Consider the following 288358-nt stretch of genomic DNA (forward strand, 5'->3'; position numbering starts at 1 on the left):
ATGGATCAGGTTATATAATGCATTTCCACTCTGAGAGACAGAATAAACTAAAAAAAAAAATCTGGAAATCACATTGTATCATTTTTATATAATTTATTTGTCTTGCACTGCTGAACATAAGTATTTGAACACCTGAGAAAATCAGTGTTAAAATTTAGTACAGAAGCTTTTGTTTGAAATTACAGAGGTCAAACGTTTCCTGTAGTTCTTGACCAGGTTTGCACACACTGCAACTCCTCCACACAGATCTCCTCTATATCTGTCAGGTTTCGGGGCTGTCGCTGAGCAACACAGAGTTTAAAGGGATTCTGTCACCAGGATTTCATTTGCTGAGCTGTTAACATGACCACATCAGTCTTCACGATTTATATTACAATATACTAGTATTACTGCCCTGTGTCTTGTAATTTGTCTATAAATCGCTTTTATTAATATGCAAATTTCCTAAATAAGGAGCCCAAGGGGCTGTCCCACTGCCCAGCCGCACCCCTTCTCCTTGAGCCAAGCACCGCCCCACTGTCAATTTTTTTCACTCCTCATCGCCGACCTCATATGCCTGGTGCGCCGTAATCTCGCGTATGCGCTGTGGATAGACCGTGTGGTGTCCTGGCATCGGCCTCACAGAACACATTGCGCATGCGCTGACTGGTCTTTCCACGGTGCATGCGTGAGATTACGGCGCACCAGGCATATGAGGTCGGCGATGAGGGGTTAATGAATTAGCAGTGGGGCGGTGCTGGGCTCAAGGAGAAGGGGTGCAGCTGGGCTCCAACAGACAGAGGGACAGCCCCTTGGGCTCCTTTTTAGGTAATTTACATATTAATAAAAGTGATTTTATAGACAAATTACAAGACACAGGGCAGTAATACTAGTATATTGTAATATAAATCATGAAGACTGATGTGGTCAAGTTAACAGCTCAGTAAGTGAAATCCTGGTGACAGAATCCCTTTAAGCTCCCTCCAAAGATGTTCTATTGGATTTAGGTCTGGAGACTGGCTAGGCCACTCCAGAACCTTGATATGCTTCTTAAGGAGCCATTCCTTGGTTATCCTGGCTGGGTGCTTTGGGTCGTTGTCATGTTGGAAGACCCAGCCACGACCCATCTTCAGTGCTGTGACTGAGGGGAAGAGGTTGTTGCTCGAAATCTCACAAATAATGACCCCATTCATACTCTCCTAATACAGTGCAGTCATCCTGTCCCCTTCACAGAACAGCACCCCCAAAGCATGATGTTACCACCCCCATGCTTCACAGTAGGGATGGTGTTCTTGGGATGCAACTCATCCTTCTTTTTCCTCCAAACACGACGAGTCTAGTGTTGATCATGAATATTCGAATTGCGAATTTTAATCGCGAATATCAGCACTTCGAGAATTCGCGAATATTTAAAATATCGCTAAATATATTCATAATCGCGAATATTCGTGTTTTTTTAAATACCAGTTTATGTGATTTTTTATGCACAATTTTATGCGATTTTTAGGCACAATTTTATGCGATTTTTTCGCAATCAAGAAAATAATGCCTGGAGATCACAAATTTGCGAATTCTCGAATATATGTTGAATATTCACCCCAATATTCGCTAAATATTGCGAATTCGAATATTGCCCCTGCCGCTCATCATTAGACGAGTGAAGTTTAGAGAAAAAGTTCTACTTAGGTCTCATCTGACCACATGACTTTCTCCCATGCCTCCTCTGGATCATCCAGATGGTCATTAGCAAACTTTAGATGGGCCTGGACATGTGATGACTTGAGCAGGGGAACCTTGCGTAAAATGCATGATTTGAAACCATGACGGCGTAGTGTTCTACCGACAGTGACCTTTGAAACTGTGGTCCCAACTCTCTTCATGTCATTGACCAGCCCCTCCTTTGTAGTTCTGGGCTGATTCCTCACCTTTCTTATCATCAGTGATACCCCACAAGGTAAGATCTTGCATGGAGCCCCAGTCCGAGGGAGACTGATAGTCATCTTTAACCTCTTCCATTTTCTAACAATTGCTCCAACAGTTGATCTATTTTCACCAGGCTGCTTGGCAATTGCCCCGTATCCCTTTCCAGACTAGTGAAGGTCCACAATTTTGTCTCTGGTGTCTTTTGACAGCTCTTTGGTCTTTCCCATGGAAGTAGTTGGCGTCTGACTGACTGTGGGGTGGACAGGTGTCCTTAAAGAGCTCAGACAGGTGCTACTAAGTTAGATTAATGAGTGTAGTAGAGGTGGACTTTTTAAAGGCACAGTAACAGGTATTTGAGAGCCAGAATTCTTGCTGTTTCTCAGGTGTTCTAATACTTATGTTCAGCAGTGCACGACAAATAAATTATTAAAAAATCATACAATGTGATTTCCTGAATTTTTAATTTTTTTTATTCTGTCTCTCAGAGTGGGAATGTACCTACAATGTGAATTTCAGACCCCTCCATGATTTCTAAGTGGGAGAATTTGTAAAATCGCAGGGTGTTCAAATACTTCTGTTCCTACTGTGTATACAGTGTATGTGCAGATATATTTTCTTGTAACAGATATACTGTGTAATCTCAGCTATATTCTAGATACATTTATTTTGTTCCAGATATACTATATAATCCCAGCTATATAGAAACATATGGTGTGGATTGAGCATAACTCTCTTAAAAATGTTATTTTCAAATGGTGAAGTGGTTCATACAGGGAGAATCTGCATACGTGCACTTTAGCATTTTTCTTTAGTGTTCAGAGGTTAATCAAAAGCCAGTTGTACATTGATGTCTGAGACTTCTTGCCTACAGCTCAGGTTTCCGTTTACTTTCACCTTGTCATTGTTCATAAAATAGGTTTAATTTGTTTACCAACAAATTGTAGCATCTAGACTAAGGAGCAGTGTACACTAAATATTCATAACCTTTTATTGACAAATATTACTTTATATCCCTTTTAGACTAGAGGGGAACACATTTACAATGATGAGCAAAAGGGTAACAATGTTTTGGACTTTTGACATTCAGGCTCCATATCTCACCATCCATTACAGCTTAGAACGTGAGACTACCATAGTTTTATAGACAATCATCTTGGCTATCTCATACATAAATTGGACTTACAACTATTTAGCTGACGCTTAGTTATGCAGATTCTTGTCATGTAACTGCATTGTTACTGTGTTGCTGATAAATTTCAATTTTTTTTTTAATTATTTTGTAAATCCACCTTTGACTTTCAACACTGCCTGAAACCTTCTGGACATGCTCTCGGTGAGATTCAAGCATGTCTTGATCGAAATCTGCTCCCAGGTCTCTTCTACATTTTCCCAATGTTGGTGCATACTGGTCGACTCACTTGGGTGCGAACACAGCTTTTTCTTCAACTCTACCAACAAGTTTTCGATTGAGTTGAGGTCTGGGGACTGTGGTTGCCATTACAGCACCTCTTTGAACCATTTCTTCACCAATCTCGACGTATGCTTCGGGTCATTGTCCTGCTGGAACACTATGTCATCCTTTTCATACCCATAGTACTTGTACAAAGTAACTTATCTTGTAGGATACTCATATTCATATATAGCTCAGCATTGAGACCACTATCAATCCTGATCAAGTATCCAACCTTTGGCTATAAAACAACCCCATATCATCAGGCTTCCTCTGCTAAACTTGACAGTTCCACCCATTTCTCGATCAGTTAGCAACTTTACCTTGTTTCTTCCAGACCCATTTGAACCCATCAGAGCCCAGTCTATTGACTTTCATCTCATCACTCCAAATTATCTATTTCTACTGTCACCTGTTCATATTTTTTTTTTGCAAACTCAAGCCAACACTTCTTATAACAATATTAAAGTCGAGGCTTCTTCACCTTTTTTCGGGCCACCATTCTAGACTTGTATAATGCGCTTTGCACAGCGTTTGAATGGACACCTGTGATCTCACTATTACGAAGCATACAAGTCACCTCCACTGCTGTGTTTGTCGCACCAGAACTGATAGACCTTGTGATGAGCCAACTTGTTGACTCTGATATTTTGCCTGGACGTCCATCTCTTGGCTTTAGAATGAATGGACAGACTTCATTTTGTATTCTTCCAATTGTCATGGCACTCACATGATGCAGTTTGGCAATCTTCTTGGTTGAGATACCGCTATTGATGAGCTGGATGATGCTGTTTCTCTTTTCTTTAAAATTTTCTTCATGGCTGCTCCTGGATTCAAACCAGTGACCTTTTGCTTGGGAATCAAGCTAATGACACACTGAGCTATTAGGGAATGTGAGAACAGGTTGTAATTTGTAGTATACAAGAAGAAAAAGATTGTTTCACCGCCAGGAACAAAACAGTAACAACACAGTTACATGAAAAGAATATGCATAACTAATTACAGTCACGTCCATAAATATTGGGACATCGACACAATTGTAACATTTTTGGCTTTCTACACCTCCACAATGGATTTGAAATAAAACGAACAAGATGTGCTTTAACTGCAGACTGACAGCTTTTATTTGAGGGTATTTACATCCAAATCAGGTGAACAGTGTAGGAATTACAAGAGTTTGCATATGTGCCTCACACTTGTTACGGGACCAAAAGTAATGGGACAATTGTTTTCTCAGCTGTTCCATGGCCAGGTGTGTGTTATTCCCTCATTATCCCAATTACAGTGAGCAGATAAAAGGTCCAGAGTACATTTCAAGTGTGCTATTTGCATTTGGAATCTGTTACTGTCAACTCTCAAGATGAGATCCAAAGAGCTGTCACTATCAGTGAAGCAAGCCATCATTAGGCTGAAAAAACAAAACAAACCCATCAGAGAGATAGCAAAAACAACAACTGTTTGGAACATTCTTAAAAAGAAGGAACGCACTGGTGAGCTCAGCAACACCAAGAGACTCGGAAGACCATAGAAAACAACTGTGGTGGATGAGCGAAGAATTCTTTCCCTGGTTAAGAAAACACCCTTCACAACAGTTGATCAAGAACGCTCTCAAGGAGGTAGTGTATGTGTGTCAAAGTCAACAATTAAGAGAATACTTTACGAGAGTGAATACAGAGGGTTCACCACAAGATGTAAACCATTGGTGTGCCTCAAAAACAGGAAGGCCAGATTAGAGTTTGCCAAATGACATCTAAAAAAGCCTTCACAGTTCTGGAACAACATCCTATGGACAGATGAGACCAAGATCAATGTAACAAACTCTATTAGGGGTAGCGTGTAGTTCATTTGCTTTTCGCAGAACAGACCTTGGTTGCAGTAATTCCCTAGTCCGTTGGGATGAAATTCGGTAAAATCCCTCAGGGTAACATGCAGCATTCACAGGAACAGTATAAATCCCACAACGATCACAGATACCCAAAAACCAACCAAAACATGATGAAGGGTAGAAGAAGACTGCCTGAGCTGCCAGATGCAGCTCTTTTTATTACGTGCTCACAAGCATGGGAGGGACACACACATTATCTTACAGTAGCCAATAAAACAATGGTTACAGCCCACACAAAATCCTCCCCTCTGCCTGTGATACAATTACTTTACAAAATGGGAAATGTAATTGTCACAGGCAGAGAGAAATACAGTTTTTACACATATACTATAACTTTAAAACTATACATCACATTCACATAAAAATTACATATTCACGATCAATCCATTCAGGGGAACAACATATTAAAAAATGGCATGACTCAAACCAGGGGTTCCGAAGTTAGTAAAAGTATTTGGGGGGCCTGGCTGTAAGCATGCTATCCGGCCCAGACCTGTTTTACAGAGCCCTCTATCCTGGAGACAATTGAGAAGTAAGTCAATTATCTCTCAGGACAAAGGGAAATCGCCAATACACAGTCAAATCAACGAATAACATTGTACATTTCAGAGGCAACCTATTACACATATCTTCACACTGCTCCCCCTAAGTCCATGGGTCGGCAGATCCGTCTAGACCCTGTCGGGTTGGCTTGGAGATGTCCGGGAAACGAAAGTTTATAGGTCCAATTCCGGTTGACGGGACAATCCATCCACATTTCCATGTTGTTTGCCTGGCCTGTACTGCATAGTAAAATTGTACTGTTGTAAGGCCAGGCTCCAGCGTAATAGTCTGGGATTGTCCCCTGAGACACAGTTTAACCATACAAGCGGATTGTGGTCCATTATTAACGTAAAGGGGCGACCATACAAATTGGGTTGGAGCTTCTTTAAGGCCCACACCAGCGCTAAGCATTCTTTTTCCACAGTGGTGTAGCTGACCTCCCGGGGTAGAAGTTTCCTGCTGAGATACGCCACTGGGTTGTCACGGCTGAGGATGGGGAAAACCCTCAGCCGTGCGATGCCGGAAGATGTTATTGGCTGCTCAGCCAGGACGACAGAATTAGGGAGCAGGTCACCTCCTAACACATCCCTAATCCGACCCTAACTCCTAGCTGCATGAGCCGACCTTGAAGGTAGGAGGGCCCATGCTCAGGAACCTCGGATCCCTACTCACCCTCCGCCGATCCCTGAACTAGGAGCTGGGTAGACCACCTGTTCCTCCTGGATGCGGAGAAACAGGAGTCTAAAACTGGCCGAGCTGCAAAGGGATGTAACCATAAACAGACTATGGATATGGCAGGAGAGTGAAAGACTTCCACCTCTACCTGCCACAGACACACTGACTGGATCCCTGGACACAAGTGCTGGCTGTCCACACACAAACATAGAAGGACACAGCACACATAAACACACAGGGACCCAGAACCATAGCTGCAATAATAACAGACACCACATAGACATAAACATAACATCACATAAACATATAGGATCACAATTTATGACCAAAAGGGTGGCCCTCACTGGCAGACGGTATATGGGACCAGGAGAGTGCCTCCAGCTTACTACAAGGCTGGAGTACCCCTCAGACATAGGGTCTTAACTGAGGCTTTATAGCTCCTGTAGCCACACCCACACACAGACACACCCAGTGCACACACACTAGGAAGGAAGTTTAACCCTTCCAACACCAGGGAGGGGAAGACATCAACTTAAAGGGGAAGTGCACACAACTCAAACCCTGTGCACACCAAACACATAAAAGGCACACCTAACAAAAACAGGTTGCCAGGTGCAACCGCATGCAGATTGCAGAAAGCTGCCTAGCAACAGCTCAGGCTGCTCTGCTGCCACATAAACAATGTTGCCAGCGGCAACCACAGGTGAGGCAACATACTTTAGCCCTCACCTGTGATTGGCAACAAAACCAATACCGCAGGCAACTACATGCGGTTACAGGAGTCACGACTATGACCATGGTCGTGACACTCCCACCCCTCAAAGCCCCCCCACCAAAAAAAAAGGGAAAACCAGAGAGGGACCCATACAAGGGGATAGGAGAAGGGGAATCTGAGTCATATTATGCGCGTTTCCCCAGGACTGCTGCCGGCCCCTGCAACAACACACAGGAACCAGGAGCCGACTACCAGGCTCCGGAACAACACACAGGAACCATAGACCAGCAAAGAAACAGCCCGGGGAGAGTCCACTCACGTCGCTGCCAGCAGACACCCCTATCCAGCACGCAGCCGGACCCCTAACGGAATGCTGCCAGCAGACGACCAGAGATAGGAACATGGAGAGGGACCCGCCAAGTGTAACCGCATGCAGATTGCAGAAAGCTGCCTAGCAACAGCTCAGGCTGCTCTGCTGCCACATAAAAAATGTTGCCAGCGGCAACCACAGGTGAGACAACATACTTTAGCCCTCACCTGTGATTGACAACAATCAGGAGTCACGACCATGACCATGGTCATGACATGGGTGCTCCAAACCATCTTCCCCACCTGGCTTAATACTGCTCCCAGCCCGTACATGGAGGCATCTGTGTGGACAAGGAAAGTTTTGTTATAGTCTGGAGCTGAGAGCCAGCTTCAATTTCTGGAATGCTTCTGCGCACTCCGAGGACCAAACTACTTGTTTGGGTAGGGACCTCTTAGTTAAGTCTGTAAGGGCACTATAATCCGGGACAAACTACCTATAGTACCCCGCTGTTCCCAGAAAAGCTAGCACCTGGGTCTTGGTATGTGGCTGGGGCCAGCTGGCAATAGCCTTGACCTTAGCGGGTTCCGGCCTCTGTCTTCCTGAACCTACTCTGTGCCCTAGGTACTGGACTTCCGCCATACCTACATGGCATTTGTCCGGCTTCAATGTGAGTCCGGCTGTCTGAATTCTCTCCAAGACCTGGGCTACGTGCTCCAAATGGGCTTCCCATGTGCGACTATAGATGGCAATATCATCCAAGTACACACATGCGAAGTCCTGAAATCCCTCTAGAAGTTTGTCAGCCATTCTCTGAAAAGTGGCCGGGGCGTTCTTCATTCCAAAGGGCATAACCTTAAATTGGTATAGCCCAAATGGAGTGACGAAGGCCGACTTGGGAATGGCTGTAGGTTCCAGAGGGATTTGCCAATATCCTTTGCACAGGTCTAAAGTAGTGAGATAATGTCCCCCAGCCATTCTATCCTATAGCTCATCTATCCTTGGCATAGGGTAAGCGTCAGTGACGATCCGGTCATTAAGCTTCCGGTAATCAATACAAAAGTGAGTCGTACCGTCTCGCTTCGGTACTAAAACTACCGTAGAAGCCCAAAGACTCTGGGATGGTTCGATTACACCTAACTTAAGCATCTCCTGTAACTCAGCCCAGATGCTCTCTCTAACGGCTACAGGGATACGGTATGGTTGTTGTCTGAGGGGGGTGTCTCCCTGGGTTTCCACATGGTGAACCGCAGCAGAGGTGTATCCCGGTAGGGTAGAAAACATATTTCCGTATCCCTGAAGCAACTGAGAAACCTCCTCTTTCTCTCTTGGGGTTAAGGCCTCGCCTAACTGGACTTGGTCTATTGTACTGGGACCGGCTGCAAGCAAGTCCGGTTTAGAGTAAGCCCTCACTATCCTCACAGGCAGGTGCGCAAACTGCCGCTATATTTCCCTGACGTTCAAAATACGGTTTTAGCATGTTCACATGAAAGACTCGGTTTCAGCACTAGTACCTTCTGGCCTATGCCAAAGATTTTATCTCGGGTACCCCTATCGTACCATCTCTTCTGTCATTTCTGAGCCGGCTGCAGGTGCTCCCTCACAGATTCTGTGAGGGTCTGCAAGCGGTTTCTAAACTCCAGAATATACTGTACGACCGGGGTTTCTTCCTCTCCTGTGTTGCCCTCCCAATGTTCCCTCATAAGGTCCAGGGGTCCCCTGACTTTTCTTCCATAAAGAAGTTTGAAGGGGGAGAACCCAGTGGACGCCTGAGGGACTTCTCAGTAGGCAAAACAGGAGATGGGGTAAGAACCTTTCCCAGTGCAGATTGGACGCCGCAAACGTTCTGAACATCTGTTTAAGGGTGCCATTGAACCGTTCACAGAGTTCATTCGTCTGGGTGTGGTAAGGCGCACTAAATAGGGGTTTTACACCGCAACGTTCCCATAACTGTTGGGTTAACGTGGCTGTGAACTGAGTCCCCCTGTTGGACAAGATTTCCTTAGGAAATCCTACTCTAGTAAAGATCTTGACTAGGGCCTCCATCGCGGTTTCTGCGTCGACATTGGACAGTGCCACAGCCTCCGGGTACCTAGTAGTAAAATCTACTAGGGTGAGGATGTAGCGTTTCCAGAAGCACTGGGTTTACTGAGGGGTCCTACCAAATCTACCGCTACCCTACTAAAAGGTTCCTCAATAATGGGGAGCGGGTGAAGCTGTGCCCTCTGGCGATCTCCTCTCCTTCCTGTCCTCTGACATACAGTACAGACCAAAAGTTTGGACACACCTTCTCATTCAAAGAGTTCAGAAATCTTTATTTTCATGACTATGAAAATTGTAGATTCACACTGAAGGCATCAAAACTATGAATTAACACATATGGAATTATAGACATAACAAAAAAGTGTGAAACAACTGAAAATATGTCATATTCTAGGTTCTTCAAAGTAGCCACCTTTTGCTTTGATTACTGCTTTGCACACTCTTGGCATTCTCTTGATGAGCTTCAAGAGGTAGTCACCTGAAATGGTTTTCACTTCACAGGTGTGCCCTGTCAGGTTTAATAAGTGGGATTTCTTGCCTTATAAATGGGGTTGGGACCATCAGTTGCGTTGTGGAGAACTCAGGTGGATACACAGCTGATAGTCCTACCGAATAGACTGTTAGAATTTGTATTATGGCAAGAAAAAAGCAGCTAAGTAAAGAAAAACGAGTGGCCATCATTACTTTAAGAAATTAAGGTCAGTCAGTCCCAAAAATTGGGAAAACTTTGAAAGTGTCCCCAAGTGCAGTCACAAAAACCATCAAGCGCTACAAAGAAACTGGCTCACATGCGGACTGCCCCAGGAAAGGAAGTCCAACAGTCACCTCTGCTGCGGAGGATAAGTTCATCCGAGTCACCAGCCTCAGAAATCGCAGGTTAACAGCAGCTCAGATTAGAGACCAGGTCAATGCCACACAGAGTTCTAGCAGCAGACACATCTTTAGAACAACTGTTAAGAGGAGACTGTGTGAATCAGGCCTTCATGGTAGAATATCTGCTAAGGACAGGCAACAAGCAGAAAAGACTTGTTTGGGCTAAAGAACACAAGGAATGGACATTAGACCAGTGGAAATCTGTGCTTTGGTCTGATGAGTCCAAATTTGAGATCTTTGGTTCCAACCACTGTGTCTTTGTGTGACGCAGAAAAGGTGAACGGATGGACTCTACATGCCTGGTTCCCACCGTGAAGCATAGAGGAGGAGGTGTGATGGTGTGGGTGTGCTTTGCTGGTGACACTGTTGGGGATTTATTCAAAATTTAAGGCATACTGAACCAGCATGGCTACCACAGCATCTTGCAGCGGCATGCTATTCCATCCGGTTTGCGTTTAGTTGGACCATCATTTATTTTTCAACAGCACAATGACCCCAAACACACCTCGAGGCTGTGTAAGGGCTATTTGACCATGAAGGAGAGTCATGGGGTGCTGCGCCAGATGACCTGGCCTCCACAGTCACCGGACCTGAACCCAATCGAGATGGTTTGGGGTGAGCTGGACCGCAGAGTGAAGGCAAAAGGGCCAACAAGTGCTAAGCATCTCTGGGAACTCCTTCAAGACTGTTGGAAGACCATTTCAGGTGACTACCTCTTGAAGCTCATCAAGAGAATGCCAAGAGTGTGCAAAGCAGTAATCAAAGCAAAAGGTGGCTACTTTGAAGAACCTAGAATATGACATATTTTCAGTTGTTTCTCAATTTTTTGTTATGTATATAATTCCACATGTGTTAATTCATAGTTTTGCTGCCTTCAGTGTGAATCTACAATTTGCATAGTCATAAAAATAAAGAAAACTCTTTGAATGAGAAGGTGTGTCCAAAATTTTGGTATGTACTGTACCTCACACGTTCTACAATACCCTTTCACGTCCTGAGATATACTTGGCCAAAAGAAAGTCTGAGTTAGTCGGTCTTTGGTTTTAGTAACCCCTAAATGACCGGCTAATGGGATATCATGGCTTAGCTTGAGTAACTCTGCCCTGAATTTCCTGGGTACCACTAGTTGCTTTTTGACTACCTGGGTTTCTCCACTCCCGGCCCCCTGGGTTACCCTGTATAACAGCCCCTTTTCCCAAGTAAATTGCTCTGTGCCCCCCTCCTCTGCGACCTGTTCTGCCCCCCTCCTATAACCTGCTAACGTGGGACCTTCCCTCTGAGATAGCTCAAACCCTGCCGGGGTGTCCCAGAATGGAATGGGTTGTGGGGAGGGGATAAGGAGTCCTACCTGAGGTTCCTCCTGGTGCGCAGATTCTCCCATCTGAGCTTGTGCTCGGGTGGTAGACTGGTAACTCTCCGAAGCTGACTGGTTGTTTAATTGGGACGTGAGTCACCCCACATCGTTGCCCAAAAGTACTTCAGCTGGCAAAGTTTGCATGATGCCCACCTCAAAATGTTTGCTCCCCGTACCCCAGTTGAGCAGAACTTTAGCGGTGGGGAGTTTATGGATGGCTCCCCCTGCAACTCGAACTGCCACGGTATGGTTAGTGCGGGCTTGCGCCCTGTTCTTGTGAGGTTGGATCAGCGTGATGGTGGCCCCCGTGTCTCTCAGGGCTTCAGCCTCCATTCCGTCCACGGTGACCCACTGTCGGTTATGGTTGCGGTTGTCATCCATGGTTTGTGCTGTATTCGCCTCTTACAACGTGGTCCACTGTTCTTCATGATGCCTGGGAGTAGTGTCTTGTTGGTAGCAGTGTGCACTGCCACGGTAATGTGGTGGTGTTGAGGATCCCCCTCGGCTGCGGTTGGGCAATGCTGCTTTATGTGTCCATGCTGGTTACATCCATGACAAAGCCTTGGCATATCTGGGAGCTGGTGGGCTTTGATATGGAGCAGGCCTGGGGGCAGGAGTGTAAGCGGGTGCCTGAACAAATGGTTTGGGATTTACTCTGACATCACTCAGCTCCGCTGTTCTGGTGTCTTGATACTCATCCGCCAGTTTAGCTGCCTCTTCTATAGTTTTGGGTTTCTTGTCCCTTATCCAGTGCCTAACCTCCTTGTCCAGGTTATTATAAAATTGTTCAAGCGTCATTAGTTGAACTGCATCCTGTAGAGTTGTAGCTTGACATCCCTGCATCCAATTTTGTGCCGCCCTGTGTAGTCTGAAATCCCATTTGGTAAAGGAGTCTTTTCCAGTTTTCTTTAATTCCCGGAATTTTTTCCGGTATGCTTCCGGTGTTACTGCAAACCGAGCCAACAGTATCTCCTTTACCTTACTACAGTTTTGACTGTCCACTGTAGGTATGGCTCTGTAGGCTTCTGCGGCTCTTCCTGAGAGTTTGCTACTAAGTACCGCCACCCAACGTTCTTCTTCCATATTTTCCAACCCACATTCTCTCAGAATCCTGCAAAAATCCATCAATATCCACATCTGTATCCCCAGAGGATTTGAAGGCTGCATAATTTACCTTCCGTGAGCGTCTCTCTGTATCTCCAGGGGAATGTAAAATGTCTCCTTGTAAAGATCCTGTTCTGGATTCCTGTGCCAAGTGAGCCCTGTTGGTATCATTTATGATTTGACTCACTGCCTCCGGTGCAGGATTTGGCCCCATCAGGCTGATGACTAATCTTAGTTTCCTCTCCAACTCACTGTGCTCTGTGTGTTCTCATTCAATGCTGCTGGCTCTGTCACTCTGCCTCAATTCAGCAATTATTGTAGCTCTCTTTTTGTTGCTGGCTGCTATACCTCGAGCTTCCAATAGATCTTTCAGTGTGGTTCTTTTCAATTGTTCGTATTGCTGAGCCATTCACTTTTCCTCTGGTTCGGGACATCCATTCGGGAACCAAAATCCCTCCGCTTGCCACCAAATGTAACAAACTCTATTAGGGGTAGCGTGTAGTTCGTTTGCTTTTCGCAGAACAGACCTTGCTTACAGTAATTCCCTAGTCCGTTCGGATAAAATTCAGTAAAATCCCTCAGGGTAACATGCAGCAGCCACAGGAACAGTATAAATCCCACAATGATCACAGATACCCCAAAACAGCCGAAACATGATGAAGGGTAGAAGAAGACTGCCTGAGCTGCCAGATGCAGCTCTTTTTATTACGTGCTCCCATGCATGGGAGGGACACACACATTATCTTACAGTAGTGTCACCACCAGACATCTGAGAATCTCTGACAGATGCCTTTCAGAACCTCCTCCTTGAGCTTCCTTTGTTTTGCTTTCAGTTCCTCATCTCGTTATCCTCTCTCAGCCGTCATGTAGTTGTACTGATTGCATCCCTTTAAATTCCTCCCCATAGTGCATCAGTTTGCGGTTTATATTACTTCCTGGAGTGTGTGTGCATGCTGATCCTACTTCCCAGTCTTCTACAAGATAAGTGTTGTGCATTCATTTGTGTTTTTCTGTTTGCTGGATCCCAGGTGACCCTGACTCCCTCCGTATCTAGTGTAGGGAGCCGGTGGTCGTGTCCCCTCACTATTATAGGGTGTTCAGGTGTTATACAGTCGAGGTACGAGGATATGCGATCATCTACCATTGGGATTTTCGCATAGGCTGAGCAGTCAGGGAGAGTGCCAGGTCTGATGCAGGGGTCTCTTTTTTTGTTCCTTAGTTTTGGATCCAGTGTGTCGTATATTCATTTTGTGTTGTCTTGTTTCCTGTACACCTTCCATGACATTATAAACCGCCAAAACCGTCTCAAGCATGGATCCGGTTTCACTTTTGACTGAACGCTTTCAGGGTCTTTCATTGGAGGTAGAAGATCTCCGTAAGACTCTTTCTCACTTTCTAGTGACCGGTTCAGCTTGCGTTCATGGAGTTTGTTCTGAGCCTAAGATCTCGCTCCCGGATACGTTCTCTGGGGGTAGTGAGAATTTTGTGCGTTTTTAGAGAGGCTTGCAAACTCCATTTTCACCTTCTTCCCCATTCCTCTGGTGATGAGGAACGGAGGGTGGGGATCATTATATCGCTGCTCAGGGATAACGCTCAGTCGTGGGCCTTTTCGCTGCCTGTGGGGGCACGGCCCCTCCGTTCAGTGGATGAATTCTTTTTAGCCCTGGGTCAGATATATGATGATCCGGATCGTATTGCTTTGGCTGAGTCTAGACTACGTCTGTTATGCCAGGGTAAACAATCCGCAGAGATATACTGCTCAGAATTTCGGAGATGGGCAGCTGATACTGGTTGGAATGATGCTGCACTCCGAAGTCAATTTTGCCATGGTCTTTCAGAGGGATTGAAAGATGCATTTGCCTTTCATGAGAGGCCTACCTCCTTGGACTCTGCCATGTCTCGGGCCGTTCGTATTGACAGGCGTCTTAGAGAGAGAGGAGAGATCACTCCTTCCTGTCATACTCAATCCCAGGACAGTGCAGTGGTCTCATTCAGTGCGCAGGGGTCTCATTCGCTGTCAACCCCTTCTGAGCAGGAGCCCATGCAGCTGGGGTTGATTGCCTCTGACAATAGAAGATTCAGCCCGCATGGGAAGGTTTGTTTTTGTTGTGGAGGTATAAATCATTTGGCAAATGTTTGTCCCTCTAGGATATTCAGACAGTCTTTTGAGAATAATAAAGAAAAAAAAAGGAAAAAATTCTTTAAAAATGTTCCATCTGTTAACATTGGCAGGGTTGAGGCGGAAATTGAAGGTTTTCCGTTTGCTTGTAGTTCCCGTTTTGTCCTGCCTGCCAGGGTGGTGCTAGAGAGCAAGAACATTTTTTGTGAGATTTTTGTAGATAGTGGAGCAGCTGTCAATCTCATTGATAATCAATTTGCGATAACTCATGGTTTCCAGGTATGCACTTTGGGAAAGGATATTCCTGTTTTTGCTATTGATTCCGCTCCACTTTCTTAGAAATCATTAAAGGGCATAGTTCACAATATCCGTTTAATTGTGAGTGATGCTTATGTTGAGGATGTGTCATGTTTCTTCCTTAGCGGATTGCCTACTCCTCTAGTGTTGGGGCTACCCTGGCTCACTAAACATAACCCCACCATTGATTGGCAAGCGAGGCAAATAAATGGTTGGAGTGACTTTTGCAGAGAGAATTGCCTCACAACATCTGTTTCTGAGGTTTCTACTAAGACTGTACCTTCTTTTCTCTCTGAATTTTCGGATGTCTTCTCTGAGAGCAGGGTTCAGGATTTGCCCCCGCACAGGGAGTACGATTGCCCTATTAATCTCATCCCAGGCGCCAAGCTGCCTAAATCTCGTTTATACAATCTCTCACAACCTGAAAGGGTCGCTATTAGAGTTGAGCGGACACCTGGATGTTCGGGTTCGAGAAGTTCGGCCGAACTTCCCGGAAATGTTCGGGTTCGGGAAGCGAACCCGATCCGAACTTCGTCCCAAACCCGAACCCCATTGAAGTCAATGGGGACCCGAACTTTTCGACACTAAAAAGGCTGTAAAACAGCCCAGGAAAGAGCTAGAAGGCTGCAAAAGGCAGCAACATGTAGGTAAATCCCCTGCAAACAAATGTGGATAGGGAAATGAATAAAAATAAAAATAAAATAAATAAAAATTAACCAATATCAATTGGAGAGAGGTACCATAGCAGAGAATCAGGCTTCACGTCAGCCACCACTGCAACAGTCCATTGGCATATATTTAGGCCCAGGCACCCAGGCAGCGGAGAGAGGTCCCGTAACAGAGAATCTGGCTTCATGTCAGCAGAGAATCAGTCTGCATGTCATAGCAGAGAATCAGGCTTCACGTCAGCCACCACTGTAACAGTCCATTGTCATATATTTAGGCCCAGCACCCAGGCAGAGGAGAGAGGTCCCGTAACAGAGAATCTGGCTTCATGTCAGCAGAGAATCAGTCTGCATGTCATAGCAGAGAATCAGGCTTCACGTCAGCCACCACTGTAACAGTCCATTGTCATATATTTAGGCCCAGCACCCAGGCAGAGGAGAGAGGTCCCGTAACAGAGAATCTGGCTTCATGTCAGCAGAGAATCAGTCTGCATGTCATAGCAGAGAATCAGGCTTCACATCAGCCACCACTGCAACAGTCCATTGGCATATATTTAGGCCCAGGTTACCAGCCAGAGGAGAGAGGTCCCGTAACACAGAATCTGGCTTCATGTCAGCAGAGAATCAGTCTGCATGTCATAGAAGAGAATCAGGCTTCACGTCAGCCACCACTGCAACAGTCCATTGGCATATATTTAGGCCCAGGTACCCAGCCAGAGGAGAGAGGTCCCGTAACAGAGAATCTGGCTTCATGTCAGCAGAGAATCAGTCTGCATGTCATAGCAGAGAATCAGGCTTCACGTCAGCCACCACTGCAACAGTCCATTGTCATATATTTAGGCCCAGGCACCCAGCCAGAGGAGAGAGGTCCTGTAACAGAGAATCTGGCTTCATGTCAGCAGAGAATCAGTCTGCATGTCATAGAAGAGAATCAGGCTTCACGTCAGCCACCACTGCAACAGTCCATTGTCATATATTTAGGCCCAGGCACCCAGCCAGAGGAGAGAGGTCCCGTAACAGAGAATCTGGCTTCATGTCAGCAGAGAATCAGTCTGCATGTCATAGCAGAGAATAAGGCTTCACGTCAGCCACCACTGTAACAGTCCTTTGTCATATATTTAGGCCCAGCACCCAGGCAGAGGAGAGAGGTCCCGTAACAGAGAATCTGGCTTCATGTCAGCAGAGAATCAGTCTGCATGTCATAGAAGAGAATCAAGCTTCACATCAGCCACCACTGCAACAGTCCATTGGCATATATTTAGGCCCAGGTACCCAGCCAGAGGAGAGAGGTCCCGTAACAGAGAATCTGGCTTCATGTCAGCAGAGAATCAGTCTGCATGTCATAGCAGAGAATCAGGCTTCACGTCAGCCACCACTGCAACAGTCCATTGTCATATATTTAGGCCCAGGCACCCAGCCAGAGGAGAGAGGTCCCGTAACAGAGAATCTGGCTTCATGTCAGCAGAGAATCAGTCTGCATGTCATAGAAGAGAATCAGGCTTCACGTCAGCCACCACTGTAACAGACCATTGGCATATATTTAGGCCCAGGTACCCAGCCAGAGGAGAGAGGTCCCGTAACAGAGAATCTGGCTTCATGTCAGCAGAGAATCAGTCTGCATGTCATAGCAGAGAATCAGGCTTCACGTCAGCCACCACTGTAACAGTCCATTGGCATATATTTAGGCCCAGGTACCCAGCCAGAGGAGAGAGGTCCCGTAACAGAGAATCTGGCTTCATGTCAGCAGAGAATCAGTCTGCATGTCATAGCAGAGAATCAGGCTTCACGTCAGCCAACATTGGAACAGTCCATTGGCATATATTTAGGCCCCGGCACCCAGACAGAGGAGAGGTTCATTCAACTTTGGGTTGCCCCGCAATATAATGGTAAAATGAAAATAAAAAGAGGATTCAATGAAGAAGTGCCCTGGAGTACAATAATATATGGTTAAGGGGAGGTAGTTAATGTCTAATCTGCACAAGGGATGGACAGGACCTGTGGGATCCATGCCTGGTTCATTTTTATGAACGTCAGCTTGTCCACATTGGCTGTAGACAGGCGGCTGCGTTTGTCTGTAATGACACCTCCTGCCGTGCTGAATACACGTTCAGACAAAACGCTGGCCGCCGGGCAGGCCAGCACCTCCAAGGCATAAAAGGCTAGCTCTGGCCACGTGGACAATTTGGAGACCCAGAAGTTGAATGGGGCCGAACCATCAGTCAGTACGTGGAGGGGTGTGCACACGTACTGTTCCACCATGTTAGTGAAATGTTGCCTTCTGCTAACACGTTGCGTATCAGGTGGTGGTGCAGTTAGCTGTGGCGTGTTGACAAAACTTTTCCACATCTCTGCCATGCTAACCCTGCCCTCAGAGGAGCTGGCCGTGACACAGCTGCCTTGGCGACCTCTTGCTCCTCCTCTGCCTTGCCCTTGGGCTTCCACTTGTTCCCCTGTGACATTTGGGAATGCTCTCAGTAGCGCGTCTACCAATGTGCGCTTGTACTCAGGCATCTTCCTATCACGCTCCAGTGAAGGAAGTAAGGTGGGCACATTGACTTTGTAGCGTGGATCCAGCAGGGTGGCAACCCAGTAGTCCGCAGACGTTAAAATGTGGGCAACTCTGCTGTCGTTGCGCAGGCACTGCAGCATGTAGTCGCTCATGTGTGCCAGGCTGCCCAGAGGTAAGGACAAGCTGTCCTGTGTGGGAGGCGTATCGTCATCGTCCTGCCTTTCCCCACAGCCACGCACCAGTGATGGGCCCGAGCTGCGTTGGGTGCCACCGCACTGTGACCATGCTTCATCCTCATCCTCCTCCACCTCATCCTCGTCCTCCTCGTCCTCCAGTAGTGGGCCCTGGCTGGCCACATTTGTACCTGGCCTCTGCTGTTGCAAAAAACCTCCCTCTGAGTCACTTCGAAGAGACTGGCCTGAAAGTGCTAAAAATGACCCCTCTTCCTCCTCCTCCTCCTCCTGGGCCACCTCCTCTTCCATCATCGCCCTAAGTGTTTTCTCAAGGAGACATAGAAGTGGTATTGTAACGCTGATAATGGCGTTATCGCCACTGGCCATGTTGGTGGAGTACTCGAAACAGCGCAACAGGGCACACAGGTCTCGCATGGAGGCCCAGTCATTGGTGGTGAAGTGGTGCTGTTTCGTAGTGCGACTGACCCGTGTGTGCTGCAGCTGAAACTCCACTATGGCCTGCTGCTGCTCGCACAGTCTGTCCAGCATGTGCAAGGTGGAGTTCCACCTGGTGGGCACGTCGCATATGAGGCGGTGAGCGGGAAGGCTGAAGTTACGCTGTAGCGCAGACAGGCGAGCAGCGGCAGGATGTGAACGCCGGAAGCGCGAACAGACGGCCCGCACTTTATGCAGCAGCTCTGACATGTCGGGGTAGTTGTGAATGAACTTCTGCACCACCAAATTCAGCACATGCGCCAAGCAAGGGATGTGCGTCAAACCGGCAAGTCCCAGAGTCCCTGCAACGAGATTTCGCCCATTATCACAAACCCCCAGGCCGGGCTTGAGGCTCACCGGCAGCAACCACTCGTCGGTCTGTTGTTCTATACCCCGCCACAACTCCTGTGCGGTGTGGGGCCTGTCCCCCAAACATATGAGTTTCAGAATGGCCTGCTGACGTTTACCCCGGGCTGTGCTGAAGTTGGTGGTGAAGGTGTGTGGCTGACTGTATGAGCAGGTGGAAGAAGAGGAGGAGGAAGCCGAGAAGGAGGAGGTGGCAACAGGAGGCAAAGAATGTTGCCCTGCGATCCTTGGCGGCGGAAGGACGTGCGCCAAACAGCTCTCCGCCTGGGGCCCAGCTGCCACTACATTTACCTAGTGTGCAGTTAGGGAGATATAGCGTCCCTGGCCGTGCTTACTGGTCCACGTATCTGTGGTTAGGTGGACTTGGCTACAGATGGCGTTGCGCAGTGCACACTTGATTTTATCGGATACTTGGTTGTGCAGGGAAGGCACGGCTCTCTTGGAGAAGTAGTGCCGGCTGGGAACAACATACTGTGGGACAGCAAGCGACACGAGCTGTTTGAAGCTGTCTGTGTCCACCAGCCTAAATGACAGCATTTCATAGGCCAGTAGTTTAGAAATGCTGGCATTCAGGGCCAGGGATCGAGGGTGGCGAGGTGGGAATTTACACTTTCTCTCAAATGTTTGTGAGATGGAGAGCTGAACACTGCCGTGTGACATGGTTGAGATGCTTGGTGACGGAGGTGGTGGTGGTGTTGGTGGTACATCCCCTGGTTGCTGGGCGGCAGGTGCCAACGTTCCTCCAGAGGCGGAGGAAGAGGCCGAAGCAGCAGCAGCAGAAGAGGCCGAGGCGGCAGCAGCAGAAGAGGCCGAGGTGGCAGCAGCAGAAGAGGTAGCAGGGGGAGCCTGAGTGACTTCCTTGCTTTTAAGGTGTTTACTCCACTGCAGTTCATGCTTTGCATGCAGGTGCCTGGTCATGCAGGTTGTGCTAAGGTTCAGAACATTAATGCCTCGCTTCAGGCTCTGATGGCACAGCGTGCAAACCACTCGGGTCTTGTCGTCAGCACATTGTTTGAAGAAGTGCCATGCCAGGGAACTCCTTGAAGCTGCCTTTGGGGTGCTCAGTCCCAGATGGCGGCGGTCAGTAGCAGGCGGAGTCTCTTGGCGGCGGGTGTTCTGCTTTTGCCCACTGCTCCCTCTTTTGCTACGCTGTTGGCTCGGTCTCACCACTGCCTCTTCCTCCGAACTGTGAAAGTCAGTGGCACGACCTTCATTCCATGTGGGGTCTAGGACCTCATCGTCCCCTGCATCGTCTTCCACCCAGTCTTGATCCCTGACCTCCTGTTCAGTTTGCACACTGCAGAAAGACGCAGCAGTTGGCACCTGTGTTTCGTCATCATCAGAGACTTGCTGAGGTGGTATTCCCATGTCCTCATCATCAGGAAACATAAGTGGTTGTGCGTCAGTGCATTCTGTGTCTTCCACCGCAGGGGAAGGGCTAGGTGGATGCCCTTGGGAAACCCTGCCAGCAGAGTCTTCAAACAGCATAAGAGACTGCTGCATAACTTGAGGCTCAGACAGTTTCCCTGATATGCATGGGGGTGATGTGACAGACTGATGGGGTTGGTTTTCAGGCGCCATCTGTGCGCTTTCTGCAGAAGACTGGGTGGGAGATAATGTGAACGTGCTGGATCCACTGTCGGCCACCCAATTGACTAATGCCTGTACCTGCTCAGGCCTTACCATCCTTAGAACGGCATTGGGCCCCACCATATATCGCTGTAAATTCTGGCGGCTACTGGGACCTGAGGTAGTTGGTACACTAGGACGTGTGGATGTGGCAGAACGGCCACGTCCTCTCCCAGCACCAGAGGGTCCACTAACACCACCACGACCATATCCACGTCCGCGTCCCTTACTAGATGTTTTCCTCTTTGTTATCGTTCACCACAACAACAAAAATTTTATTTGGCCCAATGTATTGAATTCAAATTCAGGCCTTTTTTAACAGACACCTAACACTATCTGGCTATCTATTTAGGTACCGTATTACACTAATACAGGCACAGCAGTAACCACCGATTTAGCTGACTATGAATTTGAGGCCTAGTATTTAGGCGCTGGGTGACAGGTATACGTTTTACGGACAGAATTAGACTGGGATATGCACAGTAGCCTGTGTGTGTGAAGTTATTGAGAATGACCCTATCAGCACCTTGATTCTGATATACCCTTTTAGGGATGTATTTAAAGTAGGCCTGATACAGCAGAAACCACTAAATTAGGAAATTGCTAAATTGGGAATTGTATTTCAACCCAGAACAAAAAATGTGCTTTGACGGACACTAAATAACTTGCCCAGCCACAACAGTACAGCAGTAACGACAGATTTAGCTGGATATAAATTTGAGGCCTAGTATTTAGGCGCTGGGTGACAGGTATAGGTTTACTGACAGAATTAGACTTGGAAATGCACAGTAGCGTGTGTGTGAAGTTATTCAGAATGACCCTATGTGCACCTTGAATATTATATACCCTTTTAGGGATAGATTTCAAATAGCTCTGATACAGCAGAAACCACTAAATTAGGAAATTGCTAAATTGGGAATTGTATTTCAACCCAGAACAAAAACTGTGCTTTGACAGACACTAAATAACTTGCCCAGCCACAACAGTACAGCAGTAACGACAGATTGAGCAGGATATAAATTTGAGGCCTAGTATTTAGGCGCTGGGTGACAGGTATAGGTTTACTGACAGAATTAGACTTGGAAATGCACAGTAGCGTGTGTGTGAAGTTATTCAGAATGACCCTATGTGCACCTTGAATCTGATATACCCTTTTAGGGATAGATTTCAAATAGCTCTGATACAGCAGAAACCAATAAATTAGGAAATTGATAAATTGGGAATTGTATTTCAACCCAGAACAAAAAATGTGCTTTGACGGACACTAAATTACTTGCCCAGCCACAACAGTACAGCGGTAACGACAGATTTAACAGGATATAAATTTGAGGCCTAGTATTTAGGCGCTGGGTGACAGGTATACGTTTTACGGACAGAATTAGACTGGGATATGCACAGTAGCGTGTGTGTGAAGTTATTCAGAATGACCCTATGTGCACCTTGAATCTGATATACCCTTTTAGGGATGTATTTAAAGTAGGCCTGATACAGCAGAAACCACTAAATTAGGAAATTGCTAAATTGGGAATTGTATTTCAACCCAGAACAAAAAATGTGCTTTGACGGACACTAAATAACTTGCCCAGCCACAACAGTACAGCAGTAACGACAGATTTAGCTGGATATAAACTTGAGGCCTAGTATTTAGGCGCTGGGTGACAGATATACGTTTACTGACAGAATTACACTGGGATATGGCCATAAAATAACCACACTATTGCTGGTTAAATGCACTTGGTGTGACAGCTTGACCAACCACACTACTGAGGGTTAAATGCACTTGGTGACAGGCGCAGCTTGCCCCTGATGTAGTATATGGCCAAAAAATAAACAGACTATTGCTGGTTAAATGCACTTGGTGTGACAGCTTCACCCTGATGTAGGCTTTAGCCAAAAAACAACCACACCATTGAGGGTTAAATGCACTTGGTGGCAGCTTGTGCTGGCGCACCACAAGACACAAAATGGCCGCCGATCACCCCAGAAAAAAGTGACTGAAAAACGCTCTGGGCAGCCTAAAAACAGTGAGCAATTCAATAGCAGCAGTTCAATCATCCACAGCTGCAGATCGATCAATGGATGGAGTCTTTTGGAGGAGTTAATCTGCCTAATCTCGCCCTACTGTCGCAGCTGCAAGCTCTCCCTACGCTAATCAGAGCAGAGTGACAGGCGGCGCTATGTGACTCCAGCTTAAATAGAGGCTGGGTCACATGGTGCTCTGGCCAATCACAGCCATGCCAATAGTAGGCATGGCTGTGACGGCCTCTTGGGGCAAGTAGTATGACGCTTGTTGATCGGCTGCTTTGCAGCCTTTCAAAAAGCGCCAAGAAAGCGGCGAACACCGAACCCGAACCCGGACTTTTACGAAAATGTCCGGATTCGGGTCCGTGTCACGGACACCCCAAAATTCGGTACGAACCCAAACTATACAGTTCTGGTTCGCTCATCCCTAGTACTGGAATCCATCAGTGACTCTGAACGTGCAGCAACAATGAAGAATGTAGATCTAAATTATGATCATCTTCCAGTTCAGAACGTACTTGTATTTGGATGGAATGTAGAGAACGACAAGTTCTTCTTGAAGTATCTATTGAAGAGAAAGTTTCAACTAGACAAACCATTCTTTCCGCAGTGGCTTCTATAGTTGATCCATTGGGATTCTTGGCCGCAGTAATTCTCAGAGCAAAAGAAATGCTGCAAGAATTATGCAGACAGAAGTTGGGATGAGATGAGCCCATATCTGAAAATTGGAGGCCAAGGTGGGAGAGTTGAATAAGAGACTTGCAAAACTTGAGAGAAGTTTGAATACCCAGATGTTTTGTACCTCATGATTTCAGAAAGTACAAGAAAATATAACTTTTTTTTTTTTTTTTTATATTTCTTTATTGTTATACAAAACACATTAAATATACAGTATCAGACCGTCCAACGGGTCATTACAATAATCATTCACATTAACTTTTTACCCCTAGCACCCCCCCCCCCCACCCAAGTGCATCACTATTTATAATGACAGTATATGGTACTATTTATAATGACAATGTATGGCAATATTTATTTTTCCTTTCCCTTTCTTCCTCCCTCCTTCTTCTTTTTCCCTTTTATAAATATCCCTTTATTGCCATCGTCTCAAAAATAATCATCTATAGATTGAATGGAAATTACATTTTTTTGAGCCGTCAGAAAAGGATGAAAAAAAAGGAAAGAAAAACATTCCATTCTTATTTTATACATACCCAAATATTTTTACTCCCCAATTTCCCTCCCTCCCACCCCCCTTAGGGGGGGGGGGGGGGACGTGCAATACAAAAGATAAACAAAAAAAAAAAAAAAAAAAACTATCTATCCAGCCCTAAAGTAACCAGCTCTTCCATATTTCATCCGTAGTTTTTCCTTTTCTACTAAGGCCCTCCATCACCTGTTCTTCTTTAATCATGTCATCTACTGCTTTTCTCCACTGCCGAACTGTTGGAGGGTCAACCCCTACCCATTTCTTAAGTATTAAGAGTCTAGCTTGAAATAAAACCTTACTAAGGACCATACTTATGTCTCTATTTAGACCCAGATGTTCGGTTGCCCCCAGAATACACGTCATCGGATCTTCTGATATTTGAACCTTCAAAATTCGATATATAGTATCTGTTATTTCTGTCCAATATCTAAACAATCTGGGGCATCTCCAGAAGCAATGCATTAAGTCAGCTCTCTCTCCCCCACATTTTACACAGTCATCCGAGGATCTAACGCCCATTCTTTTCAATATCCATGGGGATCTATGCAACCTATGAACCACAAAAAATTGTGAAATCTTATGTGAACCCCTGTTTGAGACTCGAGAATAATTCTTTAATGCATCGTTCCATTTTTCTTCCGTAAAGAATTCCAGTTCATTCTCCCATTTTTTCCTAGCTAATATTGTAACCCGTTTCTTTTTTCCCACCATCAATATCTTATATCTTTTTGCCGTTATTCCTCTTCTTTCACCCAGATTAGTAAATTTGTGTAATATCTCAGATCTTTCCATCTTATATTTATCCTCTTGCATAACTGACCTCAATGCATTCCTAAGCTGAAAGTATTTATATATGTCCTTATACGGTATACCGAACTCTCTAACCATTGTATTAAAATCTTTCAATTTACCCTGTTCGAATATCTGGTTTAAGTATTTCATCCCATTTTTCTCCCAGTCAATATACATTTTAATCCCCTGCAGTTCCTTAAGGTTAATATTTTTCCATATAGGTGTATATTGCAAAAACCCTTTAATCTCTAATATTTTTTTAATCTCCACCCATATATATTCCATTAAATTCAAAACTCTATTTCCTGTATTTTTTCCCCCCAGTGTACCCGATTCCAACACCTCTAAAAAGTTCCATTCTTCTTTCCATCCCAGTCTATTTACTACCTGACTACCCACCAACCCATCCAAACTACTCTTTATTTGACCATATTGTGTAATTATATAATAAAAAAACCAATTCGGAACTGCGAGTCCACCTTCTCTCACTGGGAGCTGGAGTATCTCTCTCTTTATTCTGGGAATCTTACCTTTCCAAAGAAAATCTCCCATTAACCTATCAAGCAATCTAAAAGTATCCTGCGACAACCTGACTGGGGCATTTTGAAGAACATATAATATTTTAGGGAGAAAGACCATTTTTATTAAGTTTACCCGACCCTGTATTGAAATTGGTAATCTACGCCAGACATGTATTTTAGCCCTAAGTTCTTTTATTAGGGGAAGTACATTTAGTTTTTCATATTCTCCTATGTTTCCGGAGATTTGTATCCCCAAATATTTAAAGTTTTCTTGTTTTCCCAACACCTGCACCTTTAAAGACCCCTGTGGTTGTGCATCTCCTAACATCAACATATATGATTTCCCCCAATTAATATTTAATCCAGAAAAACAGCCCAACTTATCTATTATATCTATAACTCTATTAAACTGGTCTCCAGTACTGTGCATAAATAATAAAATATCATCCGCGTACATTAACAATTTTTCTTCCCCTCCATCATAGTGAAAGCCTTTAATTTCCCTATCGTTTCTTATTATACTTGCCATAGGTTCGATCGCAATGGCGAATAATAGTGGAGAGAGAGGGCATCCCTGCCTAGTGCCCCGATATAGGGCAAGGGGCAGGGACAAGCTCCCATCCACCATCACTCTGGCCCGCGGATCCTGATATATTAGCTGTATCCATCTTATAAATCCTTCCCCGATACCGACCCTTTTTAATACTGCCCATAAATATTCCCATTCAATACAGTCGAATGCCTTGTGGGTATCCAATGATAACACGGCTTTCTCCCCCGCTTCTGTTCTATTAGCTTCAATATTTAAATACAACCTTCTTATATTTGAGTATATCGTTCTACCCGGTATAAAACCTGTTTGATCTAGATTTATTATACCCTTAACCACCCTTGAGAGTCTATCGGCCAAAACTTTTGCCAAAATTTTAACATCGGTATTTTAAAGTGATATTGGCCTATATGATCCCGGGTCTAGTTGTTCTTTGCCCTTTTTTGGAATTAGTGTTATAATTGCTTCTTTCATAGAGTCTGGTAAGTCCCCAATTTTTTTAGCCTCGTCCAGTGTTGTTTTTAGTTCTGGTACTAACACCTGGGAGAAGGTTTTATAAATTTCAAAAGGGAGCCCGTCACTTCCTGGTGCCTTTTCAGATTTTACCTGCCCCAAGACCTTATTTATTTCTGCAATTGATATTTATTTTTCTAGAAATATCTTTTGGGCCTGGGATATCTCCCTAAGAGGAAACTGATCTAAATACAAGTCTAATTCTTGTTTTGAGTATTGTACCCTAGACTTGTATACCTCCTGGAAATATTTTATAAACACTTCTTTAACTCCTTCTGGTGTATTAATTATCTCAGATTCTATTTAAGAATCTGATCTTAAATAGAACTTGATCATTTTTCAGATGCCGGTAGTTATGGTTATGGTCAGTGCTCCTACATCAGACTAATAGGAGAAGAAAGATACACTGTGCCCTGGTTATGGGGAAGGCCAGAGTTGCACCTACCAGTATTCAGACAATACCGAGACTTGAACTGACAGCAGCTGTTGTTTCAGCATCAGTAAGCAAGTTTCTGAGAGAAGAATTGGAATTTAAAATATATGAAGAATATTTTTGGACAGACTCACAAGTTGTCCTAGGATACATAAACAACGAAGCTTGAAGATTCTATATCCTTGTCGCCAACACAGTTGAGAAAATTCGGGAAATAACAAATCCGGAACATTGGCATCACATTGACACAAAGTATAACCCAGCAGATCGTGCTTCAAGAGGCCTGAATGTAACAGAATTGAAAAATTCAAATTGGTTCACAGGTCCAGAGTTCCTTTGGGAAAAGGAAATCACCCCCAGTAAAGGTTACACAGAATTGTCTATGGGTGATCCAGAAGTAAAATTTGTACAAACATTGAGCACTGCTGCCAACTGTCAAGATGACATACTTAAAAGACTAGCCAGATGTTCAAAATGGAATACAGTCATAAATGTAGTAGCTCAAATTCAACATTTGGCAAAGGGAATCAGAAATAAGGAATCATTGAATGTAGTAATAGTATTTAGTAGAAAGACTGAAAGATGAAGGAACAGTCATAAGACTCATTTAACAGAGATTCTACAGTAAAGAGTTGAAGAGACTTAGTCAAGAACCTAAAAGGCTTCAAAACAACCACCCATTGCACAAGCTTAATCTTGTTCTGCAGGATGGTATACTGAAGGTGGGAGGGAGACTGGAAAAATGCATTGTTACTTAGCAGAGTGGAGCATCCAGCAATTCTACCCCAAAACTCTACCTTCACAAGATTGATAACATACAACATATCCTTGCATCAAGGAAGAAGCTTTACCCAAAGCTGCTTGAGAGAAGGTGGTTACTGGATTGTGAAAGGAAGCAAAGTTATAGCAAAGTATATAAGTAAATGTGTAGTCTGCAGAAAGGCATGTAGACCTACAGAAGAACTAGGAATGGCAGATTTAGCGGCAGATCGTGTAAACCCATCACCATTTCTTTATAGCGGAATGGATTGTTTTGCCCCCTTCATCACCAAACAGAACCGCAAGGAGTACAAGAGATATGGACTAATATTTACATGTCTGAGCTCTAGAGCAATTCACCTGGAAATATTAGAGGATATGTCAACTGACACATTCATCAATGCCTTGAGATGTTTCATAGCCATTAGAGGTACAGTCAGAGAGCTTAGATCTGACCAAGGATCTAATTTTGTCGGAGCAAAGAATGAATTGAATAAAGCTCTAAAAGAGATCGATAAAGAAAAAGTAACTGTGATAAATGTGTTAAGTTCAGTGTTGAAAAAGTACACTGGAAGAATAGATGATTCTTCACTTAGGACCCTATTCTATGAAGTAATGTCTATTGTTAACAGTAGTACACTTACAGTTGATAGCATCAACGATCCAACAAGTTTGGACCCTTTAACTCCCAACCATCTACTTCACCTTACATACAGGCACTGATTGGCAAGTTCACCAAAGAGGATTTATATGCCAGAAGGAGATGGCGAAGAGTTCAATATCTATCAGAACAGTTTTGGAAAAGATTGAGGAAAGAGTACTTAGCCAATCTTATGCTAAGAAGTAAATGGCAAACACCCAGAAGAAATGTCCAAGTTGGTGACATAGTGTTAGTAAAAGAAGAAGATTTACCTAGACGTCAATGGAAATTGTCCAAAGTTCTAGAAGTTTAAAAGGATGAAGACAAACTAGTAAGAAGAGTGTTGTTACAAATAGGAGACTCAAAACTTGACAAAAAAGGAAAACGTCTCACTACTCCACTCAGGTTGGGACATCCTATACAGAAGTTAGTTGTTCTACTTGAGAGTGATAAAAGACACTTGGAAGTTGAGAACCTGATGAAAAATTCCTCAAATTCATGTTCAAGTCCTACTACCAAGAACTTAGAATTATAGGTAATTTTGGTGGGAGTGTAGCTGGCCATCTAAGACCTGCCCTAGGTTGGTAGAATAGCTTGTGTGTGTAAACAGCTAAACCTGCTAATAACCTTAATATAGTTCCTATATTTATGTGTTAAAGACAAAAGCAGAGTTATTTACTGTGACATCATGTTTTGGATGTCATATAACTGTTATATTTTGTGTTCACAGAAGCAAAAAAGATAATATGCCTTTAAGATTCATTTTGGAATGTAAGGTAAACTCAGTGACACAGCAGAAACAACGGAAAGAATAGTGTTAATCTGTTGTTGCTGGGCAGAAGTCTAGAACAATCACAGCCAGCTTCTCACACAGCAAGAGTTTTCACCAATCACAGCCAGCCTCACACAAAGCCTGTCTGGGAATTTCCCCAGCTCCTGCTGCTAGAATCATTATTCACCAGAGACAGGAGCTGAAGAGACATTCACTCCACTGAGAGATGAGTTTTATGGGAACAAGAGGCCAATATAGGAATTTAAAACAGTTATATAATGTTCATATTGTTAGTATTGTGTTTAGAACTGTATATTGAATTATATATGTGTTTACTTACATTTCCACCAAACTACAATTTCAACCATACAAATTCAATTGCAAGTTTCAAATTGCTAGCTAAAATTGCAAGCATATGGAAGCGGCGTTATGGAAGAGGTTGACAGGGTGAGTTTCACCAGTGAGCCAGGTTGGGGGTATGGGGGGATGGGACTGGGGAGGGATGGGGGAGTGATGGGAGGGAAATGGGCATGGTCACGGTTGTTATTAAGGGGCGGCGGACGACTCTCTTATAGCTCTATAACGTGATGAATGAAAAAGTCCTAACATGGAATGTACGCGGTTTAGGGGATAGAACAAACGGGTTATAGTTTTTGACCTGATTACTCGACACCTCCTCGCAATAGTAGCACTACTGGAAACACATGCATCACCAGAGATCCCTCATTATTTGACCAAAAAATGGGCAGGGTATCAGTTCCACTCCAGATTTTCGTCATACTCTCGTGGGATCAGTGTATATGTCCTTCGGAACATTGATTATGTTCCGCTGGAACACTTGATTGATACAGATGGGAGATGTATCTTTTTATATGGCCGGTGGAATGGTAGGAAGTGTATTCTAGTCTTTTTATACATCCCACCCCCATTCGCGATGACAGTCCTTATCAAGTTAATGTTGTTCATGAATAATAGAGAGCGGTGCCCGGTATTGGTAGGCAGAGACTTCAATTGCGTACTAGATCCTGAACTAGATAGAAGGTCTACTGCTGGAAAATATAAGCAGGGAAAACACTCCCTATTTCGAGGGTTTTGTGAGGAAACAGGGTTAAATGATGTCTGGCGATGGCTGTATGGCAATAAGCAGGTGTTTTCTTGTTTTAGTAAAACATACAATGCCATGTCTAGAATTGACATCGCCCTGGCCAATAGTGAGATGCTCATTCAAATCTCGAAAATGAAATATGAGATCCATGGCATCTCGGACCACTCACCGATTTTATTGGCCATTAAGATAGGGGGACAATCTGCAATAACCAGACTGTTTAGATTGAACACACATTGGTTAACCATTTTAAAAGACACAGAGAGGATAAATAAGGGCCTTGCTTATTTCTGGCGTGAAAACATTGGTACAACGCATATTCACTTTGTGTGGTACGCAATGAAGGCATATCTACGTGGGTTGTACTACAGTATAATTAAAAAGAAAAGGACAGAGTTTTTCAAAGAGGAAAAAAGTTTGGAAGAAAATGTAAAACACTTGGAAGGTAGAATTAGAATAAATAATGATGAGAATATATGGGCCAAATTAAAAGCAGTTAACGATCATTATAGAAATTACATGACAAAAAAGCACAGAATAAATTGTTTTTCCAAGGATATGAGCATTTTTGTGAGGGAGGTACCCCAGGTAAATTGCTAGTCTCCATAATATCAAACCAAAAAGCCCCCAAAAGATCGGACAAATTCAAACAGGTGAAGGTCGGAATTTGTAAAACGCACTGGAAATTTGTAAAATATTTTAATAATCTTTATTGTTCTGAATTAGATGACACAGGGACCAATATAGAAGATTTTCTGCAACAAATCACAATTCCAGCATTGTCGGAACCAGATTCGGCCCTCCTGAACTCCCCCATTCTTTTGGGGGAGCTGCAGGAGGTCACAATGGGAATTCAGGGTTCCTCTGTCCCTGGATGGGACGGGCTCCCATTTGGTATATACAAGAGTCATGCAGAGATCCTCCTACCCGGGCTATTGCAGGTATTCAGTGAATCCTGTCTCAGTGGAAAACTGCCCCCGTCTTTAATGGAGGCAGTTATCACACTGATATTGAAGAAAGGGAGGGATGGAAATAAAGTTGAGGCTTATCGACCTATATCCCTGCTCAATGCAGATTATAAAATTATTGCCAAAGTCCTTGCAAACAGATTTAAAAAGGTAATAAGAGGCTTAGTTCATACCGACCAGATGGGGTTTATCCCCGGGCGACAAATTCAGACCAATATACGGAGGACCTTCCTGAACGTGCAGATGGGGGGGGGGAGAGGACCGCTCCATCCTGTCGTTAGATGCCGCTAAGGCCTTCGACCGGGTGGAGTGGCCCTTTCTTTGGCAGACCATGTACAAGATGAACTTGGGTCAAAAGTTTATTTAATGGGTGAAAATGTTATACAATGGCCCAGTGGCTAGAATTAACGTTAATGGGGCGATCTCCCCTGCCGTTTGCTTGCAGCACGGTACACGGCAGGGTTGTCCACTCTCCCCACTTCTTTTTGCAGTCTTTATGGAACCTCTGGCATGTAGAATTAGAGCTGACCAGGGTATTGTGGGATTTGGGGGAAGGGGGGCGGAGGATAAGATCAGTTTATATGCGGACGACGTATTGCTTTACCTAAATGATGGGTGGAGAAATGTCCCACGTGTTATGCAAATAATAGATGAATTCGGCCAATCGGCCGCGTATGAGATAAACTGGTCTAAGTCCGTCCTCTTCCCTCTAAACCGTGTACCCCCATAAAATGACTTAAAGGTAAAAATCATCTCCCAATTAGACCACTTGGAATATTTAGGTGTAAGGATTGGTAGCTCAATCAAGGACTATAACAAATTAAACATTATTCCCTTAGTAAATAAAGTGGGAGAAGGTTAGGGTTTGGCAGAAACTTCCCCTCTCACAGATTAATAAAATCGCACTGATTAAAATGATCCTGTTGCCTTGGATATTATACGTGGTCGGCCCCTGCCCCGTCTGGATAGAAGACAATGTCTTCAACCTGATCGAGAGATTGATTAACAACCTGATATGGGGCAGGAAAAGGGTTTGCATCAAATTGCAGTATTTGTGTTTGGCCGAAAATGATGGTGGCCTTGGACTCCCACATTTTCAAAGTTATTATTTATGTTCACAACTGCAGTGGTGTATTAATTCCAGGGATGGTGCATTGATATCCTATCTTACTAAACAACAGCAGCGTCCTATACAAAATATATTTAGCACATTGGAGACTGGATTTTTGGGTTGTGGCGAATACACTAGTCCCATAGGCTCCATGCTACAGAAGGTATGGAATAAAATAAAGGTTTTGTTGCAGGTTACACAAGCACAGGAATTTACCCCTTTATGGGATAACCCCTTCCTAACTGAATTTTTAGCTTTAAATGACAATAATTATTGGACCTGGAAAGGGATCACGATGCTTTCACATATATGCACTGCGGGAAAATAAAAACTTATAGGGGAAATATTTCACGATGAACTAATTACTGCATTAATACACTATAGATATGCTCAACTTAAGCATGCACTCACATACATTCAAAATAAAATTCCTCAAACACTAGGAACACAGACACTGTTAGGTTTTTGTTATAGTTCATTTGGGAAAAAAGTTGGGGTCTCACAAATTTACAGTAGATTAATAAAGGAACTAAGCTCTACTATTAAATTCAAAAGTGTTGACAAATGGGAAATGGATTTAGGGGAATTCAACCCACTTCAATGGCGTGAGATATATCAAAATATTAAGAAGGCCTCTTTCTCACGCCAACACCGGTTGACACAATTTAAAATAGTACACTGATTGTACCTCACTCCGGGGCTCTTATCTATAATGTATGGAACAAAAGGAAAATAATTTTGTTGTTTGAAATGTTCTTTCTCTGACACTGGATATGTCCATATGTTATGGAGCTGCCCGGTTATCAAGATTTTCTGGCAAAACATATTTCAGGGCATAGGAGCAATAACTGAAAACAGCCCCCCTTCAACTATTAAGCATTTGGTGTGCTTTTTAAACCATAGAACGGCGCTAGAGGAATTACAGAGTAATAGACAGTCTGGTTAGACTAAAAGTCAGAGATCTCAAAATTCTTCTAATGCCACAGCACAAAAGGAACTTCATAGTGCTGCGCCTGCCACACTCCCTACAAAGTATCTCTTTCTAACGTCTTCTGTAGCAACCTGCTGCCAATCTGTGAGTTCATAGTAAAATACTGGTAAACTATATTTACCATTTCTTCTCTTTGCAATTAAAATAGGGTGTCTGGATTAAGTTTCGAAATCATCAGGTTGCCCAAACTAATAAACATTGTGTTTTACATTTTCAGCTTTTCTTCACAGTGAGTCTGCTTCAAGACAAGGAAAGAATATTTTATCTGTTTTCCAATGGAAAACTCTATGGAGGCCCACTGACATGATGGCCTAACTATACTGTAAATAATCCTAGAAGTCTCTTCATTCCCTTATCCACTGCTGTGTGCGGATCCTGTGTGGCCAAGTGTGGAAAAATCTATCTATTATGTTTTACAATGCTTCTCAGTACAGCCGGAGGAGCTGATGCAGAGGATGAGAGTGGTATCATTGTGTACTCCCTTAAGCCATTGCTTCATGAGGTTCAGTGCAGTGAAATTCTGATCTGAAGGAATGAGGCAGACGTAGAAAAACAACATTTTTGTTACTGAGCATAAGGGATGAGTTACAGTACACCCAGTTGTCGTCTGTACGAAGTGCAATGTCTCTATCCTCAGATGATGAGGTATGGTGGTAGGCAAGATGGTAGGCAGTAGCAATCTATAGTAGTCCTCCTTACTCTCCTGATTTCTCTTCACTAACTGCAATGAGCTGGCTTTTGTGGCTATAGGTGTCCACTTGTACAGTGCAGGCTTTTGAGTGTGCCTCTCCTGAACTATGGAGATGGATGCCCTAACTTGTTATCCCTTCACCTGCAGCAGAGTCTGTATAGCTGTAGTGCTGATCACTCTGCTGACTTGGCAGTTGACACTCTGTAGCTTGCAGAACTTCTGGTGGCCTGAGACCCTGCAGTCTCCCTGAAGTGGCAGTCCACACAGAAGATGTATCTTTAGTCCCAAAGGCCTTTGGAGCGGGAGCAGATGGATTTGCTCCCTCACTCCATATTGGTCAGATAACCCTCCCTAAAAGTCTCTAGAGATGTCTGACAGGAAGCAGGACCAGCCCACTCCCACCAAGAGGGGAGGAATGGAATAGAAAGTTCTATCCCAAATGCCAACCATACCTTATCATTCCTGAAGCATACGGCAGATAAATAAAACAATATACTGTATAATAAACAATTGCAGATACCGTCTCTGGGGTATTGCAATAACTGTTTGCTGTGATCTGCGCAATGTGTCACTATACTTCAAATGCACTGTTTTCCTTTTTTTTTACAGAATTCGATAATTCTATACATACGGTACAGTACATTATAAAAGTCCTTTTAGTTTCTGGAACAAGTGTTTCAGGAAGAGAGTCAATACAATGATGCGCAGATGACGAGAGATTCCTTTCCTGAATATTTCTAACATACTTTTTTTTTTCGATAACAGAAATGTTCTATGACAGAGGTCAGCAACCTTTGGCACTCCAGCTGTTGTTAAACTACAATTCCCAGCATGCTCTATTCATTTCTATGAGAGTTCTTATAAGAGCACAGCCAGTATGTATGCTGGGACTTGTAGTTTCACAGCAGTTGGAGTGCCGAAGGTTGCCTACCCCTGTTCTATGATCACGTCATCCAGTCACACAGTGATAGAATTAAGATCACTTGATGCTATATAGTACTCGGCGCTAGACAGTACTTGACTATCTACATACAACGGATGCAATGCAGTTTAGTGTCACATTTATTTCTCTACCTCTGCAGCTTCTGGTTTCCAATTGTTGCAAAGCAGAAATTAAAGGTATGTGTGTTGTACTCTGCATTAGCCCTTTTCTTTTAGGTAAATAAAGGCAGACATACCCAGAACCTCATCCAGGAAGACACTAGAAGCACATACATGAACCATACACCATTCTGTTACCACATATGATGCATTATCTCTTACATGTACCTTCACTTGGCCCATTTTTCAGCTAAGGACTAAAGAATCTGGGTCAGATAATTGCATAGAGTGACTGCTTTTAGCATTAATTCCTCTAAGCCTTGCTTACCTCATATCCTTTCCTATGCACCAGGTCACAGGAGCAAGTGTTGAATCCCAAACCTCTTGTGAACCATTCTGTTGTCTTAGCTTCTTTATTACCCGATGTTCCAATTGAATGATTCTAACACACCCTGGTGTTACAGGAGACATGACCTGTATTACCAATGCAATCTGGTCAGAGATTTAAAGAATAGCCTTATATTTAGACTGAACACGCACTAGGGTGGTTATGCATTTATAGTACTAGTATACAAGGTGTTAATGGAGGTTTCAAGCAGGATATTATCTAATAGAAGTAAAAATACTGATATTACCCACTTCAAAATGTAGAGGGGATCTTAACTGAAGTGCCTTGGAAGTTTACTTTCACTATAAAACTTTGGTCCCCAAAACAGGGCATAGTTTTTTATTTCACACCTTTAACACCACATTTTACTCTATAGATGAGCTGTGCTAACATAAATGGACCCCTTTAAAGGGCATATGTCAGCAGATTTGTACCTATGACACTGGCTGACCTGTTGCATGTACAATTGTCAGCTGAAGGCATGTGTTGGTCCCATGTTCATATGTGTCCACATGCTGAGAAAATAAGAAGTTTTAATATATGCAAATGAGCCTCTAGGAGCAACGGGGGCGTTACACCTGGAGGCTCTACTCTCTCTGCATCTGCTGCATCCTCTGCACTCTGATAGGGCTAGGCAGTGAAAACATCACCACACCTGGCCCTGGCTTCATCTAAAGTCAATCAAAGTGGAGAGGATGCAGCAATTGCAGAACTAGCAGAACTAGGTGTAATAGCAATGTCCCTGTTACTCCTAGAGGCTCATTTGCATATATAAAAACATAATTTGTCTCAGCAATGTAGGCACATGTGAACATGGGACCAACACAGATGCCTTCAGCTGCCAAGTGCACGTGCAACAGGTCAGCCAGTTTGTTAGGTACAAATCTGCTGACAGATGCCTTTTAACATACTTATTGGGCCACTTGGTGGCCCAATCTCAGTGTGAAGGCTTGGAACTTAAACTGCAGGGGGAGGGTATCACCATATGCATTACATTCTGCTGCACCCACATTCATAGTTAATTTAATAGATTTAATGTGTGTCAGTATTACAGGTCACTGTTAGCATCAGGTCTAATTTATCGTAGAGCACAGTTGAGCGGACACCTGGATGTTCGGGTTCGACGGGTTCGGCCGAACTTCAGAAAAAAGTTTGAGTTCAGGACCCGAACTTGACCCGGAAGCCGAACCCCAACCCCACTGAAGTCAATGGGGACACGAACTTTTGAGCACTAAAATAAATGTCATGGAAAGGGCTAGAGGGCAGCAAATGGCATCAAAATGTGGTTAAGAGCATGGCAAGTGCTCTGCAAACAAAAAAAAAATCTTGATTTAGAAGGACGAGGTCCATATGGAGTAGGAGGTTGAGGAGGCGGTGAATGTGGCGGTGTAGGTGTAGGTGATCACGGGTGGCATGGATTCAGGGTTCCAGGCTGGAGAGGGAGCCTGAGAAAGGGATACCAAATCCAAGGTAGGTCAATGGATGAAATTAAATGTAATCGAGCGGAAATATGGGACAAAGTATTGAAGCATAAGCTTCCAAGTTAAGGAGGGGGCGCGCGGCAATTACCCACTCCCGACTCATCGAGGTAGTGACGATAAATAACAATACAGGACTCTTAAGATTAAAAATAACAGGGAATGTCACTGCGGTATTTTGGATTAGGAAACGTTAGACAGGAGAGGCCCTGCTGCCGCTTTGTTGACTCTAGATAAATTTTGCCTGATCGCACGTCACCGTGACATCCACCATCCATTTGGATATCTTCTCTGTCAACTTTCAATGTTCTTTTCTGAGCCTACCATGTGGATCACGGTTATTGGCGAATCAGGGTTCCTTGCCGGAGAGGGAGCGTGAGAAAGAGAGACCACATCCAAGGGAGGTTAATTGTTTCAAATTAAAAATGATAGAGTGGAAATATGGGACAAAGTATTAAAGTGCAAATGTGGGACAAGTTGTTAAAGTTTAAGCATTGAATGAAAAGAGATGGTGTGCATCAATTAAAGAAGAATTTCTTAAATTTTATTCCCTGTCAATTATGCAGAGCAGGGGTTTATATTCGGCAAAATTTGAAAAATGTCACCTGACAATGTAACAGATGATTTTTTTGAATTTATGTTCCTGTCACCTATGCAGAGGTGCCTCAGTGACATCCACCATCCATTTGGATATCGTCTCTATAAACTTTCGATGTTCTTTTCTGAGCCTACCATGTGGATCACGGTTATTGGCGAATCAGGGTTCCTTGCCGGAGAGGGAGCGTGAGAAAGAGAGACCACATCCAAGGGAGGTTAATTGTTTCAAATTAAAAATGATAGAGTGGAAATATGGGACAAAGTATTAAAGTGCAAATGTGGGACAAGTTGTTAAAGTTTAAGCATTGAATGAAAAGAGATGGTGTGCATCAATTAAAGAAGAATTTCTTAAATTTTATTCCCTGTCAATTATGCAGAGCAGGGGTTTATATTCGGCAAAATTTGAAAAATGTCACCTGACAATGTAACAGATGATTTTTTTGAATTTATGTTCCTGTCACCTATGCAGAGGTGCCTCAGTGACATCCACCATCCATTTGGATATCGTCTCTATCAACTTTCGATGTTCCTTTTTGAGCCTACCATGTTGATCCCAGTTATCGGCGAATCAGGGTTCCACCCCGGAGAGGGAGCGTTAGAAAGAGAGGCCACAAATTGGTGAATTTCACAAAAAAGTAATAGACAAATTTTTTCTTTTTTTTAACCTGTCTAATAGGTATAGCAGTGGTCCAGACTAGGCCGCAATTAATTTTTTTGCACAAAATGGCTGTTTAAAAAAAAAACTGAATATAACCACAGTATCTAAATTGTGTATCTCACAATGACATATGCAGCAAAGGCTGCAAAATTTACTTTTTTTGCCCAAATAGGGGTTTTCTTTAATTAATTAATATGACAGCAGTATGTAACCCTTGCCTTTCACACGTGCTGATGCTGCAAGGGCTGTAAAATTGTGTTTTTTGACCAAAAAGGGTGTTTTATTAATAGAAGAATATAACCACAATATCTAAAGGGTGTATCTCACATGTACAGATGCAGACTAGGCCGCAATTCAAGATTTTTGCCCGAAATGGGTGTTTTTAAAATAACTGAATAGAACCAGAGTATCTAAAGGGTGTATCTCACACGCCCTGATCCAGAATAGGCCGCAATTAAAGATTTTTGTCTAAAATGGGTGTTTTTCAAATAACTAAATATAACCACAGTATCTAAAGGGTGTATCTCACACGCCCTGATCCAGACTAGGCCGCAATTAAAGATTTTTGCCCAAAATGGCTGTTTTTCAAATTATTGAATAGAACCACAGTATCTAAAGGGTGTGTCTCACACGTACTGATCCAGACTAGACCATAAATTCAATTTTGTGCACAAAATGGCTGTTTTTCAAATAACTGAATATAACCACAGTATCTAAAGTGTGTATCTGACATCGACATATGCAGCAAAGGCTGCAAAATGAAGTTTTTGGCCCAAAATGGGTGTTTGTTTAATAACAGAATATGACAGCAGTATATAACCCTTGAATTTCACACATTCGGATGCAGCAAGGGCTGTAATATTGTGTATTTGGCCCAAAAAGGGTGTTTTATTAATAGAAGAATATAACCACAGTATGTAAAGGGTGTATTTCACACGTCCTGATACAGATTAGGCCGCAATTAAAGTTTTTTGCACAAAATGGTTGTCTTTCAAATAATTAAATTGAACCACAGTATCTAAAGTGTGTATCTCACACGTACTGATCCAGATTAGGCCGGAATTTCAGATTTTTGCACAAAATGGCTGTTTTTCAAATAACTGAATAGAACCAGTTAATTTTTTTTTACATTTTTAGTTTTATTAGTAGAAGAATATAACCACATTATCTAAAGGGTGTATCTCACACGGACTGATCCAGACTAGGCCGCAATTTATTTTTTTTGCACAAAATGGCTGTTTTGCAAATATCTGTATAGAACCACAGTATCTAAAGGGTGTATCTCACAATGACATATGCATTAAAGACTGCAAAATTAAGTTTTGGGCCCAAAATGGTTGCTTTTCAAATAACTGAATATAACTACAGTATCTAAAGGGTGTATGTCACATGTCCTAATCCAGACTAGGCCAAAATTTTATTTTTTTGCACAAAATGGCTGTTTTTCAAATAACTGAATAGAACCACAGTATCTAAAGTGTATATCTCTCAATGACATATGCAGCAAAGGCTGAAAAATTAACTTTTTTGCCCAAAACGGGTGTTTGTTTAATAACTGAATATGACAGCAGTATATAACCCTTGAATTTCACACGTGCTGATGCTGCAAAGGCTGTAAAATAGTGTATTTTGCCCCAGGACCTGACGAGTCAGACTCGACTCAGACGACTCACTCAGTCTCAGTGGCAGACTGGCGGCAGTGCTGTGCATAAATGAATAAGCTTGCCGCTAGTCTAGACTAGCTCAGAGCCTCAGGCTCTCAGCTGCTGAGCCTGATCTGCATGATTCATTCAAGTACTTAATTGCGTCTGTCTGTGGCAGCAGTGCGGGCGGCGCTCCTGCTCCTCCTCCGGCGCATGACGTCACTGTGAGCAGCCCGCCCACTGCATAGTCTAACCTGCTTAAGCCAGCCAGGCCCAGACTAGAGACTAAGACAGTGACGAGACAGCAGACAGTGTGGCGTTGCGTCGGCGTGGCCCTACCCTACCCATATATACCGAACAGACACAGACAGACGGACTGAGACTAACCAAAGACCGACCAGACCTAGTAGTGATTGAAAGGTGTGTAGCACTGCAGCCAGGACACTAAGAGGTTAACTTAAAGGGGTTATCCCATCTGACAATGGGGGCATATCGCTAGGATATGCCCCCATTGTCTGATAGGTGCGGGTCCCACCGCTGGGACCCGACCCTACAAGGAGAACGGAGCAGAGAAAGTGGAGGAGGGCGAACTGCGCATGCGCAGCCACCCTCCGTTCATTTCTATGGAGCCGCCGAAAATAGCCGAGCGCTGGCTCAGCTATTTCCGTCGGCCCCATAGAAATGAATGGGAGCGTTGGCTGTGCATGCGCGGTGCGCTCCCATTCACTTCAATGGGAGAGGCGGGGAGCTGTGCCTGGTGGTGGATGGACCCCTGGAAACCCGGGGTCCTCCAGCCACAACTCTCCCCGGCTCCGTTCTCGTTGTAGGTGTGGGTCCCAGAAGTGGGACCCACACCTATCAGACAATGGGGGCATATCCTAGCAATATGCCCCCATTGTCTAAGATGGGATAACCCCTTTAATAATATAAGGTTAAGTAGTGACTTAGTGGACTAAGTCTCTTTCTATATTTCTAACTAGACAGATTAGATCTGACTGAGTCTGAGAGGAGAGCTGGCTGGCGGCTGCCCCTGATTCCCTGAATCTTCCTGATTTAAAAGTTAAAGGGGTTCTGCACTTTCATTTAACTGATGATCTATACTCTGGATAGATCATCAGCATCTGATCGGCAGGGGTCCGACCCCTGGGACCCCCGCCGATCAGCTGCTTGAGAAGGCACCGGCGCTCCAGTAGCGCCGCAGCCTTCTCACTGTTTACCGCCGGCCCAGTCATGTCACGAGTTACGACTAGTATCAACTAGCGTGGGCGCGGCTAAGCTCCATTCAAGTGAACAGAGCTTAGCCGTGCTCAGGCTAGTTGATACTAGTTGTGAGCCGTGACGTCAGTGGGCTGGCGGTAAACAGTGAGAAGGCCGCGGTGCTGCTGGAGCGCAGGTTCCTTCTCAAACAGCTGATCGGCAGGGGGTGTCGGGTGTCTGACCCCCGCCGATCAGAAGCTGATGATCTATCAGAGGATAGATCATCAGTTAAATGAAAGTGCAGAACCCCTTTAAAGTTAATGTCAGTGCAGCCTGGATGATTACAGTGCTTACTACATTACCGTTTAGAGAAATCATGTTTAAATGTGAGTGGTGGTCTGTGGATGTCATGAGTCATTACAATGTTATACGTATATGTTATATGGAGGGATCTGTTGATGATACTCTTATAATGTTATAGGGAGGGGGGATCGGGGGTCTGTGGATGTCATGACACTGTTACGGGGGGGGGGGGGAATCTGTAGATGACACTGTTATAGGGAGGGGGATCTGTAGATTACATGATTATGAAGGTGGGGGAATCTGTGCCACTGACACTGTTAGGCTCCATTCAGACATCCGTAACAGCAGCAATGTGCGGGTCCGCATTTTTTTTTTTCAGGAACGGAATTGCAGATCCGGAAGTGCGTGTCCGCATTTCCGTATCCGCCAGCACGTCGTGTTGCCCTATAGAAATGAATGGGTCCGCAATTCCGTTATGCACATTTTGGATGTGTGAATGGGGCCTTATAGGTAGAGGGATCCCAGTATGACACTGATATGGGGTGGATCTGTGGATGACACATATCGCATAAGATGCTATAAACGGTGTGTCATCCACAGATCCCCCTCCATAAGTGTCATCCACAGATCCCCCTCCATAAGTGTCATCCACAGATCCCCCTCCATAAGTGTCATCTACAGATCCCCCTCCATAAGTGTCATCCACAGATCCCCCTCCATAAGTGGTCCAAAGGGTTTCTACCACCTCGTTTTGACAAGTTTAGCTGTCAGACACTAGCGATCCACTAGTGTCTGCTCTACCAAACAATGCTATTATAATAGCTTTTTGTGCAGCCGTTTCCATAAAAAAACTAACTTTTATTGATATGCTAATGAGCCTCTACGTGCTATGCGGGCGTCTTTTCAGCACCTAGAGGCTCGGTCTACCTTCACAAAATGCCGCCCAGCGCGTCCCTCCAGCCCGTCCATCTCCTCTGGAATGCGATCCTACCTCTGAGTCAGCGGACGAATTCTCGCGCCTGCGCCGTGCGCGTCTGTCTTCGGCGCAGGCGCAGTGAATGTCTGACCGCTGCCTGCACAGACATCTCGGTCATCGGCGCAGGCAGCGGTCAGACATTCACTGCGCCTGCGCCGATGACCGAGATGTCTGTGCAGGCAGCGGTCAGACATTCACTGCGCCTGCGCCGATGACCGAGATGTCTGTGCAGGCAGCGGTCAAACATTCACTGCGCCAAAGACAGACGCGCACGGCGCAGGCGCGAGAATTCGTCCGCTGACTCAGAGGTAGGATCGCATTCCAGAGGAGATGGGCGGGCTGGAGGGATGCGCTGGGCGGCATTTTGTGAAGGTAGACCGAGCCTCTAGGTGCTGAAAAGACGCCCGCATAGCACCTAGAGGCTCATTAGCATATCTATAAAAGTTAGTTTTTTAATGGAAACGGCTGCACAAAAAACTATTTTAATAGCATTGTTTGGTAGAGCAGACACTAGCGGATCGCTAGTGTCTGACAGCTAAATTTGTCAAAACAAATGGTAGAAACCATTTAATGCTAGGAGCTTCGGTCAGCAGCTGCTGGGCGCTTTTCTGAATTCAGCCGCATCACTGCCCTCAGTAAACTACAACTCCTGTTGGCTGTCCACTCCAGGCATGCTGGGAGTTGTAGTTTTGCAATATCTGGAGCTCCACAGATTGGAGACCACTGCTGTATAAGCTAAAGCAGCAGATGGAAGTCTAACCACTGTGGCCCCCACCAATCCTGAGAATGGGACATAATTGTGCCTGGAGTGAATAGTGGGGACTGCACCTGCGTGTCCACCACTCCATCCATTCCCTATGCATGTCTAGATTCTCAGGATCGGCAGGGGTTCCAGCAGTCAGACTCCCACCTATCTGCTTGGTATCCCATATACTGTCGATATATATAACTTAATGAGATGGGAAAAACCCTTTAACCCCTCCCCGCTTCAGGACGTATGCATATGTCCTTGCAGCTGCAATGTTCACACAACTGGACGTATGCATACGTCCTGCATTCTCACTGCACCTCGAGATCGGTGGCAGAACCTGGCTGATTGCCATGGCAACAAGAAGCCAGTGGATTGCACAGGCAAACTGTCATAATAAATACTGACAGGCCCAGCTAGAGTTGGCACACCTTTTGCACTTAGGAGTTTCTGCACTTTATTGTTATTCTATCATTTTGACAGGAACCCCTGCTCTTCTACTGTAAACATGGATATGCTATTCAAGTGTGTGTGTGTGTACATATATATATATATATATATATATATATATATATATAAAATCAATGCTGAAGGTCCTAAGAACACAAGATAAAAACCCTGTGACACAAACTCTTGTATTGTGAAAGGGCAGTGGGTGAGGCTCAGCTTCAGGGTGGCGAGCCCATGAGAGCTTGATGCCCCCCTGCAGAAAAGAAGGGAAGACTGCAAAGGTATGTATAAAACTGAAGATATTCCTTACACTGTAGTTATTTAGGAGTAATATTTGCACACAATTTTCCACCATTTCCTTTGTGCCTCTATTTTTGTTAACGGGAGTCTTTCACCTAATCTGAGCGTCTTAGACCGCTCAGATCAGGTTATAGACTCTTTGACCCTCATTACAATCATACCTTTCTCTTGTGTGTCCCTCGTCCAGATAATGGAAATAGCACTTATTAAACTTATGCAAATGATCTTCTGAATGTGACCAGGGGCGGCGTTACTGGGCGATGTGCCCAGAAAAACACACCTCCAGCCGGCGGACGTCATGAGCGGCACCAGAGGACGGCGGGCTGGGAACTGGCCCGCACCTGCGCACTGCTCTGCCCATTATGGGCAGAGGAACATCCTTTCATATTGCGCATGCGCCGGCCGGCTGTCTTTAGTTGGCCGGCGCATGCGCAATATGAAAAGCTTTTCCTCTGCCCATAATGAGGTGTGTTTTTCTGGGCACATCACCCAGTAACGCCGTCCCCTGGGCACCTTCAGAAGATCATTTACATAAGTTTAATAAGTGTTATTTTGATTATCTGGACGAGGTACACACAAGAGAAAGGTATGATTGTAATGAGGGTCAAAGAGTCTATAACCTGATCTGATCTGTCTAAAACGCTCCGATTAGGTGAAAGACTCCCTTTAAAGATATTGTTTTGACCCCTTAACGACCCATGATGTAAATACACATCATGTGGCCCTTAAGAGAGTATGAAGAGGGCTTGGGACTTGAGTCCGCTCCATACCCAGCGGTACCTGGCTGTTTTCAACAGCAGAGGGCTGTAGTTAATACCCGGAGCAGAGCAATCTCCGCTGTTGGCTATTAACCATTTAGATGCTGCTGTCAATACTGACAGAGGCATTTAAAATGCCTTTTTTTCATGTTATTGGTGGTGCAATGGTCGCGATCTACTGCCTACAATGCGATTGCAGGCAGCAGATCTGTTGTTATGGCAGTCAGAGGCCTTTGTTAGGCCTATATAGCTGCTCGGACTCTGCTATTGATAGAGCGCATATCTCCTTGATCAGTGCTGTACATATGTACTGCATTGATTTGTATGAGCAATTAAATGATTCCTCATGCAAGCTCGCTATGTGGACAAATTTATTTGTTTTAAATATATAATTAAACCCCTCCCAAAAAATAAATTTACTAACTCCCCATTTTCCAAAAAAAAGTGGTATGACCGCGTGCAGAATTGTTGGAACTATCCAAATATAACATTACTCATCCTGAAAGGTGAATAGTGTAAATAAAATAAAAAACACCTGACTGATTCTCCTATAGGCATGGTAGATGTGTAGTATTTTGCGGTATGTGTACACAAGATTTTTCCATTGTTGAAAACATTTGTTTAGAATAAAAAGAGGTAAATAAGTAGGCACCAAATTTCTATATACTCGTGTGAGCTCACTCTGGTTCAGGGTCCCATAAGAACATGCTTTTTTTTTCTCTTAGATTTAACTCATTAGTTGAAAATGGACATCCGTTCATTTTATTCAGTATTTAATGTTAAGGCCAAGAAGGCTGAAGAGCAACAGCAACAACAAGAAAAAAGTCAGCCTGGTCCTTCTTTGTTTGAGGAATGTGAAGAGCTTGAGGATGACGTTGAATATGAGTGCGACACTGCTGAAAAAATAGATGATGATGATGATGATGAAGAACCTTCATTCCAGATGGAAGAAGGAAGCACCTCCTCACAAAGCAATATCCAGCACAGTGCTTATGAAGAGGTTTTGAGTGAAGCCGTACTGCCACAAAGAGAAGAAACATCTGCTACCACCAGTGAAAAAACAAGGACCAGATGATATCAGCCAATGCACCACAGAAGGGCCAAGACAGCCTGTGTTAAAAAAATATCTCTCTAAAAAAATGGGAGAGCGCTTCAGGTCATTCCGACCACAGTGGTTTAAATCATTTGAATGGCTGGAGTATTATATTTCCCAGGATGCAGCGTACTGTTTCCCATGCCGTTTTTTTTCTACCTCAAAGTATCTCCATGGGCATGTGAAAAAAGTACCATTTGTAAACATAGGGTACACGAACTGGACAAATGCACTTGAAAGTGAAAAGGGAATTTTAAAGCATGAGAAGTCAGCATCACACAAAGATTCATATGTCAGATGGGAGGATTTAAAAAAAAGTGTAACCCAAGATACATCGATCATGAAGGATCTGACTAAAGCTCATACAAGAGAGGTTAACGAAAATAGGCATTCTATAAAAACAATAGCACAAGTTTTGCTGCTAACAGCGAAGACCAAAATTGCCCAGCGAGAGCATCGGTATAATGCAGATAATATCAATCATGGGAATGTTCGGGAAATTTTATATTTAATTGCTGAAAAAAATAGCATTGTAAGAAAAAAAATGTGTGGACCAAGAAATGCAAGATATCTACACCCATCTATTCAGAATGAACTGCTGTCAATCATAGCTGCTCTTGTTAGAGAAGGTATCGCACAGAGCATTAAAGGAAGTCTCTTTTCCATCATTGCGGATGAAACAAAAGATCTAAGTAAAACAGAACAACTGTCTGTAGTAGTTTTCATGATCAGACAGTCCATGAACGTTATTTAAAATTGTATGCAGCAGATAGCCTTAATGCCGAATCTCTAACAAGATATATATTCCATGTCCTAACATCTTTAGGCATAGACAAAAATGACTGTGTTGGACAAGGCTATGATGGAGCATCTGTAATGAGTGGCCGACTGCATGGCATGCAAGCATGCATTAAAAAGGAGGTGCCTTGTGCATTTTATATTCATTGCATGAATCACCGCCTCAACCTTGCCATCATGGACACTGTAAAGAATGTACAGTCAGCATCAGATTTTTTTGTAAAACTAGAAAAGCTGTATGTGTTTTGCAGTACTTCAGTAGTTCACTCAATATTTTGTAAAGTGCAACAAGAAATGTCAAGCAAGCCAACTATCCAGCTTAAGCAACTAAGTGACACAAGGTGGTCATGCCAACATGCAGCCTGCAATGCTGTACTTAAAACGCTTGACCCTCTGCTGGAAACGCTTAATATTTTAGCTGAAGAAACCCATACTGAGAGAGCAGTTGAGGCAAAATCCATTCGCCAGTTCATTGATAGTGTTGATCACGAATATTCGAATTTCGAATTTTTATCGCGAATATAGGTACTTCGAAAATTCACGAATATTTTGAATATAGTTATATATATTCGCATTTTCGAATATTTGAATATTTTTCCGTTTTTTTTTTTTTTTAATTTAGTACACAGACATGATCCCTTCCTGCTTCTAGCTTGTGAGCCAATAAGAAGGCTGCAATATACTTGACTTTAGGAGTAGTGATGAGCGTCAGGGGTCATATTCGAAAATGCCCGATTTTTTTTTCTTGAAAAAATCGGCAAGGTAATGATTGTGTAATGCGAATTTTCGTAATTCGAATTTTATTGCGAATTTTTCAACTTTTAGACAAAGAAGATTATAGCACTATATTAGCTAAATTGCTCTATATTCGTTTTTTCGAATATTCGCGATATTGCTATATATTCTTGTTTTAGAAATTACAAATATTCGAAAAAACGAAGTTATAGCAATATAGCGAATATTCGAAAAAAACGAATATAGAGCAATTTAGCTAATATAGTGCTATAATCTTCTTTGTCTAATAGTTGTAAATTGAAAAATTCGCAATAAAAATTGGAATCCGAAAATTCTAATAACGAAAATTCGCATATTACACAATCAATACCTTGCCGATTTTTTTTTTTCAAGAAAAAAAAATCGTGAATTTTCGAATATTCGACGAATATTCTAAAAAATATTCGCGAAATATCGCGAATTCGAATATGACCCCTGCCGCTCATCACTATTCATTGACTTTGGTTTTATAATCTGGCACTAGTGTTTTTTGAAAATATATTGAAAAGGACCCAGACTCTCTCTAGCATGTTACAAGCCAAAGATCTTGACTTGGCATCAGCTGTCCTCCTTGTGCGAACAGTCACACAAGAGCTTGAAGAAGTTCGCCATCCAGAGAGTGAACCTGAAGCTTCTGCTTATTCTGCAACAATAGAAAGTGTCTGGGCAGAAACTATCAAGTTGAGCATGAAGTGTGGAATATCATCACCCACTGAAGATTCTTTAGAGCCGCCTTCCAAGAAGCAAGATCGCCAGCCCCCTTTCCATTTAAGAAATAGCGTCATTTTTGAAACTGTAGGTCATAGACAACAACTGCTCAAAAAAGAAGATTTCATTAAAGGGATTCTGTCACCCCCCCTAACCCAAAAAACGATTTTAAAGCAGCCATGAAGCACAGCTTACCTTGATTAGGCTGTGCTCTTTTATCTTGTAATCCGTCCAGCAGTTACTGCAAAAAACGACTTTTATTGATATGCTAATGAGTCCTGAATGTGCCCAGAGGGGCGTTTTGTTCCTCTTAGAGAGCCCAGTACCGCCCCTCTTACAGTGCCCAGCCCGCCTTCCTTGTACTGTCTAACCGCCCCCAGCCTGCCACAGCCTCTCCTCCCTCTCCTCCCCCTCCCTCACGGCAGAACAAACTCTTGCACAGGCGCAGTACCCACTGAGGGCTGCACCTGTGCGATCTGCAGGAGACTGAGGGCAGGAGCTTCATCCTCGTCACTGGGCATGCGCCGAGCCCAGTGACGTCCGATGCTCGCTCTTCCCTGCTGACTGAGGGAAGAGCGAGCATCGGACGTCACTGGGCTCGGCGCATGCCCAGTGACGAGGATGAAGCTCCTGCCCTCAGTCTCCTGCTGATCGCACAGGCGCAGCCCTCAGTGGGTACTGCGCCTGTGCGAGAGTTCGTTCGGCGTGAGGGGGAGGAGAGGGAGGAGAGGCTGTGGCAGGCTGGGGGCGGTTAGACAGTGCAAGGAAGGCGGGCTGGGCACTGTAAGAGGGGCGGTACTGGGCTCTCTAAGAGGAACAAAACGCCCCTCTGGGCACATTCAGGACACATTTGCATATCAATAAAAGTCGCACAAGATAAAAGAGCACAGCCTAATCAAGGTAAGCTGTGCTTCATGGCTGCTTTAAAATCGTTTTTTGGGTTAGGGGAGGTGACAGAATCCCTTTAAAATGTTCATGTATGTTGTTCTTGACAGAATCATTTCAGAGCTAAAATCTCAATTCTCCAAAGATTCTATGGGTCTTTGAATCCCCGATCAGATTCCTTTCTACTTTTTGAGAAATTGCTACCAATGGCCATATTCTATGCATGCAACATAGAAAACTTGGAGATTGAGCTGAAGCAGGCATCGCTAACCCTACAAAGAAAAAAGTCATCAGATGCCCTTAGTGGACGCAATTCTAGAGTTTACCAACTTTCTGGAGCCTTACTCTGTTCCTTTCCTTGAGCTTTACAGGTTGTGTAAAATAGCTTGTGTTTTGCCAGTCAGCAGTGCATCATGTGAAAGGAGCTTTTCTGCACTAAAATTAATAAAATCATTCCTACGCACAACAATGACTGAAGAAAGGCTTTCAGATCTAGCCACATTTATTCTATAATGTCTGTTAATCCAGTAATACTTGAAAGTTAAAGTGCCTGTATATAGTGGTTAAACCGACGGCATTATATAGTAGGGGTTAACAAGTATATGACATTGCCAGGCAGACCTTTTTGCTTTTATAGTTTTGGATGCTTTGGTTCAATAAAAAAAATAAGTGCTTTATAGCATGCCCAAGTGTGAGGCGTGGCCCAGGGTCTGTTAGGCTCAGGCCACAACGCCTCTGTTGACGCCATGCCTGCTCCACCTGGTGATTGACACGCAGTGCCCCCTGCCCATGGCAGTCCTGTGTGTCAATCACCAGGCAGAGTGGCTTGATGTCAGCGGACAGAGCCGCTGCGAACCCCTGGTCACTCTGGCACTGTTCATGGAGATGGTATAAAACATGTTTTGTTTTATTGGAAAGTATCACATTGCGAAGTATCCAAACCTACAAACAAAGGTATGCCTGGCATATGCTTGTTAACCCCTACTACACAGTGTCGCCAGTATAACCACTATAGATTAAGTGACAGATACATTCTAAGTACTTACTACAATTGTTGTTCATTTGGTTTACTACGAGTTGCAATAAAAACAAAAGCTAAAATTTGTATCTTGTGTTTCTTTGTTTTCTTTATAAATTGCAGTAGGAGGTTATTGTTTTATTCATTATTTTATAGGAATGCACTAAATATATATTTTTTAATACTGAGTACAAGTACTTCAGGTGCTCGCCGATAGCAATACTATCGGGTCATGCCATGTGACAAAGAGAAGGGGACTTGACACAGCCGGTAGATGCTGGAATTGTAGTAATTCCAGCATGCCCAGGCAGCTAGGACATGTTGAAATCTGAGTGATTGGGGTTTTTCTTCCCTATTGCAGTTTTAGGTATTGGGTAAAGTATCGCAGCATTTCTAAGCATACTTGTGTAAATGTATCGTTGTTATAGCTGCCCCCCCTACTTTTGTCCTGGCCCCCAGTGTGCCCCCCCCCCCAAAATTTGAAAGCTAGAGACGCCACTGATGTAGATTGCTGAGTTATATTAGAGTTCTGATCACAGATTCTGTCCTATTCTCTCCCTGAATCACCATTACCATCCTCTCACTACACTAGTAACAGCAGAGTGACGTGCAGCGATACGTTACTCCAGCTTATATAGAGGCTGGGTCACATGCTGCACTGGCCAATCACAGCCATGGCTTTGATGGCTTCTAAGGGCACACAGTTAAACGCTTGTTGATTGGCTGCTCTGCAGCCTTTCAAAAAGCGCTGAGAAATCGCCAAACAACAAACCCAAACTTTTACTGAAATGTTCGGGTTCGGGTCCGGGGTCCAAAAATCCTAAAGTTCGGAACGAACCCGACTTTACAGTTCGGGTTCGCTCAACCCTACACTTAACCATTCCGCGCCCCAAGATCCAATTTGTGATCAATTATATAGTGAGGAGGGTGGAAGCAGCAGCAGTGGCAGTAAAAGTAACAATAGTGGCCCCATGACACAGTGGGGAGAGTGGCAGCAGTGGCAGTACCAGTGACAGTAGTGGCCCCATTACAGCAGTTGCAGTAAGGCTGTGTTCACATCACTGTTTATTTTTCCATTCTTCTGATCAGTCAGAAAACTTAAAGTATTTGATCAGTAATTGTAAGCCAAAACCAGGAGTGGATCCAAAACAAAGATACAATGTGATAGAAATATTTGTGTTTTGGGCCCACTCCTGCTTCTGGGTTACAAATACTAACGAAAAATACTGACCATGTAAAAGGGGTCTTATGCTCAATTTGCATCCATTTTGGCCATTTACAGTACTTCTGAAATAAGTTTTTTTACCAACGAAAAAAAAAGTCCTGCATGCAAGACTCTAACCCCTTAGATAGCGGAGGGGCTTTTGTTTTTGCATTTTCATTTTTCTTCCGTATCTTCCTTGAGCCGTAACCTTTTTATTTTTCCATTTACATGTGCACGTGAAGGCTTATTTTTTGTAGGACAAGTTGTATTTTCTAATGCCACCATTTAATATGGCATACAATGTAGTGGGAAGCAGGAAAAAAGTTCCAAATGGGGTGGAATTTTAAAAAAAACGCAAGTCCTCCATGGTTTTATGGGTTTTGTCCCTATGGCATTCCCTTTGCGGCAAAAATGACCTGTGCACTTTATTCTCTGGGTCAGTATGATTTTATGATACCATATATGTATAGGTTTTTTATTTCTATATATTTTGATATTTTAATAGTACAGGCATTTTCAGACACGGTGATGCCGGGTTAATTTTTTTATACATTTTTTACCTTTTTTTAAACTTTTTTATGGTTTTGTAGCTTGTTTTGAGGCTACAAGACTCACAATTTTTTTTTGTACCACTGTGTTGGCCTGCCACCTGCTTGCAAAAATAAGAATTGCAGCTCCAGTACCCTGGGTCTCTTTAGAAAGATCCAAGGTGTTGAATTCAATTACCGCCATCCTTATTGACCACAGAGGATGCCGGTAAGAAGCCCGGTATTTGATCTTTTAGATGCTGTGATCACACTTAGTCATGGCATCTAAAGGCTTCCATGACCGCGATCAGCATTATTGCCGATCACAGTCATTAGCCGCTGTTTTAACCAGTGGAGACCTGCCGGCCATGCTTCCCAATGCATTTGTGAGCGGGTGCCATGTTTATGCATTGCTGTATGGCGCTGGTACAGTAGCAACAGTGTTAATGGTCTGTTTGGCAGAGTCAGTATTTTGCACCAGTATTTAATTAGTATTTGTAAGCCAAAAAACTGCAGTGGTTCCAAAACAGACATAAAATGTAATGGAAATATTTTTATCTCTTTTGTGTTTTGGACCCACTCCTGCTTTTGGCTTACAAATACTGACCAAATGCTGACCATGTGAAAGAGGCCTTACGGATGCTCAAAATACAGGATTTTTTGTTTTGTTCCTATAACGGATAGGAAGAATGGAAAATTAAACGGTGATGTCAACACGGACAAACATGGACAATAGTTGTTACATAACAGAGTGGGGATGGGTTCCAAAAGCAGTGACATTAACAGTGACAACAGTTGCCCCATGACAGAATGAGGGGCATCAGCAGTGGCATACAGCATAAGATGGTGGCAGATAAAGTAGTAGCAGAACTCAAAAACAGCAGTGTGATAGCAAGGCCCAGTGGCATGCATATTAAAAATTGAACATGTACATATCAGTAGGCCAAGAAGCCCCAGTAGAGGCAGTGGGTGGGTGGAACCAGGTGGGTGGCGGCATCAGAATGTTGGCAGCAGGATGTGGCCAGAAGTAACAGCCCATTTTGCAGAATATTCCAGTGTGGCAGCACATTACAGTATAATAATTTAGTGGCAGAATGATCTATTCTGGCACGGGCGCCTGGAAATCCCGCTTGATCCACCCCTGATTCATCTTTATGATGGTCACTCTGTCAACATTTAGGGAGGAAAAGTGAGCTCTCTTAGGGATAACTATGTCCCCCGCTGCATTTATCACTCACCCTGAATCCACACTACTGGCCTGGCAGCAAAGCATACCCATGACAAACTCGGCCAGTTGCGGCCACACTTCAAGTTTGCATGCCCAGTAGTCTAGGGGATCTTAGATCATGGGCGACAGGGTGCAGTCCAAGTATGCTGCTACATGTCCTGCTGCTGCTGGGTGTTTTCTTCAGTAGCAGGCTGAAGAAAACTGTTCATCATAGACTTCAGACTGAAGTTTCTGCATATGGAGCTGATGCTGCTCCTGCTTTCTTTCACCCACCAGTCATGGCAGTGGAGTGTGAATGCAGAGGTTCCCCCCAGTCAGACCTTCCTGAGGTCCTGGCAGCGACCAACTGACTACACAGCATGTCTCTATAATAGTCCACTTTTGCATCCCTCTGGGAAGGTCTAAAAAATGCCCCCATTTTTGACTGGTCTAACAATGTGGATTGCCAGTAGTCATCCCTAACAATGCAGCTGTCACTACAGAAACATGACCGCATGCATCTGGCCATTTGCGCAAGGGACTCGGAGGGCCTTTCTGCCACCATCTCTATTGCATACTGTCACGGTCTGTCAGGGTCATCTATGTTGTCTTCGTCGTCACACTCTGGATCCTTATGCTCCTTTCTGGTCACTTGGGCAGATAAACCACCTAGTTGTGTATTAAATTCCTGGGCATTTATGTCCTCATCCTGTGCCAGTTCATCCTCCTCAGGGCTCAGGTGGCTGTGAAATTGAGGCACATGTCTTCTGTCCCCTTGCCAATCCGATATGTCAGCATCCCCTCCAGGATGTAATGGAGTGGAATGATATCATTCATCCTGTTGTTCTGCCTATTCAAAGGGCCTGAGCAAATGGCAGTCTAACATATGAAACCTGGAGTTCCAACAGGTGGAAATGCAGTACGCAGCCCTGCAGGGTATTGCGATGGTGAAGTCACGGTTACTTAGGCAAACAAGGGTTGCTCTGGGTTGCTCACAGTTTCTTAAAAGACCCTGGGCAGGCGTACAGCAGTGATGGAGAGGCTGGCACAGGGGACCTCTGGGGCACTCTCAGTGTATAGGGACCAGGTCTGATGGTAGATGAGGTGCCCTGGATGTTGCAGGTGTTTGATGTGCCGGGGGAAAGGTCCTGGCATATTAAACACCGATTTATGATAGGAATAATTGAGGAACACGTTGGACACCGATTTATGATAGGAATAATTGAGGAACACGTTGTTGTGGTGAACCAAAACTTCCTTTTACTGGGAACAGTTAACTATTTACAGTCTTTTGGCAAAGTTCCATAGGTCAGTAGCAGTCACAAGCAGGCTTATACAAATGGCAGGTACAATGTTCTTGCAAGATACTCAGAGGGTTAAACACTTACAGATCAGGTTGCACTTTTCCTCAGAATCCTGTCTGTCTTTATCCCAAGGCCTGTATGCCCTAATGCTGGCTTTATCCTTGGTAGGGGAAACTTCATCAGGTATATATATCCTTGCTTTAGGTAAAATCCTTCTGCCCTTCAGCCCTCAGGTTGGCTGGAAACACTTTGGCTCTGCTATGCTCTGGTTATGGGAACTTCAGGTTTCTCTCAGGAGGCAGCTTCTTCTCCTGGTGGCAACTAGAAGCCTGGACTGTCTAGCTGCATGTCAGGCGGTGGCCCTCAGCTCCTCTCTGGCTAAAGTGCACACTCTCTTCTGGCTCTACCCAGACTCCTGACTACACAACACTTTCCCTGCACAGGACCTGACTATTAATACTAGGGGTTCCCTATCTCCCTCTACTGTCTAGGAGGAGGAACTACCCCTAACAGGCCTGATACCCAGAATACAGGGAAAATACACATAAAAACATAGCAATATACATTAAAATGTAATGTAAAATACAACGCCACTGTCCCTCAGGAATTGGAGAACAACGTGGCCCAATTGACCCTTGTGTAGTGCCCACATTTACCTAGTGGGACACTACAGAAACGCTGCATATCAGGCAATGTTGGGGAAGAGCATTTTGCCTTTGCAGCTCATGGAGGGTGTGTTTTGCATGGTAAGAGTGGCTGAAGTGCATGCAGTTTCCTGGATATTTTTAACAGCTCTTGCAGTTCAGTAAAAGACTTGAGGAACCAGGTGACAACAAGATTGAAGACGTGCTCCATGCAGGACGCATGGGTCCGCCCTCCCTCATGCAGCTCAGACAAAATGTTCTTCCTGTTATCAGTAACCAGGGTTCCTATGTCCAGTTGGTGAGGAGAAAGCCAGCGTTTAATTTCTTTATTGATGGTGCCAAGCAGTTCCTCCCCAGTGTGGCTCAGTTTACCAAGGCTGACTAGGTGCAAAACTGTGTGACAACACTTAGCTTTGCATAGGTGATATGCTGGAGGACCACTGTAAACTGTGCCTTGAGGGAAAGGTGGGGACAAGGTGGAGGACGAGGAAGCGGAGGAGGACATTGGAGCAGAAATCTCAGCATGACAACGCGGAGGCGGCATTGCCATCACCTGGCCAAGTTGCTTGTGTGCCTGGCCTGGAACCACATTTACTAAGTAGGCTGTGAACGACATATATTGTGCTTGACCATAGTTACAACTAAATACAGTACATCAGCGCTGGTGTGAACTCTACCAGACACCGAGAGGCCCAAAGACTGGCCCACCTTCTGCTCAATGTACGTGTGCAGGGCTGATGCAGCTTTTTTGGAAAAGTAATGTCGGCTTGGGACTCTCCACTTTGGGTGGGCACAAGCCATCAGTTCTCTGAAATATGTAGAGTCAACTACATGGAAAGGGAGGGACTGTAGTACCAGCAACTTGGCCAGGTGTACGTCCTGCTTCTGCACCATTGGATGAATGCATGCATACTGTTGTATTTTTGCAATTGCCTTAATGAGGAGTAGGAGGAACATCAGGAGCAATAGATGACATTGACAGCTTCCTTCTGCTGACATTGTCAAGCCCTGACTGCTGGAGAGGGGGTGTGGGCTGATGAGAGATGCAGCATTTGCTGTATGAGGCTGTAACACTAAACAAGTAGCACGGTTTTCCCACATCACTTTATGATGACGCTCAATGTGTTGATGCAGGGCCGTTGTACCAACATTAGCACCCTGGCTGCATCTCACCTTCTGCCCACACACCCTGCATACCACCACGCTAACATCCTCGGGTGACTTGGCAAGTATGGTATTTTACCCCCACGACTCCATGATGACTGCCTGCTGCTGCCTCTATGAAGCCGTGCACCGCTAGTTGTTTCCTGACAGGTAGGCTCCTGAGTAACAGATGGTCTGCCCCGGGCACGTTTTGCTTCAGATCTCATGCTACTGCAACCCTGCTGTCTCACTGCCATGCTTGCACCCTGCTGGCTCAGCGGCACATTGCCACCCTGCTTTTGTCTCATGGGCAAGCTACCACCCTGTCATGGTCTTACCTTCTTGCTGTTCTCCTTCATTGACATGTGCTGGCGGCCATCTTGGTTTCTGGGTTTCTTGTAGCCTCCCACCCTGCGGCTTCTCCTTCCCACTGGGAGGAGCTGGATGCCTAGCTCATATATATAGGAGGTCTGTGGCTTCAGTTCCTTGCTTGGTCCTCCTGTGTTCACATGCTTCTAAGACTGCTGCTGCTTCTGGTTCCTGATCCTGGCTTCGTCTGACTACCCTGCTGGTTCCTGATCCAGGCTTCGTCTGACTACCCTGCTGGTTCCTGATCCAGGCTTCGTCTGACTACCCTTCTGGTTCCTGACCTCTGGCTTCGCAAGACCCTGCTTCGGTTTAGCCATCCGTTTGGACTTTTGCCTTACAGCTTGATTTTCAATAAAGCCTTCTTATTTCCACTTATCTCTTGTTGTACGTCTGGTTCATGGTTCCATGACATTAGGACCAAGCCATGAATTCTGACGGTACAGGGCCATCCTCGCTACCTACGCTGGTTGCCAGACTTGATCAGCAGGATCACCTGTTGGGTCGGTTCGCTGTGGCGTTGCAAACCCTGCTTGAACGCACGGCTCATTTAGCTTCCGTTGCCGATGGGTCGGTTGTCGCTCCTGGGCCCGCTCCTACTGCCGCTCCGGTTGTTGCGCCAGAGTCTACCCCGACACCTGTTGCTGCGCCTGCGGTGTTTCGGGGTATGACCGGTTCTGCCCCCCTTCCACAGCGCTTTGGGGGAGAGCCAACTCAGTGCCGAGGTTTCCTTAACCAGGTGGGCATTTATTTCGAGTTGCTGCCACATGCCTTTCCTACTGAGAGATCAAAGGTGGGCTTCTTGATCTCGCTGCTCTCGGACAAGGCCTTGGCCTGGGCCAGCCCTTTATGGGAGAACAACAATCCGGTGGTTGCCGAGTTTTCCGGTTTTGTTGCTTCTCTTCGGAAGGTATTCGATGTTCCGGCTCGTGCTGCCTCTGCTGCGAAGCTCCTTATGTCCATCAGACAGGGTTCACGATCCGTAGCTGAATACGCCATTGAGTTTCGTACCCTGGCAGCAGAGGTGGGCTGGAATAATGAGGCTCTGGTCGCTGCTTTCTCTCATGGTCTCTCGGATGCCTTGAAGGATGAGGTTGCAGCTAAGGACCTACCAGTGGAGCTCGAGTCTCTTATTTCTTTCCTGATTTTGATTGACACCAGACTCAGGGAGAGACCTTCCTTTAAGGAGAGCCTGCGGAGGTCTTCTAACAGATTGGCGCCTACGTTTGCTGTCCCACCCGTGCCTCCCTCTCCTCCCACGCCTCCTGGGGATGACTTGTCTGGGGGTGAACCCATGCAGCTCGGGTTTGCTCGCCTGTCCGAGGGGGAGAGGGTACTCCGGAGACGCGAGGGCCGATGCATGTACTGTGGTCTCGGTGGGCATTTTCGGTTGGCATGCCCGAACCGTCCGGGAAACGCTCGCACCTCAGATCCTGTCGGGGGCAGATCTTGGGTGGAGTCTCCTCGTCCCCGGTTTCCCGTGTTGACAAACCACTGATTACTGTTGTCCTCTCCTGGGTCGGGGGCTCGGTGACGACCCAGGCGTTGGTGGACTCTGGTGCTGGTGGTTTGTTCATTGATAGTGTGTTCGCTGCCGCCAATTCCATTCCTCTGCAGCCTCGAGGTTCCCCACTGGCTCTTGAGGCGATAGACGGCAGACCCCTTCTGCCGCCACACGTGACTCATGAGACCCTTCCAGTGGGGATGGCCATTGGTGCCGTTCACAGAGAGTCGGTCTGTCTCCAGGTTATTTCGTCTCCACACTACTCGGTGGTCTTGGGGTACCCCTGGCTCCAGAAGCATAATCCGACTTTCGATTGGAGATCGGCCGAGATCCTCTCGTGGTCACCGCAGTGTGGGGCTAGTTGCATCCATGGGCCTGTCAAGTTGCTGTGTACTTCCTCGGACTCTCTGTTGCCTCCTGAATACGAGGAGTACCGGGATGTATTCGATAAGGTGCGTGCGGTTGCCCTACCTCCGCACCGCCCATACGATTGTGCCATAGAGTTACAATCTGGTGCCGTTCCTCCTCGTGGCAAAGTCTATCCACTGTCGGTAGCGGAGAATGAGGCCATGGAGGAGTACGTGAGGGAGGCGCTTTCACGCGGACACATTCGCAAATCCTCGTCCCCGGCAGGGGCTGGATTTTTCTTTGTGAAAAAGAAGGGCGGTGAGTTGAGGCCTTGCATCGATTACAGGGGTCTCAATCGCATCACGATCAAGAACGCTTACCCGATACCCTTGATTTCCGAGCTGTTCGATCGCCTCAAAGGGGCCACGGTCTTTACCAAACTCGACCTGAGGGCGGCATATAACCTGGTAAGGATCAAGGCGGGCGATGAGTGGAAGACCGCGTTTAACACCAGGACCGGTCATTATGAATCCTTGGTTATGCTCTTTGGGTTGTGCAATGCGCCCGCAGTCTTCCAGGAATTCATCAACGATGTTTTCCGTGACCTGTTGCAGCAGTGTGTGGTGGTCTATTTGGATGACATCTTGGTATATTCTGAATCCATGGAGGCCCACATTCTGGATGTCAGACGAGTGTTGCAACGGTTACGAGAGAACAAGCTGTTCGGTAAGCTTGAGAAATGCGAATTTCACCGATCCCAGGTAACCTTCTTAGGTTACATCATTTCCGCTGAGGGGTTCTCCATGGATCCTGAGAAGGTTTCGGCTGTCTTACAGTGGCCCCAGCCCAGTGGTCTTCGTGCCCTGCAGCGCTTTTTGGGCTTCGCCAATTATTATCGGAAGTTCATCAGGGACTTTTCCATGCTTGCCAAGCCTCTCACGGATCTGACCAGGAAGGGCAGTGATCCCCAGGTCTGGCCGCTCGAGGCCATCCGAGCTTTTGAGGCTCTAAAGTCCGCCTTTGTGTCGGCTCCGATTCTGTCGCATCCCAACCCTGGGTTGCCTTTTGTCCTCGAGGTGGACGCGTCTGAGACGGGAGTAGGCGCCCTTCTGTCTCAGCGTAGAACACCAGGGGGTCCTCTGCTTCCTTGTGGGTTTTACTCCCGGAAACTGTCTTCCGCGGAGTGCAACTATCAGATTGGTGACAGGGAGTTATTGGCCATCGTGCAGGCCCTTAAAGAATGGAGGCACTTGCTCGAGGGCTCGGTGGTTCCGGTTCTCATCCTGACGGACCACAAGAATCTGACCTACCTCTCTGAGGCCAAGAGATTGACACCACGTCAGGCCAGATGGGCTCTGTTCTTGTCACGTTTTAATTACGTGGTCTCCTACCTACCCGGTTCCAAGAACATCAGAGCGGATGCCTTATCACGGCAGTACTCCGAGCTGTCCGGGGAGGAGTCGATTCCGACTTCGGTCATACCTCCGAATCAGATCCTGGCCGCTATTCGCACCAGCCTGACCTCTCCCCTGGGTGAGCAGATTTTGGCGGCTCAATCTGGTGCTCCCTCTGGGAGACCCAACGGCAGATGTTTTGTGCCTGAGGAGTTGCGCACTCGGTTGTTGCGAACCTACCATAACTCCAAGGCCGCGGGGCATCCTGGAAAGAATCAGCTGTCCTGGGCTGTTTCACGTCTGTTCTGGTGGCCTTCTCTACGTTCCGACATCGCCGCATATGTAGCGGCATGCTCCGTTTGTGCCCAGAGTAAGTCCCCTCGGCACCTTCCGTTGGGCCTTTTGCAACCCATAGCCACCGGGGAGCGTCCATGGTCACACCTGGGGATGGATTTCATTGTGGACCTCCCTGCATCCCGAGGCCATACGGTCATTCTCATGATTGTGGATCGGTTTTCCAAAATGTGCCACTGTGTTCCTCTCAAGAAGTTACCCTCTGCACAAGAGTTGGCCTCGATTTTTGCCAGGGGGGTCTTCCGGTTGCACGGTTTGCCCAAGGAGATTGTGTCGGATCGGGGGAGTCAGTTTGTGTCCAGGTTCTGGCGCGCCTTTTGCTCCCAGTTGGGGATTCATCTCTCTTTCTCCTCGGCCTACCACCCTCAGTCCAATGGGGCCGCAGAACGATCCAATCAGGCCTTGGAGCAATTCCTTCGTTGCTATGTCTCCGATCACCAAGACAATTGGGTTGACCTCCTGCCTTGGGCTGAGTTTGCCAGGAACACGGCGGTGAACTCTTCCTCTGGGACGTCTCCCTTCATGGCCAATTATGGGTTCCAACCTGCCGTGTTACCGGAGGTATTCTCTCCCCAGGATATTCCGGCTGTGGAGGATCACCTTTCCGTCCTACGTGCTTCTTGAGTACAGATCCAGAGGTCCCTTGAGGTCTCTGCGCAGCGCCAGAGACTCCAGGCTGATCGCAGACGAGCGCCCGCTCCTTCCTACCAGGTTGGAGATCGCGTATGGTTGTCCACCCGCAATCTCAACCTTCGAGTGCCCACTCCCAAGCTGGCGCCTCGCTTTGTTGGTCCCTTCCGAGTGCTTCGCAGGGTAAACCCGGTAGCCTATGCCCTTGCGCTTCCTCCTGGCATGCGGATCTCCAACGTGTTTCATGTCTCCCGGTTGAAGCCACTGGTGTGTAATCGTTTCACTTCCTCGGTTCCTCGGCCTCGTCCGGTCCAAGTGGGCAATCGTGAGGAGTATGAGGTGAGCAATATCCTGGACTCACGCCTGGTCCGCGGTCGGGTGCAGTTTTTGGTCCATTGGCGTGGTTATGGTCCAGAGGAGCATTCCTGGGTTCCCTCCGCAGATGTCCATGCTCCTGCCTTGCTCCGAGCCTTCCACGCACGCTTCCCTCAGAAACCGTTCTTTACTCCGCGGAGGAGGGGCCCTTGAGGGGGAGGTACTGTCATGGTCTTACCTTCTTGCTGTTCTCCTTCGTTTGACATGTGCTGGCGGCCATCTTGGTTTCTGGGTTTCTTGTAGCCTCCCACCCTGCGGCTTCTCCTTCCCACTGGGAGGAGCTGGATGCCTAGCTCATATATATAGGAGGTCTGTGGCTTCAGTTCCTTGCTTGGTCCTCCTGTGTTCACATGCTTCTAAGACTGCTGCTGCTTCTGGTTCCTGATCCTGGCTTCGTCTGACTACCCTGCTGGTTCCTGATCCAGGCTTCGTCTGACTACCCTGCTGGTTCCTGATCCAGGCTTCGTCTGACTACCCTGCTGGTTCCTGATCCAGGCTTCGTCTGACTACCCTTCTGGTTCCTGACCTCTGGCTTCGCAAGACCCTGCTTCGGTTTAGCCATCCGTTTGGACTTTTGCCTTACAGCTTGATTTTAAATAAAGCCTTCTTATTTCCACTTATCTCTTGTTGTACGTCTGGTTCATGGTTCCATGACACACCCTCACCCCCTGATGATGATGAGGCCCGCTTTACACTTGGCTCCCACATGTGATCTGCTATATCATCATCCACTACTGTCTGCATATCACTTATGTTACCCTCACCAGTCTCATGGCCACGTCCCTGACCGCTCGATAAACCTGCTCCAAAGCGACTGCCCTCATCGCTACATTTATGCCTACAGGAGGAGGCAGCGGACCTTTCCTTCAAATCTGGGCTGGCCTGTAGCTGCTGACTGTCCTCAATAAGCTAGTCCTCCCTGAAAAGTGGAGCAGAGCCGGCAGCATATATTACTTGCTTGGCAGAAGGAAAGAGGCAGGTTCAGGACAGGTTAGGGCACAGAGCTTGTTCCTGGGCCATACCAATTAAGTGTGGTTTCAGAGAAACTGACTGAATCCTGGCTGTGTGTGTCAGATGTCAGTTGAGATGTTGAAGACCAAGTCAACTATTCCAGAACAGCGGCATTGATTTTAAAAACACGGCGGCTAGATGACAGTGGCAGCTCTGACCTGTTACTGCAGCTGCTGTTACTTGTGCACACTACAGCAACATTTTTGCCACTGCTAGGGTTGAGCGAACCCAAACTGTAAAGTTCGGGTTCGTACTGAACTTTAGGATTTTTGGACCCCGGACCCAAACCCAAACATTTCTGTAAAAGTTTTGGTGCGGGTTCGGTGTTCGTGCTTTCTTGGCACTTTTTGAAAGGCTGCACAGCAGCCAATCAACAAGTGGTTAACTGTCTGACCTTAGAAGCCATCACAGCCATGTCTACTAATGGCATGGCTGTGATTGGCCAGAGCAGCATGTATATATATATATATAAGCTCGAGTCACGTATCGCTGCACGTCACTCTGCTGTTACAAGTGTAGGGAGAGGATGCTGCTGGACTTGTGATTTCAGGGAGAGAATAGGAGAGAATCTAACTCAGTGATCTTACCTAGAAATAGTTGTGTGGGTGCAGGACACAATTGTTTTACCCTGCCCTGAGGCCATTGACCAAAAAAAAAAAAATAACCTTTATATTGTTAGTTAGGTGGGTGGTGTCGGCGGCGGACATTTTATGCATGCTCAGTGCACCAGGACTGCATCTGAGTTTTTGGGACATTGCAAATCACCATTGGCAAACTACAACATCTGGATTAGTCAGTGTGCAATTTAAGGTAGAAATACACCGATCATTTTCTGGGGTTTTAAAAATACACCTTTTTTTTTTTAAACTGTATTTTCCAGATCTGCAAGTGTTAAATTCAAGTTTAATATATACAGCTTTCATATTCTGTTAGCAAAAAAAGACTTTTTGGGCAATCTACAACATCTGTATAAGTCAGTGAAATTTAAGCTAAAAATACACCCATCATTTTCTGTGGTTTGAAAACACACCTTTTTTTTTCAAAAAACAGTATTTTCCATATCTGCAAGTGTTAAATTCAAGTTTAATATATACAGCTTTCATATTCTGCCAAAAAAGGTGTTTTGGTAACAATCTACAACATCTATATTCAGCTGAGTTCACACAGGCTAGTATTCCGCGTGGGAGCAATGCAGGAGGGGAACGCATTGCACCCGCACTGAATCTGGACCCATTCATTTCTATGGGGCTGGGCACATGAGCAGTGATTTTCACGCATCACTTAAGCGTTGCATGAAAATCACAGCATGCTCTATATTGTGCGTTTATCACGCAACGCAGGCCCCATAGAAGTGAAAAGCAAGTGCGGATGCGGTGCGATTTTCACACACGGTTGCTAGGAGACGATCGGGATGGAGACCCGATCATTATTATTTTCCCTTATAACATGGTTATAAGGGAGAATAAAAGCATTCTTAATACAGAATGCATAGTACAATACCGCTGAAGGGGTTAAAAAATAAAAATTTAACTCACCTTAATCCACTTGCTTGGGCAGCCGGCATCTCTTCTGTCTTCTTTTTTGCTGTGTGCAGGAAAAGGACCTGTGGTGATGTCACTCCGGTCATCACATGGTCCGTCACATGATCTTTTACCATGGTGATGGATCATGTGATGGACCATGTGATGACCAGAGTGATGTCACCACAGGTCTTTTTCCTGCACACAGCAACAAAAAAAAAAACAGAAGAGATGCAGGCTGCGCGAGCAAGTGGATTAAGGTGAGTTAATTTTTATTTTATTTTTTTAACCCCTCCAGAGCTATTGTACTATGCATTCTGTATTCAGAATGCTATTATTTTCCCTTATAACCATGTTATAAGGGAAAATAATACAATTTACCCAGCACTTAACCCAAACCCGAACTTCTGTGAAGAAGTTCGGGTTTGGGTACCAAACATGCAGATTTTTCTCACGCGAGTGCAAAACGCAATGCAATGTTTTGCACTCGCGGGGAAAAATTGTGCATGTTCCTGCAACGCACCCACACCTTTTCACGCAACGCCCATGTGAACTCAGCCTTACTCAGTGTGCAATTTAAGCTAGACATACAGCCATGATTTTCTAGGATTTGAAAAACACTTTTTTCCCCCAAAAAAACTGTATTTTCCAGATCTGCAAGTGTTAAATTCAAGTTTAATATATACATCTTTCATATTTCTGTTACCATAAAAACACAATTTTGGCAATCTACATCTTAATTAGTCAGTGTGCAATGTAAACTAGAAATACACCCATCATTTTCTGGGGTTTGAAAAACACACTTTTTTGACAAAAAACACAATTTTCAGGCCTTGCAGCATCAGCACGTGTGAAATTACAGGCTTATATACTGCTGTCAAATTCAGTTGTTAAACAAACACTCATTTGGGCACAAAGAAATTTGTATGCCGCCTTTGATGCAGATGTCATTGTAAGATACACCCTTAATACATTTGGGTTACATTCAGAGATTTTAAATACCGCCATTTAGTGCACCAATATTGAATTCGGGCCTACACTGGTTCAGACCGTGTGAGATACTCCCTCTAAATACAGGGGTTTGATTCAGGGATTTGAAACACAGCCATTTGAAATACAGTTATTTTGTGCAAAGATATATTTACTTCAGGCCTACACTGGTTCAGACCATGTGAGATACTCCCTCTACATACAGGGGTTTGACTCAGACATTTGAAATACAGCCTTTTAAAATACAGCAATTTTGTGCAAAGATATATTTACTTCAGGCCTACACTGGTTCAGACCGTGTGATACTCCCTCTACATACAGGGGTTTGATTCAGGGATTTGAAATACAGCCATTTAATTCCTTAAGGACTGGGCTCATTTTCACCTTCAGGTGAAATCTGACCAGTGTTACTTTATGTGGTGATTGATAACTTTAAAACGCTTTGACTTATCCAGGCCATTCTTGTTTTTTCGTCACATATTGTACTTCATGACACTGGTAAAATGGAGTTCAGACATTTCATTTTTATATATAAAAAAAATACCAAATTTGCCAAAAATTTGAAAAAAATAGCAAATTTCCAAGTTTCAATTTCTCTACTTCTATAATACATATTAATACCTATAAAAATAGTTATTGATTTACTTTTCCCATATATCTTCTTCATGTTAGGATCATTTTAGGAATGACATTTTATTTTTAGGGGACGTTACAAGGCTTAGAAGTTTAGAAGTAAACCTTGAAATTTCTCCGAAATTTTCAAAAACCAACTTTTTAAGGACCAATTCAGGTCTGAAGTCACTTTGTGAAGCTTACATGATAGACACCACCCAAAAATTACCCCATTCTAGAAACTACACCCCTCAAGGTATTCAAAACTGATTTTATAAACGTTGTTAACCCTTTTCACAAGAATTAATGGAAAATAGAGATACAATTTCAAATTTTCACTTCACTTTTTTGGCACATTTTCCATTATTTTTTTTTCAGTTACAAAGCAAGGGTTAACAGTAGAGTTGAGCGAACACCTGGATGTTCGGGTTCGAGAAGTTCGGCCGAACATCCCGGAAATGTTCGGGTTCGGGATCCGAACCCGATCCGAACTTCGTCCCGAACCCGAACCCCATTGAAGTCAATGGGGACCCGAACTTTTCGGCACTAAAACGGCTGTAAAACAGCCCAGGAAAGGGCTAGAGGGCTGCAAAAGGCAGCAACATGTAGGTAAATCCCCTGCAAACAAATGTGGATAGGGAAATTAATTAAAATAAAAATTAAATAAATAAAAATTAACCAAAATCAATTGGAGAGAGGTTCCATAGCAGAGAATCTGGCTTCCCGTCACCCACCACTGGAACAGTCCATTCTCAGATATTTAGGCCCCGGCACCCAGGCAGAGGAGAGAGGTCCCGTAACAGACAATCTGGCTTCATGTCAGCAGAGAATCAGTCTTCATGTCATAGCAGAGAATCAGGCTTCACGTCACCCACCACTGTAACAGTCCATTTTCATAAATTTAGGCCCAGCACCCAGGCAGAGGAGAGAGGTCCCGTAACAGACAATCTGGCTTCATGTCAGGAGAGAATCAGTCTTCATGTCATAGCAGAGAATCAGGCTTCACGTCACCCACCACTGCAACAGTCCATTTTCATAAATTTAGGCCCAGCACCCAGGCAGAGGAGAGAGGTCCCGTAACAGACAATCTGGCTTCATGTCAGCAGAGAATTAGTCTGCATGTCATAGCAGAGAATCAGGCTTCACGTCAGCCACCAATGCAACAGTCCATTGTCAGATATTTAGGCCCAGCACCCAGGCAGAGGAGAGAGGTCCCGTAACAGAGGATCTGGCTTCATGTCACCAGAGAATCAGTCTGCATGTCATAGCAGAGAATCAGGCTTCACGTCACCCACCACTGCAACAGTCCATTTTCATAAATTTAGGCCCAGCACCCAGGCAGAGGAGAGAGGTCCCGTAACAGAGGATCTGGCTTCATGTCACCAGAGAATCAGTCTGCATGTCATAGCAGAGAATCAGGCTTCACGTCAGCCACCACTGCAACAATCCATTGGCATATATTTAGGCCTAGCACACAGGCAGAGGAGAGAGGTCCCGTAACAGACAATCTGGCTTCATGTCAGCAGAGAATCAGTCTTCATATCATAGCAGAGAATCAGGCTTCACGTCAGCCACCAATGCAACAGTCCATTGTCAGATATTTAGGCCCAGCACCCAGGCAGAGGAGAGAGGTCCCGTAACAGAGGATCTGGCTTCATGTCAGCAGAGAATCAGTCTTCATGTCATAGCAGAGAATCAGGCTTCACGTCACCCACCACTGTAAGAGTCCATTTTCATAAATTTAGGCCCAGCACCCAGGCAGAGGAGAGAGGTCCCGTAACAGACAATCTGGCTTCATGTCAGCAGAGAATTAGTCTGCATGTCATAGCAGAGAATCAGGCTTCATGTCAGCCACCACTGCAACAGTCCATTGTCATAAATTCAGGCCCAGCACCCAGGCAGAGGAGAGAGGTCCCGTAACAGACAATCTGGCTTCATGTCAGCAGAGAATCAGTCTGCATGTCATAGCAGAGAATGAGGCTTCACGTCACCCACCACTGCAACAGTCCATTTTCATAAATTTAGGCCCAGCACCCAGGCAGAGGAGAGAGGTCCCGTAACAGAGGATCTGGCTTCATGTCAGCAGAGAATCAGTCTGCATGTCATAGCAGAGAATCAGGCTTCACGTCAGCCACCACTGCAACAGTCCATTGTCATAAATTTAGGCCCAGCACCCAGGCAGAGGAGAGAGGTCCCGTAACAGACAATCTGGCTTCATGTCAGCAGAGAATTAGTCTGCATGTCATAGCAGAGAATCAGGCTTCACGTCAGCCACCACTGCAACAATCCATTGGCATATATTTAGGCCTAGCACACAGGCAGAGGAGAGAGGTCCCGTAACAGACAATCTGGCTTCATGTCAGCAGAGAATCAGTCTTCATATCATAGCAGAGAATCAGGCTTCACGTCAGCCACCAATGCAACAGTCCATTGTCAGATATTTAGGCCCAGCACCCAGGCAGAGGAGAGAGGTCCCGTAACAGAGGATCTGGCTTCATGTCAGCAGAGAATCAGTCTGCATGTCATAGCAGAGAATGAGGCTTCACGTCACCCACCACTGCAACAGTCCATTTTCATAAATTTAGGCCCAGCACCCAGGCAGAGGAGAGAGGTCCCGCAACAGAGGATCTGGCTTCATGTCAGCAGAGAATCAGTCTGCATGTCATAGCAGAGAATCAGGCTTCACGTCAGCCACCACTGCAACAGTCCATTGTCATAAATTCAGGCCCAGCACCCAGGCAGAGGAGAGAGGTCCCGTAACAGACAATCTGGCTTCATGTCACCAGAGAATCAGTCTGCATGTCATAGCAGAGAATGAGGCTTCACGTCAGCCACCACTGCAACAATCCATTGGCATATATTTAGGCCTAGCACACAGGCAGAGGAGAGGTTCATTCAACTTTGGGTAGCCTTGAAATATAATGGTAAAATGAAAATAAAAATAGGATTGAATGAGGAAGTGCCCTGGAGTCCAATAATATATGGTTATGGGGAGGTAGTTAATGTCTAATCTGGACAAGGGACGGACAGGTCCTGTGGGATCCATGCCTGGTTCATTTTTATGAACGTCAGCTTGTCCACATTGGCTGTAGACAGGCGGCTGCGTTTGTCTGTAATGACGCCCCCTGCCGTGCTGAATACACGTTCAGACAAAACGCTGGCTGCCGGGCAGGCCAGCACCTCCAAGGCATAAAAGGCTAGCTCTGGCCACGTGGACAATTTAGAGACCCAGAAGTTGAATGGGGCCGAACCATCAGTCAGTACGTGGAGGGGTGTGCACACGTACTGTTCCACCATGTTAGTGAAATGTTGCCTCCTGCTAACACGTTGCGTATCAGGTGGTGGTGCAGTTAGCTGTGGCGTGTTGACAAAAGTTTTCCACATCTCTGCCATGCTAACCCTGCCCTCAGAGGAGCTGGCCGTGACACAGCTGCCTTGGCGACCTCTTGCTCCTCCTCTGCCTTGGCCTTGGGCTTCCACTTGTTCCCCTGTGACATTTGGGAATGCTCTCAGTAGCGCGTCTACCAACGTGCGCTTGTACTCGCGCATCTTCCTATCACGCTCCAGTGCAGGAAGTAAGGTGGGCACATTGTCTTTGTAGCGTGGATCCAGCAGGGTGGCAACCCAGTAGTCCGCACAGGTTAAAATGTGGGCAACTCTGCTGTCGTTGCGCAGGCACTGCAGCATGTAGTCGCTCATGTGTGCCAGGCTGCCCAGGGGTAAGGACAAGCTGTCCTCTGTGGGAGGCGTATCGTCATCGTCCTGCCTTTCCCCCCAGCCACGCACCAGTGATGGACCCGAGCTGCGTTGGGTGCCACCCCGCTGTGACCATGCTTCATCCTCATCCTCCTCCACCTCCTCCTCATCCTCGTCCTCCTCGTCCTCCAGTAGTGGGCCCTGGCTGGCCACATTTGTACCTGGCCTCTGCTGTTGCCAAAAACCTCCCTCTGAGTCACTTCGAAGAGACTGGCCTGAAAGTGCTAAAAATGACCCCTCTTCCTCCTCCTCCTCCTCCTCCTCCTGGGCCACCTCCTCTTCCATCATCGCCCTAAGTGTTTTCTCAAGGAGACATAGAAGTGGTATTGTAACGCTGATAACGGTGTCATCGCCACTGGCCATGTTGGTGGAGTACTCGAAACAGCGCAACAGGGCACACAGGTCTCGCATGGAGGCCCAGTCATTGGTGGTGAAGTGGTGCTGTTCTGTAGTGCGACTGACCCGTGCGTGCTGCAGCTGAAACTCCACTATGGCCTGCTGCTGCTCGCACAGTCTGTCCAGCATGTGCAAGGTGGAGTTCCACCTGGTGGGCACGTCGCATATGAGGCGGTGAGCGGGAAGGCCGAAGTTACGCTGTAGCGCAGACAGGCGAGCAGCGGCAGGATGTGAACGCCGGAAGCGCGAACAGACGGCCCGCACTTTATGCAGCAGCTCTGACATGTCGGGGTAGTTGTGAATGAACTTCTGCACCACCAAATTCAGCACATGCGCCAAGCAAGGGATGTGCGTCAAATTGGCTAGTCCCAGAGCTGCAACGAGATTTCGCCCATTATCACACACCACCAGGCCGGGCTTGAGGCTCACCGGCAGCAACCACTCGTCGGTCTGTTGTTCAATACCCCGCCACAACTCCTGTGCGGTGTGGGGCCTGTCCCCCAAACATATGAGTTTCAGAATGGCCTGCTGACGTTTACCCCGGGCTGTGCTGAAGTTGGTGGTGAAGGTGTGTGGCTGACTGGATGAGCAGGTGGAAGAAGAGGAGGAGGAAGCCGAGAAGGAGGAGGTGGCAACAGGAGGCAAAGAATGTTGCCCTGCGATCCTTGGCGGCGGAAGGACGTGCGCCAAACAGCTCTCCGCCTGGGGCCCAGCTGCCACTACATTTACCCAGTGTGCAGTTAGGGAGATATAGCGTCCCTGGCCGTGCTTACTGGTCCACGTATCTGTGGTTAGGTGGACCTTGCTACAGATGGCGTTGCGCAGTGCACACTTGATTTTATCGGATACTTGGTTGTGCAGGGAAGGCACGGCTCTCTTGGAGAAGTAGTGCCGGCTGGGAACAACATACTGTGGGACAGCAAGCGACATGAGCTGTTTGAAGCTGTCTGTGTCCACCAGCCTAAATGACAGCATTTCATAGGCCAGTAGTTTAGAAATGCTGGCATTCAGGGCCAGGGATCGAGGGTGGCTAGGTGGGAATTTACGCTTTCTATCAAATGTTTGTGAGATGGAGAGCTGAACGCTGGCGTGTGACATGGTTGAGACGCTTGGTGACGGAGGTGGTGGTGGTGGTGTTGGTGGTACATCCCCTGTTTGCTGGGCGGCAGGTGCCAACGTTCCTCCAGAGGCGGAGGAAGAGGCCGAGGCGGCAGCAGCAGAATAGGCCGAGGCGGCAGCAGCAGAAGAGGTAGCAGGGGGAGCCTGAGTGACTTCCTTGGTTTTAAGGTGTTTACTCCACTGCAGTTCATGCTTTGCATGCAGGTGCCTGGTCATGCAGGTTGTGCTCAGGTTCAGAACGTTAATGCCTCGCTTCAGGCTCTGATGGCACAGCGTGCAAACCACTCGGGTCTTGTCGTCAGCACATTGTTTGAAGAAGTGCCATGCCAGGGAACTCCTTGAAGCTGCCTTTGGGGTGCTCGGTCCCAGATGGCGGCGGTCAGTAGCAGGCGGAGTCTCTTGGCGGCGGGTGTTCTGCTTTTGCCCACTGCTCCCTCTTTTGCTACGCTGTTGGCTCGGTCTCACCACTGCCTCTTCCTCCGAACTGTGAAAGTCAGTGGCACGACCTTCATTCCATGTGGGGTCTAGGACCTCATCGTCCCCTGCATCGTCTTCCACCCAGTCTTGATCCCTGACCTCCTGTTCAGTCTGCACACTGCAGAAAGACGCAGCAGTTGGCACCTGTGTTTCGTCATCATCAGAGACATGCTGAGGTGGTATTCCCATGTCCTCATCATCAGGAAACATAAGTGGTTGTGCGTCAGTGCATTCTATGTCTTTCACCGCTGGGGAAGGGCTAGGTGGATGCCCTTGGGAAACCCTGCCAGCGGAGTCTTCAAACAGCATAAGAGACTGCTGCATAACTTGAGGCTGAGACAGTTTCCCTGGTATGCATGGGGGTGATGTGACAGACTGATGGGGTTGGTTTTCAGGCGCCATCTGTGCGCTTTCTGCAGAAGACTGGGTGGGAGATAATGTGAACGTGCTGGATCCACTGTCGGCCACCCAATTGACTAATGCCTGTACCTGCTCAGGCCTTACCATCCTTAGAACGGCATTGGGCCCCACCATATATCGCTGTAAATTCTGGCGGCTACTGGGACCTGAGGTAGTTGGTACACTAGGACGTGTGGATGTGGCAGAACGGCCACGTCCTCTCCCAGCACCAGAGGGTCCACTAACACCACCACGACCATGTCCACGTCCGCGTCCCTTACTAGATGTTTTTCTCATTGTTATGGTTCACCACAACAACAAATATATTATTTGGCCCAATGTATTGTATTCAAATTCAGCGGGATATAAATTTGAGGCCTAGTATTTAGGCGCTGGGTGACCGGTATGGATTTAGTGACAGAATTAGACTTGGAAATGCACAGAAGCGTGTGTGTGAAGTTATTCTGAATGACCCTATGTGCACCTTGAATATTATATACCCTTTTTGGGATAGATTTCAAATAGCTCTGATATAGCAGGAACCACTAAATTATGAAATTGCTAAATTGGGAATTGTATTTCAACCCAGAACAAAAAATGTGCTTTGACGGACACTAAATATCTTGCCCAGCAACAACAGTACAGCGGTAACGAGAGATTTAGCAGGATATAAATTTGAGGCCTAGTATTTAGGCGCTGGGTGACAGGTATGGGTTTAGTGACAGAATTAGACTTGGAAATACACAGTAGCGGGTGTGTGTGAAGTTATTCTGAATGACCCAATGTGCACCTTGAATATTATATACCCTTTTAGGGATAGATTTCAAATAGCTCTGATATAGCAGAAACCACTAAATTATGAAATTGCTAAATTGGGAATTGTATTTCAACCCAGAACAAAAAATGTGCTTTGACGGACACTAAATATCTTGCCCAGCAACAACAGTACAGCGGTAACGAGAGATTTAGCAGGATATAAATTTGAGGCCTAGTATTTAGGCGCTGGGTGACAGGTATGGGTTTAGTGACAGAATTAGACTTGGAAATACACAGTAGCGGGTGTGTGTGAAGTTATTCTGAATGACCCAATGTGCACCTTGAATATTATATACCCTTTTAGGGATAGATTTCAAATAGCTCTGATATAGCAGAAACCACTAAATTATGAAATTGCTAAATTGGGAATTGTACTTCAACCCAGAACAAAAAATGTGCTTTGACGGACACTAAATAACTTTCCCAGCTACAACAGGACAGCGGTAACGAGAGATTTAGCGGGATATAAATTTGAGGCCTAGTATTTAGGCGCTGGGTGACAGGTATGGGTTTAGTGACAGAATTAGACTTGGAAATACACAGTAGCGGGTGTGTGTGAAGTTATTCTGAATGACCCTATGTGCACCTTCAATATGATCTACCCTTTTAGGGATAGATTTCAAATAGCTCTGATATAGCAGAAACCACTAAATTATGAAATTGCTAAATTGGGAATTGTATTTCAACCCAGAAGAAAAAATGTGCTTTGACGGACACTAAATAACTTTCCCAGCTACAACAGGACAGCGGTAACGAGAGATTTAGCAGGATATAAATTTGAGGCCTAGTATTTAGGCGCTGGGTGACAGGTATGGGTTTAGTGACAGAATTAGACTTGAAAATACACAGTAGCGGGTGTGTGTGAAGTTATTCTGAATGACCCAATGTGCACCTTGAATATTATATACCCTTTTAGGGATAGATTTCAAATAGCTCTGATATAGCAGAAACCACTAAATTATGAAATTGCTAAATTGGGAATTGTACTTCAACCCAGAACAAAAAATGTGCTTTGACGGACACTAAATATCTTTCCAAGCAACAACAGTACAGCGGTAACGAGAGATTTAGCAGGATATAAATTTGAGGCCTAGTATTTAGGCGCTGGGTGACAGGTATGGGTTTAGTGACAGAATTAGACTTGGAAATACACAGTAGCGGGTGTGTGTGAAGTTATTCTGAATGACCCAATGTGCACCTTGAATATTATATACCCTTTTAGGGATAGATTTCAAATAGCTCTGATATAGCAGAAACCACTAAATTATGAAATTGCTAAATTGGGAATTGTACTTCAACCCAGAACAAAAAATGTGCTTTGACGGACACTAAATAACTTTCCCAGCTACAACAGGACAGCGGTAACGAGAGATTTAGCAGGATATAAATTTGAGGCCTAGTATTTAGGCGCTGGGTGACAGGTATGGGTTTAGTGACAGAATTAGACTTGAAAATACACAGTAGCGGGTGTGTGTGAAGTTATTCTGAATGACCCAATGTGCACCTTGAATATTATATACCCTTTTAGGGATAGATTTCAAATAGCTCTGATATAGCAGAAACCACTAAATTATGAAATTGCTAAATTGGGAATTGTACTTCAACCCAGAACAAAAAATGTGCTTTGACGGACACTAAATAACTTTCCCAGCTACAACAGGACAGCGGTAACGAGAGATTTAGCAGGATATAAATTTGAGGCCTAGTATTTAGGCGCTGGGTGACAGGTATGGGTTTAGTGACAGAATTAGACTTGAAAATACACAGTAGCGGGTGTGTGTGAAGTTATTCTGAATGACCCAATGTGCACCTTGAATATTATATACCCTTTTAGGGATAGATTTCAAATAGCTCTGATATAGCAGAAACCACTAAATTATGAAATTGCTAAATTGGGAATTGTACTTCAACCCAGAACAAAAAATGTGCTTTGACGGACACTAAATAACTTTCCCAGCTACAACAGGACAGCGGTAACGAGAGATTTAGCGGGATATAAATTTGAGGCCTAGTATTTAGGCGCTGGGTGACCGGTATGGATTTAGTGACAGAATTAGACTGGGATATGGCCAAAAAATAACCACACTATTGCTGGTTAAATGCACTTGGTGACGGGCGCAGCTTGCCCCTGATGTAGTATATGGCCAAAAAATGAACAGACTATTGCTGGTTAAATGCACTTGGTGTCACAGCTTGACCAACCACACTACTGAGGGTTAAATGCACTTGGTGACGGGCGCAGCTTGCCCCTGATGTAGTATATGGCCAAAAAATAAACAGACTATTGCTGGTTAAATGCACTTGGTGTGACAGCTTCACCCTGATGTAGGCTTTAGCCAGAAAACAACCACACCATTGAGGGTTAAATGCACTTGGTGACAGGCGCAGCTTGCCCCTGATGTAGTATATGGCTAAAAAATCACCAGACTATTGATGGTTAAATGCACTTGGTGTGACAGCTTGACCCTGATGTAGGATTTAGCCAAAAAACAACCGCACTATTGAGGGTTAAATGCACTTGGTGACAGGCTCAGCTTGCCCCTGATGTAGTATATGGCCAAAAAATAAACAGACTATTGCTGGTTAAATGCACTTGGTGTGACAGCTTCACCCTGATGTAGGCTTTAGCCAAAAAACAACCACACCATTGAGGGTTAAATGCACTTGGTGACAGGCGCAGCTTGCCCCTGATTTTGTATATGGCCAAAAAATGAACAGACTATTGCTGGTTAAATGCACTTGGTGTGACAGCTTCACCCTGATGTAGGCTTTAGCCAAAAAACAACCACACCATTGAGGGTTAAATGCACTTGGTGACAGGCGCAGCTTGCCCCTGATTTTGTATATGGCCAAAAAATGAACAGACTATTGCTGGTTAAATGCACTTGGTGTGACAGCTTCACCCTGATGTAGGCTTTAGCCAAAAAACAACCACACCATTGAGGGTTAAATGCACTTGGTGACAGGCGCAGCTTGCCCCTGATTTTGTATATGGCCAAAAAATGAACAGACTATTGCTGGTTAAATGCACTTGGTGTGACAGCTTCACCCTGATGTAGGCTTTAGCCAAAAAACAACCACACCATTGAGGGTTAAATGCACTTGGTCGCAGCTTGTGCTGGCGCACCACAAGACACAAAATGGCCGCCGATCACCCCAGAAAAATGTGACTGACAAACGGTCTGGGCAGCCTAAAAACAGTGAGCAATTGAGGATCAGCAGCTCAATGATCCACAGCTGCAGATCGATCAGTTAATCAAGTCCTTTGGAGGAGCTAATCTGCCTAATCTCGCCCTACTGTCGCAGCCGCAACCTCTCCCTACGCTAATCAGAGCAGAGTGACGGGCGGCGCTATGTGACTCCAGCTTAAATAGAGGCTGGGTCACATGGTGCTCTGGCCAATCACAGCCATGCCAATAGTAGGCATGGCTGTGATGGCCTCTTGGGGCAAGTAGTATGACGCTTGTTGATTGGCTGCTTTGCAGCCTTTCAAAAAGCGCCAAGAAAGCGTCACAAAAGCGCCAAGAAAGCGACGAACACCGAACCCGAACCCGGACTTTTACGAAAATGTCCGGGTTCGGGTCCGTGTCACGGACACCCCAAAATTCGGTACGAACCCGAACTATACAGTTCGAGTTCGCTCATCCCTAGTTAACAGCCAAACACAACTCATTATTTATGACCCTGATTCTGTAGTTTACAGAAACACCCCATATGTGGTCGTAAACTGCTGTACGGGCACACGGAAGGGCGCAGAAGGAAAGGAATGCCATATACGTTTTTTGGAAGGTAGATTTTGCTAGACTGTTTTTTTTTTACACCATGTCCCATTTGAAGCTCCCCTGATGCACCCCTAGAGTAGAAACTCCAAAAAAGTGACCCCATCTAAGAAACTACACCCCTCAAGGTATTCAAAACTGATTTTACAAATGTTGTTAACCCTTTAGGTGTTCCACAAGAATTAATGGAAAATAGAGATACAATTTCAAAATTCCACTTTTTGGGCAGATTTTCCATTTTAATATATTTTTTCCAGTTACAAAGCAAGGTTTAACAGCCAAACAAAACTCCATATTTATGGCCCTGATTCTGTAGTTCACAGAAACACCCCATATGTGGTCTTAAAGGGGTTGTCCAAGTTATATTTATTAATTTCAATAGGAAGGCTTGGGTGTAATTACACCTGCTCACCACTGCAGATGCAACGGCGAGAAGGTAAACAGTGAAGATGAGACAGCGCTGACACCGCGCACGCCTTCTCTTCAAACAGCTGATCGGAGGGGGTGCCGGGTGTCGGACCCCGGCCGATCTGATATTGATGACCTATCCTGAGGATAGGTCATCAATAAATATAACTTGGACAACCCCTTTAAACTGCTGTACGGGCACACGGCAGGGCGCAGAAGGAAAGGAATGACAATCAGATTTTGGAAGGCAAATTTTGCTGGACAGTTGTTTTTTTTTTACACCATGTCCCATTTGAAGCCCCCCTGATGCACCCCTAGAGTAGAAACTCCAAAAAAGTTACCCCATTTTAGAAACTACGGGAAAGGGTGGAAGTTTTGTCGGTACTAGTTTAGGGTACATATGATTTTTGGTTGCTCTATATTACACTTTTTGTGAGGCACGGTAACAAGAAATAGCTTTTTTATTACTGTTTTTTAATTTATTATTTACAACATTCATCTGACCGGTTAGATCATGTGGTATTTTTATAGAGCAGGTTGTCAGGGACGCGGCGATACCTAATATGTATACAATTTTTTTTATTTATTTAAGTTTTACACAATGATATCATTTTTGAAACAAAAAAATAATGTTTTAGTGTCTCCATAGTCTGAGAGCCATAGTTTTTTCAGTTTTTGGGCGATTATTTTAGGCAGGATTCATTTTTTTGCGGGATGAGATGACGGTTTGATTGGCACTATTTTGGGGTGCATATGACTTTTTGATCACTTGCTATTGCACTTTTTGTGACGTGAGATGACTAAAAATTGCTTTTTTTACACCGTTTTTTTTTTTTTTTTTTTTAATGGTTTTCACCTGATGGGTTAGGTCATGTGATATTTCTATAGATCCGGTCGATATGGACGCAGCAATACCTAATATGTATACTATTTATTTATGTAAGTGTGGCGAAACCAACCTCGCCACTGGGTTTTGGAGGGGCCTGTTTGCCAGCCTCTTGCCCCAGGATTATGGCCCATACTAACTTTGAAGGAGAAGACAGACGGCTTAAATCTGTGGAACTGTTTTGGGCAGGAAAGCCATGCTTGCGGCCGGCCAAATGTGACTTCCATGGAATTCGGGAACCCCTGCTCGGATCTGGGTGATTTTTGGATATGTTGTTCACCCAAATCAGAGCTATCCATGGATGTATACATTATGGGGATATGTAGGGTTTTGAGGTTTTCTGTGTTTTGGGGAAAATGTGTGGTTTCTGCCTGTGAGTGATTAAGTTAGCCCATTACGTTTGGTAATTGTATTTTGTTGATTGCGTCTCAGACAATGCCAGTGTGTTAGTTAATTGCGTCAAAGACAATGCTCATTGTATTTTGTTGATAGCGTTACAGACAGAGGGAAGGGGGTTTTGTGTACAATTGCTGGGAAGGTGTCAATACTGTAAATGCATGTGATTGGCTGTTTTTACAAAACCCTGTGGGTGGTAACCTTGTTGGAAGATGTGTATAAATCAATGCTGTGTGTTTAAATAAAGAGTTCCTGTTTTACCCTTTACCAAGTTGAGGCTGGTGTTTGGGTAACTGATCGACACTGGGGGATTGCTATACGCTGAAGATTTGCTATACTCCCCTGGCATAACTACTAGCTCTAGTAAGAGCTGTTCCTGCTCTCTGGATGTAGGAGAATTTCACCCACTGGAGCCTGGAGCCTTGTCATAGGTCCAGGGTGGGTAGGAGATGGTGAGACCTCAACCAAGCTTTGGCAGGTCGTGGGGTCTGCAGTGCTTACGGTGTCAAGTGGAGTGCTTGGAGTCCTCGGGAAGCACTAGGAGCATCTATCGATTGAGGTACCCGGTCGGGGTGCCAGGAGATCCGTTACATTGGTGGCAAGCAGTGGGATGGCGTCCTATTGAGAGGAAAAGCAGCTCGGAGACACTGTTCGTGGATTTACAAAATTGAGGGCAACGCTAGTATCCGTACAGCACCCCTGGCTACAGCAGAATGGAATCGGCTAGTCTTCGGACAGCGTTCTATGACGAGGAGGAGGAGGCAGCCGCGGACTACAGGGATGCAGACAGAAAGGAAATCTGGTATGATGCCCTGGAAAATGCCCAGCAGCGGCGATGTGAGAGCCTCCCCAGTAATGAGCAGCAGCTACAGAAGCGTGTGGCATTGCGGATGGGTCTCTTGGGAGAGCAGCCCCTGGATGAGTGGGTGACAGAACTGGAGACCCTGGTATGGAAGGAGCTTCGGCTAGACAATGCCTACCAGGCACTCTGGTGGTATGTGATTCGGCACTCCGCCTGGATGGCTGAGCACGACAGACCCGAGGGTGGGGGTTATGATGGCCCTGGCCTGTTGTTTGAGGCCTTCGAAGAACCGGAGTTTGGAGATGCTGGAGAGTCTCGGTTCTGGGATATCTATGACTACAGGGAGGCTATGCATGATTGGGCTACAGCAAGAGAGTTGAGACAAGACCTGGCATCTCTAGTGTCAAAGGAGTGGGAGCTGGAGCAGGATTGCCAATACCTCTTCAGCTCAATTCGGTCCCAATATACATGGCCAGAGAGCTGGGTGGCAGTCCTAGACCTACAACCCTACAGCTGGGAAGACCCGACTGAAGTATCCCCTGCTTCAGTACCAGCTACAGAGGTAGGGGACCTCATAGACTGGTCCTGGGGGGAAACTCATATGGCAGGTGGAGATGGGACCGAGATCTCTCCACCGGCCCTACAGGGATGCTGGGCAGTTGGCCCAGATCCCCAACGGCAGCCGGATTTTCAGGGAGTAGGGACAGTTGGTCCTGCTCCCCAGCGGCAGTATGTTTTGCAGGGAGAGGAAAGCATTGTCTCCCTTCCCCAGCGGCAGTGTACTTTGAAGGGAGAGAAGACAAACGGTCTCTCTCCCCAACCACAGGGGGAGGGCACCCCTAACTCCAATGGTGCAGATGGGACCGCAGTCTCTGCACCAAACCTACCGGGATGCTGGACGGCCGGTACAGAGTCCCCACCAACCCCACAGGAATGCCAGGAGGAGGAGGTAAGCGATTCCTCCTCTCCACAGCTCATCCGCCACAAGGTCCTGGGGGTAGGATTCCCTGACTCCATCCCAGTGGAAGAGCTGGCATCTGGGCAGAGTGCAGTTGGCCTCTGCCCTCCTCTATCCTCTTCTCCAGAGGCTGACTCCACACAGGCTTCCCCAGCGGAAGAGCTGGCATCTGAGCAGAGCGCAGTCGGCCTCTGCCCTCCCCTAACCTCTTCTCCAGAGCCAGACTTCCCACAGGATTCCCCAGCGGAAGAGCTGGCATCTGGGCAGAGCGCAGTTGGCCTCTGCCCACCAAGTACCTACAGCTCCAAGCTAGAGAACAACAAGGAAGCAAGGAGTAGCAGATGCCCACTCAACAGCTGGGGACATACAGAACAGAGCCAGGCCCCAAAATTCAACAGGTCCAGTATTGGGTTGTGGTGGACTGCCAGACTAACTCAGGTACCGACCGACGTGAGGTCAGGTATCTGGTTAGTCTTACCTGGGAGGGGGAATGTGTGGCGAAACCAACCTTGCCACTGGGTTTTGGAGGGGCCTGTTTGCCAGCCTCTTGCCCCAGGATTATGGCCCATACTAACTTTGAAGGAATCTCATTATGATTTGCCGCCTCATCTATCTTGTTTAGTAGTAGATTTTCTGTCGACCCTTGGTATATTAGGTTGTTTATAGTAAAATCCTATTAGTAATTTATTGTTGTTTTTAGCTCCATGTATCTCTACCCACAGTGACTCCACATGTTCATGTCCCTCACATATCTTCACGGAGTGTGGGCTTTAGACAAGACTTTACATAAGTCTTCCCCCTCTCCGGTTTTGACGATCCTTTCTTAATAACGTATTAGGTTGTAATGTATGACTTTGTACTATTATATCTGCAAAATCCCTGTTACCAGGCAGATTAGGTGTAATTTATACATCCCACCACTAGATGGGGATAAAGTTCAAGTCTTATATATACCTAGGTCAGGCCTTGTTAGTCAGTTGGAATAGAAGAGAGCAGATCTGAGGGAGTCAGATCAGATTAGTGGGAGAAAATGTAGAGTGAAGACTTCATTAAACAGATTAGTGAGTGGAGCCAACTTCGCTAGGAGGTGATACTAAGATGTTAGGCGCAGAAGAGCGTTTTTCTTCTGTGGCCGGACTATAGACTTGCATCCCTGACCAGTAGGAGAAGAGTTTGCCTCCCTGGAAAAGAAACAAGCTTTCCTAAGGAATCATCGGTGATAAGAGCCATTATTGAGGGCCACAGACACTTTTGCATGGTGGAGGATTTATAGCTTCTGGCAGCCACACCATACTTCTGAGAGGCAGTTGAGTTTTCCTGTCTAAATATTCAGCTTGTAGGGAAAGAACAAGGAATAGTATCCAGCACATCAATAGGAACAAGGTACACCTAACCCACTGCTCCAAACTAAAAACCTGAAAAGCCTAGAAACAGTGGATTTGCAGAATCAACTCTGTACCATCAAGAGACTGCATTTTTGTACTGCTGCAACCAAATTCACTAAAAGTAAAAGTTGTGAGTTGTATCTTACCACTGTCTACCTCATTATTACTACTAATGGTTGTACCACCATTAACGGTACTGGCGTCACAACAAAAACCATCAAGGGACTCAGCCGCAACAAGCACCCTAAGCACCTCTAACATCAAGGGCACCTCAACCACCATCTTGGCTGATGCTTCCCTACCACAGAGCATGCCCCGGAGGATTTCGTGCTGTCCACCTCAACAATGTGCTGCCAGCCCAGGGAGGCTTTCTGCTAACCATGAGTTAACTGATGAACTGTGCGTTATATTTTAGCCCCTCATCGGTCCACCATGCACCTCACGTGTTGCCCCTGCGCTACTGGCTAGCTGCAGATCCGGCGGTCAGTAACAGTTTAAGACCACTTGAAAAATGGCAAAAAATCATATTTTACATTGTTGGATCTTAACAAGGTTCCAAGTAGAGCTTCAACATGCAACAAGAAGAAATGGGAGTGAGACAAAACATTTTTTGAGCATTCAATTTAATGAAAACAATGAATAAACTGAAACAGGCTCTTTTTCACCTCATCAAAAGTTTAGGACCACATGCCTTTAAAAGGCCAAATCTGCGCAAAGATGTGGATTCATTGTCATTTTCTGTCAGGTAGTCACACGTTGTGATGGCAAAGGCAAAAAAACTCTCCCTTTTTGAACGTGGTCGGGTTGTTGAACTACATAAGCAGGGTCTCTCATATCGTGCCATCACTGCTGAGGTGGGACGCAATTTCTTAAATGATCCTGAGGGTTATGGAACAAAAAAGTCAAGTAGAAGACCCAAAAAAATTTCACCAGCACTGAGCCGGAGGATCCAATTGGCTGTCCGTCAAGACACTGGACGATCCTCGACCCAAATTAAGGCCCTTACTGGTGCTGACTGCAGCCCCATAACCATCAGACGGCATCTGAGACTGAAGGGCTTCAAAAACAAAAAACATCTTCAAAGACCTCGTCTCCTTGAACGCCACAGAACTGCTCGTTTGGACTTTGCAAGAAAGCACCAAACATGGGACATTCAAAGGTGGAAGAAAGTTTTATTCTCTGATGAGAAAAAATTTAACCTTGATGGTCCTGATGGTTTCCAACGTTACTGGCATGACAAGCAGATCCCACCAGAGACCTTTTCTACGCGCCACAGTGGAGGGGGCACCATAATGGTCTGGGGTGCTTTTTGCTTCAGTGGAACAATGGAGCTTCAGGAAATGCAGGGGCGTCAAACGAACGCTGGATATGTCCAGATGTTGCAGAGAGCATTCCTCATGACTGAGGGCCCACGTCTGTGTGGTAACGACTGGGTTTTTCAACAGGACAATGCTACAGTACACAATGCCCACAGGACAAGGGACTTCTTCCAGGACAATAACATCACTCTTTTGGCCCATCCTGCGTGTTCCCCTGATCTAAATCCAATTGAGAACCTTTGGGGATGGATGGCAAGGGAATGTACAAAAATGAACAACAGTTCCAGAAAGTAGATGGCCTTCGTGCGGCCGTCTTCACCACTTGTAGAAATGTTCCCACTCATCTCATGGAAAAGCTTGCATCAAGCATGCCAAAACAAATTTTTGAAGTGATCAACAATAATGGCGGAGCTACTCATTACTGAGTCCATGTTTGGAAGTTGGATTTGTGTTTATAGGGGGTTTAGTTTTTTTTTAGAGGTGAGGTCCTAAACTTTTGATCAGCTGAAAAACAGCCTGTTTCAGTTTATTTGTTGTTTTCATTAAATTCAATGCTAAAAAAAATGTTTTGTCTCACTCCCATTTCATCTTGTTGCATGTTGAAGCTCTACTTGGAACCTTGTTAAGATCCAGCCATGCTAAATATGATTTTTCAAGTGGTCTTAAACTTTTGATCAGGACTGTATTTGCTTCAGGCCTACACTGGTTCAGACCGTGTGAGATAATGCCTCTACATACAGGGGTCTGAAATACAGCCATTTAAATTGCAGCCATTTTGTGCAAATAAATATTAGCTTCAGGCCTACACTGGTTCAGAGCATGTGAGATACTCCCTTTACATACAGGGGTTTGAATCAGGCATTTGAAATACCGCCATTTAAAATACAGCCATTTTGTGCAAAGATATATTTACTTCAGGCCTACACTGGTTCAGACCATGTGCAGCACACCAGACCTGCAGGGTATAGCGATAGTGAGGTCACGGTTATGGGCAATCGAGGGTTACTCACTTTTCTGAAGAGGGGAACCCTGGGCAGGCATGCGACAGTGAAGGAGAGGTAGACACTAGTTCCTCTGGGGCACACTCTGGATGTAGGGACCAGGCCTGATGGTGTGTGAGGTGCCCTGGATGTTGCAGGTATTTTGAGTGCCTGAGGTAAGGTCCCTTTAAGAATCGTGACGCCAGTGCCTGTAACGGTGGCACACCAGTTTGCAGGAGGATTAATGGAGTACACAGATGGTAAACAAAACGTTGCTTTACTTTAGGAAACAGTCCAACTTTATACAAGCAGTTGCAGTAGTATATAATGCAGTCCTTTACAGTACAAAATGCACAGCAGGTTTACTTCACAGCACAGCAGATTTCAATCTTGCAAGATACTTGGAGGGTATACAGTTAATGCTTTGCAGTACAATGCTGCTCTATCCCATCAGCTATTCTAGCTGGCTGGATGCCAAAGCCCGGATGCCTAATTGCTGGCTTGAATCCTTGGTATATATAATCCTTCCTCCAGTATTGGCACTTGCTTTAGGTTACAGTACCTTTGTTTCCTAGCTGGCTTCTCTGCTGGAGTGGAAAGGTGGCTGCAGGTTTCTCCCAGGAGGTGCTCTCCTACTACTGGGGTGTCTCATCTGTATTTGTTGGCTGGATTACTGGTCTCCAGGCAGGCTGTACTCCTTCTAGCCTCCTGGTGCAACTAGAAACCAGGACTATCTAGCTGTATGTCAGGAGGAGGCCCTCAGCATATCTTGGGCTGGTGCCTTCTCACTTCTGTCTCCACAGACTCCTGACTATGACCTAACCCCTCCCTGTCTGGGCCTGGACATTTATACTAGGGGCTCCCTATCTCCCTCTAGTGTCTGGGATGTCTAATTACACCCAACTAGGCCTGCTGAGCATTAACAGGGGAAACATACCAATACAAAAACACACAGGAAATACATTACAATGCATGGATAAATATAATATCACTGTCCCTTGTGAGCAGAAGTAACACGTTACCCAATTGACCCTTGTGTAGTGCCCACTCCTACCTAGTGGGACACTATACATGTGAGATAATGCCTCTACATACAGGGGTTTGATTCAGGGATTTGAAATACAGCCATTTAAGACTGCAGATAACTAAAACCCAACCGCTTAACATGTCTTCCCCGCCTAAACCAAATAACGACAGAGGCACATGTTTTGTGGAGTGAGGATCGGTCACAGCTTTATTTATCTTTTTTAACCATTTTCTTCACCAAAAACACCAATCTATTATCACCAGAAACCACTTCCAGGAGTATGAGAAGCAATATGCCCCACGAAAACCACAGTGGGCAAGTCCGCCTTCTCTTCTGGTCTTAGTAATTTATTTCCACCGACCTCCAGCTGTGACTTAACCCCTTAAGGACGTAGGGCGTACCGGTACGCCCTATTTCCCGAGTCTTTAAGGACCTAACTTTAAATAGAGATTCCGGCGCTGCGGGGGTTAATCGGAACGGGATGCCGGCTGAACTCATTCAGCCGGCATCCTGTCACAACACCAGGGGGGTCATGTGACCCCCCGTATCGGCAATCGCCGCAAACCGCAGGTCATTTCAGACTTGCGGTTTGCTGCGCTTTCTGCAGTTTCTGATCCCCACGGATGGTGCAGGGGGGGTTGTGGGCGGTGGGGGCGGTGCGGGAGGCGATCCTCCGTCCGCCTCCCCTTGAATAATCGTTGGCGTCTAGTGGTTATACCAGGGTAGATGTCAGCCGTTTAACCATTTCCATACCGCGGTCCGTACGGACCGCTGTATGGAAAAGGTTAACTGTCAGGGTCAGGGAGCTCCCTCCCTCTCCCATCGGGGGGTTGCTGTGCCTTTGCAGCCCCCCGATGGAGAGGGAGAGAGCCCCCCTCCAGCCCCGTCCTCACCCTTCCCCGTCTGCGAAGTTGTGGCAGACAGGGAAGGTTCCCATGGCAACAGGACGCCTTCTCAGGCATCCTGCTGTCCATGGTGCTGAACCGATCTATGCTAAAGGCATAGATCTGTTCAGACAAAGTGTAAAGTAAAATACAGTACAGTACCCTATATAGTGTACTGTACTGTATTATACAGACATCAGACCCACTGGATCTTCAAGAACCAAGTTGGTCTGGGTCAAAAAAAAGTAAAAAAAAGTTAAGATAAAAAATAACATTTAACACTGAATAAAAAAATAAAATACACTACACATATTATGTATTGCCGCGTCCATAACGACCTATAAAACGGTCATGTTACTTTCCCTGCACGGTGAACGCCATAAAAATAAAATAATAAAAACTGAGAAAATTGAAATTTTCTCAGGCATCCTGCTGTCCATGGTGCTGAACCGATCTATGCTAAAGGCATTGATCTGTTCAGATAAAGTGTAAAGTAAAATACAGTACAGTACCCTATATAGTGTACTGTATTATACAGACATCAGACCCACTGGATCTTCAAGAACCAAGTTGGTCTGGGTCAAAAAAAAGTTTAAAAAAAGTTAAGATAAAAAAAAACACATTTATCACTGAATAAAAAAATAAATAAAAATACACTACACATATTATGTATCGCCGTGTCCATAATGACCTATAAAACGGTCATGTTACTTTCCCTGCACGGTGAACGCCATAAAAATAAAATAATAAAAACTATGAGAAAATTGAAATTTTGCCCACCTTACTTCCCAAAAAAGGTAATAAAAGTGATCAAAAAAGTCGCATGTATGCCAAAATAGTACCAATTAAACCATCATCTCATCCCGCAAAAATCATACCCTACCCAAGATAATCGCCGAAAAACTGAAAAAAATATGGCTCTTAGACTATGGAAACACTAAAACATGATTTTTTTTTGTTCCAAAAATGAAATAATTGTGTAAAATTTACACAAATAAAAATAAAGTATACATATCAGGTATCGCCGCATCCGTATCGACCGGCTCTATAAAAATATCATATGACCTAAACCCTCAGGTGACCACCGTAAAAAAAAATTCTAATAAAAACGGTGTAAAAAAAGCAATTTTTTGTCATCTTACGTCACAAAAAGTGTAATAGCAAGCGATCAAAAAGACATATGAACCCCAAAATAGTGCCAATCAAACCATCATCTCATCCTGAAAAAAATGAGACCCTACTTAAGATAATTGCCCAAAAACTGAAAAAACTATGGCTCTTAGACTATGGAGACACTAAAACATTTTTTGGGTTTTAAAAATGAAGTCATTGTATAAAACTTACATAAATAAAAAAAATTGTATACATATTAGGTATCACCGCGTCCGTGACAACCTGCTCTATAAAATTACCACATGATCTAACCTGTCAGATGAATGTTGTAAATAAAAAAAATAAAAAAGTGGCAAAAAAGCTATTTCTTGTTACCTTGCCGCACAAAAAGTGTAATTTAGAGCAACCGAAAATCATATGTACCCTAAACTAGTACCAACAAAACTGCCACCCTATCCCGTAGTTTCTAAAATGGGGTCACTTTTTGGGAGTTTCTACTCTAGGGGTGCATCAAGGGGGCTTCAAATGGGACATTGGTGTCAAAAAACCAGTCCAGCAAAATCTGCCTTCCAAAAACTGTATGGCATTCCTTTCCTTCTGTGCCCTGCCGTGTGCCCGTACAGCAGTTTACGATCACATATGGGGTGTTTCTGTAAACTACAGAATTGGGGCCATAAATAATGAGCTTTGTTTGGCTGTTAACCCTTGCTTTATAGCTGGAAAAAAAATATTAAAATGGAAAATCTGCCAAAAAGTGAAATTTTGAAATTGTATCTCTATTTTCCATTAAATCTTGTGCAACACCTAAACGGTTAACAAAGTTTGTAAAGTCAGTTTTGAATACCTTGAGGGGTGTAGTTTCTTAGATGGGGTCACTTTTTTGGAGTTTCTACTCTAGGGGTACATCAGGGGGGCTTCAAATGGGACATGGTGTCAAAAAACCAGTCCAGCAAAATCTGGCTTCCAAAAACCATACGGCGCACCTTTTACGGCCACATATGTTTACGGCCACATATGGGGTGTTTCTGTAAACGGCAGAGTCAGGGCAATAAAGATACAGTCTTGTTTGGCTGTTAACCCTTGCTTTGTTAGTGGAATAAATAGGTTAAAATGGAAAATTAGGCAAAAAAATTAATTCTCAAATTTCATCCCCATTTGCCAATAACTCTTGTGCGACACCTAAAGGGTTAGCAAAGTTTGTAAAATCAGTTTTGAATACCTTGAGGGGTGTAGTTTATAGAATGGGGTCATTTTTGGGTGGTTTCTATTAGTTAAGCCTTGCAAAGTGACTTCAGACCTGTAGTGGTCCCTAAAAATTGTTTTTTTGTAAATTTCTGAAAAATTTCAAGATTTGCTTCTAAACTTCTAAGACTTGTAACATCCCCAAAATAAAATATCATTCCCAAAATAATTCAAACATGAAGTAGACATATGGGGAATGTAAAGTCATCACAATTTTGGGGGTATTACTATGTATTACAGAAGTAGAGAAACTGAAACTTTTAAATTTGCAAATGTTTCAAAATTTTTGGTAAATTAGTTTTTTTTTTTTTACTTCATTTTACCAGTGTCATGAAGTACAATATGTGATGAAAAAACAATCTCAGAATGGCCTGGATAAGTCAAAGTGTTTTAAAGTTATGAGCACTTAAAGTAACACTGGTCAGATTTGCAAAAAATGGCCAAGTCCTTAAGGTCAAATAGGGCTGAGTCCTTAAGGGGTTAAACCATGACAACTGTAACAGAAAGAAATGTAAGAAAAACCATCATAGAGAAAACAATAAAAGGGGCGGGAGGGTGGGAAAATTCCTGTTGAAGGTGCCGGTGAAAAGAGACAGAGATGTGATAAGCCCTCCTATTTATTAACTCTAGGGGGAGGCACAGGAGAGACCATCTGATCTGAACCTGAGAAAAAGGAGGGGGGAATAAGGGAGTGAACCAAATACTCAAGCAGGCAGGAACAGTGCTAAAGGGAACTGCCCCCCTCTTACTCCCAAGTTGGGGCACTGCGCGTGCACAGAGCAATGTGCTGTGACACCCTATATGAGTTGTGTCTTAACTAGTCCTATTCCTATCAGTTCAATCCCTGTTACGTCCCCTATCCGGGAACGTGTGTCGAATTGATTAACCATTGTCGAATTAACGAACCATTACGACATCCTGGAATAATTTAGTTCAGAGTTTTGTACTTAATTTGTATTGGAATTGTTGGGGATTTTTTAAATTATCTGCATTATTTCTAAAAAAAACTATTAAGAGACTTTATTATGATTTTTTTTATTTTATGTATTAAAAACCCACCCATACAACTTAAAAAAAGATTTCTCTTTTTCTATGAAAAATCATCCAGCCGTCCCGATCGCTTTTGGTCTGATCATAATGAAGCAACGGCCTTATCATCTGGGGTGTGGCAACATTGCCAACACACTCATAGAGGTAATGATCGCTTCATTGTGATACGCAAGCCCCTTCACCACAACAAGGTAACGATCACGAAAGGGGAATTGACACTTGTATGTGCCTTTTTTTTGTTTTGTTTTTGCAGCCACAATGCAGCACCAGAGGCCAGAAAAATTAGGCATGTACACATGCCTGAAAAACAATGTTATTGTTGCATCTGCTGTTGTAGCAGCGGCCGGAAAAATTTATGTTTTCAAGGCAGAAAGGTGACTAAAACATTGCGGCTTGAACCCTAGTTGGTGGCGGAGAATTCACGAAAGTCATCTGGTATGCAAACATTAAATACAGCAGCGTTGGGACCATTTTGAGGCCAAGGCATGTCATCAGGCCCTTTGTTAGTTAAACGTATCCCCTACTGTCAGTCCCTTCGGGATCCATGCCTCATTCATCTTAATGAAGGTGAGGTAATCAACACTTTTTTGACCGAGGCGACTTCTTTTGTCAGTGACAAAGCCTCCTGCTACACTGAAGGTCCTTTCTGACAGGACACTTGAAGCGGGGAAGGCCAGAAGTTCTATCGCAAATTGGGATGGCTCAGGCCACAGGTCAAGCCTGCACACCCAGTAGTCAAGGGGTTCATCGCTCCTCAGAGTGTCGATATCTGCAGTTAAGGCGAGGTAGTCTGCCACTTGTTGGTCGAGTTGTTCTCTAAGGCTGGATCCTGAAGGGCTGTGGCGATGTGTAGGACTGAAAAAGCTCTGCATGTCCTCCATCAACAACACATCTGTAAAGTGTCCTGTCCTTGCCACTGTGGTCATGGTAGGAGGAGAATTACTTTCACCTCTTCCCCAGTTAGATTCCCGTTGTGCTGTGACATCCCCCTTATAAGCTGTGTAAAGCATATTTTTTAGTTTGGTTTTGAACTGCTGCATCCTTTCTAATTTGGTAACATTTCCGCCACTTTCTGCTTATACCGGGGATCTAGTAGCTTGGCCACCCAGTACAGGTCGTTCTCCTTCATCCTTTTTATACGAGGGTCTCTCAACAGACATGACAGCATGAAAGACCCCATTTGCACAAGGTTGGATGCCGAGCTACTCATTTCCCGTTCCTCCTCCTCACTGATGTCATTGACGGTCTGTTCTTCCCCCCAGCCATGTACAAGACCACGGGTCCTAGATAGGTGACAACAACGAGCACCCTGGGATACCTGCTGTAGTTGGTCTTCCTCCTCCTCAAAGCCACATTCCTCCTCTGACTCCTCTTCCTTATACTCCTCTTGCAGCATTGCCGCAGGTCCGGCATGCGATTATGACAAGGCTGTTTCTGGTGGTGATGGAGACCACAACTCTTCCTCTTCACGCTCATCTACAGCCTGATCCAGCACTCTTCGCAGGGCCCGCTCCAGGAAGAAAACAAATGGGATGAGGTTGCTGATGGTGCTTTCGGTATGACTGACTAGGTTTGTCACATCCTCAAAAGGACGCATGAGCCTACAGGCAATTGCGCATGAGCGTCCAGTAACGTGGCAAAAAAACGTCCCAGCTCCGCAGAGGCTGTCCTAGCACCCCGGTCATACAAATACTCGTTGACGGCTTTTTCTTGTTGGAGCAGGCGGTCGAACATTAGGAGTGTTGAATTCCAACGTGTCAGGATGTCGCAAATCAAGCGCCTCACTGGCATGTTGTTTCGGCGCTGAATGTCTGAAAAGTGCGCCATGGCCGTGTAGGAACGCCTGAAATTGCCACACACCTTCCTGGCCTGCTTGAGGACATCCTGTAAGCCTGGGTACTTCGTCACAAAGCGTTGTACGATGAGATTCAACACATGAACCAGCCACTAGCCAGTGGACACAATACAGTATGTGTGGGCGCCTGACACACACGGGCTTGCTAATGTGATTAGATCACAGTTAAATTTTAAATAGATTTTTTTTTTTGCAAGGTATTTGACTGAATGACACCCTGTAACGGTATGAGTGCAGGCCTAGCCAGCCACTAGCCAGTGGCCACAATACAGTATGTGTGGGCGCCTGACACACACGGGCTTGCAAATGTGATTAGATCACAGAAAAATATTAATTAGAATTTTTTTTATCTGCAAGGTATTTTCTGTCACACCCTGTATGAATAACGTGCACTGCAAAAAAAAAAAAAAAAAAAAGCACACTGATGTACCAGCCCTGAAAAGGGCTTTTTGGGGTGCTGTCTGGATGCTGTCCTTACAGCAGATGAGTCTGTGGACACAGAACAATGCCCTAGCTAACGCTTTCCCTATTGAATCAGCAGCAGCTACACTCTCCCTCCTCTCTCTGTGAAAGCAGATTCCGAATGAATCTAAAATGGATGCTGTCCTGGATGCTGTCCTGGAGGTGGGAGGGAGGGTCTGCTGCTGATTGGCTGGAATGTGTCTGCTGACTGTGAGGTAGAGGGTCAAAGTTTACTCAATGATGATGTATAGGGGGCGGACCGAACATCGCATATGTTCGCCCGCAGCAGCAAACGCGAACAAGCTATGATCGCCGGGAACTATTCGCCGGCGAATAGTTTCGGGACATCATTAGTTGTGACGCCCGACCAGCCCCGAAGACTAAAGTGGAAACCAATACCCGACAACCTGCACTGGGCAACCACCGCTGAAACCCCTGCAGCCCGTAATTGCAACATATAATCAATAATAACTTGAAACCTATCGGCAACAGAAGTGTGAACTGGATGGTCAGCCAACAACGCTGCCAGTCCGCCTAAGCCTTACCATAACCAGACCAGGTCCGCGGCGCCACTGAAGCTTGAATAAGGGGCATCAGCTGTTCATTGGTATGTGCCACAGGTGAGTAGAGCACTGAAAAACCCTCCAGTACCGCGTTTGGCACCAATTTCTGGAATTCCTGCAAACGAAAATGTGAGAGAGCATCGGCAGCAACATTGACAACACCCGGAACATGTGAGGCCCAAATAAATGTTTAATTGCAAACATCTAAGTACAAGGTGACGTAACAGACAAAACTGGGAGAGAAGAAGAGGACAATTTGTTAATGCAATGTATAACCGCCATATTATCAGGCCAAAACAAACACGCCCGTTTTGCAATTTGAAAACCCATAATTCAACACGACTATATTGCAAAATGAATCTAATAAAGTAATGTTAGAGCAAAGATTGGCGGTACGCCAGTGGGATGGCCAGTGGGTAGCACACCAGTCCGTGCCTAAAATGGAACAGGAACCAGAGGAACCCGCAGCATCGGTACAGAGGGACAGGTCGGGGGTTGACATTACAGGAAGCTGCCAACGTGTGGCCGTTTATACACTGGAGGAAGTCACGCCACCCATATAGGTCCGGCTTCAATGGCAGGGTTAAACGGATGTGGTGATGGGGGTTAGAGACACCTCGTGTTGCCATGCATAAGCGTCATGAGAAGACCCTGCCATGGGCATAACCCAGCAAGCGGAAACTAAAAGAAAAACGATATGGGGTCTGAACCCAAGAACACTGAAAGGTAAGCAACCACCTAAACCTCTAAGCTATTTGATTAGACTGGACCTGCTGGAGGATGACAGATTTCACCACACAAAACCTTCAATAAGGGCAAAGAGCTTAGACAACTTACCTGGTGAAGTCGAAAATCCATTGCAGATGAGTCAATCTCAATGCCTAAAAGATAAAGTGGCTGGACCAGGGTCTAATGAGCACAAAAAAGGGGGCGCCAAACCTGGACATTAGAAAACAAAAAGAGTTCAAAAGAAATTGATGCTGGGAGGAATTTCCTGGGGAAACAAAAAGTATATAGTTCAGGCAATGAATGATGAAGCGGATGACCCACTGTAGGAAGGAGCTAAATACTTACAAGAAATGGCAAGAAATGGAGCAGCCCAAGGGGATACACGTGTTGTATAGGAAATGCACATCTACCACGCAACCCAGCATGTAATAAGCAGGGTGCACAGGAAGCAGGCGGAAATCAGCTTAATTGGCTGAGTTAGCCATCAATTCCCCCCTGCCCGCTTAATCCTGAACTAAAGTAATTTTTCTGTTACATTCTTGGGTTGACATTATACAATCTTAGACGGGAATAAACACCTGCTATGCATAGGTGACAGGGAATAAGATTTAATAAATTATTCAGTAATTAATGCACACCACATCCTTTCATTCAATGCTTAAACTTTAAAGTTGTCACACTTTTATGCTTTAATAATTTCTCCCATATTTCAACTCTATAATTTTAAATTTGAAAAAATGAATCCTCTGTTGGATGTGGTCGTTCTTTCTCACGCTCCCTCTCTGGCCTGGAACCCTGATTCCCCGCCACCCGTGATCACCATGGTAGGTGCATAAAAGAACATTGAAAGTTATTAGAGCAGATAGCAAATTGGATCGTGAACATCACGGGGACGTGCGACATGGTGGGGCAATAAGTGTGGGCACACCTACACGAACTGACTGACGGGGTCAGCCACTGCAACTTCTGGGTCTCCAAATTGGGCACATGGCCTGAGCTTGCCCTTTACCCCTTGGAGGTGCTGGCTTGCCCTGCAGCCAGTGTATTGTCTGAACGTGTGTTTAGCATCACTGGAGGGGGTTATCACAGGTTATATTTCCTAATGTTTTGGGGTGTACCCTAATTTAAAAAATAAAATTTAAAACAAAAAAGCAGTGTAGGCTACCTCCTCCTCCTCCACCGCCGCTTCCACCTACACGACCACATCCACCGCCTCCTCAAACTGTCCATATGGACCTGGTCCTCCTAGATCAAAATTATTATTTTTTATTTTTACGTATTTTATGTTATTTTAAGTTATTTCCCTATCCACATTTGTTTGCAGAGCACTTGCCATGCTCTTAACCACATTTTGATGCCATTTGCAGCCATTTGCCCTCTAGCCTTTTTCCATGACATTTTTACAGCCATTTTATTGTTCAAAAGTTGGGGTCCCCATTGACGTCAATGGGGTTGGGGGTCAAGTTTGGGTCCCGAACTCGAACTTTTTTCCAAAGTTCGGCCGAACCCATCGAACCTGAACAGGTGTCCGCTCAACTCTAGCCACTGCCCGTTCTTTTGGAGGGCCCTGGCAAATGTTTGTTGGACTGTACAGTAACACTAATTGTTTATGTAAAATAAGTTATTCAGTGTCAATGTGGACACCCCAAAAACAGTAGAACAAGACAGGTTATTTACCCCAATTTGAGAATCAACACCTAAAAGAATTGTTTATCTATTAAACAAGGTGGACACCCCAGTAACAGTAGAACAAGACAGGTTATTTACCCCAATTTGAGAATCAACACCTAAAAGAATTGTTTATCTATTAAACAAGGTGGACACCCCAATAACAGTAGAACAAGACAGATAATTTACCCCAATTTGAGAATCAACGTGTAATAGAATCGCTTATCTAGTAAACATGGTGGACACTTCAATAATAGTTAAAGGAGACAGGTTATTCACCTGAATTAGAGAATCAAGGCCTAAAGGAATTGTTTATGTATTAAACAAGGTGGACACCCCAATAATAGTAGAATTAGACAGGTTATTCCCGCCACTTTGATAATCAAGACCTAATGGAATTGTTTATCTATTAAAGGGATTCTGTCACCAGGAGTTCACTTACTGAGCTGTTAACATGACCAAATGTCTCCATGATTTATATTACAATATAATAGTATTACTGCCCTGTGTCTTGTAATTTGTCTATAAAAATCGCTTTTAATTTCAATAGTTTTTATTGTATTTTCCCCAAAAATTTTAAGCACAATTACAATAAAGATGCATTTCAATAACATCTGTGGTAGTTGGGTTATTTAGGACAAATAAAATTACAATGACAAACTGTTGTCAAGACATAACACTACTGACTTGCGATGATCACAAGCCATGCAGATACCTAAAAGCTGACTGTAGCGGATTGTATTTAGCCTGGCCTGTTTGGATCATGTAGGACGACATTCAGTTGATTGTATGGCGATGTATTGTAAACTGTAATGTTTACTGTGTTGGATGCATTGCTTTTCTGTGCCTCCTCCCCTCCCCCTTTTTTTCCTGTCCCATTGTTTCCCAGCAGGGTGTTATCTCAGGGACACTGGAAGACCAGTTTTCTAGCTGTTCTGTCCCTCCTCCATCTCCCATCAGCCCTTGCTATTGTCTGTCCCCACCCTTCCTTGTACCATGGTCATCTATGTGCCCCATTGTATGTAAATAAGGCTGTTGGGGGGTTTAAAGTGTGTGCTATGTCCAAATAAAGTCAGTTCTACTCCTGATGCTGTGTGTCGTCCAGTCATTGGGATTGCTGTTGGGATATTATTGGATTATTTCGCCTGCTGGAATTACTACTCTATGGATTTATAATACTTGTTCCTGAGCCTCACTGGGACCTTAAGTGGAGATTGGCTGTGGAATATCAGCTCTCCGCTACACTGACCATGAGCAAAAACCATATATAATTGGTAATTAGAGGACCACCACCTCCAAAGATACTTCTAACGGATAATGTAGAAAAGATCAGGAAGTCCAGAGCGCAATTGTGTGCATAGTGAGAGAAAGATATCCTATCCATATTACCTCATGATAACACTTTACAATGTGGACATATCATTCAAAATTGCCACTGTTTTAGAAACTTTTGGAAGGAACCATTACCCAGAGCTATGATTTTCTCATAAGCAAAGGTAGTGTTGATGGCGGATACTAGATCCCCTAGTTGCGGAACTTCTTGAGATTTCAATCTCCGCAATAGCATCAATTTGGCCAAAACACAAAATATGCATACTAGTTTCCTACTTTCTACAGGGAAATCATCCACCCCAACTAGAAGAAGGGCAAGTTGCGGGGTCCAACTAAGCTTCTGTGGAAGTAATAGGCCCAACAGTTCTCCACATTCTTTCCAATAGCTTTTGATCAATGGGCATTGCCAAAGTATGTGGGGAAGCGTTCCCCTACAACCACAGCCTCTCCAACATTCACCAGACACCCCAGGAAACATATGTTGTAACGTTTCTGGTGTGTAGTACCAATGCAAAATTCTTTTCAAACCCTATTCTACATGAGTGGAACATTGTAAATGAGAGTGGATCGCCTTGATTGCTCTCAGCCAATCTGTGTCCGATACATTAATCTTCAGAGATCTTTCCCAATTACACATGGGATGAGACTTTTCAAATTGTACTGGTTGGAGCAATGCTTCTTATAGCAATTTTAGCCCTTTAGAGTTGCTAGAAAGATAGATCATACCCAGTTGATTACAACCAAATTTTGCAGGGCGTAGTGATTGTAGCAGATGCCTGATTTGTAGATATTTAAAAAATTCTGACATAGGGAGCTAGTGATTAGTGATGTCCCGAACTATTCGCCAGCGAATAGTTCCCGGCGAACATAGCTTGTTCGCGTTCGCCGCTGCGGGCGAACATATGCGATGTTCGGTCCGCCCCCTATACATCATCATTGAGTAAACTTTGACCCTCTACCTCGCAGTCAGCAGACACATTCCAGCCAATCAGCAGCAGACCCTCCCACCTCCAGGACAGCATCCATTTTAGATTCATTCAGAATCTGCCTTAACAGAGAGAGGAGGGAGAGTGCACCGGCTGCTGATTCAATAGGGAAAGCGTTAGCTAGGGCATTGTTCTGTGTCCACAGACTCATCTGCTGTAAGGACAGCATCCAGACAGCACCCCAAAAAGCCCTTTTCAGGGCTGGTACATCAGTCAGCTTTTTTTTTTTTTTTTCATATATATATATTGCAGTTGCCTGGCTGCCCGTGTGTGAGAGGCTGCAGGCTCAGTCATGGACAGCACTGTGTGCACAGTGCACACCATTCATACAGGGTGTGACAGAAAATACCTTGCAGATAAAAAAAAATTATATTTAATATTTTTCTGTGATCTAATCACATTTGCAAACCTGTGTATGTCAGGCACCGACACATACTGTATTGTGGCCACTGGCTAGTGGCTGGTTCGGCCTGCACTCATACCGTTACAGGGTGTCATTCAGTCAAATACCTTACAGAAAAAAAAAAATCTATTTAAAATTTAACTGTGATCTAATCACATTAGCAAACCCGTGTGTGTCAGGCGCCCACACATACTCTATTGTGTCCACTGGTTAGGCCTGCACTCATACCGTTACAGGGTGTCATTCACCCAAATACCTTTCAGGAAAAAAAATTATATTTAAAATTTAACTGTGATCTAATCACATTAGCAAGCCCGTGTGTGTCAGGCGCCCACACATACTCTATTGTGTCCACTGGTTAGGCCTGCGCTCATACCGTTACAGGGTGTCATTCACCCAAATACCTTTCAGGAAAAAAAATTATATTTAAAATTTAACTGTGATCTAATCACATTAGCAAGCCCGTGTGTGTCAGGCGCCCACACATACTCTATTGTGTCCACTGGCTAGTGGCTGGTTCGGCCTGCACTCGTACCGTTACAGGGTGTAATTCGCCCAAATACCTTTCAGAAAAAAAAAATCTATTTAAAATTTAACTGTGATCTAATCACATTAGCAAACCCGTGTGTGTCAGTCCCCCACACATACTCTATTGTGTCCACTGGTTAGGCCTGCACTCAAATACCTTTAGGGTTAGGCTTTGCCCAAATACCTTTCAGGAAAAAAAATGATATTTAAAATTTAACTGTGATCTAATCACATTAGCAAGCCCGTGTCTGTCAGACACCCCACACATACTCTATTGTGTCCACTGGTTAGGCCTGCGCTCATACCGTTACAGGGTGTCATTCACCCAAATACCTTTCAGGAAAAAAATATATATTTAAAATTTAACTGTGATCTAATCACATTAGCAAGCCCGTGTGTGTCAGGCGCCCACACATACTCTATTGTGTCCACTGGCTAGTGGCTGGTTCAGCCTGCACTCATACCGTTACAGGGTGTCATTCGCCCAAATACCTTTCTGAAAAAAAATTCTATTTAAAATTTAACTGTGATCTAATCACATTAGCAAGCCCGTGTGTGTCAGGCGCCCACACATACTCTATTGTGTCCACTGGCTAGTGGCTGGTTCGGCCTGCACTCGTACTGTTACAGGGTGTAATTCGCCCAAATACCTTTCAGAAAAAAAAAATCTATTTAAAATTTAACTGTGATCTAATCACATTAGCAAACCCGTGTGTGTCAGTCCCCCACACATACTCTATTGTGTCCACTGGTTAGGCCTGCACTCATACCGTTACAGGGTGTCATTCGCCCAAATACCTTTCAGAAAAAAAAAATTATATTTAAAATTTTACTGTGTTCTAATCACATTTGCAAGCCCGTGTGTGTCAGGCCCCCACACATACTGTATTGTGTCCACTGGCTAGTGGCTATGCCTGCACTCATACCGTTACAGGGTGTCATTCACCCAAATACCTTTCAGGAAAAAAAAAAATCTATTTTAAATTTAACTGTGATCTAATCACATTTGCAAGCCCGTGTGTGTCAGCCAGGCCCACACAGACTGTACTGTGCCCACTGCCCACAACTTATATAGAGTGGCACAGTACCTTGCACGCATAGTAACACTTATCTAATAAAAAATGACAGGCAGAGGCAGGCCGCAGGGGCCGTCGTGTTCGTGGTGCTGTGATTTCCACTGGCCCTGGAATAATGCCCAGAGTTCAGAGGCCACGTACCCTGAACCCAAAAAATTCTGAGAAAATAGTTGACTGGCTTACACAGGACACCCAATCTTCAACAGCTTCCGCTAAGAACCTTGACGCACCATTCTCCTCCAGCTCAGCTTTGGTCACCACTCTCCCGCCCGCCGCAACCACCACCACTACCACCACTACCACCACAGCCACCACAGCTGCTTCATTTGATCCCTCAGAGGAGTTATTTACACATCAGTTGGATGAAATTAGTGATGCGCAACCATTATTGCCAGGGGATGTGGATAACAGGGATATGTCTCAGTCAGGCAGCATTACACACATGGACGTACAGTGTGATGATGATGATGATGATGTTGTACCCACTGCTGCTTCCTTTGCTGAGGTGTCAGATACAAGTGAAGTGGTTGATGATGACTATGTATCCGTGGATGCCACGTGGGTGCCTGCTCGAAGAGAAGAAGAAGAGGGGGAAAGTTCAGAAGGGGAGACAGAGAGAAGGAGGAGACGAGTTGGAAGCAGGGGGAGGTCGTCGCAAGGAGCTAGTGGCACAATCAGACAGCATGTATCGGCACTCGGGGTCAGCTAGACAGCACGCCAATCAACGAATGCTGTTGCCACCACCAGAATGCCGTCATTGCAAAGCTCAGCATTGTGGCATTTTTTTTGTGTGTCTACCTCTGACAACAGAGATGCCATTTGCAACCTGTGCCAAAAGAAACAGAGTCGTGGGAAATATCCAACACCCACCTAGGTACAACTGCTTTGCGAAGGCACATGATCGCACATCACAAACGCCTATGGGATCAACACATGATGACGAGTAGAAGCAGCACACAAGCTCAAAGCCACCATCCTCCTCCTGGTCCAGCATCTTCAGCCACGTCAACCACTGCTGTCCTCCTTGCCCCCTCTCAACCACCCGCCACTCCGCCTCTCACCGTGAGCAGTTCCATCTCATCTGCCCACAGTCAGGTGTCTGTAAAGGAAATGTTTGAGCGTAAGAAGCCAATGTCACAGAGTCACCCCCTTGCCTGGCGTCTGACAGCTGGCTTGACGGAACTCTTAGCCCGTCAGCTTTTACCATACCAGCTGGTGGAGTCTGAGGCCTTCAAAAAATTTGTCACTATTGGGACACCACAGTGGAAGGTACCCGGACAAATTTTTTTTTCTAATAAGGCAATCCCAAACCTCTACTCATTGATTGAAAAGGAAGTCATGGCATCTCTGGCATACAGTGTTGGGGCAAGGGTCCATCTGACCACTGATACCTGGTCTGCAAAGCACGGTCAGGGCAGGTATATCACCTACACTGCGCATTGGGTCAACCTGCTGACGGCTGCCAAGCATGGAATGCGTGGCTCTGCAGCGGAGTTGGTGACACCGTCACGACTTTCAGGCAGGCCTACTGCCACCTCCTCTACTCCTCCTACTCCATCCTCTTCCATAACCTCCTCGGCTGAGTCCTCTTCTGCTGCGGCATCTGGCTGCACATCAACTGAATCCCCCCAGCTCCCCAGGGGCTATTCCACATACCGGATACGACAGTGTCATGCTGTCTTGGGGTTGACTTGCCTGAAAGCAGAGAGCCACACCGGACCAGCACTCCTGTCCACCCTGAACGCACAGGTGGATCAGTGGCTGACCCCGCACCAACTGGAGATCGGGAAAGTGGTGTGTGACAATGGAAGCAATTGGTTGGCGGCATTGAATTTGGGCAAGTTGTCACATGTGCCGTGCATGGCACATGAGTTGAATTTCATCGTACAACGCTTTGTGTCTAAGTACCCAGGCTTCCAGGATGTCCTCAAGCAGGCCAGGAAGGTGTGTGGCCATTTCAGGCGTTCCTACATGGCCATGGCGCACTTTTCAGACATTCAACGCAGAGCAGAACTGACTCCTGAGAGCCGGGTCGTTCCACTGGGTGTCCGTAGCCCACCTACGGAACTCAGAACAATACTCCTCTACTGGCCGCTCTCCCTGTAGGAGTCTCCATAACTTTGATTCAGCCAGTGCGACTCGGTCAGTGTCGTCATATATGAGACCCAAGGCCCCCAAAAATTAATCCACTGACCGGAGAGCCTGGGAATCAGTGGGTAAAGAGAACGCCCAGGATTGCGGGTCCCCCTGCAGCAGGGAAATAACAACCCCCACCCGCTGTTCTTCATTACCAGAGGAGTAAGGGCGCAGCTTAAAATATAATTTACAGGCCTCACGGAATGTCACAAACTTGTCCCTTCCCCCAGAAAATCTGTCAGGGAGAGCAACCTTGGGTTCCGCAACAACCTGGTTACCTGTAGCAACCGCAGGGCTTGCGGTCAGTTGTAATTGCTGCTGTTGCTGAAGGACCGATGCCTTCAATCCTGCCACCTCCAAAGACAGGCCATGAAATTGCTTTGACAAATCAGCAATTGGATCCATACTGGATTCTAAGTAGGCAAAAAAAAATATATATTTTTTTTTTACCTACACAAAATAAGGGCCAGATATAATGTAATGACCGGCGTCACGCAAAGGGAGGGAAAAGGGAAAGCCCTGCCCAAGGGAGAGGGAAAGGTGGTGACCCCTGACTCACCTTGCGGCTGGCACCTGACTGCCCTGACGTTCCTAGACGGGTTCCTCACCCGTACGCCAATCACATGCCTAAACCCTGGCTTTCCCTCAGATGAACCCTAGGTAGTGAACGGGGCGGTGGGATCACTAGTCCGCACCACTGACACTAAGAGGAAAACACCAAGGAGAGGACAGACAAACATATAATCCCAGGTGGGCGACAACAGCAGACCACAAAGGCCCAACAGGTATCCGGAGGGTAACGTTCTGGAACAACATCCAGGGAACGCAGCAACACAGCTCCAGTGGGTAAGTATAGAAGTCCAGGCAGGAAGCTCTATATCTGGCAACCAGAGAAGTGGGAGAGGGGAATATAAGGAGGTTGGGAGTGCTGGACAAGGAAAAGCTGATGAGAAGGAGCTATGGATCCCTGAGTGAGCCAAAAAGGGTTGCAAAGCAAACCCAGAAAGCTACAATAAATAAACAGCCCTATCTTTCTACATAGGGCGCGCAGCCAACCGCTGCGACTTCCTGACCCCGGGTATAACGGAGTCAGGCGTGGTTCTTGACACCCTCGTGACAACGGGAATCTAACTGGGGAAGAGGTGAAAGTAATCCTCCTCCTACCACGACCACGCTTTACAGATGTGTTGTTGATGGAGAGCATGCAGAGCTTTTTCAGTCCTACACATCGCCACAGCCCTTCGGGATCCAGCCTTCGAGAACGACTCGACCGACAGGTGGCAGACTACCTAGCCTTAACTGCAGATATTGACGCTCTGAGGAGCGATGAACCCCTTGACTACTGGGTGTGCAGGCTTGACCTGTGGCCTGAGCTATCCCAGTTTGCGATATAACTTCTGGCCTGCCCCGCTTCAAGTTTCCTGTCAGAAAGGACCTTCAGTGCAGCAGGAGGCATTGTCTACTGACAAAAAAAGTCGCCTCGGTCAAAAAAGTGTTGATTACCTCATGGTGGAGACACCCTGCCCCCTGTGCCTAAGCCTAGATATGGCCCTAGTGACGCTCTACTTAGCAAAGCTGGATCGGGAAATATTGATCCAGAGAAAAAATAAGAAAACAGAATAAGTCTAATATAAAGTATATAAAGACAACCCCAACGTGTTTCGGCTGCATACAGCAGCTCATCAGTAGGTGATGTAAGTGTAATAAACGTAGGGAATAGAAAAAGCAATTTTTAGATGGTGCTTAAAAATGAGATGGTACTTAGCTCCTTAGTATACTTGATTGCGCTGTGTATACAGATATGCACCTCTGTCCGTTTGTATGATGAAGTCTTACAAACCTGTCCGACTTCATCATACAAACGGACAGAGGTGCATATCTGTATACACAGCGCAATCAAGTATACTAAGGAGCTAAGTACCATCTCATTTTTAAGCACCATCTAAAAATTGCTTTTTCTATTCCCTACGTTTATTACACTTACATCACCTCCTGATGAGCTGCTGTATGCAGCCGAAACCCGTTGGTATTGTGTCTTTATATACTTTATATTAGACTTATTCTTTTTTTTTTTTTTTCTCTGGATCAATATTTCCCCATCCAGCTTTGCTAAGTAGGGCATCACTAGGGCCATATCTAGGCTTAGCCACGGGGGCAGGGTGTCTCCACCATTAGGAGACATCCCTGTGCTTCATGACATAGTTCCATAGGGTTATCTAGGGAAAGAATTTTTCCCACAGATTTACCTATTATCACTCCCAACCCTCTAGTGATTTATTTTTTTCGCCACCTATCTATAATAGGAGGTTCTTTTTAAATATATTATAGTAGCTGAGCACATTGTTGATCTTGCTCATACCCATTCATTAATAAAGGTATCAATTTCTTTCAAGTAAGCACGCTATTTTTCAATTCGTTTCTGACCTAATTTCATACGTGTAACCTATCGTTAATATCCTTTCAAGTGTTTTTAAGGTTGATTACCTCACCTTCATTAAGATGAATGAGGCATGGATCCCGAAGGGATTGACAGTAGGGGATACTTTTAACTAACAAAAGGCCTGATGACATGCCTTGGCCTCAAAATGGTCCCAACGCTGCTGTATTTAATGTCTGCATACCGGATGACTTTCGTGAATTCTCCGCCACCAACTAGTGTTCAAGCCGCGATGTTTTAGTCACTTTTCTGCTATGAAAACATCAATTTTTCCGGCCGCTGCTACAACAGCGGCTGCAACAATAGCATTGTTTTTCAGGAATGTGTACATGCCTAATTTTTCTGGCCTCTGGTGCTGCACTGTGGCTGCAAAAACAAAACAAAAAAAAGGGCACATACAAGTGTCAATTCCCCTTTCGTGATCGTTACCTTGTTGTGGTGAAGGGGCTTGCGTATCACAATGAAGCGATCATCAGTTCATCACCTCTATGAGTGTGTTGGCAATGTTGCCACACCCCAGATGATAAGGCCGTTGCTTCATTATGATCAGACCAAAAGTGATCGGGACGGCTAGATGTTTTTTCATAGAAACAACTTACATTTTTTTGTTTTATTTTTTTAAGTTGTATGGGTGGGTTTTTAATACATAAAATAAAAAATCATAATAAAGTCTCTTAATAGTTTATTAGAAATAATGCAGACAATTTAAAAAATCCCCAACAATTCCAATACAAATCAAGTACAAAGCTCAGAACTAAATTATTCCAGGATGTCGTAATGGTTTGTTAATTCGACAATGGTTAACCCCTTAGTGACCAAGCCTGTTTGGGCCTTTATGACCAAGCGTTTTTCTTCCTTTTTTCATGGTCTCGTTCCAAGAGCTATAACTTTTTTATTTTTTCGTCTATATAGCTTTATGAGGGCTTGTTTTTTACGGGACAAGTTGTAGTTTTTAATGGCACCATTTTGGGGTACACATAACTTTCTGATTAACTTTTATTAACTCTTTCTGGGAGGGAGATGGGGGAAAATAGCAATACTGCCACTGCGTTTTTACATTATAAATTTTACGGCGTTCATTTTTCGGTACAAATAACATAATATCTTTATTCTCTGGGTCAGTACGATTACAGTGATACTAAATACTTATAATTTTTTTACGTTTTACTACTTTTTTTTCCAATAAAACCCCTTTTATTAACCAAAAAGATGATTTTGCATTGCCACTTCACAAGACCCATAACTTTTTTTTTTCTTTTTCTATGGAGTTGTGTGAGGGCTTGATTTTTGAGGGACAACTTGTATTTTTCATTGGTATCATTTTGGAGTAAATGGCGCTTTTTGATCGCTTGTTATTACGTTTTTTTCGGTGGAAACTAAGAATAAATGAGAAATTCTGTCTTTTTTTAATTTTTATTTTTTACGGCGTTCACCATAGGGGATAATTTATGTAATATTTATGTAGTCCGGGTCGTTACGGACGCGGCAATACCAAACATATGGGGGATATTTTCTTTTTGCAATTTTTTTCATTGAAAAGCGTATTTTCAATGAAAAAAAAAGCATATTTTTTTTATTTTATGGAATTTTTTTATTTAATAAATGTGTATTTTTATTTTATTTTTTTACTACTTAAAAGTCTCACAAGGGGACTATAATATTCAGTATTTTGATTGCTTTAAAAATGTAATGCATTATCTCTATAAGGCATTACATTTGAATAGCAATGCTATTCAAACCTTGACCAGCAGGCTGCGCCAGAGAGGCACAGCCTGCTGGAGAGAACTGAACACAGGCTCGGGGCCCTGATCGGAAGTGAGGTAAGCTTCCGAACACATCAGCACCCCGCGATCTTATTTTCGGGGTGCTGATGGGAGACAGAGGGAGTCCGCTCTCTCTGTCACCACTTTACATGCAGCGGGCGCCATTGCGCCCGGCATGTAAAGGGTTAAACAGCCCGGATCGGCACTCCTGCCGGTCCGGGCTGTTAGAGCAGGGCCCCGGCTCTCATGTGAGAGCCGGGTCCGTGCTCCCCGCTGCACGGGGGAGCCGTGCAGCGCTTAGACCGGGCCGCCGTAAAAACGCGGCAGCCCAGCCTAAGGCCCCTTAGTGACCGCCGTAAAAACACATATGGGTGGTCACTAAGGGGTTAATCAATTCGACACACGTCCCCGGATAGGGGATGTAACAGGGATTAAACTGATAGGAATGTTACTAGTTAAGATACCACTCATATAGGGTGTCACAGCACATTGCTCCGTGCACGCGCAGTGCCCCAACTTGGGAGTAAGAGGACTGACCAAGCTGCTTTTTCCATCTCCCGGTTCCTAAAATCAATTCAGTTTGGTGTATCAGAGTTTGGTCTGTCACTGTGAAGGCAGTTGAAGGTACCCGGCCTAAATTTTTTTTCACAAAAGGCAATCCCACCCTGATATGGGACTTAACAGGGATTAAACTGATGAGAATAGTACTACAGAAAATACCACTCATATCGGGTGTGACAGTAAATTGCACGGCGCAGACGCAGTGACCGTGGCATGGATTCAAACAAATGAGAGGGAGCCAGCGTTTTTTTAACCATCTCCCTGTTCGAAAAATCTATTTAATAAATGGACCCCAGATTGGGGATGTCACGTAACAGGGCTTAAACTGATGAGAATAGTACTACAGAAAATAGCACTCATATCGGGTGTGACAGTAAATTGCACGGCGCAGACGCAGTGACCGTGGCGTGGATTCAAACAAAGGGGAGGGAGCCAACAATTTTTTTTTTACCATCTCCCCGTTCGAAAAATCCATTTAATAAATGGACCCCAGATTGGGGACGTAACAGGGGTTTAAACTGGTGAGAAGATAGAACTAAAGAAAATAGCACTCATATCGGGTGGGACAGTAAATTGCACGGCACAGATGCAGTGACCGTGGATTCAAACAAAGGGGAGGGAGCCAGCGTTTTTTTAACCATCTCTCCATTCGAAAAATCAATTCAATTCACCTTTCCGGGACCCTTGGTGTTGTACGTGGCTGGGTGGAGGAAGAAACCTTCAATGACATCAATGGACATGGCTAGCTTGGTATCCAACCTTGTGCAAATGGGAAGTTTGCGGTTGGGCAAATGGACTGTTTGCGGTGGTTTGTGGTGCATTAAAAGGGGAGTTTGGTCTGTCAATGTCTGTGAAGCGGGCGTAACCCTTACACTACCTGATCGATACAACATCATACCTGATCGTATACACACAGTGGATGTTTTAAACCACGTTGTTAAAAAAAATTGGATTGTTAGGTGATTTATGCCCTTTATGGATTAAAATCCAACCCTGCGTCAACTATGCAATTTTCCATGGGAGTTTTGCCATGGGTCCCCCTCCGGCATGCAACAGTCCAGGTGTTAGTCCCCTTGAAACAACTTTTTCATCACTATTGTGGCCAGAAAGAGTTCCTGTGGGTTTTAAATTTCGCCTGCCTATAGAAGTCAATGGCGGTTCGCCCGGTTCGCACGTTCGCGAACATTTGTAGAAATTCGCGTTCGCCGTTTGTGAGCGGAAAATTTTATGTTTGCGACATCTCTATAGGGAGCTTCAATTGTTCTTTCAAAAGACTTCAGAGTCCCACTCTCATACAACAGTTCCACTGCACCCGTAGCCGCTGAGTGCCACATAGATAAATCTGTGTGCGGTAGTAAAGCTCTAATAATAAAAAACGGCAATGAGGTTAGTGCTGGCGAGTTCCCCCAATGGCTACACTATGAAATTGGTTCCAAGCCTTCATGGAAGCCAACATTGCTGGATTTAGGTTTCTTGGGACTGGGATGTCCCAAAAGGGTAAATGCAATAGGTCTGACAATGTAAAAGACGATACTTGTGCTTGTTCGACCTGTACCCACGGGATCTCCACCTTCTCCTGCTTCCAATTTTTGAGCATGGAAACTAAAGAAGCTAAATAATATAATCTCATGTCCGGTACTGCAAGCCCTCCCATTCCACGGGTCCTTCTAATAATACCTCTAGCTACTCTCGGTTTCTTGTTCTGCCAAATATAATTAGATAATAGAGACTGCACCTTATTAAAAAAACTATTCGGCAACAGGATCGGGAGAGTGCAGTACAAATATAGGAAACGGGGAAGAATAAACATCTTAAATGCTGCAATCCTACCTAGCCATGATGTTTCATGTTTGTGAAAGTTTTCCAAATCTCTAATAATCTCTAGTATCAAAGCATCATAATTGAGTGTATAAAGTCTTGACAATGGGGGGTCATGTTGGTACCCAAGTATTTGATACTGTCAGTACACCAATCAAAGTCCCATTGTTTGCGAAAAGACAATGTTAAGGCCTCCGGAATGTGGATTGGCAGTGCTTGGGTTTTGGAGGAATTAAGGTGATAGTATGAGATGTTGCCGTAAGTTTCTATCTGGTCCATGACCGCTGCTAGGGATGTCTCTGGATTTGTTAGGGATAGGAGAACGTCATCTGCATATAGTGAGATTATTTGTTCCTGTTCCCCAATTTTAACTCCAGAAATGTGGGGATCCAACCTTATTGCTTGAGCTAATGGTTCCATGGCAATAATAAAAATTAAAGGGGATAGTGGGCAGCCCTGCCTGGTGTCGTTTGTCAAATCAAACGCCCGGGACAGGGCCCCATTAACATATACGCTAGTTGTGGGGTTGCTATAGAGAGCCTCTATTGCAAGCATGATAGGGCCACTAAATCCCATAGTAGAAAGCACCGAGAAGGTGAACGACCATCTAATCCTATCGAACGCCTTCTCGGCGTCTAGAGCCAGAACCAGCAGAGGGCATCTCTTTTGCTTGACCTGATGAAAAACGCCCAACTTTCTTCTAGTGTTAAAATTAGATTGGCGGGAGGGAACAAAGCCGGTTTTGTCTGTGTGGATTATGGATGGTAGTATTTTAGCTAACCAAAGGGCTAAAAGTTTAGCGTAAATTTTTATGTCTTGATTCAACAAAGAGATAGGCCTAAAATGTTGGGGTCTATCAGAAGGTTTACCCGGCTTAGGTAGGGTGATAATAATGGCCTGTAGGTTTTCTTTAGGAAAAACTCCAGAAGACAAAGCAGACTGACAAAAGTCACTCAAAAATTGACTTAAAATATGTTTAAACCTTTTATAGTAGTGACTAGCAAAACCATCCGGGCCTGGTGCTTTATCCCGGGGTAAGGAGGCTATTACTGATTTAACTTCCTCATTGGTTTTCTGGGCATTAAGGGTTTGGAGCTGTACATCTGTTAAAGTAGGTAAGTTCAGAGAGCTGAGGTATTTATATATCAAGTCAGTTAAGTTTGAGGGAGTTGGTATTGAGTCCTTTAAGTTATATAGGTCTTAGGATGCAAGAGATATGGGATTCTACTCTTTACCTGTTTCGCCTTAAGACTAGCCGTCATAAATTTACCTGCCTTATTCCCTTGGGAGTAATATCGCTCTTTGGTATTACGAAGCCCTTTCTTAAAGGACTCTAACATGTGATTCCTCAAATCTTGCCTTGCTTGTTTCAAAGCATCTGCAGTTGAGGGTGAGGGATGTGATTTATTACTGTCCTCTAATTGTGTTAGTTTAGCGAGCAGTTGTGATGTTACCTCTTCCAGTTTCCTCTTTTGCACCGTACCTTGTTGTATGAATGACCCTCTAATGAATGCTTTGTGGGTATTCCATAAGACCACAGGGTTAGTGGAATCTGGATTATTTAAGTGAAAGAATTCTTTCCAATCTGATTCAATGCGCAGACCATGCTGAGGACAAGATAGTAAAATGGGGTTGCTCCTCCAAAGATATCTTGGAGAGTAATTGTTGTCCTCTGATAATGTCATGGTAATTGCAGCATGGTCGGACCATTTAATCTGCTCTATCGCAGTGTCAACTGTCTTTGAAAGTGCTGTCTGGTCAGTAAGTAACATATCAATACGAGAGTAAACATTATGTACCCCTGAGTGAAACGTAAAATCTCTATCTGACGGGTGTTGGATTCGCCAGATATCAAATAATTCTGCCTTCCTCAAAGTGTCAGCTAAAGATGGAACATTCCTACAGGAGGAGGAAGACATATCTAATTTAGGGTCTGTAGTGATATTAAAATCTCCAAACATTAGTAGTTGGCCTTTCCGTTTCTTATTAATCAATTTCAATAGTCTATTGAGGAAGCGAGTTTGGCCAGTATTAGGGGCATATATGGATATGAGAGTAAAAAATGTGTTATTCAGGGTGCACACCAGGATCACAAACCTCCCTTTAGGATCACTAATGCTGTCAATCAATGTAAACGCTAATGTGTTTTTAATAGCTATCAAAACCCCTTTAGTTTTAGAGTTGGCGTGAGATTGAAAGATATGGGGGAACTGTGCATTTTGTACCCTATGTGCGTCTTTTTCTAATAAATGGGTTTCTTGTGCCCCCAGGATATCACACTTAAGAATTTTGGCCTCTTTCCAAAAAATGTGATCTGCACAGTGGACTATTCAATCCGTTCACATTAAGGCTAGCAAATGAGATTACCATAGTAAAGCAACCTAAAACGTAGAGTAAAGATGTTGCATAATAAACTGTAAAAGAGGTGCAGGACGCCTCCCAGCCAGAGCGTCATCACCCATAGCACAAAGGTGGTGGAACATCGTACAGGCATATTTGTGGCACCATTCATGGATCTAGCATCACATAACAATGGTAGAACATAATAACATAGAACCAAAAGCATGAATACGTAAGGTGTATCCGTAGGAGCCAACAGGCTCCCCGAAAACCAACACTTGGGGAATTAAAGTCCCGTCTGAAGCCTAGGTTGTAACTTGTGCCGACAGTCACTCAAACCTAGCAGAAAGATGATGTGAGCATTAACTTCTCCCGTTAAACCAGCTCAGTGGGCAGTTTCCCAATCTTTCTGAATTTTGTCAGGAGGGGACCGACGATATTCCTTCAGTGGACCAATTGTAATGTCCCAGCTTTGCAACACTTTTCTGCCCTCTTCCATGGACTTGATTACATGAAGATCTCCCAAATGGTGTATTAAGAGGCGTATTGGGAACCCCCACCTGTACTGTATCTTGGCTTCTTGCAAGGCAGATGTAATAGGGAGCAGAGCTCGTCGTAGCCTAAGCGTAGCAGCCGATAAATCTGCATACAACGATATCTTGTGGTAGGGGGCCGGCAGTAGGGATGAGCAAACCCGAACTGTATAGTTCGGGTTCGTACCGAATTTTGGGGTGTCCGTGACACGGACCCGAACACGAACATTTTCGTAAACGGACAGAATTGGCATGGCTGTGATTGGCCAGTGCAGCATGTGACCCAGCCTCTATTTAAGCTGGAGTCACGTAGCGCCGCACGTCACTCTGCTCTGATCAGTGTAGGGAGAGGTTGAAGCTGCTGTTAGGGCGAGATTAGGCAGTGATTAACTCAGCAAAAACACTTAATTCAGTGATTGATCTACAGCTGTGGATCATTGAACTACTGCTATTTAATTGCTCACTGTTTTTAGGCTGCCCAGAGCGTTTTTATGTCACTTTTTTCTTGTGGTGCGCCAGCACAAGCTGCCACCAAGTGCATTTAACCATCAATAGTGTGGTTATTTTTTTAATCTATCCTACATCAGGGGCTTGGCTGTGCTTGCTATTTTATTGTGAAATACAATTGAAATACTGTGAAATACAATTGCCAAAATAGCAGTACCCTAAATCTGGTGTTTCAGCTGTGGCTAGCCAATTGTAATACTTTCTGCTGTCTGGCAAAGGATATATTTTTGTTGTGGGTTGAAATACAATTCCCAACTTAGCAATTCCCTAAATCAGTGGTTTCTGCTGTATGAAGCCAAGTTTAAATTGATCCATAAAAGGGTATAATAGATTTAAGGTGCGGCTAGTGTCATCCTCAATAACTTCACACGCTACCATGCATTTCCAAGTCTAATTCTGTCCGAAAACGTATACCTGTCATCCAGCGCCTAAATACTAGGCCTACAATTTATATTCAGCTAAATCTGTCATTATTGCTGTAGCTGGTCAATTCATTTAGTGTCCGCCAAAGCACAGTTTTTGTTCTGGGTTGAAATACAATTCCCAACTTAGCAATTCCCTAAATTTGTGGTTTCTGCTGTGTCAGGCCTACTTTAAATCTATCCATAAAAGGGTATATTAGATTGAAGGTGCGGATAGGGTCATTCTCAATAACTTCACACGCTACCGTGCATTTCCAAGTCTATTTCTGTCCGTAAACGTATAACTGTCATCCAGCGCCTAAATACTAGGCCAACAATTTATATTCAGCAAAATCTGTCATTATTGCTGTGAGTGGTCAAGTTATTTGGTGTCCGTCAAAGCACAGTTTTTGTTCTGGGCTGAAATACAATTCCCAACTTAGCAATTCCCTAAATTAGTGGTTTCTGCTGTATCAGGCCAACTTTAAATCTATCCATAAAATGGTATATTAGATTTAAGGTGCGGATAGGGTCATCCTCAATAACTTCACACGCTACCGTGCATTTTCAAGTCTATTTCTGTCCGTAAACTTATACCTGTCATCCAGGGCCTAAATACTAGGCCTACAATTAATATTCAGCTAAATCTGTCATTATTGCTGTGGCTGGTCAAGTTTTTTAGTGTCCGTTAAAGCACAGTTTTTGTTCTGGGTTGAAATACAATTCCCAACTTAGCAATTCCCTAAATTAGTGGTTTCTGCTGTATCAGGCCTACTTTAAATCTATCCATAAAAGGATATATTAGATTGAAGGTGCGGATAGGGTTATTCTCAATAACTTCACACGCTACAGTGCATTTCCAAGTCTAATTCTGTCCGTAAACGTATACCTGTCATCCAGCGCCTAAATACTAGGCCTACAATTTATATTCAGCTAAATCTGTCATTATTGCTGTAGCTGGTCAATTCATTTAGTGTCCGCCAAAGCACAGTTTTTGTTCTGGGTTGAAATACAATTCCCAACTTAGCAATTCCCTAAATTTGTGGTTTCTGCTGTATCAGGCCTACTTTAAATCTATCCATAAAAGGGTATATTAGATTGATGGTGCGGATAGGGTCATTCTCAATAACTTCACACGCTACCGTGCATTTCCAAGTCTAAATCTGTCCGTAAACGTATAACTGTCATCCAGCGCCTAAATACTAGGCCTACAATTTATATTCAGCTAAATCTGTCATTATTGCTGTGTCTGGTCAAGTTATTTGGTATCCGTTAAAGCACAGTTTTTGTTCTGGGTTGAAATACAATTCCCAACTTAGCAATTCCCTAAATTAGTGGTTTCTGCTGTATCAGGCCTACTTTAAATTTATCCCTAAAAGGGTATATTAGATTCAAGGTGCAGATAGGGTCATTCTCAATAACTTCACACACACGCTACTGTGCATATCCCAGTCTAATTCTGTCTGTAAACGTATACCTGTCACCCAGCGCCTAAATAATAGGCCTCAAATTTATAGTCATCCAAATCTGTCATTATTGCTGTGTCTGGTCAAATTATTTGGTGTCCGTCAAAGCACAGTTTTTGTTGTGGGTTGGAATACAATTCCCAACTTAGCAATTCCCTAAATCAGTGGTTTCTGCTGTATCAGGCCAATTTTAAATCTATCCATAAAAGGGTATATTAGATTGAAGGTGCGGATAGGGTCATCCTCAATAACTTCACACGCTACCGTGCATTTCCAAGTCTATTTCTGTCTGTAAACGTATAACTGTCATCCAGCGCCTAAATACTAGGCCAACAATTTATATTCAGCAAAATCTGTCATTATTGCTGTGAGTGGTCAAGTTATTTGGTGTCCGTCAAAGCACAGTTTTTGTTCTGGGCTGAAATACAATTCCCAACTTAGCAATTCCCTAAATTAGTGGTTTCTGCTGTATCAGGCCAACTTTAAATCTATCCATAAAATGGTATATTAGATTTAAGGTGCGGATAGGGTCATCCTCAATAACTTCACACGCTACCGTGCATTTTCAAGTCTATTTCTGTCCGTAAACTTATACCTGTCATCCAGGGCCTAAATACTAGGCCTACAATTAATATTCAGCTAAATCTGTCATTATTGCTGTGGCTGGTCAAGTTATTTAGTGTCCGTTAAAGCACAGTTTTTGTTCTGGGTTGAAATACAATTCCCAACTTAGCAATTCCCTAAATTAGTGGTTTCTGCTGTATCAGGCCTACTTTAAATCTATCCATAAAAGGGATATATTAGATTGAAGGTGCGGATAGGGTTATTCTCAATAACTTCACACGCTACAGTGCATTTCCAAGTCTAATTCTGTCCGTAAACGTATACCTGTCATCCAGCGCCTAAATACTAGGCCTACAATTTATATTCAGCTAAATCTGTCATTATTGCTGTAGCTGGTCAATTCATTTAGTGTCCGCCAAAGCACAGTTTTTGTTCTGGGTTGAAATACAATTCCCAACTTAGCAATTCCCTAAATTTGTGGTTTCTGCTGTATCAGGCCTACTTTAAATCTATCCATAAAAGGGTATATTAGATTGATGGTGCGGATAGGGTCATTCTCAATAACTTCACACGCTACCGTGCATTTCCAAGTCTAAATCTGTCCGTAAACGTATAACTGTCATCCAGCGCCTAAATACTAGGCCTACAATTTATATTCAGCTAAATCTGTCATTATTGCTGTGTCTGGTCAAGTTATTTGGTATCCGTTAAAGCACAGTTTTTGTTCTGGGTTGAAATACAATTCCCAACTTAGCAATTCCCTAAATTAGTGGTTTCTGCTGTATCAGGCCTACTTTAAATTTATCCCTAAAAGGGTATATTAGATTCAAGGTGCAGATAGGGTCATTCTCAATAACTTCACACACACGCTACTGTGCATATCCCAGTCTAATTCTGTCTGTAAACGTATACCTGTCACCCAGCGCCTAAATAATAGGCCTCAAATTTATAGTCATCCAAATCTGTCATTATTGCTGTGTCTGGTCAAATTATTTGGTGTCCGTCAAAGCACAGTTTTTGTTGTGGGTTGGAATACAATTCCCAACTTAGCAATTCCCTAAATCAGTGGTTTCTGCTGTATCAGGCCAATTTTAAATCTATCCATAAAAGGGTATATTAGATTGAAGGTGCGGATAGGGTCATCCTCAATAACTTCACACGCTACCGTGCATTTCCAAGTCTATTTCTGTCCGTAAACGTATAACTGTCATCCAGCGCCTAAATACTAGGCCAACAATTTATATTCAGCAAAATCTGTCATTATTGCTGTGAGTGGTCAAGTTATTTGGTGTCCGTCAAAGCACAGTTTTTGTTCTGGGCTGAAATACAATTCCCAACTTAGCAATTCCCTAAATTAGTGGTTTCTGCTGTATCAGGCCAACTTTAAATCTATCCATAAAATGGTATATTAGATTTAAGGTGCGGATAGGGTCATCCTCAATAACTTCACACGCTACCGTGCATTTTCAAGTCTATTTCTGTCCGTAAACTTATACCTGTCATCCAGGGCCTAAATACTAGGCCTACAATTAATATTCAGCTAAATCTGTCATTATTGCTGTGGCTGGTCAAGTTTTTTGGTGTCCGTTAAAGCACAGTTTTTGTTCTGGGTTGAAATACAATTCCCAACTTAGCAATTCCCTAAATTAGTGGTTTCTGCTGTATCAGGCCTACTTTAAATCTATCCATAAAAGGATATATTAGATTGAAGGTGCTGATAGGGTCATTCTCAATAACTTCACACGCTACCGTGCATTTCCAAGTCTAATTCTGTCCGTAAACGTATACCTGTCATCCAGCGCCTAAATACTAGGCCTACAATTTATATTCAGCTAAATCTGTAATTATTGCTGTGGCTGGTCAAGTTATTTGGTGTCCGTTAAAGCACAGTTTTTGTTCTGGGTTGAAATAAAATTCCCAACTTAGCAATTCCCTAAATTAGTGGTTTTTGCTGTATCAGGCCTACTTGAAATCTATCCATAAAAGGGTATATTAGATTGGAGGTGCGGATAGGGTCATTCTCAATAACTTCACACGCTACTGTGCATTTCCAAGTCTAATTCTGTCCGTAAACGTATAACTGTCATCCAGTGCCTAAATACTAGGCATACAATTTATATTCAGCTAAATCTGTCATTATTGCTGTGTCTGGTCAAGTTATTTGGTGTCCGTCAAAGCACAGTTTTTGTTCTGGGTTGAAATACAATTCCCAACTTAGCAATTCCCTAAATCAGTGGTTTCTGCTGTATCAGGCCTACTTTAAAACTTTCCATAAAAGGGTATATCAGATTGAAGGTGCGGATAGTGTCATCCTCAATAACTTCATTTCCAAGTCTAATTCTGTCCGTAAACGTATACCTGTCATCCAGCGCCTAAATACTAGGCCTACAATTTAAATTCAGCTAAATCTGTCGTTACTGCTGTGCCTGTATTAGTGTAATACGGTACCTAAATAGATAGCCAGATAGTGTTAGGTGTCTGTAAAAAAAAGGCCTGAATTTGAATTCAATACATTGGGCCAAATAATTTTTTTCTTATTGTGGTGAACAGTAACAATGAGGAAAACATCTAGTAAGGGACGCGGACATGGTCGTGGTGGTGTTAGTGGACCCTCTGGTGCTGGGAGAGGACGTGGCCGTTCTGCCACAGCCACATGTCTTAGTGAACCAACTACCTCAGGTCTCAGTAGCTGCCAGAATTTACAGCGATATTTCGTGGGGCCCAATGCCGTTCTAAGGATGATAAGGCCTGAGCAGGTACAGGCATTAGTCAATTGGGTGGCCGACAGTAGATCCAGCACATTCACATTATCTCCCACCCAGTCTTCTGCATAAAGCGCACAGATGGCGCCTGAAAACCAAGCCCATCAGTCTGTCACATCACCCGCATGCATATCAGGGAAACTGTCTGAGCCTAAAGTTATGCAGCAGTCTCATGCTGTTTGAAGACTCTGCTGGCAGGGTTTCCCAAGGGCATCCACCTAGCCCTTCCCCAGCTGTGGAAGACATAGAATGCACTGACGCACAACCACTTATGTTTCCTGATGATGAGGCCATGGGAATACCACCTCAGCACGTCTCTGATGATAACGAAACACAGGTGCCAACTGCTGCGTCTTTCTGCAGTGTGCAGACTGAACAGGAGGTCATGGAGGAAGACTGGGTGGAAGACGATGCAGGGGACGATGAGGTCCTAGACCCCACATGGAATGAAGGTCGTGCCACTGACTTTCACAGTTCGGAGGAAGAGGCAGTGGTGTGACCGAGCCAACAGCGTAGCAAAAGAGGGAGCAGTGGGCAAAAGCTGAGCACCCGCCGCCAAGAGACTCCGCCTGCTATTGACCGCCGCCATCTGGGACTGAGCACCCCAAAGGCAGCTTCAAGGAGTTCCCTGGCATGGCACTTCTTCAAACAATGTGCTGACGACAAGACCCGAGTGGTTTGCACGCTGTGTCATCAGAGCCTGAAGCGAGGCATTAACGTTCTGAGCCTTAGCACAACCTGCATGACCAGGCACCTGCATGCAAAGCATGAACTGCAGTGGAGTAAACACCTTAAAAACAAGGAACTCACTCAGGCTCCCCCTGCTACCTCTTCTGCTGCTGCCGCCTCGGCCTCTTCTGCTGCTGCCGCCTCGGCCTCTTCCTCCGCCTCTGGAGGAACGTTGGCACCTGCCGCCCAGCAAACAGGGGATGTACCACGAACACCACCGCCTCCATCACCAAGCATCTCAACCTTGTCACATGGCAGCGTTCAGCTCTCCATCTCACAAACATTTGAGAGAAAGCGTAAATTCCCACCTAGCCGCCCTCAATCCCTGGCGCTGAACGCCAGCATTTCTAAACTACTGGCCTATGAAATGCTGTCATTCAGGCTGGTGGACACAGACAGCTTCAAACAGCTCATGTCGCTTGCTGTCCCACAGTATGTTGTTCCCAGCAGCCACTACTTCTCCAAGAGAGCTGTGCCTTCCTTGCACAACCAAGTATCCGATAAAATCAAGTGTGCACTGCGCAACGCCATCTGTGGCAAGGTCCACCTAACCACAGATACGTGGACCAGTAAGCACGGCCAGGGACGCTATATCTCCCTAACTGCACACTGGGTAAATGTAGTGGCGGCTGGGCCCCAGGCGGAGAGCTGTTTGGCGCATGTCCTTCCGCATCCAAGGATCGCAGAGCAACATTCTTTGCCTCCTGTTGCCTCCTCCTCCTACTCGGCTTCCTCCTCCTACTCGGCTTCCTCCTCCTCTTCTTCCACCTGCTTATCCAGTTAGCCACACACCTTCACCACCAACTTCAGCACAGCTCGGGGTAAACGTCAGCAGGCCATTCTGAAACTCATATGTTTGGGGGACAGGCCCCACACCGCACAGGAGTTGTGGCGGGGTATAGAACAACAGACCGACGAGTGGTTGCTGCCGGTGAGCCTCAAGCCCGGCCTGGTGGTGTGCGATAATGGGCGAAATCTTGTTGCAGCTCTGAGACTAGCCGGTTTGACGCACATCCCTTGCCTGGCGCATGTGCTGAATTTGGTGGTGCAGAAGTTCATTCACAACTACCCCGGCATGTCAGAGCTGCTGCATAAAGTGCGGGCCGTCTGTTCGCGCTTCCGGCGTTCACATCCTGCCGCTTCTCGCCTGTCTGCGCTACAGCGTAACTTCGGCCTTCCCGCTCACCGCCTCATATGCGACGTGCCCACCAGGTGGAACTCCACCTTGCACATGCTGGACAGACTGTGCGAGCAGCAGCAGGCCATAGTGGAGTTTCAGCTGCAGCACGCACGGGTCAGTCGCACTGCGGAACAGCACCACTTCACCACCAATGACTGGGCCTCCATGCGAGACCTGTGTGCCCTGTTAGGCTGTTTCGAGTACTCCACCAACATGGCCAGTAGCGATAACGCCGTTATCAGCGTTACAATACCACTTCTATGTCTCCTTGAGAAAACACTTAGGGCGATGATGGAAGAGGAGGTGGCCAGGAGGAGGAAGAGGGGTCATTTTTAGTACTTTCAGGCCAGTCTCTTTGAAGTGACTCAGAGTGAGTTTTTTTTCAGCAGGTACAAATGTGGCCAGCCAGGGCCCACTACTGGAGTACGAGGAGGACGAGGATGAGGAGGAAGTGGAAGAGGATGAGGATGAAGCATTTTCACAGCGGAGTGGCACCCAACGCAGCTCGGGCCCATCACTGGTGCGTTGCTGGGGGGAAACGCAGGACGATGACGATACGTCTCCCACAGAGGACAGCTTGTCCTTACCTCTGGGCAGCCTGGCACACATGAGTGACTACATGCTGCAGTGCCTGCGCAACGACAGCAGAGTTGCCCACATTTTAACGTGTGCGGACTACTGGGTTGCCACCCTGATGGATCCCCGGTACAAAGACAATGTGCCCACCTTACTTCCTGCACTGGAGCGTGATAGGAAGTTGCGCGAGTACAAGCGCACATTGGTAGACGCGCTACTGAGAGCATTCCCAAATGTCACAGGGGAACAAGTGGAAGGCGAAGGCAGAGGAGGAGCAAGAGGTCGCCAACGCAGCTGTGTCAGGGCAGGGTTAGCATGGCAGAGATGTGGAAAAGTTTTGTCAACACACCACAGCTAACTGCACCACCACCTTATACGGAACGTGTTAGCAGGGGGCAACATTTCACTAACATGGTGGAACAGTACATGTGCACACCCCTCCACGTACTGACTGATGGTTCGGCCCCATTCAACTTCTGGGTCTCCAAATTGTCCACGTGGCCAGAGCTAGCCTTTTATGCCTTGGAGGTGCTGGCCTGCCTGGCGGCCAGCGTTTTGTCTAAACGTGTATTCAGCACGGCAGGGGGCGTCATTACACACAAACGCAGCCGCCTGTCTACAGGCAATGTGGACAAGCTGACGTTCATAAAAATGAACCAGGCATGGATCCCACAGGACCTGTCCATCCCTTGTGCAGATTAGACATTAACTACCTCCCCTTAACCATATATTATTGTACTCCAGAGCACTTCCTCATTCAATCCTATTTTTATTTTCATTTTACCATTATATTGGGAGGCAACCAAAAATTTAATGAACCTCTCCTCTGTCTGGGTGCCGGGGCCTAAAAATTTCTGACAGTGGCCTGTTCCAGTGTTGGGTGACGTGAAGCATGATTCTCTGCTATGACATGAAGCCTGAATCTCTGCTATGGGACCTCTCTCCTCTGTCTGGGTGCCGTGGCCTAAATATATGACAATGGACTGTTCCAGTTTTGGCTGACGTGAAGCCTGATTCTCTGCTATGACATGAAGACTGATTCTCTGCTGACATGAAGCCTGAATCTCTGTTATGGGACCTCTCTCCTCTGTCTGGGTGCCGGGGCCTAAATATATGACAATGAACTGTTCCAGTTTTGGCTGACGTGAAGCCTGATTCTCTGCTATGACATGAAGACTGATTCTCTGCTGACATGAAGCCTGATTCTTTGCTATGGGACCTCTCTCCAATTGATATTGGTTAATTTTTATTTATTTTATTTTTATTCATTTCCCTATCCACATTTGTTTACAGGGGATTTAACTACATTTTGCTGCCTTTTGCAGCCCTCTAGCCCTTTCCTGGGCTGTTTTACAGCCTTTTTAGTGCCGAAAAGTTCGGGTCCCCATTGACTTCAATGGGGTTCGGGTTTGGGACGAAGTTCGGGTCGGGTTCGGATCCCGAACCCGAACATTTCCGGGAAGTTCGGCCGAACTTCTCGAACCCGAACATCCAGGTGTTCGCTCAACTCTAGCCGGCAGTACTCCATTTTGCCTTGTAAAAGACATCAGTTGCTCCTTTATGGAGTAAAAATGTACTCTAGCAAGAACATCCCTTTGCACACTTTCCTCCAGGTGTCTGGGACGTGGAACTCTATGTGCTCGGTCAATCTCTAAATCTTTGTCCCTGCAATGGGGCAAAGTGCATTTCATCAGCGACTTCACATAGGAAGAGATGTCTTTAGCTGCAACAGACTCTGGAATACTTTGCAGCTTGATGTTATTGCGTCTGCTGCAGTCCTCTAAGTCCGCCATCTTGCTTTTAATGGCTTCAACTTCCGCTTCTAAGGCATAATGAGCATCAGTCATTGTGGGAGCCTGCAAACTCTCCAAATTTGCGCTCTAAATGGTCTGTTCTAGCCCCAATGTCCTCCAAATCCGCCCATAAAGGAGCCACTATCAAGCGCATGTCATCTAGAAGAGAGCGCCTCTGAATTAAAAGCATATCCCTCATGACGGTGTCTGTCAGGGCCGTGTTGTTAACTGGCATAGCCAGGATTTCCGCCTCACCCGTGTCCTGAGGGCCCTTTTGTAGTCCCAAAGTACCTGCATGAGTCGGGTCTTCCTTAGACAGTCAGGTACGCCATGAGGAGTGCGTGGGGTCTGTAGACTCTGCGGCTATCTCTCCCCCATTCGTCTGGGTCAGAGCGGTCGTGCTATTTTCTCCCTCCTGCCCTAGAGACAAGTCCTCGTCATCATAAGGTGTATATTTCGGAGGAGTCAGAGTATCCGACCCCTGCTTAGGATCGGAGCCTGTAGCTGAATGCGGGCCTTCCGTGTAGTCTCTAATGGCGGCAATTCTTTCCCCGGCACCATCTTGAGATTTGCCAGCCTCTCTGGTAAAGTAGAATTTAGTCAGCTGCGAGTGCTTCAACACTCTTTTCTTTCGCCCCGTCATGTTCAGATAGGGTTCCGTGGCTATTTCCTCCGGCTTTTGGTGGTTCACCGTTCAGTTAGACGCTGTATATGTCGCTGGTTTGCAGTGCTATCACCGGAGCTGCAGCACACTACATCCGTGTGCCTCGGCAGCCAGACCACGCCCTATTAAAAAAAAAATCGCTTTTATTAATATGCAAATTACCTAAATAAGGAGCCCAAGGGGCTGTCCCTCTGTCTGTTGGAGCCCAGCCGCACCCCTTCTCCTTGAGTCCAGCACCGCCCCACTGCTAATTTATTCATTCCTCGCCGACCTCATATGCCTGGTGTGCTGTAATCTCGCGCATGCGCTGTGGATAGACCTGTCAGCGCCCGTGCGGTGTCCTGGCATCGGCATCACAGAACACATTGCGCATGCGCTGACTGGTCTTTCCACGGTGTATGCGCGAGATTACGGCGCACCAGGCATATGAGGTCGGCAATGAGGAGTGTGCTGCTTCCTATGGATCCCTTCAGCTTCAGATTACAGTCCCTGCACTATCCCTGCACTGTCTCTTTCAAACTGACAATTAAGTATTCTTTACTCTACCTAGCGCAACAGCACTTTCATGTCTCTCAGCTAAGCTCACAGTGAAATGGCAGAGACCGAGCGGGATGAGGCTTTTAAACGGCTGTGACATCACAGGGGATGGCTAGCTGCATGGCATTATGGGTGATCTCGCATTCTCAGGCTTCTTACTTTCATTTTTTAACACATGTAACCTCCATATTAGGAAGAAAACGATTTGTTACCACGAAGCGCAAGAAATTTTGGATTAGTTGCAAATCAAATTTTTCCTAAACTTCAGATCGAATTTCACTTAGTATACTTCGATTCGTTCAACAAACCCCTCCCCCCCAAAAAAAACTGATTGGAAATGTGTGGATACAGAAATAAACGGAAATGGAATTAAATTCCTTATCACTCACAGATAATTTTGTGCAATACCCTGCATATCAGTGTAGTAATCACGTATACACTGGTTTGAATATAATAAACAACCCAAAGAAAAACACTGATTGGAAACGTGTGAAGACAGAAATAAACAGAAACAGATTTAGGCCTAAATTTGTTATTACTCACAGATAATTTTGTGCAATACCCTGTGTATTAATCACGTATATGCTAGTTTGAATAAAATTCCCCCCCACCCCAAAACAAAGAAAAATGGTTAGAAACGTATGGAGACAGAAATAAACGGAAATAAACAGAATTAAACAACCCTGTCTATTTTATAAAATTAAAATGAACAGTCCCCCAAAATTTCACTCAATTTCACGTTAACAATCACAGCTAAATTGTTGCTGTAACCTGGGTATTGGTGTACTAGTCATCACCTACAGTGCTGTGAAAAAAGTATTTCCCCCCTGTGGGGATGTGCTCGTGGTAGGCTATGGTAGCGGCGGCAGTATTGAGGCAATCACAGACAGTCTTTGTGATACACCGTGACTTTATTCACACCAAAGGCATAACAGGCAATGTGCAGACCTCACAGGTGCATATCCACATAGAACAAAAGTCCTTCCATAGAAAATAAACAGCAGGTTTGAGTCACCTTGCAGTTCTGCAGGCTTGAAAGCTACCTGCCTTTGTCTCCCCCAGGCCAGAGCCCCTTCGGCTCGTAGCACCACAGGTCCCAGGGCTATCGTTCAATGTGTGCTGCGCCCAGACTCTCCTTCACCAGCACTGACTCTGTCTGTGGAAATCTCCAGCACAGCAAGACACACCCCACCCCCATCTTCAGCAGGCTGACCAAAAACCTGGGCTGGCTGTGGGGAACAGGCACCCCCCCAGCTCTTTACCTGTTCCCAGTAAGAACTGGCCCGGACATGCTGCACCAGCAGCATTAGCCGCTGTAACCGCAATGATCCGGTTCTTACTCCACCGAGGCCAGGACCTCTGGTGGCACGTATCGTCCGTCCATTATTATTCCGGGGACTCTCCTACACCCCTTACATACTGTATTTCTTTTGTTTTTGCATATTTATCGCACTTAAATGTTTCAGATTATTAAACACATTTGAATATCAGACAGAGATAACCCGAGTACTGTAAATATAAGAAGCATGATTTAATTTAAGGGAAAAAAGCTATCTGTAAAAACCTGTCCCTATGTGAGAAAATAATTGCGCCCCTTCCCATGAATTAAAGGGGTATTCCAGTAAGTAAAAGTTATCCCCTAACTATAACTAAGAGATCGATTGGGGTCTTACCTCTGGGATAAGGAATAACTTTTACCTACCGGAATACCTCTTTAACTGTGATTAACCACAGATTTTGGAAAGCTAAGTTCAATTTCACTAGCCATACCCGGGCCTGATTACTGCTGACCTATAGAATCAAGAGATCACTTACATAGAATCTGTTTGACAGCATAAAGTAGGCTAAAATATGTAAAAAAAAAAAAACAACACATCATACCCCAATCTGAAGAAATTCAAGAGCAGATGAGAAATAAAATCATTGACATCTATTAGTCTGGAAAAGGTTACAAAGCCATGGACTGTGATGGTCTGGTGCTGCATTGCTGCTTCAGGACCTGGACAACTTGCTGTAATTGATAAACCCTGAAGGAGACTGTCCGGCTATCAGTTTGTGTCCTTAAGCTCAAGCGTACTTGGATTCTGCAGAAGGACAATGATCCCGAGCATACCAGCAAGTCCACCTTTCAAATGGCTGGAAAAAAAAAATGAACGTTTTGGAGTGGCCTAATCAAAGTCTAGACCTAAATCTGATTGACATGCTGTGGCCTGACCCTAAACAGGCCGTTCATGCTCAAAAAACTCAAAAGTGGCTGAATTGAAAGAATTCTGCAAAGAAGAGTGGGCCAAAATTCCTCCACAGAGATGTGAAAGACTTATTGCCAGTTATCACAAAGACTTGATTGGAAGTTGTTGCCACCAAGGGTGGCTCATCTAGTTATTAGATTCAGGAGGCAATTTATTTTTCACATAGAAATGAAATCACAATTTAAAAACTGCAGGTGACTCATTTTATCTTTGTCTGATATTCAAATTTCTTTGATAATCTGATACATTTAAGTGTGACAAATTCACAGAAACAAAAAACATTTGTAAAGAGGCAAGTTCTTTTTTACAGCACTGTATATGCTGGTTTAATTAAATTCCCCCCGTGTTTTTTCTACCCCTGCCGCTAGGATGGCGGTGAGAGATGCCTCTCTTCATATGGGGCGTTTGTCGGGGGAGGTCCTCATCGGACAAGGCAGTCAACTGTTGGATGGTCCTATAGTCTTATGTTATATTTCTTTATTTTCTATAGGAAATACATCAGAATCAGAGGTGGAGGGGGAACGTTCGCTGCGTTCAGGCTTTCATTTCCCCCTTGGGTAGTTAGTGATAGCAGTGGGTCCCTTCCCTAGCTACTGTCATCTTACCCTAGAGGTTAGATAGAGGGTGTGCCACATGCATGCTGTTTTCCCTTTGTTTGTTTTGTCTTCCCTCTTGTTCTTCCCACCCCCTCCCATTCCTGGGTATACAAACTTAGTAAATAAGATATCACAATTAGTACTATGGCTTCTATTAAAATATGTTCATACAATGTTAATGGCTTAAATGACCCGGCCAAGAGGAACCAGATTCTGTATAGCCTTTGCTGCAGGAGACTCACTTTAAATCGGGACATGTCCCGTCTTGCAAGAATCGGTACTTCTTGGTTTGGTCTCATAGCACATTTGATGTTTCCAAAGCTAGGGGAGCATCCATCGCTGTTCATAAGTCACTCCCTTGTACCATATTGGATAGAATAGCTGATGATTTAGGTTTGTTACATCTTTTCTATCTCTTCAAAGACACTTGTAATTGCTAATGTATACTTCCCTAATTCAGGGCAGACATTATTCGCCTCTATGGAATTTGCAGCTTTGGACGACTTTGCAGATGGCCTCCCGGTCATTCTAGGTGGGGACCTTAATTTCCCTCTGGATGCAGCTCTGGACACATCTACCGGTAGGTCTTCAGTGTCTGCTGGAGTTGCCCAGAGATTTAGGAGACACCTTCAGTCCCTTAGATTGGTGGACATGTGGCGTATCCTGAATCCCACTGCAAAAGACTTCACATTCTTCTCTTCCACCCATAACTCATATCACTGTCTTGATTACCTTTTTCTTTCCCACTCACTTCTGGACCTGCATCCTACAACAGGCATTGAACCTATCCTCTTCCCTCATATTCTCTTACATGGGTTTCACTGAAGTTGGGTGATCCTACTCGTTCTAGAAGTTCGTGGAAGCTTAACGATAACATTCTCAGGCATCCAGTCTGCGTGGCAGATATTAAATCTGCTATCTCAGAATTTGTGGTGGTGCATACCGGGGATGCTTCCAGCCCTACAATTCAATGGGAAGCATTAAAATGCATGGTACAAGGTAGGCTTATTTCGCACGCCTCTAGGCTTAAGAAAATGCGGTCTGCAGAGATACAGGCACTCCTTCAGAAACTGGCGGTCCTAGAGAAGAGACATAAAGGCTCCCTCTCTACTGGGGTTTATCAAGAGCCATGTAATACGAGGTCGGCCCTTAGGAAGCTGAAATACTTAAATTCACGGGATAAGCTCAAGAAGCTCTTTTATGGACATGGAAATAGGAGTGGCAGATTATTGGCAAGAATGTTGAGGCCCAGACAGACTTCCTCTTATATTCCCACCCTTAATAGAAGAGAGGGAGTTCGCATTCACTCTACTGGAGACATTTTGCAGGAATCTCAATCGTATTATGAGGACCTCTATAATTTAAAAGGAAAGTACGCAGATCTTCATATAGACCTTAAAACTTAGAAGATCAAAAAATATATCTCCAACTTACTGGGCTCTAAGCTCTCAGTAGCTGGGAAATAATGTTACAGGAAGTTCAAGGGGTTATTGAAAAGTTGGAGGTTGGGAAATGCCCTGGTCCTGATGGTTTCACTCCTCGTTTTTTTTTAAAGAGATTCCTGGAGGATGTCTCCAAACCTCTCACTATAATGTGTAACTCTCTTTTGGGGGGTGCCTCTTTCCCTCCTCAGGCTCTGACTGCACACATATGTGTAATCCCTAAGCTGGGCAAAGACCCCCTGGTCTGTAATAACTATCGGACGATCTCACTGATCTACATAGATGTAACATAGATGTAAAGATACAATTTTGGCCGATAGACTGAAGATCCATAAGCCTTCCCTAATACATGAAAACCAGGTGGGTTTTGTCCTGGGTCAGGAAGCCTGAGACAATACAATACAGTATTTAGCTCTTATAGCCCGAGCCCAAGCAACAGCTTTCCCCCTTTGTCTGCTCTCGGTCGACGCTGAAAAAGCGTTCGATCGGGTAGAGTGGGTCTTTCAGAAAGATTTACAGGCTTGGAAGAAAGTAGCATTATCATGGTTTGGAAGAATTCATACAATCAAAATAAATGTCCTGCCTAGGATATTGTATGTTTTTAGAACTATCCCCATCACCTTACCATATAAATACTTTAAGGCCTTTAGATCAATGTTCTTAGATTGTATATGGGCAGGTTCATCTCCTAGGCTGGGTATACGTTTCCTGACTCATTCCAAGTTGAGGGGGGGAGTGGGGCTCCCTGACCTGCAATTGTATCATAAAGCATCAATGCTTTCATACATTTTAGACTGGTTCCACAGTGGCTTAACTAAACGGTGAATCCAGTTTGAGAGGACGGAGATCGGACGCCCGCCCCAGGACTTGTTATGGATCACAAAACCACATAGACCCAAAAGCCTTCCCCTTTTAACATTGGGAGTATTACAATTCTGGGATAAATTTGCGGTACTTCTGGGTCTCACAACCTTCCCGGGGCCCATGACTCCTATGTTTGATAATCTGGATTTTCCCCTGGGGGTGGGACAACAAGCGTTGTTGGGCCTACGGAGAGAAGATTGCCCGCGGGCATATCAGTTCCTGAAGAAATAGGCGATACGACCTCTAGACTCATTCACTGATGGTAGTAATAGAGGGGCTTGGTATCAATATGCTAGTATTAAAATGTTCTTGTTGTCCCTGGGTCCTTTATCAAATATCTCCAAAGATCTTACCCCCTTTGAATCTTTGTGTCTTCAATCTACAAACCGGATTCCAAAAAAGTTGGGACACTAAACAAATTGTGAATAAAAACTGAATGCAATGATGTGGAGATGGCAAATGTCAATATTTTATTTGTAATAGAACGTAGATGACAGATCAAATGTTTAATCCGAGTAAATGTATCATTTTAAAGGAAAATTACCGTATATGTGCTGTGTACACAAGGTCTGATTTGTGCTGAAGAGAAGGTTTATTCGCCAATATGGCTGACTGATTTGAAGCCTCCATTCTATCCTAGAATGATGGAGTTGGGCAGGCTGAGCCTCTGCCAGCTCCTCAGGCTGCTATGTACAAACTTCAAAAAACATCTGATACCCCCTACTAAAACACTACATGAAGGAAGGGGATTCATTTTGGCGGTAGATTTGAAAAGTTTCAAACAAAGAGATTTGCAACTGGTGTTTGGGGTGTTGGGTCTGTGCATGTCTGGGGGTGATCTATCCTCACTTTGCAGCCTGAGTGTGTGGTTTGTGCATGGAGGGAGAGTTTGAAGGTAGTCTGGCCCCTGGCAGACCCATCCCTGATCGCCGGACACGGCAGTGTGTATGTGACAGGAGCTTTTGTATATACATTGCCATTGCTGTCTATTGGGGTGCCACCACCTCCTCCTCCACACCCCAATCAAATCATTATCATAGTACTCATTCTTCCCTTTTATAGATGTATTTTCCATAACCTTGTTCGTTCATGTGCCACATGTTTACATTGATCTATAGGCAAGATAAGTTGCTCTGGTGCCCTAAGCAGAGATGGATTCCACTTTAATGCTAAGTTTATTCTGTGGCACCAAAAAGATAGTGTCCTAATAAAATGTCCCTGTTAGGAAGTATGCATAAAGCTACAATATAGTAGCCAGAACGCTCCTATATACGGGACTCCTGACAGAAACAGCACTCATACACAGTACACAGTACAAGCTGGAGGGTGCCCTCTAGAGATGAAAGAATAGATTTTTAAACAAATTAACTTAATTTAGAAATTCCTAAAACTGTGTCTTCCAGATGAACCTGAAGTTTAGCAATTTACACCATTATACATATCACAGTAAAGTAGAAAGCAGAGTAGGGTAGGGATGATAAAGATGGAGGATCATGTGGGGGCCATAATGTCTTGCAGTCAGCCTCAGTCAATCAGGTGAGATGATATAGACAAGTGTCACAGGCATTATATATCATTTTCCTGCCACTTTTAAGTCTGGTTTTGCATTGTGTGGTTGCACCAAATTAATGTATTTGGTGCATTGTGTTGTATGAATTAGGCTACTTTCACACCTGCATTAGGTGCGGATCCGTCTGGTTTCTGCACAGACGGATCCGCACCTATAATGAAACGATTGTATACGTTAAGAACGGATCAGTTTGCATTATTCTTAAAAAAAAAAGTCTAAGTCAAAACGGATCCTAAAATCTAAGTCAAAACGCTGCAAGCAGCGTTTCGGTGTCCGCATCCATAGCAGAATGGAGGCAGAACGGAACGGGTCCTTATCCATTCAGAATGCATTGGGGCTGAACGTATCCGGTTTGAATTGTTTGTGAGATCCCTGAAACAGATCTCACAAACGGAATTCAAAACAACAGTGTGAAAGTAGCCTTAGACTTATTTCAGGGGATTGCCTGCCAAAGAATTAAACTTTTCCACGACATGTCACAGTAAGGCTACTTTCACACTGGCGTTTTGGCTTTCCGTTTGTGATATCCATTTAGGGCTCTCGCAAGCAGTCCAAAATGGATCACTTTAATTCTAATTCATTCTGAATAGAAAAGGATCCGCTCAGAATGCATCAGTTTGCCTCAGTTCCATCTCCATTCCGCTTTGGTGTCCGTCTGATGAAACTGAGCCAAACAGATCTGTTCTGACACACAATGTAAGTTAATGGGGACGAATCCGTTTTCTATAACACAATCTGGCACAATAGAAAACGGATCCATCCTCCATTGACTTTCAATGGTGTTTAAGACGGGTCCGTCTTGGCTATGTTAAAGATAATACAAACTGATCCGTTCTGAATGGATGCAGACGGTTGTATTATCTGAACAAATCCGTCTGTGCAGATCCATGATGGATCCACACCAAACATGAGTGTGAAAGAAGCCTAACAGTGCCATAAAGTATTGTCTCCAGGGTACTCTTTCCTATTACGGACAGTGGCTTGTATGCATAGTATGTGTGTGGAGTATTGTAGCCCAGGCTATGCCCCTAGCCTACAATAGTCATCACATACATGTATTCATGTATACTAGGAGTCTCCATATAAGAAATAGTACCCAGCCAGAGGTCCCCCCAATGCTGCTCTATTAGAGAATCTGATTCCATCTGCTTTATTTTGATAAAGTGCTTTTGTTCTACCTAGTAAAGGTAGACAGCCTGTTTAAAAGCCTGAATAATTATTGGAAGGCTATACTGTAGTTGTCAAATGCTCAGCTTTCTTTAGTTCTTCTGGAAATAAAGCTGAGTTGTATGTTTTGCACATGTGGATCTCTTTTGATTCGCCTGAGATGAATTGCAAAATATTTGGGTTTATTAGAATCCGAAATTTTGGGAAAATCCAGGATGAATTCCAAATTGATTTGCTTATCTCTAGTATCTTTATTTATTGTAGTGGACTGTCAAATTGTGCAATTTAAAAAAATTCTAAATCGTTTTACAAAATTTCCATTTGTCACAGATGAATGCATTTTAAGTATCAACCTGTGTCAAGTCACTGTTATATTGCAGCCATCTGCAAAATTAAATAAATTTTTTTAAACATTTTTCTAAATTACTTTTACAAAAAATGATGTCACATTGAAAGAATTTACTTGACACATCGTTCTGTGTAAGTTACTGTGATATTGCAGTCGTAACTGTCCAATGACAATTTTTTTTGCTTTTTTCTCAAAAATTCCATTCATGTGTAAGACATGGCTGTTCAGGCAAAAATGTAGGGACTAAAGGTATCTTTGAGCACATGAGGTGGCATCAACTTTTGTGGAGAGATTGAACTGGCCAGCAAACGGACCAAGACTGTCCTTCTTTTCTCCGTCATCATTGTAGTAGCCAGGCCATGTCTGGAAGCAGTAAAATATTGTTGTCATCATCATCAGCTACTGGTTATCTCGCTTAGATGACTCTTCCTCCTTTGCACCATTGTCAGTCATCCATAATGTAATGGAATGGAATATGTAGGCAAGAAACAACAATACGCACCCAGTAATCCACTTGTGTGCAAACTGCACTGGTGCAGTTGCTGCTGTACTACTTAGTGGATTCCATTGGCTTTACGGAACTGATGGTGTGCACTGAAATCCCTGCCTTGTACCTTACAAGGTGGAGAGCATAAGAAGAGAAAAAAGACAACACCTCTGGTGTAATACTGCTGGGCTTCAGGTGTGCTCAGTTTGATTCATACTCACCTTACTGCATTGTGAATAGTTACAACAGCTATATGTGCTTGTTATATGCGGACCTCCACCATATGTGTGTGTCCTCTCTTTGCTGCTGCCCTTGTCCTATACTAGCTTGCATGTGGGTGTAAAAAAGGAAGAAAGCGGACTTCTAGAAGTCAGCATTGTCACAGGAGAAGGAGACCATCAGGATTGCATCCAATTCTTGATCTTTTATTAATATGCATATAGAAACAATCAGTTTCAGAGAGCAAATTGCCTTCTTCATTAGGTTAGTAGCCTCAGGTCCTTGGAAGAAGCCACCAGATTTTTGTGTAGGGACAACAACAGCAACGGCATCATCCCTCTAATATTTATATTACAGCAAATATATAAAAGGATTAAACCAGGCACTCAAATATGGATTATAGGTCAAAATTTTAATCAAATATAATATATCGATATACTCATAAAATGCAATATAAAATGACATAAAAATTCACATAAGGATAACCATTAATTAATAGCAGCAATATATGGCCAATAATTATAGCAGCTTAGGTTGGAAAAACCACAATCCGGACAGAGGTCTATATAAAGTTCCAGGCGGTTTTTTGTTAAAGGACCGCACCCTTGATTGTAGCCTGAAACAGCCTGGATAGTTGAGGTTCAAACAGCCGCAATTGTTATATCAGTCTTTAAAGAAAACCGCAATTCCAATTGTATTAAAAAGGTCTTGTGAAACATTCACCGATCCTACTCGGTTATGGTAAAGGTGACTGTGCACTAAGGTGGCGTCCCACCTATTCAAGCAACTTTACTGCTTTACCTTGGTCGATGTTACTTTGTCCTATGTCCGGACCCAAAGGAGATGTGCTGTGGATGCCGAGTCAGCCGAGTATCTGCTCACAGAACTATGTTTGTGGCTATTTCTTCCGGTGCTCGTTCCTCTTATTCACAGCTATTTAAACTTGAAGTCCAGGGGAGCTACTGTCCCAGCATGCCGGTATGAGGTGTTGGACCATACGCGTTTTGGGGTTCTCTGAATAGCCCCTTCCTCAGTGGTAACCTCAAAGTGCTTCCCCACATCCTTTTATCTGGAGTCATGGAAAAAGACAAAGTCCGGACAAAGAGCTGGTCGCACAGAAAACCTGGAAACTTCAGGTAATCCAGTATAGTCTTTGTATGCGACTTTTCACAGACCATTCTTACAATGCGTTTTTTTTTTTTTATAAGATGCGTTTTTTCCAAAAATTGCGTTTTATGGTGCATTGCTGCTTAAATATGAATTAAAACATATCTCATGTTATTTTTATTATGATATAATTAAAAAACTAATAATATTTATAAAAAACAATAAAAGTAATATAAACATTTAAGGTGCGAAAAGTGTATAGAACATTACTATATCTTTCTGTTCCCACTTCGACAATAATATTCTGCCCAGAATATCTTATAAAGTTCACATCAGGATGGAGGGGGGGGGGGAAGTCATAGGGTTACAGGAAGCCAAACAGTTCCCAATCAAACAGATCCCAACCAAACACAGAGACACACACAAAGAAACACACAGAAATGTTACAGAGGAAATAGATACGATTTTGGACACTATTATTAAAACCTCCAATAAATATGAAGTATTGAGCAGGGAACCTTTTTTAGATCAAAGTCCTGCACACTATCGAACTCAGAACACACGACAACGAGCCCAACACTCCCCCAAGAGAGCACATCACTCAGATCCCCCAGCCCAACACCCGTACAATCTCCGGAACAAACAAACCACACAGAATTGGAATCACATAGCAACACCATACAGTCCAGTTCCCAATTACAACTCACATTGGAGACACAACAGGACACCGGACAGATCACTAGATTGGACACAAGATTATCAAAAACAAAGAGAAAGACACGAAGGGCAAAGAGAAAAAAGACACAGACACAGACATTAGATTTAGCACCATCATCACAGAGCTCCATTGTTAATCTGAGTGGAGTCGATCTAACACCATCCCAAGTATCTTTATTGAATAAGGGCCTCAAATTTGCCCCAAGCTCACGGTTGAATAAATTTGACACCTATGTGGGCATAGAAAAATTTGTGAGAAAACTCTGTCTCAAGAAGTATTTTATGAAGAACCCCATTGTACCAAAACCTCAAGAAGCATCTGGCTTTATCCACACAGAATTAAAACCTAGGTCGACTAAATATCCTAGGAATGAAATTAGCCCAGAGATAGAAACATTCAGGAAAAATATAGAAAAAGACATTAGAACCCTAGGTGGTGGAAATAAGAAAAAATCAAACCTTTCAAATCAGGAAATCACAGCAATCAAACAGCTGCAGAAAGATGATGGGATTACTATACGCCCCGCCGATAAGGGCGGAGCGATAGTAATTCTAAGTACCGACGACTATAACAAAGAATGTCAGAGACAATTGTCGGATACAGATGTATATATTAAACTGAAGTTGGATCCGATTAATGACTTTTATCCACAGCTGACACAATTATGTGAGAAGGGCATGAAGGCAAATATTTTATTGGAGAGTGAGGCAAATTTTATATTAAGTACACAGTGTAGACTTCCGGTATTTTATTATCTGCCGAAGATACACAAATGCCTCACAAACCCCCCAGGCCGTCCTATAATTTCGGGGATTGATTCCCTTACGGCCAACCTCTCTCAATATGTCGACTATCAGCTCCAACCGGTAGTGAAAAATACAAAATTCTATCTGAAAGATACCACACAGATAGTAAAAATACTGGAGGAACTGATAGTGGAGGAAGAGTGGACATTAGGAACTCTTGATGTCCGGTCCCTTTATACATCCATCAGGCACGATCAGGGACTTGAGGCTTTGAGATCCCAATTAGATAAGAGTGGCTTTTTTAAATCGGCACAAATTGAATATGTTTTAGAAGCTGTAAATTTTATATTAAAGCATAATTATTTTTCTTTTAATACAGAATTTTATTTACAGAAATCTGGTACCGCGATGGGCACCAGGTTCGCACCCAGCTACGCAAATTTATTTATGGCAAACTGGGAGGATGAATATATTCTTCCAGTACTGGGTGCGGATCTGGTGCTCTGGAAGCGTTACATAGATGACGTGATTTTTATCTGGAGGGGTGCAGATTCGGCATTGAGTTCTTTTTTATCTAATATTAATCTGAATGACCAGAACCTCCAGTTCACAGCAAATATAAGTAAAACAGAGATAGAATTTTTGGACCTGAAAATTAATATTGATAGGGATAAGGTCAATTGTAGTACGTATTATAAACCCACAGCAAGAAATAATTTTATTTTACATTCAAGTTGCCACCTCCCAAGGTGGCTATTGAATGTACCAAAAAGCCAATTCAGACGTCTCAAAAGGAACTGCACGACAAACGAAACATTCGAAAATGAGGCAGAGAATTTGAGGCAGCAATTCGTTGAGAAGAATTATCCCAATGAATGTATTGAAACAGCATTGAATAAAGTGAGGAATTTAGACCGGCAGGATTTTTTTGCAGAGAAACCAGCTGCATCTGGCAGTGATATTATGACAAATGGGGAATTGCAGATGATTCTGCCCTTTAACACCGAATATAAGAAGATTGAAACTATCATTGCCAGGCACTGGTCATTTCTGCAGAAAGACAAAATTATAGGACCACTGATACCGGCAAAACCGAAGATAATTTATACCCGTGCGAATAATCTAGGTTTAAAAATAGCACCCACAATAAAAACATCTAGGGTTAATTCAAAAAAGAATAATCAATGGTTGTGCTTTGAGGGTTTTTTCAGGTGCAGAACATGTTCAAATTGCAAAATAACTAATTTTCCGAGGAAAACAATGAAGGTATCCTCGACTAGCAACAAATACTCATATGAAATTAAAATGTTTCTGACCTGTAACACAAAGAATGTAATTTACTTGCTGACTTGTCCCTGTAGAAAGCAGTATGTTGGTCGTACCAAGAGATGCCTCAAGACAAGAATCTCGGAACATATAGCGAATATTCGCAAAGGATACGAAAATCATACTGTTTCTAGGCATTTTAGTTTGTGTCACAATAAGGACCCAACAGGCCTTACGTATACAGCCTTAACAACAGTGACACCGGAATGGAGGGGGGGAGATCTGATAAAGAAGATGTCAAGGGTGGAATCCAAATTTATATTTGATTTTGGTTCCCTAGTCCCAAATGGACTAAATGCTGATTGGGAACTGTTTGGCTTCCTGTAACCCTATGACTCCCCCCCCCCCCCCCTCCATCCTGATGTGAACTTTATAAGATATTCTGGGCAGAATATTATTGTCGAAGTGGGAACAGAAAGATATAGTAATGTTCTATACACTTTTCGCACCTTAAATGTTTATATTACTTTTATTGTTTTTTATAAATATTATTAGTTTTTTAATTATATCATAATAAAAATAACATGAGATATGTTTTAATTCATATTTAAGCAGCAATGCACCATAAAACGCAATTTTTGGAAAAAACGCATCTTATAAAAAAAAAAAAACGCATTGTAAGAATGGTCTGTGAAAAGTTGCATACAAAGACTATACTGGATTACCTGAAGTTTCCAGGTTTTCTGTGCGACCAGCTCTTTGTCCGGACTTTGTCTTTTTCCATGACTCCAGATAAAAGGATGTGGGGAAGCACTTTGAGGTTACCACTGAGAAAGGGGCTATTCAGAAAACCCCGAAACGCGTATGGTCCAACACCTCATACCGGCATGCTGGGACAGTAGCTCCCCTGGACTTCAAGTTTAAATAGCTGTGAATAAGAGGAACGAGCACCGGAAGAAATAGCCACAAACATAGTTCTGTGAGCAGATACTCGGCTGACTCGGCATCCACAGCACATCTCCTTTGGGTCCGGACATAGGACAAAGTAACATCGACCAAGGTAAAGCAGTAAAGTTGCTTGAATAGGTGGGACGCCACCTTAGTGCACAGTCACCTTTACCATAACCGAGTAGGATCGGTGAATGTTTCACAAGACCTTTTTAATACAATTGGAATTGCGGTTTTCTTTAAAGACTGATATAACAATTGCGGCTGTTTGAACCTCAACTATCCAGGCTGTTTCAGGCTACAATCAAGGGTGCGGTCCTTTAACTAAAAACCGCCTGGAACTTTATATAGACCTCTGTCCGGATTGTGGTTTTTCCAACCTAAGCTGCTATAATTATTGGCCATATATTGCTGCTATTAATTAATGGTTATCCTTATGTGAATTTTTATGTCATTTTATATTGCATTTTATGAGTATATCGATATATTATATTTGATTAAAATTTTGACCTATAATCCATATTTGAGTGCCTGGTTTAATCCTTATATATCTTTATACATTTTATGTTACTGGGTGGGTCACTTAAACCAAGAGCACCTTAAATCCACTAATCAGCTGTAGTGATCCACAGATTTTTCGATTTGATATTACAGCAAATGCTCATTCTGATGCAACATAGGATGGTGGAATTAGAACAGCTTCCACATCTTGCTTGTCTGACCCTGTGGACTTTTGGGTAGACAGATGGAATAGTGGCCAGAACTGGCCCAGTTTGCTATTGGTGTGTGTCAGAGACAGTATTCAGTGAGGCAGGTGGTTTCATCTCACTGAAGCGGACAAAATTGTCCTCCACAATTGTACAAAATCTTATATTTGCGAAAATGAATCAGGTATGAATTTTTGAAGATTTTTACATGCATCTGGCTAATGACAGTGTATAGCTATTCCATTGCTGACAGTGGCTATTTATTGCTAGCCCAGTGTGTTGATACTGCTGCTTTCTGCCTGACCATCATATTCCATACTGCATATCTCCTGTTTTTTGGACCGCTTGTTCAGTACGAGACATTGTTTTTCTGATACTACCATGTGTCTATTGTGGGGATTCGCTCTGGTAGGCAGGTTAGCAGACGCAGTATAGAGGCAACAACAAAGTCTTTGAATTAAATAGTTCAGTGTTTATTCACACATTAAGTAAATGACAAAACAAAAAGTCTGCTTCAAGGAAAACAGTCACCTTGTGATTCCGGTGTTCGTTCACACCATGAGGCAAAGAAGAAGTCCTTGGACAAATCCGAATCCACCTGCTTTCACACAAACAAGGTAGCAGGCCTTAATCCAGGCCCAAACTCCCAGGTCCCAACACAGAGTCTGACAGAGCTCCACTGTCAGAGAGGAATAATCCACTCACAGCTGACACTGCTGGCTGGGTTTTTATAGACCAGTCAAGACCCGGCCTGGAACGTGGGGAGTAGTCGCCCACCCATCACTTTGGCTACTCCCAGTAAAAGCCGTCCCGGATCAGCTATACAGCCTAACTAAAATAGCAAAGTGTAAATCAGCATTAGCTGCTGCTGACACCTGAAAATACCGGCTCTTACTTCACCCAATAAGGGGTCATATTTGGAATATGTTATGATTTTAAGATGCATAACAACTGACAGCACAGTATGTAATTTATCAGACTGCTTCCCATCAACAGCAACCATGTATTTACCCATAGCCCTGAATGTCTCTGTAACTTTAAGATTACAAATTACTAACTTTGGACCAAATTTGGACGGAATTTACGATTTGAACGAATTGGAGTCTGGCCCGAAACTAATTTTGGAAAATGCGCTGATCTCTAACCAGGAGTGGATACTATAGAAAAAAGTATAATGGAAAGGTTTTTATCTCTTCTGTGTTTCCGACATGTTCTTGGTTATGCCTAACAAATACTGATTAAAAATAGTGACCAACTACTGATAACATGAAAGTGGTCTTCAAATTTAAATATAATAATAATTTCCTGCATGGTCAATAAAATTTTTGAACCAAGTAGAGTGACTGGGCAGGAGACAAAGTGAGTGAGCTCAGGAAAAATTACAAATGTAAGATATTTACCAGCTATCCAGTTGCTGGTTAAAAATCTGCCAGAGAGATTTTCAAGTTATTTTTTGTACATTTCTTTTCAGGTGTCAGTTTTGGGATTCTGCCAACTATATAATGGTATATGCAGGAAGAAAATATTATTGTGCGATAAATATATGTGTTCAAAGTACGGCAATTGCTAGATTCAAGTTTGTTTTTAGTTTAAAAACATACTTATCTCTTTTATGTGTATATATTTGAAATGATTTGGAATCTGAAATGTGTGTTATGTCTCATGTATTAGATCAAATTGGAACAAATCTCAACTAGGTAGTGTTTTTTCTTGGAAATGTTGAACTACATCTAGCCAACATCAATATCAGCTTCAAAGGTCTAATCTGGAAGCAACTGATAGCTTGGGAAATATACAATATGTGCACAGGGCTATGATCAGGGCAATATTGGTGGCACTGCCATCAGAAGCCCAATGAAAGTGCTCGATTGAGGCGGCCTGAGGCCATTGCAGTGTCATTGTGGCTGGCTTGGGCTACGGCCCTGCTGAAATGCAATGCATTGTCCCTGTTACAGTATTACTGACACTCACACTGTCACTCCACACTCTCACTGGGTGCTCCTGCCGGATGCCGGCTGGGGTGCCTGTGATGGTGGATTGTCGTCAGGGTGCAAGGCAGGAAGACAGGCAGAGGGGACAGTAAATAGTGGCAGCAATAACCAGACCAGCTTGATTACGATGCATAACAGCCTCATTACTGATATATCTGAAATGCCCAGTTTGCAGTCCTAGATCAAATGGCCAGGCCACTCAGAAGTGTGGTGGGCACCAGAAGCAATTAACTCTAACCACAAGCAGCAAAGTCCGAAGCCATAAGTGTGTATTACCTTTGCTTTCTAAGTCCAAAAACACAGCCTTTATGCTCCTCAACTTTCTGCAGTAATTCAATCCTTCTTTCCTCTCCAAAGTTGATCCTGATCAGAGTTACTTTTCTGGCAGCTTTTCTTCTCAGTGATGGTGTCACCCTTGAGAATATTTCTTGCTAGGTCTTCTTGGCAACAGCACATTCCAAATAGGTCCTCACTCAAGCCTGAGTTACTAGGAAGTCTCTGCCACTAGGCAGGAAAACTTAGGACCAGCCCACTACCTGGCAACTGTTATTAAGGCTGCCAGCTCAACTGTCCTGCCTATTCATAGCCTTTTGGAGTGCATAGATCACAGTTAGCATCACTGTAAACATTTACAGACAAAAACCTAAGTATTAACCCTTTACCAGTGATCCAGTGGGTCATTGCAATTGTACATCATGCTGGGCTCTGGTTAGAGCACTCAGTGTCACATCCAACGTGTTAATGGTGTCTGTCCAGCCATTCAGGCCCCAGAGTTTTTTATTTAGACAGTTTCATAAATCAAATTATCAAATGTGTTAAAATGTGTGAGCAGAGTGGTATATGAGTATAAGGAGTATTTTCTCATATGTGGAAGAAGAGTGTATAGTCAAAATGACCTTTTCTAATTTTGGGACTATAGGACTTTCAGTTGGAGTGCATTCCTCTTAGTTAAAAGTTAGGACTTATCCCCATAGTTTGAAAGGTGAGAACTTTAAAAATTGCCATGGGCATACATATAGTTGTAAATAGGATTCAGATATTTTTTTCTTTTTAATACATTTATTAAAAACAGTAGTGGTATTTTTGTTAGAATTATTTATTGAAAGTAAATGTGTAACCCCCTCCCCCCCCGGGGTTAATATCCACGCGTGGCTGAGAGACTAGACGCTGACACATAGATGGTCAATGCAATCTCTAACTTTTATTACATGGGGTAAGTGTAATGACCGGCGTCACACACAGGGAGGAAAACAGGGAAAGCCCTGCCCAAGGGAGAGGGAAAGGTGGTGACCCCTGACTCACCTTGCGGCTGGCACCTGACTGCCCTGACGTCCCTAGACGGGTTCCTCACCCGTGCGGCGATCACGTGCCTAAACCCTGGCTTTCCCTGAAATGAGCCCTAGATAGTGAAAGGGCCGGTGGGATCGCTAGTCCTCACCACTGCACTAAGAGGGAAACACCAGGGAGAGGACAGACAAATACAAACAAACACAAACACCCAGGTGGGCGACCACAGCAGTCCACAAAGGTCCAACAGGGATCCGGAGGGTAGCGCTCTGAAACAACCATCCGAGAACGCAGCAACACAGCTCCAGTGGGTCAGAATAGATGTCCAGGCAGGAAGCTCTATATCTGGCAACCAGAGAAGTGTGAGAGAGGAATATAAGGAGGTTTGGGAGTGCTGGACAAGGAACAGCTGAGGAGAAGGAGCTACGGATCCCTGAGTGAGCCAAAAGGGTTTGCAAAGCAAACCCAGAAAGCTACCATAAGGAAAACAGCCCTATCTTAAATAGAGCGTGCAGCCAACCGCTGCGACTTCCTGACCCCGGGTATAACGGAGTCAGGCGTGGTTCTCGATACCCTCGTGACAGTAAGCGTATATACATCTTCAGAAGAGGTCAGTCCTCACTGAGGCTTAAACATTGTTTCATTGGTCAAAAAGGAAGAAGAGATAAGAGAGAGGAGATAATACACCAGCATTTGCGCACTGGGCCCTACTTTGGAATGTGAACTAATGTAAACATCTGGTTACCATCGCCATTTTGTAATGGCTTCTATTCTAACAATAATACTGCATACATCATATGTGACACTTCAAAGAGGTGCTTCTCTATAGGCAGTGAATAATATATACATATCATCGAGCCATATAATTGGCTTATGCACTCCTTCACTCTCTATATAGCTCCCTTGTTGGGACACCTATACAAGGATGAGAAATCAGACACTTCTCACAGCACAGCTCTTTGCGCCCCCCCCCCCCCCCTCTTCTCCAGTCTTGAAACAAAGAGGGGGTGGGTGGGCACTTGGAAGTAGAAAAAGTTAACTCATTACAATCATAGATATACAAAAATATAGAATAAAATTCACACATCTTTAACAATGCAATTACTTCATATTTTTTGTGAATAGTCATATATCCAAGTAACAATCCAGATGTGTACAAAGTTACTGATTATGTCATATTGGATTTTTCTGTCCACATGAAACTTCCTTAGCGATTAAATTTGTGGCCAGAATATGGCTAGTTTGGAGTCTTTTGGATCACATCAATGCTGTGAATCTCTGAATTGTATTAATCTGTAGGTATATACAGCACACACTGTTAGTCAAACTCTTATAGATTAGTAATATTATGTTTAATCCAGACAGTGAGGTTTAAGTTTGGTATGGCTAATAGTAGGAAGTCTAATGGCAACTTCTCTCTGGGCATGATGGCACTTGAATTCATATAACAATGAAATTTGATCCAGCGTTCTATAGAAGTTTCTGTCAATGTAAGAAGGTAACAATATTTCCCCCAAAAAGATGTGATCAACACATATTTGAAATTTGCAGAATCAGATAAAAAAGTGGTATGGGTGGCTCCAGTGTGTACAAGTTAAAATGTTGCCTGGCTTCTGAAGAAAAATTATTCAGTTCAGAGTGGAGACGAACACTAAAACTTAACTTTTAAATATGCAGCGAGCCCGTCGGGAGCCAGCCGGTGCGGAAAATGAGAGTAGTGGTTGCCCTGATGAGATCTTGTGTCACGGAGAACTCCCTCAGGCCGTCGCTCGCTGATATCAGTGCAGAGTAAAGGTAGTTTGAAAAATCAGGCCAGAAGTGAATGTATAACAGTCACTTACTACTAAGTGCAAAATATAACAAGTGGCACCTCCAGCAACAGTAAATACAAAGTGCAGTTTCACTGGCACCAGATGAGGAGGTACAGTGGCTGGTTGGATGGCAATAGGTTGACAGTAGCAAGCACTTGTGGATATAGGTGTCCACTGTAGTATAGGCTTATTGTTTGTCTGGCCTAGCGATGATTTAGGTAGGTGGGGGTGTCTGAGCTGTTATCCCTCACCTTACAGTTTTTGTAAATTGGTATTTGACTGATCACTGCTGTCGTGTCTCTCAAGTTTTCTTGAGGCAGGATTAAGTTGTTCTAACACGAGAAGAAAATCTGGTTCCTGCGTTACCCTCTGGAAAGTTGGTCTCACAGTGAAAAACGGCCGTGTGCATTCGGCCTTAAGATATGGTTCCTGGGAGTGGGAGCTCTAACGTACTTCCTCACTCCCTCAGTATAAGAAGAGGAGGTCCTTCTTCTCTCCTCTCTTGTCTCTCTCATTGGACAGGACCTCCTCCTGCTATCAGGAAGTAGGACCAGCCCACTCTTACCAAGAGGAGAGGAAAAGGGTGATTAGCCCTGTTCCTGCCAACCATTACCTCCTCTGCTGGACAGTGACATCCAGTACACTTTTTTCCGTAGACGGTGTCCCCTGCGGACAAAAAAAATTATCCGCACCACCTCTCCTGTTTAAAGTGTGCGCATCCCTAAAATATCTGTGACATCCAGTACACTTTTACCATAGACGGTGTCCCCTGCGTACAGTAAAATTGTCTGCGCCACATCCCCTGTTTAAAGTGTGCGCTTTCCTAAAATATCAGTGACATCCAGTACACTTTTTCTGTAGACAGTGTCCCCTCCAGACAGTAAAATTATCTGCACCACATCTCCTGTTTAAAGTGTGCGCATCCCTAAAATATCAGTGACATCCAGTGCACTTTTTCTATAGACAGTGTCCTCTGCAGACAATAAAATTATTTGCGCCATATATCCTGTTTAAAGTGTGCGCATCCCTAAAATATCAGTGACATCCAGTGCACTTTTTCTATAGACAGTGTCCCCTGCAGACAATAAAATTATCTGCGCCACATATCCTATTTAAAGTGTGCGCACCGCTAAAATATCAGTTACATCCAGTGCACTTTTTCCGTAGACAGTGTCCCCTGTGGACAGTAAAATTATCTGCGTCACATCTCCTGTTTAAAGTGTGTGCATCACTAAAATATCAGTGACATCCAGTGCACTTTTTCCGTAGATGGTGTCCCCTGCGGACAGTAAAATTATCTGCGCCACATCTCCTGTTTAAAGTGTGTGCATCGATACAATATCAATGACATCCAGTGCACTTTTTCTAAAGACAGTGTCCCCTGAGGACAGTAAAATTATCCGCCCGAGTCCTCAATCTGTGTCTGCGGGGCACACCACTGCCTTCTCTTTCCCTATGGTACGTGCTGGCCAATCGCCTGTTAAAGGCACAGGCGAGGAGGCCTCCCGCCCTGCACCTGGACCTTTGCAAGCACCGTCAGCGACCACATCCTCTTCCCTGTCCCCGCGGTACTCTGTCCCCAGCCACCACTATTTTTCAAGGTGTGCCGTGCTCGCCTTACACCAACATGTGTCCCGAAACGTCATACATGCCCTGACCAACGCAGTTACTGGGAAGGTCCACTTAACCACGGACACATAGACAAGTGCATTTGGTCAGCGATGTTACATTTCCCTGACTGCATACTGGGTGAACATTGTGGAGGCAGGGAGAAAGTCGTACCCTGGGATAGCACAAGGTGCTACTGACGCCGAGGATTGCGAGCCCTAATTCCATCAGGGTTTCCGCTAGCACCTATGTTAGTGGCTCCAACCTCCACTTCTCCTTCTCCATCTCCTCTTCCACTTCCACCTCCGAATAATCAGCGTGCAGCACCAGTCAGCCATTAGCCGGTTTCTGGAATCAGTGTAGCACTGCAGTGGGGAAGCGCAACAGGCCCTGCTGAAGCTGATGATATGCTTAGGGGACAAACAGTACACCGCCACAGAGCTGTTCCAGGGGATAAGAGACCAGACTGACCTGTGGCTCTGGCCACTCAACCTACAACCAGGCATGGTTGTGTGTGATAATGGCCTTAACTTGGTGGCGGCTTTGGAGCTTGGCAAGCTTACACACAGACCATGCCTAGCCCCAGTCTTAAACTTAGTGGTTCAGCGGTTTCTCAAAACCTACCCCAATTTGCCTGAGCTACTGATAAAGGTGTGCTGCATGTGTACACATTTCCTCAATTCATCGACAGCTTCAGCCGGTCTGCTCTGTGTTGAAGAATCAACACAGAGCAGCGATAACACTATTATCAGCGTAACCATCCCACTTCTGTGTCTACTCAAACGCTTGCCGCTCACAATTAAAGACAACGCTTTGCATGTGGAAGAGGTGAAAATGGGGGAAGAAGACATTACACATGGTGATAGCCAGACCACCCTCAGCGCGAATTGGACAATGAAGAGAAGGAGGAGCAGGAGACTGTAGTACCCATGGAGAGGGTAGTAACCCATGGAAGTTTAATTCCATCTGTTCAGCGTGGATGGGCAGAAGAGAAGGAAGAGGATGAGGAGATGGACAGTCATCCTCCTGATGATAGAGAAACCACGGCACTCGAATTTTGATATTCAAAAGTAATTAATTTATTGTCCATCCCAAGTAGGATCTTTTTTGTTGCAAATGGGCAACTTCAAGTCCACCCGATGCCTCCAGATCTCCTGCACTAAGGCCGTGATCAAGGTCCTAGTGGACCAAAACGTTGGCCATTTGCAACAAAAAAGATCCTACTTGGGATGGACAATAAATTAATTACTTTTGAATATCAAAATTCGAGTGCCGTGGTTTCTCTATACTTCTGATTTATCCTCTCCTCTGAGCACCGACAGCTACATATAAGCAGTGCCATCCACTATAATTATCATATATGTTGGATCCTCCTGATGATGACAGCGAAGTCTTGCCTGTTGGTACTCTGGCACAGATGGCTGACTTCATGTTAGACTGCCTTTCCCGCGACCTGCGCGTTATACGCATTTTAGACAACAGGGATTACTGGGTGTTCACCATTCTCGACCCTCGCTACAAAGAGAACTTCTCCTCTCTCATTCCTCTGGTGGAGAGCACAAACAAAACAGTGCTATACCAGAAGGTTCTTGTTGAAAAATTGCTCCAAAGTTGATGGATCGTCACCGTCACGGGGACATGCGATCGCCTAGAAGTTATTTAGAGTCAACAAAGCGTCAGCAGGTCTTCACCTACAAGTTCAGTCTCAGTAGCCAAGAGTCTGGCCATCACAATCCTCACCATGACGGCACACTAGTGTTTATTGAAGCCGGGAGCAAGTTGGCTGCTGGCACCAGACTTGCCCTCCAATAGATCCTCGTTAACGGAAAGTGTACTTATTCCATTAACAGGGCCACTTGTTATTTATCATTACTACCTCCCCAAGTCGGGAGTGGGTAATTGCCGCACGCCTGCTGCCTTCCTTAGACGCTTGTGCTTTAATAACTTGACCCACCCTCTCTGGGTGGTTCACAATTAGGAAAAAAAAAGGGGCAAGGCAACAACAGCTAATGGATCGTCACTGTCACGGGGACGTGCAATCGCCCAGAGGTTATCTAGAGTCACCCTAATGTTTTAGATGGTCAGATCAGCAGGCCCGTGCTTCAAATGTTTTTGAGGGTCACCAGCAGGCCATCAATCATAATTTTTCAAGGCTGTGTATGATGCCCTCCTTTATGTGTAATAAAGGGTGTTTTGGAGTGCCGGTTCCTTGTAATTTTTGGCAGCCCTTTCACTTAGTGCATAGGCTTTGAGTGTAGGAGTCCCACTACCTGAACTATTGTACCACAATGTGAATGAGGCCCTCCATTATGTGATATACAGGTTGTATCGGAGTACCTCTTCCTTGTAATTTTTGGCAGCACTTGCACTTTATATACAAGTAAATATACAGGAAAGAATGTTTTGTTAACAATTTTTCCTCTAAAATAGATTTTTTTTTTCGGTTTTGTGCGTATTATTGTCAGTCTGTAAAAGTGGCATACTACTCGGACAACATGGTTTCCAGCAGTGACCTGCGAGTCCAACATGCATCGAGATATCCTCCCCGTGCTGTTCCCAAAGCATTATGGTGGAGTTTCCATCAATTTCTGACCTTTTTCTAAAAACCAGACACCCTCCACTTTTCAGAGCAGGAGGGACCTGGTTTAATGCTTGGGTTCTCCCATTGACTTCCATTATACTCGGGTGCTCGGTAGAGCACCCAAGCATCCTGATGTGTTCGGCCAGAGCACAGGAACACCCGAGCACTAGTGCCCATCCCTAAATTATCAGTAACATCCAGTGCATTTTTTCTGTAGACGGTGTCCGCTGTGGACAGTTAAATTATCCGTGCCACCTCTCCTGTTTAAAGTGTGCCTATCCCTAAAATATCAGTGACATCCAGTGCACTTTTTCCGTACACGGTGTCCAATGCGGACAGTAAAATTATCCGCGCCACATCTCCTGTTTAAAGTGTGCACAGCCCTAAAATATCAGTGACATCCAGTGCACTTTTCCGTAGACACTGCGAACTGTGACATTACCTGTGGTACCTGTCCTGTATAATGATTCCTCATTACAAATACCTTTTTACTTTTTTTGCACATACTCTTCCAAATGTTTTTGAGAGTTACCAGAAGGCCATCAATCATAATTTTTCAAAGCTGTGTATGATGCCATCCTTTATGGGAAACAAAGGGTGTTTTGGAGTGTTGGTTCCTTGTAATTTTTGGCAGCCTTTTCACTTATTGCATAGGCTTTATGAGTGTAAGAGTCCCACTACATGAACAATTGTAGCACAAAGTGAATGAGGCTCTCCTTTAAGTGATATACAGGTTGTATCGGAGTGCCTCTTCCTTGTCATTTTTGGCAGCACTTGCACTTTATATACAAGTAAATATACAGGAAGGAATGTTTCCTATCAATTTTTCCTCTAAAAGTGATTTTTTTCTTCGGTTTTGTGCGTATTATTGTTAGTCTGTAAAAGTGGCGTACTATTCGGACAACATCGTTCGCAGCGACCTACGAGTACAAGATGCATCCAGACATCCTCCCCGTGCTATTCCAGAACCATTTTGGTGGTGTTTCCATCAATTTCTGACCTTTTCCTATAAACCAGACACCCTCCACTTTTCAGAGCAGGGGGGACCTGCTTTAATGCTTTGGTTCTCCCATTGACTTCCATTATACTCGGGTGCTCAGTACAGCACCCAAGCATCCCGATGTGTTCGGCCAGAGCACCGGAACACCCGAGCACTAGTGCCCATCCCTAAAATATCAGTAACATCCAGTGCATTTTTTCTGTAGACGGTGTCCGCTGTGGACTTGTGCAGCAGCAAGTAGGTATAGTTATATTGTCTTCATTTTCACCTGAATATACATAATCTGAATTGCAAAAATACCTTCAGCAATTTTATTTCACCATTTTGGATCAACGTCAGATGAACCAGAGAGACCTCCAAACTAACATTCAACTGAAACTAAGACAAGAGAATTACAACATCCCACAAAATTATGCATCTCTCAATGAAATATGCACGCTAGTTATCTTTCTAGAAGGACAAGAGAACCAGAATGGCTTGCCCATACAGGTCCTTCTCAAAAAATTAGCATATTGTGATAAAGTTCATTATTTTCTGTAATGTACTGATAAACATTAGACTTTCATATATTTTAGATTCATTACACACCAACTGAAGTAGTTCAAGCCTTTTATTGTTTTAATATTGATGATTTTGGCATACAGCTCATGAAAACCCAAATTTCCTATCTCAAAAAATTTGCATATTTCATCCGACCAATAAAAGAAAAGTGTTTTTAATACAAAAAAAAGTCAACCTTCAAATAATTATGTTCAGTTATGCACTCAATACTTGGTGGGAAATCCTTTTGCAGAAATGACTGCTTCAATGCGGCGTGGCATGGAGGCAATCAGCCTGTGGCACTGCTGAGGTGTTATGGAGGCCTAGGATGCTTTGATAGCGGCCTTAAGCTCATCCAGAGTGTTGGGTCTTGCGTCTCTCAACTTTCTCTTCCCAATAACCCACAGATTCTCTATGGGGTTCAGGTCAGGAGAGTTGGCAGGCCAATTGAGCACAGTAATACCATGGTCAGTAAACCATTTACCAGTGGTTTTGGCACTGTGAGCAGGTGCCAGGTCGTGCTGAAAAATGGAATCTTCATCTCCATAAAGCTTTTCAGCAGATGGAAGCATGAAGTGCTCCAAAATCTCCTGATAGCTAGCTGCATTGACCCTGCCCTTGATAAAACACAGTGGACCAACACCAGCAGCTGACATGGCACCCCAGACCATCACTGACTGTGGGTACTTGACACTGGACTTTAGGCATTTTGGCATTTCCCTCTCCCCAGTCTTCCTCCAGACTCTGGCACCTTGATTTCCGAATGACATGCAAAATTTGCTTTCATCCGAAAAAAGTACTTTGGACCACTGAGCAACAGTCCAGTGCTGCTTCTCTGTAGCCCAGGTCAGGCGCTTCTGCAGCTGTTTCTGGGGAATGCGGCACTTGTAGCCCATTTTCTGCACACGCCTGTACACGGTGGCTCTGGATGTTTCTACTCCAGACTCAGTCCACTGTTTCCGCAGGTCCCCCAAGGTCTGGAATCGGTCCTTCTCCACAATCTTCCTCAGGGTCCGGACACCTCTTCTCGTTGTGCAGCGTTTTCTGCCACACTTTTTCCTTCCCACAGACTTCCCACTGAGGTGCCTTGATACAGCACTCTGGGAACAGCCTATTCGTTCAGAAATTTCTTTCTGTGTCTTACCCTCTTGCTTGAGGGTGTCAATGATGGCCTTCTGGACAGCAGTCAGGTCGGCAGTCTTACCCATGATTGCGGTTTTGAGTAATGAACAAGGCTGGGAGTTTTTAAAAGCCTCAGGAATCTTTTGCAGGTGTTTAGAGTTAATTAGTTGATTCAGATGATTAGGTTAATAGCTCGTTTAGAGAACCTTTTTGTGATATGCTAATTTTTTGAGATAGGAATTTTGGGTTTTCATGAGCTGTATGCCAAAATCATCAATATTAAAACAATAAAAGGCTTGAACTACTTCAGTTGGTGTGTAATGAATCTAAAATATATGAAAGTCTAATGTTTATCAGTACATTACAGAAAATAATGAACTTTATCACAATATGCTAATTTTTTTAGAAGGACCTGTACTTGTCCATGGGCTCTTTATAATGAAAAACTGTTAGAAAATGCATATATATTGTTGAGATACACACATTTGTCACATTTGTGTGTTAGGTCTCTTTCTTTGAAAAATGGTCCATCTTTATTAATACACTCTCAAAGACAATTAAATCATGACTTATTTCTAACTTTGAACATACTTTGTGGTATCTTCTGGAAGTTGTGGATGTACTCCTTTTTCAATCATTATTTCATGACATTCTGTTATGGCTACTCAGTGATTTAGATTCACACAGATGAATTTTGAGTTTCGTTGTGCTATTGTTCTTGTTTATATTTTTATTCTTGTCTACTTAAAAAAATATGAAAATTCAATAAACAGATTTAAGAAAAAGGTTCCTTGGCTCCAGTACATTTATGAAGGTGTTTCTTTGCTATTTTGAATTTAACTTGGACTGTTTTCTGAACTTTTGACCACTCACTGCCGTGACCTGTGTGTTTCTTATCGCGCTGCATGAATTCTGCCAGACCTGACATGAAATGTGTACGACTGAGCTTTTGTTGATCGATTCTGATACCTCATTTTAGAGATACCTTCTGCAAACCATCAGACTATGATGAGAGTCCATACTATGAGAGGGGAGTTTTAAGGGGCAAATCAACAAACCTCATTTGACACCAATCTCCCAATTTACACTTGAGTCAAATTTGATAGTGATATACTAGTGCCTCAATAAATTAGAATATCATCAAAAAGTTAATTTATTTCAGTAATTAAGTTAAAAAAGTGAAACTCCTATATTATATAGATTCATTACACACAGAGTGATCTATTTCAAGCATTTATTTATTTTAATGTTGATGATTACGGCTTATAGCTAATAAAAACCCAAAAGTCAGTATCTCAGAAAATTTGAATATTGTGAAAAAGTTCATTATTGTAGACTCATGGTGTCGCTCTCTAATCAGTTAATCAACACAAGACACTTGCAAAGGATTCCTAAGCCTTCAAATGGTCCCTCAGTCTGGTTCAGTAGGATACAAAATGATGGGGAAGACTGCTTAAGAGTTGCTGTATATTAATGGAAAGTTGAGTGGAAGGGAAAAGTGTGGTAGAAAAAGGTGCACAAGCAAGAGGCATAACTGCAACTTTGAAATAATTGTCAAGAAAAGGCCATTCAAGATTTTGGGGGAGATTCACAAAGTGTGGACTGCAGCTGCAGCCAGTGCTTCACACGCAGACATATCCAAGACATGGGCTACAACTGTTACATTGCTTGTGTCAAGCCACTCATGACCCAGAGACAATGTCAGAAGCGTCTTACCTAGGCTAAGGTGAAAAAGGACTAGACTGTTGCTCAGTGGTCCAAAGTTTTCTTTTCAGAGGAAAGTAAATGTAGCATTCCATTTGGAAATTAAGGTCCAAGAGTAGTCTGGAGGAAAAGTGGAGAGGCACACAATGTAAGTTGCTTGAGATCTAGTGTCAAGTTTCCACAGTCACTTACTGTTTGGGGAGCCATGTCACCTGCTGGTGTGGGTCCACTGTGTTATATCAAGTCCAAAGTCAGTGCAGCTGTCTACCAGGACATTTTAGAGCACTTCATGCTTTCCTCTGATGACAAGCTTCATGGAGATGCAGATTTCATTTTCCACCCGTCCATACTGCCAAAAGTACCAATACCGGGCTTAACCATGGTATCACTGTGCTTGACTGGCCACCAAACTCATCTGATTTTAAACCCATAAAGAATGCATAGGGTATTGTGCAGAGGAAGATGAGAGACACCGGACCCATCAATACAGATAAGCTGAAGGCTGCTAACACCTCAGCAGTGCCACAGGCTCATCACCGCCATCCGCATTGATGCAGTAATTCATGCAAAAGGAGCCCCGGCCAAGTATTGAGTACATACAGTTGCAAGAAAAAGTATGTGAACCCTTTGGAATGATATGGATTTCTGCACAAATTGGTCATAAAATGTGATCTGATCTTCATCTAAGTCACAACAATAGACAATCACAGTCTGCTTAAACGAATTACACACACATAATTAAATGTTACCATGTTTTTATTCAACACACCATGTAAACATTCACAGTGCAGGTGGAAAAAGTATGTGAACCCCTGGATTTAATAACTAGTTGAACCTCCTTTGGCAGCAATAAGTTCAACTAAACATTTCCTGTAGTTGCAGATCAGACGTGCACAACGGTCAGAAGAAATTCTTGACCATTCCTCTTTACAGAACTGTTTCAGTTCAGCAATATTCTTGGGATGTCTGGTGTGAATCGCTTTCTTGAGGTCATGCCACAGGATCTCAATCGGGTTGAGGTCAGGACTCTGACTGGGCCACTCCAGAAGGCGTATTTTCTTCTGTTTAAGCCATTCTGTTGTTGATTTACTTCTATGCTTTGGGTCGTTGTCCTGGTGCAACACCCATCTTCTGTTGAGCTTCAGCTGGTGAACAGATGGCCTTAAGTTCTCCTGCAAAATGTCTTGATAAACCTAGGAATTAATTTTTCCTTCAATGATAGCAATCCGTCCAGGCCCTGACGCAGCAAAACAGTGCCAAACCATGATGCCCCCACCACCATACTTCACATATGGCATGAGGTTTTCATGTTAGTGTGCTGTGCCTCTTTTTCTCCACACATAGTGTTGTGTGTTTCTACAAAAAAACTCAACTTTGGTTTCATCTGTCCAGAGAATATTTTGCCAGTACTGCTGTGGAACATCCAGGTGCTCTTGTGCAAACTGTAAACATGCAGCAATGGTTTTTTTGGACAGCAGTGGCTTCCTCTGTGGTATCCTCCCATGAAATCCATTCTTGTTTAGTGTTTTACGTATCGTAGATTCGCTTACAGGGATGTTAGCATATGTCAGAGACTTTTGTAAGTCTTTAGCTGACACTCCAGGATTCTTCTTCACCTCATTGAGCAGTCTGCGCTGTGCTCTTGCAGTCCTCTTTACAGCAAGGCCACTCCTAGGGAGAGTAGCAGCAGTGCTGAACTTTCTCCATTTATAGACAATTTGTCTTACCGTGGACTGATGAACAGCAAGGCTTTTGGAGATACTTTTATAACCCTTTCCAGCTTTATGCAAGTCAACAATTCTTAATTGTAGGTCTTCTGAGAGCTCTTTTGTGCGAGGCATCATTCACATCAGGCAATGCTTCTTGTGAAAAGCAAACCCAGAACTGGTGTGTGTTTTTTTATAGGGCAGGGCAGCTGTAACCAACACCTCAAATATCATCTCATTGATTGGACTCCAGTTGGCTGACACCTCACTCCAATTAGCTCTTGGTCATTAGTCTAGGGGTTCACATAGTTTTTCCAACTGCACTGTGAATGTTTACATGGTGTGTTCAATAAAAACATGGTAACATTTAACTCTTTTTGTGTTATTAGTTTAAGCAGACTGTGATTGTCTATTGTTGTGACTTAGATGAAGATCAGATCACATTTTTATGACCAATTTGTGCAGAAATCCATATCATTCCAAAGGGTTCACATACTTTTTCTTGCATCTGTATACTGTACATACTTTCCAGTAAACCAACATTTAATGTATTAAAAATCATTTTTTAATTGGTCTTTTATAATACCCTAGTTTTCTGAGATACTGACTTTTGGGTTTTCATTAGCCATAAGCCTTAGTCATCAACATTAAAATAAATAAACGCTTGAAATAGATCACTCTGTGTGCAATGATTCTACAGAATATACGAGTTTCCCTTTTTGAACTGAATTACTGAAATAAATTAACTTTTTGATGATATTCTCATTTATTGAGCTGCACTAGTATGGATAACTCTGAGTGGTGTTGATAAGTTTTTGGTTGGAATGAGCATTTCTCTGAAAATGAATCAGTTAAATGAATGATCACTATACAGTAAGATCCTAATGGCGCTTGAGTGAAAACACAATGCTATGCTGCCTTATAGTGGATGAAATTAGTGCTGCATCAAAATGATCAAAAGCTTTAAGGGCCTGGTTTCTTTTAAACAAACTGAAATGTCAAATAATATCTATATTTTCCACTTATTTCCACTGGTGGCTTAAGAAGATGAACCTGAAGGAATTTAAGGGAGCGCACTGCATTTGGAATTTTATGTTATTTACTTGAGTGTTTCTCTAGGATGACAAATGAATCACAGAATCCTTCAGATCCTTGTTTGTTTAATAGGCGAATGCAGCAGAAGGTTTTGAATAAGTTTCAGCCAACACGTATACTTACTGCATTTCTTTGAATTAAACATTTAACCTCTTAAGGACTCGGCCCTATTTCACCTTAAGAACTTGGCCATTTTTTGCAAATCTAACCAGTGTCATTTTAAGTACTGATAACTTTAAAATGCTTTGACTTATTCAGGCCATTCTGAGATTGTTTTTTCATCACATATTGTACTTCATGACACTGGTAAAATTAAGTAAAATAAAGAAATTTTTATTTATAAAAAAATACCAAATTTGCCAGAAATTTGTCATAAAAATGGCAAATTTCCAAGTTTCAATTTCTCTACTTCTATAATACATAGTAATACCTCCAAAAATAGTTATTACTTTACATTCCCCATATGTCAACTTCATGTTTGGATCATTTTGGGAATGATATTTTATTTTTTGGGGATGTTACAAGGCTTAGAAAAAGCAAATCTTGAAATTTTTCAGAAATTTTCAAAAACCCAATTTTTAGGGACCAGTTCAGGTCTGAAGTCACTTTGCGAGGCTTACATAATATACACCACCCAAAAATGACCCCATTCTATAAACTACACCTCTCAAGGTATTCAAAACTGATTTTACAAACTCCGTTAACCCTTTAGGTGTTCCACAAGAATTAATGGAATATAGAGATACAATTTCAAAATTTCACTTTTTGGGCAGATTTTCCAGTCACCCCACTAAACCTTTTTTTTTTTTTTTTTGCTTACTTATAATCCCTACACTGCGATTTATGGCTACATGATCAAATTAATCATTTTGGTCCTGTAGATTTAGTTTAAAACAAGCTTTTAAAATATGCTAATTACCTTGCTACCAGCAAGTAGGGCGGCTACTTGCTGGTAGCTGCCGCATCCTCCGATCGTAAAGACGCCCCCTCCACATTGTGATTGACAGGGCCAGGGAACGGGATCGTTCTCTGCTGGCCCTGCCTGTTTGCATTTAAAATCTTGCGCGTGCGCCCCGGCCGTACCTGTCTTCAATTGGCGCAGGCAATTGCTGTATTTTTAGCTAAAAGTGGGAAGGTAATAGCCGTTCCATATGTGGCGCAGACTAAGACCTTCACACTAATTCCCTGTTAAAGATATGGACTGACAGGTCTTGCTTGAGCATTCATATCTCCCCAGCCAATGGCCCAAAAGTTCTAAAACTTATGGTGTATGATAGGCTGGACTGGACATTCATGCTGGAGAAATATTATTTCTCTAGTCCATTTGGACCGTGGGTAATTTACATCAGAACCGGGCTATTTTTCCATTGATGTCAATGGAAAAAGAAGCCCATAGATGACCATGTAAAATAGCCCATATTTGACCAAGTACATATTCTTAACCCAAAGTCCAAATGCTATGAAACTACAATTGGGCAGACACCTAGGTTAGTTCTGCATTGTGTGAAAATATTGAGCAGATATCTTTATTTTTACCTGCATTATTACAGTGAGAATCTTGCTGTATTTTTAGCTAAAAGTGGGAAGGTAATAGCTGTTCCATATGTGGCGCAGACTAAGACCTTCACACTAATTCCCTGTTAAAGATATAGACTCACAGGCCTTGCTTGAGCATTCATATCTCCCCAGCCAATGGTACAAAAGTTCTAAAACTTGTGGTGTATGATAGGCTGGACTGGACCTTCATGCTGGAGAAATATTGTTTCTGTAGTCCATTTGGACCGTGAGTAATTTACATCAGAACCGGGGCTATTTTTACATTGATGTCAATAGAAAAAGCAGCCCATAGATGACCATGTAAAATAGCCCATATTTGACCCAGTACATATTCTTAACCCAAAGTCCAAATGCTATGAAACTACAATTGGGTAGACACCTAGGTTAGTTCTGCATTGTGTGAAAATATTGAGCAGATATCTTTATTTTTACCTGCAATATTACAGTGAGAATCTTGCTGTATTTTTAGCTAAAAGTGGGAAGGTAATAGCCGTTCCATATGTGGCGCAGACTAAGACCTTCACACTAATTCCCTGTTAAAGATATGGACTGACAGGCCTTGCTTGAGCATTCATATCTCCCCAGCCAATGGTCCAAAAGTTCTAAAACGTATGGTGTATGATAGGCTGGACTGGACCTTCATGCTGGAGAAATATTGTTTCTCTAGTCCATTTGGACCGTGAGTAATTTACATCAGAACCGAGGCTATTTTCCCATTGACAATAATGAGAAAAGCAAATAAACTAGGCCCCACTTGAGAACTCATATCTCCCCACTCAAAGGTACAAATTCTATAAATCTCCCAGCAGGCAAAGGTCTAGGGGAGGTCTACTTTGGGTTAGAATATTGAGCTGATATCTCTAGCTTTACCTTTAGATATTGGAGTGAGAGTTTAGCCTTATTTCCTATAGACGAAAATGTAAAAAAAAATAAAAAATTAAAAGGTGGCCACGGACTAGGTGGGTTACATACCCGATTAGAAAATCTCCCTGAGGAGCCCTCCTTGGAAGTTCTGCAGAGTGGCCCCCATTGGGGCTACTGACCCTAGACTTTCAGGGGTAGCAGAGAGGGGTCATGGCTTCTAGAGGAGACCCTAACCAAGCCAGAGTCACCCTACCTCCCAGCATGGCAGTTGGGCATATTAGGTGACACAGAATCATTTTCCCCAGTGGCAGATTTTTTCCTAAGTGCCCTTCCCAAAGTCACACATTCGGTGGACCTTTCCTAAGGTTCCTTTAGGGGTACCGACTCCAGACTTTCAGGGATTGCAGAGTGGAGTCATAACTTCTAGGAGAGACCCCAACCAAGCCTGGGCCTCCTTGCCTTTGGGAGTGGCAACGGGTCAAAGTTTGCTGCCCTGCAGTTTATGTGTTGGGCTCAGACAGCAGCCCCCACCTGGCAAGTCTGCTAAGCAAAGTTTCACACCTTGCTCAGCACGGCCAATTGTTCTAGGTAACTGACAAACATTCCACTGGCCATTGGAAAAGAAAAGACTTGAGAACCAAGCTGACACAGATCCCCCTGTAAATATTATGTGGGCCTCTAAAAATTATTTTATCTTCCTCATAAAATTGCAGCTAGTGGCCCAGTGTTGCATGCCTTTCTAATGCAGTTAGACGCAGCCTAATAGTCCTAATAGTCTCTCTCTTTTCTTGGTTACACACCTGAGACTACTCAATAAAGGCTTGTAATAATTTTAAATCATACAGCAGGGGTGCACAAATAGTAGAAGTCCAGCTGTTGCAACACAACAATTCCCAGCATCCTCTGCTAGACTAAGCATATAAGGTCAGTCTTAGGATTTTTACAATCTTGCTTGCAAGTAGGGATGAGCGAACCCGAACTGTATAGTTCGGGTTCGTACCGAATTTTGGGGTGTCCGTGACACAGACCCGAACCCGGACATTTTCGTAAAAGTCCGGGTTCGGGTTTGGTGTTCGTCGCTTTCTTGGCGCTTTTTGAAAGGCTGCAAAGCAGCCAATCAACAAGCGTCATACTACTTGCCCCAAGAGGCCGTCACAGCCATGCCTACTATTGGCATGGCTGTGATTGGCCAGTGCAGCATGTGACCCAGCCTCTATTTAAGCTGGAGTCACATAGCGCCGCCCGTCACTCTGCTCTGATCAGTATAGGGAGAGGTTGCAGCTGCGACGTTAGGGCGAGATTAGGCAGTGATTAACTCCTCCAAAAGACTTCATTCAGAGATCGATCTGCAGCTGTGGATGATTGAACTGCTGCTATTGAATTGCTCACTGTTTTTAGGCTGCCCAGAGCGTTTTTCAGTCACTTTTTTCTAGGGTGATCGGCGGCCATTTTGTGCCTTGTGGTGCGCCAGCACAAGCTGCCAACAAGTGCATTTAACCCTCAGTAGTGTGGTTGTTTTTTGGCTAAATCCTACATCAGGGTCAAGCTGTCACACCAAGTGCATTTAACCATCAATAGTCTGGTTATTTTTTGGCCATATACTACATCAGGGGCAAGCTGAGCCTGTCACCAAGTGCATTTAACCCTCAATAGTGCGGTTGTTTTTTTGCTAAATCCTACATCAGGGTCAAGCTGTCACACCAAGTGCATTTAACCATCAATAGTCTGGTTATTTTTTGGCCATATACTACATCAGGGGCAAGCTGAGCCTGTCACCAAGTGCATTTAACCCTCAATAGTGCGGTTGTTTTTTGGCTAAATCCTACATCAGGGTCAAGCTGTCACACCAAGTGCATTTAACCATCAATAGTCTGGTGATTTTTTAGCCATATACTACATCAGGGGCAAGCTGAGCCTGTCACCAAGTGCATTTAACCCTCAATAGTGCGGTTGTTTTTTGGCTAAATCCTACATCAGGGTCAAGCTGTCACACCGAGTGCATTTAACCATCAATAGTCTGGTTATTTTTTGGCCATATACGACATCAGGGGCAAGCTGAGCCTGTCACCAAGTGCATTTAACCCTCAATAGTGTGGTTGGTCAAGCTGTCACACCAAGTGCATTTAACCATCAATAGTGTGGTTATTTTTTGGCCATATCCCAGTCTAATTCTGTCCGTAAACGTATACCTGTCACCCAGTGCCTAAATAATAGGCCTCAAATTTATAGTCATCCAAATCTGTCGTTATTGCTGTAGCTGGTCAAGTTATTTAGTGTCCGTCAAAGCACGGTTTTTGTTCTGGGTTGAAATACAATTCCCAATTTAGCAATTCTCTAAATTAGTGGTTTCTGCTGTATCAGGCCTACTTTAAATTTATCCCTAAAAGGGTATATTAGATTCAAGGTGCAGATAGGGTCATTCTCAATAACTTCACACACACGCTACTGTGCATATCCCAGTCTAATTCTGTCTGTAAACGTATACCTGTCACCCAGCGCCTAAATAATAGGCCTCAAATTTATAGTCATCCAAATCTGTCGTTATTGCTGTAGCTGGTCAAGTTATTTAGTGTCCATCAAAGCACAGTTTTTGTTCTGGGTTGAAATACAATTCCCAATTTAGCAATTCTCTAAATTAGTGGTTTCTGCTGTATCAGACCTCCTTTAAATCTATCCCTAAAATGGTATATAAGATTCAAGGTGCACATAGGGTCATTCTCAATAACTTTACACACACGCTACTGTGCATATCCCAGTCTAATTCTGTCTGTAAACGTATACCTGTCACCCAGCGCCTAAATAATAGGCCTCAAATTTATAGTCAGCTAAATCTGTGGTTACTGCTGTGCCTGTATTAGTGTAATACGGTACGTAAATAGATAGCCAGATAGTGTTAGGTGTCTTTAAAAAAAGGCCTGAATTTGAATACAATACATTGGGCCAAATAATATTTTTGATGTTGTGGTGAACGATAACAATGAAGAAAACATCTAGTAAAGGACGCGGACATGGTCGTGGTGGTGTTAGTGGACCCTCTGGTGCTGGGAGAGGACGTGGCCGTTCTGCCACAGCCACACGTCCTAGTGTACCAATTACCTCAGGTCCCAGTAGCCGCCATAATTTACAGCGATATTTGGTGGAGCCCAATGCCGTTCTAAGGATGGTAAGGCCTGAGCAGGAACAGGCATTAGTCAATTGGGTGGCCGACAGTGGATCCAGCACGTTCACATTATCTCCCACCCAGTCTTCTGCAGAAAGCGCACAGATGGCCCCTGAAAACCAAGCCCATCAGTCTGTCATATCACCCCTATGCATACCAGGGAAACTGTCTGAGCCGCAAGTTATGCAGCAGTCTCTTATGCTGTTTGAAGACTCCGCTGGCAGGGTTTCCCAAAGGCATCCACCTAGCCCTTCCCCAGCTCTGGAAGACATAGAATGCACTGACGCACAACCACTTATGTTTCCTGATGATGAGGACATGGGAATACCACCTCAGCATGTCTCTGATGATGACGAAACACAGGTGCCAACTGCTGCGTCTTTCTGCACTGTGCAGACAGAACAGGAGGTCAGGGATCAAGACTGGGTGGAAGACGATGCAGGGGACGATGAGGTCCTAGACCCCACATGGAATGAAGGTCGTGCCACTGACTTTCACAGTTCGGAGGAAGAGGCAGTGGTGAGACCGAGACAACAGCGTAGCAAAAGAGGGTGTTCTGCTTTTGCAGTGGGCAAAAGCAGAACACCCGCCGCCAAGAGACTCCGAGCAGCCCAAAGGCAGCTTCAAGGAGTTCCCTGGCATGGCACTTCTTCAAACAATGTGCTGACGACAAGACCCAAGTGGTTTGCACGCTGTGCCATCAGAGCCTGAAGCGAGGCATTAACGTTCTGAGCCTTAGCACAACCTGCATGACCAGGCACCTGCATGCAAAGCATGAACTGCAGTGGAGTAAACACCTTAAAAACAAGGAAGTCACTCAGGCTCCCCCTGCTGCCTCTTCTGCTGCTGCCGCCTCGGCCTCTTCTGCTGCTGCCGCCTCGGCCTCTTCCTCCGCCTCTGGAGGAACGTTGGCACCTGCCGCCCAGCAAACAGGGGATGTACCACCAACACCACCACCTCCGTCACCAAGCATCTCAACCATGTCACACGGCAGCGTTCAGCTCTCCATCTCACAAACATTTGAGAGAAAGCGTAAATTCCCACCTAGCCACCCTCGATCCCTGGCCCTGAATGCCAGCATTTCTAAACTACTGGCCTATGAAATGCTGTCATTTAGGCTGGTGGACACAGACAGCTTCAAACAGCTCATGTCGCTTGCTGTCCCACAGTATGTTGTTCCCAGCCGGCACTACTTCTCCAAGAGAGCTGTGCCTTCCCTGCACAACCAAGTATCCGATAAAATCAAGTGTGCACTGCGCAACGCCATCTGTGGCAAGGTCCACCTAACCACAGATACGTGGACCAGTAAGCACGGCCAGGGACGCTATATCTCCCTAACTGCACACTGGATAAATGTAGTGGCAGCTGGGCCCCAGGCGGAGAGCTGTTTGGCGCACGTCCTTCCGCCGCCAAGGATCGCAGGGCAACATTCTTTGCCTTCTGTTGCCACCTCCTCCTACTCAGCTTCCTCCTCCTCTTCTTCCACCTGCTCATTCAGTCAGCCACACACCTTCACCACCAACTTCAGCACAGCCCGGGGTAAACGTCAGCAGGCCATTCTGAAACTCATATGTTTGGGGGACAGGCCCCACACCGCACAGGAGTTGTGGCGGGGTATAGAACAACAGACCGACGAGTGGTTGCTGCCGGTGAGCCTCAAGCCCGGCCTGGTGGTGTGCGATAATGGGCGAAATCTCGTTGCAGCTCTGGGACTAGCCGGTTTGACGCACATCCCTTGCTTGGCGCATTTGCTGAATTTGGTGGTGCAGAAGTTCATTCACAACTACCCCGACATGTCAGAGCTGCTGCATAAAGTGCAGGCCGTCTGTTCGCGCTTCCGGCGTTCACATCCTGCCGCTGCTCGCCTGTCTGCGCTACAGCGTAACTTCGGCCTTCCCGCTCACCGCCTCATATGCGACGTGCCCACCAGGTGGAACTCCACCTTGCACATGCTGGACAGACTGTGCGAGCAGCAGCAGGCCATAGTGAAGTTTCAGCTGCAGCACGCACGGGTCAGTCACACTGCGGAACAGCACCACTTCACCACCAATGACTGGGCCTCCATGCGAGACTTGTGTTGTCATGGTCTTACCTTCTCACTGTTCTCCTTCGTTTGACATGTGCTGGCGGCCATCTTGGTTTCTGGGTTTCTTGTAGCCTCCCACCCTGCGGCTTCTCCTTCCCACTGGGAGGAGCTGGATGCCTAGCTCATATATATAGGAGGTCTGTGGCTTCAGTTCCTTGCTTGGTCCTCCTGTGTTCACATGCTTCTAAGACTGCTGCTGCTTCTGGTTCCTGATCCTGGCCTCGTCTGACTACCCCGTTGGTTCCTGATCCTGGCTTCGTCTGACTACCCTGCTGGTTCCTGATCCAGGCTTCGTCTGACTACCCTTCTGGTTTCTGACCTCTGTCTACGCAAGACCCTGCTTCGGTTTAGCCATCCGTTTGGACTTTTGCTTACAGCTTGATTTTCAATAAAGCCTTCTTATTTCCACTTATCTCTTGTTGTACGTCTGGTTCATGGTTCCATGACATTAGGACCAAGCCATGAATTTTGACGGTACAGGGCCATCCTCGCTACCTACGCTGGTTGCCAGACTTGATCAGCAGGATCACCTGTTGGGTCGGTTCGCTGTGGCGTTGCAAACCCTGCTTGAACGCACGGCTCATTTCGCTTCCGTTGCCGATGGGTCGGTTGTCGCTCCTGGGCCCGCTCCTACTGCCGCTCCGGTTGTTGCGCCAGAGTCTACCCCGACACCTGTTGCTGCGCCTGCGGTGTCTCGGGGTATGACCGGTTCTGCCCCCCTTCCACAGCGCTTTGGGGGAGAGCCAACTCAGTGCCGAGGTTTCCTTAACCAGGTGGGCATTTATTTCGAGTTGCTGCCACATGCCTTTCCTACTGAGAGATCAAAGGTGGGCCTTGGCCTGGGCCAGCCCTTTATGGGAGAACAACAATCCGGTGGTTGCCGAGTTTTCCGGTTTTGTTGCTTCTCTTCGGAAGGTATTCGATGTGCCGGCTCGTCCTGCCTCTGCTGCGAAGCTCCTTATGTCCATCAGACAGGGTTCACGATCCGTAGCTGAATACGCCATTGAGTTTCGTACCCTGGCAGCAGAGGTGGGCTGGAATAATGAGGCTCTGGTCGCTGCTTTCTCTCATGGTCTCTCGGATGCCTTGAAGGATGAGGTTGCAGCTAAGGACCTACCAGTGGAGCTCGAGTCTCTTATTTCTTTCCTGATTTTGATTGACACCAGACTCAGGGAGAGACCTTCCTTTAAGGAGAGCCTGCGGAGGTCTTCCAACAGATTGGCGCCTACGTTTGCTGTCCCACCCGTGCCTCCCTCTCCTCCCACGCCTCCTGGGGATGACTCGTCTGGGGGTGAACCCATGCAGCTGGGGTTTGCTCGCCTGTCCGAGGGGGAGAGGGTACTCCGGAGATGCGAGGGCCGATGCATGTACTGTGGTCTCGGTGGGCATTTTCGGTTGGCATGTCCGAACCGTCCGGGAAACGCTCGCACCTGAGATCCTGTCGGGGGCAGATCTTGGGTGGACTCTCCTCGTCCCCGGTTTCCCGTGTTGACAAACCACTGATCACTGTTGTCCTCTCCTGGGTCGGGGGCTCGGTGACGACCCAGGCGTTGGTGGACTCTGGTGCTGGTGGTTTGTTCATTGATAGTGTGTTCGCTGCCGCCAATTCCATTCCTCTGCAGCCTCGAGGTTCCCCACTGGCTCTTGAGGCGATAGACGGCAGACCCCTTCTGCCGCCACACGTGACTCATGAGACCCTTCCAGTGGGGATAGCCATTGGTGCCGTTCACAGAGAGTCGGTCTGTCTCCAGGTGATTTCGTCTCCACACTACTCGGTGGTCTTGGGGTACCCCTGGCTCCAGAAGCATAATCCGACTTTCGATTGGAGATCGGCCGAGATCCTCTCGTGGTCACCGCAGTGTGGGGCTAGTTGCATCCATGGGCCTGTCAAGTTGCTGTGTACTTCCTCGGACTCTCTGTTGCCTCCTGAATACGAAGAGTACCGGGATGTATTCGATAAGGTGCGCGCGGTTGCCCTACCTCCGCACCGCCCATACGATTGTGCCATAGAGTTACAATCCGGTGCCGTTCCTCCTCGTGGCAAAGTCTATCCACTGTCGGTAGCGGAGAATGAGGCCATGGAGGAGTACGTTAGGGAGGCGCTTTCACGCGGACACATTCGCAAATCCTCGTCCCCGGCAGGGGCTGGATTTTTCTTTGTGAAAAAGAAGGGCGGTGAGTTGAGGCCTTGCATCGATTACAGGGGTCTCAATCGCATCACGATCAAGAACGCTTACCCGATACCCTTGATTTCCGAGCTGTTCGATCGCCTCAAAGGGGCCACGGTCTTTACCAAACTCGACCTGAGGGCGGCATATAACCTGGTAAGGATCAAGGCGGGCGATGAGTGGAAGACCGCGTTTAACACCAGGACCGGTCATTATGAATCCTTGGTTATGCCCTTTGGGTTGTGCAATGCGCCCGCAGTCTTCCAGGAATTCATCAACGATGTTTTCCGTGACCTGTTGCAGCAGTGTGTGGTGGTCTATTTGGATGACATCTTGGTATATTCTGAATCCATGGAGGCCCACATTCTGGATGTCAGACGAGTGTTGCAACGGTTACGAGAGAACAGGCAGTTTGGTAAGCTTGAGAAATGCGAATTTCACCGATCCCAGGTAACCTTCTTAGGTTACATCATTTCCGCTGAGGGGTTCTCCATGGATCCTGAGGAGGTTTCGGCTGTCTTACAGTGGCCCCAGCCCAGTGGTCTCCGTGCCCTGCAGCGCTTTTTGGGCTTCGCCAATTATTATCGGAAGTTCATCAGGGACTTTTCTATGCTAGCCAAGCCTCTCACGGATCTGACCAGGAAGGGCAGTAATTTCCAGGTCTGGCCGCTCGAGGCCATCCGAGCTTTTGAGGCTCTAAAGTCCGCCTTTGTGTCGGCTCCGATTCTGTCGCATCCCAACCCTGGGTTGCCCTTTGTCCTCGAGGTGGACGCGTCTGAGACGGGAGTAGGCGCCCTTCTGTCTCAGCGTAGAACACCAGAGGGTCCTCTGCTTCCTTGTGGGTTTTACTCCCGGAAACTGTCTTCCGCGGAGTGCAACTATCAGATTGGTGACAGGGAGTTATTGGCCATCGTGCAGGCCCTTAAAGAATGGAGGCACTTGCTCGAGGGTTCGGTGGTTCCGGTTCCTCATCCTGACGGACCACAAGAATCTGACCTACCTTTCTGAGGCCAAGAGATTGACACCACGTCAGGCCAGATGGGCTCTGTTCTTGTCACGTTTTAATTACGTGGTCTCCTACCTACCCGGTTCCAAGAACATCAGAGCGGATGCCTTATCACGGCAGTACTCCGAGCTGTCCGGGGAGGAGTCGATTCCGACTTCGGTCATACCTCCGAATCAGATCCTGGCCGCCATTCGCACCAGCCTGACCTCTCCCCTGGGTGAGCAGATTTTGGCGGCTCAATCTGGTGCTCCCTCTGGGAGACCCAACGGCAGGTGTTTTGTGCCTGAGGAGTTGCGCACTCGGTTGTTGCGAACCTACCATAACTCCAAGGCCGCGGGGCATCCTGGAAAGAATCAGCTGTCCTGGGCTGTTTCACGTCTGTTCTGGTGGCCTTCTCTACGTTCCGACATCGCCGCATATGTAGCGGCATGCTCCGTTTGTGCCCAGAGTAAGTCCCCTCGGCACCTTCCGTTGGGCCTTTTGCAACCCATAGCCACCGGGGAGCGCCCATGGTCACACCTGGGGATGGATTTCATTGTGGACCTCCCTGCATCCCGAGGCCATACGGTCATTCTCATGATTGTGGATCGGTTTTCCAAAATGTGCCACTGTGTTCCTCTCAAGAAGTTACCCTCTGCACAAGAGTTGGCCACGATTTTCGCCAGGGAGGTCTTCCGGTTGCACGGTTTGCCCAAGGAGATTGTGTCGGATCGGGGGAGTCAGTTTGTGTCCAGGTTCTGGCGCGCCTTTTGCTCCCAGTTGGGGATTCATCTCTCTTTCTCCTCGGCCTACCACCCTCAGTCCAATGGGGCCGCAGAACGATCCAATCAGGCCTTGGAGCAATTCCTTCGTTGCTATGTCTCCGATCACCAAGACAATTGGGTTGACCTCCTGCCTTGGGCTGAGTTTGCCAGGAACACGGCGGTGAACTCTTCCTCTGGGACGTCTCCCTTCATGGCCAATTATGGGTTCCAACCTGCCGTGTTACCGGAGGTATTCTCTCCCCAGGATATTCCGGCTGTGGAGGATCACCTTTCCGTCCTACGTGCTTCTTGGGTACAGATCCAGAGGTCCCTTGAGGTCTCTGCGCAGCGCCAGAGACTCCAGGCTGATCGCAGACGAGCGCCCGCTCCTTCCTACCAGGTCGGAGACCGTGTATGGTTGTCCACCCGCAACCTCAACCTTCGAGTGCCCACTCCCAAGCTGGCGCCTCGCTTTGTTGGTCCCTTCCGAGTGCTTCGCAGGGTAAACCCGGTAGCCTATGCCCTTGCGCTTCCTCCTGGCATGCGGATCTCGAACGTGTTTCATGTCTCCCTGTTGAAGCCATTGGTGTGTAATCGTTTCACTTCCTCGGTTCCTCGGCCCCGTCCGGTCCAAGTGGGCAATCGTGAGGAATATGAGGTGAGCAATATCCTGGACTCACGCCTGGTCCGCGGTCGGTTGCAGTTTTTGGTCCATTGGCGTGGTTATGGTCCAGAGGAGCGTTCCTGGGTTCCCTCCGCAGATGTCCATGCTCCTGCTTTGCTCCGAGCCTTCCACGCACGCTTCCCTCAGAAACCGTTCCTTACTCCGCGGAGGAGGGGCCCTTGAGGGGGAGGTACTGTCATGGTCTTACCTTCTCACTGTTCTCCTTCGTTTGACATGTGCTGGCGGCCATCTTGGTTTCTGGGTTTCTTGTAGCCTCCCACCCTGCGGCTTCTCCTTCCCACTGGGAGGAGCTGGATGCCTAGCTCATATATATAGGAGGTCTGTGGCTTCAGTTCCTTGCTTGGTCCTCCTGTGTTCACATGCTTCTAAGACTGCTGCTGCTTCTGGTTCCTGATCCTGGCCTCGTCTGACTACCCCGTTGGTTCCTGATCCTGGCTTCGTCTGACTACCCTGCTGGTTCCTGATCCAGGCTTCGTCTGACTACCCTTCTGGTTCCTGACCTCTGTCTACGCAAGACCCTGCTTCGGTTTAGCCATCCGTTTGGACTTTTGCTTACAGCTTGATTTTCAATAAAGCCTTCTTATTTCCACTTATCTCTTGTTGTACGTCTGGTTCATGGTTCCATGACATGTGTGCTCTGTTGCGCTGTTTCGAGTACTCCACAAACATGGCCAGTGGCGATGACGCCGTTACAATACAATACCACTTCTATGTCTCCTTGAGAAAACACTTAGGGCGATAATGGAAGAGAAGGTGGCCCAGGAGGAGGAGGAGGAGGAAGAGGGGTCAATTTTAGCACTTTCAGGCCAGTCTCTTCGAAGTGACTCAGAGGGAGTTTTTTTGCAACAGCAGAGGCCAGGTACAAATGTGGCCAGCCAGGGCCCACTACTGGAGGACGAGGATGAGGAGGAGGTGGAGGAGGATGAGGATGAAGCATGTTCACAGCGGGGTGGCACCCAACGCAGCTCGGGCCCATCACTGGTGCGTGGCTGTGGGGAAACGCAGGACGATGACGATACGCCTCCCACAGAGGACAGCTTGTCCTTACCTCTGGGCAGCCTGGCACACATGAGCGACTACATGCTGCAGTGCCTGCGCAACGACAGCAGAGTTGCCCACATTTTAATGAGTGCGGACTACTGGGTTGCCACCCTGCTGGATCCACGGTACAAATACAATGTGCCCACCTTACTTCCTGCACTGGAGCGTGATAGGAAGATGCGCGAGTACAAGCGCGCGTTGGTAGACGCGCTACTGAGAGCATTCCCAAATGTCACAGGGGAACAAGTGGAAGCCCAAGGCGAAGGCAGAGGAGGAGCAAGAGGTCGCCAACGTAGCTGTGTCATGGCCAGCTCCTCTGAGGGCAGGGTTAGCATGGCAGAGATGTGGAAAAGTTTTGTCAACACGCCACAGCTAACTGCACCACCACCTGCTATGGAACGTGTTAGCAGGAGGCAACATTTCACTAACATGGTGGAACAGTACGTGTGCACACCCCTCCACGTACTGACTGATGGTTCGGCCCCATTCAACTTCTGGGTCTCCAAATTGTCCACGTGGCCAGATCTAGCCTTTTATGCCTTGGAGGTGCTGGCCTGCCTGGCGGCCAGCGTTTTGTCTGAACGTGTATTCAGCACGGCAGGGGGCGTCATTACAGACAAACGCAGCCGCCTGTCTACAGCCAATGTGGACAAGCTGACGTTCATAAAAATGAACCAGGCATGGATCCCACAGGACCTGTCCATCCCTTGTGCAGATTAGACATTTATAACTATGTCCCCTTAACGATATATTATTGTACTCCAGCGCACTTCCTCATTCAATCCTATTTTTATTTTCATTTTACCATTATATTGCGGGGCAACCCAAAGTTGAATGAACCTCTGCTCTGTCTGGGTGCCAGGGCCTAAAAATATCTGACAATGGACTGTTCCAGTGTTGGGTGACGTGAAGCCTGATTCTCTGTTATGACATGAAGACTGATTCTCTGCTGACATGAAGCCTGAATCTCTGTTATTAGACCTCTCTCCTCTGTCTGGGTGCTGGGGCCTAAATATATGACAATGGACTGTTCCAGTGTTGGGTGACGTGAAGCCTGATTCTCTGCTATGACATGAAGACTGATTCTCTGCTGACATGAAGCCTGAATCTCTGTTATGGGACCTCTCTCCTCTGTCTGGGTGCCGGGCCTAAATATATGACAATGGACTGTTCCAGTGTTGGGTGACGTGAAGCATGATTCTCTGCTATGACATGAAGACTGATTTTCTGCTGACATGAAGCCTGAATCTCTGTTATGGGACCTCTCTCCTCTGCCTGGGTGCCGGGGCCTAAATATATGACAATGGACTGTTCCAGTGTTGGGTGATGTGAAGCATGATTCTCTGCTATGACATGAAGACTGATTCTCTGCTGACATGAAGCCCTTAATCTCTGTTATTGGACCTCTCTCCTCTGCCTGGGTGCCGGGGCCTAAATATCTGACAATGGACTGTTCCAGTGTTGGGTGACGTGAAGCCTGATTCTCTGCTATGACACGAAGACTGATTCTCTGCTGACTTGAATCCTAAATCTCTGTTATGGGACCTCTCTCCTCTGTCTGGGTGCCGGGGCCTAAATATCTGACAATGGACTGTTCCAGTGTTGGGTGACGTGAAGCCTGATTCTCTGTTATGACATGAAGACTGATTCTCTGCTGACATGAAGCCTGAATCTCTGTTATTAGACCTCTCTCCTCTGTCTGGGTGCTGGGGCCTAAATATATGACAATGGACTGTTCCAGTGTTGGGTGACGTGAAGCCTGATTCTCTGCTATGACATGAAGACTGATTCTCTGCTGACATGAAGCCTGAATCTCTGTTATGGGACCTCTCTCCTCTGTCTGGGTGCCGGGCCTAAATATATGACAATGGACTGTTCCAGTGTTGGGTGACGTGAAGCATGATTCTCTGCTATGACATGAAGACTGATTTTCTGCTGACATGAAGCCTGAATCTCTGTTATGGGACCTCTCTCCTCTGCCTGGGTGCCGGGGCCTAAATATCTGACAATGGACTGTTCCAGTGTTGGGTGACGTGAAGCCTGATTCTCTGCTATGACATGAAGACTGATTCTCTGCTGACTTGAAGCCTAAATCTCTGTTATGGGACCTCTCTCCTCTGTCTGGGTGCCGGGGCCTAAATATATGACAATGGACTGTTCCAGTGTTGGGTGACGTGAAGCATGATTCTCTGCTATGACATGAAGACTGATTCTCTGCTGACATGAAGCCTGAATCTCTGTTATGGGACCTCTCTCCTCTGTCTGGGTGCCGGGGCCTAAATATATGACAATGGACTGTTCCAGTGTTGGGTGACGTGAAGCCTGATTCTCTGCTATGACATGAAGACTGATTCTCTGCTGACGTGAAGCCAGATTTTCTACTATGGGACCTCTCTCCAATTGATATTGGTTAATTTTTATTTAATTTATTTTAATTTTTATTCATTTCCCTATCCACATTTGTTTGCAGGGGATTTAACTACATTTTGCCTTTTGCAGCCCTCTAGCCCTTTCCTGGGCTGTTTTACAGCCTTTTTAGTGCCGAAAAGTTTGGGTCCCTATTGACTTTAATGGGGTTCGGGTTCGGGACGAAGTTCGGGTCGGGTTCGGATCCCGAACCCGAACATTTCCAGGAAGTTCGGCCGAACTTCTCGAACCCGAACATCCAGGTGTTCGCTCAACTCTACTCAAAAGCTAAGGAAGAGGGATAGTGACCTCCTAGTAATCCCTAGGCCTTTCCCTAACTACTACCAGTATGAGCAGATCCTGATGGTGGAAATGCTCATACGCCAGATACCTATTCCCTGCTAAAACTGACGAGCCCTAGGAAAGGTAGCAGGAGTCGAGACAGCTGGTTTCTTCCCAGATGAGGAAACCTGCGTCTCCCTGAGGCCTAGAACCAAAACACACCAGACAACAACAAACAGAACAGGCAACTTGTACTTAGCTTTGAGATATATGGAGAAGCAGAAGATCCAAGACAAACAAGCTCTAGCAACTCTAAGAGGAAATACCAACCGCATGGTCAGCAGTGTGAGGCGGACCTAAATAGAGCCTCATCACTGATAACAAGCAGAACCTGAGGAGAGGTGAGCTCCTGCCAAACAACAACATACAAAGAGGAAAAGAGAGAGACCTGTCAGATAGCCTCACGTGCAGCAATTCTATCCGATCTTCTCACCTCTGTCACGGCAGGGACCGTGACAGTAAGAATGCCAGTTTTGAAGTGAAATGTCTTTGAACTACACGGTCTGATGCAGTATTGTGTTCACTAACATGGGTATAACAATGCAATGTTTGTGGTAAAATGTGTTTTAACTGTGTGTTCACTTACAAGGGTATAAGCATGCATTTTTTGTAAAATCTGTTTCAACTAGATGGTCTGATACAGTACTGTATTCAGTAAAACAAGTACAATAATGCAAGTTTGTAGTAAAATGTCTTTGAACTATTTGTTCACTAATATGGGTATTGCAATGTGATTTTTTTTATGTAAAATGTGTTTGAATTATGCATTCACTAATATGGATATAGCATTAGAAGACCAGCTCGCAATGAGTACAGAGTCTGGGGAGCAATAAACATTTTGGGGTAAAATATGTTTGAACTATTTGGTCTGATGCAGTAATGTGTTCAGTAACAGGGGTATAACAATGTTTGTAGTAAAATGTCTTTGCACTATTACAATGCAATTTTTGGAAGTAAAATATCTTTAACCTTATGCCTACCACTGCATGACTTTATATGTTGCTGTAGTAAGCTCCGGGTTACATCTCGTTTTAACGGCAGCCCGTGCTGATGCAGATCTCTGTCCTTAGACAAGTGCAGTTAGAGAGAGAAGTCTGTAAGCCAGCTGGAGCAGTCTGGCTGTAATAGATGCCTGTAGCTCTCAAGTATCTATCCTGTAGCTACAAGCATCTATCACAGTGTAAAATGTAAAAGCCGGCAAGCAGCGCTTTTCCTTATGTAAGAGCGCCACCTGCAGGCTCTTCCTGCCCTGACTGTGGAAGGGGAAGTAAAAAATACATAAATAATAATAAACAAAATTAGTAATAGAAATACAGAAAGTAAAAAAAAAAGATCAAAAGTTATAGCAATAGTTATTAGCATAGTATAGCAGACTATGTACATATCCATACAAACATCCTGGCCTTTTTCATTCATAAAATAAAATAAAAAATATATTTATTAGTTTTAGCAATAGTATAGTGGAATTTGTGTGTGTAAAATATACAAACATATGCAAATTTTTTTATTTAAAAAAATTTAAGTTTTCATTTTAGCTATATTTTGAATAGCGAGGTTTATTTTCTGTGCAAAATATACAAACACACGCAATTAAAAAAATATATAATTATAAAACTTATATAAGTTTAAAAAAATACCTTACAGGAACAACATAAAAAAGTCACTTTGAAGGGGCTTGTAACGTTTTGGCACTGTACAAGATTTTTGCAATAGAAAAATAGACCGCCAAATCCAAAATGTGCTCCAATCTTTTGAAGTCTTGCCGTAGAGTGCAGCTAGTAGATAAATTACATAAATAGTGTCCATTTTTAGGGTACAAGCGTATGGTAATAGGTTTAGAAATGTTTTGTCTTGAAAACTTTTGTAATAGTTAGAAAAACAAATTGATAAGAAAGGAAAAAAAATATTTTCCTAATTTTCTAAATATTATATCCATCATCTAATGGCACAAAAGAAAGGTCTGAGAAGTCCTGTGAAAAATAATATCAAATTCATGTAAGCTGGCACAGAAATGAATCAGTTATTTGAGTTAGATACAGCTACAACAAAAAAATTGGCCTGGTAAGCAAAGGGGATAAACACTCCGGTAATTAACTTGTTTTCCACCTAACGGTTTTGCCCGAGCTCAGCTCAGGCTGTGGGAAAAGCTGGGCTTGGGCCGAAATGGAAGGGTTGGGCTGCTTTAGCTGCTGATTGATAGCAGCTAGAAACATGAGCCTGATCTTCTTTATAAGTTGGCATTTCAGGCTTTCATACAGCATTAGCCGAAGATAGGCAGGAGCTATCACTGTTAGAAACTGAGTACGGAAAAATTGTGGTAAAACCTGCTTTTATTTTCACTTTCAGCTACAATCACGCATGCCGATTTCTAACATTGCTATCTTCCCATGTAGTCATTCTGGTATTGTTTTAAAGCTTGGAATACCAGCTTTCAAACAATACAAATCTCAACAATACAAATACCCATATCTCTAGCTGCTACCAAACCAGAGATATGAGCAACTTAAGCAGCACCCCTCCCTAACCTTCAGTCTGAAGGAGGAGGAGGGAGCAGTTGCAGAGCTGACAGCCTGCAGGAGGAAAGGAAAATGAATACAAAAATATATAGAAATGTGCCATTATCGTCATTGTACTGACCCACATAATAAAGTTATGTTATTTTTATCGCACAGTGAACGTAAATAAATTTCACGAAATGTCTTTGAACGACATGGTCTGATGCAATAATACAACATGTATTTTGCTGCAAATTTTTTTTATTCATCAACACAGGTATAAAAAGGGTATTATTGCAGTATTGATTTTGCTATAACTACTCATCAACTTGCAGCAATATGAAACACGTTTAATAACACTAGTATAAAAATGGTATTACTGCAGTATTGTTTTTGCTGTGACTACCTATTATCTTGCAGTAATATGCAACGTGTTCTGTAACATGAGTATAATGCACTGATAAGTCCAGTCACAAATAGTAAATTTAAACTTTTATTGATGAAAAAATGCGCAATTGCTCAGCTTTTGGAGCAGAATGTATGCTATTGGTGTGCTAGCAATATGCCTATGAACGGTAGAAACTTATTTTAAAAGAAAGCTTTCTCTCTGTTCATATACTGAAAAAAATTAGTTTCTTTTTCTTGCAGGTTTTTTTTTGCAATGAAGAACTAGATGGCAGCAGCTGTATTAAACACACAATTGATCGAATTCTCCAAAATCTACCCAATTATATCTCCTTGTTCTCTCCTTATTGTGTCCTTAGTATAGCTAGATTACTGTCTTGTATCTGCATTTGCTTTTTGACACTCAGCAAAAGACCTTCCTGCATCCTGCCCCTGATTGGCTGATTCAGGCAGTCTGTCAACCTCTGAGCCCCCACTTTCTCCCAATGTCCAGTGATCCTCCATCTTCTTCCTCCCTCATGGTATTCCCGACCAGTGATGGCCATTTCGCATTGTTCGCCCACAAACATATGTGGTCTGCCATCTTTTTTCACAAGTCCAGCGAGGCACACGTAAGCCCTTACCTGTGCCTGTGCGCGAGCCGGTCTGAAAACAAGTGCGGTCAGTGGTAGCAGGCAGTTATAAGAACAGCCACCGGGGGCCTTCATCGAGCTGTTCTCGGAACTGCCTGCTCCCGGTGACTGCATATGTTTTCAGACCGACTTGCGGCACAGGCACAGGTAAGGGCTTACCTGTGCCTCGCCGGACTTGTGAAAAAAGATGGCAGCCCACATATGCGGGCGAACAATGCGAACTGGCCATCACTGTTCCCGACCAGTATTACCAGTAAAATGGCACTGGTGAACATTTTTTTTTTTTTTTTTTTTTTTTTTGTGTATTTTTATTTTACAGACAATATAAAAGCAAATTTCCAATCAGATATACTATAATAGCGCACATTAGACAGTGTATCGTCTCCATGCCATATATCGGACACATACAACAAAACAATCTGTGACCAGAGGAGTCAGCTCTAATACCAGTACATAGGCATGGGATCCACAACCCAAAAAAAAAAACACACAAGAATAAAAAAAAAAAAAAAACATAAACCCATCCCCCCTCCGCCCCGCCCCCTCACCCCCCACCCGTTTCCACCCGGCTTGGTGCGGCCGCCGCGAGGGGCGGCGGAGTATTCCTGCCCCCCTCATAAGGATTTTCATTAGAGCCTTTACAATTTCACACGTATTCTGGCGTGGGCTGTGTTGATAGAGTTTATCTAGGAATATATAATGGTTTGTTGGGGTATATCAGTGGTCTCCCCAGTTACTAGCCATCAATTCTGCTCTGGGGTATTACGGCTGGCTATTTCCCTTCTCTATGGGCCCATTCCGGTAGCGTCGTTTAATCCACGTCGTTTCATGCCCTCAAAATGTGTTATTCGCGTCATTAAACTTTGCCAATCATTGATTGTTGGGGGTCTATCTTTCACCCACTGTCTCAAGATTATCACTTTGGCCAAAAGAAACCCCTTTAACCAGTATACCTGTTCATTTTTAGTGGTTTTGTTTTTATACTCAGGAGGAAGCAATCCAAGAACTGCTACTTGAATAGTCATGGGAGGACTGTTCCTGCTGTTTGCCACCATTGTCTGAAATATGCAGCCCCAGAAAGTCCTAATAGCTGGACAGTCCCACAGCATATGTACAAGCCCTGCGGCTACACAAGAACATTTAAGGCAGCTAAATTCTTGACCCTTGTTAGTGTACATTTTAGTCAACAGGCTCGGAGTAACATATAAGCGATGTATTATTTTGAATTGTATCAATCGGTGTTGTCGTGAAAGAGAGGCCTTCTTTATATTTTGATATATTTCCTGCCATTGTGAGGGGTTACATTCCCCAATATCTGTCTTCCATTTATCCACACTTTTAAATTTAGTGATAGTGCTTATTTCCTCGATGAATCTCCTATATATTAGTGAAATCTTAACTTTATTCCCTACTATGTTATAACAAAAGGATAAGAACCCCGGAGTAACTTTTATCAAGGGTGTTTTTTTGAGAGTGTATGATAGTGCATGTTGTAGTTGACAATATCTATAGTGCTCTAGTGCAGTTATTGGTGCTTGTTTTATCAATTCCCGTATTGATTTACTATTCCCTTTTGTGTATATATGTGAAAATAATGAAATACCTTTTCGAGTCCAGAATTCGTTTTCGTTAAGTGTCAAAAATTCAGTTAGGGCAGGGTTGTCCCATAAGGGGGAGAAATCCAGAATTTGAGGGGCATGGATCAATATCTTAATTTTATTCCAAACTTTCTGTAGCGCGGCTCCGATGGGGCAAAAGTAATCTGTACGTTGAAACATTCCGGATTCCAATATACTAAAAATGTTATTGGAGTGTAGTGGGCGTTGACCTAGGATATGTGATATTAATACACCATCCCCGACATTGACGCACCATTGTAATTGTGCACAGAGATAATAGATTTGAAAATGGGGCAGGCCTAGGCCCCCGTTACTTACGGCCATTCGCAGGTATTGTAGTTTGATGCGGACCCTTTTTCTGCCCCATATCAGATCATTTATCAAGCGGTCAATCAGATTGAAGACGCTATCCTCAATCCAAGTGGGGCAGGAGCTGACCGTATACAATATCCAGGGTAACAAAACCATTTTAATCAACGCAATCCTATTGATCTGCGAAAGTGGGAGTTTCTGCCACACTCTTATTTTGTCTTTTATTCTCCCCACTAAAGGGGAAATATTTAACTGATTATATTCCCTGATATTATTGCTGATTTTTATCCCGAGATAATCTAAATGATCTGTCGGGGGAATAATTCTGATCCTAAGATCGTTAGGGGGGGGCATCCGGTTCAGGGGGAAGAGTACAGACTTAGACCAGTTTATCTCATACCCAGCAATTCTGCCGAATTCCTCTGTTATCCGCATAACATTGGGGACGCTTCTCCAACCGTCATTCAGGTAGAGTAAGACGTCATCTGCATATAAGCAAATCTTATCGTCTGTCCCTCTCCCCCCGAAGCCGGATATGCCAGGTTCAGTCCGTATCCTGCAGGCAAGGGGTTCCATAAAGATTGCGAAGAGGAGAGGAGAAAGGGGGCAGCCCTGACGTGTTCCCCGCTTTAGGGAAACAGCAGGGGTAAGCACCTCATTGACTTTAATTCTAGCAGTTGTTTCACTATATAGCAGTTTAACCCATCCAATAAATTCCTGGCCCAGATTCATCCTATACATAACACGCCAGAGGAAGGGCCACTCGACACGATCGAACGCTTTAGCGGCGTCCAATGATAGTATCGAGCGGTCCTCCCCTCCGCCAATCTGGATATTAAGAAAGGTCCGCCGTATATTGGTCTGTATCTGTCGCCCAGGAATGAACCCTGTCTGGTCCACATGTATCAGGCGCGCTATTACTTTTTTTAAGCGATTGGAAAGGACTTTTGCAATTATTTTATAATCTGCATTGAGCAGTGATATTGGGCGATAGTCCTCAACTTTATTTCCCAGTTTCCCCTTTTTAAGGATCAATGTAACCGTTGCTTCGGCCAGAGACGGGGGCAGCTTTCCGCGTTTACTAGACTCATTTAGAACAAGCAACAGTCCGGGCAAGAGTATCTCCGCATGGCGCTTATAGATGCCAAATGGAAGTCCATCCGGACCCGGCGCAGAAGAACCCCGAGTCCCCTGCAGGGCCGTTTGTAATTCCTCCAATAAGATGGGGGCACACAAAGAGGCGGAATCGGAGACCGAGAGCGCCGGGATCCTGACTTGTTCCAAAAAGGCATCTATTTCGGTCACTATATCTACCGCCTCAGATCGATATAAATTATCAAAGTGATTAAAAAACTCTGCTACCATCTCCATTCCTCTTTCCAATCTACGCCCATCCCCCGTCAGTATCTGTCTAATTCTTTGGGGGGGTTTTTGATTTGCTATAATAGAAACCAATAGCTTACTCGGGGTACCCGCCTCGCAGAAATCTTTATAGCCCATGAAAAATAGTTGATTCTGTGCTTTTTCCTTCATAAAGGTAATGTAATGATCTTTGGCAGATTTTAGCTTAGTACGCGTATTCATATCATTTCGTACTCGGATACAGCCCTCCAGATATGCAATATTTGCCTCCAGCTTTTTTTGTTCGGCAGAGAAATCATTTTTTTTCGTTTTTATTCTAGAAAAATACAGCCCACGCATAAATGCCTTCATGGCATCCCAAACAAAATGAATGTGAGCTGTACCGATATTCTCTTGCCAAAATTGTGAGAGTTCTTTATCTATCCCAGCGGAATCATTTAATATAGTTAGCCAGTGTTCGTTCAATCTGAACGATCTGCTGATCCCGGTTTTTTGTCCGGTCTTCATCACCAGTAAGATCGGTGAATGGTCGGATATGCCATGGGTCTCGTATGTCATTTTTGAGATAGATTCAAGCATCTGCTCATTGGCCAAGGCCATATCGATCCTAGACATAGCGCTATACGCTTTGCTAAAGCAGGAGAACACCTGTTTGTTGCCGTAAAGCCATCGCCAGACGTCGGTTAAACCCATCTCCTCACAGAACCCGCGAAGTAGAACATGTTTATCCTGCGCACTTTTCCGGGCGGTTGAAAATCTATCCAGCGCCGGGTCGAGCACGCAGTTAAAGTCACCACATATTAATATCGGAGAGCGCTCTCTATTATGTATAAAGAGTGCCAGCTGCTTTAAAACTGTCATTGTGAACGGTGGGGGAATATACAAGAAAGCAAGGACGCACCTACTACCATTCCATTGGGCGAAGAGGAAGATATATCTCCCATCTCTATCAATCGACTGGTCTAGCAGGATAAAGTCGATGCTATGGTGTATATACACACTGATCCCTCGGGAATATGCCGAGAGACCAGAGTGAAATTGATGTCCAGCCCATCTCTTTATTAAATACTCAGGGATATTCGGTGTGGCATGCGTTTCTAATAAAGCAACTATTGCGGGGAGGTGTCGAGTAATTAAATCAAAGACCACTACCCTTTTCATTCTATCAGCCAGTCCACGCACATTCCATATCATGACTCTATTACTAGTCATCATGAATTATGGAGGAGGCGTCCGTCACCCCCCAAAGGCAGCCGCAACCAAGCCGGGGTCCCCCCCCACCCATTATCCACCCACACCCATTGATACCCACCCCCCATCAACCCCCTTACTGGTTCACTGATGCGAAGCATCGTTGTCAACCTCTTACATTTCGCCCATCCGTCCATGGGCCGCCCACCGCTATTACCCCACCCCTAGGTTGAGGGGCGTTGCTGCCACATCAACCGAGGTCCGGCGTCTAAACCCTGACAGAGTCAAGCCATTCAACGGTTTCTCTGGGGGAGTGAAAAAACATTACGGTGTCTCTATACACCACTCTTAACTTAGCGGGGTAAAGCATTGAATATTTAATATTCCCCTCACGTAATCTTTTCTTAATGTCAAAATATTCCCTACGCTTGCTTTGGGTGTCCCTAGAAAAGTCGGGGTATATCTGTATCGAATGTCCGTCAAGTGTAGTGTCAGCTAGATCTCTCTTCCGTCGGAGCACCCAGTCTCTATCACTAGAGGAGAGTATCCTAATTAGGATGGCTCGGGGGGGGCTACCCGGCGGCATCTTTTTTACAGGGATTCTATGGGCTCTCTCCACACATAGTGCGGGAGTATCTCCACCAGAACCAAGCATTTCAATTAACCATTTTTGAATAAACGCCACGGGGTTGCCCCCCTCTACCCCCTCAGGGAGGCCGACTATTCTCAGATTGTTACGTCGTGCCCTGTCCTCCATATCAGTTAGTCTTGCATTAATACGTTTATTTTCCTTATCCAATTCTACAATTTTTTTTCCCATCTGTAACTGTTCTGTTTGAACCTTAGTTAACCCGGTTTCAACAAGTGCGATGCTGGCCCTAATTTGGTTCATATCTTCTCTAATAAGAGTAAGATCCGTCTGCAGTGTCTGTACGGTGATGGAGACATCTAAAACTGATTGATTGGTGGTCTGTACCACCGATAATATATCCGTTAATTTGTTCTCGATATTATCAAATCTCGTGTGTTGCTCAGTCTGAATAGATGGATCTATCTGTGTTTCAGCCAGTTCAGGTGTTTTCTTTCCCCCCCTCTGTCTCGGTGGGGGCGATTTCAAGTATTTATCCATTCTCGTCTGTGGACTACTACTGCCACCTGCCCTGGGAGATCCCGTACCCCCGGATCTCCTGTTATATTTAGCAGGCATGTTTTCGAAGTCTATCAAACGAAAGTACAATATACAAGGTTCCAAACCCAGATGCTGTCACAACGCCACCCAATGGTGAAGATATCCCAGCGCTACCACAGCATCTGGCGCTACAACACGACAATATTGACAAAATGAAGTTTGTATACAAACTTGACGTTATAGCTATATGGGGAGAAGTGTAACTACATGAACATATACGTACATAATGGAACGTCAGTTGTTTACGTAGCAAGGAAAAAAGGAAAAAGAAAATCAACAAAATATCAAGACCTTAAACGATATCAAGCTATAATGGCGAATATCAAACATAAGTCAAAAGCACTATTAAGATTGGTGGTGCAGACAAATTCAATAGTGATCAATAATAATGTGGAGGTAGTCCATCCAATCCGACCAAACTCGACACAATCACCTCTATTGATTTTTTTTTTTTTTCCCCTTCCTTTTCCTTTCTTTTTTTTTTTTTTTTTTGTGTGTTTTCTCCTTCCCCCGCTTCTTTTTTTTAACGGAAAGTATCAACTATAGGCCCCCATAGATCGTTATACGTTCCTTGTGGTGTAGGAATGCTCAATACTTATTCAGTATTGTTCAGCACGATACTGATTCAGTGTTAAACCATCATAGGGGAAACTGTGGGGGCTATTGCCGCCAAGGGATTAAATGACCAACGACAGGAGCTTGCAGGGGAACCACGTGTCAACCAGCCATGCAGTTAGCAAGTCCCCACATATCAAATGGAGTGTCGTCCCCGCCGTCACGAATTTCCTGAGGGGTTATGACAGGGCATCCCGCATCCCGCACACCGTTCCAGAAAATATATGCAGGGATCCTACACCTAACTAACCCAATAACTGGTAGTTAGCAGATAGGCCGAAAATTGTACCATTCAGCCGGCGGCTATCCTTGCGCCCGTAGTTAATGTAAACAACCTGGGTTAGTAAGGGGGGTTGACAATAGGCGACTTGGCGCACGCAACACAGAGGTGATCTCACCGGTCTTCGGCAGCGGCCAACAGCCAGCATCCAGTCATCAAGTGCATCAGTGTGCACATAGCCCTTTAGACCGCAGCCATCCACCGTCGGCGATCCCAGCGTCGGCAATCCCGGCATACAGCATACAAGAAACTGCGCCCGACGACGCCTCTAGACACCTCCAGATCCACCGCCAACAAAGTCAGGTGAGTCAGGTGAGCGCCGGCACCGATCCTCAAGCCTCAGCCCGATCTTCACCTCAGTCCACGATACCAGGACGTAGCAGCAAGCAGCAAGATACGGCAGGGCACAGCAAGGCAGCAGGGCAAGCATCCGGCCATTCAGCGTCTCAACATTTTCCTGCCACGGTCAGATCTCGGCAGGGGGACGCAGAGCAGCAGCGAGGGCCAGGGCGCCGAGACGCCGAGACGAGGCGAGGAGGTGGGCGGTACCCATGCGGACGCGCGGCACGCCTACGCAGCTGCTCCGCTACGTCATACCGCTTGGCCTCCCCACTGGTGAACATTTTTAAAAGATTTCTCAAAAACAAAACACCAAAACTCTGGATTCATTTGATGGATGAGTTTTTGTGAAATTCGTATCTGTAAGTGATCAGAACTGATCACAGTCAGATTTATAATAGTATTAGTGTCACCTTAGTCCGCCCTCCACCCAAAACGCAGTGTTTGCCCGATCAGGCCTGATCGGTCTCCCACACGTGCATTCACCCACGCCCGCCCCACCACAGTGACAAAAATATATTTTTATTTTTTTATCACTGTGCAATCACTACACAAGCGCTGCGGCGATAAAAAAAGTCTGTTTTTATATTTTTTATCAATCGCAGCGGCTTACGGTACTTCGCTAGCCTCCCATTTGTAAGACAGGCTTGCTTTTTTTCTTGGGTAGTCTCAGGGAATACCCCCTAAATTTAGTTGACCAAATGGCAAATAAAGGGTATTCTTCTGAAGAGGCCTACAGGCTTCTGACCCAGTCAGATGAGGAATGGAAACCCTCATCTGACGAATCTAGCGGGTCAGAATACAAACCTGTAGAAAGCAGTGGCAGTCTGACCCAAAGTTCAGACAATGAGGTTAAGGTCCCTGATACCACCAGGCGTACCCGGCCCCGTGTTGCTAGACCACAGGTTGCGCAGGATCCGCTTCAAGGGCAGCAGAGTGGGGCTGGCGCTGTCGGATTACGTGGTGAGGCATTCACCAGCAGCGCAGCCCACCCTGGACCTAGTACCAGCACTGCCGTAGAACATGGTGAAGTGGTGAGCACCAGAAGGGCAGTTGAGGCTGGTACAGTGGCACGTGCATTAGTTCCCCCGTCGCAGCCACCGCACAAACAGGCCAGTAGAGCCCCTAGAGTCCCTGAGGTGCTGGCAAACCCTGATTGGCAGCCCCCAACTTCAGCCGCACTAGTAGTTCCCCCTTTCACCGCCCAGTCTGGAGTTCGGGTTGAGACAGCTCAGATCAGATCGGCGTTCTTTTTAGCTGTTCTTGACTGCAGAGCTCTTGGACTTAGTCGTGGCAGAAACAAATCGGTATGCCACTCAATTTATAGCCGCCAACCCGGGAAGCTTTTATGCCCAATCCTCCCGGTGGAAACCCGTCCAAGTTTCCGAATTTAAAACTTTTCTGGGCCTTCTCCTCAACATGGGCCTGACAAAAAAAGCATGAATTGCGGTCATATTGGTCCACAAACCCAATTCATCACATGCCCATGTTCTCTGCTGCCATGTCCAGGACACGATTTGAGACCATCCTGCGTTTCCTGCACTTTAGTGACTACAGCACCTGTCGTCCCAGAAGCCACCCAGCTTTTGACCGGCTCCACAAAATTCGGCCCCTCATAGACCACTTTAACACCAAATTTGCAGATTTGTATACCCCTGAGCAAAACATCTGCATAGACGAGTCCCTTATACATTGTATGGGGTCAAATTGTATAAGCTCTGTGAAAGGGCCACAGGCTATACGCACAAATTTCGAATCTATGAGGGTAAATATCAGACCCTGGAGCTGGTTGGTTGCCTTGACTACCTGGGGAGCAGTGGGAAGACAGTCTGGGACTTGGTGTCATCCTTATTTGGCAAGGGGTACCATCTTTATGTGGACAATTTTTACACAAGTGTGCCCCTCTTCAGGCATTTGTTTTTAGAACAGATTGGCTGCTGTGGCACCGCACGACCTATTCACCGGGGCTTCCCCCAATGGCTCGTTACCACCCATCTTGCGTTAGGGCCCCTAAAATGCCAGGGCAGCAAAAATAGCCGACAAGTGACCCCATTTTGGAAAGAAGACACCCCAAGGTATTTCGTGAGGGGCATGGCGAGTTCATGTAAAATTGTATTTTTTGTCACAAGTTAGTGGAATATGAGACTTTGTAAGAAAAAAATAAAATAAAATCATTTTCCGCTAACTTGTGCAAATAAAAATAAAAAAATCTAGGAACTCGCCATTCTCCTCACGGAATACCTTGGGGTGTCTTCTTTCCAAAATGGGGTCATTTGTCGGGTATTTATACTGGCCTGGCATTTTAGGGGCCCTAATGCGTGAGAAGTAGTTTGAAATCCAAATGTGTAAAAAATGCCCTGTGAAATCCTAAAGGTGCTCTTTAGAATTTGGGCCCCTTTGCCCACCTAGACCGCAAAAAAGTGTCACACATGTGGTATCGCCGTACTCAGGAGTAGTTAGGCAATGTGTTTTAGGGTGTCTTTTTACACATACCCATGCTGGGTGAGAGAAATATCTCTGTCAAATGACAACTTTGTATAAAAAAATGGGATGGGCATAGTGGGTTTATGGAAGTTTTTATTTTTTGTCACAAGTTAGTGGAATATGAGACTTTGTAAAAAAAAAAAGAAAAAATAATCATTTTCCGCTAACTTGTGACAAAAAGTACAAACTTCTATGAACTCACTATGCCCATCAGTGAATACCTTAGGGTGTCTACTTTCCAAAATGGGGTCATTTGTGGGGTGTTTCTGCTGTCTGGGCATTGTAGAACCTCAGGAAACATGACAGGTGCTCAGAAAGTCAGAGCTGCTTCAAAATGCGGAAATTCACATTTTTGTATCATAGTTTGTAAATGCTATAACTTTTGCGCAAACCAGTAAATATACACTTGATGCATTTATTTTATCAAAGACATGCAGAACAATAAATTTAGAGAAAAAAATTATATAGAAATGTAGTTTTATTAGAAAAAATTTCCAACTGAAAGTGAAAAATGTCATTTTTTTGAATAAAATTAGGTAAATTTCGATTAATAACAAAAAAGTAAAAATGTCAGCAGCAATGAAATACCACCAAATGAAAGCTCTATTAGTGAGAAGAAAAGGAGGTAAAAATTATTTGGGTGGTAAGTTGTATGACCGAGCAATAAACGGTCAAAGTAGTGTAGTGCAGAATTGTAAAAAGTGGTCTGGTCTTCAAGGGGGTTTAAGCTAGGGGAGCTGAGGTGGTTAAAATGCATCTGATAGCAGATTTACACCTGTGAAACTGGCTGGCCTATTGCATGTGCACTTGGCAGCTGAAGGCATCTGTGTTGGTCTCATGTTCACATGTGTCTACAATATATGCAAATTAGCCTATAGAAGCAAAGGGGTATTGCCATTACACCTAGAGGCTCTGCAACTGTCACACCCTCTGCACTTTGATTGACAGGGAAGGAACGATGATGTATTCACTGCCTGGCCCTGTCAATCGACGTGGAGAGAGCGTGGCAGTTGCAGAGAGAGCTAAGCCTCTAGGTGTAATGGAAACACCGCTGTTGTTCCTAGAGGCTAATTTTTATATATTAAAACATCATTGTTCTCAGCAATGCAGGCACATATGAACATGGAACCAACACAGGTGTCTTCAGCTGCCAAGTGCACATGTAACAGGTCAGTCAGGTTCATAAGTACAAATCTGCTGACAGATGCCCTTTAGGAAATTAAATATGTTCATCTTTGCTGAATTTATAAAATGCAAGCATGGCATCCAACATGTTATACAAGAACAATCTATGTATGATCCTAAACAGAAACAAAATTTTGTGGATTATCAGATAATCATCAACAGGTTACCATTTAAAAAATTCCAAATCTGCAACAGCCTTTTGGAGCTTGTAGTCAATCTTCATCATCATGAATGCTGATGCCTGAAACATGAAGTCCTAGTTATGGGAATATTACCAATCATTAAAAGTGGAGTGAACCTTTTTATCTATTTTGGCTTTAGTTTCAGACTGTGGTCTGACTTGGTCTCTTGTAGTTCAAATAACCATGCTTTGTGCCATAGTACATAGTAACAACTAAATAACCTTCCTGATTCTGTCATTTGTTTTCTTACTACCTTGACAAATGAAAAGATAACAAATAGTGATGTCCTCATATGTAAAGTTCAAAGATATTCTTTTGTAAAGTCCTATGCGTCATAAAACTGCAGTTTTTATGTATTATGTAATTGTCCTTGCCAAGGAAGTTTACCTTACAGCTCTTTTCACATTGTATCTTGAGAGAACATAATGGTCTCCTTTTTCATTTGGAGAAACCCTTGTTCTGGCTGATATCCTTAGCTATGTTGCACAGCCTGTGAAATTCGACTCAAATTTCCTGACGCTTCATGGTAACGAATCACATTTTTCCTAAAATGGCTGCTGCACATGTTAGGACATGGAGCAAAGAATTCTGGGAAAGAGGGATCACCCACAATGCCATGCATGCAGCCAATCAGCAGCCAAACCCTGTGATGTGACAGCCCTATAAATAGCCTCAGCCATCTTGGATTCTGCCATTTTCTAGTGCACTTAGTGAAAGGAGAGACGTTAGCAGGCGCTAGGGAAAGTGTTAGGAAAGACTTGAAAACTTTTATTTTGCTGAATATAAGTTCTGGGAAAGATCATTAGAAGTGTCGGCAAAGGATAGGGAGGAATGATTTCACAGTATTGAAGAAGAACAGGGTCCAATAGGGAAGTGTACAGCCTGGGTAATAATAACAAACCTATTACACCTTGCTGCACTGACTGGGGATCCAAATTGCCATTATACTGCTGCTTTCAGGTTTGCAATAGATGATACCTCTGTAATTCCAGCAAATCCTGCTTGTTATTGGCTTGCAAGTGCTCTGTGATACAGCCATTAACAGGGTGTTTTACTAGAAAATATTTCTACATCTTATTAGCCCTAGTGCGGAGCAGTTATATGTTCTAAAGCCTTTTTTGGTGTGTATAAGTGGAAACAAATAAAGGCTTATTTGCCATTCAGGGTTGCAGTTATATGTTCTCAAGCCTTTTTTGTGGTGTATTAATGGAAAAAAAGGGCTTAGCCATTCAGTGGTGCAGTTATATGTTCTAAAGGCCTTTTTGGCGTGTATAAGTGGGAAAAAAATAAGGGCTTATTTGCCATTCAGCGGTGCAGTTATATGTTCTAAAGCCTTTTTTGGGGTGTATTAGTGGAAAAAGGGGCTTATTAGCAGCTGTGTGGTGAAGTGAGAAAATAACAGCCTTTTTGGGGTGTATTAGAGGAAAAAAAGGTATTATTTGCCGTTCAGTGGTGCAGTTATATGTTCTAAAGCCTTTTTTGCGGTGTATTAGTGAAAAAAATGGCCTTATTAGTCGTTGTGTGGTGAGGTGAGAATATTACAGCCTTTTTTGGGGTGTATTAATTTATTTATATTTATTTGATCTAACAGTATGTCAGACAGAGAAGTGACAGGTCCTGCACAGGGGAGGAGCAGAGGCCTAAATGTTTCTGGAGGAGGCACAGGTCGCAGCATAGTAAGTGGACGTGGCAGCAGTGGTCACTTCGAGAGGCTGAGCCCCCGGTGTCATCTAGCAGTCGTGTCTTGACCAGCAACCCAGTGGTTCTTGAATGGTTGACTCGGTCATCCACTTCATGGTTGACATCAGACACCAGACACCCCCAGCCAACAGTCGGTGGGTTCCCTTAATTGGCATGGCCCAGGAGCAGGCCCAGGAGCATGCTGTTCTGCACCTAGTTTGCTTGGGCAACCGGAGTCACAAATGGGAGGAACGGCTCCGCAGGTGACAGGAGAGGAGAAGCAGGAGCAGCCGAAGGAGCAACAGGGAGATGAGGAAGACAAGGCAGAGGAACCAGGCACACTGTGGCAGTATGCAGTGGAGATGGAGACAGGGAGTCCCTCCAAATCACTTGCGCAAATGGCGCACTGCATGCTCACTTGCTTGGGTAGTGACAGTCGAATTGTCACCATTCGGCAGAAGGATGACTTCTGGCTCTCCACCTTGTTGGACCCTCGCTACCGGTCCAAAATGGGGGCCTTTTTTACACCCGCTGAGAGGTGAACTACTATAGAGACATCCTATGTAGTCAGTTGGCCGCTGCCCATCTGCTCCATCGTCCATCCTCTCGCAGGTCTGACCGGGGGGCCCCCTGCGCTCTAGACCTGGAGCAGAACCTGAACCAGCAATTGGTGGCATTCTTGGACAGCACCCTGCCCCACATTGAAGATCCGCTGGACTACTGGGCAGCCATACTGGATTTGTAGCCACAACTGCCAGTGTTTGCCCTGGAAAAGCTGTACTACTGTCACGAGGGTGTCAAGAACCACGCCTGACTCCGTTATACCCGGGGTCAGGAAGTCGCAGCGGTTGGCTGTGCGCTCTATGTAGTAAGATAGGGCTGTTTCCTTATGGTAGCTTTCTGGGTTTGCTTTGCAACCCTTTTTGGCTCACTCAGGGATCCGTAGCTCCTTCTCCTCAGCTGTTCCTTGTCCAGCACTCCCAACCTCCTTATATTCCCCTCTCACACTTCTCTGGTTGCCAGATATAGAGCTTCCTGCCTGGACTTCTATACTGACCCACTGAAGCTGTGTTGCTGCGTTCTCTGGTTGTTGGTCCAGAACGTTTCCCTCCGGATCCCTGTTGGACCTTTGTGGTCTGCTGTGGTCACCCACCTGGGTTTATGTGTTTGTCTGTATTGTCTGTCCTCTCCCTGGTGTTTTCCTCTTAGTGTCAGTGGTGCGGACTAGCGATACCACTGGCCCGTTCACTATCTCCGGCTCATTTTAGGGAAAGCCAGGGTTTAGGCACGTGATCGCCGCACGGGTGAGGAACCCGTCTAGGGACGTCAGGGCAGTCAGGTGCCAGCCGCAAGGTGAGTCAGGGGTCACCACCTTTCCCTCTCCCTTGGGCAGGGCTTTCCCTTTTCCCTCCCTGTGCGTGACGCCGGTCATTACACCTACCCGGCCAGTAGTGTGGCATCAGAGCTGGTGTTTAGTGTGGCGGGGGCCATAGGAGAACTCACCTGTCTACCCAAAATGTGGAGAGAATGACCTTTGTCAAGATGAATCAGGCATAGATCAACCAGGATTTCCACCCACCAATGCCTGATGCATCAGATTAGATCATCCATGCTGCCTCACCCAAACCTTGACAAAAGAGATTGGTTTATTCTGGCTATCTGCCTCAGCTACAATACTGATGCTTCCACCCACCTGATGCCACAAATCTGATGCCAAGTGCTCCTTCATACACCCACCATCATCACCGGGTCACTCTGTTGTCTCCTGATGCTGCTGCCACCTCACCACTCAGGTCTCCTCATGCTGCTGTTGCCACCTCCACACTATGTCATTGTGCAACTCTGTGGTCTCCTCATGCTGTTGCCAACTCACAACTCTGTCTCTGGTCCACTCTGTGGTCTCCTCATGCTGCTGCTGCCACCTCCACACTCTGTCATTGTGCCACTCTGTGACCTCCTTATGCTGCTGCCACCTCCACTCTATGTTGCCTTGCCAGTCTGTGGCTTCCTCATGCTGCTCCTGCCACCTCCACACTCTGTCATTGTGCCACTATTTGGTCTTCACATGCTGCTGCCAACTCCACACTATGTCACCTTGGCACTCTGTGGTCTCCTAGTGCTGCTGCCAACTCACAACTCTGTCTCTGGGCCACTTTGTTGCCCTCTCATGCTGCTGCCACCTCCTCACTATGTCACCTTGCCAGCCTGTGGCCTCCTCATGCTGCTGCTGCCACCTACACACTCTGTCATTTTGCCAGTCTGTGGCCGCCTCATTCTGCTGCTGCCACCTCCACACAATGTCACCTTGCAACTCTGTGGTCTCCTCATGTTGCTGCTGCCAACTCCACACTATGTCACCTTGCCAGTCTGTGGCCTCCTCATGCTGCTGCTAACTCAATACTGTCACTGGGCCACTTTGTGGCTTCCTCATTCTGCTGCCACCTCAACGCTATGTAAGTGGGCCCCTCTGTGGTCTCCTCATGCTGCTGCTGCGATCTCCATACTATGTCACTGGGCCACTCTGTGGTCTCCTCATACTGCTGCTACCTCAACACTATGTCAGTGGGCCACTCTGTGGACTTCTCAAGCTGTTCTCCCACCCTCCCCACTCCATGACTGGGCCACTATTTTGCCTTTTTGGCCTGGCTGACATCATCATTTATTTGACCCTTCTTCTGATCTGTCAGAAGGAAGGAAAAATGAGGCGCACAACAGATCCTGCCTGTGTAGCAGCTGTAAGGCCTGTATGGTTCCATCAGAATTGGCTTATGATTTGGTAGCCAAAAGCAGGAGTGGGTACAAAACACAGAACACATGCAAATATTCCATTCACGTGACATCTCTGTTTTGTATCCACTCCTTTTTTATTTATTTTTTTGGGCTTTAGCAATACTGATAGATTACTGACCAAATGCTGACCGAGTGAAGGTGGATGCAGACAGGATCCGTTTTTTGGGGGGATATTGTTCTGACGGATCAGAGGAAGGGCAAAATAATCGGTGACATCAACACAAACTTACTGCTGACACCCTCTACACTCTGTCAAGGCGGCTCTACTTGTATAAGCATTTACTAGAACAGGTTCTGTAGACAGGTTCTACGTGATATCAGCTGACGACGGCTCTCTACAGCCAGGAAATAGCTGTTTTTTCACGAGATTCACAGCGAATAAATTCAGATTGAATCAAATCTTTTTCGGAAAATTGGGCGAACCTTCAGTAAGTGGTGCTAAAGTTACAGCTTGAGTTAGTGTTTGTATCCTTTTGCCTATGTCCTAGGAAGTATTGCATGGCCTATAAGAATACCAGCTCTGGAGCTCTCCACTTGGGGAATCTATACTCTCTGAGTAGAGATGAGCGAATAAAAAAAAAAATTTATTTGGCTGGTTCTGCGATAAAAAATAATAATTTGGTTTGATCTGAATTTATTTGCAGCAAATCGCGTTAAAAACGGCTATTCCCCGGCTGCAGAGAGCCTTTATAGTGGTGTAGAACACTGTGCCTTGCACTAACACGCATAGGGAGTCTGCTTTGGTAGTGAAATAATACTGTGAGTCCGTATGACATGCAGATGACAGGCATCGCTCTTACAATCACTGCACACTTCTTTTGGGCAGTCACGGGGTATGAACTCTTACAGGTCGATGTTAGCGCAAAGAAGAAGCGTACTCATTTTACATCAGCTGATTACACATAGATGTCTACAGAACCTATTCTATTAAACGCTTATACAAGTAGAGCCCCCCCCCCCCCCAGACATAGTGGAGAGGGTCTCAGCAGTAAGTTTGTGTTGACATCACTGATTATTTTGCCTTTTTTCCATTCTTCTGACAGATCAGAAGAAAGGTCAAATAAATCATGATGCCAGCCAAGCCAAAAGGGCAAAATAGTGGCCCAGTCATAAAGTGGGGAGGGTGGCAACAGCATGAGGAGGTCACAGAGTGGCCCTATGACAGTGTGGAGATGGCAGCAGCATCAGAAGGAGGCCACAGAGTGTCACAATGACAGTGTGGAAGTGGTGGCAGCATCAGGCCACAGAGTGGCAAGGTGACATAGTGTGGAGGTGGCAGCGGCATGAGGAGGTCACAGAGTGGCAGGGTGACATAGTGTGGAGGTGGCAGCAGCAGCAGGAGGCCACAAAGTAGCAAGGTCTCTTTTTTCAAAGTGTTGGTGTGTGTAACAATGGCAGCTGGCAGCAGCCAGCGTGCAGTACATCCTGCTATGTACCTCACTCGAACTGCACAGAAGGCTCAGGACCAGGTTTCCTGCACTGTCGTGGGCGGCGACAGCTTCAGTCGCACCTTGTAGGAGCCGCACGCATCCTGTTTCTTTAAGGGTTCGTGCACGCCCCTGATTCCGCCTTCTCTCCAATCCCGGCCAGGCACCACCTTTATAAGGGTGCTTTCCCCTTCCTGTGATGCCTGAGCAATATTGTAGTTTTCTACAGCTAAGGTTCCAGCTTGTTGTTCCTGGGTTGATATACTGCTTCCGACCTTAGCCTGTATCTTGACCTCGTCTCCGCCTGATCCTTCTGTACCTCGCTGCTCTCAAGTGTATGATTCAGATTGTCGACCACGCCTCTGTCTGCTGTTCACCTTGTTATACCTGCTGTACCTGAGCTATTCATCTCTGCTGTTCTAACAGCTCCAGCTCTGCTAAATCACTAACTTGGCTCTGCTTCATCTGACTCTGCTGCTGCGCTCCTTCCATCCAGTGACAGCTCGCTTCACCTGCCTGTATCCCCAGTGATTGCACTGGGGCGTTCTGGCCTGCTTGGCCAGCCGCCACTTAACCGGGACCACTCTTGTGGTAGCGACCTGGTGTCTCCCCTGCAGCTAAGACCAGCTTCCGCATCTTGGAGCGGGATAAAGGGTAAAAACCAGGGGAACACTTAAATTCAAACCAGTAAGTGGCACTAGTAAGTCCACACCCGTTGGAGCATTACAGTGTGGCACCATGGATGATCTAGTCTGATGCATCAGGCATTGGTGGGTGGAAATCCTGGCTGATCCACGCCTGATTCATCTTGACAAAGGTCAGTATCTCTACATTTTGGGTAGACAGGCGAGTTCTTATTGGGGTAACTATGGCCCTCGCCACACAAAAAATCCACTCTGATGACACACTACTGGCTGGGTAGGAAAGCTTTTCCAGGGCAAACTCTGCCAGTTGCGGCCAAAAATCGAGTTTGGCTGCCCAGTAGTCCAGCGGATTTTCAATGTGGGGTGGCACGGTGCTGTCCAAGTAAGCCACCACCTGCTGGTTCAGGTCCTGCTCCAGTTCTAGCTGATGATGATGAGGAGTAGTTTCTTCACTAGGCGGGTGAAAAAAGCTGCTCATTAGCGACTCTAGACTCAAGTTGTTGCTGATGGAGCTGGAACTGCTCCTACCCCCCCAGCCTGCCACAGCAGCCATGGCAGAGGAACGAGAGGGCAGAGGGCCCCCCCGGTCAGACTTGCGAGAGGATAAATGATGTCGCAAGATAGGTAGAGGCCAACTGACTACATAGGATGTCTCTATAGTAGTTCAGTTTGTCCTCCCTCTCAGCGGGTGTAAAAAAGGCCCCCATTTTGGACCGGTAGCGAGGGTTCATCAAGGTGGAGAGCCAGAAGTCCTCCCTCTGCTGAATGGTAACAATTCGTCTGTCAGTACACAAGCAAGTGCGCATGCATTGGGCCTCGGAGGGACTCTCTGCCTCCATCTCCACTGCATACTGCCACAGTGTGTCTGGGTCCTCTGCCTCATCTTCCTCATCACCCTGTAGTTGTTCTGGCTGCTTCTTCTTCTCCACTCCTGTCACCTGTGTATAAAAACCATCCATTTAGCTGCACATTGCTTGTGCTCTAATGTCCTCCTCCTCCTCCAGTTCAGCCCCCACAGGGCTCATGTGGCCGTGAGATCTAGGCACCACTTCTCCAGTGCCCTGACCAGCCAGATTTACCAGCATCTGTTCCAGGACATGAAGCAGAGGAACAATGTTGTTCATCCCGTAGTCCTGGGGACTGACAAATAACGTGGCCTCTTCAAAGGGCCTAAGCAATCGGCAGCGGTCACGCATGAGCTGCCACTGGCTGACATCGAAGTTACACAGAGGAGTACTCCTGTCCACTTGGATCATCAAGAAATCGTTTATGGCCTTTCTCTGTATATACAGTCGGTCCTACATATGGTGGGTAGAAATCCATATCAGTCTAAGTTGGGGGATGTCATTCTGCAGCTGCATCTAAAGGAGGGTGTGTTTTGTGGTGTACGAGTGGCTGAAGTGCATACAAAGTTTCCTGGCCATTTTTAGGATGTCTTGCAGATGGGTGGAAAACTTCAGGAACCGATTGACAACCAGATTGAACACATGTACCATGCAGGGAACATGGCTCAGCCCTCCTTGACGCAGCGCCGACACCATGTTCTTCCTGTTGTCAGTCACCATGGTTCGGATTTTGAGTTGTCGTGGAGAAAGCCAGGATTCGATTTCTTGATCAAGGACACGGAGCAGTTCCTCCCATGTGTGACTCCGTTTTTAGCCTCCCTTTTTCCCCTCCCGACCCTGCTGACCCTCCGGTGGATGCTGGTGAACGGTGGTGCCTAGACGTGGATGTCAGAGTCTTGTGTGGAGGCTGGATGCTGTTGGTCTGTGGAGTCGAAATCCCTCTGTGTGTGGTGTGCTTGCGAGGGGTTGAGATCACAGATGAAGACCTTCTGCGCCACCTGTGACTCTCAGGTGCCTCTGTGTGTATGCCTGGACGGATCTGTCCTCTGAATAAATATCAGGTGCTGGGAGGATTCTAGCTGGGTGACTTGACAATTTTGTCTGCATATCTGCTGGGTGGAACAGGCCTATTTGGGGGCTCCATCTACCTGATCCACTGCAGATGATCTATGTGTTAAATTTTTTCACTCTTATTAGACTCTTATGCAGTAAGATCTTCAGACCTATAGTGACTATTGCCTGTTGCCTTCTGGGCTATTTGAATCAGACTGCCATTTGGAGTTAAAGGAGCCCTCCGCCTGTATAGTGCGACTCTAAGTTTGCATATATGTACTCAGCGTTTTTGGAAGCCAGGCATCATATTCACCTGTGTTTAATCAAAGTGTGGGCCATTCGTGTTTCTATGACTTCGAAGTAGGTTGTCTGGGTCTTATAGTTGATGAGGGTATCTCCCTTTCCCGATCCGGACTACTAGTGGATCTGGTATTGGAAATCCCTCTGTGTGTAATATTGCCGCTCTAATATTGGTTTTCCCCCGTGTGAATTGCTCGTACGGGGCCCCTTAAAATGCTGCCTAAATATCGTAAATCAGGAGGGATGTCCTCGCCCAAAGGTGGTCATGGGGAAAGCCCCCAGGCTCGCTTAGACAAATTTTTGAAGTCCCCTCCACCTAAAACTAGGGGAGGTATGCAAAGATCTGTTCTACAGGTTGAGCAGGGATTAGTTAATACGGACCGGCCAGAGCTAGGCACTATAAATGTTAGCACGTCCCATAGTGAAGGTTTTGAGAGTATTAATAAAAAACTTTCTGATATATTGGGAGTAGTAAATGTCACTAACACCTCCGTCGCAGAGATGGCCTTATCCCTCTCAGCAGTACAAGGTGATATCACAATAATTAGAGATGAGATGGCTAAACTAAGAGAGAAGGTGAAGGAATGGGAATCTGCAGTGGATTCTGCTACTTCAGAGACCAGTCTATTAAAAAAGAGATTGGAAGAGGTAGATACAGACCGTTCCTGGCTTAGAGGGAAACTGATAGATTTGGAGGATAGGTCCCGTAGATATAACTTGCGACTAGTAGGTTTTCCAGAAGGGACAGAACAGGATAACCCTGCAAATTTTATCCAAAAATGGTTGGTTGATAGTCTAGGGCCAGATCATGATGCATCTACTTTCTGTGTGGAAAGGGTCCACAGAATCCCCTCTAAAAAGCTTCCTCCAGGGGCTCCTCCTAGGGCAATCCTGGCGAAACTAGTTTGCTCAAAGGACCGGGACTGGGTACTTAGACGTAAAAGAGAAATATTAGAGACATACTTTGATGGTAATCTGATATCAATAGACCCAAATTAAAAGAAGATCTTTTTTGGATGTTAAAAAAAGATTAGCTGCAGCTAACATTAAGTATTCAATGATGTACCCAGTCAAATTGAGGGTGGTACATAATGATTTGGTCTGTTTCTTCTCCACACAGACGGAAGCTGTTCAATGGCTGGACACAGTGGGGTTATAAAGAAAATATGGTTGTGAGGAGGAGGGAGGCTAGGGGGAAAAGTAGCTTGGGGGAGGTTTGGTGGATTGGAAGAGGTTGATGGGTAATGTGTTTTTCCTTATCAACCATGGAGGGGGTATTTTGCGGGTGGGCATAAGGGAGGGATTGGCTGTCGTCACTCGCTTTATAGCCTATGTGTGTCTCTCTCCTAGATGGGGGACCAGGATTATCAGTTATTTACTGTCTATGTCATGTAATATTCTATTCTGGAATGTGAGAGGGTTGGGAGACAGGGTGAAGAGGACAGTGGTGTTTGATCAGGTGGCCCGTCATTTGCCGGCAATTGATGTATTATTAGAAACCCATGCAACAGTGGACAGGCTCTATACATTGAAAAGAAAATGGGCTTCTTTTGAATATCATGCTTACTTCTCCTCTTATGGAAGAGGGGTTAGTGTCTATATTCACGGTGGGATGGAATTTCTACTGGTGGGTAACATGATTGACAAAGAAGGGAGATTTGTCTTCTTGCATGGGTATTGGAAAGGGCAGGAGATTATAATAGCGTTCATCTATATTCCTCCACCATATAAAAAAAAAATTATATTATCCAAATATCTTGCCAAAAAAATAAATCCCTGTCAGTTACTAGTAGCCGGAGATTTTAATTCTGTACTTGATCCTGGTTTGGATAGTTTTTCTACCTCTTCTGGGCAAGGTCGGACTGGATCTCCTTTGAGCTCTGTTTGCCAGGAGCTGGCGCTGGTTGATATCTGGTGCCACCTCTATGGCAACAAGATAATTTACTCTTACTTTAGCCAGTCCTATGGGTCAATGTCCCGTATTGATCTGGCTTTTGCAAGTCGTGATTTGTGTCACCAAATTGTGAAAATGAAGTACGAACCTCGCTCATTCCCCAGTCCTGATCTCGCTCAGAGAGGTGGATTCTCCAGCCTCAGCCAGAACTTTTAAATTGAATTCGCATTGGATGGATGTGATAGGGGAGCAGGGTCAGCTAGACCATGAAATAGAGGAATTCTGGGGGTTCAATGTAGGCTTGACACATATTCATTATGTGTGGGATGCATTGAAGTCCCATATAAGGGGCATATATTTTCTAAAATTAACCGGTATAGATCTGAACTTCGTCAAAGGGAACAACAGATGACAGAGACAATTAAGAGATTACAGGGTGTATTGATTGCTCACCATAATGAGCAAAACATAACCCAGTTAAAAGAGGCCAATGCACAGTTCAAGACACTTTTATATAGCGAAGCTCAACATAAGCTTCTCTTCCAGGGTCAAAACTAGGGATGAGCGAACTCGAACTGTATAGTTCGGGTTCGTACCGAATTTTGGGGTGTCCGTGACACGGACCCGAACCCGGACATTTTCGTAAAAGTCCGGGTTCGGGTTCGGTGTTCGTCGCTTTCTTCGCGCTTTTGTGACGCTTTCTTGGCGCTTTTTGAAAGGCTGCAAAGCAGCCAATCAACAAGCGTCATACTACTTGCCCCAAGAGGCCATCACAGCCATGCCTACTATTGGCATGGCTGTGATTGGCCAGATCACCATGTGACCCAGCCTCTATTTAAGCTGGAGTCACATAGCGCCGCCCGTCACTCTGCTCTGATTAGCGTAGGGAGAGGTTGCGGCTGCGACAGTAGGGCGAGATTAGGCAGATTAACTCCTCCAAAGGACTTGATTAACTGATCGATCTGCAGCTGTGGATCATTGAGCTGCTGATCCTCAATTGCTCACTGTTTTTAGGCTGCCCAGACCGTTTGTCAGTCACATTTTTCTGGGGTGATCGGCGGCCATTTTGTGTCTTGTGGTGCGCCAGCACAAGCTGCGACCAAGTGCATTTAACCCTCAATGGTGTGGTTGTTTTTTGGCTAAAGCCTACATCAGGGTGAAGCTGTCACACCAAGTGCATTTAACCAGCAATAGTCTGTTTATTTTTTGGCCATATCCCAGTCTAATTCTGTCACTAAATCCATACCGGTCACCCAGCGCCTAAATACTAGGCCTCAAATTTATATCCCGCTAAATCTGTCCTTAGTGCTGTAGCTGGGCGAGTTATTTAGTGTCCGTTCAAGCACATTTCTTGTTCTGGGTTGAAATACAATTCCCAATTTAGCAATTTCATAATTTAGTGGTTTCTGCTATATCAGAGCTATTTGAAATCTATCCCTAAAAGGGTATATAATATTCAAGGTGCACATTGGGTCATTCAGAATAACTTCACACACACCCGCTACTGTGTATTTCCAAGTCTAATTCTGGCACTAAACCCATACCTGTCACCCAGCGCCTAAATACTAGGCCTCAAATTTATATCCCGCTAAATCTGTCCTTAGTGCTGTAGCTGGGCGAGTTATTTAGTGTCCGTTCAAGCACATTTCTTGTTCTGGGTTGAAATACAATTCCCAATTTAGCAATTTCATAATTTAGTGGTTTCTGCTATATCAGAGCTATTTGAAATCTATCCCTAAAAGGGTATATAATATTCAAGGTGCACATTGGGTCATTCAGAATAACTTCACACACACCCGCTACTGTGTATTTCCAAGTCTAATTCTGTCACTAAACCCATACCTGTCACCCAGCGCCTAAATACTAGGCCTCAAATTTATATCCCGCTAAATCTGTCCCTAGTGCTGTAGCTGGGCGAGTTATTTAGTGTCCGTTCAAGCACATTTCTTGTTCTGGGTTGAAATACAATTCCCAATTTAGCAATTTCATAATTTAGTGGTTTCTGCTATATCAGAGCTATTTGAAATCTATCCCTAAAAGGGTATATAATATTCAAGGTGCACATTGGGTCATTCAGAATAACTTCACACACACCCGCTACTGTGTATTTCCAAGTCTAATTCTGTCACTAAACCCATACCTGTCACCCAGCGCCTAAATACTAGGCCTCAAATTTATATCCCGCTAAATCTGTCCCTAGTGCTGTAGCTGGGCGAGTTATTTAGTGTCCGTTCAAGCACATTTCTTGTTCTGGGTTGAAATACAATTCCCAATTTAGCAATTTCATAATTTAGTGGTTTCTGCTATATCAGAGCTATTTGAAATCTATCCCTAAAAGGGTATATAATATTCAAGGTGCACATTGGGTCATTCAGAATAACTTCACACACACCCGCTACTGTGTATTTTCAAGTCTAATTCTGGCACTAAACCCATACCTGTCACCCAGCGCCTAAATACTAGGCCTCAAATTTATATCCCGCTAAATCTGTCCTTAGTGCTGTAGCTGGGCGAGTTATTTAGTGTCCGTTCAAGCACATTTCTTGTTCTGGGTTGAAATACAATTCCCAATTTAGCAATTTCATAATTTAGTGGTTTCTGCTATATCAGAGCTATTTGAAATCTATCCCTAAAAGGGTATATAATATTCAAGGTGCACATTGGGTCATTCAGAATAACTTCACACACACCCGCTACTGTGTATTTCCAAGTCTAATTCTGGCACTAAACCCATACCTGTCACCCAGCGCCTAAATACTAGGCCTCAAATTTATATCCCGCTAAATCTGTCCCTAGTGCTGTAGCTGGGCGAGTTATTTAGTGTCCGTTCAAGCACATTTCTTGTTCTGGGTTGAAATACAATTCCCAATTTAGCAATTTCATAATTTAGTGGTTTCTGCTATATCAGAGCTATTTGAAATCTATCCCTAAAAGGGTATATAATATTCAAGGTGCACATTGGGTCATTCAGAATAACTTCACACACACCCGCTACTGTGTATTTCCAAGTCTAATTCTGGCACTAAACCCATACCTGTCACCCAGCGCCTAAATACTAGGCCTCAAATTTATATCCCGCTAAATCTGTCCTTAGTGCTGTAGCTGGGCGAGTTATTTAGTGTCCGTTCAAGCACATTTCTTGTTCTGGGTTGAAATACAATTCCCAATTTAGCAATTTCATAATTTAGTGGTTTCTGCTATATCAGAGCTATTTGAAATCTATCCCTAAAAGGGTATATAATATTCAAGGTGCACATTGGGTCATTCAGAATAACTTCACACACACCCGCTACTGTGTATTTCCAAGTCTAATTCTGTCACTAAACCCATACCTGTCACCCAGCGCCTAAATACTAGGCCTCAAATTTATATCCCGCTAAATCTGTCCCTAGTGCTGTAGCTGGGCGAGTTATTTAGTGTCCGTTCAAGCACATTTCTTGTTCTGGGTTGAAATACAATTCCCAATTTAGCAATTTCATAATTTAGTGGTTTCTGCTATATCAGAGCTATTTGAAATCTATCCCTAAAAGGGTATATAATATTCAAGGTGCACATTGGGTCATTCAGAATAACTTCACACACACCCGCTACTGTGTATTTCCAAGTCTAATTCTGTCACTAAACCCATACCTGTCACCCAGCGCCTAAATACTAGGCCTCAAATTTATATCCCGCTAAATCTGTCCCTAGTGCTGTAGCTGGGCGAGTTATTTAGTGTCCGTTCAAGCACATTTCTTGTTCTGGGTTGAAATACAATTCCCAATTTAGCAATTTCATAATTTAGTGGTTTCTGCTATATCAGAGCTATTTGAAATCTATCCCTAAAAGGGTATATAATATTCAAGGTGCACATTGGGTCATTCAGAATAACTTCACACACACCCGCTACTGTGTATTTCCAAGTCTAATTCTGGCACTAAACCCATACCTGTCACCCAGCGCCTAAATACTAGGCCTCAAATTTATATCCCGCTAAATCTGTCCTTAGTGCTGTAGCTGGGCGAGTTATTTAGTGTCCGTTCAAGCACATTTCTTGTTCTGGGTTGAAATACAATTCCCAATTTAGCAATTTCATAATTTAGTGGTTTCTGCTATATCAGAGCTATTTGAAATCTATCCCTAAAAGGGTATATAATATTCAAGGTGCACATTGGGTCATTCAGAATAACTTCACACACACCCGCTACTGTGTATTTCCAAGTCTAATTCTGGCACTAAACCCATACCTGTCACCCAGCGCCTAAATACTAGGCCTCAAATTTATATCCCGCTAAATCTGTCCTTAGTGCTGTAGCTGGGCGAGTTATTTAGTGTCCGTTCAAGCACATTTCTTGTTCTGGGTTGAAATACAATTCCCAATTTAGCAATTTCATAATTTAGTCGTTTCTGCTATATCAGAGCTATTTGAAATCTATCCCTAAAAGGGTAGATCATATTGAAGGTGCACATAGGGTCATTCAGAATAACTTCACACACACGCTTCTGTGCATTTCCAAGTCTAATTCTGTCACTAAATCCATACCGGTCACCCAGCGCCTAAATACTAGGCCTCAAATTTATATCCCGCTGAATTTGAATACAATACATTGGGCCAAATAATATATTTGTTGTTGTGGTGAACCATAACAATGAGAAAAACATCTAGTAAGGGACGCGGACGTGGACATGGTCGTGGTGGTGTTAGTGGACCCTCTGGTGCTGGGAGAGGACGTGGCCGTTCTGCCACATCCACACGTCCTAGTGTACCAACTACCTCAGGTCCCAGTAGCCGCCAGAATTTACAGCGATATATGGTGGGGCCCAATGCCGTTCTAAGGATGGTAAGGCCTGAGCAGGTACAGGCATTAGTCAATTGGGTGGCCGACAGTGGATCCAGCACGTTCACATTATCTCCCACCCAGTCTTCTGCAGAAAGCGCACAGATGGCGCCTGAAAACCAACCCCATCAGTCTGTCACATCACCCCCATGCATACCAGGGAAACTGTCTCAGCCTCAAGTTATGCAGCAGTCTCTTATGCTGTTTGAAGACTCCGCTGGCAGGGTTTCCCAAGGGCATCCACCTAGCCCTTCCCCAGCGGTGAAAGACATAGAATGCACTGACGCACAACCACTTATGTTTCCTGATGATGAGGACATGGGAATACCACCTCAGCATGTCTCTGATGATGACGAAACACAGGTGCCAACTGCTGCGTCTTTCTGCAGTGTGCAGACTGAACAGGAGGTCAGGGATCAAGACTGGGTGGAAGACGATGCAGGGGACGATGAGGTCCTAGACCCCACATGGAATGAAGGTCGTGCCACTGACTTTCACAGTTCGGAGGAAGAGGCAGTGGTGAGACCGAGCCAACAGCGTAGCAAAAGAGGGAGCAGTGGGCAAAAGCAGAACACCCGCCGCCAAGAGACTCCGCCTGCTACTGACCGCCGCCATCTGGGACCGAGCACCCCAAAGGCAGCTTCAAGGAGTTCCCTGGCATGGCACTTCTTCAAACAATGTGCTGACGACAAGACCCGAGTGGTTTGCACGCTGTGCCATCAGAGCCTGAAGCGAGGCATTAACGTTCTGAACCTGAGCACAACCTGCATGACCAGGCACCTGCATGCAAAGCATGAACTGCAGTGGAGTAAACACCTTAAAACCAAGGAAGTCACTCAGGCTCCCCCTGCTACCTCTTCTGCTGCTGCCGCCTCGGCCTATTCTGCTGCTGCCGCCTCGGCCTCTTCCTCCGCCTCTGGAGGAACGTTGGCACCTGCCGCCCAGCAAACAGGGGATGTACCACCAACACCACCACCACCACCTCCGTCACCAAGCGTCTCAACCATGTCACACGCCAGCGTTCAGCTCTCCATCTCACAAACATTTGATAGAAAGCGTAAATTCCCACCTAGCCACCCTCGATCCCTGGCCCTGAATGCCAGCATTTCTAAACTACTGGCCTATGAAATGCTGTCATTTAGGCTGGTGGACACAGACAGCTTCAAACAGCTCATGTCGCTTGCTGTCCCACAGTATGTTGTTCCCAGCCGGCACTACTTCTCCAAGAGAGCCGTGCCTTCCCTGCACAACCAAGTATCCGATAAAATCAAGTGTGCACTGCGCAACGCCATCTGTGGCAAGGTCCACCTAACCACAGATACGTGGACCAGTAAGCACGGCCAGGGACGCTATATCTCCCTAACTGCACACTGGGTAAATGTAGTGGCAGCTGGGCCCCAGGCGGAGAGCTGTTTGGCGCACGTCCTTCCGCCGCCAAGGATCGCAGGGCAACATTCTTTGCCTCCTGTTGCCACCTCCTCCTTCTCGGCTTCCTCCTCCTCTTCTTCCACCTGCTCATCCAGTCAGCCACACACCTTCACCACCAACTTCAGCACAGCCCGGGGTAAACGTCAGCAGGCCATTCTGAAACTCATATGTTTGGGGGACAGGCCCCACACCGCACAGGAGTTGTGGCGGGGTATAGAACAACAGACCGACGAGTGGTTGCTGCCGGTGAGCCTCAAGCCCGGCCTGGTGGTGTGTGATAATGGGCGAAATCTCGTTGCAGCTCTGGGACTAGCCAATTTGACGCACATCCCTTGCTTGGCGCATGTGCTGAATTTGGTGGTGCAGAAGTTCATTCACAACTACCCCGACATGTCAGAGCTGCTGCATAAAGTGCGGGCCGTCTGTTCGCGCTTCCGGCGTTCACATCCTGCTGCTGCTCGCCTGTCTGCGCTACAGCGTAACTTCGGCCTTCCCGCTCACCGCCTCATATGCGACGTGCCCACCAGGTGGAACTCCACCTTGCACATGCTGGACAGACTGTGCGAGCAGCAGCAGGCCATAGTGGAGTTTCAGCTGCAGCACGCACGGGTCAGTCGCACTACAGAACAGCACCACTTCACCACCAATGACTGGGCCTCCATGCGAGACCTGTGTGCCCTGTTGCGCTGTTTCGAGTACTCCACCAACATGGCCAGTGGCGATGACACCGTTATCAGCGTTACAATACCACTTCTATGTCTCCTTGAGAAAACACTTAGGGCGATGATGGAAGAGGACGTGGCCCAGGAGGAGGAGGAGGAGGAGGAGGAAGAGGGGTCATTTTTAGCACTTTCAGGCCAGTCTCTTCGAAGTGACTCAGAGGGAGGTTTTTGGCAACAGCAGAGGCCAGGTACAAATGTGGCCAGCCAGGGCCCACTACTGGAGGACGAGGAGGACGAGGATGAGGAGGAGGTGGAGGAGGATGAGGATGAAGCATGGTCACAGCGGGGTGGCACCCAACGCAGCTCGGGTCCATCACTGGTGCGTGGCTGGGGGGAAAGGCAGGACGATGACGATACGCCTCCCACAGAGGACAGCTTGTCCTTACCCCTGGGCAGCCTGGCACACATGAGCGACTACATGCTGCAGTGCCTGCGCAACGACAGCAGAGTTGCCCACATTTTAACCTGTGCGGACTACTGGGTTGCCACCCTGCTGGATCCACGCTACAAAGACAATGTGCCCACCTTACTTCCTGCACTGGAGCGTGATAGGAAGATGCGCGAGTACAAGCGCACGTTGGTAGACGCGCTACTGAGAGCATTCCCAAATGTCACAGGGGAACAAGTGGAAGCCCAAGGCCAAGGCAGAGGAGGAGCAAGAGGTCGCCAAGGCAGCTGTGTCACGGCCAGCTCCTCTGAGGGCAGGGTTAGCATGGCAGAGATGTGGAAAACTTTTGTCAACACGCCACAGCTAACTGCACCACCACCTGATACGCAACGTGTTAGCAGGAGGCAACATTTCACTAACATGGTGGAACAGTACGTGTGCACACCCCTCCACGTACTGACTGATGGTTCGGCCCCATTCAACTTCTGGGTCTCTAAATTGTCCACGTGGCCAGAGCTAGCCTTTTATGCCTTGGAGGTGCTGGCCTGCCCGGCAGCCAGCGTTTTGTCTGAACGTGTATTCAGCACGGCAGGGGGCGTCATTACAGACAAACGCAGCCGCCTGTCTACAGCCAATGTGGACAAGCTGACGTTCATAAAAATGAACCAGGCATGGATCCCACAGGACCTGTCCGTCCCTTGTCCAGATTAGACATTAACTACCTCCCCATAACCATATATTATTGGACTCCAGGGCACTTCCTCATTCAATCCTATTTTTATTTTCATTTTACCATTATATTGCGAGGCTACCCAAAGTTGAATGAACCTCTCCTCTGCCTGTGTGCTAGGCCTAAATATATGCCAATGGACTGTTGCAGTGGTGGCTGACGTGAAGCCTCATTCTCTGCTATGACATGCAGACTGATTCTCTGCTGACATGAAGCCAGATTGTCTGTTACGGGACCTCTCTGCTCTGCCTGTGTGCTAGGCCTAAATATATGCCAATGGACTGTTGCAGTGGTGGCTGACGTGAAGCCTGATTCTCTGCTATGACATGCAGACTGATTCTCTGCTGACATGAAGCCAGATTGTCTGTTACGGGACCTCTCTGCTCTGCCTGTGTGCTAGGCCTAAATATATGCCAATGGACTGTTGCAGTGGTGGGTGACGTGAAGCCTCATTCTCTGCTATGACATGCAGACTGATTCTCTGCTGACATGAAGACAGATTCTCTGTTACGGGACCTCCCTCCTCTGCCTGGGTGCTGGGCCTAAATATATGCCAATGGACTGTTGCAGTGGTGGCTGACATGAAGCCTGATTCTCTGCTATGACATGCAGACTAATTCTCTGCTGACATGAAGCCAGATTGTCTGTTACGGGACCTCTCTCCTCTGCCTGGGTGCTGGGCCTAAATTTATGACAATGGACTGTTGCAGTGGTGGCTGACGTGAAGCCTGATTCTCTGCTATGACATGCAGACTGATTCTCTGCTGACATGAAGCCAGATTGTCTGTTACGGGACCTCTCTGCTCTGCCTGTGTGCTAGGCCTAAATATATGCCAATGGACTGTTGCAGTGGTGGCTGACGTGAAGCCTCATTCTCTGCTATGACATGCAGACTGATTCTCTGCTGACATGAAGCCAGATTGTCTGTTACGGGACCTCTCTGCTCTGCCTGTGTGCTAGGCCTAAATATATGCCAATGGACTGTTGCAGTGGTGGGTGACGTGAAGCCTCATTCTCTGCTATGACATGCAGACTGATTCTCTGCTGACATGAAGCCAGATTCTCTGTTACGGGACCTCTCTCCTCTGCCTGTGTGTGTGCTGGGCCTAAATATATGCCAATGGACTGTTGCAGTGGTGGCTGACGTGAAGCCTGATTCTCTGCTATGACATGCAGACTGATTCTCTGCTGACATGAAGCCAGATTGTCTGTTACGGGACCTCTCTCCTCTGCCTGTGTGTGTGCTGGGCCTAAATATATGCCAATGGACTGTTGCAGTGGTGGCTGACGTGAAGCCTCATTCTCTGCTATGACATGCAGACTAATTCTCTGCTGACATGAAGACAGATTCTCTGTTACGGGACCTCTCTGCTCTGCCTGTGTGCTAGGCCTAAATATATGCCAATGGACTGTTGCAGTGGTGGGTGACGTGAAGCCTCATTCTCTGCTATGACATGCAGACTGATTCTCTGCTGACATGAAGCCAGATTCTCTGTTACGGGACCTCTCTCCTCTGCCTGTGTGTGTGCTGGGCCTAAATATATGCCAATGGACTGTTGCAGTGGTGGCTGACGTGAAGCCTCATTCTCTGCTATGACATGCAGACTAATTCTCTGCTGACATGAAGACAGATTCTCTGTTACGGGACCTCCCTCCTCTGCCTGGGTGCTGGGCCTAAATATATGCCAATGGACTGTTGCAGTGGTGGCTGACGTGAAGCCTCATTCTCTGCTATGACATGCAGACTGATTCTCTGCTGACATGAAGCCAGATTGTCTGTTACGGGACCTCTCTCCTCTGCCTGGGTGCCGGGGCCTAAATATCTGAGAATGGACTGTTCCAGTGGTGGGTGACGGGAAGCCAGATTCTCTGCTATGGAACCTCTCTCCAATTGATTTTGGTTAATTTTTATTTATTTAATTTTTATTTTAATTCATTTCCCTATCCACATTTGTTTGCAGGGGATTTACCTACATGTTGCTGCCTTTTGCAGCCCTCTAGCTCTTTCCTGGGCTGTTTTACAGCCTTTTTAGTGCCGAAAAGTTCGGGTCCCCATTGACTTCAATGGGGTTCGGGTTCGGGACGAAGTTCGGATCGGGTTCGGATCCCGAACCCGAACATTTCCGGGATGTTCGGCCGAACTTCTCGAACCCGAACATCCAGGTGTTCGCTCAACTCTAGTCAAAACCGCTTCTGCGAATCGAGTAAAGCAGGTAAGTTCTTGGCACGTTTGGTTGCTAATCAGAGAGAGGCTACTAGCATAAGTGAGATCAGGAATTCAAAAGGTAATAGGGTAAGATCCTCAGAGTTGATCAGGGAGGAATTTGTGAAATACAAAAATAGGTTACAAGGAAATTGCATAAAGCAACAGTATAGCAGAAGAAGCCCCTCACACGAGCTTAACTCAGAAACAACTAGAAAACCTATAAACAGACACTGAGAGCTATTAAGCTATAAAAATATTGTTTTATTAAATACACGATTTAAAAGATATACAAAAGAGATGACAGACAAATGCAACAAAGTGCGGTACAATCCTGGGAGAATTTATAGAGTACAAATCAGTATAAGGAAGCAGGTGACCTAAATACAAGAACCTATAAAAGAGAAAGCTGCTATATAAGATATATGTTTAGAAAGATATCCACTATCCATGAGAGTGCAGATAATGTCATCGGATTTAAAGTGCATGTGCAAACTGCAGTGTAAGCAGAAAAACGTAGCAACTCTCAGGTGTGAATCTTTAATTAAACATATACCTATTCAATTAAATGCAGCACCATGGTAAAGTGCATGTACAAAACCACATAAAATTGACAAAGCAATGTATTAGACATTTATTCAAAAGGCTCAAACCACAATAAAATACATCAAATGGTCGGACAGAATAAGTGTCACATATCGTATCTAGAAAGTAACAAATCCACAGGAAGACCGCACACCCCTACGCGGGTTTCGATTGAAACCTTCCTCTGGGTGTACAGTCTTCCTGCTGGAGAGGCTTTATTTAAATGGTTGCTCCACCAATAGGGGCACATCAATCAGGTGAAAAAATGCGACCATATGATGTCAATTAGGTTCATAAACCTATCGGTGACCTTCTAAGAGGTAGGGGCGCGGGTGGGCCGTGCGGTGGCCAATCACACAGGTACAGCCACACATACCGCTCAAGGACCTTCGGTGACGTCATAATCCCACGTGATGTTCGGCGGTCACGTGATGGCCTGTCACGCGGCCGGCGAAGTCAGGGGAATGAGTCACATGATCGCAAGTCACGCTCACATGATCCACAGCAACACAATAACCGGGAGATGGAGTGTAGAGAGAAGGAGTCGCATGATTGTGAATCGCGACCAGATGAATAGTGATTTAAATAGTAAAAATGTTATCCCATGGGGAATCGCGATCACATGATCTTCGCCCGGACAGCAAAGGAAGGTCACATGATCGCGAGTCACAACCAGATGAGATAAACATGTGTTGAAGTTATGCATTCAGTGTGGTAGAGTGCACTCATACATAATAATAATGGTGAATGAATGGTGAATATGTATAAAGTGAATCAAGGATCACTTAAATGAATGAGTGAACTAAGTGAAATATGAGCAATATAATCATAAAAGGTATGCATAAATATATATATTATATTATATATAAAATGGGAAAGGGGAACAAAGTAATTAAATTAAGCATCCGTGACTGTGACAGTGCTAAATGATAAAATTAGCAGAAATAATCATACGACAATTATGGAGTTATAGCAAGAACAAGACTATACGTCGATACAAAAAGAACATAGTGTGACATTTCCATCCTCAGGTTATGTCTCTGATGACGCTGGTGGTCCAGAAGAATATGCCCAAGGTCCTTGTAAAGGGATAAAAGTGGAAAAATTAACCTATGTATAGAAAGACAGCGTTAGTAAGAAACCTCTCCAGTAGGAAGATACACAGAACAATGCATGAACATGGAACCTGTTAAAAAGACAAACAACAATTTAAAAAATAATATTTTCTCTAAAAGTAAGAAATATGTCTACATGTTCACTGCAGAAAGGGGCATAAGACAGGGCATCATTGAGGCCTTTGGGTTGCGTGGTGTCCAAGGTCTAAATCCACTTTGTTTCTAATTGGGCCAGGCGTTTCATCAAATTACCACCACGCATACCTAGGTCTATGTGATCTATTCCACAGACCTTCAAGAAAGAGGGGTCACTATCGTGAAAGTTCCTAAAATGTCTCGCAATCGGTTTTAAGTCGTCTACATCAGTGGAATCTTTTTATTTCAAGATGTCTCGGACATGTTCAAGGACTTGTACCTTTAATTCCCTACTTGTCAGACATAGATTTTTGGGCACGGACAAGTGGCATGGTAGATTACCCCTTTAGTTGTACATGAGATGCAGTGTGTAATTGTATATGTTTTGGTCTGCGTTGAGTTCATGAACTCCGTGGTCCTCAAAATATTGTCACAGGCCACGCATTTCCCACAGGGGGAACAACCCCATTTGGGCCCCTTGGATCCAAAAATTGTACCCTGCTTTCCAGGGGCGTAGTAAGATCTGACCAGATGGTCTCCCAAAGTCTTCGCCCTCCTAGGTACAACAGATGGATGTAAAGGTAATATCCTGTCAAGAATTCCTCAGAGTTGATCAGGGAGGAATTTGTGAAATACTACTCTTCGCTCGATCAGTCTGATACTACGCCTAGTTGGGATGATATGCAGCAATATCTACAACAACTAGGACTTCCCCAGCTAGAACTACAGGATAGGGAAATGTTGGATCGCCCTATTGACTTGGAGGAGTTGCGATCGATACTTCCATCACTGAAATACAATTCATCCCCTGGCCCTGACGGTTTGCCGTTTGAACTCTATAGGTACCATGCTGAATCGCTCCTTCCAATTCTTCTGCGGGTCTTGAATGAATCCTGTGTATCCGGTGCTTTGCATTTAGAGAGGCAGTGATTACCTTGGTGCTGAAAAAGGATAAAGATAGATGCGATATGGGATCATATAGACCCATATCGCTTTTAAATACAGATTACAAGATCTTTGCCAAAATATTGGCTAATCGCTTGAAAAGGGTCATGGCCTCTCTGGTACATATCAATCAGACGGGATTCATTCCGGGCCGATAAATACAGATAAGTCTCTATAGGGTGTAATTGAACCTCTCGGTTGGGGGTAGTATAGACCACTCCATCCTGTCTTTAGATGTCGCAAAGGCGTTTGACAGGATGGAGTGGTCTTTTTTGTGGTCTACTATGTCTCATTTTGGATTGGGGACTGTATTTATAGACATGACTCAAATGCTATTTGTTGTAGGTCTTGGAAAAACCAATAGAGAATATTTTTACATGTTTGGAGTCTGGTTATTTGGGGGTGAGGAAGTCCCTATTGATTCCTTGGTCCCTACAAATGGTTTGGAATAAGCTTAAGAGGATTTTGAAAGTCTCCTACTCTTTTGCTTTCACCCCTTTGTAGGAGAACAGAAACTTGACGGAATTCTATAAAATCACAGATTTTGTTTACTGGTTACGTAGGGGGGTGGTTAATGTGTGTCATCTTTTCGTATGTGGACACTTTAAATCTCTTTCTGATTATAATTTCACTGATTCACTGTCGCATTGCTCACCATTACAATGGTCTAGTATATATAGGAATGTAAGAAAGGCTAAATTCTCTAATGCTCATATCTCTAAAGAATAAATCAAGGCAACTGGACGTACTGTAGATTTCTTGAAAACGTTTCACTCGTTCTTCCAACAAGCTTTCTCAATTCTGAGTGACTGTACAAGAATTCTCTGGGAATAAATATGTAACTGAATCAACATCTGGTAATTATACCCAGCATGGGGTCAGAGGTCATTATACCCAGCATGGGGTCAAAGATGTTGATGCCATTATCCTAATTGGAGTCAGTAGGTGATAAAGACTTACTAGAGAAAGGTTTCAAGACAGCATTGTATGTGGCACAACAATAGATGTCTAACCCCCCGCCTCTATTTAAGCTTAGCTTCTCCATTTTTACGTAGATGGCCTCCTTCACACCTCGTTTGTATCAATCGGCCTCCTTATCCAAAACACGTACTTGATTGTCTTCAAAGGTGTGACCTGTTTCTTTTAGATGTAAGTACACAGCTGAATCTTGACCAGAGGTTTTGGCTCTTCTATGCTGAGCCATACGCTGATGTAGTTGTTGTTTTGTTTCACCGATATACAGTTCTGAGCATTCCTCATTGCACTGGACTGCATACACAATGTTATCCATCTTGTGTTTAGGCATTGGGTCTTTGGGGTGAACCAGTTGTTACCTCAGTCTGTTGCTGGGTTTAAAGCAGACAGGGATGTGATGTTTATTAAAAATCCTTTGGAGTCTCTAATGCCCATAGATTAATTCAATTTAAGATCCTCCATTGGTTGTACTATACGCCAAAAACCCAAGCGAAATTTTCCCCAAATAAAGGCCAAGACTGCTGCTGCCCGAAATGTGGGTATGTGAATGCGGATTTCAGGCATTTACTTTGGGAATGTAGTAAAATAAAAGGGTATTGGGAACAAGTTTTTGTAGCCCTACAAAAGGAGTCGTCCTCGAGGTATAGCCCTGGGATGGTGACAGTGTTGCTGGGTTATTATGCTTTAGACATGGAAGTTCCGGCCCTGGTCAGACAGATCTGGATGAGGGGTCTGATGGTGGCAAAAGTTATTTTAGTCAGATATTGGGGTTCTGTCTCCCCACCTTCATTAAATGAATGGATTCTGTACCTTCAACAAATCAAAATTTTCCTGAAATTCGGATCGAATTCCACGTCGTCAACTTCGATTCACTCATCTCTAATCACTACAGATCAATGGCAAATATCTTTCTCAGTTGTACCCAGCTTATCTAAGTGTATGAATCACATAGAAAAGTCAAGAAAGATTCTATACAGATGGTATCTTACTCCGTCAAGGCTAAATTACTTATATACTAGTACATCTAATAGATGCTGGAGGTGCCTTGTTTGGTTGTTGGTTCAAGGCAGACATAATTTATATATGGTGGAACTGTAGAGAGATTAAAGCTCTTTGGTTAGCTATCAACAATCTATTGACCCAGGTATGTGGAGTTACAATCTCTCTCTCAGCACAACAAGCTCTTTTGTCAGTAGACTTAGATTCCTTTCCATATGAGATCAAGACTGTGATCACTCATGTAATAATTGCCGTCAGATTAAAAATAGCTAGCTACTGGAAAAAATATAATTCCCCTCCATTCGCCAAAGTCATAGGTATGATTATTGAGAAACGAATAGCTTCTTCCATAAATAAAATACCCAAGTTCATTAAGAAATAGAATGTATGGCTTAATTTCTTCTTGAATAAAATATTTCTACAATATTGAGATGTGTTTGAACAAAGGTTAACTATCTGTAAGACCCAAACTCATGCTTATATCCCCTACATTTTTTTTCTATTATTATTTATAGAGATGAATGAATCGAATCCCACAAAGTGGAATTTGATCTGAATTTCAGGATACATTCGATTGGCCTTGAAGCCAAATTTCTTCGTGCTTTGTGGTAGCGAATCAATTTAACCTGAAAAAGTGTAAAAAACTAACCGTCTCCATTTGCTTGCGACTGGCCGCCAGCTGCCATCTTGATTGAAGATCTCGGCCGAAATCCCGTGCTTGGTGAAGTATGACGTCACCACGGCAGCTGGCTGGCCCGTCGCGAGCAAATGGAGGCGGTAAGTTTGATTTAATAATTTTTTTATGTTAATTTTACACCGTTTTTTACTCTCAGATGACGAGATGATGTATGAACACGGCATCTGAGGGGTACAATGATGTAAGTACTTACAAAAAAATGTGCTTTGTGATGCAGGGCTGGTAGGAAGTAAATGACACAAGGAAGCTACACTGCCTGTCCAAAAAAACAAAAAGTCGCCACCTGTATTTAACTAAGCAAATAGTTATGAGCCTCCTATTGGATAATTACTGCCTGGGCGATTATCTTTCAGCTGGCAATAAGTTATTTAACCCCAACTGGTGCAATGAGTTGCTTCTCATTTCTTAAACAACCATGTTGAAAGACACATCTCGTGGTCGTGGAAAAGATGTTAGTCTGTTTGAAAAGGGTCAAATCATTGGCATGCATCAAGCAGAGAAAACATCTAAGGAGATTGCAGAAACTACTAAAATTGGGTTAAGAACTGTCCAACGCATTATTAAAAACTAGAAGGATAGTGGGGACCCATCATACTCGAGGAAGAAATGTGGCGGGAAAGAAATCCTGAATGATCGTGATTGGTGATCTCTTAAACGTTTGGTGAAATCAAATCGAAGAAAAACAACAGTAGAACTCAGGGCTATGTTTAATAGTGAAAGTAAGAGCATTTCCACACGCACAATGCGAAGGGAACTCAAGGGATTGGGACTGAACAGCTGTGTAGCCATAATAAAACCACTAATCAGTGAGGCAAACCATAAAAAAAAGGCTTCAATTTGCTAGGGAGTATAAAGATTGGACTCTGGAGCAATGGAAGAAGGTCATGTGGTCTTTTGAGTCCAGATTTACCCTGTTCCAGGGTGATGGGCACATCAGGGTAAGAAGAGAGGCAGATGAAGTGATGCACCCATCATGCCTAGTGCCTACTGTACAAGCCTGTGGGGGCAGTCTATGATCTGGGGTTGCTGCAGTTGGTCAGATCTAGGTTCAGTAACAGTATGTGCTCCAAGAATGAGGTCAGCTGACTACCTGAACATACAGAATGACCAGGTTATTCCATCAATGTTTTATTCTTCCCTAATGGCACGGGCATATTCCAAGATGACAATGCCAGGATTCATCAGGCTCAAATTGTGAAAGAGTGGTTCAGGGAGCATGAGACATCATTTTCACACATGGATTAGCTATCACAGAGTCCAGACCTTAACCCCCTTGAGAATATTTGGTATGTGCTGGAGAAGGCTTTGTGCAGCAGTCAGACTCTACCATCATCAATGCAAGATCTTGGTGAAAAATAAATGCAACACTGGATGGAAATAAATCTTGTGATATTGCAGAAGCTTATCGAAACAATGCCACAGCGAATGCGGGCCGTAATCAAAGCTAAAGGCGGTCTAATGAAATATTTTTGGTGGCAACTTATTTTTTGGACGGGCAGTGTATTTTGCTATAGAGTTATTTTGGACTGAGTTGAAACCCATGGACTGAGTTCAGAGGCATAGCTAACACTGACTGGGCCCCACAGCAAATTTTTGTATGGACCCCTCCCCCTTCCCCCCCCCACACACACTCACACTTACACACTTCTTCACAAACCTCCTCCTCCTGTGCAAACCCCTCTCATATGGCTATTTTGTGACTTTTTATTTACTGTATATACTGTCATTTTTAGCACAACTTTATAGTGTTTTACATTTACAGTGGCTGACGGAGTTTATATTCATCTAAACACCTTTAAAACGTGTGCTGCAATTGTAATAGACATGTCTAATTTACCTCTACATATCCACAAGTATTTTAGCCTCTGTACCTTTCAGCCATCGACGCAGTCATACACGCAGTCTCCACATACATAGATGCACTCACCACATACATGAACGCACTCTCCACATACATGAACGCACTCATACACACACTCTCCACATGCATGGACGCACTCATATATGTTCTCAACATATACATAAATGCACTCATATACACACTTACCACATATATGGACACACTCTCCACATACATGGGCGCACTCATACACACACTCTCCACATACATGGAAGCACTCATACATGTGCTGACCATATACATAGATGCACTCATACACGCACTCTCCACATACATTGACGCACTCATATATGTGCTCACCATATACTTAGATGCACTCATATACACACTCACCACATACATTGACACACTCTCCACATACATGGGCGCACCCATACACACACTCTCCACATACATAGGCGCACTCATGCACACACTCTCCACATACATGGAAGCACTCATACATGTGCTGACCATATACATAGATTCACTCATACACACACTCTCCACATACATGGACGCACTTATACTGTACAGTCACCATATACATGGACGCACACATATACAATACACATGTGGAAGGCTGAAAAGTCAGCCTGAATTTGTGGGAGGGGCGTCTTACCTTCTTAAGCTCCAGCCCCCAGCTCCTCAGGGCACTTCTGTTCATACCTGGATAGGGAGTTGCTTGCTCTGGTACTGCATCCGTGCACGTCATGAGTTGCTTTCATCTGCTTCGTTTTCGTTTCATACACTGCCATTCACGTCTTCAGGAGAGGTAAATTCTATGCCATACTTTCGGCTCCCTGAGTCGGCGTGCGTTCCAGCGTGGAACGCATGCCTATACACATTCCTGCCCCAGGTTGTTCTTTTGTTTGTTGTTTTTTTGTTTTTGTTTGTCTCCTTTTCCCCATCCAACTCCCTCCCGAGGCAGCAGGGGGGGCAGGGTCCGGCCCGCGGGTCCCCCCCCCCTCCACACGGCCTCCCCCGTCCCCTCCTTACTTAGGGCTCTGCTGCAGCCCGGCGTGCGTTCCAGCGTGGAGCGCACGCCGGAAATCCGCCACCAGGCATGAGCTCTGGGTCGCATGCTCGGCGTGCTTTCCAGGGTGGAACGCACGCCGGAATCTTCATACCTACCTCTGCCTCCTGGATCGTCCAGGCACGCACCTATGTCTGTCTCCTGGTTCGCTCAGGCTCATACCTACCTCTGCCTCCTGGATCGCCCAGGCACGCAACTACCTCTGTCTCCTGGTTCGCCCAGGCTCATACCTACCTCTGTCTCCTGGCTTGCCCAGGCTCACACCTACCTCTGTCTCCTGGTTCGCCCAGGCTCACACCTTCCTCTGTCTTCTGGCTCGCCCAGGCTCACACCTACCTCTGTCTCCTGGTTCGCCCAGGCTCATACCTACCTTTGCCTCCTGGATCGCCCAGGCACGCAACTACCTCTGTCTCGTGGTTCGCCCAGGCTCACACCTGCCTGTCTCCTGGTTCACCCAGGCCTGTCATCCTCCCCAGTTATGTTCTCTTTCCCTTCCGAACTTTATGGATTTGTCCTCTCAGGGATGTGTTCTGACCGTTCACTTGTACGACATTTGGACCAAGGTCAGGTAACCCAAGACAACAGTACAGGTAGTAGCCTCTAATCCCAGGTACGTTACTCAGACCGACACAAGCCTTCTCGCGGTCGTACTACGTTCCGGTCACATATAGTTATTGCATATTTTTCCAGGAACAGTCTGGTGATGTATTCCCCTGAATCGCTCAGGCTTCTGTATTTTCCCTGGTCTCTCAGTGGGTAGGTAGTGGCCAGGTCCACCCAGGTTCAGGGTAATGCCCGAAAGGGTCCGTCATCTTCACGAAAGGTGTAGGTAAGCGCCTGATTCGCTCAGGATTCCATGTTGCCTGAACCGCTCAGGATTCAATGTATTTGCCTGAATCGCTCAGGTTCCATGCGTCTGCCTGGAACGCTCGCGGGTTTCTCAGCAGGGTCCGGCTGGTTCCTGGTTACCCGGTTCGTGTCCTGCATGTCTGGATTTCTGTTTCCCGCAGGTCTTGTTGCATGCAGCGCGACTTCGGGCCCTGATTCTGGCAGTTCAGGGTCATCCAGCAGTTGGCCATGACGCCCAGGCTGCATCCTGGTTCTCAGTCGCTTCATTCCAGTGCCACCAGATCTCACCTCTCTCCGGGTCTCATACCAACGCAAGTTTATTTCAGGTAAGCAGGGCCTCAGGCCACCGGAAGGTCCAGCCGGGTGGCGGCTTTACGCACCGCCGCAGCTCAGAGCCTTCCTTCATTCATCACGAGCCTCCATTCCTAGGTCTTCAGTATCGCCAGAGAGTTGGCAGCGCTGTCCATGGATTCGGGTAGGTTGCGATCATTTTTATACTATGGTCATTCCTGTTTCCTTTCCGCTCTCGCCCGGTCACTTGGCCACCGCTTAAATAAAAATAAATGAATTTTAAAAAAAAGGGAAATATATATATATATATTTTTGGGTTTTTTTTCCGGGGGGGGGGGGTGTTCTGACGCACCCCAGGTCTCATTTCCCTGAATTGAGACCTGGTTTTATGAATTCCCCTGAATCGCTCAGGTTTCATGTATTTACCTGAATCACCCAGGTTTTATGTATTTACCCGCGTCACTCAGGTTTGACGTATTTTCCCTGAAATCACTCAGGTCACGTATTTCCCTGAATCGCTCAGGTCTTATTTCCCACAGGTTGTTCGCATTTGCCTGAATCGGATAGGATCCAATATATATGCCTGAAACGCTCAGGGATTTTACCATACCATCAGGAAACTACCAAGCCGGCGTCAAGGTTTCCAAAGTTTTTCAAGGTCCCACCCGCAGGTGGCTTGGACGATGTCTCCTACACCCTGGCGTTCATAGCCCACTGTCACCGCAAATCTCAGGCTGTCATTTAACACCATCGGGCTGTACCTAGCGGGGATACAGCACTGCGCCATGCTTCTTAATCCAAATGGAGGATCCATTTCTTCAGTGCAGGCAGTCAAGGCAGCCGTCAGGGGGATCCAGAGGTGCGGGGATGCCCCTACCGCCCGTAGAAAGCCTGTCTCCGCCGAGATGTTTGGGAGACTGTCGTCCGCGCTGGATAGACATCCTTTTGGGCACTCTCCTAGTTTAATTATTAAGGCAGCCATGTATCTCAGGTTTTACGGGTTCCTCAGGCCAGGTGAGTTTACCAGCACCTCCCCTAAACGTCAGGGGTTGCAGGTGCGGCAGTTGTCCTGGGCCCATGACCATTTTGTCCTCTGGCTCCCTTCCACGAAGGCCAATCAGCATGGGCCTCCCTCGGAGGTCAGGTTTTAAAACCTCGAATGATTGGTGCCCGGTCATGGTCCTCCGTCAATTGTTAGCCCTGTTGCAAGATGCCCCCCTAGATGCCCCTCTGCTTCCTTGGCGTGGGGGGCCCCTGACGTCAATCCAGTTCGTGTCCTACCTCAGAACGCTGGCCTCAGGTCTCGGACATAACCTACTGGCCATCACAGGACACTCGCTCTGAATCGGGCCGCGTCCTCAACATCAAAAAACGGGGTCCCGGCGCACGTGATCAAATGCATGGGTCGTTGGCGCTCTTCCTGCTTCACAAGATACATCCCGAACCCGAATGTAGAGATTTCCCAGGCGTTTTTGTAGTCTTGCTCTCTGAGTGGAATTAAAAGCTTTTGGTCACTACTCTGCTCTCCTCGTCTATCTTTGCCCACTACTAGGCTTACCCTTGCTCCTGGCTTCCGGCATAACACAGCCAGCTAGGTCAGGGGAAGCGCTTCCCCCCTCATCACAGGTAAGCCTCTCCCATAAATATAGACACCTAGCTTTTCTGCTGTGCCTCTTCCCCATACTCCCCCATAATGCCTCTGCACTTGTGCGATACAGGATAGCAGGGAAGCTGGATGACATCGCATGATATAATTCACCCAGCTTCCCTACTGTACTGCAGGTCACATATGCACAGTCTGGGAAAGCTGAATATAACCCCAGTTCCCCTGCCACTCACATCACTGGTGCAGTTGTGGCAATCCTACTGATGTTCAGCTTGCTATGCATGGAAGGTTCAGGCTCCAGGAGGGTAGGAAAGGGGACGGGGCGCGTATAGCCCTGCCCACATTGGACCGTCCTGATGCTGGTCACTGTCCATCATGAGAACTTAGGAAGGGGAGAGGCAGAGCAATGTCACTGATGTCAGGTCAGTGACAGAGGGGCAAGTGCAGGACTCTGCACCTGGTACAGGAGAAGTCAGATGCTCTAACAGGGGCCCAGGGTAACGAAGTACAGTGACTGCTCCCGGGCCCCTTCTGAGCTCGGGCCCCGAAGCAGCTGTATCCCCTGCTTCCCTGATAGCTACCCCACTGACTGAGTTAATTCCGAGCTAAATTTATATTGAAACATTATTCCTGCTAGAATACAGTATTTGGAAATGTTCAAGTTTGTTTTCAATTCTTCCCTGAGTGCAGGCTGCATCAACTGTTTAGCAAAGCCAGGACTGACAACCTCAGCAGTGCCCAGGGGCTGCCCAAGTTTACAACACCAGTGTGGCAAAACTTTTGGCAGCCTGTCTGCCATCCAAAAAGACTTTAACCAATAGTTTGCCATGCAGAATAAGGCCTTTCTGCTCCCATTACTATTGTCCAGGCATGGACTACAAAGGTAATCATGTGCCCAAGACTTCCTGCAGTACACCAACCAACCAGCAGGGCTGAGGACCGTACAACAACCTGCAAAGCAGTTAAGGGAGGAGTGCCCAGTGTCACAGCTCCTCTCACAGACAAGGTTATGAACTGTCCTACAACCACTGAAAATAGGCTCTGAAACTTGCACTTGGGATTGGACGAGAAAGAGACTGATTACTAGAGATGAGTGAATTATTGGAAAATTTGATTTGGCTGTTTCGCCGAATTAAAAAAGCGATTGCGTGGCTCCCCGTCATAATACTACTCAAATACCGCAGATCAATTTGTTCGAGATGGGCTGGCCGCCACCATCTTGTTTGAAGATCTGGTGCGAAAGCTTGCGCGGCCCTAGATGACGTGTTCACACCAGCCATGGGATTTTGTGCGAAATATTCAAGCAAGATGGTAAGAGCCAGCCTGTCACAAGCAAATAGATCAGGTAAATATGATTTTTATTTATTTTTTTATTGAAAAGACGTCCACAAGAGGAGTATTCTAAAGTCAAGATTAGTGATGTGCAAAGTGAGCTTCGGATCCTAGACCCGAAGTCACTTAGCTCGAAAACTCATTTGAATACTGTACGGAAATTCTTGCGACTGGTACCTTGGCCGAAGCTGACTTCGGAACCATGTTTTAAGATGGTTTTTCTAGTTGAAAAATCTAATCCTAAAGTTATTCGGATTTCAAATCCTGAAGTCTCACAGGACTCCTGTGATAACAAATTTCCCTTGCCGGAGATCATACATTTAAATGCTGTATGGAGACGACTCTCCGTACAGCATTAAAATTAACTTTGGAGTGAATCGACTTCAGATCTTGGATCCAAATCTCAATTTGCTCATCCCTAGTCAAGATCAAGGAGCGGCACCAGAGACTGAAACTCTTGTTAGTCTAGCATACATAGAGCTTTTTTGTTTTGTGCTTTTTTTTTTTTTAAAGCCAGGGGTGCCACAGTGGTTTCCTGTTAAACTATTAGGGGCAGTTTTCTTTAATGAATAGGGTTGATTGATTATGTATAATAGGTCACTTATTCTGTAGATACATTTATGGAAATTGCATTAAAACTAAGGTGTATCACGTTGTAATAGCCATTGCATACACTTATCCATATTTAGATTTTTTAGTTTTTTTGAAATGGGTTGAAAGTACTGCAAGGTTTTTAATTAGTTATTCCCCTTTAATTCTTTGTAATCAAACTTCTTAGTGATGAATAAGGACCGCCTTATCCTTAGTTATTATAATGTTTGTAGCGATAAGGACCAACTAAGGGTACTTTCCCACTTGCGTTGTGAGGATCCAGCAGGCAGTTCCGGCGACGGATGCAGAAATCCATATGCAAACGGATATCATGTGTAGACGGATCCAGATGCAAATCCATCTGACAAATGCATTGAAATACCGGATCCGTCCCTCCGGTGTCATCTGGAAAAAACGGATCCGGTATTTATTATTTTCACATTTTAAAGGTCTGCGCATGCGCAGACCGGAAGACTGGGTCCGTCAACGTGGCAATTTTTATACATTTCAATGGAAATTAATGCCGGATTCGGCATGTGTTCCGGAATTTTGGACGGGGAAAATACCGCAGCATGCTGCTGCATTTTCTCCAGCCAAATACCATAAGAGGCACTGAACTGATGCATCCTGATGCATACTGAACGGAATGCTCTCCATTCAGAATGCATTAGGATTAAACTGATCATTTTTTTTTCCGGTCTTGAGCCCCTAGGATGGAACTCAATACCGGAAAAGAATAACGCTAGTGTGAAAGTACCCTTATCCTTAGTTATTATAATGTTTGCAGCAATATTTAAAGAGATGCTAATGAGGATGGGCCCGTTTGCTGATCACACTTCAGGACCGGGGACTGCAGACTCTCTGGCCCCTTTTCTCAGCAAGGGGGAGCCTAACCAGAGAATGAACAATAATTTGTAGTCCTTGAATGTCTCCAGAATCCAGCTTATCACCTCTGGTATGAAGGCGGCATCACATGGACACCAGACATGGCGTATCAACTCGCCTTCATCTTTCTAAAAGAAGGATCTCACCTTCTGAGCGTCCTGGACGTGTCTCGTTTGATATGATAGGACTCGGAACGGTGAGATATGAATTATGAAGAAGGCCTGGAGCCTGTATCTTCACCAGAGCAACTGGGAAAATATATTTTGGATATTTTAACACATGTTCCCTAGATGGCCAGGCTGGATGTGTAATGAAGCTCAACCTAGAGGGGCTGATTCAGAAGTGTGAAGGAGAATCCCCCTAAAACCTGCCCCTTGAGGATAGATATAAAAATGTAATCCCTGGGATATTTAGGTGTCACAAAGTGAGAGATCGAATCAAATTGGTTTGTGCACCATTACTCTGTCCAAATCTCCTGGGAGGAAAGGACTTTTACCAAGCAAATGCTAAGTATCAGAATTTTCTATGTTTTATCCCTTTCATTTTACAATTGTTTGCCATTTATGTATGTCTCTTGTTAATCATGTTTTTGTAACCAAGTGCTGTCCATTTTCCATACTTTTAAACCTAAAAGTTTGATGGTTTGTCTTGTAACCTTAAGAACCTGTTAGCTCCATGAAAAGTGTGTGTGCAGTCTGAAGCTGTATGTTGCTTATTACCGTGTGTGTGTGTCTGCTTGCGAGTGGAACACTCAGGGGTGTCCTGTCGACCTTATAAGGTGGTGACGGCAAAAGTTTTGTGTTATTGCGCGGGTGTGCTTGCAGGCTTCAGTTGGTGCACTATGCTCGAGTTACAGCCTGGCGCAGGGCGTAACAGCATGTGAGGTAAATCCAGCAGAAGGACTTGGGAAACCCTTGTCACATGACGCAGTGGGCTGGTCTGGTCCCCGGTACATGACAGTGATGTCCATACCTGGCCGCATTTCTGCAGTATGTGATAACTGTACATGCGTACTGACCTTTAGGTGGTGCTAGGAGGGGCCAGGAAAGTAGAAAACACTTATGGGGTTATTTATTATCACATATACCTGTAATGACTGGCGTCACGCACAGGGAGGGAAAAGGGAAAGCCCTGCCCAAGGGAGAGGGAAAGGTGGTGACCCCTGACTCACCTTGCGGCTGGCACCTGACTGCCCTGATGTCCCTAGACGGGTTCCTCACCCGTGCGGCGATCACGTGCCTAAACCCTGGCTTTCCCTAAAATGAGCCCTAGATAGTGAACGGGCCGGTGGGATCGCTAGTCCGCAGCACTGACACTAAGAGCGAAACAGCAGGGAGAGGACAGACAATACAGACAAACACATAAACCCAGGTGGGGGACCACAGCAGACCACAAAGGTCCAACAGGGATCCGGAGGGAAACGTTCTGGACCAACAACCAGAGAACGCAGCAACACAGCTCCAGTGGGTCAGTATAGAAGTCCAGGCAGGAAGCTCTATATCTGGCAACCAGAGAAGTGTGAGAGGGGAATATAAGGAGGTTGGGAGTGCTGGACAAGGAACAGCTGAGGAGAAGGAGCTACGGATCTTTGAGTGAGCCAAAAAGGGTTGCAAAGCAAACCCAGAAAGCTACCATAAGGAAACAGCCCTATCTTACATAGAGCGCGCAGCCAACCGCTGCGACTTCCTGACCCCGGGTATAACGGAGTCAGGCGTGGTTCTTGACACCCTCGTGACAGTACCCCCCTCTCTACGAGGGGCCTCCGGACACTCAGGACCAGGTCTCTCAGGATGAGAGGCATGAAAAGCCCGAACTAGCCTGACGGCGTTTACCTCAGACGCAGGAACCCACATTCTTTCCTCGGGACCGTAACCTCTCCAATGCACCAGATATTGAAGAGAGCGGCGGACCCAACGAGAATTAACAATTTTGGATATCTGAAACTGTAGATTACCATCCACAACAACAGGAGGGGGTGGCAGCGGTGACGGTTCTAGAGGTGGAACATATTTTTTGAGTAACGACTTATGAAAGACGTTATGGATTTTAAAAGTCTGAGGTAGCTCCAGGCGAAAAGCCACGGGGTTGATGATGGCTACAATTTTGTAAGGGCCAATGAACCTAGGACCCAGTTTCCAAGAGGGAACCTTTAATTTAATATTCCTAGTAGACAACCACACATAGTCATTCACTCCTAGGTCCAGACCTGGCTACCGTCTCTTATCAGCCATGCATTTGTATTTACCGCCCATATTTTTCAAGTTAGCTTGCACCTTCTGCCATACCGATGAAAGAGATGACGAAAACCGTTCCTCTTCGGGAACCCCAGAAGACCCCCCCTCTTTGAAAGTACAGAAAAGGGGATGAAAACCATATGCACCAAGAAATGGTGACTTGCCAGTGGATTCCTGACGACGATTGTTTATGGCAAACTCAGCTAACGGTAAATATGATGACCACAACTCTTGGTTTTCAGACACAAAACATCTTAGATATGTCTCAAGGTTTTGGTTGGTACGCTCAGTCTGTCCATTCGACTGAGGATGGAAAGCTGAGGAAAACGACAAGTGTACCCCCAAACGGGAACAAAAAGCTTTCCAAAATTTAGAAATAAACTGGGTACCCCGATCCGAAACAACATCGGAAGGGACCCCGTGAAGCTTCACGATTTCACTGATGAATACCTGAGCAAGAGTCTTAGCATTAGGTAGTGCGGGTAACGCAATGAAGTGTACCATTTTGCTAAACCTGTCCACTACTACCAAAATAACTGTTTTACCCGCAGACAAAGGTAAGTCAGTGATAAAATCCATTGACAGATGTGTCCATGGTCTATTGGGAATGACGAGTGGTAATAGAGACCCTGCAGGACGTGTATGCGAAACTTTTGCGTGCGCACAGGTAGAACAAGAAGACACAAAATCCAATACATCCTGACGCAACCTTGTCCACCAAAAATGACGAGACAATAGCTCCAAGGTTGCTTTACTACCCGGGTGCCCAGCAAGTGCCGAATTATGATGTTCCTTTAATAATTCGAAACGCAGGTTCAACGGTACAAACAATTTCTCTGAGGGGCAAGAGACCAGGGCGTCCCCCTGGGCCTCTAACACCTTCCCCTCCAGAGCAGAGTGTACCGCAGAAACAACCACTCCTCTTTGAAGAATGGGTACCGGATCACTCACATTACCCCCTCCAGGGAAACAACGAGATAGTGCATCAGCCTTGGTGTTTTTTGCCCCAGGACGATAGGTAATAACAAAGTTAAACCTGGTAAAAAAAATAGCGACCACCTAGCTTGTCTAGGAGTGAGACGCTTAACTGATTCGAGGTCCAGAAGATTTTTGTGGTCCGTAATCACAGTGACGGGGTGGATTGCCCCCTCTAAAAAGTGACGCCATTCTTCAAACGCTAGTTTAATAGCTAATAGTTCCCTATTGCCAATATCGTAGTTCTTTTCTGCTGCAGATAGTTTTTTAGAAAAGAAAGCACAAGGACGCCATTTGCCAGGAGACGGACCCTGAGACAGCACCGCCCCCACTCCCACCTCTGACGCATCGACTTCAACAATAAAAGGCTGAGAGGCATCAGGTTTGACTAGTACAGGTGCCGAGGTAAACCTCTATTTTAGAGAGGAAAAAGCAACTTTAGCGGCGTCAGACCATTTAGAAAAATCAGTCCCCTTCCTAGTCATGTCAGTAAGGGGTTTTACAATAACTGAATACTTTTTAATGAATTTCCTATAGAAATTTGCGAAGCCCAAGAACCGTTGCAGTACTTTGAGGTTCTCAGGAAGATCCCAATCTAAAATTGCCTGGACCTTCCTAGGATCCATACGGAAACCTGAAGCAGATAAAAAATAACCTAGGAATTGTATCTCCTGAACGGCGAAAACACATTTTTCAATTTTAGCATATAATTTATTAGTCCGTAGGACCTGCAGTACTTGTCTGACATGCACCTCATGTGTTCTCAGATCAGACGAATACATTAAAATATCATCTAGGTATATTACCACAAACCTGCCGATTAGATGACTAAAAATGTCATTAACGAAATGTTAAAAGACGGCAGGAGCATTGGTCAGACCGAAAGGCATAACTAGATTTTCATAATGCCCCTCAGGGGTGTTAAAAGCTGTCTTCCACTCATCCCCCTCCTTGATACGAATCAGATTGTAGGCCCCCCTAAGATCAAGTTTGGAGAACCACCTAGCACCCGCAATCTGGTTAAACAGGTCAGTAATGAGAGGAAGAGGGTATGGGTCTCGGATGGTTATCCAATTTAATTCGCGAAAATCTAGGCAAGGACGCAGACCCCCATCTTTCTTTTTAACGAAAAAAAAACCTGCAGCCACGGGTGAAAAAGAGGGTCCGATGTGTCCCTTAGCCAAGCTCTCGGAAATATAATCTTTCATGGCTTGTCTCTCCGGACCCGAAAAATTATATAACCTGGTCTTGGGTAATTTTGCGCCGGGAATAAGGTTAACCGGGCAATCATAAGGACGGTGAGGTGGTAACTTCTGACAACCCTTTTCAGAAAAAACGTCCTCAAAATCCAAAATAAATGTAGGTAGGGTAGTTATGGAGGCGACTAAGCAATTGCTATTTAAGCAATTTTCTCTGCAATGCTCACTCCAATCCGATATCTCCCTGGCCTGCCAATCCACCACTGGATTGTGCGCTACCAACCAGGGAAGGCCCAGCACTACCGGAGTGGGAAGCCCCTCCAGAACATAACATGAAAGCATTTTGTTAATTTGTGGTCCCCTACCCGAAGGTGTAAATTATGAACAATGTGGGTGAGGTTTCTCTGAGACAGAGGAGCAGAATCAATAGCGAATACGGGAATAGGTCTCTGTAGCGTACAGAGAGACAAACCCATAGTGCGGGCAAAATGGGCATCTATCAAATTTACCCCTGCTCCACTATCTAGAAAGAAAGAAATAGTCTCCGTCTTAACACCAAAAACAATAACCGCTGGCAACAAATTGCGATGTACGTATGGAGGAAACATATACCCCCCGGCTGACATCCTCCACACAGCCTGGGGTTAGTAGTTTTCTGACGGTCTTTTGTTTCTGAGGAAAGAAGAACAGACATAAATGAAATGACCCCTCTCCCCACAAAAAAAAAAAAACACGCCTACGGCGAACCTCAGGAGGACGGAACTGACGAGTGGTTCCTCCTAGCTGCATAGGCTTGTCTAAGTCCGTACAGACTAACTGCTGCTTGGGAGGGGTTACCAATTGCTCTGGTTTTTTCAACCTGTCCCTAAGGCGTCTATCTATTCGGATAGAAAGGGACATAACCGCATCAAGGGAAAAGGGGGTCTCATATAGTGCAAGCGCATCCTTAACCCTTTCGGATAACCCAGAGCAGAACTGACTCCTGAGAGCCGGGTCGTTCCATTGGGTATCCGTAGCCCACCTACGGAAGTCAGAGCAATACTCCTCTACCGGCCGCTCTGCTTGTAGGAGTCTCCGTAATCTTGATTCAGCCAGTGCGACTCGGTCAGGGTCGTCATATATGAGACCCAAGGCCCCGAAAAACTCATCCACTGACCGAAGAGCCTGGGAATCAGTGGGTAAAGAGAACGCCCAGGACTGCGGGTCCCCCTGCAGCAGGGAAATAACAACCCCCACCCGCTATTCTTCATTACCAGAGGAGTAAGGGCGCAGTTTAAAATATAATTTACAGGCCTCACGGAATGTCAAAAACTTGTCCCTTCCCCCAGAAAATCTGTCAGGGAGAGGGACCTTGGGTTCCGCAACAACCTGGTTACCAGTAGCAACCGCTGGGCTTGCGGTCAGTTGTAATTGCTGCTGTTGCTGGAGGACCGATGCCTTCAATCCTGCCACCTCCAAAAACAGGCCATGAAATTGTTTGGACAGAGCAGCAATTGGATCCATACTGGATTCTAAGTAGGTAAACATTTTTTTGTTTTGTTTTTTTACCTACACAAAATAAGGGCCAGATATAATGTAATGACCGGCGTCACGCATAGGGAGGGAAAAGGGAAAGCCCTGCCCAAGGGAGAGGGAAAGGTGGTGACCCCTGACTCACCTTGCGGCTGGCACCTGACTGCCCTGACGTCCCTAGACGGGTTCCTCACCCGTGCGGCGATCACGTGCCTAAACCCTGGCTTTCCCTAAAATGAGCCCTAGATAGTGAACGGGCCGGTGGGATCGTTAGTCCGCACCACTGACAATAAGAGGGAAACATCAGGGAGAGGACAGACAATACAGACAAACACATAAACCCAGGTGGGCGACCACAGCAGACCACAAAGGTCCAACAGGGATCCGGAGGGAAACGTTCTGGACCAACAACCAGAGAACACAGCAACACAGCTCCAGTGGGTCAGTATAGAAGTCCAGGCAGGAAGCTCTATATCTGGCAACCAGAGAAGTGTGAGAGGGGAATATAAGGAGGTTGGGAGTGCTGGACAAGGAACAGCTGAGGAGAAGAAGCTACGGATCCTTGAGTGAGCCAAAAAGGGTTGCAAAGCAAACCCAGAAAGCTACCATAAAGAAACAGCCCTATCTTACTACATAGAGCGCGCAGCCAACCGCTGCGACTTCCTGACCCCGGGTATAATGGAGTCAGGCGTCGTTCTTGACACCCTCGTGACAATACCCCAAACTTTTGTCATACATCTGGAGCAGATTGCAGCACACTTTTCCCTGCTTACACCAGGGCTAAAAAAAGGTGGTGTGGTGTGGGCAGTGAAGGGCCCGCAGACCCAACTCATTTATTATTTTCTACGCCTGTTTTAGGCGTAGAAAATGGTCTAAATCTACGCACGGGAGCTGGCATACATTTAGACAGGCAGTGGACACGCCAAAGTTATGTAGAGACTGATGCCTCTACATAACTTAGCCGCAGCCACTGCCAGCACAAAAGAGTATTAAGACTTGCATTGAAAACGCCGGTCTTAATAAATGACCCCCTGAGTTTTGAAACAGGGAGCTCAGCTCCATTGAAGACACCATCAGGGTAAAATATCTTGCTACCATCACCTCTCTTTGTATCTTATGGCGTCGATGAGTGCCATGTTGGGCACTGGTCAAAGGAACCCGCCCATTTGTTGACGACTCTCGGTTACTTTACTTAATCTTTGTCTTTGTATATCTTTCTATATATGTTTTATCATAGTTTAGTAAATGCTTTATGCACCTAAGTCGTGTTAAAGGGAACTTGTCATCAACTTTATGCTGCCCATACTAACGGCAGAATAAAGATATTTGAGTTGATTTCAGAGGTCTGTCATTTATAAGTTAAAAGTAAGTGGTTGCCAAGAACCAACATCCCAATCATTGCAGACTAAGTCTGGAAAAGAGTTACGGCCACCTGAGAAGGTTATTCATGAATTCTTGCTGTCTTCTAACTAGTTTTCTCCCTTTCTCTCCAGGAGAGAACTGCCAATCATCAGCAGATGGGCGGGGAGAGCAGGAGATTATGAATAACCAGGACTCTTCTCATGTAGATTTGAGTCTATTCAAGGCCTGGGCTGCAATGATTAAGATACTGGTTTTTAGCAACCACTTACTTTTAGCTCATGAGTGACACCACTGAAATCGGCATTTTTGTCACTATTTTATGCTGCCCTCAGTGAGGTCAGTATAAAGTTGATGACCGGTTCCCTTTAAGTCTATTTTCCCCAAACTTCTGATCTCACGATAATACAATAACATTTATTTCTAATTTTGCAATGGATTCAGTACAATTCAGTATATTGTAATGTAGTGCTGCCACCTGCAGGCCTACATTGGAAAATACCTGTGAAAGGCCTGGTAGTCTCCAGCGGGCTCACACCTTTCTCCAAAAAAAACCATGAGGTACTCACCATTAAAAGGATATCCTTCTAACCAGTGACATTAAATATACAGCAAGGACAACAGTTTTAATGGCCGGTGATGGCCATTTCGCATTGGTACAGGCTTCTTAGTGGCGTCATGAATATCCCAGACATATTCAGCTAATTGTGTTGGTATCTAAAGAGTCCCAAAAATATTTAGGGGAATGCTAGAGTTTAGTCAAACTCACATTATTGCTTCACTGGGATATTCTATTTATTTATTCATTGATTGCAATTTTGTATTCCTGCATAACATTCAAGCAGAAGTAGTGTTCTATCGTATGTGTATGGGGGAGCAGGGTGGGCGTTGAGTGAGATAGCGAAACGTCCGAAAGCTATTGAATAAGTGCAGTGTGCCACAGGAGAGGAGGAATATAGGAGTGATAGCAAGAATAATTGCAGTGTCCCACTCCATATCAGTACTGGGGCCCTGTATACATATGAGTATTTGCTGTATGATATGTCATGTTATATATGTATATTCCTGTAATTCCTTCTAACAGGCTGTTTACACTTTGCACATCATTACATCCAATCACCCCTAGGTGGTGCTGGCACCACATACATATATGTAGAGCAGGTGGATAGGGAAGTTAGTAAGTGCGTGAAGTGCAGCAGCAGTGAGAGAAGTGCAGCAAGGGCAGCACAAGTTTAGCCCCCAGCTAAGGGCTCTTTCACACCTGCGTTATTGTCTTCCGGCATAGAGTTCCGTGGTCGGGGCTCTATGCCGGAAGAATCCTGATTAGTTTTATCCTAATGCATTCTGAATGGAGTAAATTCCGTTCAGGATGCATCAGGATGTCTTCAGTTCCGGAACGGAACATTTTTTGGCCGGAGAAAATACCGCAGCATGCTGCGCTTTTTGCTCCGGACAAAAATCCTGAAGACTTGCCGCAAGGCCAGATCCGGAATGAATGCCCATTGTAAGGCATTGATCCGGATCCGGCCTTAAGCTAAACATCGTTTCGGCGCATTGCCGGATCCGACGTTTAGCTTTTTTAGAGTGGTTACCATGGCTGCCGGGACGCTAAAGTCCTGGCAGCCATGGTAAAGTGTAGCGGGGAGCGGGGGAGCAGCATACTTACCGTCCGTGTGGCTCCCAGGGCGCTCCAGAGTGACGTCAGGGCGCCCCAAGCGCATGGATCACGTGATCGCATGGCACGTCATCCATGCGAATGGGGCGCTCTGACGTCATTCTGGAGCGCCCTGGGAGCCGCACGGACTGTAAGTATACTGCTCCCCCGCTCCCCACTACTACTATGGCAACCAGGACTTTAATAGCGTCCTGGGTGCCATAGTAACACTTGAAAGCATTTTGAAGACGGATCCGTCTTCAAATGCTTTCAGTACACTTGCGTTTTTCCGGATCCGGCGTGTAATTCCGGCAAGTGGAGTACACGCCGGATCCGGACTACGCAAGTGTGAAAGAGGCCTAAGGAAGGCTAAATCCAGCATCAGACCCAGAGGTCAGATGTCTTCGCCAAACTGAAAGGGACAGATAAAGGAAGTGGAGGACCAAAGCTAGGACTGTACCTGCTGTACCTGGAAGAGCTGACATTTAGCTACCCTTCTGAGTTGTGCGCAGACCAAGGGTAGGCCTCAAGAGAGGAATAACAGAAACCCAGTGTGTATAAGGAGAGACTAGTGGAGGTGAGAGTGTTGCCTCAGTCTATGGACTCCACTAGCAACCATTGTGAGACAGGAGCAAGCCTACGGTACCTGTTCACAGTCTACAGTGAAGTACAAGCTACAGTACATTCAGAGACGCATTCCTCTATGGATAGTGTGGACACTTATGGAAATTGTGAGTAAGCCAGGAAGGCAAGACATATGTATAATGGCCATGTGAAGCAGTTTATTGATGTATACTTCACACCTGGAAGATAGTCAGCCAGATGTTACCACAGCCTGAGAGTGATCATCTATACCTCACCAAGTGCCTGTTACTAGGATTGCAGCCACAGCTAACTGTGATGTGCTTTGTACATATTATAATAGAACTACCTCTTTCATGTCAATGAACTTGTACATCTACCTCAAGGCAACTGATTAGGCTGAGGCTCCAGGGCCAATCTTGTCTCAGGTTTTTTGGAATGCTGATCGGTGATGCGGCCCTATTAGTTTTGTGCGTGTTCCAGTGCTCCTACCTAGATATTGTCGCTCCCCAGGGTTAGGTTCCGTAGAAATGAAGGGAAAAGTGATAGTTGGTGGAGTAAGAGTCCAGACTTGGTAAAAGTTCAACAGCTTTACTTGAATACACTTGCATCCAAACAAGAAGTGATCTGTTTCTTGGCTCCAGCAGGTTTTGGGGAAGACTGGCAGGCAAACTAGAATCCCTTATTGGCTGCCGCTGTAAAACAACCCAGGAATTCCCCCCCACCATCACCGGATGTTTTGATCCATGTGAGGGGAGATGCAAAGGCAACCATGTGGGCAAAAAAACTACATGGTTGCCAGGGAGTGGGGTATATATGAACAGTATGAGGGGCCCTAGCACATTAGGGGGACATTGGGCCTTAAGTAACCAGGCACAGGGTGCCCACTTTTCTATGGGCAAGACGATCTCAGGGTGGACCTTAAATGTCAGACTATACTCTGCACCATTTTTTCTTTAACAGATTGCAGTATGCTTCCAGAGTATCCTCTGTGGGGTGTGGATTCTTCTATGCAGGAGATCAAGTTGCTGGGTAAGTATGTCCAGGGCCAGAATCCTTTACACAAATGGACAATAGGGCTGTAGAGTCTCTGAGTTATTTGCAATGCAATTCACCTCTTTTGAACTTCTACTCTGCACCTCTCTCTTTGTTTCTTCCAGTAAAGTTTTTTTTTGGCCTGGCCCAGGCTGGCACCTAATCCCTCTGCTGGCTAGGCTTAAAGGGTTTCTGTCATCAGAAAAATCGTTATGTATCTGGCTGACATTAGCGATGTGCTAATGTCAGCAGAACATAACTGTATGATTTTTAACTCCCTGCCTGCCGCCGTTCCCTCAAAATAAAGACTTGTATAATATGCTAATGAGCCTCTAGGTGCTAGTGGGGCGTTGTTGCAGCACCTAGAAGCTCCGTCTTCTCACCCTTTGGCACACCCATGTCCAGTTGATTGACGTCCTAGTTCTCCTCTGTGCCTGTAAAATCGCGAGCCTGCACCGTCCCGTTTATTATTCGACGCAGGCGCAGTGAGTGAAGGACGCTCTCCTGCTGCCGGCTTTATTCACTGCGCCTGTGCCAAATACTAAACGGGACGGCACAGGCTCGGGATTTTACGGGCACAGAGGAGAACTAGGATGTCATACAGTTATGTTCTGCTGACATTAGCACATTGCTAATGTCAGCCAGATACATAACGATTTTTCTGATGACAGAAACCCTTTAAAAGAGTTTTCGAAGATTTTAATACTGATGACCTCAGAATAGGTCATCAGTATCTGATTGTTGGGGGTCTGACATCCGGGAGCCCCACAGATCAGTTGTTTGAGAAGGTACCCGTGCTCCTGTGGGAGCCGCTGCCCTTCATTGTATAGCGACTGTGCTTGGTATTACGCTCAGCCTTATTCACTTCTTTCAGGCTGAGCTGCTCCTATGCCGCGTGACTGATGAACATGTCGTCACTGACCTAGGAAAAGGTATGAAAAGGCCACAGCACTTACAGTAGCACAACTGCCTTCTCAAAAAACTGATTGACGGGGGTTCTGGGTGTTGGACCACCACCGATCAGATACTGATGACCTATCCAGAGGATAGGTCATCAGTATAAAACTCCCGGTACATCTAGACTGACTAGAATGTCCTCACTTCTCCACTCTGTATGGAGAGGGTATCCCCATTCCCATCTAGTAGTGGCTGTGGATATGGCCTATTAATGCCATGTGCATATACAATAAATGCATATGCCAAATAAAAACACATTTGTGAACCCCAGATTTGCAGTGTAGCACTGCACTGCCGTGAGATGCTGCAGCAAGCCGGACCGCAGGGGAGAACACGTGAGGCTCACGGTGGCCCGATGGGGGATAGTAGTTCATGTACTCGCGGTTAGCGGACCCTCCCTGGGCCGGCAGTGCAGTTGATGGGAAGACAGCACTAAATCCTCCGGAGCACTCTCTATTGCAGGGAACACCAGCCAGATGGAAGTTGAGGTGCCCTTGATGGTATAGGTGTTTAAGGTGCTTTGGTGGCTGGGCCTCTGTGTTCGTGACACCAGCACCATAAGGTGCAAATGTTGAGTGTAGTAGTAGTAGTAATGATGAATCAGTTGTTGTAAAACATTTGGAAATTTACTTGAATCAATAGTCTCAAGGCAGATGTTACAGTCCATCAATAAAGTGCATTCATATGGCATAAGTGATGACTGAAATAAGTTCAATTGTATTCCACTTATCAGGTTTAGGCAATTTTCAGTTGAGGAGTTTTCTCTTTAGGGTTGACACTTTATAGGCAAGACTTCTCATAATAGTTCTAAGCTTAATCTATAGCACTCTGGTACTAAATATGCTGGTTTCTACTTATCTTGAGCTATCCAATAAGGGTGTTCTTAGGTTTTCCACTATATCCTGGAAGGCTTCTAGTGAATAAGGACAATTCTGCGCACTAATTATCCAAACGTGTCCTGGCACTTTGAAAGTTACTCTCAGACACCTGTGCTGATGAGGTCCATAAGCCAGATTCAGCTTTAACCCTCACTAGGCTTACTTCATTTTTCAATATAGACTCACTGTCTGGTGCTTGGTTGCTGTGGTTGTCTTATCCAGGTTTGATCACAGCCCGGAGGAAAGGAAAACAGCTACATTTTGATTTAGGCCTATTTCTCTCCTCCATGAACTTGCTTTCCTCCTCTCTGACTCTAACATTCTGCTCTCTCTGTTCTAAGCTAGACACACCCAAAGCTATATTTAGTGTGGTGCCAGCACCATCTAGAGGCAAATGGGTGGAATTACAATGCCGGACTGTCACGCTGGACAGGATACAAGATACACAGAATACAACAAAACAAATGTCTAGACAAGAAGCTGGGGATAAAGGTCACCACCTGACAAATCCCTACCAGCTCTCCCTAGACTTCTATGCCCACATTCAGACCCTGAAGGTGGGAATGAACGTGTCCTCGTGCCTAGGCTGAAGATTCCCTAAAATACCTAAGATGGTGAAAGGGGGAAAGAGGCAGTCTGCTCCCTCAGGACCTGGAGGGGGCAGGCGTCTCTCTAGCAGCCTAGACAGACAATCACAAGAAAACAAAACCAACTTATCTTGTACTGAGCAGGAACAGCAATCCTTCCCTCTTTCCTTCCTCTGGACAAGACAGAAGCTATAACCCGCACAGGACACTGGGAGTGGGCGTAATTTAAACTCATACCAACGACCCCACCCAGTGCACCTGAAGGCAGGCGGATACAGCTCAACTCTAAAACAATAACAAAAGGCTACACATGTGCTGCTAACCTAGCAGACCTCCGCACATGACCTGAGCAGGGCATGACACGGACTGATAATGTGAAATACTATACATTAGATAAATACATAAATAAGCAGATGTTTAAAGTGTCCCATTTACACACTGATGTGGGACGCTGCATATGAGTATGCCCAGCTTAATTCTGGATGTTGAGGCAAAGAGGATCCTAGTTCCTGCACCCTTTACATTATTATACTGCAGAAATGTGATGCATGCAGGACCGCTTCATTTTCCAGTCCAAAGAGGTCCTGACAAGTGAATGGTACAGGTGCCATTCCAAAAAGCAAATCAATATTGTCTGTCAGGCAAAGGTCATGTTTGCTCACCTCTCAAGTGGATTTTTTTCACTGTCTGTGTCTATTCAGCAAACAGCTTTACCTGTCAATGAGACCTTGGGAGAGTATTTTTTGGCTTTGATGCAAAAAAGACAATCGCTAAGAGATGTACTGTATAATGAAAAAAATCTTTCTTATTTGGAAGTGAAGATTTACCTTCAATGAACCTTGATTTCTATATTAGGAAATTGCAGGGAAGTTATTTGGGTAATAGGTTAAAGCAGGGTTGGAGAAATCAAAGTCCCTATGTCAGGTTTTTCAATGCCATTGGCAAACTACAAAAGTCAATTCAATGTGCTGACATTCTGTCAGCCCCTCTGCCCTTGCTGTCCAAAGAACACCATGTGTACCACCATTACAGTATACACTCACCTAAAGAAATATTAGGAACACCATACTAATATGGTGTTGGACCCACTTTTGCCTTCAGAACTGCCTTAATTCTACGTGGCATTGATTCAACAAGGTGCTGATAGCTTTCTTTAGAAATGTTGGCCAATATTGATAGGATAGCATCTTGCAGTTGATGGAGATTTGAGGGATGCACATCCAGGGCACGATGCTCCTGTTCCACCACATCCCAAAGATGCTCTATTGGGTTGAGATCTGGTGACTGTGGGGGCCATTTTAGTACAATGAACCCATTGTCATGTTCAAGAAACCAATTTGAAATGATTTGAGCTTTGTGACATGGTGCATTATCCTGCTGGAAGTAGCAATCAGAGGATGGGTACATGGTGGTCATGAAGGGATGGACATGGTCAGAAACAATGCTCAGGTAGCCCGTGGCATTTAAACGATGGCCGATTGGCACTAAGGGGCCTAAAGTGTGCCCAGAAAACATCCCCCGCACCATTACACCACTACCACCAGCCTGCACAGTGGTAATAAGGCATGATGGATACATGTTCTCATTCTGTTTACGCCAAATTCGGACTCTACCATTTGAATGTCTCAACAGAAATTGATATCAAAAAACCACGGCACTCTATAGAGAATTTATAATTTGCTTATTTTATTATTATGTTATTTTTCATATCTTTTTGATCTTTTTATAGATCCATCCAAAATAGTAGCCACTGGCCAACGTTTCGGTCTAATCTTAGACCTTGATCACGGCCTGTTATATAGACAAGTAGATAAATATTTACATTAATATATACACAAGTGAAACAAAGAGTTATTACATATATCTCATGTTGACATTGTCATATTATGCTATCACATGCATAAGGGAGAACATGTCTAATATGCAGGAGAATAAATAGCGCATCAAAAGCAACCATGTAGTTCTAATATGGAGTTTGTTAAAGAATTGGTCGGCTTTATAGACTAAAGAGGGGGGGGGGGAAGAGGGAGGAGGGGGCGGGGGGGGGGGAAAGAGGGGGAAAAAGGAGGATAGGAAGGGGGGGGGGGAAAGAATAATAGCATCAAATGGAACAGTAGTATTGTGAGATAGGGATCTCCAGTGAGAGTTGGCAGGATATGGATGTTATATCTGTGGAATCCAAACAATATAATGTTAAAATTAGGAACCCAAGAGATGTATCGTATCACATATTACTATTTTACACTAAACAATGATTACATAGGTATAATAAAACAGAATTTAGGGAGGACAGTCATTAGGACAATGCTTAAAGGACAATGCTTAAAGGATATTAGGAGGGACCAATAGGCATCAGTGTGATAGATAGTCAGAAGATCTATAATATAAAGTAGAATAGGCATGCTAACAGATCACAGTTATCTCAGAAGATGTTCATACCTTAGTCTGTATAGTAGGGAGGATGGTGGATGGTGCGGCAGCGCAGTGAAGCTGTTTAATATAAAGGGGCAGTGAGGACGCCGTAGGGAGGTGCGGCGTGCGCTGAGTTGATGACGTAGTGAGACGCAGAGACGCGCGTCAGCGCAAGGCTGATGGATTGTATCCGGAGTTGTAGTGAGCGGGCGCATGCGCAGAGGCACAATATGGTCGAGGAAGGGAACTGGCAGCTCGTAGTGGATAAATCAATTAGGGAGGCGGGCGCATATGTTCTGTCAGTGGTAAATATAAAGGAAGTATCCGCCTGTTGTAAGGGACATATAGATACATGGTAGCTCCTATAGCATATACTTAAAGAAAGAGTGTATACTTATAGCAGGGTACTATAGTTATATGTAGAAGAAGAGTCTATAGGTATATAGCTATTTAAATCTATTACTATAATGGCATCATATTATATTACTAGTAGTATAATACTACCTGTCTGATAGTGATCATTTCACCTGTAGGGAATAAAAAAGAGGGGGGGAGAGAGAAAGAAAATTAATATATGGAACAAATATTTTATCACATTCAGTATATAAGCATGGGGTCCTAGAGCTGTCCTTATTCATAGAATATAGGGAAAAAAGGATAATATAATATAATAAGGTGAAATTTGCAAGGTATAGGAATAAGAGACGCAGTCAATGGATTAGGAGACATACATCAGAAAATACAGGAAATCAAGTAATGCAAAAATCAAAGTCTCTATTTAATCCACGGGGCGACAAGGTATTGAGTTCGTAGATCCAGTAAGCCTCACGTTGTTTTAGACGCGCAATCCTATTTCCTCCACGTCTTGCCGATGTTACTTGTTCTAATATTTGGAACTTTAATTGATTTATCTGGTGATTTGCCGAGATGAAATGATGTGGTACCGGTAATTCGGTTTTATGGCAACGTATGTCCGATTTGTGTTTAGAAATGCGGTCCCGTGCACATTGGGTAGTTTCACCCACATATGCAAGGCCGCATGGGCAACGGATCAAGTATATCACATATGAAGATGAACATGTATAGAAACCTTTCGGATGGTATATTTTGCCTGAGTGGGGGTGGATGATCCTATTGCCTCTGATGACATTATTGCATTGGGTGCAATTAAGACATGGATAGGTGCCTGTTTTTGGTGGTGCCAGTGTAGTTTGTTTAATGGAGGGTTTAATTGGGCCAATATCTGCTTTCACTAATCTGTCTCTTAGGTTTTGGGGTCTTTTGTAGCACAACCGGACTGGAGACTGAAATTCGGGAATATCAGGATATGATTGTTGCAAGACTGACCAGTGTTTTTTTATAATTGTTTGAATTCTGGGCATGATGGGATGGTATGTAACTACCAATGGAAGACGGGAGGATGATGAGGTTGTGTTGGAAAGGGAATCCGGGCGTGTGGGAAGGGTTTGTTCGTGTTTGAGTAGGTTAAGTGGATATCCTCTCTCCTGAAATTTTTGGGACATTTCTTGTAATCTTTGTTTTTGGAGTAAAGGGTCCTTGACAATTCTTGATACTCTTTGAAACTGGGAACGGGGTAGAGATTGCTTAGTGGTATGCGGATGACAGCTAGAGTAGTGTAGGAGGGTGTTTCGGTCGGTGGGTTTACGATATAGATCGGTGGTTAGTGTACCGGTGGAGGTCTTGATAACTATTGTGTCTAAGAAGCTAATAGATTGTGAGTCAGTATGAGCTGTGAATTGTAAATCAGGATCAATACTGTTAATATAAAGCAGAAAGGTCGTGAAGGTGTTATGGTCGCCTTTCCATATGCAGAATATATCATCGATATATCTGTGCCATGTTAGTGCATGTGTCTGAAATAGGTCATTAGAATAGATCCAATCCTCTTCAAATTGAGCCATAAAGGCATTAGCGTAGGGCGGCGCCACGTGTGCGCCCATAGCGGTCCCTTTCTTCTGAATGTAAAAATTGTCACCGAACATGAAAAAGTTGTGTTTGAGTACAAATTCTAATAAACATATACAGAAAGTCTGTGCTGATGGAAGAAGTTCAGAGGTGTTTAGTAATGTTGTGACTGCTTTGATTCCTTTGTCGTGCGAAATAGAAGTATATAGGCTGTTGACATCTAGTGTCACTAACAGACTGTCTGGGGGTAGATCTTGTAAATTTGAGATGATGGATAGGAATTGTGAAGTATCTAATAGAAACGAACGTGTTTGTTTGATGAGTGGGGTTAGTATTTTTTCAAGAAACTTGGATAGCGGTGAGAGTAAAGAGTCGGTGGAGGCTACAATGGGCCTACCTGGTGGATGTGTAAGATTTTTATGGATTTTAGGTAGAATGTAGAATACTGGAAGGATAGGGTTGTTATTGAGAAGGAAAGTATAAGTAGGTTTATCAATGGTATTGAGTTGGAGGTGATGGTCTAGGAAAGTGCGCATGCGCCCGCTCACTACAACTCCGGATACAATCCATCAGCCTTGCGCTGACGCGCGTCTCTGCGTCTCACTACGTCATCAACTCAGCGCACGCCGCACCTCCCTACGGCGTCCTCACTGCCCCTTTATATTAAACAGCTTCACTGCGCTGCCGCACCATCCACCATCCTCCCTACTATACAGACTAAGGTATGAACATCTTCTGAGATAACTGTGATCTGTTAGCATGCCTATTCTACTTTATATTATAGATCTTCTGACTATCTATCACACTGATGCCTATTGGTCCCTCCTAATATCCTTTAAGCATTGTCCTTTAAGCATTGTCCTAATGACTGTCCTCCCTAAATTCTGTTTTATTATACCTATGTAATCATTGTTTAGTGTAAAATAGTAATATGTGATACGATACATCTCTTGGGTTCCTAATTTTAACATTATATTGTTTGGATTCCACAGATATAACATCCATATCCTGCCAACTCTCACTGGAGATCCCTATCTCACAATACTACTGTTCCATTTGATGCTATTATTCTTTCCCCCCCCCCCTTCCTATCCTCCTTTTTCCCCCTCTTTCCCCCCCCCGCCCCCTCCTCCCTCTTCCCCCCCCCCCCTCTTTAGTCTATAAAGCCGACCAATTCTTTAACAAACTCCATATTAGAACTACATGGTTGCTTTTGATGCGCTATTTATTCTCCTGCATATTAGACATGTTCTCCCTTATGCATGTGATAGCATAATATGACAATGTCAACATGAGATATATGTAATAACTCTTTGTTTCACTTGTGTATATATTAATGTAAATATTTATCTACTTGTCTATATAACAGGCCGTGATCAAGGTCTAAGATTAGACCGAAACGTTGGCCAGTGGCTACTATTTTGGATGGATCTATAAAAAGATCAAAAAGATATGAAAAATAACATAATAATAAAATAAGCAAATTATAAATTCTCTATAGAGTGCCGTGGTTTTTTGATATAAATTTGGACATACCCTTACCACAGAGCACCGCCCACTCTCCAATAGGAGTGCCGCTCAACCCCAACTTTAAACATTGACGACGTTTTGAGCTGAGCACCCTCCAGATGACTACCTTCGCTTATGATCTAACAGCAGCGGAGAAGATTGTCTCTGAAGTCACAGTTTCTAGTGACTTCTTACACGTACCGCACAACGAATACCGTACACGTGACTGGGAGCGTGAGTCCAAAAAACAGATCTCTTCGGAGCTTCACTGCGCAACTCTCGCAGAATACTATAAACATAAGAGGATTCCCAGGGGATTACGAGTTCATCTGCGACCAACGTTATTCCCGTCTAATATTGAATACTGTACTAAGTTTGAGAATATTATAAACAAATGTTCCCTTGATATAATTGTCCTCAGTATAGAATATCTGCAAAAAGCAATTCAAGACTCCAAAGAGAAACTTACGGCTATTGAAAGTCAGCTTCTCTCAACAACTTCCACCTCCGAATGGTCCGAACTAAAGAAGAAGACAGACAAAATACTAGACGAACATCGCAAATATCTGGAGAATACCAAGCGCACCAAATTCATCCGTGATACAGAGGATTATCAACTCAACAAGGTTTACAGATGGCAATGGCAAGACTCACGAACAGGATATGGATACACCCCATACACAGGCTACGCATCCTCCTCTTCAGGCAGCGAGAGATCTACAACATATCGCCCCCAGCGTTTTTTTCCCAGGCGCGGTTACCGACAACGACGAAGAAACACATACGCCGAGGACGAAATACCCATGGACCCAAAACCAACAGGAATCCAGACCCGCTCACAGGTAGGAACCTTACAGTGAACATTTCTTCACGAACTCTCTCACCAGCTGAACTGAATGTCCTATCAAAGGGACTCTCATTCTGCCCATACGGCAATCTAAGATCCTTTCTTTTGGAACAGGAACTTAATAGATTCTACCGAACACTAAGGCTTAAAGCCCATTTTTCACAACAAAGCACACCACCACTTACAGTCACATCACCTACCCCCTTATCTATTAAGACACTGGGCTTGAGAAATAAAAGTAACTACATGCCCCCCAAAACATATCATGGTGTAGAAGCATTTATTGATCTCATAAATCGTGAAATCAAAATCAGCACTAGTGCCCTTAAAAATGGAGATTTACATGTTCCATCCAACTTAAAAAGTGAGGAACACATGGCTTTGAACACACTACAGTCAGACAAAACTATTACCATCAAACCAGCTGACAAAGGAGGGGCGATAGTAATAATGGATACTTCATACTACATTCAAGAAATACAAAAACAATTAGCCGATACCACCACCTATGAACAGGTTCAACACAATCCTACCTTTCAACTTACCAAGGACATTACCACTTTCCTAGACCATCACCTCCAACTCAATACCATTGATAAACCTACTTATACTTTCCTTCTCAATAACAACCCTATCCTTCCAGTATTCTACATTCTACCTAAAATCCATAAAAATCTTACACATCCACCAGGTAGGCCCATTGTAGCCTCCACCGACTCTTTACTCTCACCGCTATCCAAGTTTCTTGAAAAAATACTAACCCCACTCATCAAACAAACACGTTCGTTTCTATTAGATACTTCACAATTCCTATCCATCATCTCAAATTTACAAGATCTACCCCCAGACAGTCTGTTAGTGACACTAGATGTCAACAGCCTATATACTTCTATTTCGCACGACAAAGGAATCAAAGCAGTCACAACATTACTAAACACCTCTGAACTTCTTCCATCAGCACAGACTTTCTGTATATGTTTATTAGAATTTGTACTCAAACACAACTTTTTCATGTTCGGTGACAATTTTTACATTCAGAAGAAAGGGACCGCTATGGGCGCACACGTGGCGCCGCCCTACGCTAATGCCTTTATGGCTCAATTTGAAGAGGATTGGATCTATTCTAATGACCTATTTCAGACACATGCACTAACATGGCACAGATATATCGATGATATATTCTGCATATGGAAAGGCGACCATAACACCTTCACGACCTTTCTGCTTTATATTAACAGTATTGATCCTGATTTACAATTCACAGCTCATACTGACTCACAATCTATTAGCTTCTTAGACACAATAGTTATCAAGACCTCCACCGGTACACTAACCACCGATCTATATCGTAAACCCACCGACCGAAACACCCTCCTACACTACTCTAGCTGTCATCCGCATACCACTAAGCAATCTCTACCCCGTTCCCAGTTTCAAAGAGTATCAAGAATTGTCAAGGACCCTTTACTCCAAAAACAAAGATTACAAGAAATGTCCCAAAAATTTCAGGAGAGAGGATATCCACTTAACCTACTCAAACACGAACAAACCCTTCCCACACGCCCGGATTCCCTTTCCAACACAACCTCATCATCCTCCCGTCTTCCATTGGTAGTTACATACCATCCCATCATGCCCAGAATTCAAACAATTATAAAAAAACACTGGTCAGTCTTGCAACAATCATATCCTGATATTCCCGAATTTCAGTCTCCAGTCCGGTTGTGCTACAAAAGACCCCAAAACCTAAGAGACAGATTAGTGAAAGCAGATATTGGCCCAATTAAACCCTCCATTAAACAAACTACACTGGCACCACCAAAAACAGGCACCTATCCATGTCTTAATTGCACCCAATGCAATAATGTCATCAGAGGCAATAGGATCATCCACCCCCACTCAGGCAAAATATACCATCCGAAAGGTTTCTATACATGTTCATCTTCATATGTGATATACTTGATCCGTTGCCCATGCGGCCTTGCATATGTGGGTGAAACTACCCAATGTGCACGGGACCGCATTTCTAAACACAAATCGGACATACGTTGCCATAAAACCGAATTACCGGTACCACATCATTTCATCTCGGCAAATCACCAGATAAATCAATTAAAGTTCCAAATATTAGAACAAGTAACATCGGCAAGACGTGGAGGAAATAGGATTGCGCGTCTAAAACAACGTGAGGCTTACTGGATCTACGAACTCAATACCTTGTCGCCCCGTGGATTAAATAGAGACTTTGATTTTTGCATTACTTGATTTCCTGTATTTTCTGATGTATGTCTCCTAATCCATTGACTGCGTCTCTTATTCCTATACCTTGCAAATTTCACCTTATTATATTATATTATCCTTTTTTCCCTATATTCTATGAATAAGGACAGCTCTAGGACCCCATGCTTATATACTGAATGTGATAAAATATTTGTTCCATATATTAATTTTCTTTCTCTCTCCCCCCCTCTTTTTATTCCCTACAGGTGAAATGATCACTATCAGACAGGTAGTATTATACTACTAGTAATATAATATGATGCCATTATAGTAATAGATTTAAATAGCTATATACCTATAGACTCTTCTTCTACATATAACTATAGTACCCTGCTATAAGTATACACTCTTTCTTTAAGTATATGCTATAGGAGCTACCATGTATCTATATGTCCCTTACAACAGGCGGATACTTCCTTTATATTTACCACTGACAGAACATATGCGCCCGCCTCCCTAATTGATTTATCCACTACGAGCTGCCAGTTCCCTTCCTCGACCATATTGTGCCTCTGCGCATGCGCCCGCTCACTACAACTCCGGATACAATCCATCAGCCTTGCGCTGACGCGCGTCTCTGCGTCTCACTACGTCATCAACTCAGCGCACGCCGCACCTCCCTACGGCGTCCTCACTGCCCCTTTATATTAAACAGCTTCACTGCGCTGCCGCACCATCCACCATCCTCCCTACTATACAGACTAAGGTATGAACATCTTCTGAGATAACTGTGATCTGTTAGCATGCCTATTCTACTTTATATTATAGATCTTCTGACTATCTATCACACTGATGCCTATTGGTCCCTCCTAATATCCTTTAAGCATTGTCCTTTAAGCATTGTCCTAATGACTGTCCTCCCTAAATTCTGTTTTATTATACCTATGTAATCATTGTTTAGTGTAAAATAGTAATATGTGATACGATACATCTCTTGGGTTCCTAATTTTAACATTATATTGTTTGGATTCCACAGATATAACATCCATATCCTGCCAACTCTCACTGGAGATCCCTATCTCACAATACTACTGTTCCATTTGATGCTATTATTCTTTCCCCCCCCCCCCCTTCCTATCCTCCTTTTTCCCCCTCTTTCCCCCCCCGCCCCCTCCTCCCTCTTCCCCCCCCCCCTCTTTAGTCTATAAAGCCGACCAATTCTTTAACAAACTCCATATTAGAACTACATGGTTGCTTTTGATGCGCTATTTATTCTCCTGCATATTAGACATGTTCTCCCTTATGCATGTGATAGCATAATATGACAATGTCAACATGAGATATATGTAATAACTCTTTGTTTCACTTGTGTATATATTAATGTAAATATTTATCTACTTGTCTATATAACAGGCCGTGATCAAGGTCTAAGATTAGACCGAAACGTTGGCCAGTGGCTACTATTTTGGATGGATCTATAAAAAGATCAAAAAGATATGAAAAATAACATAATAATAAAATAAGCAAATTATAAATTCTCTATAGAGTGCCGTGGTTTTTTTATATAAATTTGGACATACCCTTACCACAGAGCACCGCCCACTCTCCAATAGGAGTGCCGCTCAACCCCAACTTTAAACATCAACAGAAATTGAGACTCATCAGACCAAGCAACATTTTTCCAGTCTTCAACAGTGCAATTTTGGTGAGCTTGTGCAAATTGTAGCCTCTTTTTCCTATTTGTAGTGGAGATGAGTGGTACCCGGTGGGGTCTTCTGCTGTTATAGCCCATCCGCCTCAAGGTTGTGCGTGTTGTGGCTTCACAAATGCTTTGCTGCATACCTCGGTTGTAACGAGTGGTTATTTCAGTCAACGTTTCTCTTCTATCAGCTTGAATCAGTAGGCCCATTCTCCTCTGACCTCTAGCATCAACAATGCATTTTCGCCCACAGGACTGCCACATACTGGATGTTTTTCCCTTTTCACACCATTCTTTGTAAACCCTAGAAATGATTGTGCGTAAAAATCCCAGTAACTGAGCAGATTGTGAAATACTCAGACTGGCCCGTCTGGCACCAACAACCATGCCACGCTCAAAATTGCTTAAATCACCTTTCTTTCCCATTCTGACATTCAGTTTGGAGTTCAGGAGATTGTCTTGACCAGGACCACAACCGTACATGCATTGAAGTAACTGCCATGTGATTGGTTGACTAGATAATCGCATTAATGAGAAATAGAACAGGTGTTCCTAATAATTCTTTAGGTGAGTGTAGATAGATACAGTATATATAGATCCACACTGCACAATCCTTGTGCCATACATATGCAGCAGATTACCTTAAAGGGGTTATCTCACTTCAGAAAATAAAATGTATTATATAGAGGAAGTTAATAAAAGCCACTTACTAATGTACTGTGATTGTCCATATTGCCTCCTTTGCTGGCTGGATTCATATTTCCACCACATTATACTCTGGTCGTTTCCACGGTTATAACCAACCTGCAATCCATCAGTGGTGGCCTTGCTTGCATGCTATAGAAAAAATCACTAGCGTATGTGCACTCCCATGGTCCCGGCCACCAGAGAGGGCGGCGCTTTTTCCTATAGAGTGTAAGCACGACCACCACTGATGGATTGCAGGGTTGTCATAACCATGGAAACAAGCAGTGTATAATGTGATGGAAAAATGAATCCTGCCAGCAAAGGACGCAATATGGACAATCACAATACATTAGTAAGTGCCTTGTTTTAACTTCCTGTACATAATATATGCCACTTGATTAAGTGAGACAACCCCTTTAAGTACTTGGCTGCAATGCCGTATATAGGATAGGCCATGGATACCAGAACAATGGGGGTCCATCTCTTGTTACCCCCTCTGATCAAGTGTAGACTCTCCATTGTTAACATTGCTCCATACACCTGCACTCTTACACAAGTCTGTTGTGCGGCAATTCCGTGCATTGGTGCGGCGGCCGGGACGGATCAAGACCCATTCAACTTGTATGGGTCCGTGATCCGTCCGCACCCCAAAAAATAGAACATATTTTTTTGCGGTGCGGAGGCATAGACAGAAACACCACGGAAGCACTCCGTAGTGCTTCCGTGGGGTTCCATGCCTTCGTTCCGCACTGCAGCTCCAGATTGTGGACGCATTCAAGTGAATAGGTCAGCATCTGTGATGTGGGCAGTACACGGCCGGTGCCTATATATTGTGGACCCGCTGTTTGCGGGCCGCAATACGGCCATGGCCGGGCAACGGCTGTGTGCATGAGGCCTTAGTAGTGGCTGTGCTGAAAATTGCCACTCTTCCCATTTCCTTTACTCTGGAAATCATAGCAGGGAGTTCCCTGTGCATTTTCCTCCTCTATAAGCTAGATCTTGGAACTGCTCTGTAGAACATGGAACTGCCCATTTCATATGTAATGCTAAATTTGTCCTGATGTAGACAGTGGAGTTGAATTGGGTGTTTAAAGGGTTTGTGCAGTTTTCAATCTACACAAAGCAGAGTGGATAAATTACTGATTGTGGTGATCCAAACGCTGGGACCCCCACCAATCCTGAGATTACCCAGTACTGATGGAGGTGTAGACCAAGCATGAGCCTTGATGCTGGAAATAGCCAAGCACTGTATTTGGCATTCTCTGGCAGTCCCATAGAGAAGGAATAGAGCGAGTGGGAGCATGCACGACCTGCTGCTCCCGCAGGGCAGGGGGAACGTTCTTGGGTTCAGTGGGGTTCCAGTGGTAAGATCCCAACCAATCAGTTAGTTATCACCAGGGCCGGCGCTACCATAAGGCAGACCAAGCGGCTGCCTTAGGGCGCGCCCTGCGCAGGGCGGAAAAATGAATGCCCTTCTTTTTTTTTTTTTTTATAACTTTATTGAATTTGTGCCGCAGCGCCGCCGCCTTGCGCCCGCCCCCAGCCTGCGTGTGTCGGCCGCTCAGAGTCACGGCAACACACCGGTCACATGTGCTCAGCCTGCCATGGGGGCCTGACTGGTAGTAAGCTGCGCCGCCGGCGGGTATGGCAGGGACTAATAGGCGAGGCTCGAGCTGACTGATTGTGTTGTGTCTGACTCACACAGACACACACAGCCGTCAGCCAGATTAGACCACCAGACGCACTGGCAGCCAGCAGCAGCAGGAGTCAGGCAGGTCAGGAGTGGACTCAGGACTTAAGGTAGGTCACTTGAAGTTTGAACTGTTCCGAATTGAATGTATTGTATATAATAATTAATATGATCATTTAAAATTATTTCAAAATCATAAAATGAGGCCATAAGTGCTAGTCTAGTGCCAGAGCAGAGGCGCTCAGGCTTTTAGCACGGCATTCAATTATGTGTTTTAAAAAAGTAATTACAAAACAACAATCATTAATATTGGCCCCCCCCCCCAATATTAATGATTGTTGTTTTGTAATTACTTTTTTTAAACACATCATTGAATGCCGTGCTAAAAGCCTGAGCGCCTCTGCTCTGGCGCTAGTTTGTGTGACCGTGACATGATGGAGGGAGGGGGTACAATGTAAATGTTGTACAGTACTCTGAGTATGTGACATGGGAATGGGGCCAGGCCGCCAGGAAGGGTCGGCTGGGGGGGGGGGGTTAAAATGTGACACAGTAAGGGGTAACGATGTGATCATGGATGGCGCCAGGGCTGTCCGGGCTGGGGAGGGATTAAGTGCAATGGGGGGTAGAAATGTGACACAATAGTCTATTGTGTCACATTTCTCCCCCCCCCCCCCATGGCACATCATTCCCCCGCCTGGACGTCCCTGGCCCCATCCATGATCATATTATTACCCCCTATTGTCAATAGGCCGGGGGGGGGCGGGGGGGGGGGGAATGTGACACAATAGGGGGTGCTCATGGGATGGGGCCAGGTCCGGACGGGGGGGGGGCGATGTGCCATGGGGGGGGGGGGGGGCGCCAAAATGTAGCTTCGCTTGTGTTGGCAAAAATCCTTGCACCGGCCCTGGTTATCACTAGTGTTCAGGTGCTCGAGTAGAACACCTCGGGATGCTCAGGTGCTCTGCTGAACACCCGAGCACAATGGAAGTCAATGGGAGAACTCGAGAATTAAACCAGGCACCCCCTGCTCTGAAGAGGGGAGGGTGTCTGGTTCATAGGAAAGCAGGGGCGGACTGGGCCGGGGGGCAGGGAGGCAATTGCCCCCCAGGCCTCCCTAAATAAATGGCCGCTGGGCCGCCCGTCTAAAAAAAATAATAATTTTTTTTTATTCTTCAGGGCCGCACCGCCGATCTCCACAGGCGGCGCGGCCCTGGATGTAATTGCGGCGGCGGCTGTGAGCTGTGGGGCAGGGGAGGGAGAGGCGTGTCCCTCCCCTGTTCTTCTGATAGGCCGCAGGCACTAATGCCTGCAGCCTATCAGAGGCCGGCTCAGGAAGCGCGATGACGTCATTATCATCGCGACGCCTGAGCCGGCAGCACACGCTGCTGATGGAGGTAAGTATTTTTTATTATTTTTTCTTCTTTGCAGAGATCTGTCACTATGGGGGGGGGGGGGGGGCGGAGATCTGTCACTATGGGGGGGAGATCTGTCACTATAGGGGGGGAGATCTGGCACTATGGGGTGCACTATAAGGGGAGCTGGCACTATGGGGCGCACTATAGGGGGAGCTGGCACTATGGGGGGCACTGTAGGGGGAGCTGGCACTATGGGGGGGAGATCTGTCACTATAGGGGGGGAGATCTGGCACTATGGGGTGCACTATAAGGGGAGCTGGCACTATGGGGCGCACTATAGGGGGAGCTGGCACTATGGGGGGCACTGTAGGGGGAGCTGGCACTATGGGGGGCCTATAGGGGGAGCTGGCACTATGGGGGGGCCTATAGGAGGAGCTGGCACTATGGGGGGGTACTATAGGGGGAGCTGGCACTATGGGGGGGTACTATAGGGGGAGCTGGCACTATGGGGCGCACTATAGGGGGAGCTGGCACTATGGGGCGCACTATAGGGGGAGCTGGCACTATGGGGGGCACTGTAGGGGGAGCTGGCACTATGGGGGGCACTGTAGGGGGAGCTGGCACTATGGGGGGGCCTATAGGGGGAGCTGGCACTATGGGGGGAGGGCTGGCACTATTGGGGGAGCTGGCACTATGGGGGCATTTCTTACTGGCACATTATGGGGGGGCACCATGGGGGAGAGGAGCACTATGGGGGTAACTGGGGGCTCTAAAGGGGCTTTATTTTTAATTATTGGCACATTCTGGGGGGCACTATAGGGGAGAGCAGCACTATGGGGCATCTGGTGCTACTATAGGGGCATTATTTGGGGGCTCTAAAGGGGCCTTTTGTATTGGAACATTATGGGGGGCACTATGGCATTTGGTGGCACTAAGGGGGCATTTTTTACTGGCACATTATGGAAGGCACTATAGGGGAGAGCGGCACTATGGGGGAGTGGAGCACTATTGGGGCATATGGTGGCACTAAGAAGGGGCATTTTTTTACTGGTACATTGTGGGGGAGAGGAGCACTATAGGGGCATCTGCTGGGGGCACTAAGGGGCATTTTTTTACTGGCATATTATGGGGACACTATAGGGAAGGGGGAGAGGAGCAGTATGAGGGCATTTACTGGGGCACTATATAGGGGTATTTTATACTGGCATACATTATGGGGACATTAGCTCAACTGCAGGCACTAAGCGGGGGTATTTCATGTACTGTCATATTATAGGGAAAATTTGTACTACTAGGGGGTATTATGGGGAGCTTTACTACTACTAGGGGCTATGAAGAACATGATTACTAGGGCACTATAGGGGCATTATTACTACTAAGTGTGCTCTGGCAGAGAATTATTTCTATTGGTGGGATTTTGGGGAGCATTGTTACTTTGGGGGCACCCTGGCATAGTATCAGCTTAGCACAATTATTTTTGGGGGACATTATCTTTATACTATTAGTGTCTGGGCGCAGTTATTTTTTAGAGCGCTGTGTGCCAATAATTGTTTAAGGGGGCACTATCTGTGTGGTAGTAGTATTTCCAGGCGGACTGTTTCTGCAGTATAGTATTGGGGGCATAGCGGGTACAGTATTGGGGGCACTATCTGTGTGGTAGTTTGTATTTCCAGGGGGACTGTTTCTGCAGTATAGTATTGGGGGTGGCAGGAAACTAATGTCTGTTTCTCTATCTCTGCAGAGAAGGGAGATGGCAGAAAAATCATCATGGCGGTCTGGTCTGAATGGAGAAGATGAGGAAAGAGAACGTCTACAACAAAGGTGACATCACTGGATGTAAGAGGTATGTGGTGCTATGTAGGAGAGGAGATGCTCCGGCTCCTCCTCCTGCCATTTGCAGAAGGAGGATTCAGAACTGGGTGAGGATGACGAAAGGGGGCAGCAGGCCACGGGCGGGTGGCAGATGGTGGGGGGAACCACAGGCCTTGAGCAGGATCAGGGTAGGGAGGAGAGCGGAGGAGCTTCCTGGCTGTAGCTTGTTATATAAGCAGGTAGTGCAGCCAGGACGGCCTCCCCTCTCCGTATGATGTGTAGAGACAGGCCGCAACTATAGAATGTCAGCTGTAAAGTGTGTGTTGGGAGTGGCCTATTATATGTAGGAGGGGCTTTTAATGATGGGCGGGGCTAAAAATGGGCCACTTGACTAGATTTGCCCCCCAGGACTAAGGCTGCCAGTCCTCCCCTGTAGGAAAGGGTCAGAAATTGATGTAAACACCACTAAAATGGTTCGGGAACAACATGGGGAGGATGTCTGGATGCATCTTGGATTCCCAGGTCGCTGCTGGGAACTATGTTTTCCGAGTAGTACGCCACTTTTACAGACTGACAATAACACGCCCCAAACCGAAGATAAAATCAATTTTAGAGGAAAAATTGTTAGGAAACATTCTTTCCTGTATATTTACTTGTATATAAAGTGCAAGTGCTGCCAAAAATTACAAGGAAGAGGCACTCTGATACAACCTGTATATCACATAAAGGAGGACCTCATTCGCATTATGGTACAATTGTTCAGGTAGTGGGACTCCTACACTCATAAAGCCTATGCACTAGGGGAAAGAGTTGCCAAAAATTACAAGGAACCGACACGCCAATGCACCCTTTATTACATATAAAAGAGGGCATCATACACACCCTTGAAAAATTATGATTTCTGGCCTGCTGTGAACATTAGGGGCGAGGGCCTGCTGCCGAACTGACCATTTAAAAAATGTTGTGGGTGAGGGCCTGCTGCCCAACTGACCATCTAAAAAAATTTGTGGGCGAGGGTCTGCTGCTGAGCTGACCATCTAAAAAATTTAGGGGTGAGGGTCTGCTGCTGAGCTGACCTTTTTAAACATTATGGTTGAGGGCCTGCTGGTGATCCTCAAAAACATTTTGGGTGAGGGCCTGCTGCTGAGCTGACCCTCTAAAACATTAGGAGCAAGGGCAGCATGTTGATATGATGGAGGAGGAGGTGGACGAGAAAAGGGAGATTGAACCATATACCCTTTTTAGTGGTGGAAGGGGTGCATGGGAATACAGTGTATTCAATACACCATAAAAGCCACAATTAGAGTGCCTTTAATTGCTTTCCTCTGGTGGAGTAGAGCAGTCAGGGGCAATCCAGGCCTTTTTTATAAGAGTCAACCAGTCAGCAGTTATTATGCCCCCAGCAGCACTAAAAACACGCTTGGACACCCAATAGTTTTAAGGCACACAGGGATTAGTGATAAGCGGCAGGGGTCAAATTCGAATTCGCAATATTTCGCGAATATTTTGTAGAATATTAGGCGAATATTCGCGAATTCGAATATTCATTATATTCTACAAATTGTTTTACTAGAAAAATCGACAAGGTAATGATCGCGTAATATGCGAGATTTCCTAATGCAAATTTTTATCGCAAATTTTTCAATTGCCGAGCAAAAACATGATTCCTCCCTGCTTCTTGATTGTGGGCCAATGAGTCATAGTACTATATTGAATATATTAGTTTTTTCAAATATTCATAATATTCTAAAGCAAGAATATATAGCAATACAGCGAATATTCGAAAAAAAACGAATGTAGAGCAATTTAGCTAATATAGTGCTTTAATTTTTTTTTAATAGTTGTAATTTTTTTCTAATCTGAACTTCACTATATTAGTTAAATTGTTCTATATTCGTGTTTTTTTTTTTGAATATTCGCTATATTGCTATATATTCTTGTTTTAGAATATTAAGAATATTCGAAAAAACTAATATATTTGTTTTTTCGAATATTTCGTAATATTCTAAAACAAGAATATGTAGCAATATAGCGAATATTCGGAAAAAAAAACGAATATAGAGCAATTTAGCTATAATCTTTTTTTTCAATAGTTCTAAATTGCTCTATATTGTTTTTTTCGAATATTCACTATATTGCTATATATTCTTGTTTCAAAATATTATGAATATTCAAAAAAACTTATATATTCGATATAGTGCTATATATTAGTTTTTTAGAATGTTCATAATTTTTCCCATTTAAAGTCATTATTCCTCCCTGCTTCTTAGTTGTGGGCCAATGAGTCATTGGCCCTTAAGCAAGAAGCAGAGAGGAATCATGTTTTTACTCGGCAATTGAAAAATTTGTGATAAAAATTCGCATTATGAAAATCCGCAATAAAAAAAAAATATGAATATTTGAAATTACGAATATATATCAATATATTCTAAATATTTGCGATAAAAATTCGCAATTCAAATATTCATGATCAACACTAACAGGGATCACTGAGGACGCTGACACGGGCTGCTACGTACTAGGCCGCACATCAGATTAAGGGTGCTAGGCGGGGTGTCATAAAACTGTCCCAGGCCTTGGAGAGTGTTGCCCTGCCTCTGTTGGAAATGCTGTGTGTTCCCCCCATCTCCCCTCATCGGTTGGAACTACGTACTCTGCAACCAGCTGAGAATTTTTGGAGCAATGTTTCCACAAGGTCTATTTCACCATTTTGCTCATCCTCTCCACCACAGGAATTAGAGATGAGAAGTTCTCTTTGTAGCGGAGGTCGAGTAGGGTGAACAACCAGTAATCAGTGTTGGCCAAAATGCGTACAATGCGAGGGTCACGGGAAAGGCAGCCTAAAATAAAGTCAGCCATGTGTGCCAGAGTCCCAACAGACAAGACTTTGCTGTCCTCATCAGGAGGTTGACTCTCCATCTCCTCATCCTCTTCCTCCTCTTCTATCTATCCACGCTGAACAGATGGAATAAAACTTCCATGGCTACTACCCTCTGTAGCGGAGGCAACCGTCTCCTGCTCCTCCTCCTCATCATCATCCAATTTGAGCTGAGAAGACGAACTGAGGGTGGTCTGGCTATCTCCCTGTGTACTTTCTTCCCCCATTTCCACTTCTTCGACATGCAAAGCGTCTGCCTTAATTGTGAGCAGCGAGCGTTTCAGTAAACACAGAAGTGGGATGGTTACGCTGATAATAGCGGCATCGCAGCTCACCATCTGTGTTGATTCCTCAAAGTTGAGTAAAACCTCACAGAGGTCAAACATCAATCCCCACTCGTCGCTTGTAAGGAACGGAAGCTGACTGGAAAAGCGACAACCATGTTGAAGCTGGTATTCCTACTACTGCCCTCTGCTGCTCACAAAGCCTGGCCAACATGTGGAACATCGAGTTCCAGCGCGTGCTCACGTCACACAACAATCAGTGAGCTGCAGCGTTGCCAGACCAGTGGAAGCTGTCGACGACTTGTGGAAATGAGCACACATGCGGCGCACCTTCACCAGTAGCTCAGGCAAATTGGGGTAGGTTTTGAGAAACCGCTGAACCACTAGGTTGAACACGTGGGCTAGGCATGGTATGTGTGTGAGCTTACCGAGTTCCAAAGCCGCCACCAAGTTACGGCCATGATCAGACAAAACCATTCCTGGTTCTAGGTTAAGTGGTGAGAGCCACAGCTCAGTCTGGTCCCTTATCCCCTGCCACAGCTCTGCGGCGGTGTGCTGTTTGTTACCTAAGCAGATCAGTTTAAGCGCGGCCTGTTGCAGATTCCCCACTACAGTGCTACACTGCTTCCAGCTATCGACTGATGGCTGACTGGTGCTGCAAGATGGTAATGCAGAGGTGGAAGTGAAGGAGGAGGCGGAAGAGGAGAAGGGGGGTTGCAGCCACTAACATAGGTGGTGGCGGAAACCCTGATAGAAGTAGGGCCCGCAATCCTTGGCGTCGGTAGCACCTGTGCCATCCCAGGGTACGACTCACTCCCGGCCTCCACAACGTTCGCCCAGTGTGTCGTCGGGGAAATGTAGTGTCCCTGGCCAAAAGCACTTGTCCATGTGTCAGTTGATGTTAAGGGACACATGCTGGTGTAAGGCTTGGACTGCACACCAGTGATGAGCGTCAAAATTCGCAATCAACACTACTCCTATAGGCAACTTCCCTATTGGTTGCTAGGGATGTCGCTAAGTCCCGATATTTGCAATAAATTTGCGATAAATTCACGATTATAATATTCGCGAATACGAATATATAGCACTATATTCTAAATATTCGTGAATTCTCAAAGTGGCGATATTCGCGATTAAAATTTGTGATTCGAATATTCACACTTATCACTACTGCACACCCTGAAAAATATTGGCGGCGGTGGACAGAGTATCGCGGGACAGCCGCCGCCATCAGACTGTGTAAAGCCTCAGTTTCCACAAGCCTAAATGGCAACATTTCCAGGGCCAGCAATTTGGAAAGGTGCACATTTAGTGCTATGGCCTGTGGGTGGTTGGCTGGGTATTTGCGCTTTCGTTCAAAGGCCTGAGGTACAGACATCTGTATGCTGCTCTGGGACACAAAAGTGGATGTGCTAGCTGATGGTGCTTGCGAAGGCTCCTGTGCATAGCGGGGGCATTGGACAGGGGATTGGCCAGCACTTAACACAGGGGAAGAGGAGGCAGTGGTGTGACCCGCAGACACTGGTTGTGGACCCAGGCGTTCGGCCCACCTATTAGGGTGCTTCGATGCCATGTGGCGAATCATGCTGGTGGTGGTGAGGTTGCTAGTGTTCATGCCCCTGCTCATTTTGGTACAGCACAGGTTGCAAATGACAACTCTGTTATCGTCCGCACTTTCCTCAAAAAAGCGCCATACTGCGGGACACCTACGCCTTGGCAAGGGAGATTGCCGTAAGGGGGTGCTCCACGGAACAGTTGCGGGCCTGTTTGGTGTGGCCTGCCTTCACACACCCCACTGCCTCTTCCAACCTGTTGTGGTGCTGCGGATCCCTCCCCCTCTGTACTGCTGTCTTCGCTCGGCTTACCATCTTTCCAGGTTGGGTCAGTGATTTTCATCCCCCACCACCTCCTCTTCCATTTTCTCACTCTGGTCATCGTCCTGATTTGTTGACCTAACAACAACCTCAGTTATTGGCAACTGTGTCTCATCCTCATCATGAACCTCTTGAGACACTAATTGCGGTTGACTTATTGGCAACTGTGTCTTATCATCATCATCCACCTTGTGAAACACTAATTGCCGTTCCCCACTGTCATCTTCTTCTGACTGTGGATGCTCCAGAGTTTGGGAATCAGGGCACAATATCACCTCATGTCCCTCTTCAAGCAGGCTTGACGAGAGGCCCAAATTAAGGAATGGCGATAAAAACAGCTCCTCAAAATATCCAAGTGTGGGATCACTTGTTTGCAAAGACTCTCCATGGTGGGAGGAAGGAGTATCAGGGTGAGGATTCTGTTGACTAGACTCTTGGCTTCTGAGACTGGAAGACAGGGTGGTTCTTAACCGAGTGGAAACATTATCTGTTGCAATCCAACTGACCACCTGGTCGCACTGGTCTGACTTCGAGAGTGGTGTCCTACACCGCCCTGTAAACTGGGACATGAAGCTAGGTATCGTGGATGAGTGTGTTTCTTGTGCTCTGGCAGCAGGCACAGTTTCACCGCGCCCAGGGCCACGGACTCTGCGTGCACCATCAGCAGCATGGCCACTTCCCCGTCCCTTACTGCTCACCTTGCACATATTAAATGGTGCTTGCAAGTATGTCACACGTAAAGTAGCGCAAGTGTATGCACAAATAAAGTACACAGAATGTCACTGATATTTTTAGGTTTAAAAACATTAAACAGGAGATATAGCGCAAGTAATGTCGCTGTCACCTCCGCCTAATAAAAATTACACTAAATTAATGTCACTGATATTTAGGATGGGAAAACGTTATACAGGAGATGTAGCTCAGGTAATGTAACTGTCCGCAATGGATACCGTCTACGGAAAAAGTACACTGGCTGTCACAGATAATTTTAGGCTGTGCACACGTTAGACAGGAGATGTAGTGCAGATAATGTCGCTGTCTGCATCAGTCAAACAATTGCAAGCTATTTAGCGCAGGTTGCGCTAAAAATATACACTCACTTAAAGAATTATTAGGAACACCTGTTCTATTTCTCATTAATACGATTATCTAGTCAACCAATCACATGGCAGTTGCTTCAATGCATTTAGGGTTGTGGTCCTGGTCAAGACTATCTCCTGAACTCCAAACTGAATGTCAGAATGGGAAAGAAAGGTGATTTAAGCAATTTTGAGCGTGGCATGGTTGTTGGTGCCAGACGGGCCGGTCTGAGTATTTCACAATCTGCTCAGTTACTGGGATTTTCACGCACAACCATTTCTAGGGTTTACAAAGAATGGTGTGAAAAGGGAAAAACATCCAGTATGCGGCAGTCCTGTGGGCGAAAATGCCTTGTTGATGCTAGAGGTCAGAGGAGAATGGGCCGACTGATTCAAGTTATAGAAAAGCAACGTTTACTGAAATAACCACTCGTTACAACCGAGGTATGCAGCAAAGCATTTGTGAAGCCACAACACGCACAACCTTGAGGCGGATGGGCTACAACAGCAGAAGACCCCACCGGGTACCACTCATCTCCACTACAAATAGGAAAAAGAGGCTACAATTTGCACAAGCTCACCAAAATTGGACTGTTGAAGACTGGAAAAATGTTGCCTGGTCTGATGAGTCTCGATTTCTGTTGAGACATTCAAATGGTAGAGTCCGGATTTGGCGTAAACAGAATGAGAACATGTATCCATCATCTGATGGCTACTTCCAGCAGGATAATGCACCATGTCACAAAGCTCGAATCATTTCAAATTGGTTTCTTGAACATGACGATGAGTTCACTGTACTAAAATGGCCCCCACAGTCACCAGATCTTAACCCAATAGAGCATCTTTGGGATGTGGTGGAACGGGAGCTTCGCGCCCTGGATGTGCATCCCTCAAATCTCCATCAACTGCAAGATGCTATCCTATCAATATGGGCAAACATTTCTAAAGAATGCTATCAGCACCTTGTTGAATCAATGCCACGTAGAATTAAGGCAGTTCTGAAGGCAAAAGAGGGTCCATATTAGTATGGCGTTCCTAATAATTCTTTAGGTGAGTGTATATTGCTGCCAGATACAACTATAGTCCTAAAAAGGGCTTTTGGGTCTCTAACAAGCAGGGCTGCAGCTAACGATTATTTGAATAATCGATTAGTTGTCAATAATTTAATTGATTAATTGAGAAAAACACCAAAATGACAATAAAAAGGTGTTCATATGATTTTCCTTGAAAAATTATGTTCAAAGGCCACATTAAAACAAATTTAGGAGTTACATAACTATAAAAATTTTGCATTAGGCCTCATGCACACAGTGTTTTTTCACTGTCAGTAATTTGGCTTCAGTGGTCTGTGTCCGATTTTGCTTCAGTTGTGTTTCCTTACCTTTTTTTTGTCTGACAGGGGAAAAAAAAGAAGGTTAATGAAAAGTGTAATTTTATAGCACCAAGGAAAAAACGCACACTGACGCGGACACGGATGACCTACCAGTTGTGCATCTGTTTTTTTTGACGGACCCATTGACTTGAATGGGTCCGTCTTTCATTTTCCACTGACAAGAATATGACATATTATATTTTTTTTACGGACTGGAATCACGGATCACGGATGTGGAGAAAAAACGGAGGACTATCAGTTTTTTTTTCACAGCTCAATAGAAATGAATGGGACCTCCGCTAAACTGTGAAAAATGACAGAACGGACGCGGATGCACACAACGGTCATGTGCATGAGGCCTTACAATGTAAAAAAGACAACATGTCCACATGGTCAGGGCAGAGGCTAGCTCTATTCTTACACGCTATGTTGCCTGTAGCAGAGAAGAGGCACTCCGATAGTGTGGATGTACTTGGGATAGACAAGTATAATCTTGCAAGTTTAACTTTTATGGGGAATCTGTGGATGACACACTTTTATGGGGGATCTGTAGATGACACACTGTTATGGGAGTTCTGTGGATGACACACTGTTATAGGGGATTTGTGGATGACACACTGTTATAGGGGATTTGTGGATGACACACTGTTATAGGGGATTTGTGGATGACACACTATTATAGGGGATTTGTGGATGACACACTGTTATAGGGGATTTGTGGATGACACACTGTTATAGGGGATTTGTGGATGACACACTGTTATAGGGGATTTGTGGATGATACACTGTTATAGGGGATTTGTGGATGAAACACTGTTATAGGGGATTTGTGGATGATGCACTTTTATGGGGGATCTGTGGATGACACACTTTTATGAGGGATCTGTGGATGACTATTATGGCGGATCTGTGGATGGCGCTGTTATGGAGGGGATCTGTCGATGGCACTGCTATGGGGAGGGGGATCTGTGCACTGCTATGGGGAGGGGGATCTATGGATGGCAGTGGCACTGTTATGGGGAGGGGGATCTGTGGATGGCACTGTTATAGGGAGGGGGTTCTGTGGATGACACTGCTATGGGGGGATCCGTGGATGACACTATAAAGCATCTTATGCTATATGTGTCATCCACAGATCTCCCCCATAACAGTGCCTCCCAAGTCCCAATACACCGGCCCCGCCGCTCACAGCAATATCTAAAGACTATTCCTTAACCGTTACCCTGCAGTAACTTTTACTTAAACTTTAAATCAGCGCTATAAATTGATCCTTAATACCTTACAAAATCAAATACAATGAAACTCCGGTAACAGGCAGAGCATACTTTATGAATGGCGCAGGCGGAGCAGGCGCTTCACGTATGTAAGTGAAGTTACGCCGCAGCCCGCTCTGCCTGTTACTGGAGCTTCATTGTAAGGTTAAATAAAGATGCGCTGATTTAAAGTAAACCGCCCACCCGCATAGCAACGAATCAGCGATTATTCAATAACGGGATTCGTCAACGACTAATCCCATTATCGAATATTATCAATAAAGTTGATTAATCGTTGCAGCCCTACTAACAAGTTTTAGCAATTTAGTGCAGGTTGCACTAAAAATATATGTTGCTGCCACACACAATAGTCCTTAGAAGGACTTTTGGGTCTATAACAAGTATAAAAACTAAAATATTACTATTTCAATCCCTACACTATCTCTCCCTTCTGCTCTCTACAGTGAATGGCAGTACTTACCTACACGTTTATTGGTTGCGTAGCAGCCAACAAATGTGCGAGAAAGAGACTCGAGCTTCTATGAGTGACTTCTATGGGTGATAATAACTTATCAACAGCAGTTCTAGAGGCATGACCAACACCTACAGTTGCAAGAAAAAGTATGTGAACCCTTTGTAATGATATGGATTTCTGTACAAATTGGTCATAAAATGTAATCTGATCTTCATCTAAGTCACAACAATAGACAATCACAGTCTGCTTAAACTAATAACACACAAAGAATTAAATGTTACCAAGTTTTTATTGAACACACCATGTAAACATTCACGGTGCAGGTGAAAAAGTATGTGAATCCCTAGACTAATGACATCTCCAAGAGCTAATTGGAGCGAGGTGTCAGCCAACTGGAATCCAATCAATGAGATGAGATTGGAGGTGTTGGTCACAGCTGCCCTGCCCTATAAAAAAACACACACCAGTTCTGGGTTTGCTTTTCATAAGAAGCATTGCCTGATGTGAATGATGCCACGCACAAAAGAGCTCTCAGAAAATCTACGCTTAAGAATTGTTGACTTGCATAAAGCTGGAAAGGGTTATAAAAGTATCTCCAAAAGCCTTGCTGTTCATCAGTCCACGGTAAGACAAATTGTCTATAAATGGAGAAAGTTCAGCACTGCTGCTACTCTCCCTAGGAGTGGCCATCCTGTAAAGATGACTGCAAGAGCATAGCGCAGACTGCTCAATGAGGTGAAGAAGAATCCTAGAGTGTCAGCTAAAGACTTACAAAAGTCTCTGGCATATGCTAACATCCCTGTTAGCAAATCTACGATACGTAAAACACTAAACAAGAATGGATTTCATGGGAGGATACCACAGAGGAAGCCACTGCTGTCCAAAAAAAACATTGCTGCACGTTTACAGTTTGCACAAAAGCACCTGGATGTTCCACAGCAGTACTGGCAAAATATTCTGTGGACAGATAAAACCAAAGTTGAGTTGTTTGGAAGAAACACACAACACTATGTGTGGAGAAAAAGAGGCACAGCACACCAACATCAATACCTCATCCCAACTGTGAAGTATGGTGGTGGGGGCATCATGGTTTGGGGCTGCTTTGCTGCGTCAGGGCCTGGACAGATTGTTATCATCAAAGGAAAAATGAATTTACAAGTTTATCAAGACATTTTGCAGGAGAACTTAAGGCCATCTGTCCATCAGCTGAAGCTCAACAGAAGATGGGTATTGCAACAGGACAACGACCCAAAGCATAGAAGTAAATCAACAACAGAATGGCTTAAACAGAAGAAAATCCGCCTTCTGAAGTGGCCCAGTCAGAGTCCTAACCTCAACCCGACTGAGATGCTGTGGCATGACCTCAAGAAAGCGATTCACACCAGACATCCCAAGAATATTGCTGAACTGAAACAGTTCTGTAAAGAGGAATGGTCAAGAATTACTCGTGACCGTTGTGCACGTCTGATCTGCAACTACAGGAAACATTTGGTTGATGTTATTGCTGCCAAATGAGGTTCAACCAGTTATTAAATCCAAGGGTTCACATACTTTTTCCACCTGCACTGTGAATGTTTACATGGTGTGTTCAATAAAAACATGGTAACATTTAAATATTTGTGTGTTATTAGTTTAAGCAAACTGTGATTGTCTATTGTTGTGACTTAGATGAAGATCAGATCACATTTTATGACCAATTTGTGCAAAAATCCATATCATTCCAAAGGGTTCACATACTTTTTCTTGCAACTGTATTATCCTGCTTCATATTGAAAGAGATTTATTAGATTAATTACTAATTTACCACTACTGGGGGGGGGGGGGGGCACTATATTAAAAGAGACCAATACTGGGGGCACTATAATGAAAGAGTCCACTACAGGGGTGCTACATTAAAAGAGACCACTACTGGTCTCTGGCACTATCTTAGGAAGGGGGCATTGTATGTAAAGAGGGCACTACTGGGGGGGGGGGTTATATGCAGTGTTGCCTCTAAGCCTTGGCAGCTGCTGAGCGGGTTTGGCTCAGAGCTGGGCACAGCGCCATCAAGGGTGGGCGATAGGAAAACCTAAGATAATTGTCACATCAAAGAACATACAGTATAACCATCCTGTACAATATAGTATAATCCCTGCACCATGCTGTGTAATATAAAGTATAATCCCTACACAATGCTGTACAGAATAAATTATAATCCCTGCACAATGCCGTACAATGTATAGTATAGTTAATACACCATGCTGTACAATATACAGTATAACCCCTACACCTTGCTGTGTAATATACATTATGATCCATACACCATGCCGTACAATATACAGCATAATCCCTACACAATGCAGTACAGAATGCATTATAAAATCCCTGCCCCATGCCGTACAATATATAGTTCATACACCATGCTGTATAATATACAGTCGTGGCCAAAAGTTTTGAGAATGACACAAATATTAGTTTTCACAAAGTTTGCTGCTAAACTGCTTTTAGATCTTTGTTTCAGTTGTTTCTGTGATGTAGTGAAATATAATTACACGCACTTCATACGTTTCAAAGGCTTTTATCCACAATTACATTACATTTATGCAAAGAGTCAGTATTTGCAGTGTTGGCCCTTCTTTTTCAGGACCTCTGCAATTCGACTGGGCATGCTCTCAATCAACTTCTGGGCCAATTCCTGACTGATAGAAACCCATTCTTGGAGTTTGTCAGAATTAGTGGGTTTTTGTTTGTCCACCCTCTTCTTGAGGATTGACCACAAGTTCGCAATGCAATTAAAATCTGGGGAGTTTCCAGGCCATGGACCCAAAATAACATAGTAACATAGTAACATAGTACATAAGGCCGAAAAAAGACATTTGTCCATCCAGTTCGGCCTGTCATCCTGCAAGTTGATCCAGAGGAAGGCAAAAAAAAAACTGTGAGGTAGAAGCCAATTTTCCTCACTTTAGGGGAATAAAAATTCCTTCCTGACTCCAATCAGGCAATCAGAATAAATCCCTGGATCAACGACCCCTCTCTAGTAGCTATAGCCTGTAATATTGTTACACTTCAGAAATACATCCAGGCCCCTCTTGAATTCCTTTATTGTACTCGCCATCACCACCTCCTCAGGCAGAGAGTTCCATAGTCTCACTGCTCTTACCGTAAAGAATCCTCTTCTATGTTTGTGTACAAACCTTCTCTCCTCCAGACGCAGAGGATATCCCCTTGTCACAGTCACCGTCCTGGGAATGAATAGATGATGGGATAGATCTCTGTACTGACCCCTGATATATTTATACATATTAATTAGATCTCCTCTCAGTCGTCTTTTTTCTAAAGTGAATAACCCTAATTTTGATAATCTTTCAGGGTACTGTAGTTGCCCCATTCCAGTTATTACTTTAGTTGCCCTCCTCTGGACCCTCTCCAGCTCTGCTATGTCTGCTTTGTTCACTGGAGCCCAGAACTGTACACAGTACTCCATGTGTGGTCTGACTAATGATTTGTAAAGTGGTAGGACTATGTTCTCATCACGGGCATCTATGCCCCTTTTGATGCAACCCATTATCTTATTGGCCTTGGCAGCAGCTGCCTGACACTGTTTTTTGCAGCTTAGTTTGCTGTTTATTAAAATTCCTAGATCTTTTTCCATGTCAGTGTTACCGAGTGTTTTACCATTTAATAAGTACGGGTGACTTGCATTATTCCTTCCCATGTGCATAACTTTACATTTGTCAGTGTTAAACCTCATCTGCCACTTATCTGCCCAAGCCTCCAATCTATCCAGATCGCTCTGTAGTAGTATACTGTCCTCTTCAGTGTTAATTACTTTACACAGTTTGGTGTCATCTGCGAAAATTGATATTTTACTGTGCAAGCCTTCTACAAGATCATTAATAAATATATTGAAGAGAATAGGGCCTAATACTGACCCCTGAGGTACTCCACTAGTGACAGTGACCCAATCTGAGTATTTACCATTAATAACCACCCTCTGTTTTCTATCATTTAGCTAGTTACTTACCCACTTACAGACGTTTTCTCCCAGTCCGAGCATTCTCATTTTATATACTAACCTTTTATGTGGTACAGTGTCAAATGCTTTGGAGAAGTCCAGATACACGACATCCATTGATTCGCCGCTGTCAAGTCTAGAACTTACCTCCTCATAGAAACTGATTAAATTTGTTTGACATGATCGATCCCTCACAAAGCCATGCTGATATGGCATTATTTGCTTATTTCCGTTAAGATGCTCTAACATAGCATCTCTCAGAAAACCTTCAAACAGTTTACCCACAACAGATGTTAAACTTACCGGCCTATAGTTTCCAGGCTCTGTTTTTGGACCCTTTTTGAATATTGGCACCACATTTGCCATGCGCCAATCCTGTGGGACATTCCCTGTCAGTATAGAATCTGCAAATATCAGAAATAAGGGTCTGGCTATGACATTACTTAATTCCCTTAGGATACGGGGGTGTATGCCATCCGGTCCTGGCGATTTGTCTATTTTAATCTTTTTAAGTTGCACTTCTTCCTGGGTCAGACAGGACACTTTTAATGGGGAATTTATTTCAACATTCGGCATGTCATCTGACAGTTTATTTTCCTCAGTGAATACATTGGAGAAAAAAATATTTAACAGCTTTGCTTTCTCCTCGTCGCTCTTTGCGACTCCCCCCTCATTACTCTTTAACGGGCCGACACCTTCAGATTTATACTTTTTAACATTTATATAATTGAAGAACATTTTAGGGTTAGTTTTACTCTCTTTGGCAATTAATCTCTCAGTCTCTAGTTTGGCCGCTTTTATTTGTTTTTTACATGTTCTATTTTTTTCCTTATAGTTTTTCAGTGCTTCCGTGCTACCTTCCTGTTTTAGTGTTTTATATGCTTTCTTTTTGTCATTTATTGCTTTCTTTACAGTTCTGTTTATCCACATTGGTTTCTTTTTGTTCCTTAACCTTTTATTCCCATACGATATGTACCTCTCACAATGAGATTTTAGGATGCTTTTAAAGATATCCCATTTTGTGGCTGTATTTTTATTTGTGAGGACTTTATCTCATTTAGTTAGGCCTATGGCCTCTCTTAGTTGGCTAAATTTAGCTTTTTTGAAGTTTGGTATTTTTGTTCCTCCCTGTAGAAACGCTCTTTTGAATGATAATTGCAAGGTTATTACTTTGTGGTCACTATTTCCCAGGTGTCCCCCAACCTGCACATCTGTTGTTCTGTCAGGTCTATTGGTTAATACTAAGTCCAGTATGGCCGTCCCTCTAGTCGGGTCCTGAACCAGTTGGGAGAGGTAATTGTCTTTAGTTATTGCCAAGAACCTGTTTCCTTTATAAGATATACAAGTTTCAGTTTCCCAGTCTATATCTGGGTAGTTGAAGTCCCCCATAATAACCACCTCGTTATGATTTGCCGCCTCGTCTATCTCGTTTAGTAGTAGATTTTCTGTGGACTCTGGTATATTAGGTGGTTTATAGTAAACTCCTATTAGTAATTTATTATTGTTTTTAGCGCCATGTATCTCTACCCACAGTGACTCCACATGTTCATGTCCCTCACTTATATCTTCACGGAGTGTGATCTTCCGACCGGACTTTACATAAAGGCAGACCCCTCTCCAGTTTTGACGATCCTTTCTAAACAGACTGTAACCCTGTACATTAACTGCCCAGTCATAGCTATCATCCAGCCATGTCTCAGTTATTCCCACTATGTCATAGTCCTCCTCACACATCACTAAATCCAGTTCACCAGTTTTATTAGTCAGGCTTCTGGCATTAGTATACATACATTTGAGAGGTTTATGTATATTTTTTACTCTACACCTTTCCTTCTGAACTGTTCTAGTCCCTCCTTCCATTCCTCCCCCAGTCTCACTACCTTGCCCCCGGTCCCTATCTGCACTATTTTCCCATTCTATAACATAATTACCCTCCCCCCAGTCCCTAGTTTAAACACTCCTCCAACCTTCTAGCCATCTTCTTCCCCAACACAGCTGCCCCTTCCCCATTGAGGTGCAGCCCGTCCCTACGATAGAGCCTGTAGCCGATAGAGAAGTCGGCCCAGTTCTCCAGGAACCCAAACCCCTCCTTCCTACACCAGTTCTTGAGCCACTTGTTAATTTCCCTAATCTCCCGCTGCCTCTCTTGTGTGGCCCGTGTTACAGGTAGTATTTCGGAAAATACTACCTTTGAGGTCCTTGCCCTCAGCTTTTGACCTAAATCCCTGAAATCATTTTTAAGGACTCTCCACCTACCCCTAACTTTGTCATTGGTTCCGATATGGACCATGACCGCTGGATCTTCTCCAGCCCCTCCCAGTAATCTGTCAACCCGATCCGCGATGTGTCAAACTCTAGCGCCAGGAAGACAGCACACTGTTCGGTGATCACGGTCTTTATGACAGATTTCCCTATCTGTTCCCTTAATAATAATGTCAACGTTTTTCTCCCCCAGACACTTAGTTATCACTTTTGCCTTATGGCACGGTGCTCCATCGTGCTGGAAAATGCATTGTTCTTCACCAAACTGTTGTTGGATTGTTGGAAGAAGTTGCTGTTGGAGGGTGTTTTGGTACCATTCTTTATTCATGGCTGTGTTTTTGAGCAAAATTGGGAGTGAGCCCACTCCCTTGGATGAGAAGCAACCCCACACATGAATGGTCTCAGGATGCTTTACTGTTGGCATGACACAGGACTGATGGTAGCGCTCACCTTTTCTTCTCCGGACAAGCATTTTTCCTGATGCCCCAAACAATCGGAAAGAGGCTTCATCGGAGAATATGACTTTGCCCAGTCCTCAGCAGTCCATTCACCATATTTTCCGCAGAAGATCAATCTGTCCCTGATGTTTTTTTTTTTAAAGAAGTGGCTTCTTTGCTGCCCTTCTTGACACCAGGCCACCTTCCAAAAGTTTTCGCCTCACTGTGCGTGCAGATGTGCTCACACCTGCCTGCTGCCATTCCTGAGCAAGCTCTGCACTGGGGGCACTCCGATCCAGCAGCTGAATCCTCTTTAGGAGACGATCCTGGCGCTTGCTGGACTTTCTTGGATGCCCTGAAGCCTTCTTAACAAGAATTGAACCTCTTTCCTTGAAGTTCTTGATGATCCTATAAATTGTTGATTGAGGTGCAATCTTAGTAGCCACAATATCCTTGCCTGTGAAGCCATTTTTATGCAACGCAATGATGGCTGCACGCGTTTCTTTGCAGGTCACCATGGTTAACAATGGAAGAACAATGATTTCAAGCATCACCCTCCTTTTAACAGGTCAAGTCTGCCATTTTAACCCAATCAGCCTGACATAATGATCTCCAGCCTTGTGCTCGTCAACATTCTCAGCAGGTCCTTTAATGACAGCAATGAAATGCAGTGGAAAGTTTTTTTTGGGATTAAGTTAATTTTCAATTTCCAATATTTATGTAATTCTCAAAACTTTTGGCCACGACTGTACCGTCCTCTTCCATGTTAATTACTTTACACAGTTTTGTGTCATCTGCAAAAATTTACTGTGCAATAGTGATGAACGAGCATGCTCGGCCGAACATATGTTCGGCTTGAGCATCTCGATGCTCAGCACATGACGGTACTCGGCCGAGTACCGCATGTGCTCGAGCGCAATGCTCGAGTCTCCTCCCAGCATTTTTCTTGCCTTCTATGCAGCCAATAAACGTGCGGGTAACTACTGCCCTTCACTGTAATGCCATAGCCATGTTGGCATTGGCAACTGGCATTACAGTGATTGGTTGGCCGGAACGCATCATCGGGTAATGACACGTGCTCTGCTCAGTGTTAGTCAGGGAGAGCTGAGCATAGGAAGGTAAAGACAGTGTAGGGAGTGTTATTGGAAGATTTTTATTACAAAAACTTTTCAGAGATCCAAAAGTCCTTTTAAGAACTATTGTGTGTGAAAGCACCAATATATGTTTGTAGCGCATACCTGCGCTAAATTGCTCAGTGTTAGGAAGAGCTGTGCATAGGAAGGGACAGAGTGTAGGGAGTGTTATTGGAAGATTTATATTAGAAAAACTTTTCAGAGACCCAAAAGTCCTTTTAAGGACTATTGTGTGTGACAGCAGCAATATATATTTTTAGCGCATCCTGCGCTAAATAGCGTCTAATAGGCCGCTGCAGACAGTGAAATTATCCGCTCCACATCTCCTGTGTAAAATGTGCGCATCCCTAAAATATCTGTGACATCCAGTGTACTTTTTCAGTAGACGGTGACCGCTAAGGACAGTAAAATTATCCGTGCCACATCTCCTGTGTAACGTGTGCACATCGCTAAAATATCAGTGACATCCAGTGTACTTTTTCCGTAGACGTTGTCCGCTGCGGACACTTAAATAGAGATGCCGCGAACATAAAATTTTCTGTTCGCGAACGGCGAACGTCGAACGTGAATTTCTGCAAATGTTTGCGAACTGGCGAACCGGGCGAACCGCCATTGACTTCAATAGGCAGGCGAATTTTAAAACCCACAGGGACTCTTTCTAGCCACAGTAGTGATGGAAAAGTTGCTTCAAGGGGACTAACACCTGGACTGTGGCATGCCGGAGGGGGCAAAACTCCCATGGAAAATTACATAGTTGATGCAGAGTTGGATTTTAATCCATAAAGGGCATAAATCACCTAAGAATCCTAAATTTTTTTGAACCACATGGTTTAAAACATCCAGTGTGTGTATACGATCAGGTATGATGTTGTATCGATCAGGTAGTGTAAGGGTTACGCCCGCTTCCCAGACATTGACAGACTAAACTCCCCTTTTAATGCACCGCAAACAACCGCAAACAGTCAATTTGCCCAACTGCAAACTTCCCATTTGTACAAGGTTGGATACCAAGCTAGCCATGTCCCGTTGATGTCATTGAAGGTTTCTTCCTCCACCCAGCCACGTACAACACCAAGGGTCCCGAAAGGTGAATTGAATTGATTTTTCGAACGGGGAGATGGTTAAAAAAACGCTTGCTCCCTCCCCTTTGTTTGATTCCACGCCACGGTCACTGCGTCTGCGCCGTGCAATTTACTGTGACACCCGATAGGAGTGGTATTTTCTGTAGTACTATTCTCATCAGTTTAATCCCTGTTACGTGACGTCCCCAATCTGGGGTCCATTTATTAAATTGATTTTTCGAACGGGGAGATGGTTAAAAAAACGCTGGCTCCCTCCCCTTTGTTTGAATCCATGCCACGCTCACTGCGTCTGCGCCGTGCAATTTACTGTCACACCCGATATTAGTGGTATTTTCTGTAGTACTATTCTCATCAGTTTAATCCCTGCTATGTGACGTCCCCAATCTGGGGTCCATTTATTAAATTGATTTTTCGAACGGCGAGATGGTTAAAAAAACGCTGGCTCCCTCCCCTTTGTTTGATTCCACGCCACGGTCACTGCGTCTGCGCCGTGCAATTTACTGTGACACCCGATAGGAGTGGTATTTTCTGTAGTACTATTCTCATCAGTTTAATCCCTGTTACGTGACGTCCCCAATCTGGGATCCATTTATTAAATTGATTTTTCGAACGGGGAGATGGTTAAAAAAACGCTGGCTCCCTCCCCTTTGTTTGAATCCATGCAACGCTCACTGCGTCTGCGCCGTGCAATTTACTGTCACACCCGATATTAGTGGTATTTTCTGTAGTACTATTCTCATCAGTTTAATCCCTGCTACGTGACGTCCCCAATCTGGGGTCCATTTATTAAATTGATTTTTCGAACGGCGAGATGGTTAAAAAAACGCTGGCTCCCTCCCCTTTGTTTGAATCCACGCCACGGTCACTGCGTCTGCGCCGTGCAATTTCCTGTCACACCCGATATGAGTGGTATTTTCTGTAGTACTATTCTCATCAGTTTAATCCCTGTTACGTCCACTATCCGGGGACGTGTGTCGAATTGATTAATCATTGTCGAAATAACGACATCCTGAAATAATTTTGTGCTGAGCTCTGTACTTGCTTTGTATTGGAATTGATGGGGATTTTTTAAATTGTCTGCTTTATTTCTAATAAAAAAATCATAATAAAGTCTCTTAATAGTTTTTTATAATTTTTTATAATATTTCTAATAAACTATTAAGAGACTTTATTATGATTTTTTTTATTTTATGTATTAAAAACCCACCCATACAACTTAAAAAAAATAAAAAATTTAAGTTTTTTCTATGAAAAAACATCCAGCCGATCGCTTATGGTCTGATCATAATGAAGCAACGGTCTTATCATCTGGGGTGTGGCAACATTGCCAACACACTCATAGAGGTGATGATCGCTTCATTGTGATACGCAAGCCCCTTCACCACAACAAGGTACCGATCACGAAGGGGAATTGACACATGTATGTGCCTTTTTTTTGTTTTGTTTTTGCAGCCACAGTGCAGCACTAGAGGCCAGAAAAATTAGGCATGCACACATGCCTGAAAAATTAGGTATTGTTTATGTTTTCCAGGCAGAAAGGTGACTAAAACATTGCGGCTTGAACCCTAGTTGGTGGCGGAGAATTCACGAAAGTCATCCGGTATGCAGACATTAAATACAGCAGCGTGGGGACCATTTTGAGGCCAAGGCATGTTATCAGGCCTTTTGTTAGTCAAACGTATCCCCCACTGTCAGTCCCTTCGGGATCCATGCCTCATTCATCTTAATGAAGGTGAGGTAATCAACACTTTTTTGACCGAGGCGACTTTTTTTGTCATTGACAATGCCTCCTGCTGCACTGAAGGTCCTTTCTGACAGGACACTTGAAGTGGGGCAGGCCAGAAGTTCTATCGCAAATCGGGATAGTTCAGGCCACAGGTCAAGCCTGCACACCCAGTAGTCAAGGGGTTCATCGCTCCTCAGAGTGTCGATATCTGCAGTTAAGGCGAGGTAGTCTGCTACCTGTCGGTCGAGTCGTTCTCTAACGCTGGATCCCGAAGGGCTGTGGCGATGTGTAGGACTGAAAAAGCTCTGCATGTCCTCCATCAACAACACATCTGTAAAGCGTCCTATCCTTGCCGCCGTGATCGTGGTAGGAGGAAGATTACTTTCACCTCTTCCCCTGTTAGATTCCCGTTGTGCTGTGACATCCCCCTTATAAGCTGTGTAAAGCATATTTTTTAGTTTGGTTTTGAACTGCTGCATCCTTTCTGACTTTCGGTAATTTGGTAGCATTTCCGCCACTTTCTGCTTTTACCGGGGGTCTAGTAGCGTGGCCACCCAGTACAGGTCGTTCTCCTTCATCAGACATGACAGCATGAAAGACCCCATTTGCACAAGGTTGGATACCGAGCTACTCATTTCCCGTTCCTCGTCCTCACTGATGTCATTGACGGTCTGTTCTTCCCCCCAGCCACGTACAAGACCATGGGTCCCAGATAGGTGACAACAACGAGCACCCTGGGATGCCTGCTGTGGTTGGTCTTCCTGCTCCTCAAAGCCACATTCCTCCTCTGACTCCTCTTCCTCATACTCCTCTTCGAGCGTTGCCACAGGTCCGGCAAGCGATGATGACAAGGCTGTTTCTGGTGGTGATGGTGACCACAACTCTTCCTCTTCACGCTCATCTACAGCCTGATCCAGCACTCTTCGCAGGGCACGCTCCAGGAAGAAAACAAATGGGATGAGGTCGCTGATGGTGCCTTCGGTGCGACTGACTAGGTTTGTCACCTCCTCAAAAGGACGCATGAGCCTACAGGCATTGCGCATGAGCGTCCAGTAACGTGGCAAAAAATTCCCAGCTCCTCAGAGGCTGTCCTAGCACCCCGGTCATACAAATACTCGTTGATGACTTTTTCTTGTTGGAGCAGGCGGTCAAACATTAGGAGTGTTCAATTCCAGCGTGTCGGGCTGTCGCAAATCAAGCGCCTCACTGGCATGTTGTTTCGGCGCTGAATGTCTGAAAAGTGCACCATGGCCGTGTAAGAACGCCTGAAATGGCCACACACCTTCCTGGCCTGCTTGAGGACGTCCTGTAAGCCTGGGTACTTAGACACAAAGCGTTGTACGATGAGATTCAACACATGTGCCATGCACGGCACATGTGTCAACTTGCCCAAATTCAATGCCGCCAACAAATTGCTTCCATTGTCACACACCACTTTGCCACTCTCCAGTTGGTGCAGGGTCAGCCACTGATCCACCTGTGCGTTCAGAGCGGACAGGAGTGCTGGTCCGGTGTGGCTCTCTGCTTTCAGGCAAGTCAACCCCAAGACAGCGTGACACTGTCGTATCCGGGATGTGGAATAGTCCCTGGGGAGATGGGGGGATTCAGTTGAAGTGCAGCCAGACGCCGCAGCAGCCTCAGACTAAACCAGCTGGTATGGTAAAAGCTGGCGGGCTAAGAGTTCCGTCAAGCCAGCTGTCAGACGCCGGGCAAGGGGGTGACTCTGTGACATTGGCTTCTTACGCTCAAACATTTCCTTTACAGACACCTGACTGTGGGCAGATGAGATGGAACTGCTGAAGGTGAGAGGCGGAGTGGCGGATGGATGAGAGGGGGCAAGAAGGACAGCAGTTGTTGACGTGGCTGAAGATGTCGGACCAGGAGGAGGATGGTGGCTTTGAGCTTGTGTGCTGCTTCTACTCATCATCATGTGTTGATCCCATAGGATGCGATCATGTGCCTTCGCAAAGCAGTTGTACCTAGGTGGGTGTTGGATTTCCCACGACTCAGTTTCTTTTGGCACAGGTTGCAAATGGCATCGCTGTTGTCAGAGGCAGACACACAAAAAAAATGCCACACTGCTGAGCTTTGCAATGACGGCATTCTGGTGGTGGCAACAGCATGCGTTGATTGGCGTGCTGTCTGGCTGACCCTGGGTGCCGATACATGCTGTCTGACTGTGCCACTAGTTCCTTGCGACGACCTCCCCCTGCTTCCAACTCGTCTCCTCCTTCTCTCTGTCTCCCCTTCTGAACTTTCCCCCTCTTCTTCTTCTCTTCGAGCAGGCACCCACGTGGCATCCACGGACACATCATCATCATCAACCACTTCACTTGTATCTGACACCTCAGCAAAGGAAGCAGCAGCGGGTACAACATCATCATCACACTGTACGTCCATGTGTGTAATGCTGCCTGACTGAGACATATCCCTGTTATCTACATCCCTTGGCAATAATGGTTGCGCATCACTAATTTCATCCAACTGATGTGTAAATAACTCATCCAACTGATGTGTAATAATCAAGTGAAGCGGCTGTGGTGGCTGTGGTGGTAGTGGTGGTGGTGGCGGTGGGCGGGAGAGTGGTAACTTGAGAGCAGGTGACCAAAGATGAGCTGGAGGAGGATGGCGCGTCAAGGTTCTTAGCGGAAGCTGTTGAAGATTGGGTGTCCTGTGTAAGCCAGTCAACTATTTTCTCCAAATTTTTTGGGTTCAGGGTACGTGGCCTCTGAACACTGGGCATTATTCCAGGGCCAGTGGAAATTACAGCACCACGACCACGACGGCCCCTGCGGGGTGGCCTGCCTCTGCCTGTCATTTATTTTTTTTATGTGAAGTGGTACTATGTGTGTAAGGTACTGTGTCAACCTATATAAGTGGTGGGCAGTGGGCACAGTACAGTCTGTGTGGGCCTGACACACAAGGGCTTGCAAATGTGATTATATCACAGAAAAATTTTAAATTGAATTTTTTTATCTGCAAGGTATTTGAGTGAATGACACCCTGTAACGGTATGAATGGAGGCCTAGCCACTAGCCAGTATACAGTCTGTGTGGGCCTGACACACACGGGCTTGCAAATGTGATTATATAAATAGAAAAATTTTAAATATAATTTTTTTTATTTGCAAGGTATTTGAGTGAATGACACCCTGTAACGGTATGAGTGGAGGCCTAGCCAGTGGCCAAAATGCAGTCTGTGTGGGCCTGACACACACGGGCTTGCAAATGTGAATATATCACAGAACAATTTTAACTAGAATTTTTTTTATCTGCAAGGTATTTGAGTGAATAACACCCTGTAACTGTATGAGTGGAGGCCTAGCCACTAGCCAGTGGCCACAATACAGTCTGTGTGGGCCTGACACACACGGGCTTGCAAAGGTGATTTTATCACTGAAAAATTTTGTCAAGGAACCATGAACCAGACGTGCAACAAGAGATAAATGGAAATAAGAAGGCTTTATTGAAAATCAAGCTGTAAGGCAAAAGTCCAAACGGATGGCTAAACCGAAGCAGGGTCTTGCGAAGCCAGAGGTCAGGAACCAGAAGGGTAGTCAGACGAAGCCTGGATCAGGAACCAGCAGGGTAGTCAGACGAAGCCAGGATCAGGAACCAGAAGCAGCAGCAGTCTTAGAAGCATGTGAACACAGGAGGACCAAGCAAGGAACTGAAGCCACAGACTTCCTATATATATGAGCTGGGCATCCAGCTCCTCCCAGTGGGAAGGAGAAGCCGCAGGGTGGGAGGCTACAAGAAACCCAGAAACCAAGATGGCCGCCAGCACATGTCAAACGAAGGAGAACAGCAAGAAGGTAAGACCATGACAGTACCTCCCCCTCAAGGGCCCCTCCTCCGCGGAGTAAAGAACGGTTTCTGAGGGAAGCGTGCGTGGAAGGCTCGGAGCAAGGCAGGAGCATGGACATCTGCGGAGGGAACCCAGGAACGCTCCTCTGGACCATAACCACGCCAATGGACCAAAAACTGCACCCGACCGCGGACCAGGCGTGAGTCCAGGATATTGCTCACCTCATACTCCTCACGATTGCCCACTTGGACCGGACGAGGCCGAGGAACCGAGGAAGTGAAACGATTACACACCAGTGGCTTCAACAGGGAGACATGAAACACGTTGGAGATCCGCATGCCAGGAGGAAGCGCAAGGGCATAGGCTACCGGGTTTACCCTGCGAAGCACTCGGAAGGGACCAACAAAGCGAGGCGCCAGCTTGGGAGTGGGCACTCGAAGGTTGAGGTTGCGGGTGGACAACCATACGCGGTCTCCGACCTGGTAGGAAGGAGCGGGCGCTCGTCTGCGATCAGCCTGGAGTCTCTGGCGCTGCGCAGAGACCTCAAGGGACCTCTGGATCTGTACCCAAGAAGCACGTAGGGCGGAAAGGTGATCCTCCACAGCCGGAATATCCTGGGGAGAGAATACCTCCGGTAACACGGCAGGTTGGAACCCATAATTGGCCATGAAGGGAGACGTCCCAGAGGAAGAGTTCACCGCCGTGTTCCTGGCAAACTCAGCCCAAGGCAGGAGGTCAACCCAATTGTCTTGGTGATCGGAGACATAGCAACGAAGGAATTGCTCCAAGGCCTGATTGGATCGTTCTGCGGCCCCATTGGACTGAGGGTGGTAGGCCGAGGAGAAAGAGAGATGAATCCCCAACTGGGAGCAAAAGGCGCGCCAGAACCTGGACACAAACTGACTCCCCCGATCCGACACAATCTCCTTGGGCAAACCGTGCAACCGGAAGACTTCCCTGGCAAAAATCGAGTCCAACTCTCGGAGTACTGCCGTGATAAGGCATCCGCTCTGATGTTCTTGGAACCGGGTAGGTAGGAGACCACGTAATTAAAACGTGACAAGAACAAAGCCCATCTGGCCTGACGTGGTGTCAATCTCTTGGCCTCAGAGAGGTAGGTCAGATTCTTGTGGTCCGTCAGGATGAGAACCGGAACCACCGAGCCCTCGAGCAAGTGCCTCCATTCTTTAAGGGCTTGCACGATGGCCAATAACTCCCTGTCACCAATCTGATAGTTGCACTCCGCGGAAGACAGTTTCCGGGAGTAAAACCCACAAGGAAGCAGAGGACCCTCTGGTGTTCTACGCTGAGACAGAAGGGCGCCTACTCCCGTCTCAGACGCGTCCACCTCGAGGACAAAAGGCAACCCAGGGTTGGGATGCGACAGAATCGGAGCCGACACGAAGGCGGACTTTAGAGCCTCAAAAGCTCGGATGGCCTCGAGCGGCCAGACCTGAAGATTACTGCCCTTCCTGGTCAGATCCGTGAGGGGCTTGGCTAGCATGGAAAAGTCCCTGATGAACTTCCGATAATAATTGGCGAAGCCCAAAAAGCGCTGCAGGGCACGAAGACCACTGGGCTGGGGCCACTGTAAGACAGCCGAAACCTTCTCAGGATCCATGGAGAACCCCTCAGCGGAAATGATGTAACCTAAGAAGGTTACCTGGGATCGGTGAAATTCGCATTTCTCAAGCTTACCGAACAGCTTGTTCTCTCGTAACCGTTGCAACACTCGTCTGACATCCAGAATGTGGGCCTCCATGGATTCAGAATATACCAAGATGTCATCCAGATAGACCACCACACACTGCTGCAACGTTCATCGTTGATGAATTCCTGGAAGACTGCGGGCGCATTGCACAACCCAAAGGGCATAACCAAGGATTCATAATGACCAGTCCTGGTGTTAAACGCGGTCTTCCACTCATCGCCCGCCTTGATCCTTACCAGGTTATATGCCGCCCTCAGGTCGAGTTTGGTAAAGACCGTGGCCCCTTTGAGGCGATCGAACAGCTCGGAAATCAAGGGTATCGGGTAAGCGTTCTTGATCGTGATGCGATTGAGACCCCTGTAATCGATGCAAGGCCTCAACTCACCGCCCTTCTTTTTCACAAAGAAAAATCCAGTCCCTGCCGGGGACGAGGATTTGCGAATGTGTCCGCGTGAAAGCGCCTCCCTCACGTACTCCTCCATGGCCTCATTCTCCGCTACCGACAGTGGATAGACTTTGCCACGAGGAGGAACGGCACCAGATTGTAACTCTATGGCACAATCGTATGGGCGGTGCGGAGGTAGGGCAACCGCACGCACCTTATCGAATACATCCCGGTACTCCTCGTATTCAGGAGGCAACAGAGAGTCCGAGGAAGTACACAGCAACTTGACAGGCCCATGGATGCAACTAGCCCCACACTGCGGTGACCACGAGAGGATCTCGGCCGATCTCCAATCGAAAGTCGGATTATGCTTCTGGAGCCAGGGGTACCCCAAGACCACCGAGTAGTGTGGAGACGAAATAACCTGGAGACAGACCGACTCTCTGTGAACGGCACCAATGGCCATCCCCACTGGAAGGGTCTCCTGAGTCACGTGTGGCGGCAGAAGGGGTCTGCCGTCTATCGCCTCAAGAGCCAGTGGGGAACCTTGAGGCTGCAGAGGAATGGAATTGGCGGCAGCGAACTCACTATCAATGAACAAACCACCAGCACCAGAGTCCACCAACGCCTGGGTCGTCACCGAGCCCCCGACCCAGGAGAGGACAACAGTAATCAGTGGTTTGTCAACACAGGAAACCGGGGACGAGGAGACTCCACCCAAGATCTGCCCCCGACAGGATCTCAGGTGCGAGCGTTTCCCGGACGGTTCGGGCATGCCAACCGAAAATGCCCACCGAGACCACAGTACATGCATCGGCCCTCGCGTCTCCGGAGTACCCTCTCCCCCTCGGACAGGCGAGCAAACCCCAGCTGCATGGGTTCACCCCCAGACAAGTCATCCCCAGGAGGCGTGGGAGGAGAGGGAGGCACGGGTGGGACAGCAAACGTAGGCGCCAATCTGTTAGAAGACCTCCGCAGGCTCTCCTTAAAGGAAGGTCTCTCCCTGAGTCTGGTGTCAATCAAAATCAGGAAAGAAATAAGAGACTCGAGCTCCACTGGTAGGTCCTTAGCTGCAACCTCATCCTTCAAGGCATCCGAGAGACCATGAGAGAAAGCAGCGACCAGAGCCTCATTATTCCAGCCCACCTCTGCTGCCAGGGTACGAAACTCAATGGCGTATTCAGCTACGGATCATGAACCCTGTCTGATGGACATAAGGAGCTTCGCAGCAGAGGCAGCACGAGCCGGCACATCGAATACCTTCCGAAGAGAAGCAACAAAACCGGAAAACTCGGCAACCACCGGATTGTTGTTCTCCCATAAAGGGCTGGCCCAGGCCAAGGCCTTGTCCGAGAGCAGCTAGATCAAGAAGCCCACCTTTGATCTCTCAGTAGGAAAGGCATGTGGCAGCAACTCGAAATAAATGCCCACCTGGTTAAGGAAACCTCGGCACTGAGTTGGCTCTCCCCCAAAGCGCTGTGGAAGGGGGGCAGAACCGGTCATACCCCGAAACACCGCAGGCGCAGCAACAGGTGTCGGGGTAGACTCTGGCGCAACAACCGGAGCGGCAGTAGGAGCGGGCCCAGGAGCGACAATCGACCCATCGGCAACGGAAGCTAAATGAGCCGTGCGTTCAAGCAGGGTTTGCAACGCCACAGCGAACCGACCCAACAGGTGATCCTGCTGATCAAGTCTGGCAACCAGCGTAGGTAGCGAGGATGGCCCTGTACCGTCAGAATTCATGGCTTGGTCCTAATGTCAAGGAACCATCAACCAGACGTGCAACAAGAGATAAGTGGAAATAAGAAGGCTTTATTGTAAAACAAGCTGTAAGGCAAAAGTCCAAACGGATGGCTAAACCGAAGCAGGGTTTTGCGAAGCCAGAGGTCAGGAACCAGAAGGGTAGTCAGACGAAGCCTGGATCAGGAACCAGCAGGGTAGTCAGACGAAGCCAGGATCAGGAACCAGAAGCAGCAGCAGTCTTAGAAGCATGTGAACACAGGAGGACCAAGCAAGGAACTGAAGCCACAGACCTCCTATATATATGAGCTGGGCATCCAGCTCCTCCCAGTGGGAAGGAGAAGCCGCAGGGTGGGAGGCTACAAGAAACCCAGAAACCAAGATGGCCGCCAGCACATGTCAATGAAGGAGAACAGCAAGAAGGTAAGACCATGACAAATTTTAAATATAATTTTTTTATCTGCAAGGTATTTGAGTGAATGACACTCTGTAACAGTATGAGTGAAGGCCTTGCCACTAGCCAGTGGTCACAATACAGTCTGTATGGGCCTGACACACACGGGCTTGCAAATGTGATTATGTCACAGAAAAATATTAAATATAATTTTTTTTATCTGCAAGGTATTTGAGTGAATGACACCCTGTAACTGTATGAGTGGAGGCCTAGCCACTAGCCAGTGGCCACAATACAGTCTGTGTTGGCCTGACACACATGGGCTTGCAAATGTGATCATATCACAGAAAAATTTAAAATTTAATTTTTTTTATCTGCAAGGTATTTGAGTGAATGACACCCTGTAACAGTATGAGTGGAGGCCTAGCCACTAGCCAGTGGGCCACAATACAGTCTGTGTGGGCCTGACACACACGGGCTTGCAAATGTGATTATATCACAGAAATTTTTTAAATATAATTCTTTTATTTGCAAGGCATTTGAGTGAATGACACCCTGTAACAATATGAGTGGAGGCCTAGCCACTAGCCAGCATACAGTCTATGTGGGCCTGACACACACGGGCTTGCAAATGTGATTATATAAAAAGAAAAATTTTAAATATAATTTTTTTTATCTTCAAGGTATTTGAGTGAATGACACCCTGTAACGGTATGAGTGGAGGCCTAGCCACTAGCTAGTCGCCACAATACAGTCTGTGTGAGCCTGACACACACAGGCTTGCAAATGTGATTATATCACAGAAAATTTTTAAATATATATATTTTTTATCTGCAAGGTATTTGAGTGAATGACACCCTGTAATGGTATGAGTGGAGGCCTAGCCACTAGCCAGTGGCCACAATACAGTCTGTGTGGGCCTGATACACACGGGCTTGCAAATGTGATTATATGACAGAAAAATTTTAAATACAATTTCTTTTATCTGCAAGGTATTTGAGTGAATGACACCCTGTAACGGTATGAGTGGAGGCCTAGCCACTAGCCAGTGGCCACAATACAGTCTGTGTGGGCCTGACACACACGGGCTTGCAAATGTGATTATATCACAGAAAAATGTTAAATTGATTTTTTTTTTATCTGCAAAGTATTTGAGTGAATGACACCCTGTAACGGTATGAGTGGAGGCCTAGCCACTAGCCAGTGGCCACAATACAGTCTGTGTGGGCCTGACACACACGGGCTTGCAAATGTGATTATATCACAGAAAAATTTTAAATATATTTTTTTTATCTGCAAGGTATTTGAGTGAATAACACCCTGTAACTGTATGAGTGGAGGCCTAGCCACTAGCCAGTGGCCACAATACAGTCTGTGTGGGCCTGACACACACGGGCTTGCAAAGGTGATTTCATCACTGATTTTTTTTTTAAATAGAATTATTTTTATCTGCAAGGTATTTGAGTGAATGACACTCTGTAACGGTATGAGTGAAGGCCTAGCCACTAGCCAGTGGTCACAATACAGTCTGTATGGGCCTGACACACACGGGCTTGCAAATGTGATTATGTCACAGAAAAATATTAAATATAATTTTTTTATCTGCAAGGTATTTGAGTGAATGACACCCTGTAACAGTATGAGTGGAGGCCTAGACACTAGCCAGTGGCCACAATACAGTCTGTGTTGGCCTGACACACACGAGCTTGCAAATTTGATTATATCACAGAAAAATTTAAAATTGAATTTTTTTTATCTGCAAGGTATTTGAGTGAATGACACCCTGTAACGGTATGAGTGGAGGCCTAGCCAGTGGCCACAATACAGTCTGTGTGGGCCTGACACACACGGGCTTGCAAATGTGATTATATCACAGAAAAATTTTAAATATAATTTTTTTTATCTGCAAGGTATTTGAATGAATGACACCCTGTAACGGTATGAGTGGAGGCCTAGCCACTAGCCAGTGGCCACAATACAGTCTGTGTGGGCCTGACACACATGGGCTTGCAAATGTGTTTATATCACAGAAAATTTTTAAATATAATTTTTTTTATCTGCAAGGTATTTGAGTGAATGACACCCTGTAACGGTACGAGTGGAGGCCTAGCCACTATCCAGTGGCCACAATACAGTCTGTGTGGGCCTGACACACATGGGCTTGCAAATGTGATTATGTCACAGAAAAATATTAAATATAATTTTTTTTTATCTGCGAGGTATTTTCTGTCACACCCTGTATGAATGGTGTGCACGTGCTGTCTGTGACTAAGCCTGCAGCCTCTCACACACGGGCAGCCAGGCAACTGCAATATATATATATATATATATATATATATAACAAACAAACAAAACAAAAAACACTGATGTACCAGGGCTTTTTGGGGTGCTGTCAGGACGCTGTCCTTACAGCAGATGAGTCTGTGGACACAGAACAATGCCCTAGCTAACGCTTTCGCTATTGAATTAGCTTCCGAATTAATCTAAAATGGATGCTGTCCAGGAGGTGGGAGGGTCTGGGAGAGAGGGTCTGCTGCTGATTAGCTGGAATGTGTCTGCTGACTGTGAGGTACAGGGTCAAAGTTTACTCAATGAAGATGTATATGGGGCGGACCGAACATCGCATATGTTCGCCCGCCGCAGCGAACGCGAACAAGCTATGTTCGCCGGCGAATAGTTTGGGCCATCACTACTGATCAACACAACTGACTAGGAGATGTGATTTTGGAACAGGTGGATTTATGCTAGAGGGATGATTTTATTCTTAGCTCCTCATCCCCCACTTCCTGTAGGAGTGGAGTGTTTGGGGGATCTTTAAATTCTTTCATTCCAGCATCACTGGACACTGGTCCGAAACGTGTCAACTACCGCATGTTGTAAGGATTTGTCTGTACATGGATTTACGTTACATTAATAAATAGGAAGTTTCTACTGAAAAGTATCACAGTGCCGGAAACCTTTCTTCTCACATTTAGAGTTGATCGGACACCTGGATGTTAGGGTTTGACAGGTTCGGCCAAACTTCAGAAAAAAGTTCGAGTTCGGGACCCGAACTTCACCCGAATTTGACCCCGAACCCCATTGAAGTCAATGGGGACCAGAACTTTTGAGCACTAAAATGGCTGTAAAACTGTCATGGAAAGGGCTAGAGGGCTGCAAATGGCATTAAAATGTGGTTAAGAGCATGACAAGTGCTCTGCAAACAAATGTGGATCAATTTTCGATGTTCTTTTCTGCGCCTACCATGTTGATCACAGGTGGTGGGGAATTAGGGTTCCACGCCGGAGAGGGAGTGTGAGAAAGAAAGACCACATCCAAGGGAGGATTATTTTTTTCAAATTAAAAATTCTAGAGTTGAATTATGGGAGAAATTATTAAAGCGTAAAAGTGTGACAACTTTTTAAAGTTTAAGCATTGAATGAAAGGATGTGGCGCGCATTAATTACTAAAGAATTTATAAAATTGTATTCATCTATGCAGAGCAGTGGTTTATTCACGTCTAGAATTGTATAATGTCAACCCAAGAATGTAACAGAAAAATTTGTTCAATGTATTAACCTGTCTACTTGGTAGAGCAGGGGTCTATGACAGAAAAAAATTGTTTATTGTCACCCGAAAATGTTAAAGAAAATTTCTTGAAATTTATTAAGCTGTCAACTAGGTAGAGGAGGGGTATATTAAAAATGTAACTGTCAAAAAAAATTTTTTTTACTGGTCTATTAGGTATAGCAGTGGTACATCACACCCAAAAATTTGTGAATTTCACCAGAAAATGTAAATGACAAAGTAGTGAAATGACCTAAAATAAAATACGTACAAATAAAAAAAAAAATATTAATTTATGAGGTGGAGTTTCATATGGAGTAGGAGTTTGAGGAGGTGGTGGACGTAGCGGTGTAGGTGGAAGCGGCGGTGAAGGAGGACGAGGTAGCCAACACAGGTTTTTGGTTTAAATTTTTATTTTTTTTAATTAGGGTACACTCTAAAAGAGTGTGAAATATCCAAAATACAAGAATGAGCAATTGCGCTGCAGTATAACAATGGCTGGTTAGTGCCGTTATACATGTCTATTCTGCATAACCATGCCTGGTTCATTTTAATGAACGTGAGCTTGTCCACATTGGCTGTGGACAGGCGGCTGCGCTTGTCAGTGATGACACCCCCTGCCGTGCTAAACACATGTTCAGATAATACACTGTCTGCAGGGCAGGCCAGCACCTCCAAGGCATAAAGAGCAAGCTCAGGCCATGTGCTCAATTTGGAGACCCAGAAGATCAAGGGGGCAGACCCGTCATTCAGTACGTGAAGGCGTGTGCACACATACTGCTCCACCATGTTAGTGAAATGCTGCTTCCTGCTAAGATGTTCCATATCAGCTGGTGGTGCTGGTTGTTGTGGCATGCTGACAAAGCTTTTCCACATTTCGGCCATGCTAACCCTGCCTTCTGAGGTGCAGGAGGTGCCCCAGCTGCGTTGGCGACCTCTTTCTCACCCTCTGCCTTTGCCTTGTGCTTCCACTGTGCCCCTGTTGTCATTGGGAATGCCACCAGCAGCGCGTCTTACGATCACGCTCCAGTGATGGAATTAAGGACGGTACGTTGTCCTTGTAACAGGGATCCAGTAGTGTGGCCACCCAGTAATCAGCACAAGTTAGAATATGGGCAACTCGGTGGTCGTTGTGGAGACACTGCAGCATGTAATCGCTCATGTGTGCCAGGCTGCCCAGAGGCAACGAAAATCTATCCTCTGTGGGAGATGTATCATCTGTGTGCTCTGTATCCCCCAAGTCACTCACCAGTGATGGCTATGAGCTGGTCTGGGTGCCTGCTGTGAACATGGTTCCTCCTCCTCCTCCTTCATTCTCCTCCTCCTCATCCTCCACCTCGTCATCCTCCAGAACTGTGCTCTGGCTGGGCAATTATGTACCTGGCGTTTGTGGGTGCAGGAACACACCCTCGGAGCCACTTGGGAATGACTGGCCGGAAACCCTACGAAATGATCCCTCTTCCTCCTCCTCCTCCTCCTGTGCCACATGCTCTTCCATCATCGCTAGCAGCGTTTTTTCAAGGAGACATAGAAGTGGGATTGTTACGCTGAGAACAGCGTTATCGGCACTGGTCATGTCGGTGGAGTACTCGAAACAGCGCAACAAGGAACACAGTTCTCGCATGGAGGCCCAGTCATTGGTGGAAAAGTGGTGCTGTTCCGCAAAGCGACTCACCCGTGCGTGATGCAGCTGAAGCTCCACTATCGCCTGCTGCTGCTCGCACAGTCTGGCCAGCATGTGCATATGAGGTGGTGAGCGGGAAGGCTGAAGTTACGCTGCAGCGCTGACAGGCGAGCAGCATCAGGGTGAGAATGCCAAAAGCGCGCACGGACGGCCCGCACTTTATGCAGCAGCTCTGACATATCGGGGTAATTTTAAAGGAATCTCTGCACCACCAAATTCAGCACATGCGCTAGGCAAGGGATGTGCGTCACACTGGCTAGTCCCAGAGCTACGATATTTTGCCCATTATCGCACAGCACCAGGGCGGGCTTAAGGCTCACTAGCACCAACCGGTCTGTTGTTCAAGGCCCGTCCACAGCTCCTGCGTGGTGTGGGGTTTGTCCCCCAAACAGATAAGTTTTAAAACTGCCTGCTGTCGTTTACCCCTGGCTGTGCTGAAGTTGGTGGTGAAGGTGTTACGCTGACCGGATGAGGAGCTGGTAGAGGATGAGGAAGCGGAGTAGGAGGAGGAAGCAACAGGAGTCAAACTGAAGCGTCCTGCAATCCTCTGTGGTGGAAGGACATGCGCCAAACTGCTATCCGCCTCAGGCCCAGCCGCCACTGCATTTACTCAGTGGGCTGTTATGGAGATATAACGTCCCTGACCGTGCTTACTGGTCCACGTATCTGTAGTGAGGCGCACCTTGCCACAGATGGCATTGCACAGTGCACACCTGATTTTGTCCCCTACTTGGTTGTGCAGGGAAGGGATGGCTCTCCTGGAAATGTAGCCACCGCCATAAGGCCTTTAAAACTATCCGTCTCCACCAGACGGAATAACAGCATTTCAAAGGCCAATAATTTAGAAATGCTGGCATTCAGGGCTAGGTCGGTGGGTAGGGGGGTACTTCCTCTCCAGCGTTTGGGAGATGTAGAGCTGAACGCTTCTGTGGGACATTGTGGAGATGCTTGGTGACCCAGGTGTTAGTGTTGCTGGAAGATCCTCTGTTTGCGGAGTGCCAGGTGGCACTGTCACTCCAGAGGTGGATGAAGAGGCCGAGACTGCAGCAGAAGAGGAAGCAGGAGACCTTTCTTGATTTTTGAGGTGTCTACTCCAATGCAGCTCGTGCTTTGCACTTAAATGCCTGGTCATGCAGGTTGTCCTCAGGTTGAGAACATTTATGCCTCGCTTCAGGCTCTGATTGCACAGCGTGCAAACCACTCGTGTCTTGTTGTCAGCACATTGTCTGAAGAACTGCCATGCCAGGGAACTCCTTGGAGCTGGCTTTCGTGTGCTCGGTCCCTTGCTGCGGTGGGCGCTTTTGCACCCTGCTCCCTCTTCTGCTGTGCTGGTGGCTCTGTGCGACCACCGCCTCTTCCTCCGAACTACATAGGTCACTCGCATGACCTTGATTACATGTGGGGTCGAGGACCTCATGGTCCTTCACATCATCTTCCACCCAGTCTTCACCCCTGCCTTCCTTGTCGGTCTGCACACTTTCGAAAGCCCCAGCAGTTGGCACCTGTGTTTCATCATCATCCGAGACGTGCTACGATGGTCCTCCCATGTACTCATCTTGAAAGATAAGTGGTTGGGCATCAGTGCACTCAATCTCTTCCACTTCTGGGGCAGGGCTAGGTGGATGGCCCTGGGAAACCCCGCTAACAGAGTCATCAAAAAGCAGAAGAGACTGCTGCATGACTTGGGGCTCAGACTGCTTGGCTGATTTGCAAGGGGGTGAGGTGAAAGACTGATGGACATCGGCTGCAGGTGCCTACTGTGGTCTTTCAGTATGAGACTGGGTGGGAAACAATGTCTGGATCCACTGTCAGCAACCCAATCTACTATCGCGTGTACTTGTTCAGGGCTCACCATTCGTAGAGCCGCATTAGGCCCGACCAAATACAGCTGCAGGTTCTGTCACCTACTCGCACCTGAGGAAGGGTTTTCACTTGTGCGTGTAGCTGGCACTGATCGACCACGTCCTCTCCCTGCAACAGGAGCACCACCAGCAGCACCACGACCTGGGCCACGTCCCTTATTTGACACTCTCCTCATATTTCTCTAATTTCGGATCTTGCCCTAAATGGTTGTTTAATTAATAGTAGAATAGAACGACAGTATGTACAGGGTGTATCTCACACGCCCTGAACCATACTAGGCCTTAATTAAATTTGTTTGCCCAAAATGGCTGTATTTCAAATACCTGAATCAAACCCCTGTATTTAAAGGGTGTATCTTACACGGCCTGAACCAGACTAGCCCTCAATTAAAGATTTGTGCACTAAATGGCGGTATTTCAAATACAACCCGGATTCCCAAAAAGTTGGGACACTAAACAAATTGTGAATAAAAACTGAATGCAATGATGTGGAGATGGCAAATGTCAATATTTTATTTGTAATAGAATGTAGATGACAGATCAAACGTTTAATCCAAGTAAATGTATCATTTTAAAGGAAAAATACGTTGATTCAAATTTTCACGGTGTCAACAAATCCCAAAAAAGTTGGGACAAGTAGCAATAAGAGGCTGGAAAAATTAAATTTGAGCATAACGAAGAGCTGGAAGACCAATTAACACTAATTAGGTCAATTGGCAACATGATTGGGTATAAAAAGAGCTTCTCGGAGTGGCAGTGTCTCTCAGAAGCCAAAATGGGTAGAGGATCACCAATTCCCACAATGTTGCGCAGAAAGATAGTGGAGCAATATCAGAAAGGTGTTGCCCAGTGAAAAATTGCAAAGACTTTGCATCTATCATCATCAACTGTGCATAACATCATCCGAAGATTCAGAGAATCTGGAACAATCTCTGTGCGTAAGGGTCAAGGCCGTAAAACCATACTGGATGCCCGTGATCTCCTGGCCCTTAAACGACACTGCACCACAAACAGGAATGCTACTGTAAAGGAAATCACAAAATGGGCTCAGGAATACTTCCAGAAACCATTGTCAGTGAACACAAAACACCGTGCCATCCGCCGTTGCCAGCTGAAACTCTACAGTGCAAAGAAGAAGCCATTTCTAAGCAAGATCCACAAGCTCAGGCGTTTTCACTGGGCCAGGGATCATTTAAAATGGAGTGTGGCAAAATGGCAGACTGTTCTGTGGTTAGACGAGTCACGATTCGAAGTTATTTTTGGAAATCTGGGATGCCATGTCATCCGGACCAAAGAGGACAAGGACAACCCAAGTTGTTATCAACGCTCAGTTCAGAAGCCTGCATCTCTGATGGTATGGGGTTGCATGAGTTCGTGTGGCATGGGCAGCTTGCATGTCTGGAAAGGCACCATTAATGCAGAAAAATATATTCAGGTTCTAGAACAACATATGCTTCCATCCAGACGTCATCTCTTTCAGGGAAGACCCTGCATTTTTCAACAAGATAATGCCAGACCACATTCTGCATCAATCACAACATCATAGCTGCGTAGGAGAAGGATCCGGGTACTGAAATGGCCAGTCTGCAGTCCAGATCTTTCACCTATAGAGAACATTTGGCGCATCATAAAGAGGAAGGTGCAACAAAGAAGGCCCAAGACGATTGAACAGTTAGAGGCCTGTATTAGACAAAATTGGGAGAGCATTCCTATTTCTAAACTTGAGAAACTGGTCTCCTAGGTCCCCTGACATCTGTTGAGTGTTGTAAGAAGAAGGGGAGATGCCACACAGTGGTGAAAATGGCCTTGTCCCAACTTTATTGGGATTTGTTGACACCATGAAATTCTGATTGTCATGGTCTTACCTTCTTGCTGTTCTCCTTCGTTTGACATGTGCTGGCGGCCATCTTGGTTTCTGGGTTTCTTGTAGCCTCCCACCCTGCGGCTTCTCCTTCCCACTGGGAGGAGCTGGATGCCTAGCTCATATATATAGGAGGTCTGTGGCTTCAGTTCCTTGCTTGGTCCTCCTGTGTTCACATGCTTCTAAGACTGCTGCTGCTTCTGGTTCCTGATCCTGGCTTCGTCTGACTACCCTGCTGGTTCCTGATCCAGGCTTCGTCTGACTACCCTTCTGGTTCCTGATCCAGGCTTCGTCTGACTACCCTGCTGGTTCCTGATCCAGGCTTCGTCTGACTACCCTTCTGGTTCCTGACCTCTGGCTTCGCAAGACCCTGCTTCGGTTTAGCCATCTGTTTGGACTTTTGCCTTACAGCTTGATTTTCAATAAAGCCTTCTTATTTCCATTTATCTCTTGTTGTACGTCTGGTTCATGGTTCCATGACATTAGGACCAAGCCATGAATTCTGACGGTACAGGGCCATCCTCGCTACCTACGCTGGTTGCCAGACTTGATCAGCAGGATCACCTGTTGGGTCGGTTCGCTGTGGCGTTGCAAACCCTGCTTGAACGCACGGCTCATTTAGCTTCTGTTGCCGATGGGTCGGTTGTCGCTCCTGGGCCCGCTCCTACTGCCGCTCCGGTTGTTGCACCAGAGTCTACCCCGACACCTGTTGCTGCGCCTGCGGTGTTTCGGGGTATGACCGGTTCTGCCCCCCTTCCACAGCGCTTTGGGGGAGAGCCAACTCAGTGCCGAGGTTTCCTTAACCAGGTGGGCATTTATTTCGAGTTGCTGCCACATGCCTTTCCTACTGAGAGATCAAAGGTGGGCTTCTTGATCTCGCTGCTCTCGGACAAGGCCTTGGCCTGGGCCAGCCCTTTATGGGAGAACAACAATCCGGTGGTTGCCGAGTTTTCCGGTTTTGTTGCTTCTCTTCGGAAGGTATTCGATGTGCCGGCTCGTGCTGCCTCTGCTGCGAAGCTCCTTATGTCCATCAGACAGGGTTCACGATCCGTAGCTGAATACGCCATTGAGTTTCGTACCCTGGCAGCAGAGGTGGGCTGGAATAATGAGGCTCTGGTCGCTGCTTTCTCTCATGGTCTCTCGGATGCCTTGAAGGATGAGGTTGCAGCTAAGGACCTACCAGTGGAGCTCGAGTCCCTTATTTCTTTCCTGATTTTGATTGACACCAGACTCAGGGAGAGACTTTCCTTTAAGGAGAGCCTGCGGAGGTCTTCTAACAGATTGGCGCCTATGTTTGCTGTCCCACCCGTGCCTCCCTCTCCTCCCACGCCTCCTGGGGATGACTTGTCTGGGGGTGAACCCATGCAGCTGGGGTTTGCTCGCCTGTCCAAGGGGGAGAGGGTACTCCGGAGACGCGAGGGCCGATGCATGTACTGTGGTCTCGGTGGGCATTTTCGGTTGGCATGCCCGAACCGTCCGGGAAACGCTCGCACCTGAGATCCTGTCGGGGGCAGATCTTGGGTGGAGTCTCCTCATCCCCGGTTTCCCGTGTTGACAAACCACTGATTACTGTTGTCCTCTCCTGGGTCGGGGGCTCGGTGACGACCCAGGCGTTGGTGGACTCTGGTGCTGGTGGTTTGTTCATTGATAGTGTGTTCGCTGCCGCCAATTCCATTCCTCTGCAGCCTCGAGGTTCCCCACTGGCTCTTGAGGCGATAGACGGCAGACCCCTTCTGCCGCCACACGTGACTCAGGAGACCCTTCCAGTGGGGATGGCCATTGGTGCCGTTCACAGAGAGTCGGTCTGTCTCCAGGTTATTTCGTCTCCACACTACTCGGTGGTCTTGGGGTACCCCTGGCTCCAGAAGCATAATCCGACTTTCGATTGGAGATCGGCCGAGATCCTCTCGTGGTCACCGCAGTGTGGGGCTAGTTGCATCCATGGGCCTGTCAAGTTGCTGTGAACTTCCTCGGACTCTCTGTTGCCTCCTGAATACGACGAGTACCGGGATGTATTCGATAAGGTGCGTGCGGTTGCCCTACCTCCGCACCGCCCATACGATAGTGCCATAGAGTTACAATCTGGTGCCGTTCCTCCTCGTGGCAAAGTCTATCCACTGTCGGTAGCGGAGAATGAGGCCATGGAGGAGTACGTGAGGGAGGCGCTTTCACGCGGACACATTCGCAAATCCTCGTCCCCGGCAGGGGCTGGATTTTTCTTTGTGAAAAAGAAGGGCGGTGAGTTGAGGCCTTGCATCGATTACAGGGGTCTCAATCGCATCACGATCAAGAACGCTTACCCGATACCCTTGATTTCCGAGCTGTTCGATCGCCTCAAAGGGGCCACGGTCTTTACCAAACTCGACCTGAGGGCGGCATATAACCTGGTAAGGATCAAGGCGGGCGATGAGTGGAAGACCGCGTTTAACACCAGGACCGGTCATTATGAATCCTTGGTTATGCCCTTTGGGTTGTGCAATGCGCCCGCAGTCTTCCAGGAATTCATCAACGATGTTTTCCGTGACCTGTTGCAGCAGTGTGTGGTGGTCTATTTGGATGACATCTTGGTATATTCTGAATCCATGGAGGCCCACATTCTGGATGTCAGACGAGTGTTGCAACGGTTACGAGAGAACAAGCTGTTCGGTAAGCTTGAGAAATGCGAATTTCACCGATCCCAGGTAACCTTCTTAGGTTACATCATTTCCGCTGAGGGGTTCTCCATGGATCCTGAGAAGGTTTCGGCTGTCTTACAGTGGCCCCAGCCCAGTGGTCTTCGTGCCCTGCAGCGCTTTTTGGGCTTCGCCAATTATTATCGGAAGTTCATCAGGGACTTTTCCATGCTAGCCAAGCCTCTCACGGATCTGACCAGGAAGGGCAGTAATCCCCAGGTCTGGCCGCTCGAGGCCATCCGAGCTTTTGAGGCTCTAAAGTCCGCCTTTGTGTCGGCTCCGATTCTGTCGCATCCCAACCCTGGGTTGCCTTTTGTCCTCGAGGTGGACGCGTCTGAGACGGGAGTAGGCGCCCTTCTGTCTCAGCGTAGAACACCAGAGGGTCCTCTGCTTCCTTGTGGGTTTTACTCCCGGAAACTGTCTTCCGCGGAGTGCAACTATCAGATTGGTGACAGGGAGTTATTGGCCATCGTGCAGGCCCTTAAAGAATGGAGGCACTTGCTCGAGGGCTCGGTGGTTCCGGTTCTCATCCTGACGGACCACAAGAATCTGACCTACCTCTCTGAGGCCAAGAGATTGACACCACGTCAGGCCAGATGGGCTCTGTTCTTGTCACGTTTTAATTACGTGGTCTCCTACCTACCCGGTTCCAAGAACATCAGAGCGGATGCCTTATCACGGCAGTACTCCGAGCTGTCCAGGGAGGAGTCGATTCCGACTTCGGTCATACCTCCGAATCAGATCCTGGCCGCTATTCGCACCAGCCTGACCTCTCCCCTGGGTGAGCAGATTTTGGCGGCTCAATCTGGTGCTCCCTCTGGGAGACCCAACGGCAGATGTTTTGTGCCTGAGGAGTTGCGCACTCGGTTGTTGCGAACCTACCATAACTCCAAGGCCGCGGGGCATCCTGGAAAGAATCAGCTGTCCTGGGCTGTTTCACGTCTGTTCTGGTGGCCTTCTCTACGTTCCGACATCGCCGCATATGTAGCGGCATGCTCCGTTTGTGCCCAGAGTAAGTCCCCTCGGCACCTTCCGTTGGGCCTTTTGCAACCCATAGCCACCGGGGAGCGCCCATGGTCACACCTGGGGATGGATTTCATTGTGGACCTCCCTGCATCCCGAGGCCATACGGTCATTCTCATGATTGTGGATCGGTTTTCCAAAATGTGCCACTGTGTTCCTCTCAAGAAGTTACCCTCTGCACAAGAGTTGGCCTCGATTTTTGCCAGGGAGGTCTTCCGGTTGCACGGTTTGCCCAAGGAGATTGTGTCGGATCGGGGGAGTCAGTTTGTGTCCAGGTTCTGGTGCGCCTTTTGCTCCCAGTTGGGGATTCATCTCTCTTTCTCCTCGGCCTACCACCCTCAGTCCAATGGGGCCGCAGAACGATCCAATCAGGCCTTGGAGCAATTCCTTCGTTGCTATGTCTCCGATCACCAAGACAATTGGGTTGACCTCCTGCCTTGGGCTGAGTTTGCCAGGAACACGGCGGTGAACTCTTCCTCTGGGACGTCTCCCTTCATAGCCAATTATGGGTTCCAACCTGCCGTGTTACCGGAGGTATTCTCTCCCCAGGATATTCCGGCTGTGGAGGATCACCTTTCCGCCCTACGTGCTTCTTGGGTACAGATCCAGAGGTCCCTTGAGGTCTCTGCGCAGCGCCAGAGACTCCAGGCTGATCGCAGACGAGCGCCCGCTCCTTCCTATTAGGTCGGAGACCGCGTATGGTTGTCCACCCGCAACCTCAACCTTCGAGTGCCCACTCCCAAGCTGGCGCCTCGCTTTGTTGGTCCCTTCCGAGTGCTTCGCAGGGTAAACCCGGTAGCATATGCCCTTGCGCTTCCTCCTGGCATGCGGATCTCCAACGTGTTTCATGTCTCCCTGTTGAAGCCACTGGTGTGTAATCGTTTCACTTCCTCGGTTCCTCGGCCTCGTCCGGTCCAAGAGGGCAATCGTGAGGAGTATGAGGTGAGCAATATCCTGGACTCACGCCTGGTCCGCGGTCGGGTGCAGTTTTTGGTCCATTGGCGTGGTTATGGTCCAGAGGAGCGTTCCTGGGTTCCCTCCGCAGATGTCCATGCTCCTGCCTTGCTCCGAGCCTTCCACGCACGCTTCCCTCAGAAATTGTTCTTTACTCCGCGGAGGAGGGGCCCTTGAGGGGGAGGTACTGTCATGGTCTTACCTTCTTGCTGTTCTCCTTCGTTTGACATGTGCTGGCGGCCATCTTGGTTTCTGGGTTTCTTGTAGCCTCCCACCCTGCGGCTTCTCCTTCCCACTGGGAGGAGCTGGATGCCTAGCTCATATATATAGGAGGTCTGTGGCTTCAGTTCCTTGCTTGGTCCTCCTGTGTTCACATGCTTCTAAGACTGCTGCTGCTTCTGGTTCCTGATCCTGGCTTCGTCTGACTACCCTGCTGGTTCCTGATCCAGGCTTCGTCTGACTACCCTGCTGGTTCCTGATCCAGGCTTCGTCTGACTACCCTGCTGGTTCCTGATCCAGGCTTCATCTGACTACCCTTCTGGTTCCTGACCTCTGGCTTCGCAAGACCCTGCTTCGGTTTAGCCATCCGTTTGGACTTTTGCCTTACAGCTTGATTTTCAATAAAGCCTTCTTATTTCCATTTATCTCTTGTTGTACGTCTGGTTCATGGTTCCATGACATTGATTCAACATATTTTTCCCTTAAAATGGTAAATTTTCTCAGTTTAAACTTTTGTTCCGTGATTTATGTTCTATTCTGAATAAAATATTAGAAGTTGGCACCTCCACATCATTGCATTCAGTTTTTATTCACGATTTGTAGAGTGTCCCAACTTTTTTGGAATCCGGTTTGTATCTGAATATAACCCAAATATAGAAAGGGTGTATCTCACAATGACATATTCAGCAAAGGCTGCCAAATAAACTTTTTTTGCTCAAAAGGGTGTTTGTTTAATAACTGAATATGGCAGCAGTATATAG

Source organism: Bufo gargarizans, chromosome 3 (genome assembly GCF_014858855.1).
Source record: "Bufo gargarizans isolate SCDJY-AF-19 chromosome 3, ASM1485885v1, whole genome shotgun sequence".
Classification (NCBI taxonomy): domain Eukaryota; kingdom Metazoa; phylum Chordata; class Amphibia; order Anura; family Bufonidae; genus Bufo; species Bufo gargarizans.